At 35.7% G+C, this 239,018-nt stretch overlaps 1 protein-coding gene across 2 annotated transcripts; it reads left to right on the top strand.

Moving 5' to 3' along the window:
- Positions 1-9,181: 9,181 nt before the first annotated feature.
- Positions 9,182-161,431, top strand: LOC120418116 (uncharacterized). Of its 2 annotated transcripts, XR_008212154.1 has the most exons (8): positions 9,182-10,319; positions 62,088-62,616; positions 108,572-108,786; positions 108,847-108,982; positions 109,053-109,639; positions 152,511-152,649; positions 158,885-159,252; positions 160,758-161,431. XR_008212154.1 is itself a non-coding variant. In XM_052708310.1 (7 exons), the coding sequence occupies exons 2-7, from the start codon at positions 62,562-62,564 to the stop codon at positions 159,160-159,162; spliced, it is 1,410 nt and encodes a 469-aa protein (XP_052564270.1). In that variant the 5' UTR covers positions 9,182-10,319; positions 62,088-62,561; the 3' UTR covers positions 159,163-159,553. The 2 variants fall into 2 exon arrangements, 1 of the variants encoding a protein (XP_052564270.1); XM_052708310.1 differs by lacking the exon at positions 160,758-161,431 and having other exon boundaries at positions 158,885-159,553.
- Positions 161,432-239,018: the final 77,587 nt, after the last annotated feature.

The raw sequence follows: 239,018 nt of genomic DNA on the forward strand, positions 1-239,018 counted from the left end.
TTGTAGTTCATTTAAAATCCAAATCACAACAAAGAACAAAAAAACTTATTTTAATTTTATATAGGCTTTTTAAAAACTATCGTCCTTGTATAGATTGAAGAGTAGATTATCAGAAATTTATATGATTGAGCTAATTCTATGATTTCATGCTTGAAAACATAACAAATATAATGAAAACATAGATTTTATTACTGTTTAAAAAATTTCCCGGGATCCCGGGAATTCCCGGGATTCCAAAAATATTTTTCCCGTTTCCCGGGAAATTCAAAACCCGGGAAATTTGGACGCCCTAGCAGTGGTTGTTGCTTCGCGAATGAGCTTTAGAAAATGTTGCACATTTATTGAATGGATAAACTTGGGTCAAAGGCAGCCCAAGGGGAGGGTGGTACAGGAATGCTTCCAATCAGATTGGGTTGGCGGGTAATAAGAAACAAACTAAAAAAAAACTTATTTTCGCTAAGCTTAGAGTACTTTTTGTTCTTGTTTTTGGCGTTCGGCGAAGTTGGGTTGGGAAAGTGGAGTGTGCTTTATCGTTTCTTGATTTACTGCTTCCGGTCTTCTGCTAATACCATCATTGTTCAATTTTCAGTGCACTCTCGCTGGAGCTATACTTTGGGACGACATTTTCTCCTCTCCTCGAGACAGTGCTGCTTTGTTCGGAGACCCGATAAGATAAAAAGGTTGTCGGTGGGGAATGTTCACTTAACATTTTGAGGTCATAATTTTTTTTGAAATTCAAAATCTACAAAATTCATGAATTTTAAATAAAACTCAAATTAAGTTCATCGAAAATTCCCCCAAATTTATTGATCACCTCTACCGAGAAAAGCTATTAAGGACAATGTTGCTAACTTTCCCTGCTGTAAATACAATGTACGCGGCTTTTCCTTGGTGCGTTTGGCGTCCTTCCAGTTCTTGGCGCGGTAGACACATCTTCCAGGCTATTGCTTGCTACCATCCAAGTCCGTGTAGCGCGTGTTTTGCAAGGCCTCACGCAAAGATTAAATCGCATCATCAGCCCCGGCCTTCCGGTTGGCGAACGAAGCCAGCTTTGTTGTCGTGGTTGGGCTACAGCGTGTATTTGAAATCCAGGGTTGGGAAATTAAGGAAATAAATAAAAATTCAGACGAAAAAAAAAACAGCAGCAAAATCAAAATTCAGAGAACATCACTTAAGTGCTTATAACTTTTGGTAGGGTTGTCAGATCTTTAATGTTTTGGGCTCGTTGATCTTGTAAATTTCTTTTTAAAATGTGGGATTTTCTTACAAAATTATAACACTAAAATTTATTATTATTTTTTTATTTTTTTTTACCCAAAGACAGATCGAATGAGACCAAAACGGTCAAAAATGGTTTAGCCACGCAGAAAAAAATGATGGTAATATTCATCAGGAAATGGTTACAGATTTTGTGTCAAAAATAAATTTTCATCAGTTTCTGGTGAACATTCATCACATTTTTACACATGTTTTAGGTAATATTACTCAAAAAAGAGGTAATATTCAACCTACCAAATTTTCAACAACTCAGATAATCAAGTGCAATTATTTTGATCAAGATCCATCACATACAAAGACATTTGCTTAGAATTTAATTCTGATTCGATATGTAAATGGGTAATTCTCTACCAACTCACACGAAATCGGGAAAAATTGCCCCGAAATCGGGAAAAATTGCCCCAAACCCTCTTCGATTTCCGTGAAACTATGTCCTAAAGGGTAACTTTTGTCCCTGATCACGAATCCGAGGTCCGTTTTTTGATATCTCGTGACGGAGGGGTGGTACGACCCCTTTCATTTTTGAACATGCGTAAAAGAGGTGTTTTTCAATAATTTGCAGCCTGAAACGGTGATGAGATAGAAATTTGGTGTAAAAGGGACTTTTATGTAAAATTGTACGCCTGATTTGATGGCATACTCAGAATTCCGAAAAAACGTATTTTTCATCGAAAAAAACACTAAAAAGGCGTAAAATTTTACTGATGAAAACGAGAGCCAAAAACAAAGAATTTTGTTTTTTACAGTAGCTTTGTGAAAACATGACATTCAATAATTCTTACTGTTTTACAATAATACATTATTTAGAATAAATCAGATTCACAGTTTTTAAGAGTTCGTCGACTGAAAATTCAGGATTAAAATTGTAACTCTTAGAAAAACTAATTTTCCAACATTTTCAATTTTTGCAAGGATTAACCAACCAAAGTGAGGATCAATATTGCCCAAAAATTAAATTTGTTAAAAAGTTTTCTGATCTCTTGATAAATATTTGGTGAAAGACAATTAGTTAAAATAAAAAAAACATTCTTTTTTCTAAAATGTGGCTTTAGTTTTAAAACAGCACTCTTTATATTCCAAATAAAACAAAACAAAATGTTTTCGATTTTTTCTGAGTTTATTTTGGATCATTACAAAATACTTTTTTTTTTGTAATAAATCATAGCGTGTTAAAAATTCATTATTTAAAACATGACAAAAAAATGTTTTTTTTTTCGAAAATATTCAAATTTTCTAAATTTGCAATATGGGTATCAAACGAAGCAAAATTATATGCTTTTTCACTTAATTAGATTTTTTTTGAAAAATAGTAAAGTTTTCACAAATTACTGTATTTTTTAAAAAATACTCAAATAAAAATAGTAAAAGTTTTCACAAATTACTGTATTTTTTAAAAAATACTCAAATTTTCAAAATAATATGGGTATCAAACGACGTAAAATTGTGATATGAAGCATACACAATTTGAAGGTATGTATGAAGCATGCAAAATTTCGTTTCGTTTGATAACCATATTTTGATAATTTTAGTATTTTCGAGAAAATACGGTAATTTGTGAAAATTTAGGTATTTAAATAAAAAGAAAACTCTAATAAATTGAAAGAGCAAACGAAATTTCAATCTTTTGATAACCATATGACAAATTATGAAAATTTTGAGTACTTTTGAAAACTACGGTTTTTTGTGAAAATTTTAGAAATTTACAAAAATATTTTAATAAAGTAAGAAAAATCAAAAAACTTACTAGATTTTCAAAAAATATATTTTTTGTGAAAGCATTAAAAATTTAACATGATATGGTTGAATTAATCGATTGAAGAAAGATTTAAAAAATGAGTTATCATTTATTATTGGCGAAAAGATTATTGTTTTTTTTATCGGTTTTTATTTATTGAATATCTCAGTGTTGAAATCAAATTTAAGGGATCTGTGAAGGTCATGTAAGGCTTTGTGAGCTGCATAAAATCGCGTCCTTAACTCAATTTGGCCTAAAATGCACATGCGACAAGATAGCATGATAACGACGATGTGCAAAAAGAAAATAATCAAAACATCACATAATAAAATGACCATAAAATAATCTTATTAGTATTGCTATTTTATTGAAATTTATTCGATGCAAATGGCAACAATTTAATTTTTATTTTTTAGTAATGATATTTGTAAAAAAAAATCCCATCTCTGCACTTCCTTCCTCCTTTTTCTAGCAGCTTGCTCCTTTTCCCAGCCCTGCCATTCTTCAGCTTGAGCCTTTTGGAAAAAGGAAAAGTTTATCATATCAGTTGTTGTTAATCTCGCCCGTGCTATTATCTTGCGCGTCTTATTTATGCTTTTATTGAAAGTATAAATATGCGGTGTATGAATTTTGGGCTTGGAGCCCAGGTTGATGAACAGCAGCAAGACGGAGGTCGGTGCGATCGCTTCCATAAACAACGCCATCGTTGGACAAGGTTCACTTCCACCAAATTAAGAAGAGGGGTGGTGGTTGGTTGTTGTTGGCAGTCTTGTTTGTAATGTGGCAACGATTAGGGGGAAAGTTTTGCGGGCGGAAATTTATGGTGTTTATCGTGTGGCGCGCGAGTTGGGTAAATAAATTAATTAGTGCAAATATATAGAAGTACACAAACTGTGGGTGCTGGGTTGTAGATATAGTAACCGGTTATCTGACTTAAACTTCAATTTCGATCAAAACTTAAGTTTAAGCAAGCATGTCATAATTAATTGAATTTAATTTGTTTTTCGACGATTCACAGCACGTTATACAGTGGAACCTCTTTTTACGCGGTGCGTTACGTTTTTCTAATTTGTCGATTTCTCAGGAACGACCCAACAATTTTGCAATGTTTTAAAAGCAATTTGTAGGTTTTGTTCAGATCTACAAAACGCTTTTTGAAGCTTGCAAACATATTGTATGGTTCTAGAGAAATCTACGAAACAAAAAGCGTTACGCCACCGCGTAAAAAGAGGATTCTCTGTACTCATTAAACTTGTTCGGAAAGCACACAAATCGATACAATTTGCAAACTCCGACACGAAAAGCAAACGAAAAGCTTCAAAGTGTCAACAGTGTGTAGTGTCGTAACTTTACCTAATTCATTACTCGTTGAAATCTTCTCTCAGTTGGCTCTGTCGAGCGTCGAAAACTTAATTGGGTGTCAAAAGTTTGCTTTCGGAGCTTTTCCGAGATTCTTACACTAAACAAAAAGCCTTTTGAACTTGCACACACACACATAGGCACTCAGTTATTAGTACACACTTCTTTTTTTCTTTTTTCGAAGGGGAAAAGGCTCCCCCTTGCAGATTTGGAAAGCTTTCCACACCGAGCTGTGTCGTGTCGGGAAGAAAGAAACGGCAATTTAATTCGCAATTTATTTTCGATGTCACCAGCTCCTGGCGGGGTTGTTTCGAGGGGGAGTCCCCCAAAATTGGGTGTGTTTTGCTGGGTCAGGTAGTAAAAACTGGAAACTGGATCGAACATGGGTTGTTTTTGAGATTTTGATACTTTTAAAGAATTCTTGTTCAACCACTTCATAAGGACTTTTTTCATTTTTTTTAGGTTTAGTTAATGACATTGCATAATTTGTTTGCTTATCAAATACTTTGCAAAATTACACAAGATAATTTCCTGAAAGATTTAGTGGGTTAACAGAAAAGCATGGTATTGGAAAATAAGTTTTTGTTTTTCTTGTATCGGAAATGAGTATAGATTGGTTTTCAATTTTCAATTCAGTTTTTATTAAGTAAATAATCAATTCACAATTTGTTTTGCAGTTAAACCTAATAGAGATTTGGAGGTCCTATGTGTTAATAAATTTGTCTTTCGACACAATTGGTTATTCTAAAGGCTAATCACAAGTAGGAAAAAGTTCAAGAAAAAAAAACCCAACAAAATTGCTATAGAAAGGGGATAGTTAGAGGAAAAGTTAATGAGTATAGATTGCCGAAAGTGCATTGCTTCAATTGTAAAAAAGTCATCAAATTCCATGACAATTCCCAAAAAAACATTCAAAGGTTGGGAAAATAACTGAAATTTGTTTTGCTGCTGTTGTTTTCAACATGAATTACTTAGGTTTCAAATTTATTCCCTTCCCCTTAATTTTTCGCATCAATTTTAAGAGGGCCTTAAATTCATTTTGTTATGTTTGCAGTTCTCTACAAATCAAACCAAGTTTCAAAAACGTGATTTGCATCAAGTGTCACGAAATGCATTATACTTAAAAACGCTTATTCCATTGACTGAAAAATGCAAAAAATCAATGAATGTACAATGTGCATCCTCTGTCACAAACCCAAGACCCCGCGCCCCCTCCCCCAATTTATGGACGTAATTTTTGTACGAATCCTTAAGATTGTTAATGAAAATACAAAGTGATTTTAATTTGAATCTTTTTTGGTCAAAATATTAGGTTTTTTTATCTGATTTTTCAAAATATATTTTCTATCTTTGCCAATTTCTGAATAAACATTATTTCTAAAACACCAAACAAATGTCTTCGAATATCATTTTTAGATATTGCTGACTCGACCTTCAGTTCACAGCTAGCATACTTGTTGAACAACAGTTCCAGCAACAATTTTCAGTCTGATAAAAGCTTAAACAACTGTTGAAATAGTTTGCAAACTAAGGTTGCACTCTTGGATAGGTTGAATATCATAAAAAGTTTTTCTATGTTTTTGTTCCCCTCCTCTTGTTGATTCATTTTAAATTTTAGATTTTTGTTTTTTTTTATAATCACGACTATTATTTGGAAATGTTCCAAAAATACAAACATCAAAAACATAGAATTATAAGTTAAAATATATCGAGTTATTTTTGCAATAAGTCAGAGAACCACCTTTCTACAAATAGACTTTTTACTTTGAGGTTATAAAACTGAGAAATTTAAGTTTTTTGTTTTATTTTCTATATTAGTTTTTAAGTTCGTTTTTTGGAAATTAGCATTAAGTTTTGAGTTTTATTGATGTTTTTTAGTCAACTTACTGAAACTTCAAGATTTTTTAACCTTCTCTTGATATTAAAAAAAATCACACATAAGGTATTGGGGTCCTTTTCGACCCCAAACTTTAAAAAAACGTCAATAATCCAGTTTTTGACCGATTCCGGTTCTTTTGGTCACAAATGAAAGCTTAGAACGTCCCCTTTCCGAAACCGACCTGGAAAACCGGATTTGGTCACTGTGGCACCGGGAATCGGCTACAACCGAAAAAGTACTTTGACCTCAAATATTAATATCAGGGCCAGGTGACCTACCGGTTCCGGAAATCCGGAACATCCGAAAAGTTCATATTTTAATGTTTTTCACATATATGTGATACCAATACTCTCATGATAGTTGAAATTGATCCATAAAACTTACTAAAAACACAAAACACTATTGCCAGAACCACTCTGGAGTGTTAGTGGACCGGCTTCCGGGTACCCGATGAACGGCCAACTTGACTTTTTTGGTGAAAATCCATCATGTTGCACATCAAACTCCATGAAATTGAAGGATATGTCCATCTTTGGTAATGCCGTTGTTCGTTGAGCCATCCTAGCCAATCTGGAACCAGTTACCGGTGGCCCCTTGGGGACACTTCCGGAATATGAGAGAAACCCTATTATCCGACATATCAAACTTCATAAAATTGAAAGATATGTCAATCTACGGTCATGCCGTTGTTGTTGTTCGAGATGAAAAACATTTATAAATGATCAAAAAATGCCTTTTACCCGAAATTTACAATTTTATTTATTGACAGAAAATTCACCAAAATTCAATTCATTCGATCCATTTCCATTTCGTGGCGGTCGAAGGTGTAATCGTACCGAATTGGAGCGGGTGATCTGGTGAAGCTGATACTTTTACATTTGCTGGGGTTCACCTTCATTCCGTTGAGATTACACCACTCCTGAATCGCGTCGATGTCCTGTTGAAGAGCGACGCAATCAATGGTGGACGCCACGGTACGGAAGATCTTCAAGTCATCAGCATACAGCAGTTTTTGAGACTGCAATCTTTGGAAGATGTCGTTGACGAAGAGAATGAAGATCAGCGGTCCCAGATGGCTTCCTTGGGGGACTCCAGATGGAATCGGGAAATTCCTCGATTGGACGCCACCGAGACGGACGTAGCCAAACCGCCTCGAAAGGTACGAACGGATCCATGCTGTCAGCCACCTTGGGAACCCCAGCCGGTCTAACTTAGCGATAATAAGCGTGTGGGGTACCTTGTCGAACGCTTTGGCGAAGTCGAAGTAGATCGCGTCAGTTTGCTTGAACTTTTCGAGGTTTTCATTCAGTGCGCTGACGTACGCCATCAGGTTGGATACCGTGGACCGTTTTTTGACAAAACCGTGCTGGAACTCGGAAATTACTACCTGGGCGGCAGAGTACATTCCCTCGTGGATAAGCACCTCGAAAACTTTGGGCAGGCAGGACAGGATGGAGATTGGCCTGTAGTTTTCAGCAGCCGTAGTACTACCGGTTTTGTGAATGGGTGTGATCGCTGCAAGTTTCCATTCGTCGGGAAAAGTTCCTTCAGACAGAGAGCGGTTGAAAATTACGCTGACTGGTTTAGCTAAATGCTCAGATAGCCGTTTGATGAAGGAAGGTGGGAGCCGATCAGGACCGGCACCTTTCGATGGATCGACAGCGTTCAGGGCGGATTTTACGTCTGCTTGTGAGAACTCTGGTTGAGGAAAATAGATATCATATGTTGGAAGGTCGTTCAAATAATCGGTCGAAGCAGAAGGTGCATCCGCCTCGTACACGCTACTGAAGAAGTCGGCAAAGACGTTTGCAGCGTCCTCCGGATTCTCAGCGGTGGAACCGTTGAGCGAAATCCTTGTCGGAAGGACACTGGTACGTTTCCTGCTCCTCACGTATTTCCAGAATGACGATGGGTTGTCTTTCAGGTCCACTTGCACCCGATTCAAGTAATCGCGGAAGAGTGAGTCTTGCAGCAATTCGTACTCGATTTCCAGACGGTCGACAGCGGTTTGATTTTCTGGTGTGCCGGCTTTGAACAATCTTTTACGTGCTTTCCTCAGAATGTTCCGACGATTTCGCAGATCAGCATTCCACCATGGAAGCTTCTCAGTCCGGTTGCGTGAGACACGCTTTGAGGGAACGAACTGTCGCACGATTTCGTAAAGGACGTCGTAGAAGATCGTAGTCGAAGTATTGGAGTCCTGATCTTGCAGAATGTCATCCCAGTCAATGCTGCTGAGGGATTCGGTGACACGGTCAAAGTCGCAGCGACTGAAATCCGGCTCAGCATCCTCGATTCTCGTATATAAGCATTTTGGGCGTTTTCAAATGTTAGGTCAGATTTTAAAAAATCTGAAAATATTTTTATCGTAAGGTTCAGACTATTTCACATAAGAAGGACTATATGCGCTTGTTTTTTTCTTTTGGGCTGAAAGGCTAAGAATGCGGTTGGTCCATCTAGCCACTATATGCGGTCCGATTTCGCCCACTGTGCACTGTTTTGTGATATATCTCTGCATCGAATTTCTTTTCAGGAAATGTTCTGGAAAATCTTACTAGAACTGCACTTTCAAGCCAACTAACTCAGCCAAGAATTATATTATTTATTATTAATTTATAAATCAAAATATTTGAAGTTTATCCCATCGCACCTAAAGCACCATAGAACTGAAGTACTAGAATCTTTAATTTTCCCGCCAAAATCTCACTCTCTCTCAACGCCACTCTTCCACGCGTGCGCCACCCACAAACTTGCACGCAAGTCGCCGAGTTTGACCCCCAATTGAGCGCTTGTTGCTCTCGCGAGAGTCCATCGCTTCGTCACCGGTGTGTCGGATTCCCGAGGCCAACCCAAAAGTCAACATGCCCCCGTCGTCGCGTTAGTCACTCGTCGAAACGCTCCGAATGCGGTCGCGTGTGTGTTGGTGGTCGTCCACGGGTCAGGAAGTTCCGTTTTTTTCGGCGGGTCCAGTTTTTCGGAATAATAAGAGCAAGATTTGCGGATCGCCGCGCGGGACCGCGGGTGTGTGTTTGTGATGGTGGGAGGGGGTCGCCGTGCAGTGCGAGTAGCATAACTTGCAGGCGCGCACTGGTGAAACTTCAAGCCTTTTTACTGTCCTGAGAACGCGCAGTGCGGGGTGGCGAGATGATTCTGGGCCTCAATTTTGGGTGGCTGGTGTGAGTGCTGGGAAAAGAAAACAACCCAAACCCGCAGGAGGGAGGGGGTGGCGCCACCGTCAGTTTTTGCCCCAAGAAGTGACATAACCAAAACCAAAACCATTCCGGAGGGGTAGAGTGTGGAGTGGCGCTGGAAGAAGTGGTTCCGGCGAGAAGGTAGTTTATGCCGTAGAAGCTCACGCGGAAGGTCGTCGGCGCGGGACGTGACCTCTCCAATTTCGGCGGATTGTGTGAGTTCGACTGGAAAGCCGAGCAAGCAGAGGAGTCGAAAATTTTCTTCCGAGGAAAAGCTTGGGATGAGGGAAGGAAGCTGGAGCAAAAAGTGTGCGAAAGTTCAAGCCTGATGGGAATAGATAAGAAGGAAGGAAGGCAAGTTCATAAATGTGAAAGAGGTCGTCGTAATCCGATACACTTTTGGCAAATGTAGAGATTTCTGATTTCGGAACTTGCCAAGCTTAGCTCCACGTCGCGCATAGTTGTCAAAGTGTGATAAAAGACGTGAAGTTCACCAAGGGAGGAAGCCAAAGTGCGAAATCGTGAAGAGAGAAAGCAAAAAAAATATTGGAAAGTTCCACCCAAGTGTTGCTAATTTGGGATTTGTGATTGTTCTTGGGAGGAGTTTTCACACTTTCTAGAAAGAAGAAAAGTTTCAAAATACCGAAGAGAAAACGAAAAAAAAAAAAAACGAGGAGATTGATGAGGGTGTGTTTTAGTCGGAAGAGTGCTTGTGCTTTCCCCCTGGGGGAACTCGGTGTTGGCACAAGGAATCAACATCAACGCGCAACGTGCTTGGCAAGCGAGAAAACGTGAAGTTCTTCGGGTGGAAACGTCTAGCAGAGAGAGCAGTTCGAGGAACATCGAGAACAGTAGCAGCAGAACGATCCTGGGAAATGTAAGCACAGACAGAGAATAACTTTGAGATGCATGTATTTACGATGGGCTACATAGCGGATATTGCGGAGCTCGGTTTGGGACGAACAGCTGTTCGTGATGGAAAATCTTCTCAATGTAAAATGCATTATTTCAGGAGTTTATTAAAAAGTTTTAGCGAACGTCGCTGGGCACTCAGTAACGAAACATGGGGAAAGTTTTATTACTCCAAACAAATGAACGCTTTTGAACTATACAGAGCATCTGTTGGGCGGTTCAAATTACACTGAATTACTTGAATCAATTCAACACAATGAAAGAAACAGCTTTCGGAGGGGTCAAATATCAGGCATCTTCTTCCCAAGCTTTTTTTTTCAGTTTGCTGAAAGGTTAAACACATTTTGTGAAAATTGGTGAAAACAGCAAACTGGATGGAAATAGGACGGAATCCTTAACCATGTGAGAATTTTAGCCCTTCGATTTTTTAGCCAATACGGATAGCAAAACTTGGTATCAATACAGTCTTGACTCTATTATCGAAATTCCACGAAAAAAAATTGCTGCAAAATCTGTTATGAAAGGTTACATTTTTTGTATGAAATCCACTATGACAGATTTTGATATATTTTTCCTATGGGTGTATGTAAAGAACAGAAGAAACTTGCACATTACAACTTATGGCCTTTCTGCAATCACTTAACTTAGAATTTTCAAGTTGTTTGGACTACCTTGGTTCAACTACAATCAACTTTAGTTAGGTTGTTACGGAAGCAATCTACAAGATGGTACGATATCAATCAAACATCTAGTTGTTTAGAAAAATACTTATAGCCTATTTGCAAACAACCTACGCATTACAATCAGCCTACTCATAACTGTCACTTCTGACCCTGTCAACATAGGGGAAATATACTCATTTTAAGCATAATAAGCGGTCTTGTTTGAATGATGCTGGATAATCTGGAGTGTTCCTTGAAATATACCAAAACCAAGTACACCAACGAGTAGAGCAACTTTTTGTGAACATTTCTGTGTATTTTCACTTTTATTGAAAATTATGCTATTCCTTTTACAAGCATTTAAAAAAAATATTTTCCAAATGCATTCTAATCAGTAGAGTGCATTGGGCCACGCCCATTTTCCTATTTTCAGCTTAGTTCTTTTTTCATCCAAAAAATGATGAAATTTTAAGCGAACACTCACGAAAAGTAGCATTTATAGAGAAAATTTCCTGGCATCAGTGGCTCACTCCAACAGGCGCTAATGGTGGTGTTGGTGGCCACCCTTTCTTCTTTATTTGCCTTCGCTTTTCGCTCGATTTTCTTCAGCCTTCGATTGGAATGGGTCGTCAAAATCTAAACGTCAAAAGACTTGGCGCGTTTGTTTTTTTGATGGAGCTTGCTAATTATTTACATGTTTCGGGATTGTTTTTCAAGTAAGTGACTAACTAATGTGCAAAAGAACATGTTGCCGGTGGTTGGAAGATATTTTATATCTTATGTGCTGCTCAAAATGACGAGAAATGGTCTCGCAAAATAGAAATTATGATCAAAAGTGCATTAAATATGATCTTTTCGGCCAGTAAATTTGCGTGCCTACTTGAGGCGGTGCTGTTGCTGGTAAGTTTATAGCCTAAATAGTATTTTTGGCTATAATCGAGCATCAAACTCTTCATATGAAGAAGATAGGTGTTTGATTAGAAAGGGTATATTTCCCCTAGTCAATATAATGTTGCCAAAAAATCGTAGCAAACTGGGTCCGATATTTGATTGACATCCTACAACCTTGGTGATTGCTTCCGTAGAAAGTAAAAACCAAAGTTAAGTTGATTGTAGATACCTATGCCATCACTGCCGTTATCTGTAATCAATTTAGACAACTTGCTTGGTTGTCATTCGTTGCTATGCAGCTGTTTAACTTTGATATACATACAAATATCAACTTTGCGATTTTTTCCATTATAGAAGATCTGATTTCTGATTCTGGATTCAAATTGGAAACGCTACGAACAATTTTCTATGTCAGTTTTAAATTTTAAGATTAAGTTAGTAGGGATATTGAATTGTTTGGTCCTAATAATTTTTTTAGCAAATTTGGTTCAGACAAATCGATGCCTCTGTGCTCTCTTGTACTAAGCTTGCTGGGATTCCTACCTAGTTAGCATAAGAGAGCATAGAAGCCTCTTTTTTTTAATTAAAAGATTGAGTTCAATAAATTAATTTTATTCTTAAATATTTCCAAATCTGCACTGATTTTTCTATTTAATAAACACTGCATCTAATTAAAATGTTTAACGGTGCACATCAACTAGACCATCGGTTACATTTTTGATTCATCCACCAAAGTACTGTCTACAGATATATATACAGCAATGTTCGTCTGTTTTGACAATCAGATTGTTGCAGAATTGGGTCCTTAATTTCAACAATTTTGGAATAAGATGACAACAACATCCTTTGTTGCTGTGCACCCTTTAAATTGTTTATTTTGTAGATCGTCAAAAATGAAGAAACGGAATCGACGTAACACCTTATAATGTGGCCCTCTTAAACCTTGCGGTTTCGTCTACGGTTCCACAGGCGTGTATCGTTCTTTTTGCGACAAGACTCCGCCTCCCGGGTCTCCTAAGTGTGAAGGTATGGGCACGGGGAGAGGGCACCGAATACCTATATTAACACTTAGAATTTTTTGCGTCCGCCTCGGGATTCGAACCGGCGACCTCTGGATTGTGAGTCCAGTGCGCGGTCCGATTGATCCACACAGGCAGACACAAAATGAAGAACTTAATGGATAAAAATATTGCTTAATCCACCTTAAGGTGGTTAGTGCCTTCCCGATACTATTATACTTTTATTGCACTCATTGGAAAGGTCTTTTGATTACACATCTAAAGATGGGTAGCATGATTAATAAGGACATCATTTTAATCAAAATATCTGAGATTCGGCATCAAAAAAGTGTATAATAACCACTTAAGTGCTCATAACTTTTGATAGGGTTGTCAGATCTTCAATGTTTTGGACTCGTTAGAAAGGTTCAATACCTTTTCAATACCTTTCTAAAAATGTATATTAAGACGGGTTTTCTAACAAAAACCACCCTTTTACAATCTTCTTAAATGTAGTCATGATCGTTTTTTAGCATAATTTTTGAAGTACTCAACTAAACTTGCTGATTTTAAACAGAGACTTATGGGACCCCAAGACGGATCGAATGCGGAGATAATCGAGTGACAATTTTTTGTCCTCCCGCCTACACACATCCAAACAGACATTTCGTCAGCTGTGTGCTATCTTGTGACACACGACCATTTAGTACTTTTAGAGAAAATCGATTTTTAAAGTTTGATGATAAATATTTTCAAAACTATGAATGGTAGAGCCAAACTTTTTGAAGCAATCGGTTCGTATACTATCGCTTAACAAACGCTCCAAGTTTCAACTTATTTGGTTACACCAGTTAAAAGATACAGTAAATTATGTAATTAAAAATCTGAAAAGCACGTGTCACAAGTGTGCTTCGAAAGTGAAATTGTACTACGTGTCACAAGTGTGCACAGAATTCCCATACAAACTAAAATAAGCTCAAATCAATGGTTTAATCGACTTAATCAGTATATTTTCAAAAACAAAAAATTACATTGCCTTCAGAAAATGTGTATCAACATAAATTTGTGAAAAACAAGCAAAATTTTCCACATTTTCCAACAACATGTATGACGTGTCACAAGTGTGCACGATCATTTTGATGATAAATTGGTCTATGTCACAAGTGTGTATTGCGATATCCGGAAAACGGAAGCGAGTATCCAAAATCGGGTTAAAGCATCTTGTAGTGTTTGTTAAGTATAGCAAAACGTCATCATTAACTCATTTTCGACCAAAATGGTCTATGTCACAAGATAGCACACAGCTGACGATTTGCTCAGAATTTGATTCTGAGTCGATATGTATACGTGAAGGTGGGTCTAAGAGGTCAAATAATGAAGTTCATTTTTCAAGTGATTTTATAGCCTTTCCTCAGTAATGTGAGGAAGGCAAAAACAGTGGTATTCTCCTACTATATATCTTAGGATAGGTGATTTAAAAAGTTTTGGCAACTGGTATATCTGTTGGTATCGGGGAGACATAAGTACTTAAGTTAAAAAATCGTAACATTGCCAGCGACCATGGACCACTTCCTTATTACAGTCCTAATTCTAAAATTAAAATATTTTCTTTTGAAAATACTGTCAACATCGATATATATTTTTGCAAAGTTATGAGCATTAGAATTTTTACAAATGTTTTTTTTTATTCAAATGTCAATATCATGGCTTGTAATTGCAATTTTAGTATTTTTATACCCCCCCCCCCCCCTTCTCGAGTCGTTGGACATAAAATGCAAAAAAATATTTGCAACAGCCTAATATATTTTAATCAACACATAATACAACTTTACAATAAAGAGTGAATCTTCCCTCTCCTACTGAAAGTCTTATCATTTGTACAAACTATGAAGAAAATCCATTTGATTGATGGAAAAATTTTGGTCAGATTTGGGAATTTGATGCGGTAAGTTCCTATTGATTTTTATGAAGTTTCGATAAGTAGTTCAAAAGTTATGTATAAAAATGTGTTTTCGCCTATATCCGGATCGCACTTATAAGCTTGTTAACTATGTCATCATTCATCATCCGACCCATCGTTGGTTAGGTTATCGAAAGACCTTTTCAACGAGTCCAAAAGTTTAAATATCTGGCAACCCTGCTTCAAGCTATGACCACTTAAGTGATATTTATGAACTTAGTATCCTTTATATTTTTATTATTTATTCCGGATCTAAAAAAAGGTGAAATTTGTGTCCGAATCCCATTGTTGGTTATTATGGTTAAGAGTGAGGAAGGCACCAACCCACTATGGGGTTTCAGGCGGCCATAAATCGAAAAACCGACATACTCTAATAATTTTTTTGGTATTTTTTTTCGAAAATAAACATTCTGACTAAGAAAAATCCAGAGTTTGAAAGTTGTAGGTTCAAAATTCACTGAATTGCAGACCTTCAAAGGCAAAAATGGTAAGAAAAAACATGTTTTTTGACAAAAAAAATGATTATTTTTCATAGTTGTACTGTGTAGCTGGTTATGTATTTTTTCCTGCATAATCATATATATTCAGAAAGGTAATTGATTCAACTTTTCAATAACATTTAACAAAACACACTTTTACAGGCTAAAAAAAATAATAAAAATCAAAAAAGATGGATTTTTATTCAAAATTTAGTTTTTTTCAACTTTGTTAATGGAGTACTTTTTTTGTGTGCATTTGTGCGATCTGAAAATTTTGCAGCTTAAAATTTGAACCATGTCCTAACTTGTCTCCAAATTTCAAAGTGCACTTATGTGCACTTTTTGAGTTATGCCATTTTGAACATTTTGATTCATGCAAGAAAATTAATGATTTCGCGTATACGCTTGGTTAAAATCACATTCTTTACCTGCGGAGGCAGAAATGACGTACCTGCTATGTATGTTTTGAAATTGATTTGATATTCATGACTTTGTTGGTACTTAGGTACATTTAATAAAATTAGAAATTCCTATTCTAAGTATTTTACAGAAACGATTCGTCGAATATTCATATCAGTTCGAGGTTGTGTTCTTTTGAAAGTATGGATAATAATACCGTAGTGTCCCTGTACGATATAACGAAGCACTATTCTGAAAACGTGAGAACTGCTTTCGAGTATATTTGTAAGAATTACAACATTGCAGAAGCATCACATGATCAACTCAGGGAAAACCCACAGAGGAAAAACTACGCATGTTGTTCTGTAGCTTCAAAACGAGATATACAAAAGCCAATAGAAGAAGTTCATATTTTAAGTAATCTAACGACAATCGGTTACATAGTGATTTTGATTTAGAAGAATTTATCGTGGAAAACGTGAATTTTGCAAGTGGATCAACAAAAAACGTGGACGAGAATCCATAAAATAAACCGTCTAAAATTCTAAAACACCGCAAAAATCAAATTTTAATTGGAAGGGGAGGATGGGGGGTCTTCAAAGAGAGGTGGATTTTAACTCAAGAAGAAGGGGAGGGAGATTGAACTTAAATCAGAAACTTTAACATAGCATAAACCGCCATTCCGTGCATCAAATAGACAGAGCAAGAATATTAAAATTCACCACTTTAATGCATGTGGCCTCAAATATATGAAAAAATCGAAAATCAAACTTTTTTTTGGAAAAATATCAAAATTCATTTGTTTTCATTATACTAAGTACAAACAACACAAAAAAGTCACAAAAAAGCAAAAAAATATTTTTGGCCGCTCGCCTATATGGAAATACCCCATAGTGCAACCATGGGTGGTTTATATAAGTTTATTTTTATTTAAATCGACAAAGTAAACATAATTCTGTCACTTGGTTCAACTGTGAGAACTATGTGTTACGGAAAATTGGCATGTCGCTAGAACGAAAAAAAATAATTTGAGGGGCGATAGTGGTCTTCAGAGTGGACGAATCTCTTTTCAGTTTTCGGCAAAGTTGTTTACTGAAACTTAAATATCTTGAAAGTACTTCAAAATTCCTCAAACCAAAAAACACAGATTTTACGAGTTAAACTTGGAATTGATTACAGTTAGCCTGTATACAATCATTATGCTCTGTTATGGACGCAAAAATGGTCAAATTTTAGTGTAGCGTTCACAAAGCATCAAAACAGTATCGATAAACACAATAGTTTAAATCGCTCGTTACCTTATGACTTACGGCTCTTACTCCAGTTAGCAGCTAGAGCACCAGTCATAAACTTTTCTTGTATATACCTTGTCGAACCCAACCGGCGGTGTGGTGCACGTGCGAAAATGTTGGAAACTCCGCTTGCAAGAATTCCAAATTCCACTTGGCACCAAGACGACTCGCCCCGGTCTCAAATTCCCAGCGCTGTTTTCGATGTTCGTTTTTCCTCCCCTCAAAGAAAGCAGTGCTGCCAGACTGAGAGCCTCTGCACAGCAGCCAGTTTCAATGTGGTAAAACATCTGGTTTGATTTGTGATTGCTTCGCAGTCCTTTATCCCTTATTTCTCTCGGTGGCACGGTGCAGACCCACCCCGAGGCGTGCCAGCCAGAACATTACCCGGTGGGAATTTATTTCGAGTGGAATTGGAAAGTGATTTTGGATAGTTATTTTTATGTGCAAAGTTAGTGTACGAGGACGACGGTTCTGGGAACGAGATTTCGATTGTTTGTAGCAAATCAGGGGTCGAACTTTGTCTGAAAAGTTTGCCGAATAATGCTCGAGCAAAGTGATGTGATTTGTTCTGTGAAATCTGCTTAATTAAACAAGCATTGAGCTGTTGAACGTGAGTTTTTGTATTTTTTTCGGGTTGAGTTTTTAAGACAAATTTAAAAATTGAAATTTTGTGGCTTTGAATAGATGTTCAATTAAAACTTTCCCAGAATTAAACTAACCCATGAGATTACATTGCATAAATTAGTATTCATCATTTTTGCTAGCTACACAGCTCATCACAGCATGTCCAAAGTTTGCAAATTGAGTTTGTCCAACTCGATCTGCATGCAATTTGCACGCATGGTTGTAAATTATAACTCACCATCGTAAAATCCCCAACAATTTAGTTTGACTAACGCCGCTGCTGCTCGCTTCCAATCAATTGCCATAACAATGAAATATTCATTAAAATGTACGTACACCGTACACACTTTCCCGCTGGAAGCAACTACACCAAACTGTGTTAATTAAACTTTCCGCCCGGCGACTGCCACTCGAATTCAAGGCCTCAACCCCGCTACGTCAATTTGTTCTTATAATTAAACGCGTACTTAAATCTCCCCCCATACCGTCGATCTAGAGTCGTCGATAGCATTGAGTCCCCCCCAAAAGCTCCGCAGAAAGCATCAACCAATTGAGAATTTCCCTAACCCACTCTTGGAGCGCGGGAAACTTTCTCCTGGCACACAGCGTGACGCCATCCCCACCCCCAACCAATTTAGCTTTGGGGGGGAAAATCTCTTCAGAATCCACAAAATATATGAGCTCATAAAATTATCTGCTGCCAATATAATTTGCTGGCACGCTTACCCCCTTCCACTATACTTTCCGAGTGAGCTAATCGGTTCCGAAAAGTTTCGTAGGGCTAGGTCCGATTGGAATCGGAACTGTTGGTTTCTAATGTATAGATATTCCATGCCTGTCCAAAAATGCCTGAGCTCGTGGAAACTATTTTGAAAATTAAACAAATTAGATGACACCATGTTTGGAAATGTCACTTTTCCGCCTTTTACCTTCCTCACTTAGGAAAGGCTATAAAATCACGAAAAATTAACTTCTTAGTCAGACCTCTGAGATCTATAAATATTGACTCATAATGAGCAAAAATCTGTCTGTCTTGAGTCTTAATTTGATATTATGACCGATTATTTGGCTCCTCTAAAAAAAAATCTCAAGTTTATTTCAGCGTTTTGGCTGTGGTGGCAAAATAAAAGGAGAACCCCCCCAATGTTATTACATATTTGGAAAGATAATTGATTTTCCTACAAAGAAATATCATGTAGAATGAACCATAAAGTACCTGTGCTTCCCCTGAAATGAAAATGTAGCGTGACGGGACAACATCGTAAAACAGGACTTTTAAAAGGCACATTACAACAATCGCTACAGTTTTGCCACTTTGATTTTGTAAAACTGTTGCTCTTCTACACATTATCACAAATTGAAAAACGAATCTTTTGCTTCTTGATCTGAACAAATTGGTTGAAATTTGAGTTTTTGCCAGGCATATCTTTGCGTGACGGGACAACGAAAGGAGCAGATTTATGAAAAAAACTCCTCTCCTATTCAATGGCTTGCAGACCATATTTGCTCAATATTTCTGGCTTTTAAGGTATGAAAACGCATTCAAAACACATTGGAATTATTGAATAAAAATAAAAATGAAATCTTCCATGTAAAAAATAAAAACACACTGAAATTGAAAAAAGTGACATTTTGGTGTAGCTTCGCTAAGAATCGGTCTTATCAAGTTTAGTTAAGCACTGCAAAAGTTTTGCTGTAACCATATGACCATATGAACGAGGTTCGGATGAAATGGTTTTGATAACACTAAGTTTTTCAAGAACTTTCATCCCTGTCAAAGGTTAACCCTTTAACGCCCATGGTTACTCCAAAGCACCACTAATTTTTAACTTCAAAATAATATAATAATATATATACCATTCCATTTTTCAACCTGCACTGCTCTATGTAGAATGGTTTCGTCAGCCATTAAAATTTCATCAATTTTGTTCAATTCAGTGTCTAGTAATAATGTAAAGCGTAAAAAATCTGGGTGGGAAGGGGTCAAGTTCTAAGTGTTTATTATTTGTTGAGATATTATACTACGACAAACAAACAAACTCGCACTTTTTTACAGTTTGATTGCTTTGTTTGTTTGTGCGAGTTTGTTTGTTTATTTGGCATAATATAATACCCCGAGGGTGTCACCCTGTGTTGACGGTTCGAAGTGCGGTCGTGGAGTGCTCTAAATTATTTCGATTTTTCGCAAGTTTTCCGCGATAGAAGTGTTTTCTTTTTGGTGGAAGAGTTGGATAAGAGTAGTTGCAACGTCGATAGGGTGGATTTTGACCTCAGTTTTTGAGATTCAATGGTTTTTGAACGAAAATGTTGCGATGAGACGCGGTCAATTGTCTTATTTTATTATTCTTGATCGTCTGACGGGAGACGAAACTTATCTAGTGAAGTTTTTGTCATTGCGCTAGGGGATATGACTGCAACTGTGTCATCCTCCCAAATTTTCCAATTTGAGTGATGATTCAAATCCAGAGTTTTTTTTTTGAAAAGGACCAATAAACTATTGTCTTTCATATGTTTATAGGACCTAATAAAAAAAAACTCTAGAAATTGTGAGCTTCGTTTAAAGTAAATGTGGTAGTGATCCATCTCACATTAAGTTTTTACAACTGGCTGTTGTTAGCAACTGGCAAAGGAAAAATTAGAAAAAAAATTGCCATCGTCTTTCCACATCCGTACCACAGTGTTTGTGTGTAGTGTACGAGGGTGTTTTCGTGAGGCTGGCCTAGCGGATACACGGAGCAGACTTCTTTGGATGCGATCGGCTCGGGGAGCGAGAGACAAGGACGCAGGCTGGAGAGTGTAACTGCGAGAGAAGAGCCCAAGCCATTCCAGCTGCTGCTGAGTATCCTTTTCAGAGTATCCTTTGCAGGGAATTCCAAATATTTATTTCTTAAACGTTTCACTATTTTTTCCACTTTTCTAAATTTCGTTTATTCTTCTCTTCTTTGTAGTTATTTCTTTTGAAAGTATCGAACTCCTCTTTAAAATTTTCTACTCAGTTTTTCTTACTGTAATTTCTTACAATCTCTTTGTTTCTTCAACTTAAAAAATGCTTTGCTGTACTTTCTACCTTATATTAATTAATAACGTATTATTTTTCAGCTGATAATGAAGGTAATTGACTTTTAAAATAATGCTATTGATTATATTCATTTATTATATTACATTTACTTATATATCATTACACTAAACACAACTTTCACAACAATAATGCAAAAATAAATCGGAGCGTTTGGTACGGTATGTCCACGCATCCCTCCTCCCCTGTAGATTCTGTGAAATGTGATCCGTTCTCAGAATCCTCTCTGCGGTAAACACAACGTAGTAGGGCTGGCCGCTTTAATTTTTGTAATACATTTTCGGGTGTTCTCGGATGTACTGCAATTATTAATAATGACAAGAAAAGTGCTTGGGGCGTAATCTAATCACAAGACTTTCCAGCATGCTTTCATCGGACTGGCTGCGTTTGTGTTAGATTAGATTATTAGATTAGATTATTTGGCATAATATAATACCCCCTTTATATGCTTATTCATGACTGGATATCAGATATTTTGATGAAAAGGATGTCCAGATGTGAAATGCGAACCTTCGTTGGATGTGTTTGACGACAGATCACCAGATGAGCATTAATTTTCAAGATCTAATAACCCCTGCAGAAGATATGAGCACTTAAGTTTTATTTATACTTTTTTATGCCGGATTTCAGATTTTTTTTTAACAAAATGAGGTTCCGATCTACCATGCGATCAGACCGAGAATTAATAAAATATGAAAATCTGGAAACCCTATCAAAAGAAAAGAACATAACAGTGACTCAGTATATTCGATTTTTTCGAACAAGATTTTTTTATTGCATTTAGGCCCCCAATCGGTCTCAAATTTTAAGGGATTGGTTTGAGGCCAAAAAACATCGAAAAAACTTTGTTTTGGTTTGACATTAATATTTTTAAATTTTTCCATACAACGACGAGCCAGCCTAGGGAACTCAGTTATGCGAACTGAAGAGCAATGAAAAATGCTTTTTAAACTTAAAATTATGAATTTCAATGAAAATCTCCCATGGAAATCCGTGAAACTGCACGTTATTCAATGAAAAAAATAAAAATAAATGAAAATCTTGCATTTAAATTGAAACTTTAGATTTGCATGTATGCAAAATTTAATATAAATAGCATTGAGATACTATATTACTATACATCGTTTTAGTTGTTGTTATATCTGATGAAAAAAAACAATTTGCAAATCTGGCAACCCTGTCAGCCATTTGTTATTGTTGATATTTCGATGGCTCTGTGCTCTTTTGTACTTAGCTTGTTGGAATTTCTGTCTGACAATATATATCGTGTCAAATTCTAATGAAAATTACTTTTTAAAAAAATTACTTTATTTTGCTTTTTAAGTTATTTAAATGATTTTGCCTAAGTAACCCTGTCTTTTGTTTTGTTTCTTGAAGTTTAAGGTGAAACAAGAAGGCAGCGCCATATTGAAACCACGACTCGAGTTTTTGGAAGCGCCTTTAAGGAAAATGTCGTAACTTACGATGTTCTGTTTTTTTGCACACACTAAATAGGTTGATAGCAAGCACTTTGTCGAGTTCAGAAATCGATTTAAGTTGTACAGTTCAAGAACCGTACTGTGGAGTACCAGACTGCGTATTAAAATTAAAACTAAAGAGATGGGAATCTGATATGGTAACGAAAAACTGTAATGCCACAATTGATTTCAGGCAAACAAAACGTTTCATTACACCTGATGTAAAATCCGTGAAGGTGTTATTGAAACTTAGCAAAAAAAAACTTAAGAATATATTCTGGCTTAATGACGGGTCATTGCCCTTGCAGATATTATTTAAAAAAGCTTAACGTGAAGACTTCCATCATTGCCATGATTTTTCGTTCAAAGATATGAATTTTGCGTTGCCATCAATATTTTGACAAAATTCCTTCTACAAGTTGTTCAGAATAGTGCCCTACACATGCTGATACTTTTGGGTAACGATTATCCCATTCCTTGTAAAGTTATTGAAATCGTCATTAATCAATGATTGCCAACTAGGAAGGCAAAATGTAGTGATAGGAGGTGGTAAAATAGGCCAAACAGTAGCAAAAACTAAAATAAATGCAAATTAATATACTAAAAATGAAACAAGAAAAACGTAAAACTAGAGAAGTAAAGTTTTTCGTTGAACAAAAGTTGCGCAAAATTAAAAATGACCTTCTCAACACGGGGAAATTAAAAAAAATCGAAAAAATGGGCAGAAGAGGGTTTAAATGCATTTTACACTAGTTCAGTTGTTTTGCAATCATTAGTTTTAAATAAATGTAAGATATGACGAAAACAATTTTTTTTGCGATACTCAACATCGAAAATTTCCATTAATTCAAAATATTTTTAAATCAACCCAAACATGTTTAAACTGATTTTAATCACAGGGGAATGCATTTAAGATTGATTTCAGCTGATTGCACTTAAATTTCCACTTGAAGTTTTGAAGTTTTCTGAAAAAAAAAATGTTTTGCCCCCTAATTTTCAGCCCAACTTTGAAGGGTAAAAAATAAAATAGTAAAATTTGTACCAGCCTAATATTGGAATCATTTTTTTATGTCTCAATATTCAATTTGTCCAGATTCCAAAACGAACCAATCTCTACTTATCCAAAAGAAAGGGGCGAGCCCCTTTTTCGGAGCACAACTACACTACCGTGAATAGCTCTCTCTCCCGGCTGCGATAAAAGTCAAACGAAAGACAAATAAACTAGAAATTCAAATCGGTTCTATTTCAATAACCCCTCCCGTTTGGGCTCCCCTCCTCCACAAAAGCTTCGAAACGATCAAACGGGATTTGAAACGGTTCTGGGAGTAGTAAAGTGAGTTTAGGAGGGGGTTTTCCCCCATAGTTTCATATCAAATCATCATCCCCCGGGAAGTGAAAGAAAAACAACTCAATGTCTCAAAGCTTTAGTGCAGGTAACCCCCCGTTCGTTTGCTCCCCACTAAATTGGCTTACTGTTGAATGGGGAAGAAGATAGGGCGGGTGTGCCCAGAGACAAAATACAGTTTTGCGTACGAAACTTTCCCAAGTGGGGGTGGGACAGAGGGTGAAGAGTCCTGAAAATGGTTTGATCGGTCTCGAAAATAGTATAAAAGTTTTGTGACTGAATCATGACGGTTGGGAAGTGGGGGTGAGGAGCATTTTATGACCGGAGATACAAGTTGCCTATAAAAGTGAATGCTGTTATCGCAGTTGAAAGATTAGTTGCATCCCTCTTTGGAAGGGGAGCAAAACTTTGTGGTTTTGTGTCCTAGTTTCGGGTGTGTATGTGAGGAATGCTTTATTGCAGTGATAGATGGGACTTAGTTATGCAACAAATAACTCATAATTTGTTGGTGGGAAAACTACCCTCAAATTTTGTTTATTTTGCTTGGGTCGAAAATAGGGACATAGGTCGAAAATTGGGTCCAATTTAGGGACATTCACAATACTTTTTATTTGAAATTCCTGTAAATCAACCAAAATCTTATGTTCACCTCGTTTAAACACCTACTCACATTTTCTAGTAGTCCATTGACGCTGTAACACCTCAAAAACAGGCAGTCAACTCGGGAATTGTGTTGAAGTAGCGCAATAATTACCGCAATTATTGAGTTCACCGTAGCGAAAACAAACGCGACGAAAAGTTGTTGAGCCAAATTTTCCAACAGCAGGTCGTTTTTACGGTCGTTGAGAGGACTCTTCACACCATAATTAAGCCCACTTCTTGGCCTTCTCGGGAAAACCAACTGAAGCGCATCCGCCGCACTCGGGAAAGGGAACCTTAAGAAAAACCTGGCCTTAATGGCTCATAAATTAGACGCTCATTGCGCGCGCTACGCTCGCTCGGCAAAACTTTTCTTATGTTTGCTGTCCCTCGACTTGACGTGGGCTGTCCCACCGACCCGAAAAAAAAATGAAACAACCCCCTAAAGTTATATTTGCCCCGACAATTTTTGGGTGTGCTTTTTTTTTCTCCCACTCGAGAAGGTCGGTCGTTGATGTCCGCGGATGTTCGTCCTGGGTGCGATTTACTTTCGAACAAACATTTCCCCAGAAAGGACAATAAAAAGTCTCATCCTCGGCAGTAACTTGTTGGCGCGGAAAACTTCGGACCGTCAGCCGTAGTGTGAAGAACCGCTATTTCGGGGGACCCTTAAGGTTTGGCGAAAAAAGAAAAAGGAATTGCGCCAAGATGGTGGAAAATTATTAAAAGCGTTAATCCAACCTGGTGGAAGATTTTCCGCGAGGTCAAGCATTGCGTTGGATGGTTGGGACGGAGATTGACGTGGGATTTGTTTTGTGCTCATTATAACAAAAACGCTTAGGAAAAGTGCCCCTACAAAAGCTAATTTCGAAAATCTGGGAAAATTTCTAATTTTTTTATTTTGTTGATCGGTGGATTGCTGGTTGATAAGATACAGCCTCATAAAGTTTAAATTTGTTGAAAAAAGAGGTTTTCTCTGTGGCATCTAAAAATAAGCCTTTATTTTCAACTCGTGATATCTTGGAAACTATTCGTTCGATTCTCAATGCTTTTAAGTATAAAACTTTTTGGAAATTGTCCTCTCTTTTTGTATAAAAATAATTGGGTTTGGACATTCAAAAATCAAACCCAATATTTGGAAATTTTCCAAATTTTAGAATTTGAATTGGCCTAATACTAAAAATCAAGTTGTATTAATAAGAATAAGTCATTGCTTTATGTATACTTCTCAACATTTCAATGCTAATTTCAGAACCGATAAGCTTTAAATTATTGTATAAAAATAGAGTTTTGTATTGAAACGAATACATACAACCAAAAAATGAAAAATGAACTGGTTTTACATTTTAGTTGGATTTTTACTTTTTTTTACAAAAGGTATACCTAGGTTTTACTTTAAAAAAGACAGTTGCATTTGAAAGCTGGTGTGCTGACTCCGAATCTTTTGTAGATCGAATTTAGAAATTTGGATTTTTTTGGACGTCGAGTGACTTTTTAATGAAATCGATATTTTACATTTTTATTGCATTCTGTTATTTCTGTTATTTTCTTTATTGGAGGTGGACAAAAGCCTCCTTGAGCTGTGTCTGGTTATCGATAAAAGACACTTTCTCAAAAAGGCACAAAACCACCTCATCTTATCGCATCAACAAGTACACAAAACTCAAATGATACAAGACGGGGTCAATCTTAAAACTAACTCAATAAATTAACATGAATAATACCGAACTATTTATCCAAAAATCCTTTATGGAACCAAAGTAAAATACGAAATCTTTGTTTACTTTTTTGTTTACAACTTTTTAAAAGTTAATAATGTTGGATTCCATGTACCGTCAGTGGGGGTGACATTGGGTCTGGGGGGTGAGATTGGGTCAAAGTGATTTTTTACGGATTTCACCATTTCTCAGATTCTTCTCAATTAAACTGAATTATGTGAAAAGGGTTGTGTAGGGGACATCTTAAGATGACTTCGCTGAAAAAATCTCGTTCCTAGAGCAAATCCTGTTATTTTGACAGCTGTCTAAAGTTGAGGTACGTTTTTGGCCAAAAATGACCTCTTGAAAAATCATTTTTTTTTAATTTTGTTGGGATTGCTCTAAAACTACAAAAATGTTTGAAAATTTCCACTTCAAACATTGTAGCATGTCAATACGATTCCCTCGAACAAGAAACACTGTTGGATGACTTGTTTTTACCATATCGTTGTATTTGAGCATCATTTTAGTTTCATTTGACCCAATGTCACCCCCTCTAAAGGTCAATTTTCAAACTATTGGCATTTAAGGTAGTGTTCATCAAAATCCACCATATTTTGGGAAAATGTTAGTAAACTATCTAAGAACAAATCTACGTTGGAAGATTTTCGATGTTATTTAAATTGTTTTTGTTATTAAGTAATTACGAGAGGTGTATCGTTTTTTGCCCCATAGTCACCCCCACTGACGGTACTCTATAAATATTAAAATGTGAAAAATAAATACTTTTAGCTAATTTTTAGGAATTTTTACTGAAGGAGGTATTAGATTATGACAAACAAACAAACTCGTGTTTGACCTTTGTTTTTATTGTGTTCTTTTTCTATTTCATGACTTTATCCAAGCATCTTCTATCCGCCTAAGTCAGTTTGGTGTTTTGTGTTTATTTTTGACAATATTTCAATATGCTTTTATTTTGTGTATTTTGAGCTATTTTCTGAAAATTTAAAGCTATTTTTTAATAATTTGGTGGTTTTCTGTATTGGATTTTTTTTTGTCATTTGTTAAATATATTATATAACATAACTATTGGTACCTTAGAAAAGACTTTTGTTTAGTTTTTATTTATTTGAACAATATTTTAATTATGATAAAAAATACTCAAGTGAAAACAGAACAGTACAGAACTGGGTATAGAAATAATAAAATATGTTTTCATTTTAATTTAAATGCAACAGATTGCCAAATATCATTAAAAAATGATTTTTGAACTTAGTCTTCTTTTTTCAAAGAAATACCTTTAAATGTTGAAGTTTTTTTTCAGAAAAAGTAACAAAACATTCTCGAATTCATTAAATAACAGTTTAGTAAACCAAAGTTTCTGATAGATATGGTCAGTTAAAGTACCCGTAATGATTTTGGATAAAAATATGGGATTTATCGTACTTTTAGTGTTTGTAGAATTATTACGAACAATTTCTTGTTTAATTTCCGAAAATTTATTGGATTTATTTTTTATAAGGGGATGTTAAACAGTTTGTTATAATTCTCTAAAACATTGCTAAATAGAAAATTTCAAGTTTTCTTCTACTTATAATGTTTTTTTGGCGCAAGTGTGCAAAAATATAAATAAAATGTTGGTAACCATAGTTCTAGACATAGCAAAACACCAAACTGGGATCGTTTATTCCATTACAAAGAAAAAAAAGTAAAACACCAAATACAAGCTCTGAACAGTTGAAGTTGATACAAGAGCCGGTACTGAAAGCAACCCCAGTCGCTCATAAAATTAGCTCCTCTCAATCCCTCGACGGCCCTCATAAACAAATGAACAATCATCCTCCACAAGTCATAGCCGAATGGAGCCCAGTTCCTTAGCCATTTCGACTACACAACCCATGGTCGTAAATTTTCCCGCCAGAGGAACATTCCTAACATTTCCTAACCCGCTCCCTCCTAACCCTTCCCCATCACCAGTACTTCCTTCCTTATAGCTAATGAACCTTCATTCAAAAACTCATCAAACCAAAAGCAAACGGAACAAGCAAAACAGAAAACTGTACGTGAGAGTAAGAGAGAGAGAAAGAGAGGAAAAACAAGTCACAATGTCAACAATTAATTCGCAACTAAATACCAGTCGGCGCTTTCTCGTCCCATGACTGAATCGTGCGTTCAGTCAGGTCTGAAACAGTCTCATAAAAACCCAGATTTAAGTCGCACGATTTACTTAGCGAAAAGAAAGAGACAACCCATAAGTGACGGAGCGAGGAAGTGTCCTTAGACAACGAGGGACACATACACACTTACACACAAGGCCTAACGGGGACTTTGTCGGAAAAAGGAAAAAAGGAAAAATCATACAAGGACAAGGAGTGTATTTGCTCTTAAACAAGAAGGGATAGAGGTATGGTGGCACAAAAAGACTGCCAGCCATTTTCTTTAGTTAGAATTACATTTGGAAAACGATTTGGATTGGAGAAAAGTTTGGAATGTCTTAAAACACTGCATGATTTTTTAGTTATTTCAAAAATTAAACAAAATGGAAGCCAGAACATAGTGAGTCCATCCCGGTAATTCCCGGGACAATATTCCCGAGATTTTTTCGGAAACCGGAAATTCCCGAATCCCTGGAATTTTTATATTTTGTCCAAGGAATTTCCGAAATTGAAAAAAAAAACATATTTTGGTCGGGAAACTCAGATTACAGTCCAGTTCAGACTCGATTGTCCGAAGACCTTTGCAAAATTCCACTTCGGATAAGGCTGGTACAAATTTTATTTAAAGTTTTTGTCCCCCCTCCTTCAAAAATGGCCCGAAAAACCAGGGGGCAAATAAAATATTTTTTTCAAAGAACTTAAAAATTTCAATTTGAATTTAAGTACAATCAGCTGGAATCTATTTAAAATACATTCCCCTGCTTTAAGAATCATTTTAGCATGTCTGGATTGATTTAAAAATCTTTTGAATTTTTGAAAATTTTCGATGTTTATTATCGCAAAAAAGGTTTTTTTTCGCTAACATTTTTGGTTTCGTCAAATCTTAGAGTAGAGCGTCCAATTTCTCGTCCCGGAAAAAAAATCCCAGGAATTCCCGAAATTCAAGCGGAAATACAGTACAGACTCGATTATCCGAAGGTTTGTATGGGACTTCGGATAATCGAATCACGAACAAAAAAAAAGTTTCTTCGTTTTATTTTTTTTGTTTTAAAGATCGAATTCGTGTTCTGTGACCCCATTTTAGTCAAATTTGAATAGTTGATTGTCTATTAAATAATAAACTGCACTTTTCAAATAATTCGTCACCGCCATTTTGGCCGCCATCTTGGATTTTTTTTAAATCACTTTAGCGTAGTTTAGGGGCCATACTTAAGCTCGACAATCAAAAATCAGACAACACAAAAAAAAATCCATGGTTCGATTATCCGAAGTGAAATTTTTCTGAGGCCTTCGGATAATCGAGTCTGGACTGTATACATTTTCCTAACTTTTTGGCACGAATATTTTAAAAATATTCAAGAAATATTAATGAGAGAATTTATTTGATTTTATTCATTTCAATCGACTGTGTTGAAATAATCAGCTTGTATATAAATTGCGTATCACGGTTTGATTCAGATAGTTTTAATTTCTGAAGCATTTACATTAGGAATAGATCTTACTTATGTATTGGGCAACAAAAATAACTCTTTTATGTAATGATAATAAACTACTTTATTTTTGGTAACCTTTTTTAACATTTTTTTTTGTTATATCATTCTATAATAAGATATAAACCCCTTCTGGCCAAGATCAAAATTGAGATATTTTTAAACGTTTTTGTTTACCATGACCAAATTGGATGAAAATTGAATTGATATTTTATCAAAGAGGGTTGTGCAAGAAGAATTTGTTTAAAAGAATTCGAAAAAAATACAGTTTGAAGCTTGACGAGAAACATTTATTGCTAAAAAAAATAATACTTTACAACAAAAAATACGAACGACTTTTTTTTACTTGTTACGATATTTAAGACAGCATATATATTTTCTTAAAGTTGTATGATTTTTCACAAGCAGTTAAGCCAATAATTAATAAAAACGAAGTTGACTTTATAGCGGCCACCATTGCTAGTACCAACTACTAGTGTCTTCCTTTTTACCTACAAGGACTTCGCCGCCCTGGGCTCCTAAGTGCATGAAAGCATGGCACGGAGCGACGGCGCCGAATACCCATATTTACACAAAGAATTTAAGAGCGCCCGCCGCGGGATTCGATCCGTCGACCTCTGGATTGTGAGTCCAGTGCGCGGTCCGATTGATCCACACGGGCGGGCCAATAATTAATACTCACACTCAATTGGACAGTTAAAGTTGCTGTTCTATACAATTTTGTTGTAAAATATTAATCAGAGCGGGATCAGAATATTTTTCGATAAATTTAAAATTTCCCGGGATTTCCCGGAAAAATTTGTTTAAAATTTCCCATTTCCCGGGAATTGGACGCTCTATATTTTTATATTTAGAATTTTTTTTTCGGTGAAACAAAAAACTTTCTGCGATCTGTACATTGGAATTTTGTAAATAATCTAAATATTTTTACTCGAAAAAAAAAACATGCTAAATCTGATTTACTAGGCTTAAATATGCATTTTAAATTGTTTGCAGTTGATTAGACTTCTTTTTCCATCAACATTGTGAAGTTCCTTGAAAAAAATTTTGCCCCCTGAGTTTTCGGGCCGATTGTAAAGGGGGAGACATAACCTATGAAAATATTTGCAACGGCTTCATGTCATATAAAAAAAATAAATAAATGAATAAATATTGGCACAACAAAGAACAAAAAAAAACTATTTTTAATTTCTATAAACACATAAAACACAATTGTTTATAACCTTTTAAAAAAAACTTTAGATTTCTTTGTAGCAAAATAAACACTGCTGTCCTTGTTAAGATTGAAGTGTACATTATCGCCAATTAATAGTATTGTATAATTCTATGATTTTAAGCATAATAAACATAACACATATTATGAAAAACAAAGATTTTATTACTTTAAATCCGGGATTCCGGTAATTCCCGAGATCCTACAAATATTTTTCCCGATATTTTTTGATTTTAATCGTAGGAAAATGCATTTCATAATGTTTTCAGTTAAATAGACTTTTATTTCATGTTTCAAGTGTTTTGAAAATATATTTTTTTACCCCTGATTTTTCGGCCCGATTAAATATTTGCATCGGTCTTATTTTGTTTAAGCTCACTAAAATGTTTCTTACATGAAATTTATCGCAAGAAGTTGTCCTATCCTACGCCTATGACTTTGATATAAATCACAAAAAGGTTCATATCTTAATATGCTCAAAGATGCAAATCACTTCTGATGGTCAAATAAAAAAAAAATGTGGTTGGTGTCTTATTTTCGATTATAAACCCAAACGGCGGTCGCATGATTGTGATGCATGTCGGCATAGGGGGATGGCGTCGCTATTTTTAAGACCACGTTTTCCACTTTTTCTCCATCGAAGCCGACTACTTTACCGACTTCATTTTGCTGGGCGAGATAGGACGCCGTCTATTTTTAGACGATGACTCAACACTTTTCCACTCTTGCACTTAAAAAAACCAGATTGCAGCACGATGTAACGCCATGTCCCTATGATAGTATATCAGAATCTGCATAGGGATGTGGCGTTACATCGTGCTGCCATCTTGTTTTTTTAAGTGCAAGAGTGGAAAAGTGCTGAGTCATCGTCTAAAAATAGACGGCGTCCTATCTCGCCCAGCAAAATGAAGTCGATAAAGTAGTTGGTTTCGATGAGAAAAAGTGGAAAATGTGGTCTAGAAATAGCGATGCCATCCCCCTATGAAATCTGTCCTCATTAGGGTGCCCAGAAAAATGACCCCCTGGTCCACAAGCGGTAAACGGGTTTTTGGGTTATTTTAAGCATCTGTGTAAATTTTGAGCGAAATTGGATGAGAATAACCCATTGATACCCGAGCCTAAAGTTGGTGAAAAAAATGTTTTTCATACAAAAATGACTTTTTTAAATCGCTAATAACTTTCTACAAAGTTGTAGAGCACTAAATTTTCAATAAGAATCTCACTTTTGAGAATATTTGGATGGAAGTAGCGCACCGTGCAGACCAAACCGTAAGAAACTTGGGTTTTCCATACATTTTTTCGATTTTTCCCATGCAAACTTCAACTCCGTGTATCAATAGGTAAATGATGACCGATTTTACTCATATTTGGTCCAGAGTCCTAAAATAGGTCAAGGAACTATATTCAGCTTGTGGAGCGAGGTTTTGAGAAAAAGTCCCATATTCTGGGCACCCTAGTCCTCATGCATTTTTTGCGATATAGGGGTATTACATTTTTGCCCGTTACTGACAATTATCGACATTACCGACGGCTTATTGATTGTATTGCAGAAAAAAAATCTTCTCGTCCATGGCAACAACAAAGAAGTTGATGGTTCAATCCTCGTTCTGTTAAGATTTTTTTTTGTAATACAATCAATCAGCCGTTGGTAATGTCGATAATTGTCAGTAACGGGCAAAAATGTCATACCCATATATCGCAATCATGCGACCGCCGTTTGGGTGTTGAAAAATGTTCTACATGAACCGATACGTCGGAGAAGAAACAAACTGGTGTTTGTTTTTACTGATTGAACAAAAGACGAAACGTAACCTGAAACTTAAAAAAAATGGAAATACCTGAAAGAAAATTATCAATCAAAATTAACTTACAATTTGTTCGAAATTTATCGTTTTAAAGTTTCCGAAAATCACAGTCATTTATGGAAATAAAAAAACAAAATCATTTTCTTCAGGGTAATTAATATTGCAACTGTTCCTGAACAAGACTTCTTCCAGCCCTTTAGGTGAACCTAGTCCACTGTCGCTGTTTCTTTATTTGCACTCTGTGAGTTTGTTTGTGTGCGCTCTCGGCGGCTGTTCTCTTCATTTTCATTCACTTTTATGGAGGAAAAACAAGGCGACTCGTCGCGAATTCGCGACATCCACACGGCGGCGGCCGTCGACGATGGGACGGGGAAAATGGAACCATATCCATAATAAATGCAAGAAAGAAAAACAGACCAACGGGGCATTTCCCTCTTTATCCACCCCTTCCCACCCCCGTTATTTCAACGCAAGAGATGGGGTACACGAGCAAACAGAATAAACGGAAGATTTATTACCCTTCTCGGAATTTCCCAAAGAGGTGCGCTGCTCCCCCCCCCTCCTTCCATCGCCATGGGGCAACTTTCGAGATTTCGGTACAGCTTTCCCGGTCGCTCGGAAAATTACACACAAAGTCTGAAGGCAGGCCGTGGCGTGGCGCGTTTCACCGGAGAAAATTTATTTCCTCTTCGAATGAATAATTCTTCTCTAACGGGAGTTACCTCGGCAAGGCAAGGTTCCGGCCGCGTTCCTCTCGCATGCCAAATGTCCGCCGATCCGAGATCTGTGCCTTTTTTTCGTGAGCGTGTGTGTGTGAGTACTGCTAAGCCGAGCGTATGATTTGTATCCTTCTGTCAGGACGGGTTAGTTTGAGTTCGGAGCTCTCCGAGGCTGATGAGATGTTTTACGAGCTGGCGCCGGCAGCGGCGGGAGAAAAACAAGGAGTGAAAGGATGGCAGCCGGGGTTGCCAACAGAGATGGATTAATTAATCATTGTTCGGGGGGGATTCACGAGAAATTCGTACTGTTTTTAATACTACAACGTATAACTCAAACGAAATCGGGAAAAATTTCCCCGAGCCCTCTTCGATTTCCGAGAACCTTTGCTCTTAGGGGTAATTTTAGTCCCTGATCACAAATCCGATATCTCGTGACGGTGGGGCGGTACGACCCTTTCATTGTTTATCTTTACCGTTTTTCAGTGATTTGTAGCATGAAGCCGTGGGGAGATAGAAATGTGGTGTCAATCCTTTGAGTAAATTGGACACCCGAGCAATTCTCTACCAAAACCGGAAATGGATTTTATTTGTATTTTTTGATTTGGCTCAAACTTTGTGGGGGCCTTCCCTATGACCAAATAAGCTATTTTGCGTCATTGGTTCACCCATACAAGTCTCTATACAATTTTGGCTGCTGTCCATACAAAAATGGTATGTAAATATTCAAACAGCTGTAACTTTTGAGTGAATTTTCTGATCAATTTGGTGTCTTGGGCAAAGTTGTAGGTATTGTTGAGGATTATTGAGAAAAAATAGGTACACGGAAAAAAAATGCAAATTTTTTAATCAACTTTTTTTTTCACAAGAACTCAATTTCCCAAAATACGTATTTTTTGATTTTCGAGATTTTTTGATATGTTTTAGGGGACACAAATCCGCAAGTTTTGAGCCATAGAGAAACATGGTCAAAAAATCTGCCGCCGTGTTATGAATTTTTGAAAAATACTGATTTTTGGAAAAAATCGAAATTTAATGCTAACACAAATTTGACGTTATTTTTTAATGCTAAATTGAATTTGAAATCGAAAACTACTTTACAGATTTTTTGAAAGTTTGATTTTAGCGAAATATTTGCAGTTTTTCGATTTTTAAAAATAGTGACCATGAGTGACCATTTCTGATTTTTTTTTGAAAAGTTCAGAAAATTTGTTATAAAATTGCCGCTTTAAGAAAAAGAAACACGAAAAAGTCTCGCAACTCGCCATTTTCTAATTTCGATATCTCAGCAACTAATGGTCCAATTTTCAATGTTAAAATATGAAACATTCGTGAAATTTTCCGATAAAGTTATTTGCTTAAAAAAAGCTATTTTACTTAATTTAACGACCTAATCTACCCCTGTTCACATAAATGTCTCATAGTAAAAAATGATCATTTCAAACGATATTATTTGTAAGCGTCCGATATACGAATTGAAAGATGACGTTAAAAGCTTTCAAATAAACATATCACGTTCAATTATTGATTTTTTGTACATTTTTCTGAACATTGGCATTGGTCGATCTCTAAACTGTTCAGAATTTGTAGGATGACTGTGTTATTGTTTTTTGCCAATATAACATTTTTATCAATTCGATCTTTTTCAATTTTTTTTTTCAAATTTCTTCAATTCGATTTTTGTTTTAATTATTTTTTTTTCAAATTTCTTACAACCTGCGCTAACTAACATTCCCGTCCCTTAAAATCGAGGTCTACAAACTGACACGGTGGCCGCCGTTGGTGGCCAATGACTGTTACCTATTCGCAATTGATCTAGCTTTAGCAATCATGGTGTTTTATCTTTTCGGCGCATTCATACATGCTGTTGATAAGGGAAACACTACTAGATCGTCGAAGCCTATGATCAGTGCTGAAAGGATATTACGGTTCTGTTCAGCAACGGAGGGGCAACCATGGGTGATCTCTCATGCTCATGCTCAATTATTTTTTTTCAAATTTCTTCATCAAAAATTGGTCTGGATGGCTGAAAATTTATCTTTCAGAATCTATATAAAAAAACGTTACTTAATCCACCCTTAGGTGGTTGGTGCCTTCCTCACATTTAGAGGGTAATGTTATCCAAAATAGATACAAAAGGGTGGACCAGTTTTCTTATCAACATGATTCATTATTCATACCATCAGATTGGGTAGTCAGATATTCATAATTCAGGGCTCTTATGTGCTTATAACTTTTGATAGGGTTGTCAGATCTGCGATCTATTGAACTCATTGAAAAGGTCTTTTGATAACCTATCCAACGACAAGTCGCATGATAGATCCGGATAACGTTTATGTCAAAATATCTGATATCCGGCCTCTCATAAGTTCATAAATAACACTTAAGTACTTATAACTTTTGATAGGGTTGTCAGATCTGCAATCTATTGAATTCGTTGGAAAGGTCTTTCGATTACCTATCCAACGATCAGTCGCATGATAGATCCGGACAACGTTTTCATCAATATATGAGCAATTCTCGCTGAAACCGTCCCACTAGATGCACATGTTCTCAAATCGTTACGGCAATGTTCTCATTCGATTCAGCGCACCAAAAAACCATAAAAACAACCTTCGAACCAATGAAAATGTCAGCCGTTAGCCACCTGTAAATAAAAACTTGTTTTGAACAATGGATTTTTTCGAAAAAATGCCCTAATTTGAAGAAATGGTATCTCCCAAAATACATTACCAAACATCAAAAACTTATGTATCGTTGGAAAGGTAATCGCGAGGGCTTTCTATCGCACCTTGATAAACATTTTGAAAATTATTTTTTCAAGGGTAATTTTCAGGATTTTTGGGAAACTTACTCTTAATTTTGAATTTTGACCGTGTTCGCAACCACTTATCGTTACGAAACCATTTTCATTCGAAAGATTGGACGATTTTGCATAAAATTAACTTGAGAAAAGTAGTGTAATGAAATAGTTTTCGTATAGTTATTAACGGATGAAAGAAATTGGTAAAATTTCAGTTAAAAATAATCAAAGCTCAGACTTCAGAAATGAGCCTTATTTACAGGCAAAACAAAGCAGGATTGTATTTGAGCCGAATGTACAGTCATCTGAGGCAAATCTGGACATATAGGATGAATAGGGACAGTTATTTCAACTATGCTTTCACTCATTAGATCATATTTTTAATTTGTTTATGTAAAAGCATACATAAACAAACAAGTTTCTAAATTTTAAGCTTTTAAGTACTCTGAAAACTAATGTCCTTACTTAGACTGTAGTCTCGATTCGCCACATTTCACTGAAGTAATATTTTATGCACCGAATTTGTTTTAGGAAGGTCTGCTTTATTTGTAATCGTGCACATAAAAGTGCAAAGTTGAAATCAATATTTTTTGATCAAGTTAAAATTTGGTGGGGCTGTTGATACCATCAAAACAAGCAAGAAACTCGATTTTCGTCCAAATCGGACTACGTTGGGATTCATTCAACTTTAATTTTAATTGCTCTAAATATGAAAACCAATTATAAAGTTTTCATTTGCGCAACATAAATACACTGAAAATAGTTTTAATTGAAAAACAGACTACACCTATTGATTCAACGTAAAATTATCTTTCTAGTAAATTCTGGCTCGACTTTGTACGGCTTGCGGTTTTAGAGACATAGCAGTTTGAAAATGAAGGAAACTTTGGGGTGGTGTCAAATAAAAGGGCGTTGTTCGATTTGGACGAAAATCGAGTTTCTTGCTTGTTTTGATGGTATCAACAGCCCCACCAAATTTTAACTTGATCAAAAAATATTGATTTCAACTTTGCACTTTTATGTGCACGATTACAAATAAAGCAGACCTTCCTAAAACAAATTCAGTGCATAAAATATTACTTCAGTGAAATGTGGCGAATCAAGACTACAGTCTAAGTAAGGACATTAGTTTTCAGAGTACTTAAAAGCTTAAAATTTAGAAACTTGTTTGTTTATGTATGCTTTTACATAAACAAATTAAAAATATGATCTAATGAGTGAAAGCATAGTTGAAATAACTGTCCCTATTCATCCTATATGTCCAGATTTGCCTCAGATGACTGTACATTCGGCTCAAATACAATCCTGCTTTGTTTTGCCTGTAAATAAGGCTCATTTCTGAAGTCTGAGCTTTGATTATTTTTAACTGAAATTTGACCAATTTCTTTCATCCGTTAATAACTATACGAAAACTATTTCATTACACTACTTTTCTCAAGTTAATTTTATGCAAAATCGTCCAATCTTTCGAATGAAAATGGTTTCGTAACGATAAGTGGTTGCGAACACGGTCAAAATTCAAAATTAAGAGTAAGTTTCCCAAAAATCCTGAAAATTACCCTTGAAAAAATAATTTTCAAAATGTTTATCAAGGTGCGATAGAAAGCCCTCGCGATTACCTTTCCAACGATATATAAGTTTTTGATGTTTGGTAATGTATTTTGGGAGATACCATTTCTTCAAATTAGGGCATTTTTTCGAAAAAATCCATTGTTCAAAACAAGTTTTTATTTACAGGTGGCTAACGGCTGACATTTTCATTGGTTCGAAGGTTGTTTTTATGGTTTTTTGGTGCGCTGAATCGAATGAGAACATTGCCGTAACGATTTGAGAACATGTGCATCTAGTGGGACGGTTTCAGCGAGAATTGCTCATATATGAGATCCGGCCTCTTAAAAGTTCATAAATAACACTTAAGTGCTTATAACTTTTGATAGGGTTGTCAGATCTGCAATCTATTGAACTCGTTGGAAAGGGATTTTGATTACCTATCCAACGACAAGTCGCATGGTAGATCCGGACAACGTTTTCATCGAAATATATGAGATCCGGCCTCTAAAAGGTTCATAAATAACACTTAAATGCTTATAACTTTTGATAGGGTTGTCAGATCTTCAATGTCTTGGACGCGTTTGAAAGGTCTCTTTATTACCTTTCTAAAAATGTATAGCATGACGGGTTTTCTTACAAAAACCACCCTTTTTACAATCTTCCGGACTTTTGTTAGAAATTGTTTTTTTAGCATAACTTTTGAAGTACTTAACTAAACTTTATAATTTTTAATAGTGACTTATAGGACCCCAAGACGGATCGAATGAGACCAAAACGGTCCAAATCGGTTCAGCCAGTGCCGAGATAATCCAGTGCAAATTTTTATGATCAACATCCCACCACACACACAGACATTTGCTCAGAATTTGATTCTGAGTCGATATGTATACATGAAAGTGGGTCTAGGAGGTAAAACTAACAAGTTCGTTTTCTGAGTGATTTTATAGCCTTTCCTCAGTAAGGTGAGGAAGGCAAAATGTAGATTCTAACGGAACTTTCAAGATAAATAACTTTATCTGTCATGAAACACTTAAAATAAAATTGCAGTGCAATTTGACATTTAATTTTGTTCTTAAAAGCGACAAGCCTTTCTTTTACATTTCCAAATACATATTTTTAAATTCAAAATATAGAAATCTAATAAAAAACGATCTTCCAAATATTTTTCATTTTTTAGTTTGAACGAAACTTTATCCATGCATTCGAAAAACCTGATGAAAAAAATAATAAAAATCATTTTTTAAGGCTGAATCGAATTTGCAATCGAAAATTACTTAACATTTTTTTTGATAAAATGACCGTTTTGGAAAATTACATATTTGTAAACCTTTTGCAAGAGTAAAAGCTTGATTTTAAAATATTGAAATGATTTTTAGGGACCATCCATAAACCACGTGGACACTTTTTTGGGAATCTAGTACCCCCCCCCCCCCTCGTGGACAATTGTCCATACAAAAAAAACTTTTTTGTATGGATCGTGGACAATCGCCATACCCCCCCCCCCCTAAAATGTCCACGTGGTTTATGGATGGTCCCTTTATTGAAAAGATCAAAAATATTCACAAAAGTTTCACTATTTAACCCTCTACAACCCAACCCTTCCTCTAGACAGGCATCGATCAAATAATTCATCAAAAATCAAATTTAAAACCAATTTTAGATCTAAAATTGGAAAATAATATTATCAAAAACAAAGAAAAACTAAACAAGATATGAGATAAAAATATTAAAAATGAAATAATGAAATTTGAAAACATAAACAAGAGAAGTAATTTTTTTGATAGAGCAAAAGTTGCTTAAAATGACCTCCTAAACAATGGAAAAATAAAAAATAACGAAAATACATTTGGACAATAGAGGGTTAACATTAAAAATCGGAACAGTTTAAAATTACAGAGAACTTAGGTGACACTTAAAAAATCATTTTCATCAATACGCATTCTTTGTGAGGCTGTATCTCACAAAACTTATTGTCCGATTTTCATAGTTCAAAAGAAAAAAAATATAGGAAATTTTCTCAGCTCTTTAAAAACATTTTTTGAGGTTCTTTTCTTGCAAGAATTATTTTTAAAATGCAAAAATAAAAATATCGAAGATGTGTACTAAAAGGTAGCAAAAATATAAAAACGGTACAATTTATCAAAAAAAGAAATATTTCAAAAATTCATGTCTCCTAAACCAGATGACTTATGACTAAGAAGAAGAATTTTTTAGTTCTATAAAACACATAAAAAATATAAAATAAAAAAAAATACTTACTTTGGGTTTTCAACTTTTAGTAATAGAACGTTTAATAAAAAAAATCGGAAATTTGTTTTTTTTTTCTGCTTGCCTATTTTTCCGAAAAGTTCAAATCATATACAACAACTATCCCGAAGACACAAAACGGATCAGAAAATCCCTTCTCAAGATTCAGAATTTTATATATTTTCATACCCAAGGTATAGGAAAAATGTGTGACAGGAGGGAGGGGGGGGGGGGGGTCTGAAATCCCGAAAATCCCTGGACGTAATATTTGAACTAACCCAAAGTAGCCTATAATTTTCGTATGGTCCTCAGGATCATTTTCCCATCATTAACTATAAAAATATTTTTTTGAAAATTCAGGCCTATAAGGGTTGTATAAATGAAGAACTAGAGGGTTTGGGATTTGGGATTACTCATTCTCATAAACTTTGATTCATTTTAGAAATGCGGATCTAAATATTAATTACACATTCTTAAACCCATTGATTTGTAATTGAATGATGGTTTTCCTAATAATGTTTATTTTTATGGATGACATCAATCTTCTAAAAGGGGCATCCATAAACCATGTGGACACTTTTTTGGAAATTTCAGACTCTGTTCATTATAAAAAACGGCCAAAAAATTCTTATTTGCCAGGTCTCTTTTATTATTAAATTCACACCAACGGGTACAATTGATTGAATAATTGGGTAAAATTTTCCAATTGAATATAATTCGATTTGCCCACAATAAAACAATTTTATACTTGCAGACTCGATCAACAGCAAACAAACCACCATTATTATGCAAATTAACTGAAACTGCTAACTCACGAACTGTAATTTGGTATTTCCCACATTATTTTTTGTATCCTCGTCCAGCCCATTCCGGCAGTGGCAGTAATCTTAAAACCACGTCAAAACGATGAATTATTTAATAACCACTCTCCACTGTTGGCTGCTGCTAACGAAATTAACAATTATTAGTTTTGACGTTAATTGACGAGTCGTGCCGTTTTTTGCGCAGTCAAATGCCAACCAGCAAAACCCAGCCGGTGAATAATACATGAAGCCCCCCGATCCTGGACTTCGTTTCAACTCAATTAAAGTCAATTTAGTTTAAAGCTAGTTTCGTGAGTTTCTTCATTTCGAGAGCCACAACAAAAGGCGCACTTCTTAGTACGGACTGCTCCTCGGTCGCAAAGTTTTGTGACTTGTTGCTGTTCGGAAAAGACAGAAAGTCAAGAGCATAACCTAGAATTAGAGTAATTGAATAATTAAGGAACGGCCCTGCAAGCCACCACCATTTTAATCTGAATAATTGATCACGAACCGAGCAGCAACAGTTTGCGTTAAACGACGTGACCGAGAGCTGCCACGAGGCCAGTAAAGCATCCCCAATAACATCATCGTTAGTGCTCGCCCGCGCCGCCGGAGCGGGGTTTCTGTGGGAAGTCGGACATTTTGGACAGGAAGTGGTTATTCTGATAAGAAGACTTTCTCTGACTCTGACTCTGACTCTGACTCTGACTCTGACTCTGACTCTGACTCTGACTCTGACTCTGACTCTGACTCTAACTCTGACTCTAACTCTGACTCTGACTCTGACTCTGACTCTGACTCTGACTCTGACTCTGACTCTGACTCTGACTCTGACTCTGACTCTGACTCTGACTCTGACTCTGACTCTGACTCTGACTCTGACTCTGACTCTGACTCTGACTCTGACTCTGACTCTGACTCTGACTCTGACTCTGACTCTGACTCTGACTCTGACTCTGACTCTGACTCTGACTCTGACTCTGACTCTGACTCTGACTCTGACTCTGACTCTGACTCTGACTCTGACTCTGACTCTGACTCTGACTCTGACTCTGACTCTGACTCTGACTCTGACTCTGACTCTGACTCTGACTCTGACTCTGACTCTGACTCTGACTCTGACTCTGACTCTGACTCTGACTCTGACTCTGACTCTGACTCTGACTCTGACTCTGACTCTGACTCTGACTCTGACTCTGACTCTGACTCTGACTCTGACTCTGACTTTGACTCTGACTCTGACTCTGACACTGACTTCGCATTCGAGTTGCTTTTTTGTTACAATTTGGCCCCGAATAATTCCCCAGAGAATCCCTCCCAGGCCATATGGTTGTTATCCTGGGCGGAAGCCCACCAGTTTTTTTGTTCCAAAAGTCGAAATAATTGATGGCTTGCCGTTAAAAATGACAAAATTGCAACCGTTCCGACCATCCATCAGTGGCGTCATCAGTTTTAACTGCGCGCCGTCCCATGTGGACCTTCGAAGGGCCACGTGGGCCCTACTACCGCTGCCCATAGAGACACATACACATATAAATTTCAAATGTCAAGTGCACACAAACAAAAGAGCGGTAAACATCCGATACATCGGTCGCGAAGGATGGTCCGCGGGAACATTAAAATGGGGCTCTAAAAGTTCAAAACCCATCGCGGCAGCAGCAGCATCCTGCCAGTTTGGTTTGGTTGGGTGGTTTTGCTGGGTCCGTTCGCGACAGCAAGATAAATGTGACACGTGTTTGAACAAATATTACACACTGTGTGCAGGCCACCACGTTTTGTAGAAGCTGGGGGAGGATGGTCCACCACCACAACGCGCTGGCTGGGTAGGGGATGGAAACGTTTAGTGTGTGGCTCTGGTGAAAAATGGACTTATCATTATTTAACGATCTGTGGTAAAAACGCCACTGAAATGTAAATTAATGTTTGAAAAGGTAACCATTACTGTCATGAAACATTCAGTTTCATTCGAGCTTTTCGGCAAAGAATATTGTGTAGTATAACTGAATAGTAATGATTGCAATAAACATACATATTTTTCAAACTTAATACTGTTCGAAGTTCCATTATTTGTATTGAGCAAAACAACCTCAAATTGATTGGGATCGCATTGCAAATGTACATGCAACAAGTATGAATTTAAATTTTATTAAGGTGAAGCCGTTGATCATTTTCGAAGAAAATTGATCATCACTATAAAATATTCTGTATTAAATTCAATTTAACGAATTTCAGCACCAAAAGGAATCAGCATGTGCCGGTTGATGCCTTCTTGAAGCCACTGAAGAATTTTTTGATCTAAATCAATTGTGCTTAAAAATTTATATAATTTTGTGGCACAGTCATTGACGTCCTAGTTGGCAATCATTGATTAATGACGATTTCCATAACTGTACAAAGAATGGGATTCTAAACAACTTGTAGAAGGAATTTTGTCAAAATATTGAAAGCGACGCAAAATTTATATCTTTGAACGAAAAATTTTCAGCATCGTCAGCAAAGGCTCGGGGCAGCAGTGCCGTATTTGCGACACGCTTCAAGTAGATATTAAGTAGTGACGCGGCATTCGAGCAGGTTGTGCTCGGGTGTTAGTTGAATTTAGAATAAAATAAATTAAGTAATCTCCGGGGAGATTTTGCGTTTCATAATGTAGGAGATATCACGTCTTCATATGCGCAAGGCCTTACCGCTCGGCGGCGCATACGACACAAAAAGTTTTGATTAAGAATCTTTCTACTTGAAACAATTTCACACGTTTCAATGTGAGAGAAACCAGTAAATATCGTAGAACTTTTCATAAGGCATTTTTGGAAATGTTCAATGAAAACACAAAAATACTGATGAAAAACTGTCATTTTCTGTTTTTCATCATTTTCAAATAACGAAACGTTAAAAAAATAACAGAAATTCAAAAATCTTCAGCTGTTAATGTAATTTCATTTTTAAATAACCTATTTTGATCATTTGGCCCGCAAGCTCATTTGAACTTCATATTTGGCTTTTTTCGTGTGATCTTCCAACTTTAAAAATAGTCAGCAGTCCTAACCAAATATGCTACATTTTTTTTTGTAATTTTGTAATTTTATCAAAATTATGGGAACATTTTGATCAATATTGCCAAGCAAATTTTGTTTGCCTTTTACAAAAATTTAAAAAGTTGATATCAATAATTACACAATACGACATTTTGGTAGCTTATGTCAGTAAACGCTTCAGTTTCATCAAGGTATAATAGATTTACGCTCCCTGAACACGCTCCAATCGACAGAATTAAATTTTAGTGAGTTCCCTGCCAATAAATATAATTGTAAATTTCGGGAATAAAAATTACGGAATCACCTTAAAAATAAATAAATATTTTTTTCATATATATTTTCTTGTTGTTATTTTGGAAAACAGAATGCGTTATTTTTCGAACAAATCTCTGTTATTATTCTGTGATATTATAACTAAACTGGGTGCTTTAATAAAAAGTCCTGACCTCGTGACAATAAGAGAACTTGAACTTTTTCAAATGTTTCCACCTGCTCGGGTTTGTTAAGTTAACTAAGAGGGGGGAGGGGGTTGGGGGGGGTCTTTAAACTTTCTATAAAAAGTTCATTTTTAGAGCAAGAGTGAGTTTTTTTTCTGTAATTTTCTATAACAAAATATCAAATTGAATGATACGATAAATAATAACAAGCTTAAACTTCCCACAACACTTTCAAAAACTCGTCCTTAAAATGCCAATAACTTCAAAAGGGTACACATTACCAAAAAATGAAGAGTCATTTTCGATTGCAAATTTAATTTTGCATTTTAAAACTATTTTTAATATTTTGTTCACCAATATTTTATGTTAAAAAAATATATAACCGGTACCTCTTTTAAATCTAGCGCAACTTATTAAGGCCGTTTCAAATATTTTACAAAGTTTATGTCGCCCCCTAACCCCCCCCTTCAAAATCAGTCTGAAAAATCAAGGGGCAACAAAATTTGTTTTTTCAAAAAACTTGAAAATTTCAATGGATATAGAAGTCTAATCGACTGAGAACAATCTAAATTGCCTTTTTCTGCATTGATAATCATATTTAGTGTGTTTGGGTTCGTTTAAAAATATCCGCAAAAACTTTTTTTTCTCGCCACTTTTTTTTTTGTCAATACTTAGAAATTAATTAATTATTGCAAAACGGCTGGACAGGTTTATAATGCATTTTAAACAATCTTATCATTCAAATGTATGTATAAATACATATTTTAGAATTCAAGTAGAATTTGAAGTGGAATTTAAAAAAAAAACTTTTGTCCTTGCTATTTACCTGAAGACACTTTAATGATAAAATTTTTTTTCTCAAGATACAAATTATATGAGAGGAATTCTCTAGATTTTCTCAAAAAATCCTAGTTGTCATAATTATACTTTTTGATTTGCATGCAACTTGTTTGAATTTCAAAAAGGCTTAACGGGTTACATACATGTAAATCGGTAAAAAAGTCAAAGGTTGGTATGAGCACACACACCTAATTTTATTTAAAATCTGTTTTCAGGACATTTTCATCTATCAACAAAACAAGTTTGAAGACTGCCGAGATATAGCTATTTGAAGTTAGCAGTTTCAAAAAACGGGTGCCACGATATCTCAACACTGCCTAGACCAAATCGGCTCAAAAGATGCATGCATGCAGTGCATGACAAAAATATTTTTGTGTTTTTCAAATAAAAAATCGTCAGTTTCTGATTTTTGTATTTTTTTAAAAAGCAAAATTTAAAAATCGAGCTTCGTCATGCACACGGGTTATGTCTTGAGAGTCTTCACCCCAAATTTCAGCCAATTTGGTTTACCCCATCTCGAGATATCGTGGCACCCGTGAATCAACTCGGTGTTTAAAGAAAAACGAACAGAAAGTTTGACAGTTCGCTTTGCGCATGGCAACATTTTGAGCTTAAATCGTTTCTTACTCAGTTTAATCATGAAGTATCATGATGAAACTTTCAGGAGTGATTGAAAATCATATTTTAGTGGATTTAATAAATTTCTGTATTACGAAATTTTGTGATTTTCTACATGTATGTAACCTCTTAAATCATATCATTTAGCCCTTTTGAAGTGTATTTTGTGATTTAAAAAATCTGCAATTATATTCTTCAGAGAAAAATTTCACACGAGTTTCCCTTTTTTATCTTTCATCGATTGAAAATGAAGGGTCAGTTGAGTAGAACTTATTTTTTTTGTAATTTATTAAACTCTTTGCAAGACCATATCTCAGCAACCAACAATCGAATCAACAATGATCAAAAAATGAAATTATAGTGAATTTTCCCAGCTTTGATGTTTTTTTAACATGATCAAGGCTGTAACTAAAAAACGGTGCATTTTAGCTAAATTTAAAGTTAGTACTATTCGATTAGAAATTCCATTTGACATTTTAAGTTGATTTTTCAAACTTTTCATAAAACAAATTGTCCGCATATCCCTTAGCTCAAAGTTGGCACATTTTGTCTGCTTAAACAGTTAAAAAATGAAAACATTACCCCTTTGAGGTCAAGTTAGTCAAAGTCGAGTTTTTGTGATGAAAAGCTATTTAAAAAATGGGTATTTTTGTAAGAGTGCCACTTTGTTTCCTGAACAGTCTTTAACTAACCTACAACTTTGCCCAAGACACCAAATCGATCAGTTAATCCCTTTACGAGTTACAGATTTTTGAATGTTTCCATAGCACTTTTTTATGGACGGCCCCCAAATTTGTATGGAGATTTGTGTCAAGAAACAATTGAAGCAAAATAGCATATTTGGACATAAAGAATCGATGGACGAAGTTTCAAACAAATAAAAAAAAAAATACCATGAAAAGTCGATTTGCGAAGTTCTAGAGAATTGTTACTAAAGCCTTGTTTGGAAAAAATATGATGCAAAATGGCTGCTTTTGACATTGGGAATGCATATACAAAGTTTCATTCAAATTAAAACTATATAAATCAGAGTTGGAGTTTATGTATTTTGAATGTCTGAAGTTACGGTTGGAGCCTGAGATCGGTTCTTTATCCAGAATTTTTAAGCGAAGAGGGCGTTACGAATGGTACACACCCGAATTATCAAAATCATGCAGTAATACCAACATTACAAAAAAGTGAGCCATGGAGCGACAGCCACACTTTTTTGTAATGTTGGTACCACTGTGCGATTTTGACATTTCGGGCGTGCACCGTTCGTAACGCCATCTTCGCTTAAAAATTGGATAAAGTTTCAAATTTTGTAAAGAGTATATTTGCGATCTGCCTCTCTAATACCATCGTTTATTCTAAAACTCTCGTGAGTTCAATTTTTATTATGCTGACTTACAGAAATATTACAAACATCGGAAAGCATTTTTTTTGTAATTTCTGTACCGAGTGATTTAAAACGCCACCAAAACTGCTGCGCAAACCCGCCACATTCACCCGCGATACATATATATTCGATTGCACTCAATGGTGTTCTGTCCGTCCATAACACCCAAACACACACAAACCGGATGTTCCGCGCTCGGTTGGTAGTTGTGGCCGGCAGACACTATAGTAGCAAGACATGTGGACACACATGGCATCGCGTGGCGCAAAAAATATGGCCCATTAACAGCGACACGATGGCTATGACGTCCACGGCCGGCATATGGCAAAAGTTCTGAATTGGCAACGGTGTCGCACGTGGGCCATTTGCCGGAATAGCCTTCGCCGCACGGAACGATACTTGGAATTGTTCCATTTGCAGAGAGAGCTTCAGTGGAGGATTGTCACTCTGGGCTGGCAGAAAAGCTGCCAGCTTTTGGACCAATCATTCTGGAGAGTTTAGTTTGGTGGATGATACTCAGGACTTAGGTGTTTGTCAACGGTGGGTTTATTACGATATAAAAATGACAATTTACATGTTTGATATAAGTATAAGTCTATGAACAGTAAGTTAGATTTCTGTAATTATTTATAGGGTTGAAGTAACAGGAAGGAAAAATATTATTTAAACACACCGTGCAGTATTGCATTTCGCTTGTCAACCGAACCTGTTCAAATAGTTCAGTAACGCATCGCGTATTTCCATCGGTCTACAATGCACTGTACATGTTGGTTTTATTGCAAGAGATGTTCAGAATGCTTTTATTTCTTTTTCCGCCGATAGATGTCGCGCGTAGCGTTTGTGCGCCTGCAGTTAGGCAGCTGGGCGCGAACGAATGGTGCGCCTCCAACTGCATGTAAAGTGCGTGTCAGCGTGACAAATGAATAAAATATGTTTGGCCAAGTGATTAGAGTGAGTGTTTTATTTGCTTGTCGCGAGATCAACGTTGCGCTTCACCGGAAAAAGTTTACGATAGATGGTCGTGTCACAAACGGGTGTTGGATAACCGTGGCGCTGATAGATGGCTTCTTGAACAGGGAGGTGTTTAGACATGGTGGGATAGTGAAGTCACTCTGACTCTGACTCTGACTCTGACTCTGACTCTGACTCTGACTCTGACTCTGACTCTGACTCTGACTCTGACTCTGACTCTGACGCTGACTCTGACTCTGAATCTGACTCTGACTCTGACTCTGACTCTTTCACTGACTCTTTCACTGACTCTGACTCTGACTCTGACTCTGACTCTGACTCTGACTCTGACTCTGACTCTGACTCTGACTCTGACTCTGACTCTGACTCTGACTCTGACTCTGACTCTGACTCTTACTCTTACTCTGACTCTGACTCTGACTCTAGTCATCTAACGACTTCCTCTCCGGAGGTCGTAATTCTCGGAAAAGGAAAAACTTTTCAAATAACTCAAACACATCAAATTGTGGTGTGTGCTCTGCTGAAATGTGAACACAGACAAACCAAATCAAACACGTTTAAGCACATTCCTAGAGCAATCATAGCCATCAACCCTCCTCAAATGTTCACCCAGCTGAAAGCTGGGAAATGTGGGGAAGATCGATTAAAAGTTTATGTAACTCCAAATGGCAACTGTGCGGTTTCTTGGCGAGAACAGGATGGAAAGTTTTATTGGCCTCGAAAAAAGAAAAACAACTGGAACTGCCCATGTCTGGCCTTGTGGCTCCGATAACGACCCACAAAAGGGGCAATCGATGCTGCATCAGAAGAGATACACCCTGCTGCCAGCAGCAGGATGTTATTTTTAGTCCGTTCGGATTCGGAGAGACGGAGTGGAGTGGGAAAGGGTTTACATATGGGTTGGGGATTTTACCGGTGAATACCACAAGCAAACTCGTTACCCCAAAAAGGCAATTCCGACTTCGAGCGGGGGGCGATCCTCTGATGCCGAAAGGGGCTTAATTTTTAATTTTTCAATTCTGTGGTGTATACCTTTTGAAAATCGATATCTGGCTCCTGCAAAGTTTCAATTCAGCAGATGTTTGTGGGTTTTGTAGACCAACTGAATCAATTTTCCTTTTCTAAATAAATGTTTGATTATTTCTTAGGAAATCTAGAGCCAAAGGTTGCCCCATCAGAAAAACACAACAGCTACCGAAGTTTGCTGTCTATTTCCCACCACAGTTTGCGCATTTTACGCTCTCTTTGTGATGCTGACAAGTGATTTTCTACGCAATTTAATCACTTAATTGAACTCGAACTTCTAAAATTAATGTTGTTTCTCGAAGTGCATTTAAAATCTTTATCGTCTTGCAATCAACCTTACTTTTTTCATCCAGCTCAACTCCGTAAGAACTTTTTCTCGTTATCAATTTGCCTAGGTAAACACCCCCCCTCCTTCCGGAAAAGCTGCTTAAGTAAGCCAAACCACCCAGTCTAGAGCAATCACAGCCCGTGGATGGAAGATACCTACTCTTTGCAGGAGGATAGAAGCTTGGTAAACGCACTGCCCAGATTTGCGCTCGTAAATTGCGTTTCATCTCGATAAGAGCGACAGGAACTATAATAAAAGCACGATTAAAGGCAATCTGGCCCCAGGGTGCCCTCGAGCGTTCCAGCTAGAACAGGAATTTGTCTCAGCGGCGGAATGATGCTCGATAACTGGGTTGGGGAAAGCTTGGATAGGGACAGGGAGTTTGTATAGAGCGATTGGTGGAAGAGCCATTACAGTAAGATAAACGGAACAAGTTTCAAGTCAGAAGGTTGGCGCTCGGATTGAAAGAAGTTGAGTTTGGATTGAGTTCATAAGTGGTGGATTATGCAATTAAGTTGTTACTTTATCTGCAGAGCGAGTTAATATCTTGTTCAATCTTTTAACTACATCTGATGCACCATGTTGCCCATTGTGTGTTTTGTTTGTGTATAAATTTATTGTCTTCAAGTCTTTCAGGTTTGGTTAAAAGGGATGATGATCTGGCAAATTATCAAAAATTTCAAATCTTGATGCAAAAGAATCTTCGGCGAGTGTTTGTGAACGAGTAAAAGAGAATGAGTGATATAAATAGAATTCTCATGCTGGTAATCACGAGATAAAAGAAGAGAACTCACAATTTATAGAGACGGTCGCAATACCTTCTGATATTTTGTTGCAAGAATCATCAAATGATAGTTTTTTTCTATCGCTCATTTGCAACACTGTCCACAATTAAATTTCAATTGCAAATTTGGATGGGTTTTTGAAAGACCAGTTCAATGAGTAGGTAGTAAAGATTGAAGATCTGGCAACCTCGTTATAAAATATCGTGTCTTGAAAGGATTTGATTGAACTTTTCACGGCTATTTTGTTGAGTTATAATTAAAATGCAGTTCAAAAGTTGATAAGTATTTGATAGAATTACAAACTTTTGAAATCTGGCAACCCTGCCATGAGATATCGTCATTTTAAAAGTATTATTTAAATGTTTGAGGTCTTATATTGTAAGATTTGCTCAAAAAGATATTTCAACCTTATCATACACTAGCAGATGATTTCCTGAAATAATTTTTGGTAATCTGTTTTGCCTTCCTCACTGAGGTAAGGCTATAATCCTGCTCGAAAAATGAACTTTTGAAATACAGCTCGTAGACCTATATTCATGTATACCTATCGACTCAGAATCGAAAACTGAACAAATGTCTGTGTGTGTGTGTGTATGTGTGTGTGTGTGTATGTATGTATGTGTTCAAAATTCTTGCCAAGTTTTCTCAGCACTGGCTGGACCGATTTTGATCAAACCGGTTGCATTCGACTTGGTTTAGGGTCCCATACATCGCTATTGAATTGTTTGAAGTTTCGATAAGTAGTTCAAAAGTTATATATAAAAATGTGTTTTCACATTTAACCGGATCTCATTTATATGCATGAAAACTATGTCCGGATCCATCATCCAACCCATCGTTGGTTAGGTAATCGAAAAACCTTTCCAACGAATCCAAAACACTGAAGATCTGGCAACCCTGTCTCGAGATATGGCCACTTAAGTGATATTGATGCACTTTTTGGAAGCCGAATCTCACTTAAATGTATGTAAACGAAGTCCGGATCCATCATCCGACCCATCGTTGGTTAGGTAATCGAGAGACCTTTCCAACGAGTCCAAAACATAGAAGATCTGGCAACCCTGTCTCGAGATATGTCCTCTTAAGTGATATTGATGCACTTTTTTGAAGCCGGATCCCACTTAAATGTATGTAAACTATGTCCGGATCCACCATTCAACCCATCGTTGGTTAGGTTATCAAATAACCTTTCCAACGAGTCCAAAACATTGAAGATCTGGCAACCCTGTCTCGAGATATGGCAACTTAAGTGATATTGATGCTCTTTTTGGAAGCCGGATCTCACTTAAATGTATGTAAACTATGTCCGGCTCCACCATCCGACCCATCGTTGGTTAGGTAATCGAAAAACCTTTCCAACGAATCCAAAACACTGAAGATCTGGCAACCCCGTCTCGAGATATGGCCACTTAAGTAATATTTATGTACTTTTTGGAAGCCGGATCTCACTTAAATGTATGTAAACTATGTCCGGATCCACCATCCGACCCATTGTTGGTTAGGTAATCAAAAAACCTTTCCAACGAGTCCAAAACATTGAAGATCTGGCAACCCTGTCTCGAGATATGGCCACTTAAGTGATATTGATGCTCTTTTTGGAAGCCGGATCTCACTTAAATGTATGTAAACTATGTCCGGATCCACCATCCGACCCATCGTTGGTTAGGTAATCGAAAAACCTTTCCAACGAATCCAAAACACTGAAGATCTGGCAACCCTGTCTCGAGATATGGCCACTTAAGTGATATTGATGCACTTTTTGGAAGCCGGATCTCACTTAAATGTATGTAAACTATGTCCGGATCCTCCATCCGACCCATCGTTGATTAGGTTATCAAATAACCTTTCCAACGAGTCCAAAACATTGAAGATCTGGCAACCCTGTCTCGAGATATGGCCACTTAAGTAATATTTATGTACTTTTTGGAAGCCGGATCTCACTTAAATGTATGTAAACTATGTCCGGCTCCACCATCCGACCCATCGTTGGTTAGGTAATCGAAAAACCTTTCCAACGAATCCAAAACACTGAAGATCTGGCAACCCCGTCTCGAGATATGGCCACTTAAGTAATATTTATGTACTTTTTGGAAGCCGGATCTCACTTAAATGTATGTAAACTATGTCCGGATCCACCATCCGACCCATTGTTGGTTAGGTAATCAAAAAACCTTTCCAACGAGTCCAAAACACTGAAGATCTGGCAACCCTGTCTCGAGATATGGCCACTTAAGTGATATTGATGCTCTTTTTGGAAGCCGGATCTTACTTAAATGTATGTAAACTATGTCCGGCTCCACCATCCGACCCATCGTTGGTTAGGTAATCGAAAAACCTTTCCAACGAATCCAAAACACTGAAGATCTGGCAACCCCGTCTCGAGATATGGCCACTTAAGTAATATTTATGTACTTTTTGGAAGCCGGATCTCACTTAAATGTATGTAAACTATGTCCGGATCCACCATCCGACCCATTGTTGGTTAGGTAATCAAAAAACCTTTCCAACGAGCCCAAAACATTGAAGATCTGGCAACCCTGTCTCGAGATATGGCCACTTAAGTGATATTGATGCTCTTTTTGGAAGCCGGATCTTACTTAAATGTATGTAAACTATGTCCGGCTCCACCATCCGACCCATTGTTGGTTAGGTAATCGAAAAACCTTTCCAACGAATCCAAAACACTGAAGATCTGGCAACCCCGTCTCGAGATATGGCCACTTAAGTAATATTTATGTACTTTTTAGAAGCCGGATCTCACTTAAATGTATGTAAACTATGTCCGGATCCACCATCCGACCCATTGTTGGTTAGGTAATCAAAAAACCTTTCCAACGAGTCCAAAACATTGAAGATCTGGCAACCCTGTCTCGAGATATGGCCACTTAAGAGATATTGATGCTCTTTTTGGAAGCCGGATCTCACTTAAATGTATGTAAACGAAGTCCGGATCCACCATCCGACCCATCGTTGGTTAGGTAATCGAAAAACCTTTCCAACGAACCCAAAACACTGAAGATCTGGCAACCCTGTCTCGAGATATGGCCACTTAAGTGATATTGATGCTCTTTTTGGAAGCCGGATCTCACTTAAATGTATGTAAACTATGTCCGGATCCACCATCCGACCCATCGTTGGTTAGGTAATCGAAAAACCTTTCCAACGAATCCAAAACACTGAAGATCTGGCAACCCCGTCTCGAGATATGGCCACTTAAGTAATATTTATGTACTTTTTGGAAGCCGGATCTCACTTAAATGTATGTAAACTATGTCCGGATCCACCATCCGACCCATTGTTGGTTAGGTAATCAAAAAACCTTTCCAACGAGTCCAAAACACTGAAGATCTGGCAACCCTGTCTCGAGATATGGCCACTTAAGTGATATTGATGCTCTTTTTGGAAGCCGGATCTTACTTAAATGTATGTAAACTATGTCCGGCTCCACCATCCGACCCATCGTTGGTTAGGTAATCGAAAAACCTTTCCAACGAATCCAAAACACTGAAGATCTGGCAACCCTGTCTCGAGATATGGCCACTTAAGTAATATTTATGTACTTTTTGGAAGCCGGATCTTACTTAAATGTATGTAAACTATGTCCGGATCCACCATCCGACCCTTCGTTGGTTAGGTAATCGAAAAACCTTTCCAACGAATCCAAAACACTGAAGATCTGGCAACCCTGTCTCGAGATATGATTACTTAATAAGACATGAATGCCACAAAAGTGGTAAAATGTCTATAATAAAAAAAAATGATTACTTAAGTTATATATGTGTACGTTTTCTCTGGATTCAAAAAAATTGCTGAAATATGTGTACAAATCACTCCTATTACCCATTGTTGATAAAAAGTGAGGAAGGCATCAAACACATAGGTGGATTAAGTTAGTTTTTATGCAAAATTTCTGTTACATTCTTTTCTATGTTTTTTTTTAAACAAAAACGAGATCATTATCCATATTGTTATCAAATCACGATTATTTTATCAGCCTTTAGGAAGGATTCGATCTAAAAAACGCAAAAAATCAATTTTCAACCAATTTTTGATGTTTATAAAGCATTGGAAAGAAAACTCTTAACATTTTAAAAACATTTAGGGTTGGATGTTTGACTCGTTTTATGTGACTTTGCCAATGTTTTTTTTAATGTAATTTTTTTAGGGGTCAACTTTGGCCAACTAACGGTTCTTATATTTTAAGTAAAAAGAAGTATGACTATGCCTCTACGCATTTTTGTACAATTCAAATGATAATGGTTAAATTCTAGAGCAGAAAATATGGAAACAAGCAAAAAATTGAAAAAGTGTATTTAAAAACATGGAATTATTAGAAAGGCAAAATGTAATGATGATAGGTGATAGAATAGACCAAATACTACCAAAAACAAAGATAAACTAAACAAGATAAATGCAAATTAAAATTCTGAAAATAAAACAAGAAAAATATAAAACAAGAGAAGTAGAGTTTTTCGTAGAACAAAAGTTGCTCAAAATGACCTCCTAAACACGGGAAAAATAGACATTTTCGAAAAAAATGGGCAGTAGAGGGTTAAAAGGGTCATCCATAAGCCATGTGGACACTTTTTTGGGAAATTCCAGACCCACTCTCTATTCTAGTGAAATTTTTTTTTAAGTGTTTACGTGATTCAAAGAAGGCCCTAAACAATAAGCACGCGAAAAAATCTAGAATGCCATAGTTTCAAATTATTGAATTATTCCTAATTTTCAATATGGGTTTCAAATGACATTTTGTGTATGGTTTATTTTAGAATTTCACGTAATATCCTATGTTTTAAATTATTAAATTTCAATAATTCGCAACACTGGTATGAAACGAAGTGAAATTTTATGAGGACAAGATTTTTAAGTACAATACTTGTTTTTGAAAAAGAAAAAAAAGAAAAACATTTGCCCCATTATTTTTTGGACCAAAATACATTTTGAACAGTATTTGCAATAGTCTGAACTTAATATTATTACACCTTAAACAAAAAACACACAACAATTTGGAATATAGTAGAAATCAATCCAAAATTTTGAGTTCCTCAAAACCGCCATGGTAAATTATTTTGAAAAATTCGAACATTCTTTTAATGTTGCTTTGAGTATCAACATGTCGACGTCGTCGTGCTATCATGTCGCACCCGCCATTTTGACGTTCCGAGAAAAACGCGTTTTAATGTTTGACCTTGAATAAACAAAAACGAAAGCACGCAATGTAAACAATAACAAACACGTTTTGTTTTGCTGACCATTCTGTGCATTGTCCCGAAGTTTGGTTGAAGTTGGTTGCTGGAGTCCCGAGTTATAATTACAAATGTTTACGGTAGTCTAACTTGTACGTGCGTCAAACGCGTTCTGACCTGAAATCCCTTTGGCACTTACATCAATTTTCAGGGAGTGACAAGATAGCACGACAGGATTGAAACTTCTTTCATATGTAGAGTGACAAAAATTTTCGGAGCTTTTTTGGTTTTCATTGAATATCTCAGGACTGAAATCGAATTTTGGGGATCTGCGAAGGTCAAAAGATGAGGCATTGTGAGCTGCACAAAATGGCGTTCTTAACTCAATTTGGCCCAAAATGCACGTACGACAAGTTAGCACGACGGCGACGATGTATACTTTTGCAAGTAATAACAAATTTGAGTATTTAAAAAAAAATACAAAATCTATAATATACGGTTGATAACTTGCTAAATTATTCAAAATTATATGTAATTTTAGTTAAAGCTTGGGAAGCCTAAGAAGATTTAGCTTGAATAATTTTATTTAAATAAGGTAAATCAAAAAAGATATCTTCTATTATCGTCTACAAAATAGCGTTGTTCTATTGCGATAATTTATACGTTATTGTTGCAAACTTTATCTTTTAATAACAATAATTTAATTTGCATATTTTAAATTGAAAAAGTAATGCTAGTAAATAGCTTTGATTTTATTTTTTTGGAAAATGTTCATGTTGTTTGTTTAAAATTATTTATTTTTTCAATTTTGCAAAATTTATGCAAGAACTTTTGAAGTAAATTTGGTGTTCACTCCCCTGCGTTTCTCGTTTCTTTCATCGTGTATAATCGATAAATCGATTGGCAATTTCACCCAGTAACCACGACATCCGTTCGCAGCCCAGTCCAAAATAGCAATCTGGTCTCGTAAATTTCGATCTTTTTTCGGTGCGCTGCTCGAAAAAAAACTTCATTTCCTCGCAAATTGTCCTCTTTTACTGATGCGTTTCCGTAGACGACTGACAACGAAAATAAGTTGAAAAATGTGAAATTTAGCTAGTTTTATTTGAAAATTGCAACATTTGTTTATTGCAAACATTTTATAACATTGTAGATAAATAACAGAATTAAACTGAGAAGAACCGTTCCACATTTTCTAACCGTATCAAAACGCTTTTCCTCCTCCACCTAACCTAAATCAGAGATGATACGAGATTATCACCCGGCATCGGTTTAGCAGATTTTTGATGGGGCAGTCAGAAAAGGAACGTCAGAAAAAAAAATCAGTGAAAGCATTTTTCGAGACGAACTTTTTTTGTGCGTTGGTAACAGTCACTTGGCGTGGCGTGACAGAGCGGTGGCGATTAAGTTGTAATGATGGCGCTTTTCTCCGGTACTTAAGGGCATGTTACGGCATGATTGGGAGTGGAGAGAGATGGGCTTTTCAAGCTGGAGAAAATTGGCTTTTTTAAAGCTGGAGTGATGGGCACCTAAATGTTTTTGATTTAATTTGATTTGAAGAATTTTTGAGATTTCGAAAAAAAATGATTCAAATTTGGTTTGACAGGACTTTGTTTTAGGTAAATTAATCTGCAGCAAACTGTTTTGTTTTGATTCCATATTAACATTTTTGGATGGTAAGGTTTGTTTGGTCCAATCCAATACCCGAGGCCGGCAGCGAAATTATGGGAAAGTTGAGTTTGCATCAGACTTGGGTTATGCTGATACAGCTTATTTAATCCTGGATATTAGGTGGTGTCAGCACGAGGGCTTTTAATGGTCAATTCCAGAATGGCAGAGAACCTAGCGGCAAAATTTCAAGATCATTGATTTTAGTTGGTTGCAAACTGGATTTCGTCATGTATATGTGATGGTTGTCCAGTAGCGTGGCTCCCGGATATATGAAAAAGGCAAAAGTGTTCAATTCCAAACGCCTCGACCGGATTTTTGTAGCAATATGGCCCCAGAACATAGCCTGAAACTTTGAGCGCATTTGGTTAAGGTTTAGTACTTCCACCATTGACCTGAAGTTAGTATGGAACTTTTAAAGATTTACTATGGGAAATTTTCACTTTTAACCTCTTCTTAGAAAAAGTTTCCCAAAACCCAATCAAATTTTCTTATTCTCAAGTTTCTTATAGGTTTTGATCCGGGGAACAACTTTGTAGAACATCGCAAAGCGCTAGGAATTGATCCTGAAAAGATACAGGATATTTTTTGGAGCTAGGATTTTTTTTTTAACGTGCTCTAAAAATTTGCCTGTATCTTTCCGGGATTAATTCCTAGCGCTTTGTGATGTTCTACAAAGTTGTTCCCCGGATCGGAACCTATAAGAAACCACTACTTTGAGAAAAATTCATAGGGCATAGGAAAATATACTCGAAGAAGAGTTAAAAAGTTGAAAATAAATAAATTAAATTTATTGAAATTTCTTTATAACTTCAGGTCAATGGTGGAAGTTCTAAACCTTAACCAAATGCGCTCAAAATTTCAGGCTATGTTTTGGGGCCATATTGCTACAAAATTCCGGTTGAGGCGTTCGAAATTGAACACTTTTGTCTTTTTCATATATCCGTGAGCCACGCTATTGTCCAGCCTTAGGTTGCTTAGAAATCGATTAAAGGGAATTAAAAGCAATTCTACCAGAGCAGGAATTATCCTTTATCTCCAATTTAGTCACTAGCTCCAACTGGGGTAAATCGGGACTACAGTCTGAAAAGGTTCAGTGGATTTTACTACATTTTTTGTGTTCCTTTTTTGAATTCGAAATCAATTAAAAAAATTAAAATTGTGCAAAAATATGCCTTCAACAGCTGTCCAAATCCGTTATATTTATTCTGATTCACCCCCGATGTTGATATCTTAGGATAAATAATAACATATTTGAAAAAATTCAAATTAAGAAAGGTTAACATAAAACCCAATGTCCCAATTTTCTCATCATATAAAGTTACATGTATGGGTAATTCTCTACCAACTCACACGAAATCGGGAAAAGTTGCCCCGACCCCTCTTCGATTTGCGTGAAACTTTGTCCTAAGGGGTAACTTTTGTCCCTGATCACGAATCCGAGGTCCGTTTTTTGATATCTCGTGACGGAGGGGCGGTACGACCCCTTCCATTTTTGAACATGCGAAAAAAGAGGTGTTTTTCAATAATTTGCAGCCTGAAACGGTGATGAGATAGAAATTTGGTGTCAAAGGGACTTTTATGTAAAATTAGACGCCCGATTTGATGGCGTACTCAGAATTCCGAAAAAACGTATTTTTCATCGAAAAAAACACTAAAAAAGTTTTAAAAACTCTCCCATTTTCCGTTACTCGACTGTAAAATTTTTTGGAACATGTCATTTTATGTGAAATTTAATGTACTTTTCGAATCTACATTGACCCAGAAGGGTCATTTTTTCATTTTGAACAAAATTTTTCATTTTAAAATTTCGTGTTTTTTCTAACTTTGCAGGGTTATTTTTTAGAGTGTAACAATGTTCTACAAAGTTGTAGAACAGACAATTACAAAAATTTTGATATAGAAAAATAAGGGGTTTGCTTATAAACATCACGAGTTATCGCGATTTTACGAAAAAAAGTTTTGAAAAAGTTACTTTTTGCGTTTCTCTTTGTTTCGTCGTCCGTGTCTGTCGCGGGTGACCATGAACGGCCATGATCGATGACGATCAACTTTTTCAAAACTTTTTTTCGTAAAATCGCGATAACTCGTGATGTTTATAAGCAAACCCCTTATGTCTATATATCATTTTTTTTGAAATTGTCTGCTCTATAACTTTGTAGAACATTGTTACACTCTAAAAAATAACACTGCAAAGTTAGAAAAAACACGAAATTTTAAAATGAAAAATGTTGTTCTAAATGAAAAAATGACCCTTCTGGGTCAATGTAGATTCGAAAAGAACATTAAATTTCCCATAAAATGACATGTTCCAAAAATTTTTACAGTCGAGTAACGGAAAATGGGAGAATTTTTAAAACATTTTTAGTGTTTTTTTTCGATGAAAAATACGTTTTTTCGGAATTCTGAGTATGCCATCAAATCAGGCGTCTAATTTTACATAAAAGTTCCTTTGACACCAAATTTCTATCTCATCACCGTTTCAGGCTGCAAATTATTGAAAAACATTTCTTTTTTCACATGTTCAAAAATGGAAGGGGTCGTACCGCCCCTCCGTCACGAGATATCAAAAAACGGACCTCGGATTCGTGATCAGGGACAAAAGTTACCCCTTAGGACAAAGTTTCACGCAAATCGAAGAGGGGTCGGGGCAACTGCTGTGTGAGTTGGCGGAGAATTACCCGTATAGAAAATATTTGAAAAGCTATTTTACATCTATATATATAAAAAAATTCGACGGTTTTGTTCGAACGCGAATACCTATTTTTTTCTAAATAGTCCTCACCAATACCAACAACATTGCCGAAGACACCAAATCAATCAAAAAATTCCTTGAAAAATTACAGATTTTCAAATATCTACGTACCAAATTTGTATGAACAGCTGCCAAATTGTATGGTGATCAGCGATGGAACAATCATCATCAAAAGAAAATCATTGGACGTTCATCAAGAGAAAAAATCCGAAGGGAGCTTGGCTCTCCTCTCTTGCGCACGAAAGATTGGTAAACGGAATCTAAAAAAAACATCATCATGATTATTCGCCGAAACATCTTTTTCACTACTATTTTTAAGTGGTGCTGAGATGGAAATTCACAAAAATCATCAGCAGATAGATTTTTTTGGAGAAGTTCGGGAGCGATTTTCTTTTGCTCGATTTGCCTCCTCTCTCTTTCGCGGGTGAAGAAAGTTTGCAAGCGAAATTGATTTTTTTTTGCGATTATTCCACCCCTGATGGAAATACAAATACAAAAAATAAAAATGGTCGAAATCGATCGATTTCGTAGACAATTGGTATGCTTTGAGCCTTTATGGCTAGAACGGCCAATTTCTTTGCAAATTATGTTGACAAAAAAATGGTTTATAAAAATGTTGGAGAAACTTAAATGACAACATATCAAAAATTTTGAAGCTGTTTATTTAAAAAAAACTGAAATCAAATTATTCACTGGTTCACAATAAGTTGTCATTAAATAAATAAAACAAATAAAATCAAACTACAATAGGGTCTTAAAGCCTTAACTATTTTTTTATGTAGAACGGTAAAAAACACGATTAAAAACCATGTCTGATCACATTTTTCATTTTAATACAAAAAAATAAATTGACAAGACAACATTTTTTCGATGGATCAACTATGGTCCCCTTGGAACGAGCTGTCTTGTAGGACGTTTTCTGTCAAGAAGAGCCGTGAAGTTATATTTTTTAAATTGATTTAAAAATCCATACTAAATCCATTGTGGTCGTACAAAGGGTCTTTGTACTCAGAAAAAATAAGCTTTATCGTTGTGAACAATTATTACAAAGATTTAAGCTTAATTTTAGAACCCAATTATTTAAGTTTTGATAAAATGTCAATAAATATTTTTTAGAGTGTAACAATGTTCAACAAAGTTGTAGAGCAGACAATTACAAAAAATTTGATATATAAACATAAGGAATTTGCTGATAAACATCACGAGTTATCGCGATTTTACGAAAAAGTTTTGAAAAAGTTACTTTTTGCGTTTCTTTTTGTTTCGTCGTCCGTGTCTGTCGCGGGTGACCATGAACGGCCATGATCAACGACGACCAACTTTTTCAAAACTTTTTTTCGTAAAATCGCGATAACTCGTGATGTTTATAAGCAAACCCCTTATGTTTATATATCATTTTTTTTGTAATTGTCTGCTCTACAACTTTGTAGAACATTGTTACACTCTAAAAAATAACCCTGCAAAGTTAGAAAAAAAACACGAAATTTTAAAATGAAAAATTTTGTTCTAAATGAAAAAATGACCCTTCTGGGTCAATGTAGATTCGAAAAGTACATTAAATTTCCCATAAAATGACATGTTCCAAAAAAAATTACAGTCGAGTAACGGAAAATGGCAGAGTTTTTAAAACTTTTTTAGTGTTTTTTTCGATGAAAAATACGTTTTTCCGGAATTCTGAGTACGCCATAAAATCGAGCGTCTAATTTAATATACAAGTCCTTTTGACACCAAAAATCTATCTCATCACCGTTTCCGGCTGCCAATTATTGAAAACACCTCTTTTTTCGCATGTTAAAAAATTGAAGGGGTCGTACCGCCCCTCCGTCACGAGATATCAAAAAACGGACCTTAGATTCGTGATCAGGGACAAAAGTTAACCCTTAGGACAAAGTTTCACGCAAATCGAAGAGGGGTCGGGGCAACTGCTGTGTGAGTTGGTGGAGAATTACCCAACTAGATGACATTGAGAAAACAATTTTTTCAACCAAATTTAAGGCTTATCGTAAATAATTAATCTACTTGAAAATAAAATCTCAGTTTGGCAGTGTTTATCATTTTAATATTTTTCTAAACTTGCGTTTTTGGAAAAGGTGCATGTTTAGAAAAACATCAAAATGAAATGATGGCGAGAGTCATTTCATCTCAGTTCCATTAAAGCCACGTCAAAAATCCATTATCTCATTATTCTTTTCACCTCTAGATTTAAATTCCTTCAACATTCTTTCGAAAGGCATCGCTTCAATTTCCCACCAGCAGCTGCTTCGGCTTTTGGTGGGAACCAAAACACATTTCAAATTGATATTCCGCTCACATTCAACAGTTTCCCGCCGTTGATTCGAGCCTCATTCAATTGCTTCATTCTCATCCCTTCTCTCTCTCTCTTTTTGTGTATTTATTTACAGGAGCGGATTTGCCTGAGCTGCTTTTGCACCCACCACAATCCCCCCCCTACCCTCCCCCGAGGGGGGTGTGCCGACGCCGGTCCGCGCGAATCCAGCAAAAGAACAAAAACCGGACGCCAGTTGCCAGTTGAGGCGGAAAAAAGGGCATCCTCGGTGCGGCAGGAACCTACCCCAAAAATAACCACGCCATTAGGTCGAACAGGATTTCGACCCACCTCATCAACCCCTTGTCCCTTCTCCCAGACAGACGGAAATGAAAATTAAACCAGTGAACAGGATGTTTTCGGCGGTTGATACAACGGAACTTGACGTCCGAAGGGTTTGGCCAGAGGCCCTGGGAAGGGTTTGAGTGAAAAGTTGGGCTTTGCAGCAGCAGTGATCGGGGGGACCGGTTGCCGTTGGACAATTCATCCTCGGGGAGGTCGCTTGAAGGAGTCTTCCCTGCGCTAGGCGGGGTCCCTCCCCGGCTCGAAAATGCTAATCAAGGCGAACATTTGGGTGTACGTGTTTCAACTTGTGGTGATGAAAGGTAAGTTCTGGGAAAGTGGTGATCTTTTTGGAAATTATTTAGGATGAATACTATGAGGCGATTTGTTAGATTTTTTTTCTCTGAGATCGGAAATCCAAAATCAAAACAGATTTGGAGAATTTAGAAAAAATCTACATTTTGCTGTGAATCTCGTAAATATCGATATAATTGACCAAAGTACTAAATTGCACCACACGAGCTTTACGAACCCTCAAAAGCAAAGTTGTGTGCTCGTTATTTTTCCTCACCACAAAACCCAATTCCGGATAGCACTTTCTCCCACAAAACTACAAACCGAAAACCTGTAGTTTTTCCCAGCAGGCAGCCCATCAGCGGGACGCCAATTTTACATATATTAACTAGCAAATTTAAAGTGTGCGGGCTCGCCTTTCGTCGTAAAGTTTATTGCCAACTACAAAACGCTGACTCGACGTCGGAGCCAGCAAGCCAGTGGGAGGCCTCTCGTAATTACAGCTGTACGACATGGCCTGCGGAGGCCTAGTCGTGGTGTGTTTTCAAATTTATGGGAAAGTCCGGGAAAGTTGTCGTTTTCACGCCACACACATTCACACACTCTTTCGTCGGTGGAGGAAATATGCCTCTGTGAGGTCTCTCTCTGTAATTGAGTTTATAGTTTTGGGACCGTAATTCATATTGTGTTGTCTGAAAGTTTGCCGGAGACGCGATTCTACGTAACTTTTTGAAAGTGACGTGAACGCATGGATGGGTATAATTTAGTTCAGTATTTTAGGCTCGTATTCGTAGAAGTTTCGTCAGGAAATTGGTTTTCAGTGACGTTTGCTGGAGTTGTGGAATTAATCTTAAAACAGGTTTTGTTAATATTCAAATGTGAGCAAAGAAATCTTCAAAAGTTGTCCAATTCAATCAGAACAGTTATTGTCTGATCGTAAAAATCAAATCAAATTATTCGCTCTACAGCATTGCCTTGGCGTTCTCGATTGCGAGATTCCTACTCGAAACTAGGTGTTCGAAGGCTTGATTGTTGAGGCAATTGCAAACCTCTTTTTACACCTTAGCTTCCATCCACCCCGGGATTCGACCTGACGACCTTTGGATTGTTAGTCCAACTGCCTACCAGCGACTCCACCGAGGCAGGACCCAGGGAGACGACTCCTACACCTGGACTGAGCTAACGACCTAACCTTTTTTAGGTTAGTCCGGGACCAACATTTACTTCCCTTCCGACGGAAGGCGTGATCAGACAAATCTCGTCTCGAAAAATGCCACCGGGACCGTCTGGGATCGAACCCAGGCCGACTGGGTGAGAGGCAATCACGCTTACCCCTACACCACGGTCTCGGCTGATCGTAATAAGGCTTAAAAAGAACACCCTAAAATTTGGGAGCAATCGGTGCAGACCCGGTTTTCATGGGATTTCTTGTATGGGAATTTGTTTGGGAAAACCAACTTTTTGTTACTTGAATTTTGCAAAAGGTATCACAATTCGCTTTATACGTTTCTTCCGTTTTTTTACTTGCAAAAATTTACAAAATATTAAGTAATTTTTGCCTTCCTCACTGAGGTAAGGTTATAATCCTGCTCTAAAAATGAACTTTTCTTTTAAAGCTCGTAGACCTACATTCATGTATACCTATCGACCCAGAATCGATAACTGAACAAATGTCTGGCTGTGTGTTACCAAAATTGTCGCTCAGTTTGCTCAGCACTGGCTGAACCGATTTAGAACGGTCGCATTTGACTCGGTTTAGGGTCCCATGGATCGAGCATTTAAAAAAAATTTGATAAGTAGTCCAAAAGTTATGTATCAATATTTGTTTTCGCGTATATCCGGATGTTAGATAAATGGCCGGAAATCATATCTAATATTAAACCAGTCCTAAAGATAGAATATTGTGATATTTATGTATTTTTTTAAAGCCGGATCTTTGTTATCTGTACAGAAAAAAAAAATGAATTTTGGGAGGTTGAAAATTTATTTGATTGAATATTACCTCTTTGTTGAGTAAAATCACCTAATTTTTTTTTTAAATGTGCAACTGATGAAAATTCACCAGTTTCTGTTTTAATATTACATTTTTTTAACACAAAATCTGTCACCATTCCCTGATGAATATTACCGTAATTTTTTTTTCTGTGTATACTAAGTTGATTTTATAGTAAAACCAAAACGTAGAAATATATTTGCATCGGCCTAAGGGAAAATAAATTATTACTGCTGAAAATTTAAATCACAAATCCGTTGAGGGACAAAAACTTTAAATAAAATTTGTACCAGCCTGATTAAGATGTTTTAGGGGACTAAAAAGGCATATTTTGCGCTAAAGTTAAGAGTGCTGTAAAATCTGATTTTTTTTTGAAATTTCTGTATCTCAGCATCAAGTAGTCTGATAGACATAGTAAAAAAATCAGTGTAAATTTTTTTTCAGCTTTTCATCAATATTTCAATATTCCTTAGGAAGCATTTTTCAACTGCAAAAAAAAATTACAGTTTTCCTTCTTAAAGTACAGATTTTCAAATACAAAATAAAATCACAAAACTACGTGTTTTCGAAAAAGCACTACAAATTTCGGTTTTTGCAATATGGGTATCAAATGATCAGGATTTTTTCATAAATTTGGAAAATAATAACACATTTTTTTAAATACTCAAAATTTTCATAAAACTACATATTTTAGGATTTTCTCAAAATTTCGGTATTTTACAATATGGGTATCAAGTGATCGGGATATTTTCATACATTTCGAAAGTAATCACATATTTTTTTGAAAACACTCAAGTTTTTCACAAAACTACGTAGTTTCGAAAAATATACTCAAAATTTCACAGTTCAGTTCAAACTGAAATTTCGAGTATTTTTTTTCGAAAATACGTAGTTTTGTGAAAAATTTAATCGTTTTCAACAAAAAATGTTTTTAATTTCGAAATGTATGAAAAAATCCTGATCATTTGATACCCATATTACAAAAAACTGAAATTTTGAGAACTTTTTCAAAAATACAGTCCAGACTCGATTATCCGAAGGCCCTGGCAAAATTTCATTTCGGATAATCGAAACTTCGGATAATTGAACCACGAAAACAATTTTTTTCGATGCCTTATTTTTGATTGTTGAGCTTTAGTATGACCCCTTAACTTCTCTAATGTGATTTAGAATTTTTTAATCCAAGATGGTGGCGTTTATGAAATACTGAAAAAATGCATTTTTTTACTAAATAAGCAATCAACCATTGAAATTTGACTCGAACTCGAATTTCATGTTAATGGTAAAAAAAAACAAAAAAATACAGACTTTTTTTGTTCGTGATTCGATTATTCGAATTCCCAAACAAACCTTCGGATAATCGAGGTTTCGGATAACGAGTCTGGACTGTACGTAGTATTCATTTTATTCATTTGATACCCATATCGTAAAATACTGAAATTTCTAGTAAAAATACGTAGTATTGTGAAAATTTTGAGCATTTTAAAAAAAATGTGTTTTATTTTCGAAGTGTATGAAACAATTCCGATCATTTGACCCCAATATTGCAAAATCAATAATTTTGAGTATTTTTTCAAGAAATATTGCATTTTTATAATACAGGAAAAATACGTATTTTTGTAAAAGTTTTCATGTAATGTAGCTGACATCATCCCGATTCCAAAACACAATTTTTTTTTGTAGTTTGGATGATTTTTCATACGCACTAATAAAAAAACGTGTAATTTTCGGTCAAATAAGATGCACATAACTGGAGCATCTAATCAGACCTAAATTTGTGTTAAATAAGACGTAAAATTACACGACCAACAAACTTTCAAGTTCGTGTGAAATTACATTAACATATTGTTTGGTGGATAATGATTCTAATAGGAATCTTGTTGGATAAAAAGAAACGTTTGTTTATCTCAAGTTTATGATTTTATTTCAACACATTTCAATTCATCACAAAATTTCACTCACAGTCACTAATTGTCTTATTTTTCTTCCTCGCATTTTCACCGAAATTTCATCTATGGCTTTGTTCCACGACAAATTTTTCGGCATGCCGTTCGGAGTGTGTTGGCCACACAATTGGAGATGTTGCCATGCTTGAAGGAACTCACTTCTTGGGCACTACGGTTTTGGTCCACTCCGGGAACATCCTCTTCAGTGGACAGAACTGGAACTGGAACATCGCCGATTTTTTCTTTGAGCTCGATGATTTCGGCAACCTGCGACAAACCGCAACGAAACGGAAAACGTCAAAACTATTAGCACATATGTGGAACTTTAGGTTCAAAAACGAGGACAGTACAGGTGATGCCTCTCGCGGTGGAGAGCTGCAACTTTTCTACCAGTTTTTATGGCAGTTTTGCACCGATGGGTCGTCCATAGAGCGTGTAGTAAGAATATTTTGAATTTTATTAAATTATTAAAAGTAGCCAAATATTTATTAGTAGTTTTGGATAACAGCATGTATTTCCATCCAGCACATAATGTTGCGAAGTATGATGACTGACAAATTGGGCGGTCAGTCAAAAAACTAGCTTGAAGTCGTCTGACAATTTTTTTTTTTTTGCTAGAGCGAGATAGGAGATCTGGTGCAAACAATCTCCCAGCAGCCTTGTAAACATTCTTTGAATGTGTTGGTAAATTTCTGACTAGAAAGCCTTAGTGATAGAAATATTTTTTTAAATGAAAATCTGATGATTTAAGCATATTAAATCTATCATCAAAAGCTTTGTTTCTTGAAGCCTAGTGTCGTGTTTGATTTATGAGTGAACATTAAACTTTTTCTAGATGTATTCTTAGACTGAATTTTCAGTATTCAAGAAATAGTCTAGTGTGACGTCACGGTCTTACAAAGTATCATTGTCAAGTAGATTCTAATAATCACCAGTAAATGTAACTAATCAGTAAACCTTATTTAAATTTTAACCGTTCTCACTTGTTGATCATAATTTTGCTTTAATTTTATTTTTTTGCTGTAATAAAATCTCCTAATAACACTTATATAGTACACATATTTTTTTCGAAGATGAAATGTTTTTGATAATGATGCTGTAACATGATGTAACCTTTGTGTTTTTGTTTTACTACTTACTTACTTAAAACCAAATTTTAATTTTCTAGTATGTTTCGCTATATACAATATTTTTAAAAGTTACTCAAATGACATTTTTACATTTTTTACAAAATTTTGGTTGATTTGTAGAATGTCATTTAATCGTAAACAGATATCAGCTACATGAAATATGCATTGACCCCTCGTCCAATCAAAACTGGTATACTGAGAAGATGCCTCAAGTAAACAAAATCGCAGCATGCCATGATTTGAATTTTCATTTTTCTTCTCACGCGCCTCTCGTGTCCGCCGTTTGTTTTTGCAATTTATCTACTTTTTATGCTCTAAAATGCCCGAAAAATCTTTGCAGTTGAAAATTGCATTTTCAATAATCGCGGCTCATCATTCTATTCGTTTGGGTACAGGTATTTAGCTTGTGCTGGTAAAATGGTTTGAATTCTTTGACATCGAACAAAAATATGGGAGGTCGTCTTCCTCCCATCCCCCATTCAAAAATCAAATCAAATCAAATTATTCGCTCTACAGCATTGCCTTGGCGTTCTCGATTGCGAGATTCCTACTCGAAACTAAGTGTCCGAAGGCCTGATTGTTGAGGCAATTGCAAACCTCTTTTTACACCTAAGCTTCCATCCACCATTCACAACTTCAAAATCTGCTTTCATTTTTAAAACCACGATTTTATCAACCCATCAGTGAAATCACGAGGGTGAGCAAGCTTTAACTGTTGAAGAAGAGCATAAAAAATGAAGTATTGGCAAAGAAATCGCGTCACTAAAGCAACTTAATCTCCACAAATCGACCAGAATTGGTAGATAAAACGAAAACAAGGTCTGTCTGTCAATCTGCGAGTGGTATAAGAGATTCAAATTTGACAGTTGTTTATGCTGAGTAGGCTGTGACAAGCTAGGACAAATTTACACAGACAGAACTCAACACTCGTCACACTTTTTGGGCCTACAGGATGTATGGAGTTCCAACCATGTGCTATTAGTGTTCTATTTTGCCACCTCAAGAATGCTTAAATTTACCTTTCTCATAGATTTGAGTGCCGAGAGCAGGTCCAGGCCAGCAAAGAAAAAAAATTAAGATAATCTTGACGAAAAACGCTGATGCAACAATATTTTTCGCAGCGTCAAACATGGCGAACATTTTGACGTTTCGCCTCTCAGACAAAAGTGTAACAGCTAAATCTCGTGAAATAAGGTTTCGTTTGATGTAAAATTACATCAAATTTGATGCTCCAGTTATGTGCATCAAATAAAACGTGGAGTTGAGTTATAAGTAATTTAATTTTAGGTTTCGCATGAGGTTATGGTATTCCAACGAGAATTTCATCAGTTTACGTCAAAATAAATATAATTTTACGTCGAATATACGATTACATGTTTTGGTATTAGGTTTAATATACGATCACGTCAAATGTAAGATTCCAAATTTTTTAGTGTGTAGGATTATAGCCAATGTCTCCCATATAGCCAAAATCCCATAAGCTCTGTGCTTCAGATAAGCACTGAGCCGTGCTTAACCGAGGAAGCTGAACGAATCAAAACCGGGGCAGTGCAAAACCGAGGCGTGCAAAACCGGGGCATGACTGTATGGCCATTTTAAAACTAACTTAATCAATGATATAGTGTTTAACTGTTGGGGACCTTCCATAAACCACGTGGAAACTTTTTTGAAATCGCAGACGCCCCCCCTTCCTCCCTTCGTGGACAATTTCTATACAAAACAGTTCTTTTTTGTAGGGAGCGTGGACAATCGCGAATAATTCCAAATTTAACTTCTAAAACACCGCGTCGCAAATCGTCCCGCTTCAAGTGGCTCCCCTGCAGGGGTCGTTCTTCGTGAACTGTCCAATTAACAAGCACTGCTCCACCGTGCTCGTCTCTGATAAATTGGCCTGTCAATGCCAAATCCAATACGCTTCCGCGCCGTCACAAAAGCGGCAAATAGCGGCAGATTAACGAGCAGAAATGGAAAATTGTAGGAAGAGAGTCCTTTCAATATCCTGCTGAGACACAGGAGGGCATTCGACGAAAGTCGCACCGACCAACAGACACGACAATGGCTTTTTAGTGAGTCTTATTAGCATAAAGTTCGGCGAATTAGCCGTTGGAATGGGAGGGGGGCGGCGCGGTTGACGGGGTCTCTGTCAGTGAGCAGATAATTCAATTGAATCTAGGCACGAAATTGGTTTAGTTCGTTTACGTCTTTCTTTAGTGACGAGGAGGAGGGAGGGGCACGTGGTGCCCTCCCTCCATTGTCACCGCGGTGCCATGTGAAGGGGAAATGCTGCTGCCTGAAACTTTGACAGAATGAGCACCGGATTAATTGACACTCGGAGTTGGTCGAAGCCCGGTAAACAAGTCACCGGCTCCGGTTGTCAATTAATGTCGTTCAACGGTAAAATGAGGAAGCCATAAAAGTACCGCAGTTTTCGTGGAAAAAATTAGTTGAAAAAAATAATGAGCTTTTCAATGTTTGAAAATTGTTCCAGAAACGGTTCTGATCTTATGCAAGACAATTTGAAAGCTTAACGACCAATACCAATTCAATTCGGATCATTGTGACTCCGGAGTGTCTCCCCCAAGATAAGCTCAAGCTCTGGATCCCTTCCGATTTTCATCCTAGTTCAGCAAACCCAAATTTATCCAGCCATTTGCACCAACAACCCCACTAATCCTCCTCACCCCAAATCCACTGTTATTACGCAACCCTCAAACCACTATTACGACTCTGCTTGCGCGCCGTTCTGCAAATTAGTTTCCATAAAAAAAGGTGAGCTTAGATTACAGCTAACACGCCCCAATCAAAGGAAATGGATCTGCTGCCCACCCCTGAACCTCATCCCGCCGCGACCATTACGCTAGTAGAACTCCGGCACGGGTCATGTTCAAGGGTCGTCGGCAAAAGGGCGATAAAAAGGCAATAAAATTCGCAACATGGACGAGCGAGGTTCTCTGGCCAACGAGCCATAACCAAGCGGGAAGGTCGCTGTCCAGGGAGAAACAAATTTGCTCGGACCAAGAAAGAAAGCGCTCCTTTCTCCAGGGTTCTACATTTCCGCTCGATTTATTGCTTTATTATATCAATTTCGGGTTGTGGAACAGTTTTTCGGGCGGTGGCAACACTGACTCGGTGATCTCCGGTTTTACATGACACCGGCGCTGATTGGATTTCCGAGGAAAACTTTCGGATCTTCCCCTCAACGGGAGAAGGTAAAACTTGTTCAAAACGGCCATTTGCTCAATCACAAAATGTGCACAATTTGTCAGAGTACCTCAACTCGACGCAAACTTTCAACGTCCCGCCACTTCATGCACGGTTGGATTCAACTCCAACAAGGTAAGGAACAACTTTTGCCCCGGAAAGGACTGCTCCCCCTTCTGCCTCTCGACACTCAGACGTCACTCACTCAAGACTACGTTTTACCAGTGCGACAAGGAACTAAGCTTAAAGAGAAGAGTGATGTGCCTTGCCAGGATGAGCTAATGTAATTTCGGCATATGTGCGCCCAAAGTTGGAAAGCTGTTTCAAGTTGATAACACGCAAAATGTAAGTGAAGTGAAATTTGCAATTCTAGTTGAAGGCGAACCGAACCGAGGGCCAGAAGTAGAAGCCCGTCATGCCAGTTGTTCCCTCCCTTCATCGTCATGCCAGTTGTTCAAAGTTGGTACGTTATGGAGTAGTTCTCCACTAAAAATTTCTTTTAATTTTTGTTTGCAATTGCATTTATCAAGTATTATGTTATTTAATATAAACAGGTCTATATTTTTTTTTCGAATATGAATACATCATAAATTAAAGGAATTTCAGAATCATAATTGAAACTATGCTGTTTTGTAGATTTGCTCCATATGGTCATAATATAACCTATTTCAAATGTCAACAAAAAAAAAGTTGTCTGGTGAAATAATTAGACCCGTATTACTTTGTTTTGTAATTACGTTGACCTACGCTGTGTTTGGGTGGTCAGATAAATTGCCATATTGTCGATTTACAGAGAATGGTTTATAGTTTCAAAAATTATATTTGAAAAAAATCGAGTGAAAACTCAAAATGCTGTTTTTGAGGTTTCGGTACCAAAGAGCATATAATCAATAAATATTATTTTATATGAGTAGTTCTCTACGATTTTGGAAACTTTTTCGCCAACTTTGAATTTTTTATTTGGATAAAACTTTGACCATTCCCATGTGTTCCATTCCATACGTCAAAAGAAGTAATTTTGAATCATTTAGTTTTTCCGTACAAGTCTCCATACAATTGTTTGATCTAGTTATACAAAATGGGTTTGTAAATGTATGATTTTTTTGTATCTGAGTAATTCTCAGTAATTCTCGCTTAAAATGTGGCAAGCAAATTGCAACATTTTGGGTGCCCGAAATGCGAACGGAGCGCTGCGCTCGCAGAATCAAAATTATATTAAAAAAGATAGGAGGAACATACACCTTAGATTTATTGGTCCTTTATGTGAAATCGTCTCAGCTTTCGGATGGATTTGTCAGTTTCTCGATAAAGCGGGGCGCCGGCCTTCAAAAATGACTTTTAAAAATTCATTGGTGTTTTGTGCCTAAAAAATGTATGGAACGGTATTTTTCTGATAAGTGCAGTCGAAAGCTCTGCTCATTTCCTTTCCAAAACACCCCTTAACATCAAGGGTTCGTTGAAGTTTTGCAAAGTTATTAGCAATTTTGTAGACGCGCCTAAGTCAAAAAATTACCAATTTAAAAAAATGTTTTAGCTTCGTGGCGCCGAGGTGAGGACAAATTTAACCAACCAAACATGGTTTCATTCATAACTTGGTGGGGGCTATTGGAAAAGTACATTGCTTTTGATTTTTGAGCACCTTGTGTAAATAGTGGTCCACTTTCAGCGAGAATTACTCATCTTGAGAATAAATTTCTGTTCGATTTGGTGTCTTCGGCAAAGTTGTAGGTTATGATTATGACTTTTCAGAAAAAAAAGGTACACGGATCTAACTGTTTATTACTTAAAGTTGTACTGCCAAAGAATGTTTTTTTTTAAATTTTGAATTTTTTGGACTAAAAATGTTTTTTTTGAGCCGTGCTTGTTGGTGAAAAATCTGGTTTTTTTTTTAGAAAATATCGAAAATCTGAAACAAAAAATTAACACTTGTAGCCCCAACGGGGTCCAAAAAGTTGGAAATGCATTTTCACCGGCTCTTTGATCACCTGTAAAAAAAAGTTGGAAATGTCTTTTTTATTGTAACTTAAGGTAGACGCATCTTTTTTGGATCTACCTAATTCTTGACATCCTTCCGGATCGAATGCATCAAGAATAATCCAAATCTGTTGAGTTTTCGCCGAGTACAGCCGGATGAAGTTGCATTTCCAACTTGTTTGACCCCCTTGGTGCTTCGCGTAAGTTTTGACCCCGTTGGTGCTACAAGTGTTAAAAATAATGTTTTAAGCAAAATTCAATTTAAATTTATTTTTAATTTTTAAACACATCTGAATTTCATTTTGCCTTCCTCACTGAGGTAAAGCTATAATCCTGCTCGAAAAATGAACTTTTGAAAAACAGCTCGTAGACCTATATTCATGTAAACCTATCGACTCAGAATCGAAAACTGAACAAATGTCTGTGTGTGTGTGTGTGTGTGTGTATGTGTGTGCGTATTCCCCTTGGTGCTCAAAATTCTTGCCAAGTTTTCTCGGCACTGGCTGATCCGATTTGAGTCAAACAAGTTGCATTCGATTTGTTTTGGTGCCCCATACTGCACTATTGAATTGTTTGAAGATCCGATAAGTAGTTCAAAAGTTACGTATAAAAAAGTGTCAGAGTTGCGAATCAGGTGCTGGAATTTTGATGCCGGATCTCACTTATCTATATGAAAACTATGTCCGGATCCATCATCCGACCCATCGTTGGTTAGGTAATCAAAAGACCTTTCCAATGAGTCCAAAACATTGAAGATCTGGCAACCCTGTCTCGAGATATGACCACTTAAGTGATATTTATGTACTTTTTTGAAGCCGGATCTCACTTAAATGTATGTAAACTATGTCCGGATCCATCATCCGACCCATCGTTAGTTAGGTTATCAAAAGACCTTTCCAATGAGTCCAAAACATTGAAGATCTGGCAACCCTGTCTCGAGATAAGACCACTTAAGTGATATTGATGTACTTTTTTAAAGCCGGATCTCACTTAAATGTATGTAAACTATGTCCGGATCCATCATCCGACCCATCGTTGGTTAGGTTTGAAGATCTGGCAACGTTCAGTCTCAAGTTATGACCGCTTAAGTGACATTTGTGTATTTTTTTTATTGAGAAATAGATGGAATTGGTGTCCAAACCCATCATATCACCAAATGTTGGTAAAAAGTGAGGAAGGCGCCAACCACATAGGTGGATTAAGTTAGTTTTTTAAATATAATATATATAAATTATATATAAATTATATATAAATTCAAATATAATAATATATATAATAACTTTCTAAGATACAGCCTCACAAAAGATTTGAATCGATGAAAATGAATTTCTCTAAAGGTGACCTAATTAGCCTGAATTTTGAACTGACGAAATCTCTGACGTAATTTTTAACCCGGGCATGGTCTTCGGGTCTATAGGACCCAGTAGCACTATAAAAGTAATTGTAACTTTTGACCAAAAACACCTAGAGATCTGAAATTTTGTGACTTTGTGTATCTTACTAAGACACACATTCTGGCCAAAAATGAACTTCCGGTGGCCACCGGAAGTGCCCACCAAAAAAAAACTGACACCAATGGTATTCCGGGTCTATAGGACCCAGAAATGTTTTCAGCTGCCAAAATTCGAGATTGTAACCGATTTTGGATGTCTTGACCGCAAATGAAAGGCTAGGATGTCTACTTTCTGAATCCGACCGGCAGAACCGGTTTTGGACACCGTGGCCACCGGGAACCTGCTATAACCGAAAAAAGTCCTTTTTGAGGCCCCTACTTTGAGGACCTGTATCTCCGAAACGATTGCACATAGCAGGTTGCTTCCGGTTGCATTCGACAGATAATAACCTGAATTTTAAGCCCCAGAAAAAATAATTGGTCCATAGTGGCCACCGGTTCCGGTAACCCGGAACTTCCAGAAAACTTGATTTTTGCAGTTTTTGACATAAAACCGTCACACAGACCAGTATTTTGAAACGGATTATTTTGCAAATCATTGCAGAAGGATACTACATACTACCCTTGACTGTTTGGTATCGGTTCTGGCCAACTCTGGCCAATCCGGAACCGGTTCCAGGGTACCACTAAAACGGTTCCAATAATTGTCACGCTAGAAACCCGTCATGTTGCATATCAAACTTCATGAAATTGCATGTTATGACCATCTGAGGTCATGCCGATGTCCTCTGACCCATCCTGGTCACTCCGGAACCGGTTACCGGTGGCCACTGGGGGACACTATCGGAATATGCAATGAACCCTATCATCCGACGTATCAAACTTCATGAAATTGAAAGTTATGACCATCTGAGGTCATGCCAATGTCCCCTGACCCATCCTGGTCACTCCGGAACCGGTTACCGGTGGCCACTGGGGGACACTATCGGAATATGCAATGAACCCTATCATCCGACGTATCAAACTTCATGAAATTGAAAGTTATGACCATCTGAGGTCATGCCAATGTCCCCTGACCCAACCTGGTCACTCCGGAACCGGTTACCGGTGGCCACTGGGGGACACTATCGGAATATGCAATGAACCAAGCAATGAACCCTATCATCCGATGTATCAAACTTCATGAAATTGAAAGTTATGATCATCTGAGGTCATGCCGATGTCCCCTGACCCAACCTGGTCACTCCGGAACCGGTTACCGGTGGCCACTGGGGGACACTATCGGAATATGCAATGAACCCTATCATCCGACGTGTCAAACTTCATGAAATTGTAAGTTATGATCATCTGGGATCAAGACGATGTCTTCTGACCCAACCTGGTCACTCCGGAACTGGTTACCGGTTGCCACTGGGGGATACTATCGGAATATGCATAAACCCTATCATCCGACGTATCAAACTTCATGAAATTGAAAGTTATGACCATCTGAGGTCATGCCAATGTCCTCTGACCCATCCTGGTCACTCCGGAACCGGTTACCGGTGGCCACTGGGGAACACTATCGGAATATGCAATGAACCCTATCATCCGACGTGTCAAACTTCATGAAATTGAAAGTTATGACCATCTGAGGTCATGCCGATGTCCTCTGACCCATCCTGGTCACTCCGGAACCGGTCACCGGTGGCCACTGAGGGACACTATCGGAATATGCAATGTACCCTATCATCCGACGTATCAAACTTCATGAAATTGCAAGTTATGACCATCTGAGGTCATGCCGATGTCTTATTACCTAACCTGATCACTCCGGAACCGGTCGCCGGTGGCCACTTGGGGACACTATCGGAATATGCAATGAACCCTGTCATCCGACGTATCAAACATCATGAAATTGAACATTCTTACCATCTGAGGTCATGCTAACGTCCTTTGAACTTATCTGGTCACTCCAGAATCGGTTACCGTTGGCCACTTGGGGACACTTGTGGAATATGCTAGAACCCTATCATCCGAAATATCAAACTTCATAGAATTGAAAAATTATTTCTATCCAAGGTTATGCCGATTTCAACTAACCTTACCTGATCAATCTGGAACCGGTTACCTATGGCCACTGAGGGCCACTCCGGGACCGGTTACCAGTGGCTTTTGGGGAACATTATCGTAATATGCAATGACGGCATATCGAACAACATGAAATTGAACAATATTACATCTAAGGTAATTACGCTAACATCCCCTAACTCTATCTGGCTTTAGGAATCGGTTACCGGTGGCAACTGGTGTACACTTGTGGAATATGCGGAATAGAAACCCTATCGTCCGACATATCAAACTTCATGAGGCCGTCTTTCTCTCAAACCGAGTGTTGCCGAGATTTGGGTGCAGAAACTCTTTCATCTAACCTTTGATTTTGATATTTTAGAAATTATAGACACGCAAAAATCGGTATTTTCTCGGATAGCTAAGCTGCACTATTGGCGTTAAAATCCTCTAAATGCGAATGCAAACATGTTTGGAACTTGCTACTCGGCATGTTGTTTTGGGTACCAGGATACTGCGGTATTGAAGGCATTGAAATGGCTGATGAACTTGCCAGACTAGGCTTATCAAACATATTCGTGGATCCCGAGCCGTTCCTTGGAATCTCAAAACGTGCCGTGAAGCAAGAAATAACTAATTCGTCGCTTGTGTGCTATCTATCTCCTATCTTTTTACAGCAGACGTTTACAAAATAGCACAAGTGACGAATTGAGGACAATCGCAAATTGCTTCAATCTGGGGCGAGATGCGTGGATTGAGACAAACGTAAACTTTTATCACTCCAAGTCCTTCAATTACCAAGAAACATCTTGGCTTAAACCATAGGGAACTACAAATACTCGCAGGGCTTCTAACAGGACATTGTCCTGATATATATCACCTGCACAAAATCGGCATGGGGCCTAACAACCTCTGTCGTTTTTGTTTAACTGAGCTAGAAAGCTCGGCACATTTACTCTGCCGGATAAATGGATAAACAATGTCGGCAAAATAACCTTTCGTCTACCGATCCCATGGATACGAGTAATTTGTAGTATGGACTGTAACCAGGGTACATTACAAAAGATAGCCTTCTTAGGTGGTCGCACAAATGCCCAATGTGAAAAAAACGTTTAATATTGATAGCCAGATTAAAAACTATAGTAATGAGAAAATGGTGAAAGATTTTGTGTCAAAAATATGTGTAATATTACATCAGGATTTGGGTATTTTTTATCAGTTTTTGGTGAATTTTCATTAGGTTCACATTTTTACACATTTTTTAGGTAAAATTACTCAAAAAAGTGGTTATCCAAATTTTCAACATTCCAAAATTCACATATTTTTTGCTGTGCGATATAGAAGGATACAGATGTTGGCATAACCTGGGATAGTAATAATTTTCAATTCTATGAAGTTTGATATGTCGGATGATAGGGTTCTAGCATATTCCACAAGTGTTTCCAAGTGGCCATCGTAAACCGATTCCGAAGTGACCAGATAAGTTCAAAGGACGTTAGCATGACCTCAGATGGTAAGAATGTTCATTTTCATGAAGTTTGATACGTCGGATGATAGAGTTTATTACATAATCAGAGAGTGTCCCCCAGTGGCCACAGGTAACCGGTTCCGGAGTGACCAGGTTGGGTCAGGGGACATCGGCATGATCTCAGATGGTCATAACTTTCAATTTCATGAAGTTTGATACGTCGGATGATAGGGTTCATTGCATATTCCGATAGTGTCCCCCAGTGGCCACCGGTAACCGGTTCCGGAGTGACCAGGATGGGTCAGAGGACATTGGCATGACCTCAGATGGTCATAACTTTCAATTTCATGAAGTTTGATACGTCGGATGATAGGGTTCATTGCATATTCCGATAGTGTCCCCCAGTGGTCACCGGTAACCGGTTCCGGAGTGACCAGGATGGGTCAGAGGACATCGGCATGACCTCAGATGGTCATAACATGCAATTTCATGAAGTTTGATATGCAACATGACGGGTTTCTAGCGTGACAATTATTGGAACCGTTTTAGTGGTACCCTGGAACCGGTTCCGGATTGGCCAGAGTTGGCCAGAACCGATACCAAACAGTCAAGGGTAGTATGTAGTATCCTTCTGCAATGATTTGCAAAATAATCCGTTTCAAAATACTGGTCTGTGTGACGGTTTTATGTCAAAAACTGCAAAAATCAAGTTTTCCGGAAGTTCCGGGTTACCGGAACCGGTGGCCACTATGGACCAATTATTTTTTCTGGGGCTTAAAATTCAGGTTATTATCTGTCGAATGCAACCGGAAGCAACCTGCTGTGTGCAATCGTTTCGGAGATACAGGTCCTCAAAGTAGGGGCCTCAAAAAGGACTTTTTTCGGTTATAGCAGGTTCCCGGTGGCCACGGTGTCCAAAACCGGTTCTGCCGGTCGGATTCAGAAAGTAGACATCCTAGCCTTTCATTTGCGGTCAAGACATCCAAAATCGGTTACAATCTCGAATTTTGGCAGCTGAAAACATTTCTGGGTCCTATAGACCCGGAATACCATTCGTGTATGTAGAAAACGAAGACCATGGCCAGGTTAATTGACGATATTGGTTTGATTTTCAATGTTTAAAATTGAAACTATTGTGAAGTTTTCTGATTTTTTCAATAAAAGTATTTTAAAATTTTAATTTTTAGTTTTCGACCTTTTCAAAAGCTAAGTTTGATTTTAATTTTTGAAGTTAATTTTATTGAAAAGATCAGAAAATTTTGAATCATCAGTCCTCGAAACTGTATGGAGATATGCATGGTAAAACTAATGGTGCAAAATGACTACTTTTGGCAAAGTTTCAACCAAATAAAAAAATACAAAGAAAAGTCGACTTGTGAATTCGTAGCAAACTACTCATGTTAATGTTAGTGGACCAAACAGCCACACAGAAGTATTGACATTTTTTTTTTCACTGGCATAAGATTTTTTGAAAATTACATAATGTTTCAAAAATAAGGAACTTAAACTATTTTTTTCGAAAATCATTTCAAAAAGCTTTATAAAATTTGGAATCGAGAAGTTCTTCACATTTTTCGATAAATACCCACCGTTTTTAAGTTACAGCCATTTGAACAAATTGTACTGTTTTCTACCTGGAAGTATACCACAAATGGCTATAAGTGAAAACTGTAGTTTTTATCGAAAAATGAAAAGTACTTCTGGATTCCAAATTTGATTAAGATTTTAAAAATAATTTTTAAATATTTTGTATGGTACATTTTCCATATTTTTGATGGATCACAAAATATTCAATTATTATATCATCGTGAAATTCTTTTTGTCCTCACACACCACATTTTTTTTCGCTGAAATTTAGTTAAGTTTCACTGAATTTTCATTTAAACATTTTTCAACCCAGCACACAAACTACAAAAAAATGCATCCCCAGATTTCGTACAGAAACTCGAAGCTGCCCCACTGCAAGTTGACTCAAACTCGAAAAGACAACCCCCCCTTCCCCCTCCAGACCAAGATGATGGAAGATTTTGCATTTGCTCGTTCCGCGAGTTGAGTTCTGTATAGCTCCTGCAACCAGTCTTCCAACTCTCCTTCAAAACTTGGAAGCACTGCGAGTACCGAGGAACAAGTTGGAACGTTGACATGATTTGCTCCGAGTTGTGTACGACGCTACCAACAGAACGTGAAGGAGGAGCATTTCTCTTACTCTCAAAACTCAAGACATAGAGACGCACACACACACACACACAGTTTTCGATGATAGCTGTCAGTTTATCATGGAGATTTCGCTTAACCACAGCTATAATTTTGTCGACAAATTACGGCGGTTCATGACGACGGAGAAGCTCGGGAAAAGATGCTGCGGCTTCCACTGACTGCTGCTGCTGCTGCTCAGTGGTAACAGCATTATTAATGTGCTAAACAAATGTCACAAGAGAAATGATTTTGGCTAGAAAATGTATATTAAATTAGAGGATTATATTTTAAGATTTGTGGGATTGTTTATCGTATTTTTATTATAGGATAAATGTGTTTCCATAAGTTTTATTTATTTAGATTTACCGACTCGTTGCATGAATATCATATGTGAACAAATTTTAGCTTGCCACGTTTCATAGAAAGATGATTAGTTAGGGTTTTTTTTAACTGAATACACTTACGAATCAACTGAAAACTTTTTTTCTGATGTGAGCTCACTGCTGAAAATATTGTTCACTGATTTTTCGTAACATATTCAAAAATTGTGAGAATTCATCATCAGGGCTCTGAGGTATGACTTATTAAAACAAAAATAATGAATTTCGGTCTATCAATCAAACTCAAAGTACCATGCTTCTCCATCGAAATGAATACCCAGTACGTTTCAGAGCAATAAAGCATTGATTATTTTATTCGTACGCTTAAGAAGTCTAAAAGAATGTAAAATATCGTTATTCAAAACTACAGTAAATAAAAAAAATAAAAAAATGAGCTATAGTATATTTTAATCTTTGTAATATTAATTAAAATATGGGTGAACAAGTTGCGTGATATAAATAATAAAAAAAAATTATTATATTTTGATTATAAACGAAGTTTTAGCTTCAAATACAATACAGGTTAAGATAAAAGTTAATTAACATTTTGAATGGTACCCTATTTTTTTAGAATTATCAATAAATGTAAAAAAAGTGCTACAAATGATATTTGCCTGAACTTTGTTTAAAAGCAAAGAATCTTTGCTTTTGCTGAAATAAACAATATTTGTATAACTTTTATTTTGCTGATGTACCTACTTTTAGGATTTGCTTCGTTTTAGAGATATTTAAGCAAAACCAATTTCAAAAATCTCATTTAAATTGAAATATCTAAATAAGCTGCCCAAAATTCAGCATAATTAGAAAAAAATCAATATCATTTTTTAAATAAATAATATATGTAGGGGGTTTTAATTGTATCATGAACTACTGCTTACTTTTAAGACACTTTTCTGTAAATAATTATGCCTAAACAAAAAAAAAAGAAACGCCTAAACGCATAAAAAACATAAAAAAAACTAACATGCCACGTAAAAAACGCAAAAAACATAAAAAAATATATAAGGGTCATTCCAGGTCAACTGAGTACACTTTTCGAATGGACCATCACCGATTTGGACCAAACTTGGAGGGAACGTTCATCTATCGATAGTTAACAGAAATCCCAAGTTTGGTGCTGATGGGACCATCCCTCTATTTTTGGCATCGCCCTCTTTTTTGACGATTTTCTAAAAAACTTTTTCTTTTAATCATAACTTTGCAACTATTTGAGCAAAAGACTTTCTACAGGTTGCATTTTATAGAAAATTGTCCAAGGAATTCGATAAAAACAAAAATTTAACCCTTAAATGCCCACTAATATTATATTTCAACGTTTTAAGTATTAAAATTCAGTTTTGACCAATTCCTTATATTTTAATTTGTTTTATTTTATCACCATCGTGTTCCACGGACAATTTTACATAATAATCAATGTAGACCTCAAACTAAAATGAACTATTGGCGAGATACAGCGATTTTACTGAAAAAAGCTTCATTTTGCGCTGCACTCTGTCCTATGAATTCAAATCCGAAATAAGTTTTTCACATATTTTATTTTATTTATTTAAGTGGTCCTTAAACGCAGTTTTGTTCAGTGGCATAAAAACAGCAATTTTTGTATTTTTTTTAACAGTGCGCAGTTTATTTGTTTTGGTGCCGTAATTGACAGCTCTCTTTTGTTCTGGCTTTGTTTTGATGCCGTAATTGACAGCTTGTGATGGCTGCGGTCGAGCTGCCTGTAGTGAGATATAGATGTCGCCCCTGGCCAAATCGGGTATGGATCCTGCTAGTTTAACGTGGAATCGTTGTATTTCAAAAATAAATTTTATAACTGAATACTTCCAAAGCTGTTTACTTTTTTTTGTGCCTTCCCCTGGGTGAAAAGTATTTAATCCACCGTCTAACTAGGTCGGCCATACTTGAGGCCACACCAACCGTTGGTGACATTGAAATTCTCCAAATGTCGAACCCGTTTTTCATCGCCCCAGACTATGGCAAGCCCAAAGAATAGGCAAAACTTTTCGAGACCGTAACTAGAGTTAATTTAATGAAAATTCCTGGTGGAAAAACGGCAGTAATTACGCGGGAAAGCGCCACTTGCCGTTGCCAAGTTTGTCCCACCCACCCCGACTTGGCATTGTTTTACCAGATGTCTAATTTGTAATTTAAATTAGTCACAATTAAAGAAATTTTCCGCCCGTCACTGCGCGCTGGGCTGTCGAATTCTTCGAGAGGGGGTGCGAAACTTTTCCCTTTACTTTTGAGATGCAGAGCGAGCTTTTCACTCAACTAGGTTGGGAAAAGGGAGGGAGGGGGGATGGAGGGGGGAAACTCCACTCGAGAGTAAATTACGACATTCTTGTGATTGTTCGACAAACGAGTGGGGAAAGGGTGTAGTGCGTGTCAGCCATGCCAGATATACAGATAAATCTGTATTTTACAGATTTTTCGATCCTAAAAATCCAAAAAATCTGTATATACAGATTTTTCTAAAATGGTTATATTTGAAAGTTTCAACAATTTAGTAATTAATTTATGCTTTAATATGATTAAAAAGCCTAAATCTGTTGTTATAATTTTTAAAATGTTTTCTATGGCTTCGAATTCGACAAGATACAGATAAAATACAGATCTATTTTCAAGAAAATACAGATCTCCCACAAAATAATCTGGCAACGTTGGTGCGTGTGCTTCCAGACGTACAGAGAGCGAGTCCTCTCACCCACGACCATTGCTAAGTAGCTTTGGAAAGGAGGAAGCTTTTTGTTTCCTTAGAAATTTGAAGAATTTGAAACAAAACTAAAAACTCATCAAACTTAGTTTTGTTTCAAAACTTTTTATATTTTTAAACCTGAAAAAATCCAAAACAGAAATGCCAAGATTTTGAGGGTTCCCGAGCATGGCAAACTTAAAACTTCCAACAATCTCATAATTTTTCCAAACAAATGTGTTTCCCGGGCTTTCCTACAAACATTCCGGAGCATTTCTCGTGCCCGTAATCCTGCGGTCATAATTTCCGCCCAACTTTACCGAAATTCTTTACCCAATGGCCCATGTAAAGCAACCCTTGCCGACCTCCCTCAAACTGCACCGTCCAAATCCAATCCACCTGCCAGAGAACTCTGGAAAACCGCACACATGCTGCCCATGAACACATCTTCGGAACAACTTTGGAATTAGTTTACTGTACCCCGGCGGTGTCTGCCCGCATCTCGGACCAGATCTCTGACCTTCCCAATGACTTGTAGAGTTCCCGGCGACTTCTCCGCTTCCCGAAGCTGCTGCTGGTGTGGGGGGGTTGGAAAGTTCAAAATTTATTTGTACCATGTGGTGACTCACTCTGCCTCGCTGCTGGAACTTTTGCCTCGAACGGCTGAGGAGTCCCCCTGGTGCGGTAAGAAACGAGCAAAGTTTTGCCTCCCCGGAACACGGATGGTCAAACTCTTGGCCAGCGTCGTTTCCAGCAAAATATCAGCAGCTGCAGTCCGACTTGTTCGCTTCATAAACATTTGCTGGAGGAAGCCCATTCGAAATTCCTTCCGGAACGGAATTCGGAGCAAGTTTTATTAGTTGAAATCTTACAGCTCTCTCTCTCGCAGGGTCTAATTTTTGCCTCCCGAAGGCCATTCCGAGGAGTGCTGAAATTGCTGTTTTGAATTTTCAGTTTTGTTCAGTTTTGTTGTTGCAGGCCAACAGGAAACAGGAAGTATTTGAAAAATTGGATTGCTTTCCGGAAGGGTGAAAGAAAACCGAGGCGAGCACGCCAGGAAATGCGATAAATCGAACGAAATTATTGGCTTTTGGGCAGCACCGTGGGAGATTTGCACTTACTTTGAGGTGCTTTGTTTGGAAAGCAATTCCCACTTCAATCCGGAGGGTGCAAAAAAAACATTGAAGCATAATTATGTAAGTTGGATTTCAGTTATCGCCAAAAAGATACATTTTTTTTAATAAGTTTTGGCAAAGTTATCTCTGTTTTTAAATTAAATTTCTATCAACTCAGAATCGATAACTGAACAAATTTCATTGACCAACACACTTTTTTTTTGTGTCTGAGCAATTCTCCACAAAGGTCGATTTGGCTGAAACTTTTTTGGGAGCTTCCCTATGACTTGATCATACAACTCCCATACAATTTTGGCACCTATCCATACAAAAGTTTGTAAAAAATAGAAAATCTGTATCTTGGAAAGGATTTTTCTAATCAATATGATGTCTTGTGCAAAGTTATATACAGTGAAACCTGTTTTTACTCGGTGCGTTTCGTTTATCTAATTTGACGATTTCTCTGGAACGACGCAACTTTTTTGCATTCTTTTGAAAGCAATTTGTAGGTTGTTTGTAGGTTTTGTTCAGATCTACAAATCGCTTTTTGAAGCTTGCAAAAATATTGTATGGTTTAAGAGAAATCGACGAATTAAAAAGCGTAACGCCACCGCGTTACGCGACACATCTTTAAAATCCATTTTATAAGGTTTTAAATGAAAATGGCAATATATAGCCTACCAAATAAAAATATTTGAGAGCTGGAAAATAAGGTTTTGCACAGGTTCTTTTGCAATAAAGGGAGCGTTCTTTTCTTACGTAACGCAGTTGAGGGGGGAGGGGGGTCGGATGCTGTGTTACGTTTCATATATATACATATATTTTTTTTTTAAATTGTATAGATATTTTGTTACGAGGAGTGCGTTACGTAATAAATGAACGCTACCAAAGCTGCGTTCGACATTGATTCAAACATGACTAGTTTGTCCAAACAACAGATAATTTTATTTATTTCGTAGAGTGCAAAATTCTTTTCAACATGACCAGTTCTACGCAAAACTGTAATTTTTGGCATTTTTTCAAACATGACCTTGGACAATTTTAAAGATGATTTCTGGAAAATTTTGCATAACAAGTTTTTTGAAAATGAATTAGTTTTTAAAGAAAATAATTTCTGAATTTTGTACATTTTTCAACCAACAAGTTCTTTGGACTATTTTAAAGTTGATTCTATTAATTTCTTGGAGTTTTTGCATTTTTTAAACATTACCGGTTCACTGAAAATGAATTGGTTTCTCAACAAAACACGATTTCTATAGTTTTTGCATTCATCACCAGTTTTTTTTAACAATTTTGAATTTGAATTTATAAATTTCTTAGAGCTTTTGATTTATTTTCAAAACAACCAGTCCTTTGAAAATAATTCGCTAATTTTTTTGAGTTTTTATTCTTTTCAATCGCGACGAGTTGTTTAAAAATAAAATGTTTAAAAAAAAAAAGATTTGTATGAGTTTTATATTCTTTCAAAAATGTGCCAGTTTTAGAAATCAATTGTTGAAAATGAGTGATTTATATGAGTTTTCATATTATTTTTAACATGCCAATTTTTTTGAAAATAAATATATGCCAATATTCTATCGAATATGATCCTCTATTCCGCCTATTGCCGTCCACATCCCTTTAAAAATTTCGTTTTAGTCTTTGGCAGACCAATTTTCTTAGGGTGCTCAACTCTTCCCTACCACCTCAAACTTTTTTTTCGGAAAATCGCAATAACTCGTAATGTTTATAAGCGAACCCCTTATGTTTATAAATATTTTTTTTGTAATTGTCTGTTTTACAACTTTGTTAGAAAAAACACGAAATTTCAAAATGAAAAATTTTGTTCTAAATTAAACAACGACCCTTCTGGGTCAATGTAGATTCGAAAAGAACATTAAATTTCCCTTAAAATTACATGTTCAAAAAAAAAATTACAGTTGAGTTACGGAAAATGGCAGCGTTGTTCAAACTCGTCTAATTTTACATAAAAGTCCCTTTGACACCAAATTTCTATCTCATCACCGTTTCAGGCTGCAAATTATTGAAAAACACCTCTTTTTCGCATATTCAAAAATGAAAGGGGTCGTACCGCCCTCCGTCGCGAGATATCAAAAAACGGACCTCGGATTCGTGATCAGGGACAGAAGTTACCCCTTAGGACAAAATTTCACGCAAATCGAAGAGACCAGGGCCAGCATTTACTTCCTCGTCCGACTTCAAACCTAAAATTCGACCTTCTGGGATCGAACCCAGGCCGACTGGGTGAAAGGAATCCACGCTTACCCGTACACCACGGGTCCCGGTCCGTGTTGACAATTTGAACTGTTTTGTTATTTCTCAAACTTCTGGTAACTTGTTCTCAAAACTCGAAATGGGAAAAAATAGCAGACCTCCCCAGCTACCATTTAACACTATGGGTTTTGTAAAATAGTTGCATATTGTCTAGGAAATTGCAAAATAGTTGCAGCTGCCCAAATGCTTATGTGCCCTTTTCAAATGTTGCTCCAGCTTTGACATAGATATGTCAAGTTGAGATTAGATTTCGAAATGTTCTAAGTCTTACGTCAAGTTACGAATTTACGCACTTTTCCATTGTAAAAGATCTGTTTCCTTTTCATAGATTCAAATTCCTACACCCAAACGGTGGTCGCATGATTGTGATGCATGGCGGCATAGGGACGTGGCGTTACATCGTGCTGCCATCTGGTTTTTTGAAGTGCAAGAGTGGAAAAGTGCTGAGTCATCGTCTAAAAATAGACGGTGCAACAAATGAAGTCGATAAAGTAGTCGGTTTCGATGGAGAAAAAGTGGAAAATGTGGTCTAAAAATAGCGACGCCATCCCCCTATGAAAGTATATCAGAATCTGCATGAAAACTGTCCTCATGCATTTTTTGCGATATAGGGGTATGACATTTTTGACCGTTACCGTCAATTATCGACATTACCGACGGCTGTATTGGTTGTACTGGTTGTATTTCACAAAAAAAACCCTTAACAGAACGAGGATTGAACCACCAACTTCTTGGATATTGATCCGACACGCTACCACCGCGCCATGGACGCCTGATGAAATGTGAGAGAAAGAGCACCGACATATTCTTCTCTTTGGAGTGTTGCTCGAGGACGGGCCAGCATTATATGTGTTGGTGAGAACTGCAGATCGCTGAAATGTTTACACGCGGGCAAAAATGATCTACGGGCTTGCTGCAAAAAATGTTTTAAAATGTGACATTTTCTGCAGCAAATCCACTGTTGCAGATTTTGAGATATATTTTTCCTTTGGGTGTACGCCTTGTACAATTCTCTAAGTTCAGTGATTGTAGATATTCCTTTAAAATGGCTTTTGTAAAAACTTTTAAACGAGTCAAATTATTTGATTTTTAATGGTTTTGATCCAATCGAATGAAATCGATATTTAAACATTTGATTTTAAGTTCGGTTCGAAGATCAGAAATCACTCAGTCATCACCGAGCGAATCTTTACCGACTGAAGCGCGCAACCATTCGCGAGCTGACACCACTCGCTTGCTGTCAGCGTCTTGGTTAATCGCTTCACCCAGTGACACAAATACTTCGAGAATTTCTTGGTCTTACTATTCAGTAGCGATCGGTGTGGAAGTGACAAACTGTAGGAAACGATCAAAGCAGTTTTTCGTCTCGTTCGATTTGTGATCGCGAGTGAATGAATCTTTTTGGAGCAATCAGGACCCTTGGATGAAAAAAGGGTCTAGAACAAGGTCTAATTCATAATGTGGCATATCATGGAAAAGACTTCAGGGCCAAGGACTTTTAAGAACTAATAAGAATTTCTAATCTATAAATCAGCAAGGAGGAAAGGGGTTTTTGTATGCAGTGTAATGTTTTACGAAATATGGTTCTTCAAACTAAATTTGCAATAAGAAAATGACTGATAAATTAGAGTTATGACGACTGGACGACAAATCAATGCATCAATCAGAGTGCTTTCTCCCATTATAACGTTTTACGAGATTAGTAACCAGCACAAAACACTGACGCCAGATCGAACCCGATTCAACCGTCCCCTTAACATACTGTTGCCCAACAAAGAACAAGATACATTTCCATACCAGGCCTGAGGAGAAATGAGCCTTGTGCACATCAGGCTTCTCAGCTCAAAGGAAATGGAGTTATTCCGTCCATCAACAGCCCCATCACCCTCGGCCATCATCAGATATCATCACCAAACAAGTTCCTCCATCTTTGAGCACAAGGCATTCAAAGGATGTGGCAATCCTGGCTACACCTTTTAGCTGATTGGAAAAAAAAAACTTCTCTTTGATGAAAGGATTTGCCTCCTCCGCAACTGATATCAGGAAACAGTCCGATTTGTCCAGATCCGGTCCCGTCTCCCTGCTTCCTCATTGATTGGTTCGATGTCCTGTGAATGGAAGGAGGTGACAAGCTGGAATAACCCAGTGGGTGATTTGGACACGTTCAGGGAAATGTGATTTCACAGGAAGAATCAATTTGCTTCCAATAAAGGTGCTCCCGTGAACACATTTCTCACACAAATCGTGACCAACCGATCTAACTCACAATTAGCAGAACATGGAAAAATGTCGCCGGGGGTAATAAATCGTGGAAATTACTGTCACCATAAAGCTCACACCATTTCTTGGTAAATTCTTTTTTTGTTCACGTTTACAGGGAGCTTATCGCAATGCAAGGTTTAAGCACGGGAACCTTAACCAACGTTGGCGGGAGTGACTTTGGACTTGGTTTTGAAGCAATTTGGATCGCAATCGGGGATTTTAATCCTGTTGGTAGCAACGCTACTTGGAAGGCACGTCGACGAAAGGGAAGATAATCAAACATTTCAAAGTAACCCCTCCAGCCGGTACTTTTGAAGCAATTCAAGCAAAATGCTTCTACAGCTATTTTTCCACCATTTGCCACACTATCGGGTGACTTCAATCTGAAACTCACGGGTGGAAATTATTGGTCTCCACTCCAGGAAACAAAGGCAAAGGGGTGGGTCGGGTCGGGATTAATGGGTGACATTTTTTCCTCCACGTTCGAGGTGCTACCGCACGACCCAAACCATTGTGACCTCTTAATTACACAATTAAGTTGCTTTTTAACGCGATTGTTCCGCGGCGTAGATTTCGACTGGGCACGCGACGCCAGGCCATAAAAGCGCACCGGAATGTCATCCGAGGGAAGGACTTCCTTGATGCATGTGGTGTGTTGTTGTGGTGCCAGTGCCGGGTGCGCGTATTCAGGGCCGGAAATCGGAAGCATGTTGAACATGTGAGAAATGCGATTTTTGCATGTTGGTTGCTGCTAGGGTGTAATTTGGTGGTGTGTGATTTTTGACATTTGAATAATGTCATGAGGCTTAATTTTTAGAGAATTAGCAATAAAATGCGCTTCTTTTTTTTAAGAAATAAATCTTGAAAGACAAAACTGAAAATCATAGAATTAAATTCACAAAAAAAACATAACCTCAATATTCCTATATTTTGCTTAAATAAATGTTTTTGAGAAAATTTTATCATTTTATTTATACATTTTTGAACTCGGTTACTTAGGCATTTGTTAAACTCAATTTGCCAAAAAAAAATTGTCATTCTATCAGTGTTTATTCAATATTCAGCCAATTAAACATATAAAAAGTTTTTGATTAATGTTTATCTACTTTCATCAAATTACTCTTTTTTTCTGTATGAACAACTGTCAACAATAAGGGTGGTAATTAAAAAAAAAAAACATGAAATTGTCAAAATAGTTTCCACGTGGTTTATGACGATCTTCTTATAAAATTTTATTTTCCCTCTAAGGTAAGGTCACAATCCTGCACGGAGATTTATCTTTTTGTAAAAATGTCAGATTCCATACATGACCTGATTTTTCGATTAGTAATAAAAAAATTGTCTAAAAAATGTTTACACTAAGTGTGTTTCGCATAAATTCGGATTTTGCACACACCGGAAACCAAACCAAACATCGTTAGAAATAAGAACTTTTGTAAAAAAGAAGTCATTTTCATGTAAGCAATTCTCGGACAACGATTATTTTTTTGCATTTTCTGATTTCGAAGCAACTTTATGTACTTTTTTTTATGTCTGAAGTAGTCATTCTGCATCATTAGTTCCATACAATTTTGTATAAATCTGTATGTTTTGAAGGACTTCACACAACAAATCAATGGCGGAGAATAACCAATTTTGGAAATTATAATTTTTTGGATATATCTTAGACGATAAAAATGCCACCTTTTGAGAAACGGCACAGATTGTCAAAATTTATTTGGCAGTGTTGCATAATAGCTTTTTAAAACGTGGAAAAAATCGCAAAAAAAAACTATTTTGACTTCTTAATTTTTTTGTTAGTTTTTCAACGTTTTTCATAATTTTATTTTTCTTTTGAAAAATTGGCAACACTGCCTAATGAATTTTGACCAGCTTCAGCCAAATCTAAAAAAATGGAATTTTTGTCGTTTCAAACATATCTAAAAATGAAATTTTTACAAAAATGTTGTTTTAAGCAATAATTTTTTTGTATGAAAAGTAAAAACGGGTACTTGCCCAAGGCACCAAATCAATTAGAAAATCCGTTCTAAAAATACTGATTTTTGAATATTGAGCAATTTTCTACGAAATCTGCTGATTTCGTGCATATTTGGTCATTGGTTCACCCATACAAGGCTCCATACAATTTTGGCAGCTGTCCATACAAAATGGTACTGATATTTTTTCTAAATCAATTTTTTTTGAATTTATGATTTTTTTAAATATGTTCTAGGGGACAGTTTTTAGGAAAAATTGAAATTCAACTCGATTATTTAGTTTGATTTCAGTTTTTAATGTAAATATCTGTAATATTGAATACTTGACCATTTTAAAATATCAGTCTCGATTCCAAAATATTAAAAAAAATTTTTTGAAGAGATCAGAAAATTTAACAGACGATTAGTTTCCGAGATATTGGTACTAGAAAATAAAAGATTGTTTGGATGAGACTTAAAAATAAATTCATAAATTTTTTTCACAATTTGTCAAAATCCGTATTTTTTTAATTTTCAAATTTTTTTAGGGGACAAAATCTGTAACTTTCGAACCATAGAAAAGTATGGTCAAAAATTTTGCTGCCGAAGTATGACATAATTTTTTTTTGAAATACTGAAATTATATTTACCCATAACATTTTTTCGACTATAATTACTAATAAAAAATGAATTTGCAATAGAAAAGAACTATACAGAACATTTTTTGAAGTGCACCTAAAGATATGACCACTTTAAATTAAATTTTTACCTAAAATTTGCATTTTTTATTTTTTTAAAATTCTTTTCATTAGTGACCATGAGTGATCATCTTTGAATTATTTTTTCGAAACGTCAATAATCTTTTTCTAAGTTTAGTCTAAGACACATTGAAGATTGGAGTCTGGTTGCTGAGATACAGCGGATAAAAGAAACAGGAAAATTTAAGTTTTAAAAGTCTCACCCAAACATCCTCTAATTTTCCAATGCCAATATCTTAGCAGCAAATGTTTTATGTTTTATGTTTTATATGAGGGAAAAGCCCGTTTGAGTGGAACGCCTACCGATGGGTCCTTCTCAAATAGGCACAAAACCTCTTACTTTTTTATTATCAACAGATTTTACAATCCAAATGACATAGAGGATATATACAATCAAACTTAAGCTAACAAACTAAACTAGCACAATGTAAAAAATAAATAAATAAATAAATAAATAAATAAATAAAACTAACTAAAAATAAACCGGTCTAAACCTTTGTCAAAACACATATGCTTCCCTGAGAAAATTAAAAATATCGTGCTTCAGACGGGGACGAGACAAATGGAAATCGAAAAAGGGGTAACAACGTTCAAAAACCCTGCACATACTAGAAACAGGTTCATTGAAGGCATAATTTGTACGGGCTCCAGGTATAACGAGAAAAGAGTGTGAGCGAAGCACCCGGCGTCTAATGTTGACGTTCAGTTCACTCGTTAGAAAAGGACAGTTGATGTTTGATCGGAAATGGTCCAAATTTAATGTTAAAACATGAAACATTTGTGAAATTTAATGATGCTTTCGAAAAAAAATTATTTAGATTTTTTTTAAATTGAGCCTTACATTATAAATAGGCGTTATATTGAATATTCGGCACTTTTCAAATGTTAGTCTTGATTCCAACATTGTTAGAATAACCTGCGTCATGCTTTGATATTTGATAATTTCCTAAATTTATGTTGCAACCAATTCTCATACACGTTACCAATGCAAGACCGAAAATAAGATCTCTACAAGAAACTTAACGCTTAACCGGTTTCTAGCAGCAAAACCGCTTCCTCGTTTTATGACCCTCTTCTCGAAGACCTTTATCACTGGCAATAACTGGCCCGGGCGCGCGCTAACAGTCGAGCAATTAAGATTACACGCAACGCACAGCCATGTTCACGGGGGCTCAACTTGCCCCCACACGCCGTAAGATAAATCATTAATTAAGCCAGTGTATGTGCGAGCCACATGCAAGGCCCCCCTAACCCCACGTGGCCTGGTGTCGTTTGACTTACAACTAATGGTCACGAATGCGCGTCCTTGTCTTCTGCCCTAGGTCTGCGTTCCGTGTCATTGGTGGCCATTCCCATTCGGAACCCGTTCTAGATCGCTCACCGGGAAGGTGAGGTGGACTGTGTTATGATTTACCTCCCCTAACAAAAGCTACTAACTGCTTCCTCCCCTCCCCACAATGAATTGTGTGCGAGTGTGATTAATACCAAATCCCACTCCTCAGTTTTAGTGCACACACACACTCACACACGTAAGCTGGGTGTGAAGTCAGCCACGTGGAGTTCCATTTCGAGCGTGTACGTGTCAAATCCGGTCATTATGCTAAGGTTGATTCCCGTCCCACCTGGGAACAATAGTGACCTTCCCAGGGGGGGCTATGAGGGGAGAAGGGGAAGGAGGACTCCGAAGAAAATGCTTGCTCTCGCACCTATGGGGAAATTTATCACTTGCAAAAGCCTGAGGGATGACCACCCCCAGGTAACCAAGCACCCCACGGCTACCCGGAATCAGTAGAGCGTTCAATTTAAAATACATCTTCCTTTTTTTTAAATATCATTCGATATTGGTAAAAAAGCCAGTCTTCATTGACTTTAAAGATGATTCAAGCAGAGTAGTTGTCAAAAAATCACAAATTGATTTTTAGAAACTTTAATTAAACATTTTCCGGGGCAAAAAACTCATTTCTAGTGGATCAATTTTCCCTTTACACTAATGCAAACTTGCAACTCAGAAAGAGTAGGTAAATACAGAAAACATATTTTTCTCAATCAGTGAGTGATGATTTTGAGTTTAACAAATCGACGCCGTCGTGCTAACTTGTCGTACCTCGCTTTTTGACGTTCCGAGAAAAACGCGTTTTGATGTTTGACCTTGAATAAAAAAATAAAAAAAAAACGAGAGCACGCAATGTAAACAATAGCAACCACGTTTTGTGTGGTTGATCATTCTGTGCATCGAATTTGGTTGCTGGAGTCCCGAGTTATAACGCGTTCTGACCTGAAATCGCTTTGGCCAATTGTTGCACATAAATCAATTTTCAGGCTGTGTCAAGATAGCACGACAAGATTGTAACTATGAAAATATGAAAAGTGACAAAAATGCTCGGAGCTTTTTCGGTTTTTATTGAATTTCGAATTTTAGGGATCTGTGAAGGTCAAAAGGTGAGGCATTGTGAGCTGCACAAAATGGCGTTCTTAACTCAATTCGGCCAAAAATGCACGTGCGACAAGTTAGCACGACGGCGAAGAAATGTCATGCTCAAGGCTTGTAAAAATTGAGCATCTGAGCCAATTTTTTTTTAGCAAAATCGCAACTTCTTTTCATACAGAAAACGTCTCTTTTATCGCTGATAACTTTTCAGGATCAACTCGCATCACTTTTGTCAATGTCACTTTGTCAATTGTGACTGATCGCTTCGTTCTTCTTTTTTTGGCTCTCACCTCACTGAGCATGTGCGACTCCGGTTGACGGACGAAAGTATTTGTTTCGCTGAGTGAAGCCACAGAGTAACACAGAGCGAGCAGTCCGAAGAAATGTCATTTTATTTTTTGGCTCCATAAGGTTTGCTGGTAGCAGGCGTGCGATGTACCTGCGATGTACCACAAAGTTGAACCAAAAATCAAATGGCAGTAGTGACTCTGTCTTACTCTGTGGTGAAGCGATTGAGCAAGTCCTGGCAGCCAGCGTGTCTTGTCTTGCTAATGGTGATTTCTGTTCTTTGAACTGAAAATCAGGAACCTTGTTTTGAAGACATTTTATGACCAATTCACGGGTTGATGAGGACTATTCAGAATAAAATTGGCACAATATTTTTTTTTACTAACTTTTAAATAAATCTTTTCACAAAATTTAATGTTTTTAAAATCCGTTATATATATTATTTTTAAATATGTTCTCTTCTAATGCCAATATCTCAGCAAGTAATGATTGATCTTTAATGTTTTTTAGTCGATGTAGGACATTTTCTGAGCAGCAAAATTTGATTTTTTTTTGGTGTCTTCGGCAAAGTTGTAGGTATTGATGAGGACTATTCAGAAAAAATAGGTACGCAGAGAAAAAGAAATTAATTTTTGAATTTTTATTTTTTTCAAAAAAATCATTTTCTCAAAACCCTATTTTTTTATTTTTTTAACATGTTTAAGAGGACTAAAACCCAGCAAGTATGAACCAAGATTGTCCATGTTGTCCGAAAAATTCCGGTTTTTGATTTTTTTAATAAGTGTCCATGGTTGTCCATTTCTGAAAATATTTTTTATCGAAAAGTTCAGAAAGTTTTCCACAATTTCGTCTAAAAACATCGAAGAAACCACTGGATTAGGGATGCCAGGTTGGCAGATAAATATGGTATTGCCAGATTTTTAAAGTGACAATTTGAAAAATAAAAATATTTTCTGTTTCTTCCAGACTTTGTTCAAAATGGAATTTATCAGAAAAAATTAACTTGGAAGGGCTATATTTTGTTAACGGTGGACTTAATCAAAAATTTGATTTCAAATCCGATTTTACATTAAAAAATAAGGTCAAAAATTGTTGAGTACAAGATTTGATTTTTTTCATACAAAAATCACTATTTGAAAAAAACATTGGTCCGTACTTCTGAATGCTGGGATCCGTGGTGTAGGGGTAAGCGTGGTTGCCTCTCACAAAGGCGGCCTGGGTTCGATCCCAGAAGGTCCCGGTGGCATTTTTCGAGACGAGTTTTGTCTGATCACGCCTTCCGTCGGACGGGGTAGTAAATGTTGGCCCCGGTCTAACCTAGAGGTTAGGTCGTTAGCTCAGTCCAGGTGTAGGAGTCGTCTCCCTGGGTCCTGCCTCGGTGGAGTCGCTGGTAGGCAGTTGGACTAACAATCCAAAGGTCGTCAGTTAGAATCCCGGGGGTGGATGGAAAAATATCAAGCCTTCGTACACCTAGATTCGAGTAGGAATCTCGCAATCGAGAACAAGGCAATGCTGTAGAGCGAATAATTTGATTTGAATTTGACTTCTGAATGGCTTTAAATATGCGGGTTTTTGTCCTCTAAATCATATATAAAAAAAGAAATATGGTTTTTGAGAAATCGATTTTTTGTGAAAAAAAAGTAAACAATTTTTTTTCGTGTACCTTTTTTCTGAATAGTCCTTATCAATACCTACAACTTTGCCGACGAAAACATTTACATTATTATTTACGTACCATTTTTGTATTAACAGCTGCCAAAAATGTATCGAGACTTTTTTGGGTAAACCAATGACACAAAATGGCTTATTTGGTCATAGGGAAGGACTCCACAAAGTTTAAGCAAAATAAAAAAAAATATAATCAAAATCCATTTCTGGCTTTGCTGGCTCTATACGGAAATGGACAGTCAAATTTAAAAGTTTTTTAACATTTATTTGGTTTTCTCAACTTTAAAAATTGCTAATAATTATATAAAAGTTATTTAAATCTGTCGGTTTTTGGATTTTTTTCCATCCATTCTTCTTGGGACGCTCTAAGGCCAAGTCAGCGCCGATTCACGCACCTCTCCCCGGGAGCGGAGGAACAACCTGGTCGATGGAAACGGTCAGAGAAAGGTAGCTGAACTGGGGACGGGAAAAGTTGAATTATGTTGCGATTACGAGCCAAACGAAAGCCATTTATTTGCCAAATGAAGCTTTTGCTCTCTCCCCCCCTCCCGTTGGACCACATCCGGCGTGAAAGCTTCTGCTGCTGGTTCTACATCAATTTTGCGGTGCGGTTTCAGCCCAGGGATGCGGGTCATTAATATCGGTGACGCTCCGGCGTCGTAACGGGAGGTCCGTGAGGGTATTGCCGGGTCGGTTTTGATGGACCAGGGACATGATTGAGCGAATTTTTTTAGTTTTTTGTTGAGAAAAGTCAAATGAGTTAGTCTTTGAACTTTCATTTAGCAGGAATAAACTGTCAGACGTGTATTCTACAGATTGTAGTTTATTGCATGAGAGAAAGGGCAATGTTCATTTACTTTGCCAAGTAGTTTACCTCAAGTACATACAATTAAAACAAACCTTCCGAGAAAGCCCTAATTGACTGGAAAGTGCACTTAACAAATGGCCATTACGGTTCCCACAAACCGAAAGTATCTTACACTGCCAAGTTCGAGTACCTGCACTAAAATCAACAACCGGAGAAGATTAATTAGCTTCACCAAATCAATAATTGCAAGCCGCACTTTGCTGAACTTGTTCGAATCGAAATCAGCAAACCAACAACCGCACTGTACAGGCAAGTCACGATCGCTCCCTCTACCGGTCCTCCGGGGAACCCCGTATCTGTTCCTGGTACACCAGGATGATAAATGTTCGCCTAATATTGGCTCCGGCAGCATCCTGTTGTCTGGTCGTGTTTGCTCTAACGCCTTCCCTGTTGGGGATAAAACCCTTTTACCCTCTTTCCCCTGCCACCCCGTCATCGGTTCCGTCCTGCGGTTCTGGTTTTCTCGGTCGGGTGAAAACGCTCGGTACCATAACGATAAAATGGTTCGATTTCCTGTTGTATTATGAATGCAATTATGTTCGGAATTAAATTAAAGCTTGACCAAAGAGCGCCATTATCCCGGACCCGGTCAGGGTGGTGGTTAGACACGGCCAGGATGTTTGGCTCCGGTCCCTCCGGGACCTGTGCGACCGGATTCAGGGATCGACGCCGCCATTGACCGACCGATGATGGTGGCGGCATAGACAAATGGACGTAACTTGATTTTGCTCGATTCTGCTGACTTTGATACTAACTCTGACTCTGACTCTGACTCTGACTCTGACTCTGACTCTGACTCTGACTCTGACTCTGACTCTGACTCTGACTCTGACTCTGACTCTGACTCTGACTCTGACTCTGACTCTGACTCTGACTCTGACTCTGACTCTGACTCTGACTCTGACTCTGACTCTGACTCTGACTCTGACTCTGACTCTGACTCTGACTCTGACTCTGACTCTGACTCTGACTCTGACTCTGACTCTGACTCTGACTCTGACTCTGACTCTGACTCTGACGCTGACTCTGACTCTGACGCTGACTCTGACTCTGACTCTGACTCTGACTCTGACTCTGACTCTGACTCTGACTCTGACTCTGACTCTGACTCTGACTCTGACTCTGACTCTGACTCTGACTCTGACTCTGACTCTGACTCTGACTCTGACTCTGACTCTGACTCTGACGAATGATAATTGGTCGTGTTTATGTTGTTCACGTTCGGCACGAAGGAAAGGACTTGGTTTGGCATTAATGTAATTGATGAAGGATTATTATAAGGTCAGCGCAAAGTGCAACCACAAGATGCTGTGGATGGTAATTGAAATTCATAAACGATTAATAATGGGGATTTTAGCTTTGATTGTGAGGTTCTGGCTTTTTGAAAGCTCATTTCTTTGGAATTTAATTTAAACAATTTTGATTCTTTTACGTTAGTTTGAAATTAAGGGCCTAGAAATCTTCAAGGTAAAGTTGAGATTTGCTTTAATATTTTGAAAAGTATTTCTTTTTGAAGAAACAAAGACTTTTCACAGAACTCATAAAAATTTAACAATCCCAACAGTTTGGCCCAGCATCAACAGTGCCATCAACAAGTTGCAGTGCCGCGAAGATGGATCTTTAAATATGTATTATATCGATTTAATGTCCTCTTGTCCCGCAACAGCATGCCCCAGCCAGCCAGACCACGGCCGGAATTCGATTAGAGCGCTCAGCTCGTCCTCAGCCCTCCTTCAAGGATTAGTACAGAGTGGCGCTTTTCGCCAGCCTGGCTGGCACTCGAGATGAATTTATGCAAGCGGCTGCTTTTGCCACCCTCTCTCATTCAGCCGGTTCTGTTTTTGGCAAAGTAGTGATAAAGCATAATTTAATGCGTGCCAATTTTCTAACCCAATGAACTATGAACTTGTTGAGTTGGGGGTATATTAAGAAGTGTCCTCTAAAACTCCTCTTTAAGTGGGCTAAAATTAGTTATTTATAGCCGGATCTTTTAGTTCGCAAAGTTTCGCGCGTCCCGAAAATAACTAATGACTACAAATTATCTCACCCTTCGACAAACCGTTGACCTCTTTCTCCACTCTGACAGCTTCAAAGTTCAATTAATTTTCCCCCCTCCCAATCCGATGACTTTATCACCGTCGAAAGAAAAGGGAAAACTCCGTCCGCCCTTGGCGCTTTCAAAGTTACGTAGTGGCGAAGGGAAAAACTTAATTAATTAGATGGCAAATTTGATTTGATCTGCAGTTAGGCTTCGTGTCTCACTTTGGCCGGGTTTTTGCCGTCTCCTAAACGTGTTACGTGATTGCCGGGCCCCATCGTCCGAGCCCGGAATGAGGCGTCAGACCGACGGAATGTATGTATTTTTACACCGGCACAAGAAACGATATACCGAACTTCGTAACGCGGGATATTAGATCATGGTTCCCGAGTAGAAAACAACCAGTTGAATACTTTAGAACTTATGTTCAATTTGGTTTACTTGATTTCATCTTAACTATTTTTCAATTTGATACTGACTTTCACTGTAAGGACGGTCAAAATTAGTTCCCATTCAAAAATTTAACTTTCCTATGAAAACTTTACAGTGAATGGTAAACATGACCGACATTATTTCATAATCGTTTACCATAAATCAAACAATGCGCAAAATGTTTCAAATAGTCAAATTGACTTCAAATAGTCAATTTTAATTTTGAAAACTCTGATAAACTTCATACTTTTCAAAACTTAATTGTATGTACGGTAAGCTAATGGCATTTGTTTTCTCGGGATTATCACTTGCTAGCAGTCAGTCCGGCGGGGGCAGAAAAAAGTTAAGGGAAGCTTTTTGCTGTTGTTTCTTCCCCTTCTTTTTAGATTGTGCCGGAGTCGCGTGCCCAGGATCAGTTCAGTCAGATACAGTGCTATCATCTGGGCACGAATTTGGAGGGATGTTTTTTCTTTCTTGGTGGAACGCTGAAATTGAGTAGTTTAGCCAACTTAGGTTATCTTAGGAACGAAAGAAATTTGATACATGGCATAATCTTATTGCCAAATTGGATAAAATTGGTCTTTCCACTAAAAATAATATGACAAAGTAATGATTTCGAAAACAAATTTAATGCACTATTATATTATGAAGTGAGAAATTATGATTTTGACAATCTAGTGCCGCTAATTTTAAAAAATGGCTGCTTGATTTTAGCTTAAAAAAGATGTTTTTTCGCAGTGCCATTTTTCACTGTACATTTTTTAAGTGTGTAACAAGCCTATTTGATTAAACGTACAATTTTAAACGTAATACAATGTATTGGTTTTAGTTTATAACCAATTCTACATTTTTCCCAATATAAATAAATAGTTTTTCAGCATTCATAACTTGCTATACTCTTTCTCAATGTGATGCCTTTGAAATCACCCAAATAAGAAAATAAAAACTAGTAGTTACTTTTATATTATGAGCAGTTAATAATTTTCGCATAGCCAAACAAAACATCATTGAAAAAATGTAAAAAAATGATAGTTCAAAATTCAAACTGTATGAAATTCCAAGAAAATGTTGTCTTATTTAAAAAAAATATTTTGACTTATTGTTTACACTTCAGTAAAACTATTATTCTTGTTAATTTATCAATTTTAAACGATATTTGATTAACCCTTTACAACCTAACCCCGCCTTTAGACGGGCTTCAATATAAAAAATCACCAAAAATCCATTTTTCAACCAATTTTTGATATTTAAACAGCATTGGAAAAAAGAACTACTAAATTTAAGAAATTTTTGTGTTGGAAATTTAACGTGTTTTATGTGACTTTTGCAATGTTTTTAAAAATTTAATTTTAAGGGGTCAACTTTGGCTGTGTTTTTTACTAACATTTCGTATATTTTTTATTAAAAAGAAGTATGCAGTAATTTTTGTAGTGTCCCAGACTATGTCTCTACACATTCTTTCTACAATTTAAATGATGATGGTGCCATTCTATAGCAGAAAATGTGAAAAACAAGCAAAAAATTTAAAAAGTGACTGTAAATCGTTGAATAAATTAGATAGGCAAAATGTAATTATATTAGGTGGTAGAATAGGTCAAATACTACCAAAAATAAACATAAACTAAACAAGATAAATGCAAACTAAAATACTAAAAATAAAACAAAAGTTGCTCAAAATGACTACCTGGCCACGGAAAAAAAAACTTCGAAAAAAAAATTTTGCTGTAGAGGGTTAACATTGGACCAACATTTATTTTGATTCCTTGATTTTTATAATGGGTTAAAACTGATTCTGGAGATAGTTGAAAATTGTATTCAGAAGGGAGAAATGCTTAGCTCAGAGCATATTCCTTAAACACAAAAAAAAACTAAAATCAAAACTTATGAACATAATTTAAAATAAATCACAAAAATCTGCATTCATTTATACCAAAAATCTTTCAAATTTTCTTATTTTTTTTAAATAACCTTAAATTTTTAACTATAAAGTGGGTGATTTCTGGGTTCTCTATCTCATCAAATAGAGAAAGTTGGTACATGAAACGGTAAAGGTTTAACCAACCGGACCCTAAGATGACAGTTTTCGTGAGTTGCGCGTATTCACCGACAGATGGCAAGTGGGCCTCGTTGGAGTCCGCCCATCATATACGCAACTCAAAATTTGCATAGAAAACTTTTTTTTCGTGACGGCTTTTGCGGCACGCTCACTTCAACCGTTCTAGACTAATATTTGAACGTGGCGTATCTCTAACGAGTTTTTAAAGAAAATGATTCCAGAATGCTTATTTTGTCGTTTTAAACCAAAACAAGGCAAAAACTATATTTATTTAAACTATTCGCCATTTTCAAAAGTTTGGCTAGATAATATCGAAGGCCGCCATCTTAGGCCCACTGGGCCCACAAAACGGGGTACGCTCAGTTTGTATGGGAGCTGTCAACATGCTCCCGGGCTGGGTTTAACAGATACCACATTTCATATTTTTTTGAGTAAAATTAAAATTTCGTTCGAGATTTTTTAAGAAAATCCAATATTCTCATTCAACATATTGGCAAAAACTTAAGGATTGGATTGGATTTTTTAACACGATTTGAATATAAAATTTTTGATTAATAATTCTTGAGAGGTATAATTTTTGACTATGTTAAGCGATTTAAATTAAAATTTTTAAACGCTTATATGAAAAAAGCTGTTTTTAAATGCATTTTGTACCAGTTCAGTTGATTTGCAAGAATTGATTTTCGTAATATCTCAGTAACGAAGAATTTATTTTTCGAAAACAAAACTTTTTGCGTAAAAACCTTAATTTTTAACGATCGAAAAATATGATTTTAAACGCAGTAAAATGAGTTTCTAATTGTTTTTAGTTTACTTGATTTCTTGTTTTAATGAAAATATTTTTTAAGTTTATGTCCCTCGACTCAAAAAGTCACAAAAAATTAAATTACAAGCCACTCTTTTACCATCCCAAGTAACATTTTTTGTTGCGGATCCTTAAATGCAACTATTTCATAACTCCCAAAATGTGCTATCACAACATAGTTAGAACACTCGTGGTGCCCTAAAAAGCGCACGAAAATTTTGTGTTGGCAACATTTAGCCGTTTGTTTCAACTTTGTTACGACGAAGTTTCAGAAACAATTTGTTTGTCTAAATATGTCGGTAAAGTAGTTTGTTGTGATGTTGCCATTATGTTGTCGTTTAATTTGCGCGAAACAAAAAAATGTATTTGAACAAAAAAACTAAAGTACCCCTGTCGGGATTCTAGACTGGTAGCTTCAGATCTTCTCACCTTGCCTCTACCACTGAGCCACGGATGAATTGATGAAAAAACAAATGGTTGGGCTGAACTGTATCTAAGGATTTTTGATTTCAATATTATTCTTAGCACACAAATCGGGCTAAGTCACATCCCGGATAAAAAATTACCATTTGATTACCATATTGGATCATACAATGACACTTTGAGAAATGGTAACTATTTGTGAAATCGTTTTTCAATTTCCCAAAATTAAAATTTAACTATATTAAACTATTTGTGAACTGTTTGATTTAAGGTTACTTTTTGCCAAATAGTACTTAAACCATTTATTTACCATACAACAAACAGTTTTTTGACGAAAATAGTACTGAGTTTTTTAAGGTTACCATTGCTAACCACCCTTATGCCAGATGGTTAAACCATTTGTTAGATAGTAAAAATTCATGCCAACCATATAAATACCATTTTTAAAATAGTAGTCAAACATTTTTGAAAATGGTAGTAACAATATAGTTTAAAGTTCAATTACCATATGAAAAAAAGTTTTTATATGGTACTTTTTTATGCGGGATGTTGCAACAATGGAACCAATAAGTTTTCAATATGTTTCGATTACAAAACGAAATGGATTGTTGCATAGTTGTTTTCAATTCGAAACGTTTGCAACATTGCAACGTATTGTTGCTAAAATGTCATTTTTATGTTTCTACAGCAAAACAAAACAAAAACTGGACTTAGTCAAATTTATCATGTTGCCAAATGCTACTTGGGTATTTGAATAAAATATTATTTTACTTGAATTGTTCAGTTGTTTTGCAATCATTTGTTTCCAAAATCGAAATAAGTATTGAGGTTTTTTTTTTTTTTGGGAGGAAAAAAGGTTTTTGCGGTGATGTACAATGGAATTTTATAATGATTTATATTTTTTTTTAAACGAGTTCATGTATGTTTTAATAATATTTGCAGCGGCTTAAATTATAAAGTCGAAAATTATGAACAAAAGTTAATGAATAGTTCATTCTTTAAAATACAATTTTAAACATTCATTTTTCTTTTTTCAATCAAATGAGACACTTTCAAGATTTTTGTTTTGGACCACAGACCAGATTAAACGTTCTACCTTACCGGTTATTTCGAGAATTTGTAAATATTTTACATATATTTCACAGTATACTGTCATTGCATGGCTGTTATCATGCATTAACATTAATATAAATTTGTAGTGAATTACAGTCGACTCTCTGGTTGTCAATATCCAAGGGACCGTCGAGGAAGAGAATCATCAGATTACAGAACAATGCAAAATGAATACTCGATTGAATTTTTTTTCCTGATTCACAGCTATGGGAGAAAACGATGGCAACGTCACTAAACAAAAAACAAACAAATGTCAAACACCCTTCAAAGCTACGTTTCTCAAAGATGAGCCATGAGAAAGTGAAATTATTGACTACCAGAAAGGATTTTTAGAGCAAAATGAATTCAAGGGAGCAATATTGGAATCGGGAAGATCGACAGCCAGAGAGTCGACTGTATTACAAAATGATAGAGTTTTTATAACTTCACTTTATGTTCCATAGCCAGCTCATGCTCAAATTTGTTCACGAATATAGTTTTTACGAAATTAAAATTTTTGAGACTTAGTAAAAAATATTCGCATACTGCTTTTTATCAATTTCTGTGAGAAAATTACTATGAATGAAGTTCACATAAATTTGATCTAAGATACAGGTACATTGCATTTTATCTAAACTGTGAATTGAATAACGAAATTTGAAGACGCCGTTCCTTTGGAAATCTCCGTTGACTTTGCTAATTGAAATAATATCCTCCACAACAAGACTCCAGGAAATGTCTCCTCGAATCGTGGAAATCTGCTTCCCTTATGATGGAAAAACGATCCCCTGCCGGTAATGCTTTCAAAACATCTTGGAGGCATGTTTTTCGTCTTACGGAAAGCTGAGATCCAGAGTACGGCGCTGGAGATATTCCGCAGATATTTTAATGATGTGTTTTTCGCACTACACCTGAACTGCCATGCCACTGTACTGTTGCGGGAAGAAACATGATGCTGGTTTTGGAGGCGTGCTCGAGCATGACTGTGGATACTCCCACTACTAGGGCTAGGGCTAGGTAAAAACAGGCTTAGACTAGAGAGGTTTACTACTCGAATTCCTATACGTGGCAGCAAACGAGATCCAAGAATTTGGAGTGTTGTTGTTTGCGAAACTTCTTGTGGTGCAGAGTAGTTGAAGATGAAACCCGGTTTCATTAAAATTTCACCAGGTGATTGGTGTAACCAGAGCCAGGTTGCCAGAAAATAATATGATTTTTTTTAGATACCTGACTATGGAAAATGGGTGCCTTGTGTGACTTAGAAAGAGTTCAAAATATACGAAAACATTAAAAATCTGCGAAAACCAGCATTAAATCGACCTAGCTCGAGATAAACTCCCCTCAAAAGAAGGGTAAATTTCCCTGCCAAAGCTGCAAAGAATCCGCCGTTAACGAATTCTTACATTTTTACATTCATCCTTTTCTCCTAAGCGCATCCCCCTTTTCTAAACGAGGGGCCATAAAAGCACACGACCCACGCGCTACAAAGAATCCTGAAGCAAAAAAAAAAGAACGCGTTTTTTCTTCACCCGGTGAAAAGCCCTCTCCGGCAAAGCTGCTCAAACTTTTCACCGGAATGTCCCATTCATGCGTGCTTTCGTACCTCGCTCAGAGCTCCTTCGAGGGGAGGATAAGAACTTTGTTGTTGATTGTTGCATGTGAATTTTTCGTCAGACTTTCGAAAAGGTACAAACAAACTTTGGGCTTAGGACTTTTACACTCAGTCTCTTTAAAAAAAAATTTTTTCAATTTTAGAAGAAAATAAAGTACCGTAAACCAGGGTTCGAGGTTCGAAAAATGGAGCTAGAATTCGTGATTTGAGACAAAAAATTTAGCTTTAATTTTTGAAACTGTTTGATATGTTTAAGGCGACTAAAAACCACAGCTTTTGAGCTTTAGAAAATTATGAACATTTTTTTTCGAGATTTATCTTGAAATTTCATTGACTTCAGATTTTAATGTATTCGATTGACATTTGCATTCGAAAAATACCTAAAAGTTTTTTTTTATTATGTGACATTTTTAAGATAAAAATAATAAAGTTTAGTTTTAATTTTTAACTGTCCTTACCTCGAAATATTTTTTTGCGAAAAGTTAAGAAAATTTCAAAAAAAATTCTAAGAGACATTTTAGATTGGAATTCCTGTTTCTGAGATACAGCGAATAAAAGAAATAAGAAAATTGAAGTTTTTCAATTCTCATCCAAATAACCTTTTATTTTCTATACACATTGCTCACAAACGAATGGTCATATTTTCAATGTTAAAAAATGAAACATTTGTGAAATTTTCGGATACCTGCGAAAACAAAAAAAAAAATAAAATCAAGAATAACATTTTTGACATGTTAGAGTTGAACCGAAAATTTCAAAAGTAGTAGTATTTATATGCATTTTAAAGTTAAATTTTTCGTTTTTTTTCAGTTTTGTGCAATTTTCAAAAAAGTAGGGGAAATATACCCATTTTAATCACTCTAAGCCGTTCGACCAATTCTCATCACTTTTGCAGTTTTCCGCTATTTAATCAACATTTTCAGATATATCAACAATAGAGAGTTGCTTGCTCACTTTTGAGCTATTTGTTACTTTGGAACAGTAAAAAACACTTTTAAAAGCTGTAATTAGAGGTGGGTAAAATCGCTCTTTTTCAGGAGCCGCTTATTTTTATTCGCTCATTTAAAAAAGCAGCTCCTTTGAACGTCTGTTTTGCTCATTTTAAATTTTTGAAAAATTGCTGTTTTTAAGAATGTTGTGATTTTTATGTTTTTTTATTTGTATAAATTATTTGAAAAAACTAAAAATGAGAAAATGCGCTTGAAAACCATAGATGGTTTATGTTTTGGTAAAATTTTACAAAGTTAAGCAATTTGAAATGCTCAAATTTATATTCGAGTAATAATTTTATTTACGACCAGTTGTACAATGAAAAGTTTTTTTTTTCAAATTTTGTTTAGAAAATAATTTACTAATGGATATTCAAAGAAAACTAGGAAACTGAAAATAAGAGTTAGAAAACTTTTATGTTTTGTTCAAATATGGGCAACAACGCTATTTAAAGTCTTTCAATACATATTGATGAGAAAGTTGCAATAGACCTCCAACGAAATATGACGATTCAGCTCTCAAGATGTCGGAAATTAGCCCCTCTTTAACCTGCCTTTTTTATCGTAAAGTATTTAAAAAAATACGCCGTGAGACATTTTTGGAATTATTTTTTTATATGCGTGCAATGCATGAAATTGCATTTACAAAATGTGGCTACAATTTGTTGCAAATTCTATGAATTATATTTATATACACACACACAAGTGTTCAAAATAATTCCATCTTGGAACGGTTCTTTCAAAAGACCGGAGTTTCAAAAAGAACCGTGGCTCTTTTTTGTGAGCCATCGTTCGTTCGCTCTTTTTAGTGAACCGGCTCTTTGAGCGGCTCGCTCTTTTTTGCCCACCTCTAGCTGTTATTCATGATCAAAGTGCTGATAGGCCGATAATAGAAATAGGCTGAGAAATAGTATATTTCCCCTACTTTATGAGAAATGGTATATTTCCCCTACTTTATATTGGAAAAGCTGAAACATTTGTGAAATGTTTTGTTTAAGCCCAATTTTTGAATATATCCAAGATAAGTTTAGGCGCCCTTTATAAAGGGTTTTCTTGATTCTTAAAGGTAATTATTTTATTTAATTATTGTTGATAAAAGATAGAGAAAATAGCACAAAAAAAAAAAATTTAAACACTGAAAATCGATCAAATACCTTAAAAAAATCAGAGACTTCAAAATTGAGGTCTACATAGATGACTCCTAAAAAACTATTTTTTCGAAATATTCAATCTTCGAGAGGCTGTATTTCAGCAACCAACAGTCCGATCAACAAAGTAAAAAAAAACAGTTTCAGTGCTTTTTCTTCATAAATTATTTTTAAATTTCAAAAACTGAATGTGTCATTCCAAATTTGATTCTGCATCTAGAAATATTTTTTTAAATTTTGTTTGACTACAAATAATATCTGGAGTAACAAATTTTGTACCATCCTAAACCTAAGCGCCTTTTTTAGTCTTTTCAAACAAATTAAAAATTTCAAAATATTTTAGGAATTAGTCATAAAAAGTCATATAAAAATCGTGATTTTTTCCGTTTACCTATTTTTTCAGACAAGTCCTTATCATACACAGAAGAAAATTGTGAATTTTTAAGAAACAGAAATGATGAATCACATGTAAACTCAGTTGATGTAAACTTGAGATTGACGTAATCGGCTGAAACTCACGTATGATTTACATATGATTTATTGCATATTTACATCAAATTGAATTTAAATTTATATGTTCAATGCAATGACGTGCACAAATCAACAATGCAACTTTCGGATTTTTTTTATCGTGTAACCAACAATATTTTTCCGAGGACACCATTGATCAGAAATTTGTTCTCATGGTACAGATTTTTTAAAATTGGAATGTCCATTTTCTGGAGTCTTGTATGGAAAACCTAATGATGCAAAATGGCTTCATTGGACAAAGAGAATGAATGGACAAAGTTTAATCCAAATTAAAAAAAATACCGATTGAAAATCTCGAAAAAAAAACCTCTACAAATAGCTTTTCGGAAAATGGAAAGGATTGGGTTCCAGGGGCATGTTCCGGTGGGTGAACTGAACCAAAAACCTAAATTTGAGCTTGATTTGACGTAACAGGAGGAGGAGGCTTTTTGGACACTTATGCGATCATTTTCAACATCACTGGCGTGTTGGCCATATCTATGCGCCAGTTTTGGTTTATAAACATTGACAGACAAACAAAACAACAACATTGCTTTTAACTTTTTTTCATACAACTGAGTGTACTTCGATACACTGCCCTCATCAACCCGAAAGCCGGTTCTGTTTTTCTCCGGAATAAAGTCTCAAAAAAAGATTCCAAATTCGTGTCGATCCAAGCCAAAACATGTTTCCCTTGCATGGCTGGATGGCTAATTAAATCCAAGCTGGAATCTGTTGTTGTGTTACTTTGTCGCTTCAAATAGAAGCGCTCCGTCAAGAGGTTCCTCATCCTTCCACGAAACTAACGGAGCTTTGTTTTCTTCTTTCGCTTTTTTTCCAGTAACCTACGCCGTGTACGGCCTCGACAGCGTCCACATCCGCGTGCCGCAGGCCGTGGCGCTGGGCAGCTCGGCGGTGCTGATCTGCGAGTGCGACCTGCCCGACGAGGACCTGTACTCGGTCAAGTGGTACAAGGGCAAGCACGAGTTCTTCCGCTACACCTCGAAGGAGATCCCGTCGATCAAGATCTTCCCGAAGGCGGGCATCAACGTCAATGTGAGTATAAGGGTGGTGTTGCACGGTTGAGTTCAATGCAACAACGTGTTGACTTTACAGGTCGATCACTCCAACGCAAGCCACGTGATCCTGGGCAACGTGGAACCGCACACCAGCGGGAAGTACAGCTGCGAGGTGACCGAGGCGGCACCCTCCTTCCACACTAAGATAGTAACTAGAGATTTAAATGTAGTAGGTGAGTCTCAACCAACAACATGGCTTGAAGGGTTTTGCCAACTCATCAACATCCCGCTTCTTCCCCACAGATTTACCCAAAAGCGATCCGGTGATAGTGGACATGAAGCCGTACTACGGCGCGGACGAGTTTCTCGAGGTCGAATGCATATCAAACGAATCACTGCCCGCGGCCCGGCTCGAATGGCTCATCAACGATCAGCCGCTGGGCGTGATACAGCCCCCGTCCAGGTTGGAGTTTCTGACCTTGCCAGCGGCCAATGCAACCTCCGGAAGCGGTAGCAGTAGCAACAGCAGCAACGGCACCGACGGCAGTACGTCCACAGTCGCCGCCACTAGCAGTAAGAAATCCACCAAGTCTTCCCTGCGCCACAAGTCGGACGAGGAGTCCAGCGATTTGACAAACTCGCTTGAAGGTGGTGGCGGCGAGTTGGCGGTTCCGCTGGCCATGATCGCTTCGGCGGCGGCCCTCTCGCTGACGACGAGCTCGACCTCAACGGGGTCGGTGCTGCCCTCGCCGGCGGCCATCCACGCTGGGAGTTCCAGTGGGAAGTCCGGCGGTGGCAAGAAGACCCTGGTGAACAGCCGGTACGAACGGTCCGTGGCGCGGCTCAAGTTGCTGCTCGGGCATGAGCACTTTGAGGAGGGGAAGATCAAGGTGAGTCATCTGATATTTTGTAAAACTTAAAACAAACCAGAAAATAATAATCTAGAAATGAAGCATTTTAATTCCTTATAGTGCATATGAAAATCGTTTCCAAATCATTAATTTTCCGTTCATCTGCTTTTGACTGACAAAAAATGTGATTAAATTTGTGAAGGTTGCTTGCTTTTCTGTCATTAATTTCCGCTCATTACACATTCTCAGTATTCTGCAAATAATTTCCCCCCATTCCCCCTTACTCAATATTCCCTTCCTGTCCAGCTTTTAATTACCTCTCGCAATAAATCAATTTGATGAAAAGCGCTCAATTTTCACCTTTAAATTTGCGAGAATCCCCCCTCCGGCAGACAGAATCACCTCAATCCCATTTTCCACCAAAACCGCCCTTTTAATGAAAATCGATGACTTAAAAACCCGTCAATCAACAAAATTGGAACGAAACCAACTTTTTTCCCCCCGAATCCATAAATTCGCTGCAACGTTCATTATCGGTTTTCCATTTTGGCAGATTTGGGTTCTTTCAAAATCGTTATATTCATTTTATTTTTTGCCTCTTTTTATTTTGCCGTATTCAATGTCTAAGAATGTCAGGCCAGCAGGTGCTCCGTCTCAGCTGATGGGTTGGATTTTTCCATTCAGCTCTCTCTGTCTGCAGTTTTCCGAACCTATCAACTGAGCGCCGTCCAGGCCGGAAATGCGACAAGTTGAGTCAGGCGGGGAGAAGGGGAGTAAATCCTGGATGAATGCAACTAAAAGTGCAGTAGAGATTTTGAAGTTCTGATACATCTTAAAGAATTAATGGATAAAAACTGAATAAATTTTCATCATGCTTGGTTTTTTTGGTTCAAAAATTGTATTAACCAACTATGTGGATAGAAAAAATCTCAGATTTATTATTCAGATCATAGGCCAGGCCACGAATGGGCTTTTGCAACAAATGTATCAGTGAATCCTTATACCAGCTTTGAGAATTGGGAGAATCTTTGTTTTGCGTTGTTTTAAATTTTAAAGTATACGTACCAATTAGTAAAAAAAAGGAATTAAATCATAATGAGTACAAAAAGACTTTAACCCAAGGTTGGAATTGATTAAATTTTAAGTAGAATTTATGAGTATTTTAGTTATGACCAAAAAGACGCATTCTTATTTGAGATTTTTGGTCGATTTGTTGTCTCCAACAATGTTTGTTTGTTGTTATTTTAATCCTTTCAGTCCTGATGGGTCATATATGACCATAGAATCAAAATTGTCAAAACTAGCCTATAGTTTTCTAATCATTAACTTTTTTTTTAAATTCAGGCCTGAACAATGTACAAAAATTTGTACTCTCTAAAAATTTTATCTTTTATATATAATTATATATAAATCTGGGTGCAGAATAGTTGTCCGCAAAGCGGCCTCAATTTAGAACTGTCAAAGCGGAACCAATTTACTGTTCGCATAATTATACCAAGAAGTGGCAAGTATTGTGATCGATCTATAATTTATTTAGTCAGGAATTAAAAAAATCGATGGCTATTGAGGTATTCGAAGTCAAAACATCTTAAAAAGAGGGTTGAAATCGAGATTGGCATAATTCGTCGCTTAAATTTTATAATCGCTATGTCTCACGCAAAACCTATGTTTATGACGGTTTTTTAAATGTTAGCGACGAATTATCAATAACTCGATAGCGGTGTGCTCTAATGTTCTAACTGAAAATTGGGCCAAAATGAGTTAATGATGCCATCTTTTAGCTAATTAAATTCCCTACAAAACGCTTCTAACAGATCTGAAAAATTCGTTTCCTACGCGGAGATATCGCCTTGCAACCATTTGTACTAACTGACATTTTCGAACGCATCATGGATGTGCTCTCTTATTTTTCATCATGGCTTGACCTTTTGAAAACACGCAAATCCATAAAATTACGATTACACTATAATATTATGGTAAATTGCCAGGTGTCCTTACTAGTTTGAGCAATATTATGGAGCACTATTTTGGAAGGCAAATAGCACAAGTGTGCACATTTGGAAGCGAGAAGGAATTATCAGTTAGGTGAAGTGTGTTAAAATGGTTTCGTGGAGTAGTTTTTTTTTGTTTGGACGACCCATTGATTAGGATTAGTGTACTTAGGTTCTGTAGGCTAGTTTAAAATGTTGTTACGTAGTTTTCTTTGCATGGACGACCCCTGCAGTTGTACTAAGAGTGCACAACGACTTGAAGAATGTTTCAAATTGGACTTTTGGGTTGGGGAAAAATGTTGTTACGTCGTTTTTTTTTTCATGGACGACCCCTTCAGTTGTGCTAAGAGTGCACAACGACTTGAAGAATGTTTAAAATTGACTTTTAGGTTGGGCTAAGTGGGTAATGGGTTGGGAAAAATGTTGTAACGTCGTTTTTTTTCATGGACAACCCCTTCAGTTGTGCTAAGAATGCACAACGACTTGAAGAATGTTTCAAAGTGGACTTTTGGGTTGGGCTAAGTGGGCATTGGGTTGGGGAAAATTATTGTTACGTCGTTTTTTTTTTGCATGGACGACCCCTTCAGTTGTGCTAGGAGTGCACAACGACTTGAAGAATGTTTCAAATTTGACTTTTGGGTTGGGCTAAGTGGGTAATGGGTTGGGGAAAAATGTTGTTACGTCGTTTTTTTTTCATGGACGACCCCTTCAGTTGTGCTAGGAGTGCACAACGACTTGAAGAATGTTTCAAATTAGACTTTTGGGTTGGGCTAAGTGGGTAATGGGTTGGAGAAAAATGTTGTTACGTCGTTTTTTTCATGGACGACCCCTACAGTTGTGCTAAGAGTGCACAACGACTTGAAGAATGTTTAAATTTGACTTTTAGGTTGGGCTAAGTGAGTAATGGGTTGGGGAAAAATGTTGTTACGTCGTTTTAATAGTTGCAAAAATCAAAGTTTTCTTTAATAATTTGCAAGCCACCCTCAAACTTACATTGCACTTCATTAGGGATTCGAACTCATTACAGTTAGATAACGAATCTGATTGACTATCAACTGTCAAAATGTGGAAATCGGAGGATCAAGTTTGCAGCAAATATTTTACAAAGCTTTCGTCGATCAACCCACCCCTTCACCATTATTAAAAAATTGACTCGAAAAACCAGGAGCAAAAATATATTTTCAAAAAACTTAAAAAATGAAATTTAAGAGCATTCAGCTGAAATTAATTAAATATGCATTCCTTTGCATTTAAAATCATTTGAGCATGTTTGGGTTTATTAAAAATAATTTGAATGTTAGTGAATTTTTGATGAAATAAATAAATGTTGTTTCGCTTTTTTTTTTAAATAATGATTGCAGGTTAACTATACGGAAGCTTAAAACATTTTCCTAATTTTTTTTTTATTGAAATGTTGAAATTCTGAATCTCAACGATTATTCATTAGCTACACTTAATTTATAGAAGAATTGTTCAACATGTAATGTCACCACAATTTTCGAAATATAAAAACAAAACATTTATTTTTTTTGAAAACACAAGTACATTCAGCTAAGAACTTTTTTTTTTTCAAATACCAGAAACAACAGTACCGATTGAAACTCGTTATTTTGTGGTTTCTATTATTTTGAAAAGATTTTTTTTAAATAACAGAAATGTCGAATCATTTACATTAAAATAACGTAATTTATTTTTTTAACAACCTTTTTTTTGTAAATTTGGCCCGCAAGCTCATTTGAGCTTCAAATTTGGCCCGGCCTTCAAAAACTTTGAGCACCCCTGTACTAGACCGTAATGTCAAGATCATGAGGGCGTTTATCCTTCGCACTCTTCAACGGCCCCGATAGCCGTGCTGGCTGAGGCGCCAATCTTATTTCTGTGAGTGCTGTGTTAGAATCCCGTCTGTTGCAAGTTGCAACATTTGTTTTGTGTGTAAAAAAAAACTGTACATGCAGTGTGTAATATAAAGTGACTTATCTTGCAAAGGGGATTTGCATGCTTTTGCATGCGATTTTTCTATCAGATTTTTAGTTTTCAATAATCTAAGTTTTTGAGTTTCGTAACCCTTTAACATCGAAAATATTCAAAATATTTAAAAATTATCCAAAATGTCTTGAAATATTAAAATAAATTGAAAATAAAAATTTTAACCATGTTTTTTGTGATTTTATATGGGAAGGTGAAAAATACATTACAAAATATGTTCAAGAGCATAACAAAAGTCACTTAAAAAAATCTATATTGAATAAATAATTAAATAGAAAAAAATCTGTTTCATTGGTCTCTATATCTTTTTCGTTTAATTTTACTTTCATTTATTTAAAAAAAAATGGAGCTTAACATAGAAAACATGTAAATTTACACATTTTCAAATGCACACGATATTTAAAAAAAAGTTTTATTAATTTATCAAGCATCTGTTTTTAATACTATTCTACCTATGCATGCAAAAAAAAATCACAAAAAAATATGTAAATTTTAAAGTTTAAATTAAAAAAGCGTAAATTTAAGGTGTTAATTCTATCCCTTTTAAATCCATTGGAATTAAACATTAAATAAATGTAAATTATAATTATAAAATTATATAAATAAACACATTTAAAACTGAACAAAGGTGTGAAAAGAATGGAAGCGAAATTAATTTTGATGTAATTTTACCCCTTTTTCAAATAATTTAACCTTATTTTTTTGTTATTGTGTCTTTAATCTTTAATAACTAACTTCACTTTTTCAACACAAATTGAAGTAAAATTGCATGAAAAACGAGGTAACCTTCAAATTTTACTTGTTTTCCATTTGCTCACATTTTTCAAAGTGAACTGGTTTCAAGTTATGGATTTCCGGGGAATTTGTTTTCGAAAAATAGATATTTTTTAAGTTGTATAAAATTAAATAACTATTTTTTAGTTATCACTTACCTTTTTTGACAACAGGATCTGTTTCAGTTCCCAGTTATAATATTTCTTAGATTTTTGTAGTGGTACATATTAAAAAAAAAATAGAAATAAATAGTATTTTTCCAAAAATTGTGTATAAGTTGTATAAAATAAAATAACTATTTTTTAGTTTTCACTTAAATTTTTTTGAAAACAAGAACATTTTCAGTTCCCAGTTATAATATTTCTTAGATATTTGTAGTGGTTCATATTTCAAAAAAAAAAAATAGGAATAAATAGTCTTTTTTCCAAAAATTGTGCATTTAAAGAAAACTTGTAAGCTGTGTTAAACAACTAGTTTAAGCCTTCCGCATCTAACATAGATTTTTAGCTTTATTTGGAACCATTTGGTTGGTTTATTAATCTCCGTTTTCTATCTTAAAGTTACCTCCTAACCTGATAAAAAGTTGTAAACTAACAAGCTCTCGTCACAAATAAACAATCAATAACAAATACAATTGTATTTTGCTTTGTCAGATATTTTTATTTCCAAATTCAAAAAATTATACTTTTCAGGTAAAAAAGTTTAATTTTTGGTGGTTCGAAAATTTGATGGTTTAATAATACCTCATTTTCGATGTAACATTACTCCAACTTATAAGGAAACGAATGTAAAAGTTGTAATTTTATAAGTAGTATTACATACTTCTTTTCGAAACAAAACCTATCCACTTTCCCGAAGGTAATAACTGTTATTTTAAACTGTGTACGGGAAATTTACGAAAAGAATCAGAGCAAACCCTTAAAAAATGAGAATGTTGCGAAAACGAGCACTTTCGTAACAGGCATCTATAAAGTAAATAAATATGCAATTTTCAAACTCAAATAATTCGAGCATGCTGAAAAGTTTAGTTTTTTTCTTCCTCAAATTATATTTTATGTGAGGTCTCAGAAATGAGCGAAATTTGTGATTATTGATTTATGGTTAAATTTAAAATTTCGGTGTCAACATTATTTAATTTACACAGTTTAAAAAACAAATGGTAATATTACATTGTGTAAGTGTAATATTGCCTCAAGAAATGTGTAAATTTGCATCTTTTACTGTGGAATTTTTGGTATTTACATAAATTGATGAAAAATTACGTCGAAAAAGAGGTAATATTCAAGCATTCGCATTTAACAAAATAAAATTCTGTTCACTTTGAGTAATCTATTGTCAATTTATCGTTGAGGTACACAGAAAAAATTACATTATAATAAAAATATTGATATATAATTACCATAAGCTATCATGATAAATAATGCAAATTTAGTTGCAAGTTGCATGGAAATTCACATCAAAGCATAAGGAAAAATCAAAATTTACATGTGATTTGGCAGAATACATTGACTTTCACTACATTTCTATTTGATTTTAATGCTCCATGTAGTGAAAATTACATTTTAGAACAGTTCTGGAGTTACGCCGTGTACGCCGTGTACGGTACTCCTAGCACAACTGAAGGGGTCGTCCATGAAAAAAAACGACGTAACAACATTTTTCCCAACCCATTACCCACTTAGCCCAACCTAAAAGTCCACTTTGAAACATTCTTCAAGTCGTTTTGCACTCTTAGCACAACTGAAGGGGTCGTCCATGAAAAAAAAACGACGTAACAACATTTTTCCCCAACCCATTACTCACTTAGCCCAACCTAAAAGTCAAATTTAAACATTCTTCAAGTCGTTGTGCACTCTTAGCACAACTGTAGGGGTCATCCATGAAAAAAAACGACGTAACAACATTTTTCCCCAACCCATTACCCACTTAGCCCAACCCAAAAGTCCAATTTGAAACATTCTTCAAGTCGTTGTGCACTCCTAGCACAACTGAAGGGGTCGTCCATGCAAAAAAAAACGACGTAACAATAATTTTCCCCAACCCAATGCCCACTTAGCCCAACCCAAAAGTCCAGTTTGAAACATTCTTCAAGTCGTTGTGCACTCCTAGCACAACTGCAGGGGTCGTCCATGAAAAAAAACGATGTAACAACATTTTTTCCCAACCCATTACTCACTTAGCCCAACCTAAAAGTCCACTTTGAAACATTCTTCAAGTCGTTGTGCACTCTTAGCACAACTGAAGGGGTCGTCCATGAAAAAAAAAACGACGTAACAACATTTTTCCCCAACCCATTACTCACTTAGCCCAACCTAAAAGTCAAATTTAAACATTCTTCAAGTCGTTGTGCACTCTTAGCACAACTGTAGGGGTCGTCCATGAAAAAAACGACGTAACAACATTTTTCTCCAACCCATTACCCACTTAGCCCAACCTAAAAGTCAAATTTGAACATTCTTCAAGTCGTTGTGCACTCTTAGCTCAACTGCAGGGGTCGTCCATGCAAAAAAAACGACGTAACAACATTTTTCCCCAACCCATTACCCACTTAGCCCAACCCAAAAGTCAAATTTAATATTCTTCAAGTCGTTGTGCACTCTTAGCTCAACTGCAGGGGTCGTCCATGCAAAAAAAAAAACAACGTAACAACATTTTTCCCCAACCCATTACTCACTTAGCCCAACCTAAAAGTCAAATTTAATATTCTTCAAGTCGTTGTGCACTCTTAGCTCAACTGCAGGGGTCGTCCATGCAAAAAAAACGACGTAACAACATTTTTCCCCAACCCATTACCCACTTAGCCCAACCCAAAAGTCAAATTTAATATTCTTCAAGTCGTTGTGCACTCTTAGCTCAACTGCAGGGGTCGTCCATGCAAAAAAAAAACAACGTAACAACATTTTTCCCCAACCCATTACTCACTTAGCCCAACCTAAAAGTCAAATTTAATATTCTTCAAGTCGTTGTGCACTCTTAGCTCAACTGCAGGGGTCGTCCATGCAAAAAAAAACGACGTAACAACATTTTTCCCCAACCCATTACCCACTTAGCCCAACCCAAAAGTCAAATTTAATATTCTTCAAGTCGTTGTGCACTCTTAGCTCAACTGCAGGGGTCGTCCATGCAAAAAAAAAACGACGTAACAACATTTTTCCCCAACCCATTACCCACTTAGCCCAACCCAAAAGTCAAATTTAATATTCTTCAAGTCGTTGTGCACTCTTAGCTCAACTGCAGGGGTCGTCCATGCAAAAAAAACGACGTAACAACATTTTTCCCCAACCCATTACCCACTTAGCCCAACCCAAAAGTCAAATTTAATATTCTTCAAGTCGTTGTGCACTCTTAGCTCAACTGCAGGGGTCGTCCATGCAAAAAAAAACGACGTAACAACATTTTTCCCCAACCCATTACCCACTTAGCCCAACCCAAAAGTCCAATTTGAAACATTCTTCAAGTCGTTGTGCACTCTTAGCTCAACTGCAGGGGTCGTCCATGCAAAAAAAAACGACGTAACAACATTTTTCCCCAACCCATTACCCACTTAGCCCAACCTAAAAGTCAATTTTAAACATTCTTCAAGTCGTTGTGCACTCTTAGCACAACTGCAGGGGTCGTCCATGCAAAAAAAAAACGACGTAACAACATTTTTCCCCAACCCATTACCCACTTAGCCCAACCCAAAAGTCCAATTTGAAACATTCTTCAAGTCGTTGTGCACTCTTAGCTCAACTGCAGGGGTCGTCCATGCAAAAAAAAAACGACGTAACAACATTTTTCCCCAACCCATTACCCACTTAGCCCAACCCAAAAGTCAAATTTGAAACATTCTTCAAGTCGTTGTGCACTCCTAGCACAACTGAAGGGGTCGTCCATGCAAAAAAAAAACGACGTAACAATAATTTTCCCCAACCCAATGCCCACTTAGCCCAACCCAAAAGTCCAGTTTGAAACATTCTTCAAGTCGTTGTGCATTCTTAGCACAACTGAAGGGGTTGTCCATGAAAAAAAACGACGTAACAACATTTTTCCCCAACCCATTACCCACTTAGCCCAACCCAAAAGTCCAATTTGAAACATTCTTCAAGTCGTTTTTCCCCAACCCATTACTCACTTAGCCCAACCTAAAAGTCAATTTTAAACATTCTTCAAGTCGTTGTGCACTCTTAGCTCAACTGCAGGGGTCGTCCATGCAAAAAAAAAACGACGTAACAACATTTTTCCCCAACCCATTATCCACTTAGCCCAACCTAAAAGTCAAATTTTACCATTCTTCAAGTCGTTGTGCACTCTTAGCTCAACTGCAGGGGTCGTCCATGCAAAAAACTACGTAACAACATCTTTCATAGTTGATGTGCACACTTGGCACAACTGTATGGGTCGTCCATACTTAAAAATATTACGTATTTAATTTGTTTGAGGCACATTTGTTCTATTCAATACATTCATCGATTCCATTGCATGAGACACACTTGTTCCAACTGCAATTCACCATAAATCTAAATAACGGTTTGTGCCTTGGATACCATTCGTTTTTGAAAGGTCGTATGATATAATTGAAATAAAATAAACAAGCTAAAAGTTTTTACAACATCATTTTCTTATGTTTTTAGGAATACATCAACCTAGTATTCGTCATAGTTGATGTATTATGGATGGTTTTACAATTATATTCATAAAAAAATATAATTTCACTTATTTTTTTATACAAAAATTTTTATTTAAATGCTAATTTTTCCAAAAGGTTAATTTTCCTACCAAATTCAAACTAAAATCAGTGTTTGAAAAAAGTTTTGATATAAAATGTTTTTCTTACGCTTAAATTAACCAACTCGTGAAAAAATTACATTGAAACAACTAATGTGAACTATTTTAACAATAAAATTACTTTGCACGCTTTTGTACCAAAGCCCTGTGCACGTTTGTGCTAACTCATACAAATTACCTCCCAAAACACACTTGTGCCAATTGCTAGCATGATTTTTTTTCTTATTTTCTCAGCTAAAATTTTTCTAGCATTTCAAAAGTTTTTATATTTCACAATGTCTTTAAGTAATGTCAGGTGCATACTTTAAAATTGTTAGAACAATTGTTTGTCGAATAGTTTTCCAGAAACAGTAATTCAAAGTTTAAAAATCGATTTTCTCGCAACTACCAAAATGTCAGTTAGTATAAGAGAGCACACCGCTATCGAACTATGAATAGTACTTTCCAAATAATATTGGATAATCTTACTCCGATATTATCACTACACATCAAAAATACATAATCTCGGAACTTCCATTCGGTTGCTCTTCTGATTCACGAAATTCCACCCACTTTTGACACAATTTTTCATCACGTGGAAAACAAAAAAGGCCTCATTTGGCCGCCCATCGTTTAGTCTACGAAGAAAAAAGTGCGAAGCACTTAATTTTTCATCGAAAACATCAACATCAACAGATCCAAAATGTTTCATAATAATTCACTTCAGCAGCAAAAAATATGTCACGCTTGAGCTTGAACACTTTGTTTATGTTTACAGCTGTAGTGCAGTTGTATTAGTGGGGAGCTTTCGAAAATCACGTTACGCATTCTGTCTTTTCAGCACCCAGATATAAATTTAATCAAATTAAATTAATGTTATCAACCTGATTTGACCACGATTTGAAAATATTTTTACTTAAAATGCAAATAATTCTAAATATTTTCAACAGTTCCTAAGATATTGTCATACGACTGGATCTATCCCATTCCTCGGAATTCTATTTCCAAAAAAAATCATTCTACAGACTTTACCATTCTCCAGAACGCTTTTACCCGAAATTCTTTTGCCAAAATGATTTAAGTTTAACTAAAAGAAAGATACAATTTTATTAAAGATTAAGAATTGAAAAAAATCAATTGTTTTTGTTATCTTCACTCTTCAAATTCTGCATTTTGAAATCTTCACTTCAAATCTCCAAATCTTGAAATCTTTAAATCTTCAAATCATCAAATCATCGAATGTTCAAATGTTCAAATCATTAAACCTTCAAATCTTCAAATCTTCAAATTTTCAAATCTTCAAATCTTCAAATCTTCAAATCTTCAAATCTTCAAATCTTCAAATCTTCAAATCTTCAAATCTTCAAATCTTCAAATCTTCAAATCTTCAAATCTTCAAATCTTCAAATCTTCAAATCTTCAAATCTTCAAATCTTCAAATCTTCAAATCTTCAAATCTTCAAATCTTCAAATCTTCAAATCTTCAAATCTTCAAATCTTCAAATCTTCAAATCTTCAAATCTTCAAATCTTCAAATCTTCAAATCTTCAAATCTTCAAATCTTCAAATCTTCAAATCTTCAAATCTTCAAATCTTCAAATCTTCAAATCTTCAAATCTTCAAATCTTCAAATCTTCAAATCTTCAAATCTTCAAATCTTCAAATCTTCAAATCTTCAAATCTTCAAATCTTCAAATCTTCAAATCTTCAAAAATTCAAATCTTTAAAACTTCAAATCTTCAAATCTTCAAATCTTCAAAGCTTCAAAATTCTTCAAATCTTCAAATCTTCAAATCTTAAAATCTTCTTTAGGGGGGGGGGGGGTATGGCGATTGTCCACGCTCCATACAATACACGAAGGGGGGGGGGGGGTTGAGAATCCCAAAAAAGTGTCCACGTGGTTTATGGATGGTCCCTTATTGAAAAGATCAGAAAATTTTACAGAAATTAAAATTTTAACATCGAAAATCGGACCAACACTATCCAAGAAATCGTCTGTTGAAAATTACAGCTATTAGGTGACACTTTGAGAAATTCTTTATCATCGATTAGAATTCTTTGTGAAACTGTATCTCAGAAACTTATTGTCCGATTTTCAATGTTCCAGAGAGCGAATTATGGGAAATTTTAACAGCTTGTTCATCTGAATCGGTTTGATTTTAATACACAATTACTTTTTATGCAATTTGATGACGTTTTATATGTCAGATGATAGGGTAGAGTAGTCATCAATGAGACACGGGGAACAATGATAAAATGGCTCTCACAAGTCGTAGTTTCAACCAATCAGGCTCATATTTGGGGGAAAGGTGTGTCTACTGGATACACGTCTGCCATATAAGTGGCTTTGGTTATGGACGCTCCCTTAAAAAGTAATTCATAAATGTTTGATTCTGAGGTGTAAAAGTAAATCATGGACAAAAAATACTTTTTCGCTCGTAGGCTGCCATTTACACCAAAACTAATATTTCTTCAAATGTCTATCGACGTTCCATAGGGATTAAGTTGGGCTACAATGTCCTTTCATTAGATTTGGCCAAAATTTAGAATATACCCAGAATCCAGGGCTGTCTCATTGTTCCCCACTCATTTCAGCCCATGGGTAACAATGAGACACTTTGATTTTTCTTCAATAAACATTTCAAAATCGATGGAAATCTTTCAAAACATGAATTAAAAGTGATTTTTGGCATATTTATAGAGTTTAAACTTCATTTAACCAAAAATACAAAGTTATTTGGTATTAATATATGGATTTTACAAAATTTAAATACTTTTTAGTGAAACTTTTGTTATTAAAAGTTTCATGTTGGCCATATTGCTCTAAAATGTTCAAGGCAAGTCACCTGCAATGGAACAATACAAAAACATGATGTTTTGCTAGAAAAATAATGGTTTTCGTAGAGTGTCTCATTGTTCCCCAGCTGTCTCATTGTTCCTGCCAAGTTCGTCTACAATGAGACAGTTGAATAACTCTGGCTGTAGATGTCGGATCGATCTCATATTTTGGTCAATGATAGAACACATTAAAAGAAAGATAATGCAACTAAAAGCTCATTAAGACATGCTGATGAAAAAATTAGAAAAATCGTTGAAAGTTGAAAACCAAAAGTGTCTCATTGATGACTACTCTACCCTACATTTTGTGATAGTAATGGTGAACCGGTACAACTTTTGTACCGGTTGGGTGAACCGGTTTAGCTGAATCGGTTTGATTTTGATACAAAATGACTTTTCATGCAATTTGATGAAGTTAGATATGTCGGATGATACATTTTGTGATAGTAATGGTGAAGCGGTACGACTTTTATTCCAGTTGGGTGAACCGGTTCATCTGAATCGGTTTAATTTTGATACAAAATGACCTTTTATGCAATTCGATGCAGGGCTTGCGAAATTTCGACTTTTTTGGTGATAGCTGACAGAACACTCCAATCGTCTTCACCACGACAACCTGATTTTTACATTCTACTTTCGTTCGTTTCACACACAAAGGAATGAGTGCTACGCAAAGTCACTCACACAATCATTGACTTCCCTCCAGGAGGAAAATCGCTTGGAGAGCGTTCGTTTGACATTCTACCGAGATTCCGATCATCTCCCCAATGATAGCAATCATATGACTCCTGTCACCACGCAGCACACATTAGGAAGAGAGAGAAAAAAACGAGAGAAAGAGAAAGAGCACGTTGTCTCGTTCGGGCGGCTGCTTGAGCTTGAGGCATTTTTCGTTCGTTTCGTCTTCGTGTTTACGTTCACTGACCGTCGCCAAGCAACGACGGTCATGATAGGCGTTGTGTGTCAGCGATCAAATATCGTTTTGGGAAATGATCGCTGACAGAAAGTTCTGTCGAATATCGAGCAGTCCCATTCAGTGATAGATCCCTTTTCAAGCATTGTCGATGATGTTTGATATGTCGGATAATACATTTTGTGATAGTAATGGTGAACCGGTACAACTTTTGTACAAATGAATTTTGTTATCAGATATGTCTTAAAACAACATAAAAACCTAACTGACTTTTAAACACATTTTTTTTTGAAAAATATCAGAGAACACGGTTCAAAAACCACTGTAAACATTGAATTGATTAAAAAAGTAATTTTGATGCAATTTTTTCCACATTAATTATTTAAATAGTTGACCAAAACAAAACAATATATTTGTTTACACTGCCCATAATTGAAAATTCGGCTATTATGCCAAATCAAGTATTCCGAGAAAAACGCGTTTTAGTGTTTGTCACAAAATCTCCGTCAAGGCAATTTCCCATAAGAGTGGCATATTAGCCGTTTGGTTTTTCGCATCGGCAGCCAAGTCTAAACACTATTTCAGTAAAATTCAAGGTCCAGAAGATGCGTTGGAACGTCCTCTACCACCTGGTGCTAATATCTCGTTTTTGCCAAAAGTGGATATTAGCCGTTTTTTCAATGGTGGGCAGTACAGTTGTTCATAAAACCACACATGTTTATTTTCAAAACATGTTTTGTTATTGATTTATTATTATAAAATATCATTGTAAACTTCAATTATGATGATTCACTTAAGTTCAATTAACTAAGTTTAATTAAGTTTTGAAAAATTATACATTCTAACAGTTTCTGCAACTCTGGTACTTTTAACATGAAAGCAGCTATATTTATATTCATGTTTGAAAAAAATATGCAATTAGATTGCGTACAACAAGCATTTGTTGCATGTTTAAGAAAAACTTTTGCTTAAATACACAGTTTTCTTCATTTTTGAAGGTTAAATTAACAGGGGTCCACTTTTGGAAAAGTTTTTTTTCGTTATCCTATTTTGGACCCCCTTAATTTTGCTCGAAGTTGAGCAGTTCTTCGTTTTATTTTAGTAAAGTTCCTTAAACTTACATTATTTCGACTCACTGAAGTGAAATAATCACCAAAATTACAGTTTCCAAATTTACAAATTTGTTTAAATACTGTGTTTGAAAAACACGTCTTATTTCGAATGTTCAAAAATAAAAGGAGTCATACCAAGCTAGTCGTCACGAGCAATCAATAGATGGATCTCGAATTTGTGATTAAGGGCCAAAATTACTTCTTTAGACAAAGTTTTACGAAAATCGACTGCTACTGCTTTGTCAGTTGGCGGAGATTGACTCATGGAAAATCTAATGGTGCATAGAAAAATAACCCAATAAGTTTGAGCATAATCGAAAATGCAGAAAATAATCCTTGTTCGAAGTCTCAGAAAATTGCCCAAACTCAAATCTTATTGTTTTCCCTCCGCAAGAAAGGTAAAAATCTGGGTCGCGAAAGATTTTCAGATAATGGCATGTCGCTGACAGCTTTTCCATTCACGAGGCTTCCCTCCTCCCAAACAAGTCACCGGGAGTGAACTGCTGGGGACTGGGGATGTCGGCGGTACCATTTTCCCCTGTCTTTATGTATATTTCTGGTATAGCTCCCGTATGTAAAAGTGTTTACGGTGATATAAATGTGAACGCGTTGAGCAGTACAGATTGTGTGAGAACATGTGTTGTGGTAAACAGTTTGAATCGATAAAAGTGTTGTTATTTTGTTTTCTTGGGGGTGGTATAAGGTTTGATCGGGTTGTGAAATATTAAAAACTTGAATGAACAGTGTTAATCGGGAAATTGTTGCTGTAGCTGTAGATTTAAGAGATGTTTGTTGAAACACAAGTGTCTATCCCTCTTAGTTTTAAATCATAGTCAATGCTTTTGTAATTTTTAAGTACGATTTATTGGTAAAGTAACAAAATGGGGGGAATTGGAAATAGTTGTATTGCTTGGTAAGTACCTCTAACCTCAAAAATTCACAGAAGAAAGTTCGGTTCAGTCAGATTCAGCGTCGGTTTCTGGAAGGATAATATTTGTTAAAAACACAGTTGTCAGAATACCTAGAATATTACCCCAATCACTTTTGTCAGACTCTTCCGCATCGTAAATCTCGAGCAGCTTCTTATGGAAGTTATCTTTATCTCTCGACAGTTCCTTCCATCTGCGGTGGGTCATTCCATTGTATCGATCCATCGTTTGACGAACACTGTCCCTCCAGGTCAGCCCTGGTCGACAAGCTCGAAGGCGTGCTGGGCGAAGCCGGGCAGCGATCCTCAAGATGTGGCTCCGAGGACGCCGCATGACGTGGCCCCACCAGCGCATCTGGTACATTCGAATTTTCTTTGTAATCCTGCGTTTTTTAAGCAGGACATTTACTGGAGGTGGTGGTCTGGAGCTGTCGTGGCCTCGGCATAGATTATACAAGGCGTGCACAATCTGCTGTTCGTAACCGCGAATAGATCGCCGACTGTATTTAGTTAAGACGGCCGTTTGTGTTCCGTAGATCATGGATGGGGCAATTACGGTTTCATAGAAGGCTCTCCCAATGTCCCACGGGGGATTATAACGGTTCAAAAAATCCATTACAATTCGCGAAGACTTCACTGCATTTCTGCACCTTGTTCGGGTGGTCATAGGTCGGTCCAGGCGGGGAGTTATGTAGATTCCGAGGTATCGTAGCGGCTCCGTGGTCTTGTACGTTTTTCCTAGAATACTGATCTCTGTGACGGCCTCGCCCTTCGGCTCTCTGATTAGAACCTTGCATTTTTCTTGATTGAGGTTTAGCCCTACGTACGAAAGGTTCTCCTTCAGAGATGAAAGGATCGTCTCAACATCGCTCACAGAATCAGCTACGATGATGAGGTCGTCCGCGAATGCTAAAATCAATGGAAGCTCGAGTTCACTGTCCGGATTCAGGTGGAGGTTCGGGATCTCGTCCGCTACAGTTTCTAGAACAGCCTCCATTATTAACAGGAATATGAAGGGCGATAAGGGACACCCCTGCTTTATGCCGCGATGACGAGTTTGAGTTTCAGACAGTTGACGTTGCCAGAGGAATTGCTGTTCGCCCTTCAGGCACTCAATTACGCGATTGATGAAATTGTTCGGAACTCCCTTTCCTACAAAGGGAAACATGTTAGTATTTTGAATTAAATTATAAGTGTTAGTATTACGTCGCAAAATCGCTGGAAGGGACAGTAAACACACCCGGTCGAAGGCCTTCTCTATGTCGAGTGACATGAGAAGGGTCGACTTGCCCCCATTCCAGCGTTCCTGCAGTAAGCGTTGAAGAATGAAGAGGTGGTCTGTTGTAGAACGGTTTGGCAAGAAGGCGGCCTGATGTGATCCGATTGGCCCGACGAGTTGCTGTAGTTTACCCAGCACCCAGGTAGCATAAACTTTATACGCGCAGCTGGTTAGGGAGATCTTACGGTAATGATCGGTAGTTTTAGGATTCTTCACTTTGGGAATGGGGACCACCACAACGTGTTTCCAGTCGGCCGGCATGCAATTCTCGATCCAAACTTTTGTCAGCAGTTGATGTAGTTCGCCAAGGGCCTGTTCACCACCGTACTTGAGATATTCTGAGCAAAGATTGTCTGCACCGGGTGTTTTCCCATTCTTCATTTGGTCCAGAATAGATCTAACCTCTTCCAAGGTGGGAGGGGACAGCAGAGGGGGACAGTCCAAGTCAGGCTGTAGGGGTGGGATCAGGTTCGGCCCACTGTCACCCACGAGCCAATCCCCGAGCTTGATTGATGATGCGGTAGTTGAGGATTTTGACTTCTTATCTGGCACCTTCTTAAATCGCTTGAACAATTTGTGGCTTAGCCTGAGACGCTCCCCAAAGCGACGGGTTTCAATGTCGCTAAGGCCCAGCTTCATTTCTTCTTCCTCACTCTCCCTGATCTTTCTACGCAGATCCTCCTTAGCTTCGTCCAGACGGTACTTCCATTTTGGATTATACGACCGATTTGCCCAAAACTGACACTTCTTAAGATGGGCCTGAGCGAGTCTACAACTTCGGTTAAGTACTCTTCTTCTTTTCAGTGTAGCAATCGCAGCATCCTTCAGTCGGGTTTTCATGCTACCCCAACTTTCCTCAACAGACCTACCGTCTGGATTACTTGATGGCGCAGAACTCGTTATTTGTTCCTTAAACTTCTTCTGAATGGGTTCATAGCGAAGCAAGGTTGGGTCTAAATCAGCTCTCGGTTGAAAAGGACGTTTCCTGTTCGGGTTACCTGGAACTTCGGCACGATTCTTCACAACATTACAAAGTAGCATTTTGTGATCAGTAGAGAGATTAGGCCAAATACACCGAAGAGCCTTCAAATACAACTTGGAATGGGTGTGTGTTAGTATATGATCAATTTGACTGTGGCGATCACCGCTTTTCCACGTGACCTTGAAGTAAGATGGGGCCTTGGTGTTCCGCGCAACGAGGGAATGGAGTCCGAGGAAAAACCGCATTTGTGAGCCGTTCTCATTGAAGCTGTTATGTCCCACAGAAGTTCCGATCAGCTGCTTCTCCTCTTCGGTCAGGCCTACGTTCGCCAGCTGACTGTTAAAGTCGCCAAGTATGATCAGTTGATGTAAACTCGCCAACTCACCTACTAGTGTCCCCAGTCGTGAGAAGAAACGAGCGTTGTTCTGGTTTGGCCCGTGCACATTTACCAAATCCAAGTATCGTGTGTTGTCCTTCTCCTAAAAGTTTTATACCATTATCTTTTTCTAATTTGATTGATGTTTTCCAATATATTTTATTACTTACCTTGTAGATTAACTGTACATACTGAAGGTCACAATGAATATTCTTCCTGAGCCAGATCTCCAGCTGATAACTTCGATTAAGCAGTATTGCTAGTCCGCGTCGGCGATTCTTGGCCCGTCCGCCAATGTTCCATTCATAGTGTTCGGTCAGTACTTTGTCGCATGGTAGATTTGCCTCCTGGAGGACAGCCACGTGGACTTGGTGTTGGTGTAGAAGTGCATCAATTTCATTCCGCTTCTGGATTGTTCGGCACCCATTCACATTCAGAGAGGACAAACGGAGTCCCTGGGGCCCAATGGGCAGGTTCGAGGCTATGTCCGGCTGGGAACCTTCTTGTTCTTTTCGCCATACTTTATCAGCAAGGTAAATAGACTCTTTGCGTGATTGCGATTGAGGTACTTGAACTGATTCTGGGCTGGTCATGAGACGTAGTACACTGCTGTAGTCACCTTCGGCATTCCTGTAGAGATGTATTGTAAGGGTTCCTCGGCGATCGGCAGGGTCCAGTCGAACAGATGGCTCATTGAACTTGTGCAGGTAGATAGTTACGCGCAGAATCGAAGAAAGTAGGATAAGAGTTGCATCTCCTCCATTGGTCAGGCCGGTTCTCACGTGAAAAGTGTAGTTTTCCAGAGCATCACGGTCGCTAGGGATCCCTAAGGAGGTCAAGGTGGTAGAATCCTGGCGTTCTATTTCTTCAGCGATCAAACAGCGAAGGTTGCTACAAATATCTACACCAGCTTCTTCTCGCGTCAGCTGATGTAGTATGGCACTTTCTAGCGACTGGCGGCCAGGATTCACAACGAGAACCTCCATCTGGGCGGTATGAACGGTGGGTCTAACAATGTCAACTCGTTTACCAGCTAGAGCACCTAGGACACTTTGACGCAACCGCGAGCACAAGACACTGTCATAATGGTTCCGTACTTGGGTCTGTCCGCGGTAGAGAATGTGGCATTCGGAGATTGCTGTGGTATTACGTGGGGAATAGGTTATCTTGGTGCCGTCCTGCTCAACAATAATCCGAGTAGAGTGGCAGTTGGCCAGGGCCGCGATGCTTTCCTCCCCTCCCCAAAATCCGGGCTGCTCGAGCTTTACGAGGAATGTCTCAACCTTCTCCTTAAGGGAGGCATTTCCAGGGAGTCCAGCAGCATTGGTCACGAGATTTAAGAAATAATGCGGAAGGTGGCTTCGAATCTCTCCAACAGCATTTTTACGAAGTTGATCCCGGAAGATAGGAAACAAGTCGCTGCTGGGGGTGACTCCGTACAATTGATGTGCTAGGGCACCGAATAGACAATTGCCGTCTTTAGGTATGGGCAACACCCACATGAGGTCTCCTAAGTTATTTTTGTAAAGCTCCATCTGGAAAATATCTTTACGGTAATGATTTTTCCTAGATAAAGTTAGAACAAATTTTACCTCGTGAACTTTTGAAGGCAACGGCACGATGCTTAAGTGTGGACAAGCGTATAATTGCTACATGTTTTTAGTTGTATGAGTTTAAGAGCTAACCGACACGAATACTACTTTACATATGTGGGTGGAAGCTTTGAATCGTAACAATGAATGTCGACGCATTAGGTTTTGCGCTGACTCGATTTGGAGGTTAGAAAGGAGTGCACTGTTTACATGGACTTAGCACAGTTCGATGCGGTCGTCGATTTTGTTCGGGGAAATTCGTCGACAATCGACGAAGACCATGTAAACAGTGCACACGAGCTGTCAAATGACGTCACGGTGTAAAACCTAATAGTGCAGCAGAAGAAGTCAATCTCAAAGCTTTCGGGAGCTTTGGTGTGGTGTTATTAACGGGCGATAACGGAAAGCTCATGCAAACGTTGGTGTTTTAGGCGGAAAAGCATACCTTGGTGAGTGTCTTATAACTGGAGAGGTCAGCGTGTTTTATGCGACACTGGAAACCCTGGGTGAGTTTGCTTGTGTGCATGTATGTGTGAGTCGAGTGATGTGGATGCATGAATAGTTTTGTGAAAGAGCCATTTGTGAGTTTCCACAATTGGTGAACTCTATCATTTGGCTCATGTATGGATGGAAGCATGAATGGATTTAATTTTATTATTATTTTTTTTATTGACCAATTTATTTTAATGTATCAATTTATTTTAACTTATTTATTTCAATCTATCTATTTACTTTAATTTATCCTTGTATGTATCTTATATTTTACATATTTTTCCCCACTTTCCCTCTTCTTTTTCTTCTTTCCTTCTTTCAAGTCGCGTAAAAATAATATATCGGTCGTTAAACGAGAATGTCTAACTCGAGTTCATGCGTCGTTTTTACGGATTCGTTCTCCTCTTACTCTGATCTTATTTTTCCGATAATTATAAATATAACGTAAAAGATATAACTACCTATAACGACTTCGGCTTAAAAATGCACCATTCGTAAAAATGTACCATTCGTGATAGTGTCACTTTATTAATAACTGCTCGAAACGAAATCTTTCAGTTACTATTTTTCGCAATTCTGTCGGTCTCGTAGATTACTATTTTCGGATCATTTCGTCATAAAATCCTGCAACACGATGAAATCATTGCAATCCTCACTATAAAGTTTTGATATAATTCATTTGGAAACCACAGAAAATACAATTTAATATATTGCTTAAATAGTAAAAGGAGGAGCCCTTCTCACAGCGTCGTTGCTCGGAAGGCACGCCGACGGGGGAATGAATGATAATTTGGCGCCGCGTTCGAATTAAAACTATTTCTAAATCAATGATTGTGTATCTTTCCGCAGCCGGCTGCCTAAGATTTTTAAAAATTTCAACAGATAAACAAATTGCTTATGGTCGCATCACCTACCACAGTGAATCCTGACCTCATACCCATCTTACTAACCCCTCAAAACTCATGTGATACTTTGTCGGAGACGCAGTCGATTTGGCGGTCCCATCACTCAAGTATCGGACTAACATTCCCATCCACTTCCCCGTGTCTTACCACTGGTCGTGGCCGGCGTCGGTATTGATCAGCACGATAGGGACCTTTGAAAATTGCGAAGGGGTGATGATTGGTTCCTACTTTTCATCTGTGGTCCACGGAGCAATTTTTGGGGGTCCTGGTCAATAACGAAGTAGCAGCTACGGGTAGACACCAATGCTATGCTATGCTATGCTATGCTATTTCTGGTATAGCTCCCGTATGGTGGGGGTGTGTGTGCATGTTTGCAAAATTCAGCGCAAAACCGTCGTCAAAAAAAGAGCGAGGAAAAAGCGAGTAGTAGTACACAGTGAATCTAAATTTCAATTTCCCGCGAGGAGGCGCCACCACAAAAAGGCCCCATTTTCCCGCGCACAAGCCCCTAAAAGCGGTTTTATGGGTGCCGAAAATGCTCGCGCGGAAAATGTCGCCTGTCATTGCGGGATGGAAAATTTGGCCAAAGCCGAACTGTTGCTCCGTTTTTTTTTCCTGGTGACGCGTCCTGAAGGATTTGGGGCTGTAGGATGGAACGTCGTAATCAGTCGGGGGTTGTTCAAAGATTTGAGATAAAATTACCGCTACACATGGAGTGACACATTATTTAAGCTGAGAAAAATGTGGAAAAGGAGCAGATGATTAAGGGGGAAAATTACCATTGGTAGATTTAAAATCAAGCATCCCAACTTCCAAAAAACATTTTTGATTAAACTAAACTGCATCAACACCATCGCATCGCCGATGGTGTGACAGTGATAGTGACGACAACGCGCCAGCTGGAAACGGTTTTCCGGAAGGGCAGGAAAAAAGGGACAGACCCATTGTTCCCCTTGTCACCGTGACAGGGCCCGTCCCGCTCAGACTCAGAGTGACGGCACGGGAAATGATGACGCGGCTATCGCGCATTAGAATCTAAATTCCATTATACCGGTGGTGCAGCAGTAGCATCGGCCACAGCCGCAGGAAGAGGTTTCCAATTGAAACCACCGCCAGATTTAATCTGATGAAACCGGAAATGGCCTCCGATGGCGGGGTGCATCAATGCTTGCGGAAACAGTTGAAACAGTAGCGGTTGATTGAACGCTCTTTTCAGCGAACTGGATTGATGAGTCGATATACTTTTGTTAATTTTCTGTCTCGAATCATATTTTGATTTGAAGATACGATCTAAGTTCAGTCATGTTTATATTAAATGGTAAATAAAAGTTTTGCAAAAATATTGTTTTTGCACCAAAAAAAATGTGTCTTTTACACTGAATAATGGCAATCCAGTTTTCACAGAAAGCTCGTAGTCCCACTTTCATTTTATCCAATCGACTCGCAATCAAAAATTGAGCAAATGGCTGAACCGACTCATGCCAAACCGGACTCGGTCCCCCAATTTTTGGATTCGATTTTGGAAGCTGATTTTTCTCTGTTTATTGAAATCTTCAAAAACATGATCTATAAGAGCAGATTTTTTGATCGATTTGTTGTCTTGGGCAAAGCTGTTGGTATTGTTTAGGACTACTCTGAAAAACATAGTTTAACTCTTTAAAAAATTACCTATTTATCAATTTTTATGGATGTTCTTATTTTTAATGTTTTTTAGATGGCAAAAATCTTTAGAGCTATGGCAGAAAATGGTAAAAAATGATTAGTGTTGCGACGGAGCACGTCCCAAATACGACCGTATTAGTTAGTATTAGTGTTTGTTTTCGTTTTGACTGGTGCGCGTGCTGTCGCTTTGCAATCGATCAGAAGTTATAAACGATCTGAGCAAGCGGGAGCACGGGCGCAGCTAAGAAAGTAGCTGCGAAAAGATACCGTACTTGTAAGTTTATTGTTTATTGTGAACGTTTTTAACTGTAATTAATCTGTGAATAAAATTACAGTTTTGTAGCATGCTTACGGAACCGGTGCCCGGTTGAGAAATTCCCGCCTGTCTCAACAATTAGGCAGTGCGACCATTTTTTTTAAATATGAATTTCAAAAACTGCCGAAAATCTGGTTGCTCAGAAGCAAACAGGAAATTTGAGGCCTTCTCTACATCACCAAAATAGCGTCACATTTTTGTGAGACGATAACTTAGCAAATAGGCGTATGATTTTCAATGTCAAAAAATGAAACTATCGTAAAATGATCCTATCTTATGAATAAATGTATATTCCAAATTCACAAATCAACCCTCATATTTGAAAAGTCTGAAAATCACTTACTTTCAACCATATCAGTTATACTGTTGAGTAAATAACTACGTTTTCCCAAATCGACTTTTTTTTGTATTTTTTTATTTGAGTGAAAATTTATACATGCATGTCAGAGAAGCCATTTTGCATCACTTTTTTTCATACAGGTCTCCGTACAGTTTGTGGCCTGGTCATACAAAATGGTCATGTGAAAATTGGGTGTGTTCGGGAAAATTGTAGGTATGCATGCAGACTTTTCTGGTGCACGGATTTTTTATCACTCAAATATAAAAAGTTAGACACGTATTTTTAAAATTTACAAATTTATGTGATATGTCCGGTATGATTTTTTTAGATAATTATTTTCGGATTTTTTTTTTTAAATATTGTCAAACAAAATTTTTATAATCATATTTAAGATGCAAAACCAAATTTGCAATCGAAATAGTAGTTTATGCAACAAGTGGCAAAAAGAAGATTTTTTCAACACGAGTCGTACATTTATCCAACGATGTTCACCGAGTTGGATAAATACGACGAGTGTTGAAAATATCAAGTTTTGCAACGAGTTCCATACAACATTTTTTGTAATTGAGCAATTCCAGCTCAAATCAGGAATTTTTCTGGTACTTTTGTACCCGACCCTCTCCGATTTCAATGCAACTTTTTAGACATGTTGTCCTAGGCCTATATAAGCCATTTTTGTGTATATGGAGCCAGTTGCACTCGATAATGACATTTGAGAAGGGCGTAAGGGTTTTGAATATGTTTGTATTTTGTAATTTAAATATTGCTGTATCTCGAAGCCGTTGCATCGATCAAAAAGTGGTCAAAGTCAAACTTGCAGGAAATTAGACGGGCTTTTTGAAAAAAATACACTGAAAGAAAAATGCACGCCAATTCTAAGCGATTTTTCAATTTTAAAGTTTAAAAGTTAAATTTTAATGTGATGTCACGATTTTTTTTCGTTCAATTTTTTGGGAAAATAGCCTAAAATGTGACAAACAGACTCACGAAAAATGCAGGATGGCATGTCTCTCCTAAAAAAATACAAAAATCATTTACTAAAACTGTTTTTATTGAAAAGTTGTCTAAAAGTCAAAAACCGATAGTGCGAATCGATTCCCCAGACAATTTTACATAAAAGTTTCGATATTGACCATTGTACTATGTCCAATCCTTGTGAAGATACAGCGGTTACTTAATCCACCCTAGGGAAGTTGGTGCCTTCCTCACATTTAAAGGGTGCTATCCAAAATAGACACAAAAGGGCGGTGTTTTTCAGTGTTTTATCAATTTGACTTATTATTCATACCACTAGATTGGATAGTCTTCTATTGCAGGGCACTTATATGCTTACACCTTATGATAGGGTAGTCAGATCTCCAATCCAATTCGTGCTCGTTGAAAAGGTCTTTTGATTACCTATCCAACGATAGGTCGCATGAGAGATCCGGACAACGTTTTCATCAAAATATTTGAGATCCGGCCTCCAAAAAGTGCATAAATAACACTTAAGTGCTTATAACTTTTGATAGGGTTGTCAGATCTTCAATGTTTTGGACGCGTTGGAAAGGTCTTTCAAATACCTTTCTGAAAATGTATAACATGACAGGTTTTCTCACAAAAACCACCCTTTTTACAATCTTTCGAACTTTAGTCAAAATCGTTTTTTTAGCATAACTTTTGAAGTACTTAACTAAACTGCATAATTTTTAATAGCGACTTATGGGACCCCAAAACGGATCGAATGAGGCCAAAACGGACAAAATCGGTTCAGCCAGTCTCGAGATAATCGAGTGAAAATTTTTTGATCAACATCCCACCACACACACAGACATTTGCTCAGAATTTGATTCTGAGTCGATAGGTATACATGAAGGTGGGTCTAGGAGGTCTAATTGAGAAGTTCATTTTTTGATTGATTTTATTGCCTTTCCTCAGTAAGGTGAGGAAGGCAAAAATGTTGAAAAAATAGGTTTTTAGTGGTTTTTTGGCAATTTCTATATGACAGACTTGATTTTACAGTCTCGTAAATATTTTTACCGGAAAACTCGTCCAATTTTTCATATGTTTGCGTTTGACAGCTTTTTAATTTGAATCGTTTAAATATTTACGTAAGCTTATTTACTATCCAGGTTTCTACCCTACAGAAAAAAATATTCTATTTTCAGTTATGAGCAATGTTATTAAGTTTATATCTGCAAGACCATACATTCAAATGAAATGCTGTCAAAGACAAAAATATGGGAAATTGGACGAACTTTCCGGTAAAAATATTTACGAGACGACGAAAAATCAAGTCTGTCATATAGAAATTGTCAAAAACCATTAAAAAAACATTTTTTTCAACATTTTTAATTCTAAAGCCGCTGTAACTTCACAAGGATTGGACTTAGGACAGTGGTCAATATGGAAACTTTTATGTAAAATTGTCTGGAAAATCGATTCCCGTATTCGGTTTTCGAAAATTTTGACGTTTAGAGCACTTTTCAACAAATAGTTTCAGTAAATGATTTTTGTATTTTTTCAGGTGGGTTGCTCCATCCTGCATTTTTCTTGAGCCTTTACGTAACATCTTAGGCTATTTTCACAAAAAAAATCACCTCACCTTTAAATTAAACTTTTCAACTTGAAAATCCAGTGTGGCAGTGCGTGGCCGAATGGTTACGCTGTCCGCTTTGTAAGCGGATGATTCTGGGTTCGATTCCCATCTGCTCCAACCTTCCATCGGATGAGGAAGTAAAATGTCGGTCCCGGCCTTGGTTGTTAGGTCGTTAAGTCATTCCAGGTGTAGGAGTCATCTCCATGCCATAAGTACAAACAACACACCAAACCAAGCCTACTCCGGTGGAATCTCTGGCGGCGGTTGGACTCGCAATCCAAAGGTCGTCAGTTCAAACACTGGGGTGGAAGGTTCCTTGGAGTAGAAAGAGGTTTGGGTGCTCTCTCCATTCAAGCCTTCGGACTCCTAGGTTCGAGCAGAAACTTGCAATAGAGACCACAAAAGACCCGGGGGTCGTTAATGTGGATGGTTTGATTTTTTGATTTGAACTTGAAAATCCAAAAATCTCATACAAGTGGCGTGTTTTATTCTTTCAGTCTATTTTTATCGGAAAGCCCGTCAAATTTTCTACAAGTTTGTCTTTGGCCACTTTTTGATACGATGCAACGGCTTCGAGATACAAAAATATTTCAATCACACATTACAACAATATTTAAAACACTTACGCCCTTCTCGAATGTCATTATCGAGTGAAACTGGTTCCATATACACAAAAATGGCTTATATATGTCTAGGATAACATGTCTACAAAGTTTCATTGAAATCGGAGAGGGTCGAGAAAAAAGTACCTAAAAAATTCCTGTTTTGGGCTGGAATTGCACATACATTTTCCTGCAACTAAGGGTTGTATCAACAAAGTTGAAAAAACCAAAATATAGAGATTTTTCTCAGCTTTTCAAAAGTGGGCAAACATGTGCACTAATAAAAAAAAATAAAAACTGCGACAATTTTCAAAAAAGTTTCTTAAAAATGGCTATAACTTGAAAACGGTGAACTTTATCAAAATTTCACTAGGGTACTTTTTGATTGCAAATTTGATTTTTCATCGAAAAATGACGTTGAAAAATGTTGGCGACCAATATTTTGATTTTTTGTAAAAAATCAGTATTGATTCAAAAATTCATAACTCGGTCAAAGATTTTTTGCACAATCTGGAAATTTCTGAAAAGTTGGCATTTTATGTCCCCTAAAACATTCGCAATTCGCAATTTTCAGTGTAAGAACGGGCCTTGACCAATCTTATGCACCAGGTTCCCGACGAACACGCACTGCCCTTACACCTACATCTAACCCTTGCTCTGAGTCAGTACGAGCAACACGCTAGAACACGCTTTGAGTGTTCGTGCCAGGCATGCACACCTTCTTTTCCGGTTACGCATTTTAACTTGGCCGGGGTGGTACATTACGTAGGGTTTGATGTAAGTATAAGCGCTTAACCATTTATAGCAGGCCTGCCCAACGTGAAGCCATTTCATCCGGCCCGCGACGGCTTTTCAAAATAGTTCTATGATCGGCCCTTAAGGTTGTTCATTAAATATTAAATAAATAAATTGATTGCCTGAATTTAAAAAATATGCATGAGATCAAATGTTAACATATTTTAACAACATTCTTCATGTTTGAATTTAGTTCTAATAATTTCTATGTTGATATTTTTAAACTTAAAAATAGTGCAAGAAAACAAAATTATCCATTTCGCAAAATTGTGAAATTTATGAAAAAAAATGGATGGTTGTCTAAAAATGTACAAAATACACTTAATTAAAATTTCTTTCAGTTTCAACTGTGTTTACTTCAACCTGAAATTTATTTTTCCATTTTCTTTTTTTTTAATATTTAAGTAAGCAAAAACTAATGTATTTTTCCAGAACATTTTTTTAGCGATAAAATTAAAAAAAAAGCAAATTATTCATACCGAAAATAAATCGCTGCAAATATTAAAAAAAAAGTCAAGAAATTAGGGAACAAAAAATATATTTTTTCATAAACTTTGAATTTCGAAAAATAACGATTTAAAAATAATTTAAAATAAAGTGTTTGACCTTTTTAAAGTTTCTGTGCGATTAAAACTATTTAAAAATATTTAAATTAGGGTACACAACAACGACGAGAGTTTTTTTAAAGGATATTTGATTCCAAATTTTGTTTGAATATTTTTTTTATATTTTATTTTTTTCATACTGTAGTGCTGAGGAAATCAAACTATAAAAATTGGAACGACCATTGAAATTTGAATGTTTTATTTTTATAAAAAAAAAATATGTTAAGGTATTTAATTGCAATCGTCAAAAACATTTACTATACAATTCGTCAAAGGATAAAACAAAGGATAGTCAAAATAAGTCAACACATTTTTGAAAATATATGAATCTTATTTCCAACACTAGTTCTCTAATATATTGACTTTAAAAGAACCCAAGCATGAATAATTATTTTTTAAATGTGTTCACTTTTTCAACTTTTATCAAATATTAGTTCCGGCCCACCACTGCTTCTGAAAAACCAGATCTGGCCCGCAGGGCCAAAAGGTTGGGCACCCCTGATTTATAGTGTGCCTATCATCTTTCATTTAAGCAAAAACTGTTTAATTTTTAGTTTGAATTCAAAAAATAATTGTTATTTACTGTGTATTGTTTTCTCCTTAAATCTTTCCTAGTGTTGAGTCGTGTTTATATGTTGCTATTTCTTTTGTCGCGGTGTTTTGTTACATTTTTTGGTCCTAAGAATTTTAGAAAAGTTTTTCAAAAGTACAATAGTAATATTTGTATTAATCCTTTAACCATTCCATAAATTGAGTAAGGGCTCAAACCTCACTTGTTTGAAAAAAGGGTGAAGATTGAAAACAATAGACAGTAAACGAGAATATATTTTATAAAAATTAAGAATCAATAGTAAGAGAATGATGATTGTATTTTAAAGAATTAAAATGAGAAGCTGGATGTAGTAGATGTAAAACAATACCGCAGTAACAGTTCAATAGGGCGTATCTGCGTTTGTAAACAAGCAGTCTATCCCTGTCTTACTTGACGTGAACTGTCACTTGAGCAAAAGGGATAGACTGCTTGTTTACAAACGCAGATTCGCCCTATTGAAATGTTACTACGGAATAGTTAATAAATAGAGATACAAAACAAGCTTGGATTATAGTAATGATAATTTATAGGACAGATAAAAAATACTTCAAATAAATAAATTCGCAATAAAATCAAAAAAAGATTAGGCAAATGATAAATAGACTTGATATTACTAGTACATTAAGGAAAAGTATATTTTTAAGGAAAAAAACAAAGTTTGTTACAGCAGTATCAATTGGTAAAAAGAGTGGAAAAGCTTTGAGAGATAAGAGAATCAAAAGTTAGTAAAATCAAAATCAAATGATGGATATTAAATAGAAGAATCAGTGAAGAAGTGAGAATCAGTAGAGCAAAATAAAAATAGGAGATAGGTGGTAGCTGAGAATGAAGAGAAGAGAAACCCCGTTGTGCGATGTTTCAGGTACATCCACAGCAGTTGACTCAACATACTGCGAATCAAAACAATACCGTCTACAATCACAAATTACTTCCCTTTCCCACATTGTCGCACCCCTTTCTTTCAGCCGTCTCAACTCTGACCCGCGGTGGTCAAAGGTTTACGATCCGTTTCCACAGGCCACCAGCTAGGTCATCATGAAAACCAAGCCAACGTGGAGGTAAGAAAATAGGACACTTGCAAGGAACCAGAGCTATACTGTTCTGATCAAGATAATTCGGATGATCTAACAGAACTACGGATGTAGTTAGTTGCGCTCCTTCCAGGATGTTCCTTACCTGGACGTCAACCGAAGAGCACGCAACAAGATCAGTGTCATCGCATGCTCTTAGGTATCAATCCTTGGCCTGTCCCCTAAAACATATGAAAAAATTAAAAAAACAGTGTTTTTGGCAAATCAAGTTTTAGTAACAAAAAGTTAAATTAAAAATCTAAAAAAAAAATTTGTTGTGTATAACTTTTTTTCAGTGTAGACAGGGATGGAATAATCGCAAAAAAATCAATTTCGCTTGCGAACTTTCTTCACCCGCTAAAGAGAGAGGAGGCAAATCACGCAAAAGAAAATCGCTCCCGAAAATCTTCAAGAAAATCGATCTGCTGATGATTTTTTGTGAATTTCCTTGTCAGCACCACTTAATAATATTTATTTCACTTTGTTTACACACATTGCCCATCTAAAAAATGTGACAGGTCATTTTTCGACGCGTGACGGTACACTTGCAAGTGTAGTAGTGAAAAGGATATTCCACCGAATAATCAAGATGATGATTTTTTTTAAAGATTATTTTTACCGATCTTTCGTGCGTGAGAGAGGAGAGCCATGCTCCTTTCGGGTTTTTTCTCTTGATGAGCGTCTAGAGATTTTCTTTTGATGATGATTATTCCATCGCTGAGTGTAGACCATATCCACACCTACAACTTTGCCCAAGACACCAAATCGATCATAAAATTCCTTCAAAAGATACAGTTTTTTGAATTTTCATACATCGTTTTTGTATGGACAGCTGCCAAATTTGTATGGAAAATTATATGAACAAACAAGTGATGCAAAATGGCTTCATTCGGCATACCGAAGGCACCAAAAAAGTTTCAGCCAGATTAAAAATACAAACAAAAACACGAATGACCTTAATCTGAGAGAATTCTTCAATGACTACAATTTTAGTTAATTAATTAATTACAAAAATATATAACCTAGAAATCACATTCTATAATGTAATGGGTATAATACCTCTTTGTTCTAACTCAACCCAAGTGTCAAAACGAAATTGCATTACATTCCAAGCTTCCAGCAGCAGTTATCGGCGACATGAAATCGATTCAACTTCCAAAAGCCTCCCAGCGATAAACGTCTACTCGTTAAAATCAATTTATTGCAATCGAATCACATTCAAAATTCCAACCCGACTGCTGGCACTTGTATCGATTGCAACCACTTCAACTTTATTGAGTGTGGTGGCTCCCCCGTCTTTTCGACAATGACTTCCGTCAAAGTGCGCTTGCGAAACAATTTTTCAATCATAAAGTGAAGCCACCAGAGCAGCACCTCTACATATCATTTGCACCCCCCTCTTTCGAAAATCATAAATTTTATTTCTCCAATTCACCAAACCCCTTCGGGGGCCACTGCTCGCTTTCGATCGTCGTAGTCGATTTGGGGGGAAGACCCCTTTTTTTGGGAGGTATAGAATTTCCCGGAATTTCCCATTTTCACGTTCCGGTTGAATTTCTCACTGTCATTTGTTGACAGTAAAAGCATTGCCATGTTTATTCATTCCTTTAGTATTATTATTATCGTTTTTTCGTGCTTCGACATTCCACGCTCCCACGGCCGGTTGTTATGCTTTCCAAGTGTGTGTGTTGTGTGTGTTTGTATGTTAAAATAAATCGAACTGTTCTATTCTTGTGGCCCAGAAACGTTAGGGATGTCCAAAATGCCCCCCGCACATGACACGCCACCCCCTCTCGGAAATCCCCACAAGGCATGTCGGGGTCAATTTTTTTCCATCAAAGTGTAAATTTCAATTATCACCACCACGTGGTCAAAAACAATGCCAAACACATGTGAACGTGTGTGTGTGTGAAAGTGAGAAGGGTACCTGATGGTGGTGTTAACATCCCCACAAATTTTCCGCCCGTCAAGTTTAGCACACAATTCGGAATTCATGAAACACTCTTTTTTTGTTGTTGTTGGTTTGGCTCGTTCCGTTGACTCCCTTCTGACACTTGTGCACTCAGTTACCGGAAAATGTAGCGTACTTAAATTTGGTAACAAAATCAACGTTTTATGTAAATTTACGATATTGTCAGTTCAAAAACACAAGATTGCTGAAAGTTTGATAAGAGAAAATGTATTTAAATAGTCTTTAAAAATATTCCTACTGACACTCATTTTTGAAAAAATAAATCATGAAATTTAGTTTATGTTTCGTTCTTTTCAGAAATCGTCTATTTAATAATGAAGGCTATCCTTACAAAAAAAAAAACAAAGTTTTTAGTCACATTAATGTTTGCTTTTCAATTTTAAAAGAGCATCTCAGAATTTTTTTCTGTTTTTTTTTTAATAAAAAGGAAAAAAATGGACAATTGGACAATGTTAAAATATAAACTGTTTAAAAATATATATATTTTTTAACACAGATACATTCTGCCATTTGTCGTTACCCACCTACAAAAAAAAACAGGAAAATTACTAAAAAAATCAGTTTTTACCATATGGATATCAATTGATCGGGATTTTTTCATAAATTTCGAAAATGATAACACATATTTGTGAAAATACTCAACGTTTTCACAAAACTACGTATTTTCTGAAAAATACTCAAAATTTCAGTTTTTAAAATATGGGTATCAAATGATCGGGATTCTTTCATACATTTTGAAAGTTATAACTAGGGTTACTGAAATTTCACGATTTCGTTGACATAAAATTTTATTAGTTTTCAATTAAACAGCTTGAATATATATGTATGTCAAGTTGATATAAACCATTTGAAGATATGTTCAGATTTTTGAGTTTTTTTAGAAACTAACTAAATTTAGTAATATTTTCATTCGCTGTATTAAAAATTTTGCTATTTTATTTGCAAGGTATACTTTTGAAAGAAATAAAAAAATCAGGGTTTGTTTTATTCATGATAAAATGAAGAGTATTATTTGTCTTTGGAATCACATTTTAAAAACATGACAAATTTTTTTTGGGCCTGTTTAGTTCAAACGATATTTGTTTATTTGAGTGGATGATTCCCATGAAAGTTTAAAAATACTACTTTTTTGTTTTCTTTTCTCATTAAGAATAAAAGTTTTGATTTTGTTAAAAATTATATTATTTTTGCAAATTGATTTTAAATTAAGTTTTCGAAAGTGAGTTAAAACCCCTAAAAAAAATTGTTAAATTGGCTAAATGTCGCAGAAAATTCAATTTATTTTACTCATTTTGACTGGACAAGATTGTTAAATCTTGCTTTGATATAAAATTCAATAAGTTTAATGATATAACAGAAGTTAATAAGCGAAAATATTTTAGCTTTATTAGTCGAATATTAAAAGAGCAGTTCAGTAAATGAGAATACGCGTGCCCTACTTTTTGTTTCCAACCAGAAGGATTATTTTGTTTGAAAATTAGGAGAATTTTTTTGGTGTCACATTCAAATTTAGTGAAGATTTTTTAGTTTATTGAAGAATACTATAAAATGAAGCATAAAAAGTAGTTTCTGTGATTTAAACATAGGATTTTCAGAGTTATTTTAACATTTTTCAAGTTCCGCGAATTTTGCGTGAAATTTTGTGTTTTGAAATTGAGGTCTAAGCCTAGTTAAAACATACATTTTTTGAAAGTAATCAACGAAAAACGAAGTAAACAATTTTTTCTCAAAACTACGTATTTTTGAAAAAATACCAAAAAAATCAACTTTTTTTATACAATGAGTATTAAATGATGTTTTTTTCATAGATTTCTTAAGTAATAACACAAAATTTTGAAAACACTCAAAATTTCACAAAGCTACGTACTTTCAAAAAAAATACTAAAAAATTCAGTGTTTTACAAACAAATTCCAATTATATGATACCCATATTATGAAAACTGAAACCTTGAGATTTTTTTTTGCAAAATCACGTAGTTTTGTGCAAATCTTGAGTATTTTCAAAAAAAAAAGCTCTTTCGAAATGTATGAAAATTTTCCGATCATTTTATACCCATTTTATGAAATTAGTATTTTTTCAAGAAGACGTAGTTTTGTGAAAAATTTGAGCATTTCACAAAAAAACATTATTATCATCGAAATGTATGAAAAAATCCCGATCATTTGATAACAAAAAACTATATTGCAAAAAACTTAAATTTTGATTATTTTTTTCAAAAATACGTAGGTTTGTGAAAATTTTGAGCATTTTCACAAACATGTGGCATCACTTTCCAAATGTCTGAAAAACTCCCAATCATTTGAAATTTGTAGTATTTTTCGGAAAATACGTAGTTTTTTTAATTTTATTTTCAAAAATGTCTGTTATAACTTTCAAAATGTATGAAAAAATCGCGATCATTCGTTACCCATATTTTTAAAACACTGAAATTTTTAGTATTTTTCCGAAACCGAAAATAACTTCTTGAGACACTAAATTTTAACAGAAAATTCCTGTTTATGTTATTTATTGCCAGATTACTCTGGTTTAAATCAGTTTCAATAAAAACATCATTTTTAAATTGTAGAAAGTTTAATTCACTGAGTATTCAAATGGATTTTCGTTTGAATTGAGTGCACTTTGCAATTTCAACCCTCCCTCCCCGAATCGGTTGGCAGTTTTATTATTCGCACAATATTTGTGGCAACATGAAAAATGCCACCCCCCTCCCCCTTCGCTCGGGCCTGCACATCAATTTGACAGGGGAAAAGCAATTCAAAACTCTTGCCATCCAATCAAACGAAATTTGTTGCCAACGCTCTTTTCGGGGCTTGCATTTCCCACACATATCTCGTTTGTTTTCGCGTGTATTTTATTGTTGTTGTTGTTTTTCGTGTTTTTTTTTTGTTCATACCAACTACTCACACACACTGCAAATCCCCTTCCTGAACTACACGAAACACTCGCGAAGCAAACATCACACGGTGGATCGGGGAAAAATGAAAAAAAGCTCACTTTGAAACACATTGAACTTTTATTTCTTCACACGTGTATTTCGCTGTTATTATTTTATTTGCGAAAGCCCGAGCGCTCTCGTCGCTCACACACGTGTCCTTTAACGTGCTGCGGCTTCACGTGCATTTTTTACGACCGTTATTGTTTGAGTTGTGGGGTGAAAAAGTGAGAAAAATCTATCATTTTGCCATTTATTTCACATCGAATCAACTGTGATGGATGGGGTAAAATGGACCAAGGTTGAAGCAATAGTCGTAGTTTAAAATATTAGCTGGCTGACAGTTTATCCCGAGCATGGGTAAATAACAAGGGTAATAATAATACCTTTCTCTGGTATCAATAGCAAATTTTGGTATTCCTAGACTCTTTAAATTTGTCTTAAGGATTATGTAAGAGCAACATTTGGTATCATACCAATTTAAGGTATTGTTTTGATATTGCAAAATTGCCGAATTCGTCAATGGTCGAACACCACATTTTGGTATTCTTTTGGTATTACAGTATTTTATCAAATTCCTTTGAAACTATGGGAAAATTTTGACCAATTTTGACAAAATAATTAATTTTGCGCTAAAATAATGTCTCAAAGCGAATGCTTTCACTGAAAACCGGAAATTTCAAACTTGATTTTAAACATTTTTTATATACCCCCTAAAGAAATTACTTGAAATTGTGTAAAATTTCTAAGTCAGGATGCCACATTTTGGTATTCAAGTGTTTCATCAAATTCCTCTTAAACTATGGAATTTTTTTTTAATTTTGACGAGATAATTAATTTTGCGCTAAAATGACTTGAAATCCAAAAATGTTAAAGCTGATTTTAAATTTTTTTGATGTACCCACTAAGATTTTTTTTTAAATCGTTGAAATTTCTCTAAGTCGGGATAACCAAATACTTTGAATAACGAGTCAATCGACAGATTATTGAATTTTGGTGAATTTCGATCCAGTTTTATTTTAATAACACTTATTTTTCAATCTTGTTATTTTTCAGAAGCTTTAAGAACTTCAAGCACAGACCGTTCATTAATGACAAATGCATTCGATGTGGTGAAGAATATCACTAAAAACAACAAGGAACCATCAGGTGAGTAGATTTGGCTGTTGCATATGGATCATTTCCGTTTTTTCACTAACTGCAACTGTTGCACTAAAAAATGGCATGAAAATACCAAATTTTGGTATTACTTGTGCAAATATAAGCGACCAAAATGTGCTCTTGGTTGCTCAGTAATAGATGGTAAAATACCATGAAATCATACCAAAATCATGTATGTGGAAGACCACAGGAATACCAAAATATGATTTTGCAAGGGCACGGGAATACCTAAAAATAAAACCATGGCAATACCATGTTTTGGTATTCAAATTTAACTCTGAATCGCGCTTTTAAAAACTAGTTTTATTGCCATTATTAATGTATTTTGCGTACTATTTAAATTTTTTTTAATTTCTTAGCAAAAGTTTAAAATTAATGCTGCCAAAATTGGGACTATAGACTGTACACATGTTATTGAAACCAGGCCTTGACAACTGTTCCGAAGTTTTTGTTTTCTACAACCCAAAAACTTTGGCTTCAGCCGCTGCATATTATTCTCTTTGCACTGACATTGTGTTTGTGTTATTAAAACTTTTATTTCCAATATGAAATATTTTTTATATAATCGCATTTATTATTCTTATCCAAGTTCCAAGTTATAATAAGTTTTATGGGTTTATTTAATATTTAGTACAAGAATTAGTTGTAGAATTTTTTTTGTCTTAAATTCATTGATCGGTTTGAACTTCGAAACATTTGTTAAGATCTGAGGACATATTTATATATTTTATATTATTATTTTATTTGTGATATTTTTTATTTAATATTTAACATTTATTATATTTATCATTATTATATTACCACTACACCATTACTCTCTATATTTCGAATTGCGTTGAAAAATTTCTAACACCATTGTTTTTCAGGACCATTTGATTTACCATCTGAGTCTTTTTAATAAAATTCAGTAGTTATTTCTTGTTATGTCACGATTTTGGAGTCAGTAATTTTTCTGTTAAGAAGTTTTCCAAGATTTAATTATTCATTTGAATGAATTGTCGTTTTTAAAGCTTTTTTAATTCATAGGATTGTCTTCTGCCTAGTTTCAATGGCATTATAAAATTCCTGCTTTCAAAATTGGGACAGTTGTATCAATTCTAGGCTTTAAAAGCTGTTTCGAAGCTTTTGTTACCTAGCCATTACAATTCTTTCAGCTTTTGGTATATTTAAATTTACGAGCACCTTGATTTTCTTTTTCCATATTTATTTTATTTTGATCTGTTTTTTTTTTCATTCCGAAATAAGTTATTCCATTTATTTATGTTGATTAAAATGAATAAATGCTTCGAAACAACTTGTAAAGTTCTTATGGCATATATTGATACTTGTATTATTATTTGTTATACATTATATAATCTCTATTTGTTTTCATTATATTATATAACCCATATTAACATATATTTCAAACGCCAAACAACCCCCCAAAAAATACTATCCCCTCTAAAAAAATAATCCCAGGGCCTTTATATATTTTATGGACTGGATGAGGGAGTCGTGGATCGCCTGGCCCAAGTTACATGAATATCATTGTCTATTTAATCATATCATAACAAATGGTTGGATAGAGAATGATAAGCTTTTAAGGTCCTTAAGATATAAGATATAAGATATACTGTGGTCATAGCCAAGTCCTGCCAAGACGGGGGTACTTATACATACATACATACATGCATACAAAAAAAAAATTTAAATTTTCTCGAAATCCGTATTTTTGTTATTTTTTGATATTTTTTAATATGTCCCTCAAAACCCCGCATCTTTTAAGCCATTCAGAAGAACGGACCAAAATTTTGCCGACGAGTTATGATTTTGGCATTTTTTTTTAAATAGTGGTTTTTGTAAAAAGTTCAAATCGTGTACTTAAAATTTGTAGACTTCATTTGTTTATAAATCATATTTGAAATCGAAAAGTACCTTAAACATTTTTAAATTAAGTGCACCGTTTCCAAAATATAGCCATTCAAAGTTAAATTTTGTTCGATAAATTCCGGCTTTTGGTTTTTTTTAAATAGTGTCCATGATTGTCCATTCTTGAAAATATTTTTTATTTTCAAAGGTTCAGAAAAATTCCTACAATTTCGTCTATGATACATGGAAGAGATAGGGGAAAGTGGGGCAAGTGTAACAAGCTAAGGAAATGCTCGTTATAACCCATCAAAAACCTTAAAAATCTGTCGGATTTTTTTTATAATCATCTTATTCCAGGTCTTGACTAAGACTTTGATAGAAGAAGTTTTTAAAAAATCCTGTTTTTTAATGTAAAAAATTGATTTAAAAAAAAAATGATTTTCCGTACGTTCTTCTCAACTGTTGGGGCAAGACGAACAACCCGTTGGGGCAAGAGGAACAATGCATGAAATAACATGTTAATTTGCTAACAATTGAACTGTTATCACTTAGGTACATCAGATTAGAATGTATTTGAAACGTTTCTTTAATTTTTAGATTAATTAATAATATTTTACTAAAAAATTGATCGTTTATACAAAAACAAATTATTACTTAGATGAAAAAAAGGAAATTTTCATAATATCACTATATTTTGTACGGAATTTTTTTTTATCAATTGTTTATCAGTTTTTAAGTACTTTTATGTATTTATTTCCCAATAAAATATGATGTTGCAGCAATTCGTATTTTTTCCATAATAAAAATCCATATGGTACACTTGCCCCACCTGGACAAGGTTTTTTAAAAGCTCTCAACAAAAATAGCCAAAAGTTAAATCATACTTTATAATAGGTGCAAGTCATCGGTAGGGACACTACTGATCTAGGAAAAATAGCATTTTGATAAAATGAGCCTTAAATCGAACCCTAAGCCTTATTTTGTACTTTCCAAATATTATAAGAAAACAAAGGTTTTGAAAAAAACTTCATTAAATCTCATGCCCCGTGGCGTTTACGTCGTTTTGGCGGTTATGTGGTAGTAGAATCAGCTAATTGCATTGCTAGCAACAATTCCTCATACTGGAAATAATCAAAATTGTAAAAATTACGGCCGTACGAGCGATTGTTCCTCTTGCCCCATATGGTCGTCTTTCCCCACCTTCCCCTACAGCGGATAAAAGGAAAAGAACCAGGAAAATTGTTTTTTTTTTCAAGTCTCACCCAAACAACCCTCTTTTTTTTATCTAATGTCGATATGTCAGCAACTAATGGTCCGAATTTCAATGTTAAAATATGAAACATTCGTGAAATTTTCCGATCTTTTCGAAAACAATATTTTGAATCAAGACTGACATTTCAAAAGGGCGCAATATTGAATTTTGGCCTTTGGCGAGCATATTACCAAAATATTTTCAAAGTCTATTCTCGTCTGACGAGAACGCACTGTTGCCCACGCAATTTCTATTATCGGCTATTATTTCTATTATCGGCATAGATTGCTGGTAGTTGGAAGCGATTTTATTTTATCTTAAGCGCTGTGAAATCGTTTGCGCAAGTGAGAAGATGGTTATGGCGACTTTGGTTAAGCGATTGAGCTCTATTTTTTTGTGAATGTGTGTGCAATTAATGTGATGAAAAATGGTGCCTCAAAACATACATTTTGATCAAAAGTACAGTAAATTTGATCTTGTTGGCCAGAAAATGGCATACATTTGTGTGTGCTTACTCGAGGCGAAGCTGTTGCTGGTGTGTTTATGGCCTAAATAGTTATTTTGGAGCTATGATCGAGTAACAAACTCTCCATGTGCCGAAGAAAGGTGACTGACGAGAATAGGTTTATTTCCCCAAATGATAAGAGAATTCAAGCGAAAATTCTAAAACTTTTCATAACTCAAATTCTGCATGAAAACCATGCATTTTACCCAAAATTCCATAAACAAATTCGAAATAAAAAATCACCAGTGCTAAGACTGAACAAAAGCGCTTCGCCATTTTTCACATTTTCGCCCCACTCACACCATCACAGTGCCACCACTACCAGCGCATGGTGCTATTATGGCAGTGCGCCCAGCCAGCAGCAATTTGTGCGAATGTGAGCTTTGAAGTCGGTTCGGGACCTGGACCGAGCACGTCCACGGGAAGGAGGTTTAGGTGGTGGAATTGAATTTCAAATAAATTTCGAATAAAACTTTTTTTCGCTCGTTGTTTTGTTGTTTTTCTCTCATCTACTTTTTTTTCGCGCACGCGAATCGCTGTACGGCGATAAAAACAACAATTCGCAACAATGCACAGCAATGAGAATGTGTATGTGTGTGGATCGTGCATTTTTTTGTGCGAATGTTTTTCGATAATAAAAGTGCATTGCGAATGTGTGTGCGAGGGGCACGAAGAAAACATGAATCTGCAGTTTAACCAACAATATAATCTGGTTTGTGTTATCGTCGCTATAAAATGCAAGTGTGTTTGTGCGCGTGACATTTGTTTCGGTCAACAACAACTGATGCGTAATCTGCTGCTGTGTGTTTCATTTCAGCTGGCGATTAGAAGTTTTTTCCAAATTGGCAGGGCCAGGCAGCACTGGCCCTTTCGCTTGACTAATTTTATTTGACTTTATTTGAATTTGCCGGGAATTGAAAATCAACTACTGGATCACTGAGCTGTGGATTGAATTTGTTTGCGCGTGGGTGCACCAGAGATTGGAAGTTTTTGTTCTGGATGGAAATAAAAGTTTGCGTGCAAGGTTTTCGTCGTGGGTAGTGGAATAGGAAGTATCTAGTGATTTGGATGAAAATAATATTGGGTAATTCTCTACCAACTCACACGAAATCGGGAAAAGTTGAACCGACACCTTTTCGATTTGCGTGAAACTTTGTCCTTAGAGGTAAATTTTTGTTCTGATCACGTATCTTCGGTCCGTTTTTTATATCTCGTGACGGAGGGGCGGTACGACCCCTTTCATTTTTGAACATACGAAAAAAGACGTGTTTTCAATACTTTGCAGCCTGAAACGGTGATGAGATGGAAATTTGGTGTCAAATGTACTTTTATGTAAAATTGGACGCTCGATTTGATGGCGTATTCAAAATAAAATAAAAACCTATTTTTCATCGAAAAAACATTAAAAAACTTTTAAAAACTCTGCCATTTTCCGTTACTAATCTGTAAAAAAATTTTGAACATGTAATTTTATGGGAAATTTAATGTACTTTTCGAATCTACATTAACCCAGAAGGTAAATTTTTCCATGTAGAACAAAATTTTTCATTTTAAAATTTTGTGTTTTTCTAACTTTGCAGGGCTATTTTTTAGAGTGTAACAATGTTCTACAAAGTTGTAGAACAGACAATTACAAAATTTTGATATTTAAACATAAGGCATTTGCTTAAAACCATCACGAGTTATCGCGATTTTACAATAAAAAAAGCTTAAAAAAAGTTACTTTTTGCGTTTCTCTTTGTTTCGTCGTTCGTGTCTGTCGCGGGTGACCATGAACGGCCATAATCAACGACGACAAACTTTTTAAAACTTTTCTTTCGTAAAATCGCGATAACTCGTTACTGCTCTACAACTTTGTAGGATATTGTTGCACTCTAAAAAATAACCCTGAAAAGTAAGAAAAACACGAAATTTGAAAAATGTTCTAAATGAAAAAATGACCCTTCTGTGTTAATATAGATTTAAAAAGTACAATAAATTAACTGTTCGGACCTCAGAACAAACTGAATTTTTACAGCAACTTTTCTGGTAGTAGCTTAAAACTAAAAAAATATTGATTTTATTACGCATGATTCAGATGGAAATATAATTCAACTCACATGAATAGTTTGCCCTTTATCACCTTTTCCTCACACAAATGCTCTTGTTGCTCACGGGTTAAATTCGCTCTAGTAAACAAAGTTTCGAATTAATTCCACGTCGTATTTCCATTACACCCTACTTACGGTCGCTAAGTGGCTTTAATTATGGTAAATCTGGTGACAAATTATGCCCTCTTTCGCGCTGCTGTATTAATTTATAATTAAGAATACAAAATGAGTAAATTCAACGCCCTAGAGAGCCAATAGCAAAATAACTTACAAATCTGGTTAAGCTGATCAACCGATCGAACCAGGAAATTAAAGAAATGATGGTAAATTCGGCTAAATTTACGCAACCACGTTACACTTTGTAATGGCTAATGTGACGATCCAACTTTTTCAATTTCTAGGGTTTACATGGGTTTTCGTCGCGGTCCGGCTTTCCGGCCGTCCGAGTTCTTCTCTGCGTTCTCTCTCATCTCGCGTGATACACTTGCTGGCATAGTATTTTTCATCAACTGCCCAGCGGTGCGAACATTACCCTTAAAATGACATGTTCCAAAACTTGTTACAGTTGAGTAACAGAAAATGGCAGAGTTTTTAAAACTTTTTTAGTGTTATTTTGGATGAATAACAATAATTTAAAACATGCAAATCAGGCATACCGTTTGAAAAGGTTCTACAAATAGATTGTTGTCCTAATTTCAAATTTTAGACCAACTTTTATAATTTGGATATAACGTTTAAAATTTCTCAAAAGTTAACGATTTTCATATATTTACGAACCCATTTTGTATGACCAGCCCCCAAAATTGTAAGGAGCCTTGCATGGAAATTGCTTGTTTTTAGATAAAGAATGTATGGGCAAAGTTTCATCCAATAAAAAGTACAAAGAAAAGTCGATTTGCGAAACAGTAGCAAACTACTCAATAGTTTTTTTAATTGAAAACTATACCTTTAACTGGAGTGAATCGGATCTCCCGTTTTTCGACGTCATTGAAAGACTTGTACAATCTTTCATGCATTTCCGGTTTCCTGCACTATTTCAACAATCCCGAGCTCTGTTTAATAAAGGGTTCTCCTTATAATGAGGGAGAGGCAAATAGCCGACGAAATTGCATAGAAATCAGCTTCCAACTGGGCATTGAGGGCTCCTATAGCATTGGTCTGGCTGGCCAGCCGGTTGAATCACAGCATAATGAGGCAAGTTCATTAGGGGAGGAAATCAATACTTTTGTAATAAGGCTAATGGCGGCAACCCGGACCTCTGACGGACCAACCCAACTCTATGAAATTGCAATGTTTGAGTGCTGGCTGGATGTGTTTGCTTATTGGAATGCAAATATTGGTTGGGAGGGATTGATTTTTCCCCAAAGGTCACTCGCCGGGTGGAATGGAAAAACGATGTTTATTCTGTCTTATCGATGGGTATCGCAAATGGCGGAGGAAATTACTCGCGCAGTGCAAACAGACGATGAAACTGTAATGAGTGATGGAAGAGCGTTTTTTTTGTACAAGAAAAGGGCTGCAGTTTGTGGTGGAAATGGGTTTTAATTAGAAACAGAACAGTAGTAGCATTACGATTATCGGAAAATGCAATGCTTTTATAGAAGATTAAATGAAAAATCGCAGTATTTCAGTACAGGGTCACTAATGCTTTAATTGTTCTCTTCTTTTTTTCCAGGTGAAGTGCATCGCCCGGATATTCGACGTGTACGAGCGGACGGCCGTGCAGGTCGCCGACGAGAACTACCCCCAGGTGCGGGTACTGTCCAAGAGCGACAACGGCGTCCACTACTCCTTCATGAGCGACAAGGACGAAGGTGAGGGATGCTTTGTGCTATTGGATTAAACTATTTCGAATCTTTCTCCGTTGTCTTACTACACTCAATTGAATGAAAAGGAAAAGGTTTTTAATTCTCTTAGCGGGGTGGTTTTGGACCCTTGCCAAATGAGGTATTTGAGGACGCATGGAACGAGTTTTAGAGTAAATATTTGAGAAATATTCTCATGGAAAACGGTATCCAAAACATCTGTAAAGTCCATATTTTTGATATTTTTTTTAATCCAGCTTACTTTAAGGTGATTGATGCGGGGTGTCTTCGGCAAAGTTATCTAATCTAATCTAATTTAACACAAACGCAGCCAGTCCGATCAAAGCATGCTGTGATAAAGTGATTAGATCACGCCCCAAGCACTTTTCTTGTCATTATTAATAATTGTATAGTACATTCGAGAACACCCGAAAATGTATAACAAAAATTAAAGCGGCCAGCCCTTCTGCGTTGTGTTTACCGCAGAGAGGATTCTGTTAACGGATCACATTTCACAGAATCTACACGGGAAGAAGGATGCGTGGACATACCGTACCAAACGCTCCGATTAAAAAGGATTTTTCTGAACGATTTGGTGTCTTTGGCAAAGTTATAGGTTATTATTAGGATTATTCGGAAAAAATGTGTTTTAGTGGACAAAAAGGCCAACTTTTTAGCTATAGGGTATGACGGAAGTTTTGTTTTTCGTTAAATAAGGCCGATGCAAATGATTATCAAAGTTTTTGTCCCTCGGCTCTGGCCTGGGTCGGGGTGGGGGTAATAAAATAAAAAAATATAAATATTGAAACAACAAGCCATAGTTTCAACATTTGCATAAAAAATGTGTTTTAAAATGCATTTTACACTAGTTCAGTTGTTTTGCAATCAATAAAACAAAAACAATATAAAAAAAATCAATAGATTTTTAAATTAACTTAAGCATGCTAAAAATGATTCTGAAAGCAGGGGAATGCATTTTTAATTGATTTCAGCTGATTGCACTTAAAATTCCGTAGAAATTTTTAAGTTTTCTGAAAAAGTATTTTTTCCTTGATTTTTCGAGCCAACTTTGAAGGGGGGGAGACAAAAATTTTAAATAAAATTTTTACCAGTCTAAGTGTTTTTTTTTAACTAGAGATTTATAATAAAAATCCGACGAATAATTGAAATTTCATCCAAAACTTACTTTTGTGAATTTATAACAAAATGCACCGTTTTCGAGTTAAATCCAATTTAAAGTTTTATTTTCAGAATAATTCCTTCTTCTAGTTTCCTTCTAGAACACTTTGGTGAGGATATTGTATCCCATCAGCGTTCGCCCTCCCCAAAATGTTTACCCTCCCTATACAAATGACATCGGCCGAATCTCCCGCATGCGGGGAGAAAACGCCATTTATATATCGAACCCCAAGCAACAAAAATCTTACCAGACAAACACCGAAAATAATGATCAACTTCAATATTTCACTCAAACTTCATCCAGAAGGATTTTAGATACCTTTGTATTTTTTTTTATGACCTTTTAAATTTTCTTTTAACCTTTCAAGTCATTTATTATTTTTCCTTCTTTGTTTCCGGAAAATCTGAAAACCGTAATCGTATTATTTGGGCACCTACCTCACCTTCATACTCGGAGTAATCCCTCTATTTTTTTTTCCTTTTTTTTTATTTTTTACACATGCTTGAAAAGTGGTCGTCTTAATGCTTATTTTTAATTATAAATGATTTATACATCTTTCTACTATTTCACCATCATCTGTATATTTGTTTAACAAATTCTTCTTGACACATATCAATTTTGCTGAAAACCTAAAGATTTTGTTAACCCAAAAAGATGCCCCTTTACCCCTTTAGCATTACGACTGAGTAAACTCCAGATTTATTTGTAGTTCTTCAATTTATCGTGTTGTAATATGACACCCCACATACCAAGCCGGGACCGTGGTGTAGAGGTAAGCGTGGTTGCCTCTCACCCAGTCGTCCTGGGTTCGATCCCAGACGGTCCCGGTGGCATTTTTCGAGACGAGATTTGCCTGACCACGCCTTCCGTCGGACGGGGAAGTAAATGTTGGCCCGGTCTTACCTCATTCCTGATATCCCACTTCTTTTATTAGTGTGTTTAGTTCGAGTTATGGTTTGATTATTGTCTTTTAATGTCCATCTTCGTACAATCTCATGTTTATTTTATTTTATTTTTTATTTTTTTCTTATCACTTGAATAACCCTTTCTTCAAATCCAGGTGCCGAAAATATTCTATTCATAACTATAAAAGAAATATTAATACATTCACACACAAATTAGCAAAGATCAATGTACAGTATTCTAAGCTGGCGCTCGTATTTGCCCTTTCCGAATTGGTAAAGGGTAGTCTCAAGCCCTCCGACCATCCCACTTTTCGATGGGTTCGAAGTCCCAGCCATGCGGAGGGAAAGTTTTATTTTCAGAATAATTGATTGAAAAAATTATTTATCTACGATTTCCTATTATTTATACTGTTGATCCGACATTTGGTTGCTGAAATATAAATAAAAAACGACCCATAATTTTCAATAGATGATTTCTCGGAAACTATTGATCCGATTTTTAATGTTATAAATGAACTTTTCTGTGAAATTTTCTAAACCTAACGAAAAAACATGTTTTCAGATTTTTAAAATCGTGGCTTAATAATTCGATTTAATGATACATCTTAAGCCCTTCAAATGTTAGTTGTGATTTCAAAATTCTTTTAATAGTTTTTGACCTGAAAGATCAGAAAATTTCACAATATGATAAATTTTTTGACATTGATAATCATTTCAATAATTGTTGAGATACCGGCACTTAAGAATTAGGTACAATTGAAGTGTTAGCTAAAATATCTCATATTTAATCTTTTTTATAGCAATCAGATGCTCAATCAGGGTTACCAGGTAAACATTTGAAAAATCTGGCTAAGTATTGATTAAATATCTGGAAAATCTGGTAAACGCAAATCTAACAATTCAGAATGGTGAAGGGAAGGGAGGGTATGAATTAATTCAAATCAGCTGAAATCAATTTTAAATACATTCCCCTACGTTTGGAATCATTTTTAAGCATGTTTGGGCTGATTTAAAAATCTTTTGAATTTTTGAAAATTTCGATGTTTGGTATCGTTACAAGGTTTTTTTTGTAATTTTTTTTTATTTTCGTCGAATGAAAACTAATGATTTTAAAACATCTGAATTAGTGTAAAATACGTTTTGCATTCAAAAGTTGAGACTTTGGCTTGCTATTTCATTTTTTTTTTTTTTTTGAAAACAAAAAACAGAAACATTAGGGGGGGGGGGGGTTTGAGATTTCCAAGAAGTGTCCTCGCGCGCCCCCCTGCCCCTGTTCATGGACGTAATTTTTTAACGAACTCTCGTTCGAACGAATCAATGGCATACAATATCTTCTCTTGTCATAGAGTAGGACCATACAAAGTTTAAGGCTAATAAAAAATACAAAAAAGTCTGATTTCTGGTGAAGTTTTTTGGACCAAACGAAATATTTCAACCAGCCTCCGGCTGAAATTATTTATAATAAAAAATAAATTGGACCAAACTGTAAACATTTTTTCTTGAAATCTTCTCACCAAAACCTAAAACTTTGCCGAAGACATTAAATTGATCAGAAAATCCGATCTTAATAGACCGATTTTTGAAAATTTTGTAGCATTTTTGGTCGGACTTCAGCAGAAGATCGTGAGGATAACTCTACCAAATTGAAATGTTAGGATGCTAAAGATGGTAAAGGCACAGATTCGATATCCTCGATATCTGTACTTTTTTGACGATTGAATTTAAAAAAATAAACTATGAGAATAACGCTCTAGGCTAGCTTGCTGTATTATCAGGCTTTGAAATAAATCTTCATATGCAGCCATTCCCCACGAAAACAGCATGGTTCGAAAAAAAAGTTCTCCGATCGGGCTCAAAATTTTTCTGGGGGTTCCTTGGCCGAAATAATTAGAACCGTATTTTTTCGTTTGGCCATTAGGGTGACCTACGCCGTGTTAGCGTAGTCCGAAAAATGGCAATTTTCGTCGATTTTCTCAAAAACCTCTTTTTTCAAAAAATCGTATCTCCGCGCCATTTCATCCGATTTTAGCTGTTTTAGACGCAAAAGAAAGGTGATTAGTTTGGCTAAGAGAAATAGTAAGAAGTTTCAAAAATCTAGCTTAACATATGAAAAGGTCGTATGAAAACTTAAAATGCTGTTTTGAAGGTCTCGGGACCAAAGAGCCTATGTCTGAAAATTTGTTTATTGGATTCCTTGGAAAATTTCACATAAAATATCAAAAAATGGTGAAGTTATGTTTTCGATACTCTGAGATAAGATTTTTTGAAAATAAAAACTGAGTTTTTCGACGCGCCACGCGCAAAAATGGGAAAATGACGAAAACGGTTGCGTATTTCAATTACGAAAATTTTGGTACCCTAACATGTATAGGTCATCGCTGAAATTTTTAAGTTATCGCCGTTTTAGTGAAAAAAGTCGATTTTTTCCCGTTTTCGTCATTTTCCCATTTTTGCGCGTGGCGCGTCGAAAAACTCAGTTTTTATTTTCAAAAGATCGTATCTCAGAGTATCGAAAACATAACTTCACCATTTTTTGATATATTATGTGAAATTTTCCGAGGAATCCGATAAAAATATTTTCAGACATAGGCTCTTTGGTCCCGAGACCTTCAAAACAGCATATTATGTTTTCATACGACCTTTTCAAATGTTAAGCTAAATTTTTGAAACTTCTTACTATTTTTCTTAAATAGTCAAACTAATCACCTCTCTTTTGCTTCTAAGACAGCTAAAATCGGATGGAATGGCGCGGGGATATGATTTTTCGAAAAAAGTGGTTTTTGAGAAAATCGACGAAAATTGCCATTTTTCGAACCACTCTAACACGGCGTAGGTCACCCTAATGGCCAAACAAAAAAATACGGGTCCAATTATATCGGCCAAGGAACCCCCAGAAAATTTTTTTTTTCGAATCATGCTGTTTTCGTGGGGAATTGCTGTATGGATTTGTGTTCAATCCAGTTGGGCTGTTTAATATATGCTCAAACTTTGTATGAATTGATAGTTGTATCGTTCAATGGTCGATGGAGGCCAATAGTTACGGTCCGACTATTTCCGCCATTGACAGCTCATCAAAGATGGAAGTGCCATCGCGCACGCAGATCTACCACACTCATCCGCCCCCGCGAGACGAATCGCTTTCAATCTGTCCGTTTTGAATTAATTTCCAAATCGCAGCCAATTTCGTCGTCTGCGCTGAATGCACACACATCTGAATAGCGCTGCTCGCTCGCACGCACTGACCACCTGCTTCCGGCAATCAATTAGTGTCAATCCCGCGCTCAGTCCGATGCAGAGAGCCCGAGTCAAAGCCACTCCATTTAATACTCGGACCAATAACAATTAATTATGGGAAACAGGTGGGCAGTGCCGTTTGAACGCATCATCATCATCGTCAAGAGAAATCTCGACCTCCTTGTGTTGTGTTATGTTCTGGGAAGGAGTCTCAAGTTCGGTTCTAAGCAGCGGTATCCTATTTCAATTAATATCACATCTTGTCATAATCGAATTGCGAGAGCTATTAACAGGAAGTGAAACTAAGCTAATAATGCGCCGTTGTGAGATCCCCTACTTTGACGGGATTAGAAAGGACCTGTTCAAACTGGAACGCAATCAATCAAGTGGGCAGTCATCTCACTAATTTGGTACAGTTTAAAATGGGTAAATCGTATCTTAATTGAAATCAATGGTTACATGTGTAAACAGTAATGTTTCTAACAGGTCAACCTTGAAGAGTTCCAAGAAATTGTATCGGAGTTTCCGTGATCAAATTTTACTCGAGCAAACAGTCTAGACATCGAAAGTGTGCGTGGTAAGCTAACAATATAATACGAAGAAATAGAATTAATTACGAACTTGATCTGCTGACCGAAACTTCCCAGAACAACACTCTGCGAGAGCGTAATGTTGGTTATTTTTCTACAAATTCTCACACCCACATATACACACAAATGGTTGTCCCACCGTTCCGCCCATTTGGAAGCTGTTTCAGTTCCCCACGGTGAAGCCAAACATGCATAAAAATTCAATTTTCTTGCCACTTTCTCGCCTGACCCCACCCCAAAACTCAATCCGAACCAGAGAAAAAACCGCTCTGTCACCGTCGAGTTCCGTCCAGGAGTTTCATTTTTCTTCCTCTTCCCCCCTTTTCTTCTTCCAGCGTCCTCCAAGGCATCTTCCTCGTCCAGTTCGCAGCTGTCCCGGCCGCACCACCGGTGGTCATCGATGGTGCTGCGACCTGTGCTGAGCTGGCTTGCTGGCAACACTGCCACCACCACCGAAATCACCGGTCAAAGTCAACTGCAAGATACGGGCCAAAGTTGGACGTCCCAACTGTTGGGTGGGACAACGCTTGCGGCGTTTCTTCTCAGTTGGAATGCTGGAGCTTCCGAGCTGCTGATAGCACTGCCGATGGCGACGATGTTGCTGCTTTTCTAACCCGGTCGAGAATAACAACAACAGATTCCGAGATTGGCCCCGACAGATAGGGCAGTTGATGGTCGTAAGGAACGGAAGAGTGCTGACACGGTAATTGAAACTATTTTTAAGTTCGACTGTTGTTCAAGTTTGAAAATGCCAAATAATGTTTAGGTTGAATTCAGTTATAAAAACTATTTGGTTGTTCTAGTATAAATAATACGATTTAGTTTATAAAAAACAAGTGTTTTAGGTTCTTAAAGTGGGAAATTTTAAATACTAATACAAATGTCACAATGTTGATGTCATCTTGAAAACATGGAACTTTGTCCGAAGGGGTGAATTTATTTTCTAACAAATAAATTGTTATTCTTAAAAGATATTTTCAAACTTTCATGAAGATAGAAAGAATTGAAAAAAATTAAGAGAATTTATAGAATTTATAGAATTTAAAGAATTTAAAGAATTTAAAGAATTTAAAGAATTTAAAGAATTTAAAGAATTTAAAGAATTTAAAGAATTTAAAGAATTTAAAGAATTTAAAGAATTTAAAGAATTTAAAGAATTTAAAGAATTTAAAGAATTTAAAGAATTTAAAGAATTTAAAGAATTTAAAGAATTTAAAGAATTTAAAGAATTTAAAGAATTTAAAGAATTTAAAGAATTTAAAGAATTTAAAGAATTTAAAAAAATTAAAGAATTTAAAGAATTTAAAGAATTTAAAGAATGTAAAAAAATTTAAGAATTTAAAGAATTTAAAGAAATTTAAAGAATTTAAAGAATTTAAAGAATTTAAAGAAATTTTCTGCAATTATTATTGATTTTTGTCTTCTGATTTTTGGTGAAATTTTCGAGGGGGCTAAACCAAATAAAAAACATAAAATTGAAAATTAAAAGAAACCAGTCTTCATAGAGTTTTGAATCTGAAAAAATCCAATGCTTTGAAAATGTAGACTTTTATATAATTTCCAAAACGTTTAGAGCTATCCTCAAAACAAGTTTCTTTTGAAGAGTCGGTTAAAAAGTCTGTTTCAAAAATGCCTCTTTTGTTTATCAAGAACTGACAAATTATTTTGAAGTTATTTTAAAGTAACAGTAAATTTTGGGTATTTTTTTTATTGTTGGAAAGTTTGGGAATTTCTTAACCAATTGCGATGAAAGTTAAACAGTTGAATATTTTTTTATCAAAATTTGTGATTTTAGTAGAGTTAGTTTTGAAAAACCTTTTTTTTCAATAATGAAATCAAAATTCTTGTAATAATTTTAGCGAAATCCAAGCAGATTTTGCTATTTTGGTATATTTTTTTGTTCATTTTCTTGCTAAGAGCAATTTTATTTTACAAAATCGCTAAATGTTCTGCGATTGGACTGATTTGGTCATGATTTTTTGTTTAAAAATTTTGTTTTTCATAACTCAAATTGCTAAAAATTTACACAGCTTCAATATTTTATGGACCAGAGGTTGACAAAAAATTGCGTTATCCATTCATAAACTTTAATGACATTTTAAGTAATTTTTTGTTGTTGTTAATTGTAAGTTCACAAACACCATTTCGGACAAAGTTTCATGGATATTAACGTGACGTGACTCATACTTTAAATTTCGCATTTTTCAGTTCTCTGCTTCCAATACCCCCAAATACTGCCTGCCTTGGTCGAGTAATTTGATAAGGCACACCAAAGAAGCAAAAGACGCAAAAAAAATCAACTTCGGAATGGAAAAATAACGAGCACCGCTCGTGTTACCAATACAAGTCGAAGTACTCCCCCTCCCCCAGCGGGACGACACACATTTGCTGTGCGGTTTGTTGTCATTTGAATCGACGAGTGAAACAGTAGAGTTTTGTATTATAATGTGAATGTAAAGTGTGTAGACAGAAAAAAAAGAAAAAAAAAGCGAGACGTCGAATCAAGCGTCAAACGAAAGAGGAGCTATTTTTTGTAATGGTGGAGCAAATGTGACAGAGTCTAACGAGAGCGAGAGAGAAAGAAAAAGCGAGCGAGAGAGAGAAGGTAGATATTTAAATTTTAATATGAGATAAGAGATAACACTAGCTGATAGCGGATAAAACTAGAACAATACCATTAGGATAACGAAGAGAAGCTGCGCTGCATTGCAAACCCTAGAAAAGCGAAAGAAAACAATTCGAACTGAACACGACGGTTGTACAGGATAACAGTTATGCTAAGCTATGATGTAAAGTGACACTAAGTATTATGACATATTGAAGAAGAAAAAAAAAACAACATAAACTGCAAATAAAAAGACAAGCAAACTCTTGCAAATTTACTCCAAAGTTCTGCGAAATGGGTCAAACGAAAAAAATAAATAAAATAAAATAAAGAAACAGTAAGTAAATTTAGTCGCAAACTCTTTGTGCTCTGCAGAAATGAAGAAGAAAAAGAAAAAAAAACAGTGTAAAAATTATCTGTGCAGAATGCGATTGTAAATTGCGCCTCCCTTTAAAACCGTTGTATATTGAGAGAAAATCTATTGATGAATAAAATCTGACAAAACAAAATGGTGTAGAAGCGTTTTTCATCCGAAAATCACATTAGATCTCACGAATCATCCACTAGATAAACCGCAGGTTCCCCGTATGGTAAGAAGTAGCTTAAACGATAACCCCAAGGTTTTTTATTATCTCGTTTTAACTTCCTATCCTCAACCTTAAATGGTGAAGGTGGCTATGCAACAGACATAATCAATATGACAAAGACCACAGTTAGTTAAACAAAATTTTCTACAGGTTTCTATTTTGACTTTGTTGATAGAACTGCTGGTTGCTGTAGACAGCCCCAAGTCCCAAGCTTAAATTTTGTGCAAAATGTTTTTTTTTCGGTGTCATCTAATTGTCCAAAAATTATCAACTCGTCATAACTTGGAAACTGTTGGTTCAATTTTGAATGGCAAAAATTTAAATTTTGTGAAATTTTCGGATTTTTTCTACAATATAATCTTGAAATTAAAAAATCTAGCCCAACTAAAAACTGAAATTTTCTTTGGAAAATTTTACCTAAAAACTAACTTAATCCTCCTAAGTCCTAAGTGGTTGGTGCCTTCCTCACTCTTTACCAACTATTGGTGATTCGATAGGTTTGGACAGGTTTGGACACAAATTTCATCTAGTTTTTCTTAAAATCAGCCAAAAAAAAGTACATAAATATCACTTAAGTGGTCATAGCTTGAGACAGGGTTGCCAGACCTTCAATGAGTTGGACTCTTTGAAAAGGTCTTGCGATTACCTAACCAACGATGCATAAGATGACGATATTTGAATCGATTTACGGTCACTTATCCAACATCCGGATAAATACAGAAACACATTTTTATACATAACTTTTGAACTACATATCAAAACTTTATAAAAATTTACCAAAATTGGGAATTTTGGTCACATACACACACACAGACATTTGTTCAGCTTTCGATTCTGAGTCGATAGGTATACATGAAGGTGGGTCTACGAGCTTTCTGTGAAAGTTAATTTTTAAAGCATGTATAATCCTTAACTTAAACGAAAAATATTGTGGTTTTCTTCTAAGCGCTTATTTTTTCATAAAATTCTTAATCATGCATAACCTATAACTTTGCTGAAGACACCAAATCGTAAAGTAAAGTTGATTTGGAAAAACTACTGAGTAACAAAATCCTAAAACAAATCTTCGAGTATTTACGTTCTTTCAAATAGGAACAACTATGTTTTTATTTTTAAATATTTAAAAGAGCCATTCTCCGCCAACCTACATGGAATCGGATTGCAAACTTCTTGTGGTATGGCAGGTCGCACGTGAAAAATAAATATAAATTACATTAATTTGTAAAATCTGAACAACTTGAAAGTTGAACTTTGATAAAAACTTTTTTGCTTATTTTTGTCATTTGATTTTCAACTGTAATTTTTTAAGTTTGAAAACACGTTCGACATTTCATAACCATCTCAGCTAGTAAAATTTCTGTGCATTAGTGAAAGTTTCATTGAATTCAGTATTTTTACTCATTTAAATAAATACTTCTCAAAAATTTATGATTTTTTCCAACTTCATTGTTGCCAAAAAACAAAACAATTGTTAATGATCGATAACAATACTCTCCACTTTTGGCGAACAGTAAATTGGTTCCACTTTGACAGTTTAAAATTGAGGCCGTTTTGCGGACCACTATACATAACCCAGGTTAAAAACATCTTCTGGGTTGATTGTTTCTCTAACAAAAGTATTTTTCAACGCTATTCTACCCACATTCCTAAAATAGACTGCGTTCGTGTCTATTAATTTGTCGCCAAAACTATCTCCCCCCGAAACAATTCCCAAGAAATTAAAAAAGTTTCCCCACCCTCGCTAGTGTGATGGTGTTTGCTGCCGCAGGAACAATTACCGCCACATTGTCTCGTGGACTCATCCCGACGGAAAACCTCAGACTGATGATGGTGAACCGCCGGAAGCGCCAGAACTTTCCATAGAAAATTTTCCAACTATTGCTCACGCCGCCGCCGCGCACGCCAAAGTTTTTAATTAGCCCGGCTCGAAATTAATCAGCTGGGTGTGTGTGTGTGTGTGTGCGTTGATGAAGCTATGATTATGAACAATTTTCCAGTTTGCTTGGCGCCAACCACACAAACACACAATTGAATTTAACAACGACCGGTATTAAGCATGGGGCGTGAACGGTTGTGTGTGTGTGTGTGTCTGTGTGCGAACTAAAACAGTAGTATTTGTTGCTAATTGGGTGAATGCTTTCGCGGCACACAAACACAAACATTGCGGGAAAGTCAGTGCGTGTGAGGATGGAAAAGCTTGGTGGATTCGGTTTGAAATTGAGGTATTTTGATGGGTTCTGTGGGAGAAGAGTGTGCGTGTGTGTGTAACTTGTGGCAGAATGAAATCGAATTATGATGTGGGCACTGATTGAAGCTTTGTTTGAGGTGAGATTATTTCAATGTACCGAATTAAAGGAGAAAGCACAATTATTTTTGATGGACTAAATGAACTACCTGTATATTGACTTTGACCTTTTTGTTACGGACTTTCGCTTTCTAATCAGTAAAAATATTCAAATTGTACGCGGCTTCAAATGTTTCTTATGAATTCTGAGAATTTCTCAAACAAAAAACAAACCATCCACATTAACGAACCCCAGATCTTTGTGGTTTGTAGTCCTTGTAGTTAAATAGAAGACACTAGCGGTTAGTACTCGCAACCAAGGACGTCAGATACACAGATTTGTCTGTGTTTCACAGACATTTGCGCTTTTGCCAGACATTTTTTGAGGTGCATAGACTTTTAAAAAACTTCATTAAATTACTATTTTGTAAAAATATCAACCAAAACATTTTTCGTTAGGTTTAAAATGTTAAAAAGCGTAATTTCTGATGAGATTCCACGACTATTAATGAATATATATTAATGAGCCGGGTCCGGTGGTTTAGTAGTAAGCCTGGTAGCCTCTGAATCCCAGTATGGCCTGGGTTCAATCCCAGACGGACCCGGTGGCATTTTTCGAGACGAGATTTGCCTGACCACGCCTTCTATCGGATGGGGAAGTAAAACGTCGGTCCATTTGCGTAAAAGAGGTTTTGAGTGACTCACCACACATAACCTTCGGACGCCTAGAAATGAGCAGAAACTTGCAACAGAGCCCACAAAAGACCCGGGGGTCGTTAAAGTGGATTACTTTGCTTTTAATGAATATATTTGAATTTTAGATAAATGCACAGACATACACAGATTTTTTTAACAGACATTTAAAAAAACCATGTGGCATCCCTGCTAGCAACAGTGGCCGACAGCAATAAAGTCAACTCTGCGAACAAAAAAGAGAAAAAATCTACTTTTTACACTAAAACTACAATAACATCTTAATTTCAGCGGTGACATATGATTTTTTGAGTACCGTCATCAGGGGTGACATTGGGTCTGGGGGTGAGATTGGGCCATACAAATTTCAGAATTTTTGTATGACCCAATCTCAGTCCGTAACGTAAATCGGGGTGACATTGATTGGATTTCAATTTATTTTTGGATTTTTTTTCAATTGGTAAGGGTTTTCTCAAGATTGTTATTTAGGCCACACTAATTCCATACACCATAAATTATTTTTTCTCAATAGAGTTTGAAAAATAGTTACGTTAAAAATTCTGAATTCCGGAGTGACTTTGATAGTCATAGTTTTTTAGCAAAATATATGTATGAATTTTAAGAAATTATGTTGTTGTCAGAATTTTTCCTGACATTAGTTTAAAACTAGTTTTTTTTATACAAAACTATCGATTTATATTAGTACATTTTATACTGAATTCGAAGCACGAATAAAAAGTTTTCACATTTTAAATAGAATTTGTTCTTTTGAAAATGCCTATGGGTAACTGAACCCTCTTCGATTTGCGTGAAACTTTGCCGTAAGGGGTAACTTTTGTCCCTGATCACGAATCCGAGGTCCATTTTTTTTATATCTCGAAACGGAGGGGCGGTACGACCCTTTCCATTTTTGAACATGCGAAAAAAAAATCTACATTGACCCAGAAGGGTCATTTTTTCATTTAGAACAAATATTTTCATTTTAAAATTTCATGTTTTTTATAACTTTGCAGGGTTATTTTAAGAGTGTAACAATGTTTATATAATTTATAGAATTATAGAATTTGATATACAAACATAAGGGGTTTGCTTAACATTCCAACGCCCAAGGCTCCAAAAAAGTTGGAACGGTAACTTCAACTCAATGGTTCTCGGGCATACCTCAACCAATCAAGATGATTCTTCTTTCCAGTGATTTGTTAGGATGTCTAGATGATTCTAGAACTTTGCAGAACTTAATTTGATGGAATCTGTAATTTTTGCAATCAAAAACATCGTTCCAACTTTTTTTTTCGCGTGTAAAAAAAAAAACGCAAAAAATTCCGCGGAGGCAGTCGTTTTAAAAAAGGTGGAACGATGTTTTTGATCGCAAAAATAACAGAATTCATCAAATCAAGTTCTGCAAAATTTTAGGATCATCTAGACATTCTTCAAATCACTGGAAACAAGAATCGTCCCGATTGGTTGAGTAATGCCCGAGAACCAGCGAGTTGAAGTTACCGTTCCACCTTTTTTGGGAGGCTTGGGCGTCCGTGTAAGTTGGACATGCGTTGGGCGTTCCAGTGTTAATAACATTACGAGTTATCGCGATTTTACGAAAAAAAGATTCGAAAAAGTTACTTTTTTGCGTTTCTCTTTGTTTCGTCGTCCGTGTCTATCGCGGGTGACCAAGAACGGCAATGATCAACGACAACCAACATTTTCAAAACTTTTTTTCGTGAAATCGCGATAACTCGTGATGTTAATAAGCAAACCCCTTATGTTTTTATTTCTAAATTTTTAAAATTGTCTGCTCTACAATTTTATAGAACATTGGTACAGTCTAAAAAATAACCCTGCATAGTTAGAAAAAAACAAAAATATTCAAAATGAAAATTTTTGTTTTAATTGAAAAAATGACCCTTCAGGGTCCATGTAGATTCGAAAAGAGCATTAAATTTCCCATAAAATGACATGTGAGTTTTTAAAACATTTTTAATGTTTTTTCAATGAAAAATTACTTTTTTCGGAATTCTGAGTACGCCATCAAATCGGGCGTCTAATTTTACATAAAAGTCCCTTTGACACCAAATTTTTATCTCATCACCGTTTCAGGCTGCAAATTATTGAAAAACACCTCTTTTTTCGCATGTTCAAAAATTGAAAGGGATTTGATCCGGGAATTCCCGAAATAAAAAAAAAACAAATTTTGGTCTGGAAATTAAGATTTGGTTGTGGAAAAAGATGAACAGTTGAAAATCTCAAAATCGATAATAATTTCAAAGCATTATAAATTGAATTCGGCATATATTTTTAAAAGATTGAGATATCTACGTATATTTAAGATTTGAAATTTGGATACATTCACAGATCAATTGATAACATTATTTGCTGATTTAAAGATCTCGGGATTTTCTTAAAATGTTTCGGTACATCTAACTAAAAGTACCATGCATCTCCATCGAAATAGGTTCCCAGTTCATTTTGCTGGAGACGCACGGTGTTTTATCACTAATATTTAGACATGGCCGAATGGATTTTCTCCAAAATTTGTATGGAGAAGTAGGGCGGTTTTACGCTCCAAACAACATAATTGCATTTTCGTGAATTTCTGTGCTACTTATTGAACCTACTTATTGAACTTATTGAAAAAAAATAATAATAATAAAAACAACACAGAAAAGCATTTTGATTCGTAATTTATTGAAAACGATAGCCCGTTATTATAACACTTTGTATCAGGTTGAAAACCATGTGCACAAGAAAACCTCTTACAAACTGTAATTTCCACTCCTTAAAATGGTGCTCTACTAATTTGCATTCCACCAACGAACTTGCGCGCTCCCATAATTGGAAAACTTGTAACAAATGGATATTAAGTCACTGCTAGAGCGCAACACGGACTTTGTTGTGCAGTAGCAACAATTTGGGACGCATTTTTTTTTGCTCAACCCCCAACCAGAATTTACAAACTGCAAATGGATTCTGCCCCGTAGTGACGAGTGGCAGCTATTGGCGCGCGCGCGCAAGGAGAGAGAAGTGAAATTACCAACTCGAGCGGAGGCGATTAATTTTAAGCAACAGTGTTCCCAGCTCGGCAGCCAGGGTTTGTCCTTTTTTTCTGAGGCTGGCGGCGTGGTTGGTTCCAAGAGTAAACGAAGGGGCCCTGTCTGTGGCATGCCAAAGCACATTATTCTTTCGCCACGTGTTTCAATAACAAGAGGCCACACGTTCGGCAGCAGCAGCAGCACATACCTAGAACCCGCATAAAAAAGTACCATATAAAAACTTTTTTTCATATGGTAATTGAACTTTAAACTATATTGTTATTACCATTTCCAAAAATGTTTGACTACTATTTTAAAAATGGTATTTATATGGTTGGCATGAATTTTTACTATCTCACAAATGGTTTAACCATCTGGCATAAGGGTGGTTAGCAATGGTAACCTTAAAAAACTCAGTACTATTTTCGTCAAAAAACTGTTTGTTGTATGGTAAATAAATGGTTTAAGTACTATTTGGCAAAAAGTAACCTTAAATCAAACAGTTCACAAATAGTTTAATATAGTTAAATTTTAATTTTGGGAAATTGAAAAACGATTTCACAAATAGTTACCATTTCTCAAAGTGTCACTGTATGATCCAATATGGTAATCAAATGGTAATTTTTTATCCGGGAAGGAGATGGTAACAGTGTCAGGAAGAGTTTGGAGGGTGTTCTTTGGAAAATCGGAATTTTTCCATCTTTTTTCGTCATGTTAAATTTGTTATACAAATGTCGAATAAATTGCAGTTTCTTTTTATATAATTTTTTGTTTTCCGTGAATGCTGTTTTGAATTTGGCAATGGAGAAAAAATCTTATTAAAATTAAAATTTGATTATGACTGTCATTTGGTATCAATCTATTTGACACATTGGACCTTTGGCATAATGCTCATTTTGCTTGATGATTTAAATTTTCAACAAAAAATATTATTTGCATCGCTTTAAAGAAGTCTTTTTGTATTTGTTTTAAGGGGTTACATACATGTAGAAAATCAAAAATTTGGTTAAACAGGAAATTCAATGAATCCACCAAAAAGATGATTTTCAATCACTCCTGAAAATTTCATGAAGTTATTTCTTGACTGAACTAAGTTAGAAACGATTTAAGTGCAAAATTTTGCCATCCGCAAAGCGAACTGTCAAACTTTGTGAACGTTTTTCTCTAAACACCGAGTTGATTTACGGGTGCCACGATGTCTCGAGATTGGATGGGCCAAATTGGCTGAAATTTGGGGTGAAGACTCGCAAGACATATCCCGTGTTCATGACGAAGACCGATTTTGATATCCTGCATTTAAAAAAAATACAAAAATCAAAAACTGACGATTTTTTATATGAAAAACATCAAAAATATTTTTATCTTTTTTTTAAATAAACTTTTTGATAATCGGCCTTCGTCATGCACACAGGACTGGTTTAACGAGTCTTCACAAAAATTTTGAGCCGATTTGGTCAAAGCAGTGTTGAGATATCGTGGCACCCGTTTTTAGAATTAGCTAACTTCAAATAGCTTTATCTCGGTAATGATACAACCAATAGTCTTCAAATTTGTTTTGACAATAGATAAAACTGTATATTTTATTGCCCTGAAAACAGATTTTGAAAAAGTTTAAATGTATGCTCATACCAACCTCTGACATTTTTGCCCATTTACATGTATGTAACCCCTTAAGGTGACAAAACATGAATTTTCCCTCTTTAAAGATATGGAAACTCTCTTGGCAAGTTGACACAAGTTGAATTTCACCTTCTTTGAAAAAGAGAAAACTGTCTTGATTTGTGGTAGCTGCTAACAAAAGTTAAATTTTCGCTATAAAGTTTTTTTTCTTGTTTTCAATATTGTTTCCATAAGGAAAAACTCTCTTGACTATTGATAACAAATTTAAAAAGTTGTGTAAGTGGCCAAGAAATTTTTCCCTTACATAAAGAAGGGAAAATGAAACTCGTGTCAGCAGTTATCACAAGAATGTTAAGTTTTTCCTTCTTTAAATTATGTAAAATTCAAAAATTTGAAAATTTGGATTTTTTTTTAAATTTTGGAAATTTAAAATTTGTTGGAAATTTTTGAAATTTGGTAAATTTGGTAAATTTGGTAAATTTGGTAAATTTGGTAAATTTGGTAAATTTGGTAAATTTGGTAAATTTGGTAAATTTGGTAAATTTGGTAAATTTGGTAAATTTGGTAAATTTGGTAAATTTGGTAAATTTGGTAAATTTGGTAAATTTGGTAAATTTAGTAAATTTGGTAAATTTGGTAAATGTGGGTAATTTGTAAAGTTTGTAAAGTTTGTAAATTTGTAAAGTTTGTAAAATTAGTAAAATTTGTAAAAATTTTAAAATTTGTAAAATATGTAAAATTTGTAAAATTTGTAAAATTTGTAAAATTTGTAAAATTTGTAAAATTTATAAAATTTGTAAAATTTGTAAAATTTGTAAAATTTGTAAAATTTGTAAAATTTGTGAAATTTGTAAAATTTGTGAAATTTGTAAAATTTGTAAAATTTGTAAAATTTGTAAAATTTGTAAAATTTGTAAAATTTGTAAAATTTGTAAAATTTGTAAAATTTGTAAAATTTGTAAAATTTGTAAAATTTGTAAAATTTGTAAAATTTGTAAAATTTGTAAAATTTGTAAAATTTGTAAAATTTGTAAAATTTGTAAAATTTGTAAAATTTGTAAAATTTGTAAAATTTGTAAAATTTGTAAAATTTGCTAAATTTGTAAAATTTGCTAAATTTGTAAAATTTGCTAAATTTGTAAAATTTGCTAAATTTGTAAAATTTGCTAAATTTGTAAAATTTGCTAAATTTGTAAAATTTGCTAAATTTGTAAAATTTGCTAAATTTGTAAAATTTGCTAAATTTGTAAAATTTGCTAAATTTGTAAAATTTGCTAAATTTGTAAAATTTGCTAAATTTGTAAAATTTGCTAAATTTGAAAAATTTGCTAAATTTGAAAAATTTGCTAAATTTGAAAAATTTGCTAAATTTGTAAAATTTGCTAAATTTGTAAAATTTGCTAAATTTGTAAAATTTGCTAAATTTGTAAAATTTGCTAAATTTGTAAAATTTGCTAAATTTGTAAAATTTGCTAAATTTGTAAAATTTGCTAAATTTGTAAAATTTGCTAAATTTGTAAAATTTGCTAAATTTGTAAAATTTGCTAAATTTGTAAAATTTGCTAAATTTGTAAAATTTGCTAAATTTGTAAAATTTGCTAAATTTGTAAAATTTGCTAAATTTGTAAAATTTGCTAAATTTGTAAAATTTGCTAAATTTGTAAAATTTGCTAAATTTGTAAAATTTGCTAAATTTGTAAAATTTGCTAAATTTGTAAAATTTGCTAAATTTGTAAAATTTGCTAAATTTGTAAAATTTGCTAAATTTGTAAAATTTGCTAAATTTGTAAAATTTGCTAAATTTGTAAAATTTGCTAAATTTGTAAAATTTGCTAAATTTGTAAAATTTGCTAAATTTGTAAAATTTGCTAAATTTGTAAAATTTGCTAAATTTGTAAAATTTGCTAAATTTGTAAAATTTGCTAAATTTGTAAAATTTGCTAAATTTGTAAAATTTGCTAAATTTGTAAAATTTGCTAAATTTGTAAAATTTGCTAAATTTGTAAAATTTGCTAAATTTGTAAAATTTGCTAAATTTGTAAAATTTGCTAAATTTGTAAAATTTGCTAAATTTGTAAAATTTGCTAAATTTGTAAAATTTGCTAAATTTGTAAAATTTGCTAAATTTGTAAAATTTGTAAAATTTGCTAAATTTGTAAAATTTGCAAAATTTGTAAAATTTGCAAAATTTGTAAAATTTGTAAAATTTGTAAAATTTGTAAAATTTTGAAATTATGGAAATAATTATAATAACCACGAAAAATATTTCTGGGGAACGGTACATTCTAGGGAACCGTTCTTGGGAATGGATTTCTGGGGAACGTCACACAATAAAATACGACAGGTGCTAAAAAAATCAAGGTTTTGTTTAAACCTTTGAAATTTATAAAAAAAACATATTCTGCGTTTCCTAAGATTTCCCTCAAACAGCGAGTAGACCCGGCAGGAGTAGCAAACCAAGCTGCACCCACAATCACCAGAAGAAAGTGTGTGTGCGGTCTCCGGGAAAAAGCTGCCAAAGAAGGAGGGTGGTGTACAGGGGAAAGCTCATTTTTCTTTCCCTTCTGGACAGGCCTGGTGCGACACATTCTCTTCCTCTCTGGAAGGCAGCCAGCCAGCACTGTGAAAAGAGGTTTTACTCCACATTGGATCGAATCCTACTGTTGCTGTTGGCTGGTTGAGTGCTGCAGCTGATGTTGAGTGCGGAGGCGGTGTGCCAAGATTGAATTTTTGCCCCACCAGGATTGGCAGAAGCAGTTTGCCCACTTGTTGATGTGACTGTCGTCGATGAGGTTATGGATGAAGTAAGTGTTTATAGTTGAAATTTATTTGTGTTGAGTAAATCATAATCTTTTAATATTTTTTCAAGCCGACACTAATAATCCAAAGCAATCGTTTAAAATAAACAGTGTTTAACCAAAAACCCCAAACAATCCCCCATTGACGAACCGTCCCGCCCAACTCAACTTCACAGGAAAAACACGTCGTTTGGTCGTTTGTTACAGCACTCCGCTGGCGTGTCTTTCGACTCGGACCGTTCGACCTACCGACGACAAGCTCGGCGAATTCCACGGGACCCAGAAACAATTGAGTGGAAAATAACCGTAATTGTAATTGAATTCTTTCGTGCAGTTGCAGCGGAATTGCACCGTCTTGACCAGTTTATAGAAACAATAACGACACATTCTTTCAAATCAAGCAATTTACCGGTAAATATAATATTTTCTAAAATTACCGCTTATGTCAAAGTTACTCGTTGATTGAAGAGCACAGCAAAAAAAAAAGTAGTAATTCAGCTGCGCTCATATCTGCGTTTATCCTTTCCATTTTTCATCGGTCTGATGGCCGAGCGGGCTGAGGCGTCAGTCCTTACTATTGGTACTGGGTTTGAATCCCGTCGGTTGCAACATTTTTTTGAGTTAAAAAATATGTACATGCAGTGTTTAATATTAAGTGTATTTTTTGACGAAGGTTGTGTGCATGCTTTTTTATGCGATTTTACCATCTGATTTTTGGCTGTGAAAAGTCATGGTAACTTCCTCTGATTTCGTGTGATTTCTCAGAGAATAACCCGTATAAAATCTTTTGCTAAACATAGTTAAATCTGAATTCCCAAAACTCACATCAACTACCACAAACTATTTTCTATTCCACGAACGAAAACAATAGTCCAACCTGTAGCTACACAGCAGTGCAACGTGATTTTTCTGCAACCATCATCATTCGCCACAAAGCTTCCCTCTTTCCTCTAGTGCCACTCGAGAGTAGATTCGCGGCTTCGCGGCACTCCTCATGAATAAAAATATCTCGCTTCTTTGCGTGGCCAACATCCGCCCGTGATGGCTCCATTCATCGCCGCCCGTCATGACGTTCAAACTAGAAAAACCATCCGGAAGTGAGCGGATTTCGAAGAAAACCTCGACTCTTCTTTTTCTCTCGCGGGCTCTTTAATTCGCCTCTGTCATGCACAATGGCGCGCGGTTGGCCGGAGTTCCCCGGTTTTCCTTTCACACGTTCCGGCTACTCGGATTGTAGTCCGGCGCGAAGAGACCCGGACCGCTGCACTTGGTCGAGCCCGGACCACTTAATTGGGGGTTTAGAGTAGTGGGAGAAGGAGCTGATAACGGGTCATTGGCATAGAAAAATTTAAATTTGTATTTTTGTATTTTTGTATTTTTGTATTTTTGTATTTTTGTATTTTTGTATTTTTGTATTTTTGTATTTTTGTATTTTTGTATTTTTGATTCGAAATCCCCCTTTTTGTACAACCAGTGAATATTTTCTCTCGTGGCCAAAGTATGTTATACTCCTTGTCCAAGCACCACTTCAGTGGCTGTCAGGTAACGGGGTTGGTCTCTGCCCTCACCCGGAAGACAGGTTCAGCATCTGACGATGACTTGTGTGTGTGCTGACCAAATGAGGAGAAGGGGGTCCCTACACAAATATACACACGGGCGAGAGAACCCACAGAAAAAGCCCGCCCAGTAGCACAGAGAGGATGAAAAAGAATTAAATTATAAAGATATTAAATTATGCAAGAAATGTCCGGGATTATACAATGCTTGAACGAGGAGAAAAGGAAAGCTTTCCCATTTTTTTTTGTGGGAGTGTGTGTGTGCAAACAGTTGCATCTCCTTCAGCAAAGCTTCGCTGGGTTCAGTGGAGGAGGAGTTTGGGAGGGACGAAGTTTACCCTCGATTTGCCTCCGGGACTAGGATAATTGAAACGGTTCTCCAAAATTAATATAAAGAGACGACATTTTTGGGGATTTCCTGCCCGGCAAGGTGAGCTATGATTAAGAATTGCCAGGCTTTCCGGAGGAAGTTTAAAGAAAAAGCAAAGCATTCATTCGTCATGTTGATAAACTTTGACTCTTGAATCTTGGAAAGGGTACATCTTTCATGTTAGAACAATATGTTATTTTACCCTCAAAAATGTTTAAATTTACCACTGTTACAGTATTGCCAGTTGTTCAGTATTAGTTTAGCATTTATTGTGAATCCACTTTTTCGAAAATTCAATAAATATGTGATCTGTAATCCCCACCAATGTCTCCTAAGAAATCCCACTTTTCCAGTTTCTCTCAACATTGATGGATGATGATTGTTACTGCGACACCATCAAGAGACCTATGCTAATCCCCATCACTACACGCTTCAAAGCCAGCAAGACTCGAGAGGAGCCACTTCCATCTCCAAGAATAGGAGGTAATTTGTATCACTACAGATGTGGCGACGACGACGACCATGGAAGTGTCTCATCCTGGTTTGCCTGTCTCATCTACTCAGTCACTTGCCACGCCGCTCGGAATATAAATTGCAAAGGATTTTTCGTGACCTGTCCCATTTTTTAAGTCGACAATATTACGCTTCCGGGAGTTTCAATTATTCGCTGACGGAAAAGAAAACTGAAAAAACTGTAAGAGACTGTCGAGTCACTTTGTGTACCGAAGCCTCCCCATCCCGTTTCTCTGACACTGTAATCAGCGTCCCCCCTTTGCTCCAGTGTTGAAAGTGTGGCGGCCAGGGCCGTAGCCAGGATTTTTGTTTGGGGGGGGCTTGGATTCAAAAACTCAAAGGATATAGAAATCAGTAAATCAGAAATTCCATTTGTTTTAATTCACCTGGCTAACGGTATGATTATTGAGACGAATTATAAATCTGTAAAATAATGTATGCAAAAAAGATTTAAAAAAGCTTCATCCTATGTTTAAAAAAATTAAATTGAAGAAAATGCTTCATCAAAAATCCGCTTTTTTCATATACCATGTTTATATAAAAAGACATGAAAAGAAAGTGATTTTCTTACATTTTCTTGGATTGTTGAAATTTAAACGAATATCATGAAAAACTGTCCGTTAGCAAATTATCGTTAAATTTAAAATATACCCTAAATAAAATTTGATTAAAAAAAATGCCCGAAGAATGTTAATTTATCTCACTTATGTATAATTTAATTTTTCAACAAATCTGGATAAAAAACTTATGAACAAATAAAAAAATAAATTTCTACTATCTAATTAAAAACTGTTTAGATTGAAATTTTCAGCTGTGTGTATATTTTGATGGCATATTTTATAATTAAAAACTATGAACTGAAAAAAATTGTTGCACGATTTTTAAACAAAATAAAACTCATATCTCATAACATTTTCGAAAAATCGGTCCCGGCAAAAAAGATATGCGTCGCGCCTCGCGACGCCCTAGACGCCATTTGATTTTGCCGGGGCCGATTTTTCGAAAAAATGCCAAACTTTGAAGGTCTGTACCGAGCTCCAGAGTGCTCCAAATTTCAATGTTATATATACCAAAAGATGCGCAAGGATCTGGCCTACACGCCAATGATGTTGAAAATAAACGCTTCAGTCGCCAAAATGCCTCAAAAAATTACATTTTTGAAAAAATCTTTTTTTACGGGTTAAATCCTATTTAAAATTGAAGGGCGGAGCACCAGCTCCTGTTACGTCCAATCAAGCTCATATTTTGGATTTGGGCTTAGTATGCCCACCGGAACAAACCCTTGAATGCCCGCCAAAAAGTCATTTTTGTTACATCCTAATAAATACAGACGTAACAATATTTACTGAAAAAATGCATTTATTTAAAGCAAGTTTGAATCATAATTTGATTTTTCCCGATTAAATAAAACAAAAAAATTGCTGAAAAATTGCTTCAGAAATTTGAGTATTATTAAAATTATGCAAATCGTTGAAAATTTTTAAATCAGATCCTTATTTCAAAAAGTTTATTTTTAATAGCAAATAATATATGGTTGAGTGCTGTCAAAATTTTATCTTCGAATAAATATAGTTATATTTTTCCTTTAATATATTCCAAATTGAAAAAATCCAGCAAAGAGTATCACAATATACTTATAAACATTATTATAGGTATAAATGATTTCATAAAAAAAACATTTATTTTTCAAAAGAAAATGTCTTTTCCGATTTTCGACCAAAAATCCTAAATTCACAGTATTCTTCAAAGAGATAGTGCATTAAAAAATGTATTGAAAATAGTGTACAAACAATTTAGCAAAGTTCTCAAATGAGAATTTGTTTTTAACCATGAATTTGTTGTTAAAAATTTGTCTACTCGTTCTTGAGACACAGCTTCTTGAAATTTAAAATAAAATTGTGCGATAAAAAATATAAATTCATATAAACACGATTAACACATTGAAATCTTCAATTAATTTTATTGCTGTCCGAATTATATTTTAATCTGAAATGAGTTTTGATAGAAAATATGAGTGTACATGAAAATAGGAGAAAAAATAATGTTTTACTAAACTGTTGATAAACATGGCTGTGTTGGTTCTAGGAACGTCTAATGCTCTCTTAATCTTTTTTAGCAAAACTAAAAAATACATATCACAATATTTTTTTCATTTCCCTGATTTGACTAATAAAAATGATGTAAAATTATTTAGGTTTTAATATTCAAGCAACATCGTGATACTGGAAACGAAATCCTACAAATTTTAGGATTTAGATACTTTTTATGTACGAAATCTGATTCAATGAAAAGTCAAGAAAACATTACATAAGAATGATTAAAACAATGAGGCTTTTCCTGTAAATCGAATCTACGTCTGGCATTTTGCTACTAGAACCATATTTAACATTCAAAAGGAAATAAAAAAAAAATTGCCGTATCATGCTAGTAAGGAGCACGGAAGGAACGTAAAATTCCATATATAAAAAACGCTCAAGCAAATGTTGTATATGCTAAAAAAATATTAAAAATCCATAATTTAGTCCATTTAAAATATTTAGGAATTCAAAAGTATTAGAATTAGGTAATTCTAAAATCAAAATCAATAAAAAAAGGCAAAATTTTAAAAAATAGAAAATTTAAACAAACAAATAAAATTGAGCATTTATGAATTCAGTAATTTTAGAATTTCTAAATTCAAATATTCCAAAATACAAGGTAAAAACACTTTGAAATAAAGAAAATTAAATCTAAAATTATCAAAATTGTGAAATTTCTCAATTTAAAATTAGGCCGCTGCGAATATTTTTTTTAAATTTCTATCTCTCGATTCTGACCAAAGTCGAGCAGGCGGAGCAAAAGCAAATAAAAAATATATAAAAAAATTAAATTATAAAACATTTACATGTGTTTTAAAATGCATTTTGTACCAGTTGTTTTGCATCCTAAGTTTTCAAAATACATCGAAATTTTAGAAAAAATTAAAATATTTTCAGCAAAGCAAAAAATGTCGTATTATTGACGCAAGAAAATGCACTTCAATTTGTTTTCTACATAATGGTGTGAAGTTATTTGAAACAAATGTTCTATTTGTCCTTCAAATTTTCGGACGAGTTGCAGAAGAGGCAGAAATATGAAATTAAACAAATATATATTTAGAATTTTTTACTATTTAAAAATTAAAACTCTGAAATTCTAAATCTAAAGATGCTGATTAAAAAAATCAGAAAGTTTAAAGTTTGAAAACAGAAAAGTATAAAAATAAAATATAATGTCAAAATTCAAAAATTACTTGAAAAATGCTCCAAATATAAACTCCATAATAAATTTAAGAATTTAAAAAAAAAATCAATATATATTAAAAATAATAGAAAAAATATTTTGAGAATTTTTAGTTTTAATTTAATGATTTTTTTCATTTGAGCAACTCTCTACGAAATTGGCCAATTTCGGCAATTTTAATTTTTTGTATTTTTTTATTTGGCTCAAACTTTGTGGGGGCCTTTCCTGTGACCAAATAAGCTATTTTGTGTCATTGGTTCACCCATACAAGTCTCCATGCAATTTTGGCTGCTGTCCATACAAAAATGGTACGTAAATATTCAAACAGCTGTAACTTTTGAGTGTCTTCGGCAAAGTAGTAGGTATTGTTGAGGACTTTTGGGAAAAAATAGGTACACGGAAAAAAAATTGCAATTTCGAGATTTTTGATATGTTTGAGGGAACAAAAATCCGCAACTTTTGAGACATAGAGAAACATGGTCCAAAAATCTGTCGCCGAGTTATGAAATTTTGAAAAAATAGTGATTTTTTGAAAAAATCCTTTGACGTTATTTTTTAATTGAACTTGCAATCGAAAAATACATTACATATTTATTGAAAAAGGGCTCCGTTTTCAAGATATAGCCATCGAAAGTTTGATTCTGGCGAAATATTTGCAGTTTTTCGATTTTTAAAAATAGTGACCATGAATGACCATTTCCAAAAATATATTTTTTGAAAAGTTCAGAAAATTTGCAATAAAGTTGTCTAAGAGACATTGAAGATTGGACATCTGGTTGCTTAGATAATGTGGGTTTAATAAAAAGAATCAGGAAATTGAAGTATTCTAAGTCTCACCAAAACAACCCACAATTTTCTAATGTCGATATCTCAGCAACTAATGGTACGATTTTCAATGTTAAAACATGAAACATGAAAAAATAAAAAAAGTATTTTTATTTACTTGATTTTAAAATCAAATTCGGCTTCTGCCACCTCATTTCAGTCAAATTCAATATTTCATCACCGCCATTATGACCGCTTTCTTAAAATCACTTTAGAAAAGTACCGTACTTAAGCTCGAAAATTAAAAATAACACACTTTTTTTCGTGATTCGATTTTTCGAAGTCAAATTATTGCAAGGTCTGCGGGAAATTGAGGCTGGGCCGAACTTTATTTGAGCTAGGCGCTCTTTTAGACACTTTTTCTTCTTTCTTCTTTGAAAGATAGCCTAACGTCTCAGTGTAGGATAGATTTTGCACCAAAGTAAAACGATGTTCAAATATGCAGCTCAATTGTTGAATATATTCCACAATGTTTTTGGCCGGCAATGGACGCAAAAATTACATAGTTTGATTAATATATTCTAGATTCTCTATCTAACAATCTATTTCTGGGAGAATGAAAGAGAACACACAATCATCGATTTTAGATTTTTTTTTCGATAGTACATAATAAAAAAAATATGGGAAAAATTTCGGGGGGGGGCTGCAGCCCGGTAGCCCCCCCCCTGGCTACGGGCCTGGTGGCGGCACACAAACACAAACACTTTGAGAGGAGAGTTTGCTACTTGACAGGCTTACCACTATCGCCACCCCCAACTTTGAGAATCCTTTCCGGGAGGAGGCGGCGGCAGAGGTCTTTGGTCCTGGGTTTCCGAGCGCCGCGAAAACCTAGCATTTTTCCGCATTTTCAATTTTCCAGCACAGTTATTTTCCGCTCAATTGTTTTTGTTTTCCTTCGACAGCTGACTATTTTCCTTTTTTTCCGCCCTCGCTCTCGTGTTCACCCTCTCGTCGTGGGGTGAAGTTCTCCACGGTGTTGTAAAAAAAGGTTTTAAGGGAAAAAAACTGCAATTTATACTTAAGACCATTGCAAGTTTTTGCCCCCCCCCCCCCTCTCCTTCAAAAAACAATATAAAATTATTGATGTAAATTTAAATTTTTATTGAAAAAAAAAATAGTACAATTGATTCTAAACGATTCTTGATAGGGCACTTTTGGAAATTTTGCATATTTTGAAATTTGGGACTAGAGCGTCCAATTTCCCGTACCGGGAAAAAAATTCCCTGGAATTCCGGGATTTCCCGTAAAAATATATTTCCCGTTTGTAAATTTGTAAATTACCCGGGAATTCCCGAAATTCAAACAAAAGTATGTTTTTTTAACTTTTTGGAACCCTTTTTTTTTTGAAAATGCTCTGAAAAAATAATAATTGAAGAAAATCAACATAATTTGGTTTAATTGAATTTATGGTTAAGAACACGATATAGAATTATTCAGATGATCAGAAATGTTTAATGATTTTTCATGAGAATATTAATTTCTGAAGCATCTGCGAATAGGTCTAGCCTCATGAAAATAAACTATTACGATTACAGCTTTGAAAAGAATAAGTGGTATTATCTTATTTAAAAAAAAAACCCTTCCAGCCCATTTAGTTTTTTTTACGTTTTTGATTACCATGATCAATCGAGATGAAAATTGAATTGGTATCATTAAATACTGCAAATAGGTTTGTGCATTAAGAACTATTTCAATTCGTTTAATAACTATTATTAAATTTAATACTATTAAATTTTATAGTATTCAAGAAACTTAAAATTTTCAGTGATAGAATTATGGAGCACCGGTTTAATAATGGGCGTTAGAGGGTGAAATTTGAAAAAAATGGAGGACTGATTGTGGAATGTTGTTGTTTAATCAAATTATTTAAATCATGTTTTTGTGCTATGAAAAAACATTCAACCAAAGTCAACTATGAACCTAAAAATTACCTAAAAATTGCAAACATATTTTAAAAACTTGCTCGAAATATTTGAAAACATTGAGTTGTTTGAAGTAAAATAACGAGAAGGTAGATTTTCAAGGAAAACTATTAAGTTTAACTATTTTGTTCAAGAGCTGAAAGCAGTATGACTTGTTTAAAAAAAGTCACAGTCACAGAGGCAAGTTTGAAAGAAATTTTATGATTGTAAAGTATGGATTCATTTTACTACTACTACTACCACTTTGATAAAAAAAACTTCTCAACAAAACGATTTGAGCTTATAAAATTTGAAAATTATGCATTTAATTGTTGTTGTATGATTTTTACATGCACTCAAGCTATCAATTTATCTTCACACTTATTTTAAACCATTAAAGTCGCCGTCCTATATAGTTTTGTTGCACAATATTAATCAGAGCCAAAATCAGAACAATTTTCAATTAATTTAAATTTCCCGGGAATTCCCGGGAAGTTGGTCGAAAAATTCCCGTTTCCCGGGAAATTTGTAACCCCGGGAAATTGGACGCTCTATTTGGGACCAAAGATTTAACAAAGACATTAAACTCGAAAAAAATATTTACCTGAGTTCATTAAAAAAAAATCGAATTTCGTAGAAAACATAACTGAAGTAATGAAAAAGGAATTTTGTGATACTTTTGCTTAAAAACTGGACATTAAAAAAAAACAGATATTAAAAAAAATTTGCAGTTTAGTTGGGCAAGACATGTTTCAAGGAATCAAGGGCCAAAATTGGATATTTTTTTTTAAAACGTAAAATTCCAATGGAAATCAACTGAAAACAATCTGAAATACTCGAAAAAAAATATTTCCCTTCTTTATTCCTTCCTTGTATCGAAAAGGTAAACTTTGAAAAACTGACCACTGAAATTACTAAAAAAAATTTTTTGCAATTCTGCTGTAAAACTGTCAACTTTTCCTGTCCTTCTGGAAAATGGAATACTTTTCCCTACCAAAAATAACAAAATGGAAAATTAATACCTTTCAACACCAGTGCTGAAAAGTAACATTTTTCAATATTTTATTTACTTAACTTACTGAAACTTTCCCGCAGAAAAATAGGTCCTATCTTGATCGAGGCGAAAGCTACAGCATTCTTAAAACTGGACTAAAACTTGATATTTCGAGATAGGACGATTAGGTTGACAATAAAAAAATCGACATCAGAGATACCCCCTGATTCGATTCTTTAGACAAAAATGATGTTAAACTGTTATAATTTTGAGCGAAATCGTTTGAGGGTTAAGGGTCGCTTTTTATCGTTGCAGTTGGTGAAAAAAATCTTTTCATACAAAAACGTCTTGTTAAAAACAATAATAACTCGTCAGGATTAACTCGGATCGTTTTGGTCTTGGACAAAGTTGTTTATTATAAAATTTTACATAAGAATCTCTCGATAATGATCTCATACAAACTTCAACGATAAAAAGCGACCCTTAACCCTTAACTGGTTTGGCTCAAAATTGGCACAGTTACTTATTTTTACTAAAGATACAAGCCAGGAGGTATCTCTTACGATTTTCCAAAATTATTTTTTTTGTGGTTTGGTTGAGCGTTTTAGCAGAATGCATTACATTACTCTTGTATTTTTTCTTTGGGAATGTTTTAAATAATTTTCTCAACTTGGTCGTCATCCATAAAGTATGTCACGCTCAAGGGTTTGAGGGGGAAGGGGTTTGAGCAAATTAGCTGATTTTAGCGTGACGCACTTTATGGATGAAGCTTTGAATGCTATATCATATCAGTTTTCTAATGGATAGAATAAAAGACAACTCAAATAAAAAAAGTTGTTTTTTCCATATTAATTCCATACAAAATTCAAATGCTTATCGGAAAGCCGGGTCTGCTCAGATCGCTCCCAAATTTCAAGAGGTTATTTTGAGGCTTGATTGTGCGCAGAAAATAATATTCAGGTAGTTTATTGAAGCCGGAACCTAACCTAGAACGAACAACTAAGTTATTTCCATAGAGTAATCCTCCTGAATTTCACTATTTTTTGAAATTTTTAGTTTTTTTTGACATAACTCAACAAATTGGGACGATTCTATTTTGTTAGAATGTCTAGATGATCCTAGAACTTTGCAGAACTTAACTAGATCAAATCTGTAATTTTTGCGATCAAAAACATCGTTCCAACTTTTTTTCTCGCATGTAAACGCTAAAAAAACCACGGAGGCAGTCGTTTTAAATAATGTGGAACGATGGTTTCAGTTAGACCAGATTCAGAGCAACAAAATGTGTTCATTCTTTCCCAAATTTGAAGCTTTTAAGTGCTCTAAAATGTGTTGTCCCTATTTAGACTGTAGTCCCAATTCGCCCCAGTTGACGGTTTGCAATCTCCTAAAATCACCGTCTCCAAGCGAAGCGAGTTTCCATTTTCAATGGATTTCCAAAGAGTTTGTTTATTTTATTATATTTTTAAACCCATTTCGAACCTCCGCGCTTCCCCGTATTGAGGCTGGGCACAGCCTTTCATCCTGAGCCTCGATTTTTCCTTCCCTCAGTCAAGCCGTTCACCGCTTCGGTTTCTTTGTTGTTCCGGTTTGTGGTGACGGTGGTTGGTTGCTGTCGGGGCCTCGGCCTGGTGCTGAGATGTCTGACAACATCCGCGTGACTGGGGCGGGTGGCGGCTTGGTTTGCTCCCATTATGGGATCGTCTCCCTCCCTGGGGGGCTATTTCCGTGGTTGCGATCTGAGAGGAATATTGAAAAGAATGTTGTGTTTTCATAAGTAATACAGCGTAACGGCACGAGTGTGGTTCGGGAGGGAGGTTGAGTTCAGATCCAAACCCCCAAAACCCGAATCCAGGAGGCGTTCACACCGTCATTATGGCCCAGCTCAGGGGCCAAGTGGCTGTTGAATGGTTCTCGCACGAACGCCAATAGCAACAGCCGAGGCAATGTAATCAATGTTTTATTTGGGGAACGCTGAACTGGAAGTTGCTGGGTTGGGCCTATCGATGATAATCGAAATTGCTCGCGGAAGTTGGGCCGAAACTTGTGGAGTGGTTTTTTGCCGTATTAAGTGGTAATTATAAAAAAGCTTGGGATCAATTGAAAACACACAAAAAGTTATAGGAGAGGAATTTTGAGTAATAAGTTACTTTCTGTATTCTTATTTGTATTGCCTCCTTGATTTAACCAATACAACTATTTGTAAAGTTTCACATTTTTAACTATATTCAGAGTCGGAGGCTTCCGAACTTCACAACATCTTCCGTTCAGTTGAGCTAAAACATATATGCTTAGAAAGAATTGTATGTATAACTAAATAATTTAATAAATAATAATATATGGGACTTCAGCTAAATGAATCATAAAAAAAACATTTTTCTTTTTAAATTTTTTTCTAACTCTTTACATCAAATTCGAGTTCTGCGACCTCATTTTAGTCAAATTTGGTTGGTTAATTGCCTACTTAATTACAATACCCATTTTTTTAGTATTTCAATTCAATTCAATTCAATTCGGTTTTATTGGTGAATAATCAAGATACAATCAGTTCTTTTGTAATTCATAACAGAGTTTTGGAGATCCTTTCAGTTGTGTGTTGCATTTCTTTAACTATGGCACTAACAAGAGCAAGAAAAATAAAAAATAAACTTGCTAAATTTGCAAAGGAAATGGGAAAGAAAGAGAAAAAGCTTATAACTAAATCACAGTATTTTATCCTTTGTAGATGTGCTTGATCTTCAGCTCCCCAAGGGCTAGAAATTGCTCCGCCTTGTTACGGCAGCCCCGAAACCTCGACATCATCTCTCCCGCGAGAGCAAAGAACTCTGGCAGGGTGAAGAGATCTTCCCCGGTGACTTCTTGCTGGGCTGCATTGCCGCTACCGGCAGCAACCACGCTGGCAAACGATCGCCCCCAGCCAGGGGGGAATGTTGAGTTGTCCGCGGGAACTGTAAGCTGCCCAGCAGCCGGCACGGTTACGCTCGTACTTCGCTGAGGAGGGTGGGACGCTGCTGCTTTCTTCTTCCTCTTTTCCTGCTCCTCGAGGTATTTTTTTCGTGCACTGCATCCACGGTAGTTGCTGGTATGGTTACCTCCACAGTTGACGCACTTGATGCGCGCCTTGGTTTGCTCTGCCTTGTCCCCCAGGTCCGCCATGCACGGCAGTGCACACGCCTCAGAGAGGTGTGTTTCACCGCACTTCACACAGCGGGGCGGGAGGTTGCAGTTCCGCGAGCCGTGGCCGAATTTCTGGCAACGGTGGCATTGTGCTGCGTCCGACGGGTTCTTTGAGTAGAACCGCCAGTTTACCCAAAACCCGTCCAACGCCTTAGTTCGTCGCAGGTCTTGAATCTTGACGGTGCCGCGGTCGAAGTACAACAGGTACAGTGTGTGTGTACCTGTGACTGTTGTCTTTCGCGAGAGGACTTTTATGTCACGCGGCGTTATTCCAGCACCCGAGAGGTCCTTCTTGAGGTCGGAGATCGGGCGGTCTTGGTACCCCTGCAAGACGACCTTAACGGCTGTCTTCTGCACGGGGTCGAATGTGTAGAACTTGAAGTTTTTACTCTTCAATTTCTCCACAACCAGGTCGAAGTTCTTGTTGTCAAATGTGTAGACTTGCACTGACGACTTACCGATTTTCAGACAATATCCGAGGCCTTCCAGCAACTCGTCAATATCGTCCACCAACGTGTCCAAAACAAAAAAAATTTCCGTGCACGACGATCGTCGTCGTCGTCGTCGGTAGTGCTGCTACCGTCGGTGTTGTTGTTGTTTTCTTCGTCGTCGCTCAGCATCTGGAACTCGTTCCTGATGGGAATGTTGGCGGATGTTGACGTGTTGGTCGTGGCACCGGAAGTACCTGAACGGGTTCGCACTGGTGATCTCGGAACATATCCGGGATGAAGATACTTTTTGTCGATGCCTTCTGCGCTCACGCTCCCCTGCGCGATGGCGGTCGACACGGCGTTGGCTTGTTTACCTTTTTGCACACGGCCGGTAGACGAACTTCGCGGGTTTTTCGAGGCCGCACTCGAACTGCCACGGCCACGGCCGGCCTTTGGCATGCTGCAGGAGCAAACTCGCGGGTAATCACGGTAATTTACGGCGAAAAAAAACGAAAAAGCGATGGAGCACTGAGCACTTGACTGCTGCTTGCTCTCGTGCTTACATGGAGGTGTTTTTTAGTATTTCATCATCGCTATTTTGCCGCCATCTTGGATTCTTAAAGTCTATATCACTTTAGAATATCTAAGGGCTCATACTTAAGCTCGACAATCAAGAATAAGACAATAAAAAAATAATTGATTCGATTATCCGAAGCGAAATTTTTCCAAGGCCTTCGGATAATCGAGTCCAGGCAATAATAAGCAATACTATATTCAAATACTCAAAATAAAAAAAAACTTCAAATTTTCGAAAAAATACTCAAAACAAAAAATAGTATTGTTGTTGTAGTTGTTGATGTTATTAGGGGTACTTTAACCCTAAGGGTCTTGCACTCCCGTAAAAAAATAGTATTCAATTAAGACTAACATTTTATAAGGGCCTAAAATTCAATAAAACCCCCTTTGAAATGTTAGTATTGATAAATAAAATTAAAAATATTGTTGTCGTTAAGATCGGAACATTTAACGAATGTTTTATATTTTAACATTAAAAATCGGACCATAAGTAGCCGAGATATCGGCATAAGAAAAAGGAGGGTTGTTTGGGTGAGACTTTTTTTTTTCTTTTATTCGCTGTATCTCAGTGGTTCAATCTTCAAACTTATCGAAAAAAAATATATATAGGAATGGACAATCATGGACATTATTTAAAAGAATAAAAATCGCGAAATTTATCGGACAAAATTTAACTTTAAATGGCTATATTTTGAAAACGGTGCACTTAATAAAAAAAATTGCAAGGTATTATTCGATTAAAATTCGATTTTACATAAAAATTAAATCAAAAATGAAAAAGATTTTTTTTACAAAAATCACTGTTAAAAATAATCATAACTCGTCGGCAAAATTTGGGTCCATATTTCTGAATAGCTTAAAATATGTGTGTTTTTGTCCCCTAAAACATTTCAAAACATAAAAAATACGGATTTTGAATTTGAATTCTTGTTAAAAAATAATAATTACAAATCATATTTTTTTCATGAACCTATTTTTTTATGAATAGTCTTTATTGATATGGACCCTACAACTTTGTCGAAGACACCAAATCTATCAAAAAAATCCTTGAAAAGTTATAGATTTTTGAATATTTTCTTACCATTTTTGTAAGAACAGCTGCCAAAATTGTATGGAGACTTTTATGGTTGAATCAATGACACACAATTACTTCTTTGATCATAGGAAAAAAACCCCACAAAGTTTGAGCCTAATTAAAAAATATAGGTAAAATCCATTTCCGGATTTAGTGGAGAATTGCTCAGTTAGTCTCATTAATCAGTCAGTTTTTACGAGAGGAAATGTGTAGAAAAGTCGTGTTGCCAAAAACGGGATGAGACTGTATCAAAATGTATGAAAAATTCTCGATCATTTGACCCACATTGCAACAACCGTAAATTTGATTATGGTTTTCAAGAAACATTGCATTTGAAATAATACAGGAATTTTTTTGGTGAAAACTTTCAATGTATTTTTTAATGCAATGGATTGTTGACATCATTCCGACCCCAAAACACATTTTTCAAGTTTGGATAATCATAGTAGTGTCATATCATAGTCATCATAGTGTTATTGGCTTTGACTCCAATAAAACCCAAACTGAAACGTATTCAAAAAATGGCCAAATATACCCAAGATGTGGAAATATATATGCGTCTACTGAAGAAGTACTTCTGAATACGAATAAATAAGGTAAATAGTCTTAAAATGCCGTGGAAACTGGTTGAAATTTATGAAATATAAATCTTTTTTTTTACGAGGTCAAACTGTACTATCGCCGCGAAGTATCCGGAATTGAGAAAATCTTCAATTTAATCCAAAATGTGACCTTCATGTTCCTGAATTAAACCTCTAATCTGTATCTGCATTAGGGGAAATCTACCCTTTCCAATCAAACACCTATCTTCGTCATATGGAGAGTTTGATGCTCGATTAAAGCTCCAAAAATACTATTTGGGCTATAAACTTACCAGCAACAGCACCGCCTCGAGTAAGCACGCAAATGTATGCCACTTACTGGCCAAAAAGATCACATTTAATGCACTTTTGATCATAATTTGTATTTTGCGAGACCACTTCTCATCATTTTGTTGGCACACACAGTGACACACACGAGAATCCCTCAAACGCTTAATGAATATCGCCAAAATTAACTTTTCACTTTCGCTTACTTTTTCACGGCGCTTAAGATATGAAATTGCTTCCAACTACCGGCAACATGTTCTTTTGATCATTAGTAAGGCACTCACTTGAAGAATAATCCCGAAAAAGGTAATAAATTAGCAAGCGCTATCAAAAAAACAAACGCGCCAAGTCGTTTGACGTTTCAATTTTCACTTTGCATTCCACTCGAAGGCTGAAGAAAACCGAGCGAGAGACGAAGGCAAAAAAGAACAAAGGCTGGCCGTCAACACCACCAGCAGCACAGCCAGCGATGCCAGGAAACTTTCCCTATAAATGCCACTTTTCGTGAGTGTTCGTTTGAACTGTCAGCGGAAATGGCAACACTCGACAGAGTGTTGGAAGAAAAAAGAACTAAGCCGATATTAGAAAAATGGGCGTGGCCCAATGCATTCGCCTCGATTAGAATACCCTTGGGAATTTTTTTTTGTTAAATGTTTGGTAAAGAAATAGAATAACTTTTAGTGAAAGTGAAAATAAACAGAAATGTTCACAAAAACTTGCTCTACTCGTTGGTGTACTTGGTTTTAGTAAAATTCAAGGGAGACTCTAGATTATCCAGCATCATTCAAACACGACCGCTTATTAGGATTAAAATGGGTAGATTTCCCCTATAACAAAATCTCTTTACGTCATCTTTATCCTTGTACCAAAAATAACCCAAAAAGATTTGTTCAAGCCACACAAACTCGCATTCACAGGAACACACTTCCGGAAGTCACTGCAGCGAAGCGTGACCGAAACAAATACCCGCACGTCGATGCGAAGCAGATCCGATCATATGTGAGTTCGTGTGTGTGTATGCTCCTTTCTGCTGCACTGCAGAGAGCTACTTCCTGTGGAATGGGTAGAACACAACCAAAGTACACACATCTTATCTTTAGAAGCAATACCAATTTTTCCTTCAGTCTTTATGAAAGTATGTTTTCTAGGTGGTGCCATCTTTCAACCTTTTTGAAGTTCGTTTATGACAATTTAAAATGAGTCGTTTTATTATTTAGTTTTGAACAAGATTTCTTTAGGTTCCAATTTTAATTTATTCAAATTCAGGTGCAACTCACATTCCACTAGATACCACAACCACGACAAGGTATAGATTTCCTCATGAGTTCCAATTCTCCGGGGACCGTTGCACTTCGGTGTTCTCTACCAACCTGAAAGAAGCCGGCTGTCGACATTGTTCCCAAGGAGATGTGACAGGTCTCTTCCAGGAGGAGCTGCCTCGCAGCCGGATTGTGTGTGTGTGTTCGAGGCAAATGAAAATACGACAAGACAAGTAACATCGCATCGACATCGCTTGGGAGCTGAAACTGGAGAAAGCTGGTGAAAACAAAAAAAAGAACACCGAACACACTATCATCTCCCCGAGAGTTGGCCAGGACGGTCCAATCCTTCGGGGGGATGGTATCGTGACTTGCAAGCAGCAGCAGCAGCACTTGGAAACGGATTTCAACGTCCACGAGCATCCGAGGAGAAGCCAAGAATAGAGCCAAGCTGATTTCAAGAAAAGCAGGGATGGTTTATGTTTTATGCTTCGTCTCTCCCTCTCTTCAGACTTCAACCCGTGTCGAGCAGATTTGGACCTCACAGCCCTCCCAGGAGTGGGCCCTCGGGGAGAATTAAAAGAATTTAGTGTGAAGACGAAAAGGGTTTCCGAGGACGTGAAGTGGTCGGGTGTTGGGTTCGTTGAGGCAATAACATTACAATATTTTAAAATTAATCCTGACAGTCATTGCCGGGGATTACTAGCGGAAACTAGGGAGGGGGGAAGCAGCAAATGGAAAACAATTTGATATAATTGCAAATGGAAGGCTACTCCCATGTGGATCAGGCAATTCAATTTGTCTTGGCAAAACAAGCAACGGACACCATGTGGCATAGTGTTGGCCGTTCATTATAAGCGACAATAAAGGATTTCAGGACAAGGACATTTGGGAGCAGAAGGTTTTCGCACTTTAGCGAGGTGCTGTTGCGACAAGTTGATGAGATTGGAAACAATCAAATTAAATTTGGAAACGAAAATTGTACAGTAAACATTAAACATTAAACATTAAACATTAAACATTAAACATTAAACATTAAACATTAAACATTAAACATTAAACATTAAACATTAAACATTAAACATTAAACATTAAACATTAAACATTAAACATTAAACATTAAACATTAAACATTAAACATTAAACATTAAACATTAAACATTAAACATTAAACATTAAACATTAAACATTAAACATTAAACATTAAACATTAAACATTAAACATTAAACATTAAACATTAAACATTAAACATTAAACATTAAACATTAAACATAAAACATTAAACATTAAACATTAAACATTAAACATTAAACATTAAACATTAAACATTAAACATTAAACATTAAACATTAAACATTAAACATTAAACATTAAACATTAAACATTAAACATTAAACATTAAACATTAAACATTAAACATTAAACATTAAACATTAAACATTAAACATTAAACATTAAACATTAAACATTAAACATTAAACATTAAACATTAAACATTAAACATTAAACATTAAACATTAAACATTAAACATTAAACATTAAACATTAAACATTAAACATTAAACATTAAACATTAAACATTAAACATTAAACATTAAACATTAAACATTATACATTAAACATTAAACATTAAACATTAAACATTAAACATTAAACATTAAACATTAAACATTAAACATTAAACACTAAACATTAAACATTAAACATTAAACATTAAACATTAAACATTAAACATTAAACACTAAACATTAAACACTAAACGATAAATTGATAAATTGATAAATTGATAAATTGATAAATTAATAAATTGATAAATTGATAAATTGATAAATTGATAAATTGATAAATTGATAAATTGATAAATTGATAAATTGATAAATTGATAAATTGATAAATTGATAAATTGATAAATTGATAAATTGATAAATTGATAAATTGATAAATTCATGAATACATAAATTCATAAATCACATCAAATGCTCTAAACTCAACTCGATATGCAACACCCCACTAAACCCCTTTCCCAAAGCATCTTACGTGGTTTTATTTTCCAATTTTCCTTGGCTTTCCCTCGTGTGGCCCCATTTCCCTGGTGGAATTTATTATACAATGCTGGTACAAGACAGCCAGAAACCAGCTTCGATAACCAGTTCCAGGGTCAGGAAGCGGGCCATCCCAAATCAATAAACAAGAACCCCGAAAAAGCATCGACCAATCGATACTAAACACAGTGCTGCTTTCGGGGCTGTTTCGGAACTGGAAACTTTTGCTCCCGTTGCACCATGTAACACCGAATTTTACGAGAGAGAGAGAGAAAAAAACTTTTTTTAACGGGTTCTGTGCTGAAGTTGAATTTTGTACGTCCGGTTTTCAGTAGAAACTTTCCTTCCGGCAGGCAGCGATATTTGGGTAAGTATCCCTTGGCTTGGTGGCTTTTAAAGCTAATGAATGAACAATTGTTAAAAATGTAAAAAAAATCTATATTTTTTCTCATGTAACTTTAAGTTCAAATATAAAAAGTTCTAAACATTCAAATCAAAATTGTAACCTATTTCCTAATTCGATTCGGTTGTCCCTCGTTGAAAGCATACCCCAAAAGTTGTGTCGAAACATCTTGTGCCTTCCTCGAAGCAGTTTTCGCTTTTCACTTCCTTTCGACAACACAGCCAATCGAACCATACGACACTGACGCTGGTTGTGGTGATAGTAATTTTGTGAATATGTATGCGAATGTATTTCCGTGAATGAAATTTATTGGAATGCATAAATAACAGCTTTTGTTAGTTCAATAGTTCAGAAGTTGATTCGAAATCCTTTGAAATTTTAGAGTGATCTTAGCTATCGGGTGAATATATTTTTAACCCTCTACAACCCAACCCCGCCTTTAGACGGGCTTCGATTTAAAAAATCGTCAAAAATTCATGTTTCAACCATTTTGTGATCTTTAAAAAGCATTGGAAAGAAGAACTCTTAAAATATTAGAAAATTTATGGGTTGGAAGTTTTACTTGTTTTATGTGACTTTGCCAATGTTTTTTAAAATGTCATTTTTTTAGGGGTCAACTTTGGCTTTGTTTTTTACTAACATTTCCTATATTTTAAGTAAAAAGAAGTATGCAGTAATTTTTCTAGTGTCCCAGACTATGCCTCTACGCATTTTTTACAATTTAAATGATAATGGTGCCATTTTATAGCAGAAAATGCGGAAACAAGCCGAAAAAGAAAAAGTGACTGTAAAAACATGAAAAAAAATGATAGGCAAAATGTAATGATAGGAGATGGTAGAGTAGGCCAAATACTACCAAAAAAAAACGTAAACTAAGCAAGATAAATGCAGATTAAAATACCAAAAATGAAACAACAAAAACATAAAACAAGAGAAGTAAAGTTTTTCGTAGAACAAAAGTTGCTCAAAATGACTTCCTAAACACGGGAAAAATAAAAAAATCGAAAAAAAAATTGGGCAGTAGAGGGTTAATCTGATGCAATTTCTGTCGTTTTTTCATGACAGGGTTAACAGATTATTGCAGTATTTTTGGTTGGTTGGTTGGTTGGGAGACCTAAACTTTGAAATACATTTGCACCGGCCTAACTTTTAAATGACTAAAAGTTTAAAAAAAATGATTTTTTTTTCGTGTATCCATTTTTTCACAGATTCTTTGCTAATATACTCATAACATTGCCGAAGTCACCTAATTAACCAAAAAAAATTCTAGTGAGATACCAATTTTTGAACATTTAAGGGAAAGTGGGTGTAACAATCTTACAAAATGGTCGTTAAATTCACTTAAAAACGAAAAAAAAATCTGTCGATTTTTTTTATGATCGTTTTTTTTCCAAAGACTTTGAACAAGTTTCTAAAAAATCCTGTTTTTATAATGTAAAAAACATGATTTTAATTTTTGGATTTCCGTACGTTCTACTCAACTGAATCAATTAGTTAGATGATAAATAGTAAATTTTCATAATATCATTATATTTCGCATGGAAATTTTTTTTAACAATTTTTTATCAGTTTTTAAGATGGGGGTAGGCGTGACTGAATGGTTACGCTGTTCGCTTTGTAAGCGGAAGGTTCTAGGTTCGATTCCCATCTGCCCCTATCGAGAAATTATGGAAAGAAGGAATAATTCTGAACACGGGAAAAATAAAAAAATCGAAAAAAAAATTGGGCAGTAGAGGGTTAATCTGATGCAAGTTCTGTCGTTTTTTCATGACAGGGTTAACAGATTATTGCAGTATTTTTGGTTGGTTGGTTGGTTGGGAGACCTAAACTTTGAAATACATTTGCACCGGCCTAACTTTTAAATGACTATAAGTTTAAAAAAAATGATTTTTTTTTCGTGTATCCATTTTTTCACAGATTCTTTGCTAATATACTCATAACATTGCCGAAGTCACCTAATTAACCAAAAAAAATTCTAGTGAGATACCAATTTTTGAACATTTAAGGGAAAGTGGGTGTAACAATCTTACAAAATGGTCGTTAAATTCACTTAAAAACGAAAAAAAAATCTGTCGATTTTTTTTATGATCGTTTTTTTCCAAAGACTTTGAACAAGTTTCTAAAAAATCCTGTTTTTATAATGTAAAAAACATGATTTTAATTTTTGGATTTCCGTACGTTCTACTCAACTGAATCAATTAGTTAGATGATAAATAGTAAATCATTATATTTCGCATGGAAATTTTTTTTAACAATTTTTTATCAGTTTTTAAGATGGGGGTAGGCGTGACTGAATGGTTACGCTGTTCGCTTTGTAAGCGGAAGGTTCTGGGTTCGATTCCCATCTGCCCCTATCGAGAAATTATGGAAAGAAGGAATAATTCTGAACACTTGAATATGAACGAAAAATTCATTAGCTCGCGGCGGGGTTCGATCCCCCGTCCTTTGGGTCAGCAGACAAAAATGCTAACCACCAGACCATCGAGGCTTAGTTGTCTAGAAGGATTAAGAATGCTATAAGAATCCAAGAAACTTGATTGGAATCTGTGTGAACCTAAGAACAGGAAAATGCAATATTGAATGCAAGTTGAATTCAAGATCACTGGTTGCATAATTGTTAGGCGAATATTGAACTTTCAACACGACCAGAATTCACCACAAAAAGCTTGGTGAACCGAATTGGAAAGCTTCCAAAAATGAATCCAAGAACATACGAAGAATTAAGATTTGACCGGCCGCATCACTTACCACCCCAAGCAGGGGTAAATAACACGGGAATACCAAATTTTGGTATTACTTGGGCAAATAACAAGGACCAAAATGTGCCCTTGGTTGCCCAGTAACAGATGGTAAAATACCATGAAATCATACCAAAGCCTTGTATGTGGAAGGGCACAACAATACCAAACCATGTTATTCCAAAGGTAAAATAATACCACAAAATAAGACTATTTCAATGCCAAGTTGAGGTCTTCTGGATTTTTGAACATTGCTTGAATACCAAAAATTGGTATTGCCATGGTTTTATTTTTAGGTTTTCCCGCGCCCTTTGAAAATCAGATTTTGGTATTCCTGTGGTCTTCCACATACATGATTTTGGTGTGATTTCATGGTATTTTACCATCTATTACTGGGCAACCAAGAGCACATTTTGGTCGTTGGTATTTGCACAAGAAATACTAAAATTTTGTATTTTCATACCATTTTTAGCGCAACAGTTAGTGAAAAAACGGAAATGATCCATCCATTTGCAACAGCCAAATCTACTCACCTGATGATTCCATGTTGTTCTAAGTGATATTGTTCACTACATCGAATGCATTTGTCATTGATGAACGGCCTGTGCATGAAGTTCTTGAAGCTTCTGAAAAATAACAAGATTGAAAAATAAGTGTTATTAAAATGAAACTGGATGGAAATTCACCAAAATTCAATAATCTGTCGATTGACTCGTTAGTCAAAGTATTTGGTTATCCCGACTTAGAGAAATTTAAACGATTTAAAAAAAAAATCTTAGTGGGTACATAAAAAAATGAAAATCGGCTTTAACATTTTTAGGTTTCAAGTCATTTTAGAGCAATATTTTTTATCTCGTCAAAATTTATAAAAAATTTCCCATGGTTTCAGAGGAATTTGATAAAACACTTTAATACCAAAATAATACCAATATGTGCCTCATCACGTAACATGACGAAATCCAGTCTGCAATCCGCTAATATCACCGTCTCCTAGCGAAGTGAAGTGAAAATAATACAAAAATGTGCCATCCTGACTTAGAAAATTTTCCACAATTTCAAATCATTTCTTTAGGGGGTATATCAAAAATGTTTAAAATCAAGTTTGAAATTTCCAGTTTTCAATGAAAGCATTCGCTTTGAGACATCATTTTAGCGCAAAATTAATTATTTTGTCAAAATTGGTCAAAATCTTCCCATAGTTTCAGAGGAATTTGATAAAATACTGTAATACCAAAAGAATACCAAAATGTGGTGTTCGACCATTGACAAATTCTGCAATTTTGCAATATCAAAACCATACCTTAAATTGGTATGATACCACATTCTGCTCTTGCATAATCCTTAAGACAAATTTTAAAGGGTCCAGGAATACCAAAATTTGGTATTGATACCAGAGAAAGGTATTATTACGCATTTCCCTTGTTATTTACCCATGGTCGGGACGGTGAATCCTGGCTTCACACCCATCTTACTAACACCCTCAAACCTCACGTGATACTTTGTCGAAGACGCAGCTGATTTAGCGGTCTTCATCACTCAAGTATCGGACTAAAATTCCTATCCACTTCCCCCGTGTCTTACCACTGGTCGTGGCCGGCGCTGTGATTGGCTAGCATGATAGGGACATTTGAAAGTTGCGAAGTGGTGATGATTGGTTCCTACTCTTCATCTGTGGTCCACGGAGCAATTCTTGGAGGTCCTGGTCAATAACAGAGTAGCAACTACGGGTAGACACCAATGCTATGCTATGCTATGCAATTTTTTATCAGTTTTTAAGTACGTTTATGTATTTATTTACCAATAAAATATGTTGTTGCAGTCTTATGTTGGGCTTTTAAAATGTTATAAGAAAACAAAGGATAGGAAAACAACACTATTCAATCTTGTATCCAGTGTCGTTTACGTCGTTTTGGCGGTTATGTGGTAGAACAATTAACTAACTGCATTGCTAGTAACATCTCCTCATACTGGAAATATTGGAAATTTTAAGAATAACCTCACATTGTCGTCTTACCCCACCTTCCCCTACATCCTATTTTCTTTTTTTGCAACTTGTTGGATAAAATACAATATGATTGATTGGAATATTCAGTACCACAATTTTGAAAGTAGCTTCGGATTTTTTTACTATCCTGCAGAATTGGTTTTGGTGGCATCACAAACTTGTACAGTACACCCAAATTTAAAGACCGAGGGAATAGTCCTCCCGAAAAGAAACGTGAGGAAAGTACTATTTTGCGTGAGTAAAGACCTCTAGCGTGTTCATTTCGTTCATTGAACATCCTATTGAGTGGCTTATACGGACAAATGACCGCCACTTAGTCACCAAGCCGAAGGTCTTGGGTTCGAGTCTCGCCACCGGTACTTTTTTTGACAGATGAACTTTTTTGGAAAATGAACCCATTAGTAAAGTACTTTCGTTAGTTTCGGGATTTTTTTTTTGTTTTTCATACCATTTTACTACCGAACCGTGCTCTTTATCCTCTCGTATGCCGATGCCCAGTTCTGGGTGTATTTCCATGGAAAAATAAAAAAAAATCTCGCTTCGATTTTTTTGTTTCCTTTTCCGAATTTCATTTAAATTTTATTAAAAGTAAAAAAACTAAGCTGCATTTGCAGCTAAAAGTGCAGATGCGTCTTGCCTCAGGGTTTTCTGAAATGTCTTGACAGGTCTGGTAAAAATACCTGGGCACTAATTGGATCCTAAAATTATGCTTGAATTTGTGATATTTTTGTTCACAACGATAAAGATTATTTTTCTGAATACGATTACTCTTTTTACGACCGGAAAGGATTTAAAATTGATTTTTAAATCAATAAAAAAATAACTTCGTGGCCCTTCTTCACAGAACAGATTATAATTGACAGCTCGTTCCAAGGGGACCATTGTTGATCCATCGAAAAAACGTTGTCTTGTCAATTTGTTTTTTTTTTTTGCTTAATATGAAAAAAGTGATCAGAAATGGTTTTTAATCGTGTTTTTTTACCGTTGTATATTTAAATGGACTTAAGGCTTTAGGACTTTATTGAGGACAAAAATTAAGCGATATAAGGATTTCAAGGCCCAGTGAAAAAAATATAAATGAAGAACTTCTCGTTACAGTGTCCTGATGCAAACAATGATCGAGCTCGAGCTGTCAGTCAAAAAAAAAAACAACTAGAAGTCGCCTGACATAAATCTTTTGCTAGAAAGAGATAGGAAATCTGATGCAAACAAACACCCAGCTGCAATGTAAACATACTTTGAATGTGTTGGTAAATTTCTGAATAGAAAGCCTTACCGGATCATGGACTGGACTGAGTTCCGCGTAATTTTATGATAAAATAATAAAAAATCAAATTATTCGCTCTACAGCATTGCCTTGGCGTTCTCGATTGCGAGATTCCTACTCGAAACTAGGTGTCCGAAGGCTTGATTGTTGAGGCAATTGCAAACCTCTTTTTACACCTTAGCTTCCATCTACCCCGGGATTCGAACTGGCGACCTTTGGATTGTGAGTCCAACTGCCTACCAGCGACTCCACCGAGGCAGGACCCAGGGAGACGACTCCTACACCTGGACTGAGCTATCGACCTAACCTCTAGGTTAGACCGGGGCCAACATTTACTTCCCCATCCGACGGAAGGCGTGATCAGACAAATCTCGTCTCGAAAAATGCCACCGGGACCGTCTGGGATCGAACCCAGGCCGACTGGGTGAGAGGCAATCACGCGATAAAATAATAATTTAATGATATTTTTCGAATGTCTGTGCAGCTCATAAAGTGTATATAGTTCAAGTCCAAATGTCTGAGACCTTTTCAATATGCAATAAAATTTGAAGAACTCTTGCTAAGATTCATTTAGGTTTACCTACAATTCCATAGATATACCCCTAATATTTTGATACATTAAAAATCCCGAATCCATCTAGTATGACAAGGCAAATCGTGAAAATAGCTAAGAAGGCATCAAACATGTATTTGTTCGAAGCTTTTCCCTTCTAGCCAGTATTTAACACATATGTTCCACTTCCATTTGTACAAATTGACAAACACAAAGTAGAGAGCAAAATGTAAACAACGTTTTCCGGCTGTTCTTCCTCTCAGTGGAACGTACAGTGTAGTGAACAGCATTGGAGGAAGTTCAAATATTTGTCAAAGAGCAGTCGTTTTTTTATGTATTTTGCTCTTTTTCCATCATCCGGCCGTCCATGTTCGATTGCTGGGTTAATATGATGGATAAATTTGTTGACTCAGCATATATATTGGCGGCACTCGATGATGATTATTGGTAGTAACAGCGATTAATGTGAATTAGCATAATTGGATGGAACGTAAGTGGTTTGAGGGCGTGTGTTAATTGATTGAAAAGCTCTTTTTCAACTTCAATTTTTTAGTTCAGTTTGAAACCTTTAAAACTCTGATACCTTCGAGGCTTGATATCAAGCAATTTCAAACATAACCTAAAAAAACATCCCAAAAAAGCAAACAAATCGATTCAGGCGCGGTCATTGCAGTGACTGCGGTTTTTGTCAGATGATTTGATTCCGGGTTTTTTGGTGTGGGCCTTCCGGTTCGATGCATCGTTGCAGCAGTTGAGAGTCATCAGCAGTGCAGGGGCAGATAATTGGAATAGAATTTCGGCGTACAAACTAGGTTGTGGCCAGTCTTTCTTTTTTTTGTCTGTGTTGGTTTCTGCCCCCCGATTGCTTGTCGGTGATTGGAACAGCTGAAAACCAACCTCCACACACCCACAAGTTCGACTTTCGGTTTGGATTAGCTGGTAATTGAGTGTCAGGGATTTGAACGTTTTTATTTTTCGGAATGAAGTTCATTTTGGGACTCTGGGTGGTAAATCAATGCTGGGGAATGTGTTTAATCGACTGTGAGGGATTTGTTGATTTTCAACATTTTGAAAGTACAAAAATTATCCTTATGAAGTTTTGAAACATTTTTTCTACGAGCTAAAAATTTAATTTTTCCTACTTTGTAAGATTTTCAAAGCTTTCTTTTGGCTTGGCGACTTGAAAGCCCCGACGAAAATACATTAAGATTGGGTGCAGCTACCCAGAAAATGGACAAATTTACGCTCGAAAGGTAGCTCAACTTGAAAGCTTTCCCCGTCTCTCTTCTCGCAAAAAAGGACAACCGTCCACCGTATTTGTCGAGACCGGGTTTAGCTAAGATCCCCTCGCACCGTTCCAGGTGATGATGAAACTGAACGTGAAGCCGTCGTGAAGGGAAAATTTACTCAACTCAACGAGCTCCTTAAAGACCGCTTCATCCAATTAACTTTTTTAACCCGGCATCGAATCTCTGCCAGAAGGAATCTGTTCTGGGAATTCAACATTCCAATCCTGCGGGGTCTCATCTTCATCAAACAATCTGCCCCGGCAAAAAAGGGCAATTCAGAGGTTTGCCCGTTCGCTTGTCCACCCAGCCAATGATTCACCGCATCACTTGATCGGGTTTCCGTTTCGCCGGCCACTTGGTGGGTATTTTGCTGGCAGAAGGATGCGTCCTCAGCTTGGAATATTGGATGGAATGTATAAAATATCAGGGGCTTCTGACAACAGGCAGCCGGATCAAATCCTTTCTCGTTTCTTCGCTGTGATTTATACAAAAACATCGCTGTTACTGGAGTGATTGCAATGAAAAAATCAATATTTGGTCATGCTATCAAGCGCTGGGATGAATCAATTCTGTACACTAGATTTAAGCGTCCGGTTGTCTATGACTACACTAGGAGAAAGAAAACTGATTTTTTGAGGAACTTATATAAACTATCTACTGAAAAATTCTCTGGAATTGTGCAAAAAAATATCCAGACTTCATTTTTTACACATTTTTGCGCGCTGGTAAAACGAAATGGGTTTGTGAATATTCAAAAATCTGTAAGAGTTTTTTGAACTCACGACACTCTAAAAACTGCACACACAAAACACACCACATCAAAAATGATCCGGAGCGTTTGATACGGTATGTCCACGCATCCTTCCTTCCTTGTAGATTCTGTGAAATGTGATCCGTTCTCAGAATCCTCTGTCCGGTAAACACAACGCAGTAAGGCTGGCCGCTTTAATTTTTGCTCTACATTTTCGGGTGTTCTCAGATGTACTACAACTATTAATATTGACAAGAAAAGTGATTGGGGCAATCACAAGACTTTCCAGCATGCTTTCATCGGACTGGCTGCGTTTGTGTTCGATTGAATTGAACTCAAAATTCTGTAAAAGTTTGTTGATCGATCGTCTTCGGCGACGCTGTTAATTTTTTTTCTTGGCATTTTCAAATGATTCTAAAATTTGGAAATCATTTTATTTGAAAAATCAGAAAATTTCAGCTATTTTTTTAGGTCCAGAAAAAAAAGCACACGGATATAACTTATGTGGCAATAACTCGATACAGGGTTGTCAGCTCTTCAATGTTTTAGACTCGTTAAAATTTATGCACAAAAAAAACTTGTTTCAGTTTTGTACATTAAAATTTCACAAGACTTTAAAATATTTTTTTACTGTTTCAATCATGCTCAAAGCGAGTATTAACACAGGATAATGTAATTTCAATTGTTTTCAGCTGAGTGCACGTTTAATTTCATTAATTTTTTTTTGTGTTTTGAAAATTTATTTTTTTGCTCCCTTTTTTTTCGAGATTTTTTTTTTGTGTTTTAAATCAAATAAGACACCTAATGATTTTTTTTAGGTATATTTTTAATTTTGCAACCATTAGCAAAAAATAAATTTAAAAAAAATCATTTATATTTTGCAAAAACTAAATAAAACATCGGTATTTTTTCCGTGTATTTTTTTTTCTGCTCAGTCTTAATCCTAACCTACAACTTTGCCCAAAACAATAAATCGAAAAAAACAATACTTTTCAAGATTCAGATTTTTAACTATAAAGCAGTTCTCTACGGAATCGGTCTTTTTTCTTTAATTTTAATTTTTATACTTTTTAATCCGGCTGAAACTTTTTTGGTGCCTTCGGTATGCCCAAAGAAGCCATTTTGCATCATAAGTTCGTTCATATAATTTTCCATACAAAGTTTGCAGCTGTCCATACAAAAATGATATGTGAAAATTCAAAAATCTGTATCTTTTGAAGGATTTTTTTGATCGATTGGGTGTCTTCAGCAAAGTTGTAGGTATGGATGTAGACTACACTGAAAAAAATGACACACGGTAAAAAAAAATTTGGTGATATTTAATTTCTTTTTTTGTCACTAAAACTTGATTTGCAAACAAACTCTTTTTTTCTGATATGTTTTAGAGGACATCAAATGCCAACTTTTCAGGAATTTCCAGAAAGGGCAAAAAATCTTTGACCAAGTTATGATTTTTTTCGAAAAATCGAAATATTGGCCGCAAAAATTTTTCAACTTCATTTTTCGATGTAAAATCGAATTTGCATTCAAAAAGTACTTGAGAGAAATTTTGATAAAGTGCACTGTTTTCAAGTAAAAGCCATTTTTAAGGTAAAGTTTAAAAATTGAAATTACGTGCCATGGTTTCAACATTTCAATCAAAAAAGTGTTTTAAAATGCATTATATACCTGCCCAGTTGTTTTGCCATCATTAGTTCCCAAAATTTCTAAGTATTGAGGAAAATTTTATTTTTTTGCGAAAAATATTTTTTTTTGCTGTGCTATACATTACAATTTCATAAAAATTCTAAACATTTTTAAACAAGCTCAAACATTCTAAACATTATTATCAATGCAGAAAAATTCATTTTAGATTGTTTTCAGTTAATTAGACTTATTTTTCCATGGAAATTTTGAAGTTTTTTTTTTGCCCCCTGATTTTTCGACCCAATTTTGAAGGAAGGGGGGGGGGCGATATAAACTTTGAAAAATATTTGTAACGGCCTAACTTGAAAACGGTGCACTTCATCAAAATTTCACTAAAGTACTTTTTGATTGCAAATTCGATTTTACATCGAAAAATGTCCTCTAAAACATATAAAAAAAAAATTGTGTTTTTTTTGCAAATCAAGTTTTAGTGACAAAAAATGAAATTAAAAATCACCAATTTTTTTTAACCGTGTATCATTTTTTTTTCAGTGTAGTCCATATCCATACCTACAAATTTGCCGAAGACACCCAATCGATCAAAAAAATCCTTCAAAAGATACAGATTTTTGAATTTTCACATATCATTTTTGTATGGACAGCTGCAAACTTTGTATGGAAAATTATATGAACGAACTTATGATGCAAAATGGCTTCTTTGGGCATACCGCAGGCACCAAAAAAGTTTCAGCCGGTTTAAAAAATACAAAAAAAAAAATCGAATGACCGAAATCTCAGAGAATTGCTCTACGTTATTTTTATGGCAAAATTGTAAGGAGTTTGATTGGATAAGAATATGATGAGAAATGTTTTATTTGACATAATGAATGCATAGACAATGTTTTTTTCAATCTAAAATATGTAAATCAATAAAGAAAATGAACAAGGATATTTTAATACCGATACTAAAATCAAAGTTTAAATCCTGATAAAAAATGTTCATCAACGGGGTTGAAGTGGGACTGATTTTCATGTAGTTTATTTAAGTAATTAAATTTGAAGTACGTTTTAAAGGTATTCAAATTATTATCATGCAATTTATTTTTTGAAAGGGTGGCGACAAACATTATAAAAAACGTTTCTTCATCCACCGTAGGGTGTTGATGCCTTCCTCACAATAACACAGTTTTGTTTAGGGTAAAATAAAAATGTTCAACCTACAAATGATTGGGTTATCAGATCTTCGTTTTAGGCAAATTTGAAAGGTCTTTCAATTATCTAACTATCGGCGGGTCGCATGATGGACCCGGACATCATTTTCATCGTAATATCTGAGATCCGGCCTCCATAATAAGTGCATAAATAACACTGAAGTGCTAATAACCTTTGATTGGGTTATCAGATCTTCAATGTTTTGCGCTCGTTGGAAAGGTCTTTCAAATACCTATCTAAAAATGTGTAACATGACAGGGTTTCTTACGAAAACCACCCTTTTTACGATCTTCCGGGCTTTCTTCAAAATGGTTTTTTTAGCATAACTTTTGAAATACTTTATTAAACTTCATAGTTTTCAATAGGGACTTATGGGACCCCACGACGGATCGCAAGAGACCAAATCGGTTCAGCCAGTGCTGAGATAATTGAGTGAGAATATTTTGGTGCACACATCCACATCCAAACACACACACAGACATTTGTTCAGTTTTTGATTCTGAGTCGATATGTATACATGAAGGTGGGTCTAGGAGCTCGTATTAAGAAGTTCAAAACTCGAAAGGATTTGTTTATAGTAATGCTAATAAAGCTAGAATTAGAAAGATAAATTTATTTAAACATACCAATTAGATGAGCTTGATTACAGAAATTGAAATTCACAAAAAATGTAAAAAAATTGAAATGAATGTAAACATTAATTTAATCAAAATGTTTCATATAAATAAACAACTTCTCAGAGATTTGTTTAAAGCTTGCTCTTCCGAGCTATTTTTCTTTCTAGTTCCTGGAAACCCCGGCCAAAAAGGCAACTACCGGGAAGGAGTCTTGAACAGGGACAAAGCACGTGTGCTGTCCACAATTGACAAAGCCAACCGAGCCCGAAGCTGACCACAGCTGCGTGGCTCACCAAAAGCATCAAAATTGGAGGAAATTTCCTAACAATCGACCACACGTGGGGGCTCCCCATTGTGAGCGCCATCAGCTGTGCAATTCGGGACGCGTCCTTTGTGAGAGCGGTTTTTTTTGTTACCAAGTTGAAAAGAACCAATTTTCAGCAGGTTTAGCAATCAAGTCTGTTTTCGAGATATTTGAAACTTGCGATAAAAATAGGTGACTTTCCCCTACCGAAATGCTTGATTGCGATAATGATCGTTTTTTTTTTATTGTGCTAGCTTTCTGTAGAATCGAAAGGAATTCTAAAAATGAGTCGTCATTGATTGAGCTTTTTCAAAGCGCGCTTCCACGAATCTAATGAATCATCCCCTTTAACCAATTAAGTACCGGATGGCTTGCGTTCAAAGGATAATTTCCGTTGGGGATTCAGCCAATCGGAAAGTTTTATTTGGATAACGAGCAGGCAAAACATTGACATTGAAATCGAAGACGACGTCTGCTGGCGGCGTCGAGAAAAACAATCCTTAGGGTGGAGAATGATGTGGCTTGGGTTAATTGAAGTTTTAGCAAAGAGAGGGTGCTTTTCTGGCGAAAGCCTAAATTAGAACTGACGTTGGAGCACTTACCATCATAGAAGCAAATATCTAAGAGCGCAGGCAATCCAGGCTGTGTTTGTTTTGGGAGTGGAGCCGAGGATGAGAACGTAAACAAAGTGAATAAGGTATCTATCCTAGCCTGTAGAGTATGCTTTCTGAACATTGATCCAGTAACCCAACAGGGTGATAGTGAAAATTAAAGGATCAAAACAACAAAACAACAAAACAACAAAACAACAAAACAACAAAACAACAAAACAACAAAACAACAAAACAACAAAACAACAAAACAACAAAACAACAAAACAACAAAACAACAAAACAACAAAACAACAAAACAACAAAACAACAAAACAACAAAACAACAAAACAACAAAACAACAAAACAACAAAACAACAAAACAACAAAACAACAAAACAACAAAACAACAAAACAACAAAACAACAAAACAACAAAACAACAAAACAACAAAACAACAAAACAACAAAACAACAAAACAACAAAACAACAAACAACAAAACAACAAAACAACAAAACAACAAAACAACAAAACAACAAAACAACAAAACAACAAAACAACAAAACAACAAAACAACAAAACAACAAAACAACAAAACAACAAAACAACAAAACAACAAAACAACAAAACAACAAAACAACAAAACAACAAAACAACAAAACAACAAAACAACAAAACAACAAAACAACAAAACAACAAAACAACAAAACAACAAAACAACAAAACAACAAAACAACAAAACAACAAAACAACAAAACAACAAAACAACAAAACAACAAAACAACAAAACAACAAAACAACAAAACAACAAAACAACAAAACAACAAAACAACAAAACAACAAAACAACAAAACAACAAAACAACAAAACAACAAAACAACAAAACAACAAAACAACAAAACAACAAAACAACAAAACAACAAAACAACAAAACAACAAAACAACAAAACAACAAAACAACAAAACAACAAAACAACAAAACAACAAAACAACAAAACAACAAAACAACAAAACAACAAAACAACAAAACAACAAAACAACAAAACAACAAAACAACAAAACAACAAAACAACAAAACAACAAAACAACAAAACAACAAAACAACAAAACAACAAAACAACAAAACAACAAAACAACAAAACAACAAAACAACAAAACAACAAAACAACAAAACAACAAAACAACAAAACAACAAAACAACAAAACAACAAAACAACAAAACAACAAAACAACAAAACAACAAAACAACAAAACAACAAAACAACAAAACAACAAAACAACAAAACAACAAAACAACAAAACAACAAAACAACAAAACAACAAAACAACAAAACAACAAAACAACAAAACAACAAAACAACAAAACAACAAAACAACAAAACAACAAAACAACAAAACAACAAAACCACAAAACAACAAAACAACAAAACAACAAAACAACAAAACAACAAAACAACAAAACAACAAAACAACAAAACAACAAAACAACAACAAAACAACAAAACAACAAAACAACAAAACAACAAAACAACAAAACAACAAAACAACAAAACAACAAAACAACAAAACAACAAAACAACAAAACAACAAAACAACAAAACAACAAAACAACAAAACAACAAAACAACAAAACAACAAAACAACAAAACAACAAAACAACAAAACAACAACAAAACAACAAAACAACAAAACAACAAAACAACAAAACAACAAAACAACAAAACAACAAAACAACAAAACAACAAAACAACAAAACAACAAAACAACAAAACAACAAAACAACAAAACAACAAAACAACAAAACAACAAAACAACAAAACAACAAAACAACAAAACAACAAAACAACAAAACAATAAAACAACAAAACAACAAAACAACAAAACAACAAAACAACAAAACCACAAAACAACAAAACAACAAAACAACAAAACAACAAAACAACAAAACAACAAAACAACAAAACAACAGCAAAAAAAAGACACAAATGACAAAAAGACAAAAATTACAAATTAAAAAAAAACGTTGAAAGTATCAAGAAAGAAAAACAGGAAAAATGACGAAAAGACAAAAATGACAAAAAAAAAAGAAAACGATAAAAGCATCAGCAAAGACAAAAACGACAAAAACGACAAAAACGACAAAAAATGACAAAAAACGACTAAAACGACAAAAACGATAAAAACGACAAAAACGACAAAAATGACAAAAACGACAAAAACGACAAAAACGACAAAAACGACAAATACGACAAAAACGACAAAAATGACAAAAACGACAAAAACGACAAAAGCGACAAAAGCGACAAAAACGAAAAAACGACAAAAACGACAAAAACGACAAAAACGACAAAAACGACAAAAACGACAAAAAGGACAAAAAAGACAAAAACGACAAAAACGACAAAAACGACAAAAACGACAAAAACGACAAAAACGACAAAAAACGACAAAAACGACAAAAACGACAAAAACGACAAAAACGACAAAAACGACAAAAACGACAAAAAAGACAAAAACGACAAAAATGACAAAAGCGACAAAAACGAAAAAACGACAAAAACGACAAAAACGACAAAAACGACAAAAACGACAAAAACGACAAAAAGGACAAAAAAGACAAAAACGACAAAAACGACAAAAACGACAAAAACGACAAAAACGACAAAAACGACAAAAAACGACAAAAACGACAAAAACGACAAAAACGACAAAAACGACAAAAACGACAAAAACGACAGAAACGACAAAAATGACAAAAATGACAAAAAACGACAAAAACGACAAAAACGACAAAAACGACAAAAACGACAAAAACGACAAAAAAGACAAAAACGACAAAAATGACAAAAACGACAAAAACGACAAAAACGACAAAAACGACAAAAACGACAAAAACGACAAAAACAAAAAAAAACGACAAAAACGACAAAAACGACAAAAACGACAAAAACGACAAAAAACGACAAAAACGACAAAAACGACAAAAACGACAAAAACGACAAAAACGACAAAAACGACAAAAAAGACAAAAACGACAAAAATGACAAAAGCGACAAAAACGAAAAAACGACAAAAACGACAAAAACGACAAAAACGACAAAAACGACAAAAACGACAAAAAGGACAAAAAAGACAAAAACGACAAAAACGACAAAAACGACAAAAACGACAAAAACGACAAAAACGACAAAAACGACAAAAAACGACTAAAACGACAAAAACGATAAAAACGACAAAAACGACAAAAATGACAAAAACGACAAAAACGACAAAAACGACAAAAACGACAAATACGACAAAAACGACAAAAATGACAAAAACGACAAAAACGACAAAAGCGACAAAAGCGACAAAAACGAAAAAACGACAAAAACGACAAAAACGACAAAAACGACAAAAACGACAAAAACGACAAAAAGGACAAAAAAGACAAAAACGACAAAAACGACAAAAACGACAAAAACGACAAAAACGACAAAAACGACAAAAAACGACAAAAACGACAAAAACGACAAAAACGACAAAAACGACAAAAACGACAAAAACGACAGAAACGACAAAAATGACAAAAATGACAAAAAACGACAAAAACGACAAAAACGACAAAAACGACAAAAACGACAAAAACGACAAAAAAGACAAAAACGACAAAAATGACAAAAACGACAAAAACGACAAAAACGACAAAAACGACAAAAACGACAAAAACGACAAAAACAAAAAAAAACGACAAAAACGACAAAAACGACAAAAACGACAAAAACGACCAAAACGACAAAAATGACAAAACCGACAAAAACGACAAAAACGACAAAAACGACAAAAACGACAAAAACGACAAAACGACAAAAACGACAAAAAACAACAAAAACGACAAAAACGACAAAAACGACAAAAAACGATTAAAAAAGATTAAAAACGATAAAAACGATAAAAACGATAAAAACGATAAAAGGATAAAAACGATTAAAACGATTAAAACGATAAAAACGACATAAATGACAAAAATGACAAAGACGTTTATACGATAAAAACGATAAAAATCATAAAAATGACAAAAAAGACATAAAAGACAGAAACAAACGACAAAAACGAATTACGGTATCTGGTTCCGAAAGCTAAGTTAATGTTTCCAGTTCGTATAAATCCCTATCATTTCCCAAAGGAATTCGTCAATTAGGACTTAATTTGCGAATGGACATCATAATTGAATAAGCCGATTCTTCCCAAAATGTATCCGTTATCCCTACCGAATAGAAGAACATTCTCCTTCACCCTCTAACCTCTAACGACCGTGAAATGGCGTTCGTTTTCCCGAAATTTGATCAAGAAACATAACCGCCCTAAACGGACTCATCGATTCGGAAAAGCTCGCGTTCATTTGCAGCCTCCCGGAGAGCAGAATCCAGAAGCCTTCACCGTGCCTTTGCTCCGGCTCACCGGGAATTGCTTTGATCTGGAACACCTTGCTTTGGCGCTGAAGACGGGCTGCCAATTCCCAGAACGGGGAATTCAAGCCGTTGGCGGAGTTGCTTTGAAGAAGCGAGGCTAAGATTTAAGATGATTTAAGGTTGAGTTTACGCTCATTGCTAAATGAATACTTGAATATTTGGATTTTGTTGAATAAAAAGCATTTTTTTTGTAAAGCGAAACATTTAAGATAGAGTCTGGATTTAACAGGATTAACCTTAACTTTTAGCTCGCTATGCAAATCCCACGGTATAAATTGGCAATAAATTTTCCACCGCCATCGTTTTATTTCTCGGGTAAGGGGCGAGTAAAAATCAGTTCCTCGAAATTCGCCGGCACCCAACTTCAAGAAAGATTTATCATGCAAAGAAGCAAACGTGGCACGTTTATAAATTAAACATGGCGACCGACGCACACACACACTTAAACAGAATTCCAAGGAAACACGGAGCAATGCTGTGAAAATAATGGCGCAACCTGTGCGTTGGAGACGTTGAACTGCGAAAGTCATGACTTGGGTTTCGAATTAGCCTTCGTCGTCGTCGTCATCGGTTCAACAGCTCTTGTTTGGATATGCTGAAAGTGCTTTTCAATTCGTGGTGAAGAAATTAGCTTTGTTTACACGCCATGAGTTTTGACTATCACTAATGACATCACTGGGGAAATGTATTATCGTTATTTTTGACTTGAAAGAAAGAAGCAATCCGATAAAGTGATTTGTAATGCTTTACGAATAATAAAAACTATAAAATTAACAATCGATTTTTTAAACCAAGTCATAAGGTCTAATTAAATTCTAGAGATGAGGGTGGAAAAAACGGTAAAATATTATTTTAATTTACTTAAAATTCGTGATTTGTGATTCAATTTATTTTAAATGAAATTTTCGGGAAAAATGTGTACAACGTTGACTAGAGTAACATGGTTTTGGATTTTCTTCTACTTGGTTTCCCGTGATTTTTTTTTTAAATTTTAAGTGAAACTGTTTTTTCAAAGCTTCAGAATAAATGAAAAAAATATGATGCCAGTTTTCCAATCAATAGCAATTCTCTACGAAATCGATCGATTTTTATTAACTTTATTTTTTGTAATTTTAATCCAGCTGAAACTTTTTTGGTGCCTTCGGAATGCCCAAAGAAGCAATTTTGCATCATTAGTTTGTCCATATAATTTTCCATACAAATTTGGCAGCTGTCCATACAAAAATGATATATGAAAATTCAAAAATCTGTTTCTTTTGAAGGAATTTTTTGATCGATTTGGTGTCATCGGCAAAGTTGTTGGTCTGGATAAGGACTTCACTGAAAAAAATGATACACAGTGAAAAAAAAATTGTTGATTTTTTATTTCACTTTTTTGTCACTAAAACTTGATTTGCAAAAAAAACATAATTTTTTTATATGTTTTGCAAATGCCAACTTTTCAGAAATTTTCAGATTGTGCAAAAAATCTTTGACCGAGTTATGAATTTCTGAATCAATACTATTTTTTTCAAAAAATCGAAATATTGGTCGCAAAAATTTTTCAACTTTTTCAACAATGTTAAATCGAATTTGCAATCAAAAAGAACTTTAATGAAATTTTGATAAAGTGCACCGTTTTCAAGTTATAGCCATTTTTAGTTAACTTTTTTGAAAATAGTCGCAGTTATTCATTTATAAAAATTAGTGCCCATGTTTGCCCACATTTGAAAGAAATATTTTTGAAGATTCTCTATATTTTGCTTGATCTGAACTTTGTTGATATGACCCTTAGTTGCTGAGATATTGCCATGCAAAGAATTAGATTCAGGAAAATTGATGTTTTCTAAGTCTCACTTAAAAAACCCACCATTTTCTAATGTCTATATCTCAGCAACCTATGGTCCGATTTTCAATGTTAAATATGAAACACTCGTAAAATTTTCCGATCTTTTCGAAAACAATAATATTTTTTTTTAAATCAAGACTTACATTTCAACATGGCCAAACACTCAATATTATGCCCATTTGAAATGTTAGTCTTGATTAAAAAAAAGATATTATTGTTTTCGAAAATATTCATTAATCGTCCATGGCACGGTGGCTGCGTGTCGAATCAATAACCAAAAAGTTGATGGTTAAATCCTAGTTCTTTGAAGATTAATTAAAGATTAAAATTAAAAAATATATAAATGGAAATAACAAGCTATTTGCAACATTTGAATGAAAAAAGTTGTTTAAAGTGCATTTTTACCTGCACAGTTGTTTTGCAATCATTAGTTTTCAAAATAGGGGAATAGCATCTAATTCCAGCGTGCCTCTAATGTTGCCATATCAGCACTTTGATTTTCAATTACAGCTCATTTAAAGCGTTTTCAACTGAAATCGAGTGATAAATAGCTCAATTGGAAGTGAGCAATCAATTTTCAATCAATTTTTTTGCAAAATTAGTTGTTTAAATAGTGAAAATCAGCAAATTGAATGTAGATAGGAGCGAGTGCTTAACCTGCCAAACATACGAGAATTTCCCCTGAGATTATTTTCGCCGAAAAAAAAAAGCAAACTTTTTGCGGTGCTGTACATTGGAATTCTACAAAAATGAAAATATTTTTGATCGATCCCAGACATGCTAAATATGATTTAAAATGCAGGAAAATGCATTTCTGATTGTTTTTAGTTGGTTAGACTTCTATTTGCTTTAGTTATTTAGCTTATTGGAAAAAAATTTGCCCCCTGATTTTTCGAACCAATTTGCAACGGCCTTATTTTATTTTAAATCAACTAATTCTAGTTTGTCGTAATGTTTTTGTGAATTTTGATTATTTTTCAAATTTTAGCTGTTTTTTTAATACTTTTTAAAATATATTTCGTTAGTTTTTATTTTATTCATAAAAAAAAGTAGGAATACTTTAGCGATTTTTCAATTCTTTCAAATGTAAACAGTTCCGAAACAAGAAAAAGTTTTGCTTTTTAAAAATTGTTGCAAGTCTTCTATCCTTATTCAATCTATCCTTCATGGTCAAATTAGATTCTTAAAAAAAACTGATTCCATAAATATAGCTGTACCGTCAGTGGGGGTGACTATGGATCAAAAAACGATACACCTCTCGTAATTACAAAACAATTTTAATAACATCGAAAATCTTTTATCGTAGAATTGTTCTTAGATAGTTTACTAACATTTTCCTAAAATATGCTGTAATTTGATGGACTCTACCTTAGATGGCAATCGTTTGAAAATTGACCCAATCTCACCCCTTAGAGGGGGTGACATTGGGTCAAATGAAACTAAAATGATGCTCAAATACAAAGATATAGTAAAAACAAGTCATCCAACAGTGTTTCTTGTTCGAGGGAATCGTATTAAAATGCTAAAATGTTTGAAGTAGAGATTTTCAAACATCTGGGTACTTTTTCATCAATTCCAACAAAAAATTTAAAAAGTTGATTTTTTGAGAGGTCATTTTTAGCCAAAAACGTACCTCAAATTTAGACAGCTGCTAAAATGACAGGATTTGTTCTAGGAACGAGATTTTTTCAGCAAAGTCATCTTAAGGTGTCTCTTGCAAAACCCTTTAAAAAGAATTTAGTTTCATTGAGAAGTACCTGAGAAATGGTAAAATCCGTTAAAAAAAATACTTTGACTCAATCTCACCTCCCAGACCCAATGTCACCCCCACTGACGGTATATATAAAAAAAATCGATCGTATTTATTTATATTTTAAAAGATAAAGCCCCTCGCCCTTCTATTTCAAAAGTTTCCAACAATCCGGGGGCAAGTTTTTATTCAGAAGACCTCTGAATTTTCAAGAAAATAGTAGTGAAATTAATGCAAACAGTCCAAATTTTTTTTCTATAATAGCTGTTTATCAATTTAGACTCACATCAAACGTTTTTTTTAATTCGACCTTTTGTCCTTTCGACCATTTGTCTTTTCGACCTTTAGTCCATTCGACAATTTGTCCATTCGACTTTTTGGCATTTGACCTTTTGGCATTCAACCTTTTGTCTTTCGACCTTTTGTCATACATCAATCGAAGTCATTTTCTCTTTGCTTCCTCCCCTGTCGATTCAGAATTGTGTTGTTGTTCGAACACTCCGTGCTCAAACTCAACCCACTTCGACGAATCATCTTTGCGGTTAACTTTACGCAGTTGGCCTGATTTAACGTATGTGATGTTTCAATGCATTTCGATGCAATGGCGAAGATGTTAATAAATGATAAGAAGAGTGCTAGGCGTAATCTAACCTAAGGCACTCTCCAGGATCCCTTCGAGAGATCGGCTGCGCTAAGGATGGATTGGATTATATTCGAGTAGTTTGATTTGGCTGAAACTTCCTGAGAAGCTTTTTCATTTTTCACCCTTTGATGCATTCGACTTTATCAAACTTAACAATGTTTAATAAGGACATTTGGAACCCCAAATCAGATTTAACCCAAAAAAAGTCCGGACAAAATCCGATACCCGTGTGAGCAAAAATCATGCCAACACACAACCCTACAGACATTTGCTTTGACATCGATTCTGAATCGATGTGTATACTTGATGATATAAACAGTAATAAAAATGTAACTTGAGCTTATTGAGCAAATTGCTATCTCGGAGATAATTGCACCAGATTAGTCCATCAAGCGGTGCATTTTCATTAATTATCGCTCACCATTTCTTTTTTCCATCAAACCGATAACCTCCACGGAAACAGCTCTACATTGTAATCGTGCGCCAGATCACTTTACATTGCACTTCACTCTACTTTGCAGTAATAATTTTCCAGAGCGCGTGGGTTTCACCCGGCTCCAACCACGGTATTATGCACTAATTCAGAGTGCATTCTCCATTTACCATTATGTGTGTGTAGGTCTGGATCTACTTTCACCGGCACCATGACGCCACCACACCGTGGGCATGCTAAACAAAGTCACTACTTGCGGTAGTAAAAGAGTTACTGTTTCAAGCTGATGGTAGATTATGATTTTAAAAGCAACCTAATGGCCAGGTTTCTTAAACAAATTTTCTTTAAAACCTGAAAAAGTTTCAGCTTGGTTTGAAACTTCGAAGTTTGAAGCGATTAAACCTTGTTTTAGCAAAGACACCAACCAATTGATTCAAATTTCATTGCGGAGTCTCAAACCGAGCAAGATCTATAATATTTTTTAACTGTATTAAACCCATATTTCAAAAGCTTCATCATTTCTCAGTTTTAACGCAAAACGCTGGCTGGTGCAAGAGGCCGCAAGGATAATCATATCCGCGCGATTCCGTTGTAATCCAGATCCTTTCCCCCCACTCCCATTTAGCTCGTCCATTATTTTCCTCGCAAGAGACTGTTGCGCCCCGGCTGCTGCCCCTTAAAAAGGAGAACAAAAAAGACTCTTAGGAAGCATCATCGTGCTGCCACCACGCGCGCGAACGCCTCATTCGATTGGATGCTGCTCGAAAAGCAACGTCTCACAGCTCGAATAAAATATTAAAATTAATGGTAATGGAATTTACGACCGCTTTATCGCTTCGGTTTGCGATATTTTTTTTCTGCTGCGCTCTCGGCTCGACTAGCATTACCCCACTGGGCCAAGGGTAAATGATACCGGGGAAGGGGGGAGATTGGGGTTAGATTAGAGCAAAAATTTAAAAGAAACTCATTTAAAAACTACGATTTAGTTAGAATTTTTCCATGTTCATGTTCATGTTCATGTTCATGTTCATGTTCATGTTCATGTTCATGTTCATGTTCATGTTCATGTTCATGTTCATGTTCATGTTCATGTTCATGTTCATGTTCATGTTCATGTTCATGTTCATGTTCATGTTCATGTTCATGTTCATGTTCATGTTCATGTTCATGTTCATGTTCATGTTCATGTTCATGTTCATGTTCATGTTCATGTTCATGTTCATGTTCATGTTCATGTTCATGTTCATGTTCATGTTCATGTTCATGTTCATGTTCATGTTCATGTTCATGTTCATGTTCATGTTCATGTTCATGTTCATGTTCATGTTCATGTTCATGTTCATGTTCATGTTCATGTTCATGTTCATGTTCATGTTCATGTTCATGTTCATGTTCATGTTCATGTTCATGTTAATGTTCATGTTCATGTTCATGTTCATGTTCATGTTCATGTTCATGTTCATGTTCATGTTCATGTTCATGTTCATGTTCATGTTCATGTTCATGTTCATGTTCATGTTCATGTTCATGTTCATGTTCATGTTCATGTTCATGTTCATGTTCATGTTCATGTTCATGTTCATGTTCATGTTCATGTTCATGTTCATGTTCATGTTCATGTTCATGTTCATGTTCATGTTCATGTTCATGTTCATGTTCATGTTCATGTTCATGTTCATGTTCATGTTCATGTTCATGTTCATGTTCATGTTCATGTTCATGTTCATGTTCATGTTCATGATTTTGATTTTGATTTTGATTTTGATTTTGATTTTGATTTTGATTTTGATTTTGATTTTGATTTTGATTTTGATTTTGATTTTGATTTTGATTTTGATTTTGATTTTGATTTTGATTTTGATTTTGATTTTGATTTTGATTTTGATTTTGATTTTGATTTTGATTTTGATTTTGATTTTGATTTTGATTTTGATTTGATTTTGATTTTGATTTTGATTTTGATTTTGATTTTGATTTTAGATTTGATTTTAGAAAGCTTTTTTTAACTTTTGAAAAACAAAATATATTTAACAAAAACCAGTTTTCAGAATTGTTTTCACCCCAAACCACCTCCCAGCAGCATTTCACAGAGAGCACCAGTAGAGAAGGTGGTGAAGGGGAGGGGGTAAAATTCGCGAATTACTTTGGGATTTAGATCGGTCGTTACCATACCATGGCGGTGGTGGAGGGCCAGAAAAGTGAATCCCTCGCGTCGGAAATAAAATCGGAAATTATCACCACATCCGAGAGTTGCATTTCAAGCGTGACCTTTAATTAAATTTCAAGCTGTTTCGGGAGCTGAGTCATTGTCGTCGGAAATGGGTTTGTGATATTTAATGCGGTTTCCTGGATAATTCAAACTAAAATATGTTAAGCACAAAGCATTTTCGTCATCCGGAATAATTAAAAGGCATGTTTAATTGTACTATTGTCGCTTTTGCAAAATTCCTTTCAATTGTATGAAATTGAAATTAAAACAAAAAATATCAAATACATCGTTACCAGAGAAATTGCCTTCATAAAGTTTACAGTCAAGCAATTAATTAGTGATTCATTCCGAAATGTTTGCAACTGCCACAAAAATGACAATCACTCGAATTTTCAATTGAACAATAAAACTTCAACCTTTCAACGAACTCCACTTTTGATGACTCGGCTCGTAACAATTTGTTTTACACAAAACCACAAAGCAATCATTGTGGTGGCATAAAAATTACTTTTGTTAGACCACACAATCAGCATGGGGGCCACATTCAATCGAACACAAACAATCGAGGGGGCCCTTATCGTTAAATAATATCCGTAACCACTTTGGCAAGCCAGCAGTTTTCGGTTGGCAGCCCATTAAATTAACATTCGGATTTAAAGCGAGGATACTCAATTCGTTCAATCAATTAGCAGTATGGCTGTCCATTTTATGCCAGCACATTTTAACAAAAGTGTGTCTGACAAATTGGGTGAGAAGCACAATGATAACAATCAATTCAGGTTGTAAAGCTTTTCAAAAATTGATTGCTTTTAATCAATTGCAATTTGTTTGCCAATTCCATAAATTTGAGGTAGAAACGCAAAAATTACGAACATTATTGAAGCGATTTTTTTTGTGATCATTTTTATGGACATAAATGTTTTCATTAAGAAATGCGAAATCAGAAGAAAACTACATTTTTTAAACTTTGTCCAATAAGGATATGCAAAGTAGGGAGACTTGATCTCTTTACAGCAATTCTCTGAGACAATGATTTTAGTTGTATTGAAACTTTGTAGGGGGAGAGGGGGTAATATGCACCCCCGGGGCAAAATGCACCCTCTGCTTTTCTCGGTATTTGGAAGAATTTTCCGGGAAAAAATCATAGAAATTGGAAGCTTAACATTGCTAAACCATGCTGGAAAAATTTGAGCATCGTAGTATAAAAACAGCTTAAGTAATTTGCAAAACTTTAAAATGTCGTGTTATTTATTGATATTGTAAGTGTTGAGGTATATAGTTTTTGCCATAATCTTCATTATTCTGTAGATAGATGAGTCCAAAAACATCAAAAAATGCATTTTTAATTAAATTTTCTGCAAAAAGCGTGGTCGGGGCAAAATGCACCGCTGTGAAGCTCCTTTGTAAAAACAGCGGTGTCATCTAGTGGTGACTAGTGAAAACTGCTTTTACCCGGTGCATTTTGCCCCATGTTGTGGTGCATTTTGCCCCGTTGTTGTAGTGCATTTTGCCCCAATGTTTCGGCGCATATTGCCCCGCATGCTTGATTGAAATGAATCAAAAATGTTTTAAGAAATTTTATATTTTCGAACAATTTTGAGGTTTTTAAAGATATTTTTCACATGGATGACGAAGAATGATAGTTGTTTTTGAACATCGAACAAATTTCTTCCACAGTAATGCTGTAATGGTTGAGAAATGACAGTTTTCCCTTAGGGGGTGCATATTACCCCCTCTCCCCCTATGTTCTTTTCCTCAGGCTAGAGAAGACAAAGGCTATTTAAATATCAAAAAATCTGTAGGTATTGTTTAAGACTTCTTAGAAAGAAAAAAAAAAATACACTGTAAACAATGGTTTTGGTATAGGTTTTGTGAATCGACACATTCATAACTGCGTCGTTGCAATTTTTTTTAAAACAGGGAGCAAAAAATTTTTTCCACCACAACTTAAAGTTTTATTGAAAATGGTAGTCTTATAAACTGAAAACAGTTGCATTTTCCTGTATTCATAACCATATTCAGTATGTTTTGGCTCTTTTAAACATATTTTGATTTTTTTGTGAAATGCTGATGAGCAGTACAGGAAAAGAGAAAAAATGCAAAATAGCTGGACTGGACGAATTTGTGTTTTGACGTGTATCTTTCGCTTGGTTCTCGAACAGTCATGTCAAATTCATCAAAAAAAAGTTCGTCTTCGTCGAAGTAGTCATCAATATTACAGTTATTTATTAGTGTTTCATATATCAGACTTGTATGCACTTATAAAGTTATTCAGGAACCTTGGATGTGGCCAAATGGAGAATGGTACATACCACGTACAGACTTTTTGTCAAGAAAATACAGACACCAATTTTGAAGAATGTCTAATGTAAATAGAAGTCTAATCAACTGAAAACAGTCTGAAATACATTTTCTGCATTGATTTATTTAGCATGTTAGAGATCGTTTATAAAAATTTAAAACTTTTATGAAATTCCGGTGTACAGCACTTTTTTTTGCCCAAAAAACAATTCGTCAGTACTTAGAAATTTGTGAAACTAATGATTGCAAAACATCTGGACTGGTGCAATGCATTTGAATGAATTTTAAAACACTTCTCATTAAAATGTTGAAACCATGGCTGGTAATTTCAATTTTTATTTTTTTTTTATAATTGTTAACAGTGTTTGTTTTTCGGAAATATTTTTTTTTAATTTCGAACGAAGCGCTCGAAAAAAAATACATAATTTTAAAATGCAAAATTAGATTTGAAATCAAAAAGTACCTTACAAAAATGATGATAAATGGCACTGTAATTTGTGATTTTTTCAGATATTTTGTTTTTTTTAATAGGGCCTATTTTCGACTTGAGTCTAAAAACAATTTATTTCAGATATTTTCAAGAATCTTTGAATATTTTAAGTTGCCGAAAAAAATACATTCACAAAAATTAAAAAAAAAGCATAAATTTATGGGGTTTTGTTTAGGCTATTGCAAATATTTTCACCGCTCCTTCCCGGTGAGAAATGTAGAACGGGGTAGGACAGACTGTAGGACTACCATCTTGTTCGACGCGGTCAGATGGTGGTCATACCATCGCTCTACCATAGAACCACTATCGCGCTGTTTTGAAACAGTTTCGTTTGACAGTCGAGCTTCGAAATTTCAAAATGAGGTTGACAGTGTACGTCCTACAGTAGTCCTACATCTTACTACTATTTTTATGTCTTGCGCCTGTCGGCCTGTTTTTATGGGGTTGGTTTGTGTGTGTGTTTTTTTTTTTTTTTTTTTAGTAGGAAAACAATGCCGGTTTGTTTTTTTATATCTTACATCTATTTAACACTTTATTACACTTTTTCTTGGCCAGCACAAGCAATCACTACTGCAGATCAATATAAAGGTGTTTTCACTGGTTCCGGGCAGTTTCCGTGCTTCCGTGCTTTGTCTGGAACTTTTCCCTGTTCATTATGACGATCATTATGAGAACGATTATGACATATTGTTATGTAAATTCACTGTACAAATGCATATACTTACATTCGAAACCGGAATTTGTTTGCAAATTTAGTTGCCAGGACCTGCACGAACACATTTTGAACAAACACTTTTTCTCAACTGTCAATGGCAGAAGAAGGAGAGAAAAATAGTCGAGTCAAATTCGGAAGAAAACAAAGCTGCAAAGAAGCAAACAAATCCAAGCTGGAAACCTCAGTATAACCGAAAATTATTCTTTTCTTTGTACAACTTGTCATGAAAATACAACAACGCATTGCCCGGAAACAAATTTGAGCATTTAACAATGCATAACTTAGACTTTTCAATTAATAAGCTTTTATGATAATATTTTATTAAAGCATTAAATTTTTTTCAAGTTTTGACGAAATTCATGAAAATTATTCTAAAGCATTCATCTAAACTCAGTAGGCATTGTCCATCATGTGAGAAGATATTAAATTCAGAAATTTTGGAGAAATACACTATTAATTTCAGGAAATTGGGAATATCTCTGCTTACATTGAGCCAAAACTGATTCTTTTTGACAAATTGTTGTATTGGGGTTTCCAGCCTGGATTTTGGGGTAATTCAAAGAAAGCTAGAAATCTGGTAAATTTGGTCCGAGAATTTTTTATTGGATGTCAAATATTGGTCAAATATATTTAGTTAGAGTCTCTCAAGGCATATTCATAAGAAATTTGAGTGATATCAACATGAATGTACCTATTTTCAGTAAAAAAGTGTCCACTTGGTTTATGCACAGAGTAACTCTGTGGTTTACGGATGGTCCCGATTCAAGCACCATGCGTGTCCCTTTGAATGTAGGGTATCGTGCGAACAGTTCAAATTTTAAAATCACAATATCATTAATTACATTAAAATCTTATTAAATTTGGACAGCACTCTACAACCCATAAACATTCAACTTTTTATCACGTTAACAGTGAAAAGTGACGAAAATTTATAACTTCTTATGAAAACATTTACTCTGGCTATCGCAATTTGTTCACCACTTAGTTTTCCACTTTCCCCACCCATAGATTAATGCACGAATAAAAGAGAAAAAATATCTATTATTGCATCAAATTTCAAACAACACCCCTCTTGCGAGTGGTTAAAAAACAAACAAACAAGCCCAATTTGGACCACCATTTCATAGCTGGTGACAATGATGACACTCTCTTCTCGCCCCAACCACCCTTTCCGGATGAGTTATTATCCATTGCAAAATATGGCGGAAATATCCGGGTGCAAAGTGCATTCGCGCAATATTGCATTGTTTGGAAATATGCCGCCAGCTTAAAAGGCTTGCACTATAGGGTTGTGAATGTTTGCTAGCATTTTTGTTTTGGGTGGGTGTAAATTATGAATCAACCGAAATAATTTAATTTTCCTGCTGCAGAATGTGTTGAATTGATGCCGAAATAAATTGTCGTGTGTTTGTGATAACAAACGCAAATACTGGTGTGGAAAGTTTGCGACACGTTAAAATAACAACACTTTTATAATTCAATTTTCCTGTACAGGTGAACCCCGCTAGTTTGACACGCATTCTACTAACGGTTCTAGTTCAGTATACTGCCCACCATTGAAAAAACGGCTAATATCCACTTTTGGCAAAAACGAGATGTTAGCACCAGGTGGTAGAGGATGTTCCAACGCATCTCCTGGAACTTGAATTTCACTGAAATAGTGTTTAGACTTGGCTGCCGATGCGAAAAACCAAACGACTAATATGCCACGCTTATGGGAAATTGCATTGACGGAGATTTTGTGACAAACACTAAAACGCGTTTTTCTCGGAATACTTAATTTGGCATAATAGCCGAATTTTCAATTATGGGCAGTATATAGGTCTTGAGATTAAAGTTTAATACTGTATAGTTGAACACTTATAGTTTGAAGTCATGAAGTTTCGCCGTACAAAAACTCATACACGCACACCTTCAAGCCCAACCCCAAACACTAATCCAGCATCAGGGTTGCATCACCGCGTGATGTGACTTTAACGTGCAAAGTGTCATGTAGAATGTCACACAAATAACTTATGACAGCAGGCGGCGTCGGCGTTGCGGTGACGTGCCCCCAGAGTGACGTATTCACCCCAGAGAAACGCCTCCACCTCCGCCAAGATGGTGGCAAGTTTGGTGGAATGCACCATAAGCGCAAGAATGTCATGTTTTGGCCTCCAGACGTCGTCGCCACCACCACCATCAAAGTAGGCTCAGCCGCGCTACTGCTGGTGACGTACGGTGCATGTTGTCTAACGTTAGGCGCCGTCGTACACTGATAGGGGTCTTCGAGAAGGTGGAACCGCGTGGCCCGGAAATGTGCCGTCGGAGCGGCATTTTGGCGTCCTTTATGCACACCACTGCGCGTGACACACGCGCTTGACGGGCCCGCGCTGTTGACGTTAATTAAATGAGTAACGTAATGATGTAATAACAGATGATAATTTACACATTTTATGAGCGCCATTGTGTCGTGTTAGTGTGTGTGTGTAACGGGGGCTTTTACGTTCTTCCAGCAATGTGTTGTCTTAGTGGCGCCTGAAATGATGCAATAACAACAATGACGCGATTGTGAGTTGCGGGTAGATTTTTATAAAAATACGAGTCTACCCCGACAAACTTCGTCTTATCTTTTTTTGTTTCTCTATAAAAGGAGAAAAGCAACTCGCGACAAAATTTTGAGGCTAGGAATTTTGACAGGTGTGTTTTTCATAAAGTATTCGCCTCCTTTTCTCTCCCACAGAAAACTGGGGACAATGTAGCTGTCAAACTAGGCCAAACTGTTGAATTCACTCACAAAATCAACTTTGAATGATTTGAGTTCATTTCTGACGTCACGATTTTCTCCTCTATAGCTTGTTTGCTCATTCAGCCTCCTGTGTTCGAAATTTGATTTAACGTAACTTTCTCCATACAATTTGTCGATGCTCCGGAATCGGTTCCAGAGTGGCCAAAGTGGCAATTAGTTAGCGTATAAACCTTTCTTGGGCTTATGCGAACCCAACGCAACAAAGAGCACCTCGATCCGACGCTCCGTATTGAACTGATTCGCTTTCGAACAAAACCATCGAAATTTTTTATATATATAGATAGAAGATATAGATAGATTATGTTGTTGATGTAGAGCCTTGTATAGGTGAACCAATGTCAAAAATGGTTCTTTCGTTATAGAGAAGGGACCATCCATAAACCACGTGGACACTTTTTTGGGAACATCTTACCCCCCCCCCCTCCCCTTCGTGGACAATTGTTCATACAAAAAAAACTTTTTTTTATGGATCGTGGACTACCGACATGCCCCCCCCCCCCAAAGTGTTCACGTGGTTTATGGATGGTCCTGAAGGTCCCCACAAAGTTTAGGCCAAATCATGAAACACAAAAAAAAATGGTCGGAATCGGCCGATTTCGTAGAGAATTGTCATTTGTTTAAAGCATTTTAGCACCATACTGTCTTAGGGAGAGTTTTTTGGGACATCCTAGATTATACTCACGTTATTAGTTGCGTAAAATTAGGGGCATGTAATTCCATCGTGCCTCTAATGTTGCCATATCAGCACTTTGACGTTCAATTACAGCTCATAAAAAGCGTTTTCCACTGAAATTGAGTGATCAAAGGAAGTAAGCAAGTAAGTTTCCACCAACAATTTTATTAAAAAAATAGTATTTTTTAAATCAGCTTTCTGTGAAACTTCTATTAAGTGCACGGAATCAAGTTCCAACCATTTAGAAGTAAAATTAAAAAAAAAGACTGTAAACTTGTAAACATGATGATGTAAACATATTAAAAGAGTAGTTTCAAAAAGTGGAGAAAATACCCAACAATTTTCTTCTATTTAATTCTTTTTAATTTTTGATCTTTTAATATCTGATCTGTCTTTGAAAAATAAGCCGTGCGAAAAAAAATATTAAAAGTTTTTCTATGTGTTAGCCCGTTCAGCCCACAACATTTAATTGGCGAGACATTTCAAACTATTGAACCGATTTCCAATCCTTAATCAAATAAACACTCGCTATTTTTTTCTCACTTTTAGGAAATAATCAGGATTTATGTTTATGTTGACGTATTATGTTGCCCTTTGAAATCTTAATCGTGATTTTTAAGTTCGATAATTATTTATTTTCAAATAGATCATAATTTCTCAAAGGTTTCAATTTGCCGTTGAAAATCGGATCAATAGTTTCCAAGATATCAAAATTGGGTCAATTGGGTAATAAATACTTCTAAATACATTTTTTTTATTTTTCTCTTTCTAAGGCTTTATCTCGGCTTTATATTGAGGCTCTTCGAAGATTCTTCATGCAACATTTCAATTGCAAATTCAACTTTTTGATCAAAAATGATTTATAGAAATTTTTCGAGTATTTTTCTAAACTATTCATAAATTACTCCTTTTTCTCACACAGCAGTTGCTCCGACCCGATTTCGATTTGCGTGAAACTTTGTTCTAAGGAGTAAATTTTGTCCCTGATCACGAATCCGAGGTTCGTTTTATGATATCTCGTGACAGAGGGGTGGTACGACCCCTTAAATTTTTGAACATACGAAAAAAGACATGTTTGCCTTTCTTACTTAAGAAAGGTAAAGGTTTTACTTTATGGCTGGACATCATTTCCATCTTCGTAAATAAGACGATTCAGCATCAATTTTAATCGGAAAAATCGCAAAAAAAATCACACTGCATCGATTTTCGATGCTCTATCGATTCACCTTGACAGAACTCGTTTATCTCAAACCCTCGAATTTTGAGAAAATAAATTCCGTGGAGGTCGAGTGATGTTCGTGTGTGGTAAAATTTTGCAAAATTTTGCGTCACGTCGTTCTCAGCTCCCATATATCCGATTTCGATTCTTCTGATTGCAGATGAAAGCTAGTGTGCTGAACCTGGGCGAGTTGCCGCGCAAATTTCGAAATATCCATCTGTTTTCGGATGTGGCCAGGCTTTTCAACAAAATACACAGTTTTCAAATGAATATATGGTCAATTTTTTTCATTTTCATACCTTTTATTTATCTCAAAACTTGCATTTTTCGAGCTCTACAACCTCCCAAATTTTCATCCAGATTCATAATTTGGTTCGGGAGTTAGAGCCGTTTGATTAATCTACCATAAGCAAAAAAATCCCTAAAAAAAGGTAAAAGCCCACCTGGTGACCTTCGCCAACATTTTTCGTTTCTAATTTTATCCGAAATTTCTTTCTACATTCATAGTACAGACCATGAGTGAGCATCTGAAACAAATTTGACATCTATCGGCAATCCCGATCAATTTTTAGTATGATTTACTTTTTGCCTTTCTTAATAAAGAACGGTATAGGTTCTACTTTATGGCTGGACGTCATTTCCATGTTCGTAAATAAGACGATTCAGCATCAATTTTAATCGGAAAAATCGCCTAAAAATCACACTGCATCGATTTTCTTAGTCGACAAGTTGAGCTTCGAATACTGGCGCGAGAATGCTGGCGCATATATTTTGTGGCTCGACTTATACTCGTTTTGTAGTAGCTTGTCTACCGATGTTTTCCTACAACATGTAAGATATCGTAGCTTTTCGATTTCTTTTGCCCTGTCCGTTTTTGCATAACTGTCCAATGTTTATGCAAAAACTTTTGTGACATAGGACATTCATCCGGCTACAATCAATTTGTTTTCCGTGTGTTCCTAAAATCGCCTAAATGTGGACTTCATTTTTTCGTGAATTTGTAAGTTTATTTAACAGGGTTCATTGGATTCCAATAGGAACTTTCTAAGCTATTCATCGTTTATATCGTTTTCAAAGTTTTCAATGCTGGCGACGCCAATGGCTTTCTACCTAAGGTTCTCGCGATTGAGTGTGTAGTGGTGGTTGTAAAAATAGCTATCTCTGACTCTGTCACTTTCGTAGAAGCTGAATGGCTAGCTTCCCTGCACCGTGCGGCACACGCGGTTCACTTGTACTTCGGTTTTGCTTGGCTTGGTGCGCTGGTACGATGAACCAAAATACCAACACACAAAAGGGCTCGTACCGAAGCTAGAAAACCAAAACCGCGGTGTGCGTTGTCACTGGCGCATGGGAAGCTTGCTATGCTCGCGTTTGTCATACACGCTTGTTTGATTAAGAATATGTACGATTAAAAATATTCTTTTGGTGAAAATTGCGTTTTTTATTTCTTTTGGAAAACATATCATTTATAATACTTTGCTTTCATCATAAGACTTTCTTTTGTGCTGACGTTATAAATAAACAAAGTCGATGTTATGAATTGAAAGAAGTTCTACCATTGTTATATTCTTTAGTAAGAAAGGCTCTATCTCACCCCAGGTGGGATTAAATCGAGTTTTTCAATTATTTGTAGCCTGAAAAGGTGATGAGATGGAAATTTGGAGTCAAAGTGATTTTTATGTAAAATTAGACGCCCGATTTATGGCGTACTCAAAATTTCGAAAAAAAAATTGTTTCATTAAAAAACATTGTTTTTTAAAACTCTTCCATTTTCCGTTACTCAATTGTAAACAATTTTGGAAAACGTCATTATAAGGGAAATTTAATGTACTATTAGAATCTTCATTAACCTAGAAGGGTCATTTTTTCATTTAGAACAAAAAAAAAAGCAAAGCAAAGCAATCCACTTTAACGACCCCCGGGTCTTTTGTGGTCTCTGTTGCAAGTTTCTGCTCATTTCTAGGCGTCCGAAAGTTATGTGTGGTGAGTCACCCAAAACCTCTTTTACGCAAATGGATCGACGTTTTACTTCCCCATCCGATAGAAGGCCAGGAGGATAAGGCGGGAATCGAACCCGCGCCCCATAGCAACTTAGGGATCGGCAGCCGAAGCCGCTCGACATTTTATTTAAAACATTTTTTTTCATTTTAAAAATTCGTTTTTTTGTAACTTTGCAGGGTTATTGTTTCGAGTGTAACAATTTTCTACAAAGTTTTAGAGCAGAAAATTGCAAAAATGTTGATATATAAACATAAGGGATTTGCTCGTAACCATTACGAGTTATCACGATTTTACGAAAAAAAAGTTATGAAAGAGTTGGTCGTCTTTGAACACAGCCATTCATGATCACCCGCGACGAACACGGACGACGAAACAAAGAGAAACGCAAAATGTAACTTTTCCAAAACTTTTGTTTAGCAAATTCGCGATAACTCGTGATGGTTACAGGCAAATCCCTTATGTTTATATATCAACATTTTTGTAATTGTCTGCTCTAAAACTTTGTAGAACATTTTTACACTTTAAAAATAACCCTGCAAAGTTAAAAAAACACAAAATTTTAAAATGAAAAATGTTGTTCTAAATGCAAAAATAACCCTTCTGGGATAATGTAGATTCGAAAAGTACAGTAAATTTTCCTTTAAATTACACGTTCCAAATTTTTTACAGTGGAGTAAAGGAAAATGGGAGAATTTTTAAAACATTTTTAGTGTTTTTTTTTTCGATGAAAAATAAGCTTTTTCGGAATTTTGAGTAAGCCGTCAAATCAGGCGTCCAATTTTACATAAAAGTCCCTTTGACACCAAATTTCTATCTCATCACCGTTTCAGGCTGCAAATTATTGAAAAACTCCTCTTTTTCGCATGTTCAAACATTGAAGGGGTTGCACTGGGCGGTCACGAGATATCAAAAACGAACCTCGGATTCGTAATCAGGGACAAAAGGTACCACTTAGGACAAAGTTTCACGCAAATCGAGGATGGGTTGGGTCAACTTTTCCCGATTTCGTTAGAGTTGGTACAGAATTACCCAGAGTAGACTTTGAACAAAACATCGATGATCGAATAAAAATAATTTAACGCTATTTTTTTAAACTTTTGTCATGCTTTAAGCATTTTGGGATACTTTATGGACAAAAAATCAAAATAAAGCTTTAATTTTAAATTGATATTTTCTGATTTGGTTGCGAAAATTTACGAAAATCAGTCAGAGAATAAAAAAAAAATCTGTATAAGGTTAGCAGGTGGATTCAGCAAAATAAAAAAAGTATGATAACTCTCACCACCACACACAATTTCACTTTGGAATCAAGTGCCATTTCAAATTTCAAGTCTGTAAAATCCAACTATTCACAATAGTCATTGTGGCTCATCTCCTCCCCCACTATCGTCCGAACATCATTACCACTGGAACCAAAGTTAGCTCAATTAGTTCAATTGCATACCAGCGAGCAGTGTTTCCCACAGTTAGTTTAACTTTCTGGTTTCGGGCAAATTTTTCGGGTAATGTTTTGTGTTGGCCAAGCTGGCGGCACCCTGCCGGTGCGGGAGGTGGTCCTACGGGTTTTTCCACTCTCCCCTCAGTTTGGAGAGTTTGGGCAGCCTTTTTTCACACTCTCCCCCCTGAGAAAAACTGTGCTGCTGAACAGTCATTTGTGGTCTAATTAGAAAAGTCGACCGGTTGTGGTAACACACCGCCACACCAGCTAGAGAGCAGTGTCACTGTTTTACTTTTTTTTCGGGGAAGGAAAGTTGCAAATTTGCTTCACCACAGGCAACACTGGCGCCGTTGGAGAGTAATTCGAATTTATGCGAGAATTCATCAAGGGGATGGAAGTTTGCTGTTTTTTTTTTTTGGTGTGAAATAATTATTTGCACCGAGTGAATTCACTGGAAATGAGCTTTTTAATTGATTTTGTTACTGTTGCAAAGTGACGTTATACAGTAATACTAAGTTCTCAAAAGCAAGTGAAAATCTAAAGATTTTTCAACTGTAATCATGCTTCAAGCCTTTTGTGTTACATTTCTGGTTGAGAATTTAGTGAATTAAGCTTGCAACTGTAAATTATTTCTTAAATTTATATACACGGAGAGACTGTGCCCAGAAATTTTAACAATCAAAATTGTTGATTTTACTTTCGTATATTTTAATCAAAAAGTACTTGTTACTGCCAATTTTCAGTTAAAATATCCAAAATTCAGTATTAATTCAATAACCTGTTTGTTGAAAATGCTAAAGGCAAAAAGCTAACAGATTTCCCGTACTCGAATGAACATGCTCGACTGTTAGCTTTGGTTTTGGAAAAAATCAAGATTTTTTTAGTTAAATATGATTAACATTTGGTTAAATGTTTAAGAGATAAATTTGGATTTGCTTACGTCTGTCATTTGAAATCAGTATTCGAACGAGAGCGGCGATTTGTTAAGTTTGTGTAGTTAATAGTAAAGTGAAAGGAAGTGAAAGGTGAAAATTACACTATTTCGCTAATGTTGAAGTAGCAAATCAAAGTGAACACTGTTGCAACTGTGGAGGTGCAATTGGTGAGTAATTATGAAGAACAAGACGAGGACATTTGCAACGAGGACCTCTAATGCGAGAGGACTTCATGATAATGTTTGAAGGAAAGAGAGGGGCAGTGGAAGGAAGAGGCGGACCAACTATTGCAGGACAATATTTGCACGGGCAAATTTAACAATATGTTGGTTAATCTAAGAAAGTATAGGTTTATTTTTACACAACAATTTTTCTATTGTGATTTTAATTAGAAAACTGGATCATCAAAAAGCTTCGTGCTTACGAAGGATAAATTTTTAATGAACAATTTTTTTTTCAGAATCATCAACCATAAAATACATGGAAATGGGTACACATAATATCAAAATATTTTTTTTTTCTATATGACAGACTTGATTTTTCAGTCTCGTAAATATTTTTACCGAAAAGCTCGTCCAATTTCCCATAAGTTTGCATTTGGGCATACAGATATGGGTCATTCTCTGCAACAGCAGTTGCTCCGACCCCTCTACGATTTGCGTGAAACTTTGTCCTAAGGGGTAACTTTTGTCCCTGATCACGAATCCGAGGCCCGTTTTTTGACATCTCGTGACGGAGGGGCGGTACGATCCCTTCCATTTTTGAACATGCTGAGATAGAAATTTGGTGTCATAGGGACTTTTATGTAAAATTAGACGCCCGATTTGATGGCGTACTCAGAATTCCGAAAAAACGTATTTTTCATCGAAAAATACACTTAAAAATGTTTTAAAAATTCTCCCATTTTCCGTTACTTGACTGTAATTTTTTTTGGAACATGTCATTTTATGGGAAATTTTATGTACTTTTCGAATCAACATTGACCCGTACGGGTCATTTTTTCATTTAGTACAAAAAATTTCATTTTAAAATTTCGTGTTTTTTCTTACTTTGCAGGGTTACTTTTTAGAGTGTAACAATGTTCTACAAAGTTACAACAAGCAGACAATTACAAAAAAATTAACATGTAGACATAAGGGGTTTGCTTATAAACATCACGAGTTATCGCGATTTTACGAAAAAAAAGTTTTGAAAAAGTTGGTCGTCTACGATCATGGCCGTTCATCGTCACCCGCGACAGACACGGACGACGAAACAAAGAGAAACGCAAAAAGTAACTTTTTCAAAACTTTTTTTCGTAACATCGTGATAACTCGTGATGTTTATAAGCAAACCCCTTATGTTTATATATCAAAATTTTTGTAATTTTCTGCTCTACAACTTTTTAAAATACCCCTACAAAGTTAGAAAAAACACGAAATTTTAAAATGAAAAATTTTGTTCTAAATGAAAAAATGACCCTTCTCAATGTAGATTCGAAAAGTACATAAAATTTCCCATAAAATTACATGTTCCAAAATTTTTTACAGTCGAGTAACGGAAAATGGGAGAATTTTTAAAACTTTTTTAGTGTTTTTTTCGATGAAAAATACCTTTTTTTCGGAATTCTAAGAACGCCATCAAATTGGGCGTCTAATTTTACAAAAAAGTCTCTTTGACACCAAATTTCTATCTCATCACCGTTTCAGGCTGCAAATTATTGAAAAACACCTCTTTTTTCGCATGTTCAAAAATGAAAGGGGTCATACAGCCCCTCCGTCACGAGATATCAAAAAACGAACCTCGGATTCGTGATCAGGAACAAAAGTTACCCCTTAGGACAAAGTTTCACGCAAATCGAAGAGGGGTCGGGGCAACTGCTGTGTGAGTTGGCGGAGAATTACCCATATATGAAGCGAGTTTTTGAAGTATGGTTGCATTCTTTGAGTTAATTTCATATTATACGAAGTTGTTTTTAACGATTTTTCATGGTTTCATTTATGGAATGATTTTATTTAAATTAAATAATTTTTACAGTGTAAAAGTGGTTGAAATTAAATAATATTTTATCATATTTAACACTCTTACGCCCTTACGTGCTTCATAAATTTATAACTTCAAACTGTAATTTCAAGGGGTTTCCAGCATCAAGGATTACTGACCAGTCTAAATGGAATTACCAGGATTACTGGCAATATGTCATGAATTACTTTGATTTCCCAGAATTACTTGGGATTTCCAGAAACCACGCAGAATTGCTCAAATTTATAAAAATAACTTGGAATTACTGCCTAGCTTCCAGCATATTGAGAATTGGATCGAATGACAGCTGTCAAATGCACAAAACCACGTGCTTGGCAATAATACGTTCATCCCGGGAATTCCCGGCACAAAATTCCCGGGATTTTTATATGTTGTACGGGGAATTTCCGGAATTAAACAAAAATCATAATTTGGCCTGGAAATTACATTAGTATTACAATTAATAAGTTTAAACTTTTCTAAAATTTTACATAAATTGGTACCATTTTATTTGTTGTAAATTTTGTTTTTACACCCAAAATTCAGACTCGAGGGAACCGTTTCCTCAAAATTTATTGAGAGTTCAAAGCCAAAATCGAAAGAATAATTCTACCAGCTCACCCATCATAACAAAAGTGTTCATTCGTTAATTGATACAATAAATCTCCAACAAGTGTAATACATCGATATCTGACCACTCCTTAGTCACCAAGCTGTGGTGGCCGAGGCAGTTAACGAATGACTTAACTTAGTCTGTCAAAGGTCTCTGGTTCGATTCCCGTAGTCGACACTTTTGGTTTTTTGTTTGACGGATGAACTTTTTTTGCAAATGAACCTCGAGAGAATAATTCTTTCGCCCATCTCAAGCTGTGTTCTCTGTGTCCGTGAATGGAACCACTATTCTCTCGACTCGAGGCCATTGTTCTCTCGGACGTTGCTGCCCAGTTTTGGGTGTAGACATCTTAAACCAATTTTCAAGCTGTTTTATTCATGTCATATAGAAATAAATAAAAAATAAATGTTTATAAGATACTTATTTAATTTGAATTAGAAATGTGGTGCATATAAAATTCAAAGGACAACAGAGAACAGCAAAAATTTGTTTAACACTGGAACGCCCAACGCATGTCCACACAGACGCCCAAGGCTCCAAAAAAGTTGGAACGGTAACTTCAATTCGCTGGTTCTCGGGAATAACTCAACCAATCAAGATGATTCTTCTTTCCAGTGATTTGTTAGATGTTTAGATGATTATAGAACTTTGCAAAACTTAATTCGATCAAATCTGTAATTTTTGCGATCAAAAACATCGTTCCACCTTTTTTTAAAACGACTGTCGCCGCGGAATTTTGGCGTTTTTTTACACGCGAAAAAAAAAGTTGGAACGATGTTTTTGATCGCAAAAATTTCAGATTTGATCGAATTAAGTTCTGCAAAGTTCTATAATCATCTAAACATCTAACAAATCACTGGAAAGAAGAATCATCTTGATTGGTTGAGTTATGCCCGAGAACCAGCGAGTTGAAGTTACCGTTCCAACTTTTTTGGAGCCTTGGACGTTGGAATGTTAAGCTATCTAAAAACTGCTATCCTTGTTTAGATTGATATCAATAATATTGAGCTAATTCTATAAATTTAAAGCTTGAAAAACATAACAAATATAAAGAAAACATAGATTTTATGACTTTTTCAAAAACAAAAAATAAATGAATATTTTTCCCGTTTTCCGGGAAACTCAAAACCTGGGAAAATTAGACGTCCTGCTTGGAAATCATCGAACAATTGGGTAAATATCAACATCATTTTGAAAACTGATTTTGGCGTTTGAGTGCATTTAAAATTCAAAGCACAACAAAGAACAAAAAAAATCTTCAAAACTATCTAAAAGTGCTATCCCTGTTTAGATTGATTTTAATAGTATTGAGCTAATAGTTTGATTTTAAAAACATAACTAATATAAAGAAAACATAGATTTTATGACGTTTTCAAAAATTTCCCGGGATAAAAAATATATTTTTTCCGTTTTCCGGTAAACTCAAAACCCGGGAAAATTGGACGCCCTACTTGGAAATCATCGAATAATGTGGTAAACATCAACGTCAGTTTGACAACTGATTTTGACGTTTGAGTGTTTTTCATCCGAATACATTTGAATTAGAGAGCATCCAAATTGGCGGACATTTCGAATCCGCTCTGTACTTCTTCAACCATAGAAAGCATCAAGGAAAAGCAAAATGCATTTTGCCGATGTACCTTTAAAGAATTACTAGTAGTTACTTGAATTAATGGGAAATACACGAATTACTGAGTAACTATGGAATTACTCGAATTACTACGGAATTACTAGGTAATTCCAGAATTACAGGAATTACTGCAGAATTGCGGAGTAATTCTGGAATTACTGAATTACTTACTCAAAATCCGAATGATCCCGTACTAGCTGTAACTTTGGTTTCATACATGAAAATTAATAGGCAATAAAATAAAATTAATAGGCAATAAATAGAATTATAAAAGGTTTATCGAAATTATCTTTTTAACAGATATTTTTTATTGTTTTATTTTTTTCTGAAGTATGTTTTCACAAACAAGAATCATGGAATTACCAGGATTACTGGGATTATTAGGAATTACCAGGATTACTCTGGAATTACTCAGTAAATTCGGAATTACAGAATTACTTGCTCAAATTCCAAGTAATTCCGGATTAGTGACCAGTCTGAAACGATGCTGGAAACGAATCTATGACATTTCCTCGAAACCCATATTACCGAAGGGACATTTCCCAGATTGCCACTTCCCCGAAAAGACACTTCCCCTAATAGTCATTTCCCCGAATCCCATTTACCCGAATTTCCCATTTCCCCTAATCGTCCACATCCCCGAAAGTCATTTTCCCGAATAGGCCACAATCCCGAATGCCACTTACCCGATTAGTCATATCCCTGAATAGTCATTTCCCTGAATGCCATTTCCCCGAACGCGGTCAAGCGGAAATGCCCGGTGCCCCGGAGCGCGCGCGCTCCTGGGCACCGGGCATTTCCGCTTGACCGCGTTCGGGGAAATAGCATTTTATAAGAAAAAAAATGATGGCAATTTTTATCACATCAAACCACATATAATATTTCTTGAAAGGTTCGTATTGGCCTTGAATGATCAACATTCTTTTTGGATTCACTCAGAACAGACGTAGCATTTTAGGGGGGAAAGAGTGTTGAAAGGTTTGGTACTATTCATTCATATACAATGAATATTGTTACAGACTTTTTGTTATATATTCTCGAACCAAATACTTTTTACTTATAGATATCATAATAATAATGTAATAGAAGTTTTGTTATTTTTTATGATTCAGAAAACATACCGTGCGATTTTCGTAGTACAGAACCCCGTTCACACTGATCATTTTATTCACATTGCTAGTTTTGGATTTGGCGAAAAGTATAATCAACAAAAACTTTAAATAAAATTTGTACCAGCCTGAACCTATTTGTTCGATTTTTGGGTTCTTGAACACACAACAACTCGATTATCCGAAGGCCTCGGAAAAATTTCACTTCGGATAATCGAACTTCGGATAATCGAAACTTCGGATAATCGAGGCTTCGGATAATCGAGTCTGGACTGTAATTGGGTCCTAAAATTAAGCTGATATTAGTGTTCACAATGATAAAGCTTATTTTTAAAGTACAATGACCCTTTTAACGACCGCAAAGGATTTAACATGGATTTTTAATTCAATTTTCAAAAATTCACTTCCCGGCCCTTCTTGGCAGAAATGCTCCTACTTGACAGCTCGTTCCAAGGGGACCATAGTTGATCCATCGAAAAAATGTTGTCTTGTTAATAACTTTTTTTTTGCATAAATAAAAAAACGTCATCAGAAATGGTTTTTAATCGTGTTCCTTACCGTTGTTCAAAAAAATTGACAAAGGGCTTTACTACCCAATTTACAACATTTAATCAACAGAATACCCGAAAAAGCTGTTTGTTCGGTAAAATTGAAAGAGAAAATAACTGTTAGTCATGGAAAAAGGCTTTAGCGAAAATAAAGATTAGGGAATATGAAAATTCGGGAAAATTTAAATTTAAATAAACGGCAATTAGCGTAAGTGTCACATCGGGGAAATGGCCGATTAGGGGAAATGGCATTCGGGGATATAGCCGATTAGGGGAAATGATATTCGGGGAAATGGCATTCGGGGATGTGGCTGATTAGGGGAAGTGGTATTCGGGGATGTGGCCAATTAGGGGAAATGATTTTCGGGGAAATGGCATTCGGGGAAATGTCATTCGGGGAAATGAGCTAGACCCGCTGGAAACCCCTTTTGAAAATTCTCAACCCCTTTTGAAAAATGTATTTAAATCAATTAAATTTTCATCCAATTTGGTAAAAGTAATCAAAATTGTTGAACAAATCTCACATTTAACCTTGGCCGGAAGAGGAAAATATCTTATTTTCAAATTATATAACAAAAAATTCTTTTAATTAAGTTGTCAAAAATAAAATAGTTAATATTCATTCCATAATAGCGTAATTTCTGTAAGCAAAAAATATTCTTAGTTCAAAAATAAATATTATCTGCTTTAAACTTTGACATGAAATTTACAGAAAAACTGGTTAGTTCAATGTGAACAGTAGATTGAAATGAATAAAATTAATCAGGTTTTCTAATTATTATTTTTTGTATAATTTTAAACATTGGTACCAAAAGGTAGGAAAATGTATACTTCCGCTTGTATTTCAGGAATTCCCGGGAAATTTACAAATTTCCCGGGAATCGGGAAATATTTTTTCCGGGAAATCCCGGGAATTCCCGGGATTCTTTTTCTCGGGACGGGAAATTGGACGCTCTAGCCAGCGGAAATGTAGAGATTTTTAAACTGTAATCATTCCTTAAGCTTTTTGTTATATCTTTTTTACTTTCGTTTAGTTTTAAATTTTTATATTATCATTGGCCTGGACCTGAGCCTGGTTTCAAAAACTTTAAATGAAGTTTGTATTGACCGAAATTGAAATTTTAATTTAGAAAAAAACATTTTCCATTCATTCAAAACTAAATCAATACTGCAAAGTTAACAGTGCTAACTAGTTCCCACGTGACTCGTCACCTCACTCACCTGACCGTCACTTTCAATCGCGATCTGCGGCCAACGTCGACCAACGCGGGTGCACTTAAATTGCGCCAAATTGAAAAATAATCAAACCAGTTGATTGGTTCAATCCCACAGCCACCGCGGATAGCTGCACTCTCCCCCCAAAAATTCATTTCGGTAGTAATAAAAAGACCAAACGGGAAATCGGGTCCACCACCAGGGAATGCGCGCCGCCCACGAAATCGATTCATCAATCAGCCGTCGACGGTTTGTGGTTTTTAGAGGAGTACCATTTGCGAGCGCACGTGTCCACCGAGGATGTCAACTCGTTGGTGAGGTTGACAACAGATGGTGATTTTGTGCAGAATGTGAGTCTCGGAAAAGCTGGTCTTGCCATGTTATTTAAAATCCGATGGAGAGTGTCTTAGCTAAATGGTTGCGTTCAACAGCATTGCAAGGACACAAACCAAGAGAGGTTGACAATTTCCTCAAGTCTACTTGGAAAAAAGCCTCACCTATCTTCAGCCTTTATGACTGAATTCCAGCACGCGTTTTGGCATTTTGGGGTTTGGCAGACCGCCGCGCGCGGATGATGACGGAACGATGGATGGTCGGTGACGCTGGGCGAGATAAAAATTTAATCAATCTCTCTTATTTTTATGATTTTATGGCACATCGTTTGACGGTGGCGACGCGAGCACGCGTCCCCCCGGTGGGCGACGTCAGCTGGGAGGTAACATTTTTTTGTGGTTATTGGACGACAAGGACGTGGACGGAAATTCGCGTTGGGTAATAAGTAATAAACGGTTTATGGCAGTTAGCTTTGGTGGGGCCGAAGGGAGGTTTTAGGGCAATTCACGTGGAGACGCCTGGTCGAAGAGCTTGAAGCTGGTGACCTCGAGATGGGGAATTTGGTCGAATTACAACATACTAAGCCGAGGAATTGTGTCACATTCATAAAAGACTTACTTAACTCACCTATTCGGTTGAGGCCTTCCTCACTTCAAACCAATAATGGGTCACAAGATAGATTCGGACATACTTTTTTATCTGAGATCCGGCTTCGAAAAAGAACATTAATATCATTTAAGCAATTATTACTTTAGACAGTGTTGCCAGAGATTGAAATTATCAGATTCTGTGAAAAGTTCTTTTGAATACCTGTTCAACTATGTGCAATATAGTTTATTTGTATTAATTACTGGTCACTTATCTAACTTCCGTCTTTATAGAAAAACACATTTTTATTAGCCTGTCCCATTTTGAGGTCATGTCGAGGAATTTTAGGTTCTCACTTCTTAAATTATAGATTATGATTAGGGTTAGTGAAATTTCACGATTTCGCGGACAGCGTGAAATTCGCGAAATTTGGCTTTTTCCGCGAAATCCCGTGAAATTTTATGTTTGTGTGAAAATGTAACAATTTTTCTCAAAATAATTTATCAAACTCAAAAAGAAATAAAAAAAAATCTTATGAACTACTGTAGAATTAGGCGAGTGAATACCCTGGCTTAATTACAAGTATAGGGTTTAGTGGTTTTTGACGATTTCGTGAAATTTATCAATTTTCTCAAATCATTTTTTGAAATAACAACTTAATAAATATTTCATCCAAAAAGACTATTTAATTAAATTTTATTAGTTTTCAATTTAAAAGCTTTAATAAATATGTATGTCAAATTGATTTTTGTTATAAACTAACTAAATTTAGTAACATTTTCATTCGCTGTATTAAAACTTTTACTGCAATGAATCAAGCATTGTTTTATTCAAAATAAAATGAAGAGTACATTTTAAAAACATATAAAAAATTTTTTGGGCTTGCTTAATTTTAACGTTTATTTGGATGGATGATTCCCGTGAAAGTTAAAACATACTACTTTTTTGTTTTCTTTTCTCATTTAGAATAAATTACGGTTTTGTTAAAAATAATATTATATTTGCAAATTGATTTTAAATTTAGTATTTGAAAAGTGAGTTGAAACCGTTAAAAAAATATGTTTTATGGGCTTAATTTCACAGAAAATTCAATTCATTTTACTCATTTTCACTGGACAAGATTGTTAAATCTTGCTTTGATATGAAGTTCAATAAAATTCAAAATGATATAACAGAAGCAAATTAGCGAAAACATTTTAGCTTTACTAGTCGAATATTGAAAGAGCAGTTCAGCAAATGAGAATAAGCGTATCTTCGTTTTTATTTCAAAATATATAGTATGGAGCCCATCCATAAACCAGGAGGATTTTTTTTTGTGTCGCATTCAAATTTAGTGAAGATTTTTATAGTTTATTGAAGAATAATATATAATGAAGCATAAAAAGTAGTTTCTGTGATTTAAACACCGGATATTCAGAGTTATTTTAACATTTTTCAAGTTCCGCGAAATTTGCGTGAAATTTGGTGTTTTGAAATTGAGGTCCCCGTGAAATTTGCAATTTTCGAGCGTGAAAAATCACTAAGCCTAATTATGATGTTATAAACAATGTTTCTTAGACAAGAAAAAATAATAAAATACTTTCTCGCACCCCCTAGTCGATTTACTGAAAAAAGTCACTTTTTCGAACAAATTTTCTAAAATCGCTTGGAATCAATACAAAAACCGTTCCAATCAGGTGTGTATTTTCTTCAAACGATAAGTTTTTGTCGATAGATTGAGATGCACTATCAATACTGGACCAAAATTTAAGTTTTTGGACCCTCCCAGGCGGATTAATGTCGAAATAAACGTAGTTTTTTGAATATTTTTTTTAGGAAATCCTCAATTAATTTAGGGTAGCCAATTTTTCTCGGTAAAGCCAATAAATGCACCTTATAGTAAACTTCAAGGCGAACATTTTTCCCTCCATGAAAATGCAATTTTGACACTCCAGAGCCGAGATTTTTGAGTTTTAGTGAGAAAAAAAAGTGCCAATTTTCAAAATTTCTCAGAATTAAGAAGCAGGTATTGGTTTCATTGGGAAAAATAGATTTCCCTCAATGAAATGAGCATTTCTGACAAAATTTTCGACAAATTGCGACTTTTTCGACATAAATTCGCCTGTGAGGGTCCAAAAACTTCAATTTTGATCCAATATTGATAGTGCATCTTAAACTATGGACAAAAACTTATCGTTTGTAGAAAATACACACCAATTTTTGTATTGAAAATATGTTCAAAAAACTGACTTTTTTCAGTAAATTGAAGAGGGGATGCGAGAAAGTATTTTATATTTTTTCTTGTCTAAGAAAATATTGTTCAAAACATCATAATCTATCATTTAAGAAGTGAGCACCCAAAATTCCTCGACATGACCTCAAAATAGGACAGGCTAATTTCTATACATAAATTTTAAACTACTTATCGAAACATCAAACAATTCAGTGACAATGTATGAGAAACTAGTGTGGAAACGGTAATTGATTTTTTCAGCAACAATTTGTTTCCATTTTAGGTCCCAAACAATTCCACAAAATTTGGGAAATTACTATATAAGCAATTCTCCTAGAATTATAAAAATGATTTTATTTGTGATTTATGTGGACTATTAAAATAAACAGATACCCGGTGGTTGCTGATTCCAAAACTGATATTTTTTAATTTTAGTTTTTTTATAATATTTTTAAGGGGATAAAACTCCGCAATTTTTTAGCAATAACAAAGTAGGGAAAACAAGTTTTGAACCGGTTTATGATAG

The sequence above is a fragment of the Culex pipiens genome, chromosome 1, assembly GCF_016801865.2.
Source record: "Culex pipiens pallens isolate TS chromosome 1, TS_CPP_V2, whole genome shotgun sequence".
In the NCBI taxonomy this organism is placed as follows: Eukaryota; Metazoa; Arthropoda; class Insecta; order Diptera; family Culicidae; genus Culex; species Culex pipiens.

Coding starts and splice junctions, on each gene's coding strand:
- LOC120418116 (XM_052708310.1), top strand. CDS start 62,562: ATGCTAATCAAGGCGAACATTTGGGTGTACGTGTTTCAACTTGTGGTG. Junction 108,787..108,846: donor AGGCGGGCATCAACGTCAAT/GTGAGTATAAGG, acceptor TTGACTTTACAG/GTCGATCACTCCAACGCAAG. Junction 109,640..152,510: donor TTGAGGAGGGGAAGATCAAG/GTGAGTCATCTG, acceptor CTTTTTTTCCAG/GTGAAGTGCATCGCCCGGAT.